Source organism: Jaculus jaculus, chromosome 12 (assembly GCF_020740685.1).
Source record: "Jaculus jaculus isolate mJacJac1 chromosome 12, mJacJac1.mat.Y.cur, whole genome shotgun sequence".
Classification (NCBI taxonomy): Eukaryota; Metazoa; Chordata; class Mammalia; order Rodentia; family Dipodidae; genus Jaculus; species Jaculus jaculus.
In genome coordinates this window covers 12,084,815-12,329,507 of record NC_059113.1, presented here as the reverse complement: position 1 = coordinate 12,329,507, position 244,693 = coordinate 12,084,815, and the positions used below count along the sequence as shown (strand labels likewise).

The following is a 244,693-nucleotide window of genomic DNA, read 5'->3' as shown; positions in this document are numbered from 1 at the left end:
GGGCTCCGCGCCGTGGGCCGAGCTGCAGCCCGGCCAGGCCAAGGCCGCCTGACCGCCGTCGCCGTCCACGAAGCCGCTCCCGCAGGAGGACGAGCTGGACTCTGCGCCTGGGGCACGTGCAGGTCAACCGCGCCCGCCCTCCGCCCGCGGGACCCCGGGGACCTCTCATTTGCCCACAGCCCTGCCCATCACGTGCCAGACCGCCCCTTGCCCGCCCGCCTGCCTGCAATGCTCAGGACCTCAGGCATGGTGGCCTGTGCCTGCAGTGCCAGCACTCAGGAGGCGAAGCAGGGGGATTGCTGTGAGGTCGAGGCCACCCTGAGACTACACAGTGAATTCCACACCAGCCTGGGCAGCAGCGAGGTCCTCCTTCTAAAAACGAAATATGAATACTAATGATTGAAAGACCCGGAAACTAGACTGGTGCCATGACACGCTTCAGTAAGGGGCTGCACCAGCTAGGCCGAAGTTTCACAAACACAACTGATTTTGCCTAGGTATACTGGCACATGCCTTTACTCCCAGCACTTGCGAGGCAGAGGTAGGAGGATCACTGTGACTTTAAGGGCACCCTAAGACTACATACAGAATGTCAGTCAGCCTGGGCTACACTCACACCCTACCTCAAAAACAACAACAAAATGCAGATGTGGTGGCATACACCTGTCATCCCAATACACGGGATTCCAATTTTGTAGCCTTGCAAGTTACAGAGCAACATCCTGTCTCAAACTTTAAAAAAAAAAAAAAAAAAAGCCAGACCTAGTGGCTCACATCTGTAATCTCAGCACTCAGGAAGCTCTGAAGTAGGAGGATCACTGCCGAGTCAAATCCAGCCGGGTCTACATAGCTAGTACAAGGTCAGGCAGGTCTACATGTGAGGTCCTATCTCAAAATAAAAATAAAAAATTATTTAAATAGCCGTGTGTGACTGCACACCCCTTTTATCCCAGCACTCAGGAGGCAGTGTTAGGAGGATTGCCATGAGTTCGAGGCCACCCTGAGACTACACAGTGAATGCCAGGTCAGCCTAGGCTACAGAAAAACCCTACTGTGAAATAATAATAATAATAATAATAATAATAATAATAACAATAATAATAATAATAATAATAATAAGCGCAAGAGAGATGGCATAGAGGTTAAATCATTTTCCTGCAATGCCAAAGGACATAGGTTCAATACCCCAGGACCCACATAAACCAGATGCACAAGGGAAATATGCGTCTGGAGTTTGTTTGCAGTGGCTAGAGGCCCTAGCATGCCCATTCTGTCTCTATTCCCTCTCTCTGCTTACAAATAAATAAATGAATAAAAATAGTAATAAGCCTTTAATCCCAGTACTTGGGAGGCAGATGTAGAAGGATCGCCATGAGTCTGTGGCCGCATTGAGTTTACATAGTGAATTCCAGGTCAGTCTGGGCTAGAGTGAAACCCTACATCAAAAACAACAAAAAGAAAAAAAAAAAAACAGTAATAAAACTTTCCTTGATTAAGGAAATGGAACATCATGTCCATTTCATAGATAATGCTACTGAGGCTAAGAGTGAACGAACTCAGACTGGAGAAATGGTTCAGTGGTTAAAGGCACTTGCTTGCAAGCCCAATGGCCCAGGATCAATATCAAAATAAAGGCAGACGCACCAAGTGACACATGATTCTGGAGTTTATTTGCCGTGGAAAGAAGCCCTAGCACACACATTCACTCTTTCGGACTGTTTCTCGCTGGATAGTTTTCTCTTCATATTTGACAATAAGAATAGATTTTCTTAAAATGCGTTCGGGAGTCAGTAGGTTTATTGTGAGTTTGAGACTGGCCTGGAACTACACTTCAAGTCAGCCTGGGTTACAATGAGACCCTACCTTGAAAAAAAAAATTGAATCTGTGTGGGTTGGCACATGTCTTTGTCTATGTTTTTAACAACTTTTTAAAATTCATCTTTTCTTCATTTGAGAGCAACAGAGAGAGAGAGAGAGAGAGAGAGAGAGAGAGAAAAGGAGAGAGAATGGGCATTCCAGGGTTTCCAGCCACTGCAAACAAACTCCAGAAGCATGCGCCCTCTTGTGCATATGGCTAACGTGGATCCTGGGGAATTGAGCCTCGAACTGGGGTCCTTAGGCTCCACAGCCAAGCGCTTAAATGCTAAGCCATTTCCAGCCCGGCACATGTCTTTAAATCGTGAGTTTGAGGCCACTGTGAGACAATGTAGTAAATACCAGGTCAGCCTGAGAAGGCTGACATCAAAACCACTAATAAAAGTAAGAAAGTGGAGCACAGGAACTCTCTGACCTCCACAGACAGCTTCTATGACCTCCACACATACATGAAACACACATAGCCCCGCCCCCCACTTGAACATACATGCACATAACCAATTATTTTCAAAAAGATCCTCCAGGAGGGGCTCAAAGGAGGGCTCAGCGGTAAAGGTGTTTGCCGACAAAAGCCCATGGACCTTGGTTTGATTCCCCACTACACACATAAGCCAGATGAACAGAATGGCACATGCATCTGAGGTTCATTTACAGAGACAGAGGCCCTGGTACACCTAGATTCTCCTTTTTTTTTCTTTATCTCTCTGCTTTGCTCTCTCTCTCTTTCTCAAATAAAACAAAAATTTTTAATTTTTTTAAAATTTTATTAGAGAGAGACAGACACAGAGAGAAAGGCAGATAAAGGGAGAGAGAGAGAGAATGGGCGCGCCAGGGCTTCCAGCCTCTGCAAACGAACTCCAGACGCGTGCGCCCCCTTGTGCATCTGGCTAACGTGGGACCTGGGGAACCGAGCCTCGAACCGGTGTCCTTAGGCTTCACAGGCAAGCGCTTAACCGCTAAGCCATCGCCCCAGCCCGTCAAATAAAATAAAATTTTTAAAATAACATCATTGACTCTCGGCGCCCCAGGTTCCTTCTTATTAGCATTTAAGTGCCATTGTGTTAGTATCTGTCTATTTTTCGCTGGTCATAATGGCATATACCTGTGAGCCCAGCGTTCAGAAGACAGAGGCAGGAAGACCAGGATTTCTATGCATATATGTATGCTAGCGTTGATGTTTCTGAAATTATGTTCACTATGATTTGAATGTGAAATTCCTCTCATATGTTTGCATGTTGAAAACTTGGTTCCCAGAGGTTGACATCATTGTGATAAATACTGGAAACTTCTGAATGTGTGTTCTTGGTGAGGAAGGAGGCACCGAAATGTATATCGTGTTTTCTCTCTCCCTTGCTGCCATGTCATTGATAAGCAACTCCTCACATCATAGGCCCATATCACACATGATGGGCCTATGATCTTAGCATGCAGGACTCAGACACGAGATCAGGAGCCTAAAGTCATTCTCAATTATCTAGCAAGTTTGAGGCCAGCCAGGCCTACATGAGAACCATCTCAACAAATTCATATGAACCCAAAGAGACAAACATCAACTCAGAGGAGGGACAGAGGATACAGCTTATGGGAGACACTGGACTAGAATGACAAGGCCCTAAGGAGGAGGGCCAGTACACGGGGTGAGGGCACAGCTGGGTGGGGGCCAACTCAGTGTGGCTGAAGATACGGCTGAGTGGTAGACCACTTGCCTACCATGCCCGAACCCAAGGTTTCAGCCCCAGCACCACACACACGCGCGCGCACACACACACACACACACACACAAAGAAAAAAAACACACACGCACACACAAAACATCCTCAGTGAATTCAAATAATGACTTCCAAAGCACAAATGTAATTAAAGTAATCATAAAAGATCACTTTGTTTAATCTTAGTAAGTGTTTCTGCAAAATGCAAAGATGTATTTTGTTCTTCTTAAACGTGGAGGAGGATTACGACTTGAGTTCTCAATTGAACACCAAAGACTTCAGAGGACCTCGAAGGACCTGAAGAAGATACTAGAAAGAGAAAGTGAGAATTATATTCTTGTTTTCAAAGATATCACTACTACTAGCACACAAGACTTAGGAAGTGTGAGCATTATGAGTATATATGAGAATGCAAACATGCATGTACCACTACAATACATCAGAATGAAGCACAATATGCCCAACTTTCACAAAGAATTCATTCTCATCAAGAATAAGTGTGAGTGATTTCCCATTTTTCATTCGGCTATTTAACAGCCACATGCTAAGTGAATAGCACACACTGGAACCAGGAATAAGGGGTCAAACTTCACAGGAGTCAGGCCGGAAAGAAGGCTAAGTGGTTAAGGCGCTTGCCTGTGAAGCCTAAGGTATCATGTTCTACTCTCCAGATCCCACATTAGCCAGATGCACAAAGGTGAGGCAAGCACAAGGTCCACTAGGTGGCATAAGCATCTGGAGTTCAATTGCAGTGGCTGAGGCCCAAAATATCAACTCTCTGTCACTCCTCTTTCTCTCTCTCCCTCTCTTTCTCTATCTCACTAAAAAAACAATAATAACAAAACAATATAAATAGCAAAGTAAACTTGCCCTCACATATTGGCTACAAAGGTAGAGGCTATTGTCATTCAAGGAGTTCTTGCCATAAGAAAAGTTTACAAAATCTTAGTATTTAATGCAGACTCTGGATATATCTCCACATCTTGCACTCAGCATGAAGCAATGTGGAGGAAAGAGAGGAAAGAGGACCCTTAACAAGCGAGGGTTCACTCATTGAGCGTGCTCATTTCACTGTACGGAAGAGAGAGGCTGTCCTAAGGCCACAATTATCCATTGCAAGACCCATCAAATAATTCAGTCCATACAAGTACTAAGAAAAAACAGTGTGGGAAAGGAAGGAGAAAAGGATGCTGGTTACAACATCACTATCACTGAGGCCGTTGATGGCTCAATCATCCCCAATCATAGCACAAGGGAGCAGAAAAGTCTAAATAGTGAAAGGAGTTCATAAAGGGCCCATGGGTGCCCTTGCAAGGGAGTACTATTCCTCCTGCCAGTGAGGAAAGAAATGCCTCTCCTGACACCCTAAGTCCTTCAGTATCATGTGCAAGCCTCTCCACAAGTTCACTACTCCCCTCACCCACTGGCCAGCCTGAGAGCTGAATTACAAACTGCTCTATGCAGCTCTGTCAGTTCTCAGGGGCATCTCACGCCACCACCTTCTTTGACCAGTCACCCCTTCAAGGGACACTTACTAAAACAGGACAGGCAAATTATTTCACCATGTACACAAATGAAATCCTAACACACACTCATTCACTCTTCGGGACACCTGGTCAGCATAGCTCTGATTCTTCCCCGTGAAATCGTCAAAGGCTCAGAAGTCACCTAAGTTCTCCAACAAGAGATCCTGCCTGCCTTGGGCTCCGTACTCCTCTCCAAACTGACGATTACTGGATGATTATCTTGGTCTCCAAAGTAATGTCACAGGTCTCACCAGCTTAGTTGGCACCTTTGAACTCTCCTCTGCTTACGACTCTCCATCTTTGAGGAACAATTGAGAAGGCACACCCTACTGAAAGGAACGCCTCACTGGGGAATCACTTGACTTCCACAAGGCTTCCTCAACTCTTGGCTTTCACTCCTGAAAGATTCCAAGCCACTCCTCAGGCACTTCTCCTCCACTTGGTTGTCCCTACCCTACACCCTCCGGTGAAACTCAATCTACCCTTCTTAGAGGTAGCTAGGAACACCATTCCGAGATCTTACCATTTAGGAATCCAGTTCTACTTAGGGACCTATCTGGACACATACAATTCCTTCACACCTTTCTAAAGGACAGTTTCAAGTTATTTTCAGCACTTCCACTACGATAAACCTTTAAAGTCCCACCTTGGTTCCATCCGTCTACACTCAAGCTCAGCTCCAACTCTGCCAAAGGAATGAGATGTCACGATACCGGCTGATCACAGACAGTATGACAGTGAGCCTAGAGGTGAACTCAAGCTGCTCTTCAAAAAAGAGAAGTCCTGAGCTGGTGAGACGGCTTAGCAGTTAATTGCTTGCCTGTTTAGCCTAAGGACCCTGGTTCCCCAGGACCCACGTTCGCCAGATACACAAGAGGGCACATGCGTCTGGAATTTGCATGCAGTGACTGAAGGCCTTGGTGCGCCCATTCAGTCTCTCTAACTGCCCCTTTCTCTCTCAAATAATCAAAACTAAAAAGAAGTTTTCCTCCATCACCACAGAACTTCTGTCTGATTATCTCTCTACATACCCCAGTAATTTATATACAGATCATGCTATTGAGATTGTCCTAAATCTGGTGTCAAAACAAAAGAATCCACAGCAGGGTTTCCGAGAGTACCCTCATTGTGGGCAACCACTGCCACTTTGCAAAACCAAATGGAAGTGTAGTTGTTGAAGGAGGTTGAAATGTTACAATAGTTATAACTCAGACTTCTTTGAAAAGCTAAACCATAATGATTTTTAGAAACCAAAAATTTCTGAATTCCCTATTTGTGACAGACTACTGTGAATTTATCTAAAATGTATGCGCCAAAGAAAGCCCACAACATAGTCTAAGTTGTGTCCACTGTAGAAAAACCTGCAACTCACAGGCGTCTGAAGTTGTTTATGCTGAATGAGTGAAATCGTCTGCTCCTTCTATCAACTCTCTCGCCCACCTGTAAAACAATGCAATGTCAAAATTTAAACATTTTTTTTTACCATATATGCAACGCGCAGAAATCTTTGTTTGATATCTAAAGTTAAAAATTTATGCACAGGTATAGGGACCTTGAGAAGAAATGACTTTTGTAACAGGGTAAAAGGAAAATTTTGTTTCTTCATGTAAATGTCTTTATTTAACCCAGTATTTCTTTTTCTCTACTTGACCATTTTTCACATATCTTTAATTTATAGTTTGATACAACATCAAAGTGCTGATTAGAAACATCTTCAATAACTCAGATTTCGCAACAGTGTGTGCTCATTTAATAGCTATATTGACAGATATCTGTAATTTGTTACTTTTTTTGAATCAAGTGCTGAGCCTATGACAAGTCAAATTCTTAAACTTCACAGCTGGACCAGACAGGAAAGACCTTACCCTTTAAAGCTGCAGAGAGAGTAAACAATCCTGAAAAAGCACACACAGTTGATAGCACAAAAGGGGATGCTTTCCCTCTGAAGCAATGAAAATCCTGTGCTGCAAAGATTCTGTGCACAGGGTCTGCAGGAGAGACCATGTCTGCCCCGGCTCCTGCTGTGACTCCCAGTCCTACCTGTTCACTGGGCGATGGAACATGATGCTGGTGGAGACGGGGAGCCTGCATTTCCTCAGTGCCAGTGAGCTAGAACTCCACCAGACATTGAGAAGTAGCTGACCGTATAACCTTTTCCCTTCTAACTTCATCGAACCCTCTTTTCTCTCCTGCCCTTGAAGTGAGTTACTTCCTGATTTCTCCTACTGGCACTCTGGCATACTAACCTGTGCTCCTTGCTATCACTCCTCCTTGTTACCCACTGTTCCCTAGCAATAAACATGTGTGCAACGCTTTCTTGCTAATGTTCTCCTGTTCCAGCTGCCAGGCCCCAGGCATGCGAGTCCACCTAGCTCTGCCCGGCCCTGTGTGGGCACGGGGGTGGGCAGCCCTGACAGCGGGCTCCCGTGCAGCTGCAGGTCTCTGCGTGACTGCGCAGGGCTGGAGGCTGCTGAGGGAAGCCGTGGCGGCGGCAGCGCCTCCCTCTTCGTGTGCTCAGTGGGTCTGCGTTCTATGATAGATCTCACAGTTCTCTGCGGTGTGCAATGTTCCTCCTGAAAACTCTTTTAAGTGATTACTTGAAATACCTTGTGGAGTTCGGTAGATGTATTCTCGGCAGCCCTTTAAATCAAACAGAAAAAAAAAAAATTCAGACAATTAGTTAACAAATCACATACAGTGATTTTGTTGTTGTTGTTTTTCGAGATAGGGCCTCATGCTAGTCCAGGCTGACCTGAAACTCGCTATATAGTCTCAGGGTGGCCTCAAACTCTCAGCAATCCTTCCTACCTCTGCCTTCCAAGTGTAGTAGATGCTTTTTTAGGTAACAACATGAGGTTGAAATCTACGTCACAAATTCCTAACTGTTATATGGTACTAAAGGTCCAATCATTCTTTACCTGGGGATTGAAATGAAACTTAGTAGGCAGATCACAGCACTATCAAAACCAAGAAACAAATTTACATCAACCTTTCTGAGGGCCAAAGCCAAAGAAAGATAACTCTTGTACCTTTTTAGCTACCACAAATATACTATATTGTTGTTCTTAATAAAAATAGAAGAAAGCTGGGAGTGGTGCCACACACCTTTCATCTCAGGACGTGGGAGGCAGAGGTAAGTACGAGAACCGCCGTGAGTTCGAGGCCACCCTGAAACTACCTAGTTAATTCCATCTCAGCCTGAGCTATGTGAAACCATACCTCAAAAAAGCAAAAACTAAAAACCCAAACTCACAGGCACTAAATCCCTATACTAAAGTATGATTTGAGTCTTGACAGGATAGCATGCAGCGTTTTCAAACAATTACAGGGGTTATCTATCTCAGACCCCCCCATGCAATATTAACTGTTTATTTACTGTAAGCCTTGTACATGTGTTGTTCTGCCTTGATACCTCACAATAATTTTGTGACATAAGTAACACGTAGATGTCTCATGGAGAAAGATATAGGGAAGAAAACATCATGTAAATTGTCTAAGGATACAAGCTGGTTAGAGGGAGACCCAGAATTTCATCCTATGAGTTTGTCTTTAGGACATGATTCTCACAATGTGTCATGAAAGTAACCTTTGTATTCCGGCAGTATTCAGTGATGTAACAGCACACTGACATTACCACTCACAGTATCACTCATTTGCCACTTATTATGACTGTCAGGAAAATACTTGTGAAAAATAAAACCACCTAAAGTTGCTTAAAAGTTATTTAAAATCCTACTTTGAGTATACCAAAGGTCTATTTATTACTATAGCATGTTGAAAACCGGTAACTTTCATCACTTCAACTTTTAGAGGAAAAAGAATACTGAATGGTGAAGTTTAGAATTCCAGATTCTGCTCTCTGATACACTGTGAACAGTTTACTTCTCTATCATAGACTAATGGCACCCTCCCTCTCTCTGAAGAATGCACACACCTATTAATGTGTTTAAAGCTCTCATTTTAAAGAACCTTTTCTATCACTGCTACTGATTAGAAAAGACACAAAGAGTGACAGAATTATGTCTGACATGTCTAATGATTTTAACTATATGACTTAAGTCAAACTCTCCTTGCCTGACTAAACATGCCCAGACATAATAAATCAAGGCTTCTTAATTTTTATTTGATTAACATTGGGTTTTTTCACAGAGGGTCTCTCTCTCACAAGGCTGATGGGAATTCACTATGCAGTCTCAGTGTGACCTCAGAGGAATGGAGATCATCCTACCTCTGCATTGGATGCACTGCATTAGAGGTGTACGCCACCATCCCACCCAGGAAGGCTTCTTCTTTTTATCACAAAACAAAGAATTAGATTTATATGTGGTGTTTGTTACACATAGTCTATTTCTGTTTCCTTCAACCTTAATCTATCCACCGCCACCTCCAGAACTGTGTCCCCTCCACCTGGCCTCCCTTCCCCTAACATCCTCATGGACTTCCGACACCTTTGCTCAACATCTCTGCTTCCATCTCATGGTCTCCTGTCCACTTTCACCCAAACTAATAAATGCAATCAACATAGATATCCAACAACGGATGAGTCGGTCATAAAAATATGGGGCACATATACATATAAAATTCTATTCAACTGTCAAGAAAATAACCTCCTGAGATAGACTGGAACTCGGACATAAGTGGAAACATACCTAAAGTGGTAACTTAGCCTCATGAAATCAAACACTGCATGTTCTCCTTCACATGTAGATCCTAACTTTTGTGTGAGCATGTAAGCAGATGAGGAAATATGTGCACAGGAATGGGCATTCAACGGCATGGACCAAGATTTCTAACACCCGGCAGACAAACACAGATATCATAGAAACACACACTTCCTTCTCTACTGGACCACTTCCAAGAGCTTGCTTGCAAACATCTTTCCAATGAATGATGTAAAAAGAGAAACCTCTTCCTTTCTCTATTTCCCTTCACTTTCCAATGTGTTCTCCAATACTTTTCTGAGAAAACCGTGTCTAAGGCGTTATGTGCCAATATCCGCTACAGCCACGCTTCGATCGTCACTGCTCCTGCTCGTCCCTGTGGCGGGCGTCCATCTTCCTCACTGTTCAGCAATGTGATGGAGCTGAGCCTCCTCCTACTTTGAATGAAGACTACACGAATCTGCACAATTTCCAGAGAAACCGAGCAGTGTAACTTCCTGTAGAGCGAAAGGAATATTCGGCGGTCTAACCTTCTCCCGGTGTGGTGTAGGTCACCAGGCACGTGACTGCCGTCAACTTGCGCTTGCTGCGCAGTGTCCGTTTCAACAGGAGACCTTTCACTGGTTGATGCAGACACGGATTCCCTTGTAGTGAACTTACTGTTTTCACTTTTCTTTTCTTCTGCCAGAGGGCAGGGGGGCTCACTCCTTTAAGAGATTCAAGAGTCAATGATTCCTACCATTTTATTCTCTCACTACATTACAAGACAATTTGGCAACATTCCCACTCTTGCACAAAGACAGATGGCTAAGCAACTGCAGTTGCTTACAAAGGTTAAGAACAGATGTTCAATTCCCCAGGACACATGTAAACCTGATGCTAAGGGGCCCATTCATCTGGAATTTGTTTGTAGCAGCTGAACGTTCCGGCACACCCACTGTCTCTCTCTCTATATATCTGATTCTTTTTCTCTCTCTTTCAAATATAAAAAGTAAATAAACAAATAAAAGGAGGATATTATACCTTTTAATGTGTTTCTTATGTGCTGTTCCTAGTTTCCAATTTAAGTGCAAGAAACCTTTATGTTTTTCCATTTCTTCATTTCCTATTACAGTTATATCATTTTCACTATTATTGACTTCCTTTAGCCTTTTGTATGGAACTACTTTATACTTGTTTTCCTTTCCAACTGTGGAATCTGTTTCGTGGAGAAAATGAATGTACATAAGACAAGACTACTTTCATGTAAGTGGAAGATACATTCTCACATTCCTTCATTCATGCTCTGAGGAAAATGTCTACTGAAGGTATGTGTACAATGGGCAACATATTTTTTAAGCATAGCTAAATGAACAGATGAGACCTTGCTCTCATGTAGCTTAGCTAATGGAACATACTTGATAAATAATAGGTATAAAATCAAGTAGATCCTGTACGAAACAGATCATAATGGGCTGGGTAGATGTTTTAGAAGCTAAAGATGCTAGTTCGCAAAGGCTGCCATCCTGGCTTGTGTCAGGAGCTCCCTCGAAGAGCCTGCTCCCAATGTGCTCCTGGAGTTCACCTGATGCGGAAAGACTGTTGATTTCCATCATTGAGTCCATTCCTGCAGTGGATGTCTCAGGTGTTGGTATGCTCACCAATTCTCTCAATTGACTTTTTGTAATTGCACTTTTATTTCCTTTTCCCAATGGATAGGCTCTTTCCTTTCTGTAAGTTAATCATAGAAAACAATGCTTTCTAATAACTCTACTCATCAAGGTCGCAAAACAATTAGGGAAAATTACACACATTTACCCTGTTTATACATTTTTCAAATTTAACACTTTCATTATTATTTATTTGTGGGGGGAGTCAGATAAAAAGACCACTAGACAGAGAACAGACAATCTAGGTCTCTCAGCCACTGAGAACTAATGCCAGATGCACCCTTGGCCTTGTGTGCATGCGCAACAGTGCATGCTTAACTCACTGCATCTGCATGTGAGACCCGGAGGGGAACAGGTTTTCTTAGGCTTCAAAGGCAAACATTTAACCGCTGAGCCATGTGTTCATTGTAAAGTTATTGCTACTCATAATAAAAAGCACAAAGAATGACTCATTTCTCTAAAGCGTTGTCGGAATGTTGTTAATTACATAATTGAAATCTAAACCTCCATTCCTGATACTTTCATGTCAGCACATCATTTGCATGTTGAATTCCATTAAGATACTGCTTTTGCATACTACTCCAGAATACTCAGTGACCTCCAATTCCAGTCCGAAATGACTGACTAAACATGATCAGATACAGGGAGATGAATTAGATTTCAATGTGTTTTGCAAACTAGGTATGTTTTCGTTATATCAACCCTCTGTTCAAACCCATACTCATTTGTACCATTGTTTCTTTGCCCCACCATGGCCTCCTTTCTATTTTCATGGATGTTTTATTTTGTTTTGTTTTGTTTGGCAAGGTTGGATCTTGCTCTCAGCTCAGGTTCATCTGTGATTCCCTACGTACACAAAGGTTGTACTCAAACTCACAGAGATCCTCCTACCTCCCAATCCCATTTGCAGGAAACAAAGGCGTCCTGTACAACACCTGGGTAGCCAAATGGATTCCTTTGAGAACTTTTATCAACACCTCCAGATTCCATCTCATGGTCAACAATCCACTCTACTAAAAACTAAAGGGTAATATCTCCTTAGACATCTATCTCCTGATGATAGGAAAAAATAGGGTATAGGCACACACACACATGATAGGGTTGGATTTTGTGGCACACTCCTTTAATCTCTATTTCCCTTTTTATTTCTCTATTTCTTTTTATTTCTCTATTTTCTCTATTTATTTCTTTTTATTTCTCTATTTCTCTATTTCCCTTCACTTTCTAATGTGTTCTCCAATACTTTTCTGAGGAAACCGTGTCTAAGGCGTTATGTGCCAATATCCGCTACAGCCACGCTTCGATCGTCACTGCTCCTGCTCGTCCCTGTGGCGGGCGTCCATCTTCCTCACTGTTCAGCAATGTGATGGAGCTGAGCCTCCTCCTACTTTGAATGAAGACTACACGAATCTGCACAATTTCCAGAGAAACCGAGCAGTGTAACTTCCTGTAGAGCGAAAGGAATATTCGGCGGTCTAACCTTCTCCCGGTGTGGTGTAGGTCACCAGGCACGTGACTGCCGTCAACTTGCGCTTGCTGCGCAGTGTCCGTTTCAACAGGAGACCTTTCACTGGTTGATGCAGACACGGATTCCCTTGTAGTGAACTTACTGTTTTCACTTTTCTTTTCTTCTGCCAGAGGGCAGGGGGGCTCACTCCTTTAAGAGATTCAAGAGTCAATGATTCCTACCATTTTATTCTCTCACTACATTACAAGACAATTTGGCAACATTCCCACTCTTGCACAAAGACAGATGGCTAAGCAACTGCAGTTGCTTACAAAGGTTAAGAACAGATGTTCAATTCCCCAGGACACATGTAAGCCTGATGCTAAGGGGCCCATTCATCTGGAATTTGTCTGTAGCAGCTGAATGTTCCGGCACACCCACTGTCTCTCTCTATATATATCTGATTCTTTTTCTCTCTCTTTCAAATATAAAAAGTAAATAAACAAATAAAAGGAGGATATTATACCTTTTAATGTGTTTCTTATGTGCTGTTCCTAGTTTCCAATTTAAGTGCAAGAAACCTTTATGTTTTTCCATTTCTTCATTTCCTATTACAGTTATATCATTTTCACTATTATTGACTTCCTTTAGCCTTTTGTATGGAACTACTTTATACTTGTTTTCCATTCCGACGGTGGAATCTGTTTCGTGGAGAAAATGAATGTAAATAAGACAAGACTACTTTCATGTAAGTGGAAGATACATTCTCACATTCCTTCATTCATACTCTGAGGAAATGTCTACTGAAGGTATGTGTACAATGGGCAACATATTTCTTAAGCATAGCTAAATGAACAGATGAGACCTTGCTCTCATGTAGCTTAGCTAATGGAACATACTTGATAAATAATAGGTATAAAATCAAGTAGATCCTGTACGAAACAGATCATAATGGGCTGGGTAGATGTTTTAGAAGCTAAAGATGCTAGTTCGCAAAGGCTGCCATCCTGGCTTGTGTCAGGAGCTCCCTCGCAGAGCCTGCTCCCAATGTGCTCCTGGAGTTCACCTGATGCGGAAAGACTGTTGATTTCCATCATTGAGTCCATTCCTGCAGTGGATGTCTCAGGTGTTGGTATGCTCACCAATTCTCTCAATTGACTTTTTGTAATTGCACTTTTATTTCCTTTTCCCAATGGATAGGCTCTTTTCTTTCTGTAAGTTAATCATAGAAAACAATGCTTTCTAATAACTCTACTCATCAAGGTCGCAAAACAATTAGGGAAAATTACACACATTTACCCTGTTTATATATTTTTCAAATTTAACACTTTCATTATTATTTATTTGTGGGGGGAGTCAGATAAAAAGACCACTAGACAGAGAACAGACAATCTAGGTCTCTCAGCCACTGAGAACTAATGCCAGATGCACCCTTGGCCTTGTGTGCATGTGGAACAGTGCATGCTTAACTCACTGCATCTGCATGTGAGACCCGGAGGGGAACAGGTTTTCTTAGGCTTCAAAGGCAAACATTTAACCGCTAAGCCATGTGTTCATTGTAAAGTTATTGCTACTCATAATAAAAAGCACAAAGAATGACACATTTCTCTAAAGTGTTGTCTGAATGTTGTTAATTACATAATTGAAATCTAAACCTCCATTCCTGATACTTTCATGTCAGCACATCATTTGCATGTTGAATTCCATTAAGATACTGCTTTTGCATACTACTCCAGAATACTCAGTGACCTCCAATAACAGTCCGAAATGACTGACTAAACATGATCAGATACAGGGAGATGAATTAGATTTCAATGTGTTTTGCAAACTAGGTATGTTTTGTTATATCAACCCTCTGTTCAAACCCATACTCATTTGTACCATTGTTTCTTTGCCCCACCATGGCCTGCTTTCTATTTTCATGGATGTTTTAATTTGTTTTGTTTTGTTTGGCAAGGTTGGATCTTGCTCTCAGCTCAGGTTGATCTGTGATTCCCTACGTACACAAAGGTTGTACTCAAACTCACAGAGACCCTCCTACCTCCCAATCCCATTTGCAGGAATCAACGGTGTCCTGTATGGATTCCTTTGAGAACTTTTATCAACACCTCCAGATTCCATCTCATGGTCTCCAATCCACTCTACTAAAAACTAAAGGGTAATATCTCCTTAGACATCTATCTCCTGATGATAGGAAAAAATAGGGTATAGGCACACACACACATGATAGGGTTGGATTTTGTGGCACACTCCTTTAATCCCAGCAGTTTGGAGGTAGAGCTAGGAGGATGACTGTGAGTTTCAGGCCACCCTGAGACACCACATGGTGCATTCCAAGTCAGCCTGGGCTATAGAGAAACCTTACTTTGAAAAGCCAAAACCAAACAGAAACAAACAAAAAACAACATGAACTCAGTACAGGGAGTGTACCCTTTCATTTCTGGAGTAAGAACAACTAGGCATTAAAAAGTAGGAGTATTTGGGGTGCACAGATGGCTTAGCAGTTAAGGCACTTGCATGCAAAGCCAAGGAATCCACAGGGTGAACTCCTCAGGACTCATGTAAGTCTGATTCACAAGGGGACACATGCATGTGGAATTCGTCGGCAGAGGCTGGAGGCCCTAGATCCCCCAATCTCAATATCTCTATGCACGTGTCTCTCTCTCTTTCTCTCCCACTCTCTCTCCATATACATATATATACATATATATATCAGACTCTTTCAATCTGTTTCAAACAAATAAACCAATCAATGAATAGAAAACGGTACGATACTGTAATTATACCTTTTCATTATTCCTAGTTTTGGATTTATTTGTAACAAAACTTTAGGTTTCGACACTTCTAGAATTACGTTCATAGCTACATAATTCCAATAATTTTAACTTACCTTAGATATTTGTAAGGAAATGCATGATCATTACGTTCCAATCTGATAGTGGACTCTGTATCATGGAGAAAAGCAGAAGGAAATAATATATGAGTCATTTTTATGTGTGTGTAATATGCATTTTTAGATTCCCTCATTCATATTCTTTTTTTTTTTTAATGGAAGCCAGAATTTTTTTAAATATTTTATTTTATTTAAATATTTATTTTATTTATTTGACAGCGACAGACACAGAGGAAAGGACAGATAGAGGGAGAGAGAGAGAGAATGGGCGCACCAAGGCTTCCAGCCTCTGCAGACGAACTCCAGACGCGTGCTCCCCCTTGTCTATCTGGTTAACGTGGGACTTAGGGAACCGAGCCTCGAACCGGGGTCCTTAGGTTTCACAGGCAAGCGCTTAACCGCTAAGCCTTCTCTCCAGCCTCCCTCATTCATATTCATGAGGAAATGTCTAAAGATGATGTTTGTATAATGTGTAACATACATATACAGACAACTTGTTTTTTAAGGAGGGTATCACTCTAGCCCGGGCTAAGCTGCAATTCACTGTTTTCTCAGGGTGGCCTTGAACTCAAAGTCATCCTCCTACCTCTGCATCCCAAGTGCTGGGAATTAAGGTGTGCACCATGGGTCCAGCGGTGTGTAATGTATTTTTAAAGCTCAGATAATTGAATAGATCACATCTTGGCTCTCATTGATCTTAGTCTAACAGAGAATGCTAGGCAGGAAATGGTTATAAATTCAGGAAGATGCATTAACAAACAGATCGTTACATATTTGGGAGGTGTTTAGGAAGCTACAGTAGCTTGTTCACAAAGCGTGCCGTCTTGACTTGACTCCCTAGCTCCATCATTAAGCCTGCTCCCTGTGTCCTGGACTTCACCTGACAAGGGATGACCGTTCACTTCCATCAATTTGTCCATTTCTGCAGTAGATGTCTTAGGTGTTGATGGCCTCACCAATTTTTTCAATGGACTTTTTGTAATTTCACGTTTGTTTACTTTCTCCAAAGGACAGGCACTTTCATTTCTGCAAGGTAGTCATACAGAATAATGTGGTCTATTAATTCTACACCTCAACGTTACAAAACATTATGACAAAATTCCAAAAATTCCCCTTTCACATTACTTAAAATTTTAAGTTTTGTAATTTATAATTTGAGAGAGATGGAGAAAGGGACAGACAGAGAGAGAATGGGCAGACCAGTTTCTTGAGCCACTGTGACCATGCATCAAACGCCTGTGCCCCCTTGTGCGCATGTGTGACATTGCATGTTTGCATCACTGCACCTGGCTCCATGGGATCTCGAGATCAGAGCAGGATTTCTTATGCTTCACAGGCAAGCACCTTAACCAAATAGCCATATATGTGGTTAATAATTAATCATCATAAAAATGAGCCCAAATTAGACGGAAGCTTTCTTGGCAAAGAATAATTATCTAGCCTAAATTATTGCCATCATCTTACTTATCATTTTTCTCCTTAGTGTGAACGACTTTAGCAACTTGTAGAGCATGTTCTTCATCATCATAGTCAGCAGCATTAGGAGATGCGGGGCCATCGGCAGGAACAGAAAGAGGGGCAGGAACATCAGCTTCCGCAGAAATAGCAGGATCCAGAAGGGCAGCAAGAGGAGCAGGAGATTCAGGACCATCCTGAGCATTGGGACCATGAGAAACTCGGGGACTCTCAGAAGTACTGCAACCATCAGAAGTTATGGGACCAATAGGAGTACTGGGCCCCTCAGAAGTATCAGGAACATCAGAGGGATCAGGATCATCAGAAGTGCCCAGACTGTAAGGAGTGTCTGGACCATCTGGAGTGTCCGGATCATGAGGATTATCTGAACCAACAGGAATATCCGCACCATCAGTAGTGTCTGGTCCATCAGGAATGTCTGGACCATCAGGATTATGTGGACCATCAGAAGTGTCTGTACCATCAGGGCTGTCAGGACCATCAAGATTATCTGAAACAGTGGTCGTATCTGGACCATCACAAGTGTCCAGACCATCATGCGTGTCCAGACCATCAAGAGGATCTGGACCACCAGAAGAGTCAGGAGTGTAAGGAGAGTCCATTTCTGAAGTGGATGTCTCACGTGTTGGTATTCTCACCAATTCTCTCAATTGACGTTTTGTAATTGCACTTTTATTTCCTTTCTCCAAAGGATAGGCTCTTTCATTTCTGCAAGTTAATCATAGAAAACAATGTTTTGTAATAAATCTACTCATCAAGGTTGCAAAACAATTAGGGAAATTTACACACATTTACCCTGTTTATACATTTTTCAAATTTAACACTTTCTTTATTATTTTTTGGTGGGGGAGGGGTCAGATAAGAAGACCACTAGACAGAGAACAGACAATCTCAGCCACTGGGAACCAATGCCAGATGCACCCTTGGCCTTGTGTGCATGCGCAACGGTGCATGCTTAACTCACTGCATCTGCATGTGAGACCTGGAGGGGAACAGGATTTCTTAGGCTTCAAATGCAAACACTTAACCGCTAAGCCATGTCTTCATTTAAAGTCATTGCTACTCATAACAAAAAGCACAAAGAATTAGACATTTCTCTCTAGTGTTGTCTGAATGTTGTTAATTACATAGTTGAAGGCTAAACCTCCATTCCTGATACTTTCATGTCAGCACATCATTTGCATGTTGAATTCCATTAAGATACTGCTTTTGCATACTACTCCAGAAAATGCAGTCACCTGCAATTCCAGTCCGAATTAACTGACTAAACATGATCAGATACAGGGAGATGAATTAGATTTCAATGTGTTTTGCAAACTAGGTATGTTTTTGTTATATCAACCCTCTGTTCAACCCCATACTCATTTGTACCATTGTTTCTTTCCTCACCATGGCCTGCTTTCTATTTTCATGGATTTTTTATTTTGTTTTCTTTTCTTTGGCAAGGTTGGATCTTGCTCTCAGCTCTGGTTGACCTGTGATTCACTACGTACACTCTGGTTGTACTCAAACTCACAGAGATCCTCCCACGTCCCACTCCCATTTGCAGAAATCAAAGGCGTCCTGCACAACACCTAGGTAGCCAAATGGATTCTTTTGAGAACTTTTATCAACACCTCCAGATTCCATCTCATGGTCTTCAATCCACTCTGCTAAAAATTAAAGGGTAATATCTCCTTAGACATCTATCTACTGATGATAGGAAAAAAATAGGGTATAGGCACACACACACATAATAGGGTTGGATTTTGTGGCACACTCCTTTAATCCCAGCAGTTTGGAGGTAGAGCTAGGAGGATGACTGTGAGTTTCAGGCCACCCTGAGACACCACATGGTGCATTCCAAGTCAGCCTTGGCTATAGAAAAACCTTACTTTGAAAAGCCAAAACCAAACAGACAAAAACAAAAAACAACATGAACTCAGTACAGGGAGTGTACCCTTTCATTTCTGCAGTAAGAACAACTAGGCATTTAAAAGTAGGAGAATTTGGGGTGCACAGATGGGTTAGCAGTTAAGGCACTTGCATGCAAAGCCAAGGAATCCACAGGATCAATTCCTCAGGACCCATGTAAGTCTGATTCACAAGGGGACGCATGCATGTGGAATTCGTCGGCAGAGGCTGGAGGCTCTAGATCCCCCAATCTCAATCTCTCTGTGCCCGTGTCTCTCTCTCTCTCTTTCTCTCCCTCTCTCTCTCCATATACATATATATACATATATATATCTGACTCTTTCAATCTGTTTCAAACAAACAAACCAATCAATGAATAGAAAATGGTAGGATACTGTAATTATACCTTTTAATTATTCCTAGTTGTGGATTTATTTGTAACAAAATTTTAGGTTTCGATACTTCTAGATTACGTTCGTAGCTACATCATTCTCATTAATTTTAACTTACCTGAGGCATTTGTATGAAAATGCTTGATCATTACGTTCCAATCTGACAGTTGACTCTGTATCATGGAGAAAAGGAGAAGTAAATAATATATGAGTCATTTTTATGTGTGTGTAATATGCCTTTTTAGCTTCCCTCATTCATATTCTGAGGAAATGTCTACTGATGATATTTGTATAATGTGTAACATACATATACAGATAATTTATTTTTAAGTAGGGTCTCACTCTAGCCCGGGCTAACCTGCAATTCACTGTTTTCTCAGGGTGGCCTTGAACTCAAAGTGATCCTCCTACCTCTGCAACCCAAGTGCGGGGCCTAAAGGTGTGCAGCATGGTGCCCAGCTGTGTGTAATGTATTTTTATAGCTCAGATTATTGAATAGATCACATCTTGGCTCTCATTGATCTTAGTCTAACAGAGAATGTTAGGCAGAAAATGGTTATAAATTCAGGTAGATGCAGTAAGAAACAGATCGTTACAGATTTGGGAGGTGTTTCAGAAGCTAAAGTAGCTTGTTCACAAAGCGTGCCGTCTTGGCTTGATTCCCTAGCTCCATCATTAAGCCTGCTCCCTGTGTGCTGGACTTCACCTGACAAGCGATGAACGTTCACTTCCATCAATGTGTCCATTTCTGCAGTAGATGTCTTAGGTGTTGATGTTCTCACCAATTCGTTCAATGGACTTTTTGTAATTTCACGTTTGTTTACTTTCTCCAAAGGACAGGCACTTTCATTTCTGCAAGGTAGTCATACAGAATAATGGTGTCTCTTAATTCTACACCTCAACGTTACAAAACATTATGACAAAATTCGAAAAATTCTCCTTTCACATTTCTTAAAATTTTAAGTTTTGTAATTTATAATTTGAGAGAGATGGAGAAAGGGACAGACAGAGAGAGAATGGGCAGACCAGTTTCTTGAGCCACTGTGACCATGCATCAAACGCCTGTGCCCCCTTGTGTGCATGTGTGACATTGCATGTTGGCATCACTGCACCTGGCTCCATGGGATCTCGAGATCAGAGCAGGATTTGTTATGCTTCACAGGCAAGCACATTAACCGAAAAGCCATCTACGTGGTTAATAATTAATCATCATAAAAATGAGCCCAGGGGAATTCCGGTTAAGATGGCGGCGTAGGTACCACGCCAAAGCAGCCTAGGGGGGAAAACGACCAAAAAAACTCAGCAAAATACACACTTTTACTAAAAAGTGAGGTGTATAGGAAATTGAGGCGGCAGTGGAGAAGTAGAAGAGTTATTGATCATCCAGAGCCTGCACAGGCGGAAAAGCGGCCCCGGCAGCTCGGCCGCGGCGCAGAAGAAAGCCGCCAGACTCTCGGCTCGAGCCGCAGGAAAAGCCAGGTGCGGGATTTTCCCCTCACACCGCGCTCTCCGCAACTCGGAAACGTGAGGGGAGAGCGGCAGCGAGCAGCGGAGGAGAAGACCGCGAGGTAGAAGAACACGTGGAGCAGTGAGAGATCCAGAGCAGCCGCGGCTCCCTCCCCTCCCTCAACGCATGAAGCCAGCTCCAGCGAACACAGCAGCGGCCCGGGACCCGGCCACGCCAACTTGGGCTGACAGCGGGACCCAAGCAGGAGCAGAGTTCGGCAGCAACTTCAGCGGCTCCAGCACCGGTACCAGCGGCCCCAGCAGCAGCGGACACAGGAGCGGCAGCGGCGGCAGATCCCACAGCAGCGGCTTCGGGGGGGAGCAGCGGCGGTGGACACGGCAGCGGCAGCTTCAGCAGCGGTGGTGGCCCCGGTGGTGGCCCCGGTGGTGGCAGCTACGGCAGCAGCAGCGACTCGGTTTGCACCGTAGGAAAAGCAAGTGCCCAGCTCCAGAAATCAGAACAGCAGCCCGATGACCCTGGCAGCAACTTGACTGAGACCAAAATCACCCAAGGTAACTGGGATTGCACCAGGGAAGGGTCTCACTTGGTCACAAGCTGACTTGGATCCCTCAACAGACCAGAAATCTAAACCTCTTTGTTGATAGAGGATCTGGACATTATACTAACTACTCTTGCATACATACTCGGGGCTGTTTTTGATTGAATGTGTACAGTGTTTAGTTAAACTTTAGAATCTACCTGTATTTTATTCCACTCAGCCTGCTTGAATACTCCTAAAGCAGGGAAACTCAACCCCTAAGAACATCTTTGTAGATACTCTGAAAGTCTTAAGAGCCACACCTAATACCTTAAGGTCCTACCCTGAAAATATATTACATCAAATCAATTGATACAGCTAAGAATACACAGCTAGCTAGAAAATCCAAGCATTAACTTAATCCAAGATGCAAAAATATATACATTATAACACAAGAAACACTAAAAAGCAAGACGATATAAATCCACCTAAAAGTATTAATGCATCAGAAATGTCCTCCAGTGAGAAAGAGTTAGAGGAAATGCCTGAGAAAGAGTTCAAAAGAATAATTATAAATATGTTCAAAGAGGTCAAAGAACACATGAAAACAATCAAAGAAGAAATCAAAGAGGAAATCAAAGAGGAAATCAAAGGAATCAAAGAAGAGGCAGGACACCAATTTAATGAAATAAAGAAGGCAATACAATACATAAATAGGGAAATAGAAATAATAAAAAAAAAACCAGTCAGAATTACTAGCAATGAAGAACACAGTTAATGAAATAAAAAACTCTGTAGAAAATCTCACCAGTAGGATGGATGAGGGAGAGGACAGAATATCTAAGCTAGAAGACCAGGTGGCAGACCTAATGCAGTCCAACAAAGAGAAAGACAAACTTATAGAAAAGTATGAGTGGGAATTTCAAGATATTCAGGACACTATGAAAAGATCCAATATAAGAATTCAGGGCATAGTAGAAGGAGAAGAACTCCACTCCAGAGGCATAGTAGGCATCTTCAACAAAATCATAGAGGAAAATTTCCCCCAAATTGGGAAAGAGGTGCCAATACAGATACAGGAAGCCTTTAGAACCCCAGCCAGACAAAACCCAGAGAGAGCCTCTCCTCGCCATATTATAATCATACTTCCAAACACACAAACCAAAGAAAAAATATTGAAAGCAGTTAGAGAGAAAAATCAAGTTACCTACAAAAGCAAGCCCATCAGGATTACAGCAGATTATTCAACACAAACTTTTAAAGCCAGAAGGGCTTGGAGTGATATATTCCAAGTTCTGAAAGATAACAACTGCCAACCACAAGGTTACTTTATCCTGCAAAGTTATCCATTCAAATAGATGGAGAAATAAAGACATTCCATGACAAAAGCAGGTTAAAGGAGTATTTGAAGACAAAACCAGCTCTACAGAAAATACTTGATAGAATCCTCCATGCTGAACAAAAGGAAAAGCACACATATAAGGAACCTAGAAAAAACAAGCTATACTCAAATACCAGTTAACAGAAGAGAGCACAGGTAGAACCAGTAACACACACACACACACACAAAAATGGCAAACATAAATACACACCTTTCAATAATATCTCTTAATATCAACGGTCTCAATGCCCCAACGAAAAGACATAGATTTGCAGACTGGGTTAAAAAGCAGGATCCTACAATTTGTCGTCTCCAAGAAACTCACCTTTCTACAAAGGATAGACATTATCTTAGGGTGAAAGGTTGGAAGACGGTGTTTCAAGCAAATGGGCCTAGAAAACAAGCAGGGGTTGCTATCCTAATATCAGACAGGGTAGACTTTAGTCCGACGTTAGTCAAGAAAGATAAGGAAGGTCACTTTATATTGATTAAGGGCACACTCCAACAGGAGGACATTACAATCCTAAACATATATGCACCTAACATGGGGGCTCCCAAATTCGTCAAACAAACACTATTAGAACTAAGGTCACAGATAACACCAAACACAGTGGTGGTGGGTGACTTTAACACCCCACTCTCATCAATTGACAGGTCATCCAGGGAAAGAATAAACAGAGAGGCATCTGGACTAAATGAGGTCATAGAAGGAATGGACCTAACAGATATATACAGGACATTTCATCCAAAGGCTGCAGAATATACATTCTTTTCAGCAGCACATGGAACATTCTCTAAAATAGACCATCTATTAGGACACAAAGCAAATCTTAACAAATTCAGGAAAATTGAAATAATTCCTTGCATTCTATCTGACCACAATGGAATTAAACTACAAATCAGTAGCAAGAAAGGCTATAGAGCATACACAAAATCATGGAAACTAAACAATACACTACTAAATGATGAGTGGGTCAATGAAGAAATCAAAAAGGAAATCAAAAAATTTATAGAGTCAAATGATAATGAGAACACAACATACCAAAATCTCTGGGACACAATGAAGGCAGTTCTAAGAGGTAAATTTATAGTCTTAAGTGCCTATATTAAGAAATTAGAAAGGTCGCAAGTAAACGACCTAATGCTTCACCTTAAAGCCTTGGAAAAAGAAGAACAAGGCAAACCAAAAATTAGTAGACGGGAAGAAATAATAAAGATTAGGGCAGAAATTAATGAGATAGAAACAAAAAGAACAATCCAAAGAATTAATGAAACAAAGAGTTGGTTCTTTGAAAGGATAAACAAGATTGATAAACCCTTAGCAAATCTGACCAAAAGAAAGAGAGAAGAGACACAAATTAGTAAAATCAGAGATGAACAAGGTAACATCACAACAGATTCCAGAGAAATTCAAAAAATCATAGGGACATACTATAAAAGCATATACTCCACAAAGTATGAAAATCTGAAAGAAATGGATGATTTCCTTGATCTATATGACCTACCTAAATTAAATCAAAATGAGATTAATCACTTAAATAGACCTATAACAAACATGGAGATCCGAACATTTATCAATAATCTCCCAACTAAAAAAAGCCCAGGCCCGGATGGATTCACTGCTGAATTTTACCAGACTTTTAAGGAAGAGCTAACACCATTGCTTCTTAAGCTTTTCCAGGAAATAGAAAAAGAAGGAATTCTACCAAACTCCTTCTATGAGGCCAGCATCACCCTGATACCAAAACCAGGCAAAGATAGAACAAAAAAAGAAAATTACAGACCAATCTCCCTCATGAACATACATGCAAAAATTCTCAACAAAATATTGGCAAACAGAATACAAGAGTATATCAAAAAGATCATTCACCCTGACCAAGTAGGCTTTATCCCAGAGATGCAGGGATGGTTCAACATACGCAAATCTATAAATGTAATACATTACATAAACGGGTTGAAGGACAAAAATCACATGATCATCTCATTAGACGCAGAGAAAGCATTTGACAAAATCCAACATCCCTTCATGATAAAAGTCCTACAGAGACTGGGAATAGAAGGAACATATCTCAATATAATAAAGGCTATTTATGACAAGCCTACAGCCAACATATTACTAAATGGGGAAAAACTGGAAGCTTTTCCACTAAAATCAGGAACAAGACAAGGGTGTCCACTGTCCCCACTTCTATTTAATATACTTTTGGAAGTCTTGGCTATAGCAATAAGGCAAGAGACACACATAAAAGGGATACAAATTGGAAAGGAAGAAATCAAGTTATCATTATTTGCAGATGACATGATTCTATACATAAAGGACCCTAAAGAGTCTACTAGCAAGCTGTTAGAGCTGATCAAAACCTACAGCAATGTAGCAGGATACAAAATAAATACACAGAAATCAGTAGCCTTCATATATGCTAACAACAAACACACAGAGGATGAAATCAGAGAATCACTCCCATTCACAATTGCATCAAAAAAAATAAAATACCTTGGAATAAACCTAACCAAGGAAGTAAAGAATCTATACAATGAGAACTTTAAAACACTCAAGCGAGAAATTGCAGAAGACACTAGAAAGTGGAGAAACAACCCTTGTTCCTGGATTGGAAGAATCAATATCGTGAAAATGGCAATCTTACCTAAAGCAATCTACACATTTAATGCAATCCCCATCAAAATTCCAAAGGCTTTCTTCATGGAAATAGAAAAAACAATCCAAAACTTCATTTGGAATCACAAAAAACCTCGAATATCTAAAATAATACTGAGCAACAAAAAAGAGGCTGGTGGTATCACCATACCTGATTTTAACCTATACTACAGAGCCATAGTAACAAAAACAGCATGGTACTGGCACAAAAACAGACATGTAGATCAGTGGAACAGAATAGAGGACCCAGATGTAAGCCCAAGTAGCTATAGCCACCTGATATTCGATAAAAATGCCAAAAATACTCATTGGAGAAGAGACAGCCTCTTCAGCAAATGGTGTTTTGAAAACTGGATAAATATCTGCAGAAGGATGAAAATCGATTCTTCTCTCTCGCCATGCACAAGAATTAAGTCCAAATGGATTAAAGACCTTAACATCAGACCGGAAACTTTGAAACTGCTAGAGGAAAAAGTAGGGGAAACCCTTCAACATATTGGTCTTGGCAAAGACTTTCTGAATACAACCCCAATTGCTCAGGCAATAAAACCACAGATTAACCACTGGGACCTAATGAAATTACAAAGATTTTGCACCGCAAAGGACACAGTGAAAAAAGCAAAGAGGCAACCTACAGAATGGGAAAAAATCTTCGCCAGCTATATATCTGATAGAGGATTAATATCTAGGATATACAAAGAACTCAAAAAGTTAAATAATAAGGAATCAAACAAGCCAATCAAAAAATGGGCTATGGAGCTAAATAGAGAGTTCTCAAAGGAAGAAATACGAATGGCATATAAGCATCTTAAAAAATGTTCTACGTCACTAGTCATCAGGGAAATGCAGATTAAAACTACATTGAGATTCCATCTCACTCCTGTCAGAATGGCCACCATCATGAAAACAAATGATCATAAATGTTGGCGGGGATGTGGAAAAAAAGGAACCCTTCTGCACTGCTGGTGGGAATGCAATCTGGTCCAGCCATTGTGGAAAACAGTGTGGAGGTTCCTAAAGCAGCTAGAGATTGATCTACCATATGACCCAGCTATAGCGCTCCTAGGCATATATCCAAAGGACTCATCTCATTTCCTTAGAAGTACATGCTCAACCATGTTTATTGCTGCTCAATTTATAATAGCTGGGAAATGGAACCAGCCTAGATGTCCCTCAACAGATGAGTGGATAATGAAGATGTGGTACATTTATACAGTGGAGTTCTACTCAGCGGTAAAGAAAAATGAAGTTATGAAATTTGCAGAAAAATGGATGGACCTGGAAAGTATTATACTAAGTCAGGTAACCCAGGCCCAGAAAGCCAAGCGCCACATGTTCTCTCTCATATGTGGATCCTAGCTACAGATGACTGGGCTTCTGCGTGAAAATGAAAATACTTAGTAGCAGAGGCCAGTAAGTTGAAAAGGAGACATAAAGGGTGGAGAAAGGAAGGGAGGAGGCTACTTAATAGGTTGATATTGTATATATGTAATTACAATGATTGTAATGGGGAGGTAATATGATGGAGAATGGAATTTCAAACGGGAAAGTGTGGGGGTGGGGAGGGAGGGAATTACCATGGGATATATTTTATAATCATGGAAAATGTTAATAAAAATTAAAAAAAAAATGAGCCCAAATTAGACGGAAACTTTCTTGGCAAAGAATAATTATCTAGCCTAAATTATTGCGATCATCTTACTTATCATTTTTCTCCTTAGCGGGAACGACTTTAGCAACTTGTAGAGCATGTTCTTCATCATCATAGTCAGCAGCATTAGGAGATGGGGGACCATCAGCAGGAACAGAAAGAGGGGCAGGAACCTCAGCTTCCTCAGAAATAGCACGATCCAGAAGGGCAGCAAGAGGAGCAGGAGATTCAGGACCATCCTGAGCATTGGGACCATGAGAAACACGGGGACTCTCAGAAGTACTGCAACCATCAGAAGTTATGGGACCAACAGGAGTACTGGGCCCCTCAGAAGTATCAGGAACATCAGAGGGATCAGGATCATCAGAAGTGCCCAGACTGTAAGGAGTGTCTGGACCATCGGGAGTGTCCGGATCATGAGGATTATCTGAACCAACAGGAATATCCGCACCATCAGGAGTGTCTGGACCATCAGGAATGTCTGGACCATCAGGATTATGTGGACCATCAGAAGTGTCTGTACCATCAGGGCTGTCCGGACTATCAGCATTATCTGAAACAGTGGTCGTATCTGGACCATCACAAGTGTCCAGACCATCATGGGTGTCCAGACCCTCAAGAGGATCTGGACCACCAGAAGAGTCAGGACCGTAAGGAGAGTCCATTTCTGAAGTGGATGTCTCACGTGTTGGTATTCTCACCAATTCTCTCAATTGACTTTTTGTAATTGCACTTTTATTTTCTTTCTCCAAAGGATAGGCTCTTTCATTTCTGCAAGTAAATCATAGAAAACAATGTTTTGTAATAAGTCTACTCATCAAGGTTGCAAAACAATTAGGGAAAATTACACACATTTACCCTGTTTATACATTTTTCAAATTTAACACTTTCATTATTATTTATTGGTGGGGGAGGGGTCAGATAAGAAGACCACTAGACAGAGAACAGACAATCTCAGCCGCTGGGAACCAATACCAGATGCACCCTTGGTCTTGTGGGCATGCGCAACAGTGCATGCTTAACTCACTGCATCTGCATGTGAGACCCGGAGGGGAACAGGTTTTCTTAGGCTTCAAAGGCAAACACTTGACCGCTAAGCCATGTCTTCATTTAAAGTTATTGCTACTCATAACAAAAAGCACAAAGAATTACACATTTGTCTCTAGTGTTGTCTGAATGTTGTTAATTAAATAATTGAAGGCTAAACCTCCATTCCTGATACTTTCATGTCAGCACATCATTTGCATGCTGAATTCCATTAAGATACTGCTTTTGCATACTACTCCAGAAAACGCAGTCACCTGCAATTCCAGTCCGAATTAACTGACTAAACATGATCAGATACAGGGAGATGAATTAGATTTCAATGTGTTTTGCAAACTAGGTATGTTTTTGTTATATCAACCCTCTGTTCAACCCCATACTCATTTGTACCATTGTTTCTTTCCTCACCATGGCCTGCTTTCTATTTTCATGGATTTTTTATTTTGTTTTCTTTTGTTTGGCAAGGTTGGATCTCGCTCTCAGCTCTGGTTGACCTGTGATTCACTACGTACACTCTGGTTGTTCTCAAACTCACAGAGATCCTCCTAGGTCCCACTCCCATTTGCAGGAATCAAAGGCGTCCTGCACAACACCTAGGTAGCCAAATGGATTCTTTTGAGAACTTTTATCAACACCTCCAGATTCCATCTCATGGTCTTCAATCCACTCTGCTAAAAATTAAAGGGTAATATCTCCTTAGACATCTATCTACTGATGATAGGAAAAAAATAGGGTATAGGCACACACACACATGATAGGGTTGGATTTTGTGGCACACTCCGTTAATCCCATCAGTTTGGTGGTAGAGCTAGGAGGATGACTGTGAGTTTCAGGCCACCCTGAGACACCACATGGTGCATTCCAAGTCAACCTGGGCTATAGAGAGACCTTACTTTGAAAAGCCACAACCAAACAGAAACAAACAAAAAATAACATGAACTCCGTACAGGGAGTGTACCCTTTCATTTCTGCAGTAAGAACAACTAGGCATTTAAAAGTAGTAGAATTTGGAGTGCACAGATGGCTTAGCAGTTAAGGCCCTTGCATGCAGAGCCAAGGAATCCACTGGTTCAATTCCTCAGGACCCATGTAAGTCTGATTCACAAGGGGATGCATGCATGTGGAATTCGTCGGCAGAGGCTGGAGGCCCTAGATCCCCCAATCTCAATCTCTCTGTGCCCGTGTCTCTCTCTCTCTCTTTCTCTCCCTCTCTCCCATATACATATATATACATATATATATATGACTCTTTCAATCTGTTTCAAATAAATAAACAAATCAATAAATAGTAAATGGTAGGATACTGTAATTATACCTTTTAATTATTCCTAGTCGTGGATTTATTTGTAACAAAATTTTAGGTTTCGCCACTTCTAGAATTACGTTCGTAGCTACATCATTCTCATTAATTTTAACTTACCTTAGGCATTTATATGAAAATGCTTGATCATTACGTTCCAATCTGACAGTGGACTCTGTATCATGGAGAAAAGGAGAAGTAAATAATATATGAGTCATTTTTATGTGTGTGTAATATGCATTTTTAGCTTCCCTCATTCATATTCTACGGAAATGTCTACTGATGATGTTTGTATAATATGTAACATACATATACAGATAACTTGTTTTTTAAGTAGGGTCTCACTCTATCCCGGGCTAACCTGCAATTCACTGTTTTCTCAGGGTGGCCTTGAACTCAAAGTGATCCTCCTACCTCTGCATCCCAAGTGTGGGGACTAAAGGTGTGCAGCATGGTGCCCAGCTGTGTGTAATGTATTTTTAAAGCTCAGATAATTGAATAGATCACATCTTGGCTCTCACTGATCTTAGTCTAACAGAGAATGTTAGGCATAAAATGGTTATAAATTCAGGTAGATGCAGTAAGAAACAGATCGTTACACATTTGGGAGGTGTTTCAGAAGCTAAAGTACCTTGTTCACAAAGCGTGCCGTCTTGGCTTTATTCCCTACCTCCATCATTAAGCCTGCTCCCTGTGTGCTGCACTTCACCTGACACGCGACGACCGTTCACTTCCACCAATGTGTCCATTTTTGCAGTAGATGTCTTAGGTGTTGATGTTCTCACCAATTCGTTAAATGGACGTTTTGTAATTTCACGTTTGTTTACTTTCTCCAAAGGACAGGCACTTTCATTTCTGCAAGGTAGTCATACAGAATAATGTTGTCTATTAATTCTACACCACAACGTTACAAAACAATATGAAAAAATTCCAAAAATGCCCCTTTCACATTACTTAAAATTTTAAGTTTTGTAATTTATAATTTGAGAGAGATGGAGAAAGGGACAGACAGAGAGAGAATGGGCAGACCAGTTTCTTGAGCCACTGTGACCATGCATCAAACGCCTGTGCCCCCTTGTGTGCATGTGTGACATTGCATGTTTGCACCATTGCTCCTGGCTACATGGGATGTCGAGATCAGCGCAGGATTTCTGATGCTTCACGGGCAAGTCCCTTAACCGCAAAGCCATCTACATGGTTATTATTTAGTCATCATAAAAATGGGCCCATATTAGAATGAATTTTCTTGGCAAAGAATAATTATCTAAATTATTGCCATCATCTTACTTATCATTTTTCTCCTTAGTGGGAACGACTTTAACAACTTGTAGAGCATGTTCTTCATCATCATAGTCAGCAGCATTAGGAGATGCGGGACCATCGGCAGGAACAGAAAGAGGGGCAGGAACATCAGCTTCCGCAGAAATAGCAGGATCCAGAAGGGCAGCAAGAGGAGCAGGAGACTCAGGACCATCCTGAGTATTGGGACCATGAGAAACTCGGGGATTCTCAGAAGTACTGCAACCATCAGAAGTTATGGGACCAACAGGAGTACTGGGCCCCTCAGAAGCATCAGGAACATCAGAGGGATCTGGATCATCAGAAGTGCCCAGACTGTAAGGAGTGTCTGGACCATCGGGAGTGTCCGGATCATGAGGATTATCTGAACCAACAGGAATATCCAGACCATCAGGAGTGTCCGCACCATCAGGAATATCTGGACCATCAGGATTATGTGGACCATCAGAAATGTCTGTACAATCAGGGGTGTCAGGACCATCAGGATGATCTGAAGGAGTGGTAGTTTCTGGACCATCACATGTGTCCAGACCATCGTGGGTGTCCGGACCATCAAGAGTATCTGGGACACCAGAAGTGTCAGGACCGTAAGGAGAGTCCATTTCTGAAGCGGATGTCTCACGTGTTGGTATTCTCACCAATTCTCTCCATTGACTTTTTGTAAGTGCACTTTTATTTCCTTTCTCCAAAGGATAGGCTCTTTCATTTCTGCGAGTTAATCGTAGAAAACAATGTTTTGTAATAAGTCTACTCATCAAGGTTGCAAAATAATTAGGGAAAATTACACACATTTACCCTGTTTATATATTTTTCAAATTTAACACTTTCATTATTATTTATTTGTGGGTGGGGGTCAGAAAAACAGACCACTAGACAGACAACAGACAATCTAGGGCTCTCAGCCACTGGGAACCAATGCCAGATGCACCCTTGGCCTTGTGGGCATGCGCAACAGTGCATGCTTAACTCACTGCATCTGCATGTGAGACCCGGAGGGGAACAGGTTTTCTTAGGCTTCAAAGGCAAACACTTGACCGCTAAGCCATGTCTTCATTTAAAGTTATTGCTACTCATTACGAAAAGCACAAAGAATGACACATTTCTCTCTAGTGTTGTCTGAATGTTGTTAATTACATAATTGAAGGCTAAACCTCCATTCCTGATACTTTCATGTCAGCACATCATTTGCATGTTGAATTCCATTAAGATACTGCTTTTCCATACTACTCCAGAATGCTCAGTCACCTGCAATTCCAGTACGAATTAACTGACTAAACATGATCAGATACAGGGAGATGAATTAGATTTCAATATGTTTACCAAACTAGGTATATTTTTGTTATATGAACCCTCTGTTCAACCCCATACTCTTTTGTACCATTGTTTCCTTGCCCCACCATGGCCTGCTTTCTATTTTCATGGATTTTTTATTTTGTTTTGTTTTGTTTGTCAAGGTTGGATCTCGCTCTCAGCTCTGGTTGACCTGTGATTCAAAAAGTACACTCTGGTTGTACTCAAACTCACAGAGATCCTCCTAGGTCCCACTCCCATTTGCAGGAATCAAAGGCGTCCTGCACAACACCTAGGTAGCCAAATGGATTCTGTTGAGAACTTTTATCAACACCTCCAGATTCCATCTCATGGTCTTCAATCCACTCTGATAAAAACTAAAGGGTAATATCTCCTGAGACTCTATCTACTGATGATAGGAAAAAAATATGGTATAGGCACACACACACACACACACAGAAAAGGTTGGATTTGTGGCATACTCCTTTAATCCCAGCAGTTTGGAGGTAGAGCTAGGAGGATGACTGTGAGTTTCAGGCCACCCTGAGACACCACATGGTGCATTCCAAGTCAGCCTCGGCTATAGAGAAACCTTACTTTGAAAAGCCACAACCAAACAGAAACAAACAAAAAATAACATGAACTCAGTACAGGGAGTGTACCCTTTCATTTCTGCAGTAAGAACAAGTAGGCATTTAAAAGTAGGAGAATTTGAGGTGCACAGATGGCTTAGCAGTTAAGCACTTGCATGCAAAGCCAAGGAATCCACAGGTTCAATTCCTCAGGACCCATGTAAGTCTGATTCACAAGGGGACGCATGCATGTGGAAATCGTTGGCAGAGGCTGGAGGCCCTAGATCCCCCAATCTCAACATCTCTATGCACGTGTCTCTCTCTCTCTTTCTTTCTCTCCCTCTCTCCCTCTATATACATATATATACATATATATATATGACTCTTTCAATCTGTTTCAAACAAATAAACCAATCAATGAATAGAAAACGGTAGGATACTGTAATTATACCTTTTAATTATTCCTAGTTGTGGATTTATTTGTAACAAAATTTTAGGTTTCGCCACTTCTAGAATTACGTTCGTAGCTACATCATTCTGATTAATTTTAACTTACCTCTGGCATTTGTATGAAAAAGCTTGATCATTACGTTCCAATCTGACAGTGGACTCTGTATCATGGAGAAAAGGAGAAGTCAATAATATATGAGTCATTTTTATGTGTGTGTAATATGCATTTTTAGCTTCCCTCATTCATATTCTGAGGAAATGTCTACTGATGATGTTTGTATAATGTGTAACATACATATACAGATAATTTGATTTTTACGTAGGGTCTCACTCTAGCCCAGGATAACCTGCAATTCACTGTTTTCTCAGGGTGGCCTTGAACTCAAAATGATCCTCCTACCTCTGCATGCCAAGTGTGGGGACTAAAGGTGTGCAGCATGGTGCCTAGCTGTGTGTAATGCATTTTTAAAGCTCAGATAATTGAATAGATCACATCTTGGCTCTCATTGATCTTAGTCTAACAGAGAATGTTAGGCAGAAAATGGTTATAAATTCAGGTAGATGCAGTAAGAAACAGATCGTTACAGATTTGGGAGGTGTTTCAGAAGCTAAAGTACCTTGTTCACAAAGCGTGCCGTCTTGGCTTGATTCCCTAGCTCCATCATTAAGCCTGCTCCCTGTGTGCTGGACTTCACCTGACAAGCGATGAACGTTCACTTCCATCAATGTGTCCATTTCTGCAGTAGATGTCTTAGGTGTTGATGTTCTCACCAATTCGTTCAATGGACTTTTTGTAATATCATGTTTGTTTACTTTCTCTAAAGGACAGGCACTTTCATTTCTGCAAGGTAGTCATACAGAATAATGTTGTCTATTAATTCTACACCTCAAGCTTACAAAACAATATGACAAAATTCCAAAAATGCCCCTTTTCACATTTCTTAAAATTTTAACAGTTTTGCAATTTATAATTTGACAGAGATGGAGAAAGGGACAGACAGAGAGAATGGGCAGACCAGTTTCTTGAGCCACTGTGACCATGTATCAAATGCCTGTGCCCCCTTGTGTGCATGTGTGATATTGCATGTTTGCACCATTGCTCCTGGCAACATGGGATGTCAAGATCTGAGCAGGATTTCTGATGCTTCACAGGCAAGTGCCTTAACCGCAAAGCCATCTACATGGTTATTAATTAGTCATCATAAAAATGAGCCCATATTAGAATGAATTTTCTTGGCAAAGTATAATTATTAAATTATTGCCATCATCTTACTTATCATTTTTCTCCTTAGTGGGAACGACTTCTACAACTTGTAGAGCATGTTCTTCATCATCATAGTCAGCAGCATTAGGAGATGCCGGACCATCGGCAGGAACAGAAAGAGGGGCAGGAACCTCAGCTTCCTCAGAAATAGCACGATCCAGAAGGGCAGCAAGAGGAGCAGGAGATTCTGGACCATCCTGAGCATTGGGACCATGAGAAACTCGGGGATTCTCAGAAGTACTGCAACCATCAGAATTTATGGGACCAACAGGAGTAATGGGACCCTCAGAGGTATCAGGAACATCAGAGGTGTCAGTATCATCAGAAGTGCCCAGACTGAAAGGAATGTCTGGACCATCGGGAGTGTCCGGATCATGAGGATTATCTGAACCAACAGGAATATCCGCACCTTCAGGAGTGTCCGGACCCTCAGGAATGTCTGGACCATCAGGATTATGTGGACCATAAGAAGTGTCTGTACCATCAGAGGTGTACGGACCATCAGGATGATCTGAAAGAGTGGTAGTATCTGGACCATCACAAGTGTCCAGACCATCGTGGGTGTCCGGACCATCAAGAGTATCTGGGACACCAGAAGTGTCAGGACTGTAAGGAGAGTCCATTTCTGAATTGGATGTCTCACGTGTTGGTATTCTCACCAATTCTCTCAATTGACTTTTTGTAATTGCACTTTTATTTCCTTTCTCCAAAGGATAGGCTCTTTCATTTCTGCAAGTTAATCGTAGAAAACAATGTTTTGTAATAAGTCTACTCATCAAGGTTGCAAAACAATTAGGGAAAATTACACACATGTACCCTGTATATATATTTTTCAAATTCAACACTTTCATTATTATTTATTTTTTGGGGGGTCAGATAAAAAGACCACTATACAGAAAACAGACAATCCAGGGCTCTCAGCCCCTGGGAACCAATGCCAGATGCACCCTTCACCTTGTGTGCATGCGCAACAGTGTATGCTTGACTCACTGCATCTGCATGTGAGGCCTGGAGGTGAACAGGTTTTCTTAGGTATCAAAGGCAAACACTTAACATCTAAGCCATGTCTTCATTTAAAGTTATTGCTACTCATTACAAAAAGCACAATAAATGACACATTTGTCTCTAGTGTCTGAATGTTAATTACATAATTTATTCCTGATACTTTCATGTCAACACATCAATTGCATGTTGAATTCCATTAAGATCCTGCTTTTGTAAACTACTCCACAATTATCAGTGACCTGCAATTTCAGTCGGAATTGACTGACTAAACATGATCAGATACAGTGAAATGTAGATTTTGATGTGTTTTTCGAACTAGATATGTTTTTGTTACCTCCACCCTCTGTTCAACCCCACACTCATTTCCACCACTGTGTCTTTGCTCCACCATGGCCTGCTTTCTACTTTCATGGATGTTATGTTTTGTTTTGCAAGGTTGCGTCTTGCTGTGAGCCCAGGTTGACCTGTGATTCACTATGTACTCTGTGGCTGTACTCAAAATCACAGCGATCCTCCTAACTCCCACTCCCCTGACGGCGTGCTCTACAACACCCAGCTAGGCAAAAGGATTCTTTGGAGAACGTTTATCAACACCTCCAGATTCCATCTTATGGTCTCCAATCTACTTGAACAAAGACTAAAGGGTAAAATCTCCTTAGACATCCATCTACTGATGATAGGACAGAAATTGAGTATACACACACATATGGAATTTTATCCAACTCTAAAGACAATGAAATTATTAATTATATAGGAAATGGGTGGATAGAAGTGGAAAATATTATACTAACGGAGTACCCCAGGGTCACAAAAAGAAAACTGCATGATTTTCCTAACATGTTGATCCTGCCTTTCATGTGTGTACAGATACAGTAAGGAATTATGTCCATAGGCATGGGCATGAAACTGGCTGGATCTAGATTTCTAACACTTGGAAATAAAATGTCAGTTCAATTAGAACACAAATTTCTTTCTCTACTGCATCATGTCCAAAGATTGCAATCATTTCTCAAAAGAATGATGTAAAAAGAAATCTCTCCGTTGTCCAGTGCCCTTCACTTCTAACTAGTTCTTGAATCCGTTGATGGGGAAACATTGTCAAAGGTGTTAGGTGTCAATATCCACTACAGCCAAACTTCCATCATCACCAATCCTGCTCGTCAGTGTGCCTGGGGTCCATCTTCCTGCACCGCTCAGCAATGGGATGGAGCTGAGCACCCTCCTACTTTGAATGAAGAGGACATGAATCTGCACAATTTCCAGAGAAACTGAGCAGTTTACAATTCCTGTTGAGGGAAAGGAATAATCGGTGGTCTTACCTTCTCCCAGTTCGGTGTAGATCACCGGACACGTGACTACCGTCAACTTGCGGTTCGGGCACAGTCCCCATTTCAAAAGGAGACCCCGCGCTGGTTGATGCAGACACGGATTCGCTTGTAGTGAATTTGCTATTTTCACTTTTCTTTTCTTCTGCCAGAGGGCAGGGGGCTCCATTCCTTTAAGAGATTCATGAAAGTCAATGTTTTCTACTGTTTCTTCTAAGAAGATTACAAAACAATAGGGGAAAATTCCACTCCTCCACTGATTGTTTTTTCAACCGTTTTCATTTGTTCTAGAGAGACAGAGCATGTGGCAGGTATGAGAGACGGGGTGAGGCGCGCACTCCAACCACTGCGAATGACCTCCAGATGCAAGTGCCACCTTCTGCCGCAGGCTCACATGGCTCCTGGGAATTGTGCCTGTGCCATTTGGATTTGAAGGCAAGCGCCTTATTGGCTTAGTCATCTCTCCTAGACCTACTTATCTTTAAATGAATTTTTAACATGAGAATTACCAGGAAATGGCAAGGAAAGATATATTCTCTGATCATAAAATGGACACAGGTACAATTGATACTATGTGGTACACGAGGCTTATGCGAGAAGTTGTAACTGAGCTCAAGGACGTCTTTACATGGACAACAATGTAAACAAGGGGATGAACAATGAGGGGCATCAACCATGGAGATAAGAGACACCAGACACATGGTGCCTATGATGTCTAGATACTTCAATGGAAAAGAAAACAGATGAATGCAAACAGAGACGATGTCATATTACTTGTGAATGCTACCCTCACAGGATCGACCTCACTGAATATAACAAATGACGCAGTGACGGGAGTGATGCATTAGCGATTTACACCATATTTTGGTTTTCTTTTCAAATGTAACAATGTTCAATATAAATGATGTGAAATGTAGCATGGAGTTGGGTTTTGTGGCACACTCCTTTAATCCCAGCAGTTGGGAGGCAGAGATAGGATAATTACTGTGAGTTTCAGGGCACCCTGAGACCTCAAATGATGCATTCCAGGTCAGCCTGGGCTATAGAGAAACCTTACTTTGAAAAGCCAAAACCAACCAGAAACAAATGAAAAAACACCATCAACTCAGTACTGGGAGTGTACCCTTTCATTTCTGCAGTAAGAACAACTTAGGGATTTAAAAGTAGTATAACGCGAAGTGCACAGATGGCTGAGCAGTTAAGGCACCTGCATGCAAAGCCAAACAATCCACAGGTTCTATTCCTCAGGACCCATGTAAGGCTGATTCACAAGGGGACATATGCATCTGGAAATCAGCTTCAGTGGCTGGAGGCCCTAGCACCCCTAATCATACTTTCTCTCTGTCCCTCTCTCTGTGTATGTACATATACATATGTACATATGTGTGTGTGTGTGTGTGTGTATATATATATCTGACTCTTTCACTCTTGTTCAAATAAATAAAACAAATCAAGAAATAAATAACAGTAGGATACTGTAATTATACCTTTTAATTATTCCTACTTTTGGATTTCTTTGTAACAATACTTTAGGTTTTGCCATTTCTAGAATTACTTTTGTAACTACATCATTGTCCTTAATTTTAACTTACATTAGGCATTTGTATGAAAATGCTTGATTATTACGTTCCATTCTGATGGTGGAATCTGCATCATGGAGAAAAGGAGAAGGAAATAATATATGAGTCATTTTTATGTGTGTGTAATATGCATTTTTAGCTTCCCTCATTCATATTCTGAGGAAATGTCTACTGATGATGTTTGTATAATGTGTAATATATGCAGGTTTTTTTTTTGAAGTAGGGTCTCACTCTAGCCCAGGCTGACCTGAATTCACTATATTCTCAGGGAGGCCTTGACCTCAAAGTGATCCTCCTACATCTGCCTCCCAAGTTCAGGGACTAAAGGTGTGCAGCATGGTTCCCGGCTGTGTGTAACATATTTTTAAAGCAATCCTAAGTGAATAGATGACACCATTTATCTTACTTTAACAGAGAATCCTAGGTAAATAATGATTATAAAATCAGGTAGATACAGTAAGAAACAGATTGCGACAGGTTTGGGAGATGTGTCAGAAGCTAAAGAAGCTTGCTCAGAAAGCCTACCCTCCTGGCTGGATTCCCTAGCTCCCTCGTTAAGCCTGCTCCCTGTGTGCTGGACTTCACCTGACACGAGATGACCGCTCACTCCCTTCGGTGTGTCCATTTCTGCAGTAGATGTCTTAGGTGTTGGTATTCTCACCAATTCTTTCAATGGACTTTTTGTAATTTCATGTTTGTTTCCTTTCTCCAAAGGACAAGCACTTTCATTTCTGCAAGGTAGTCAAACAGAATAATGTTGTCTATTAATTCTACACCTCAAGCTTACAAAACAGTTTGACAAAATTCCAAAAATTCCCCTTTTCACATTTCTTAAAATTTTAACAGTTTTGTAATTTATAATTTGAGAGAGATTGAGAAAGGGACAGACAGAGAGAACGGGCAGACCAGTTTCTTGAGCCACTGTGACCATGCATCAAATGCCTGTGCCCCCTTGTGTGCATGTGTGACACTGCATGTTTGCACCATTGCTCCTGGCTACATGGGATGTGGAGATCTGAGCAGGATTTCTGATGCTTCACAGGCAAGTGCCTTAACCGCAAAGCCATCTACATGGTTATTAATTAGTCATCATAAAAATGAGCCCATGTTACAATGAATTTTCTTGGCAAAGAATAATTATCTACATTATTGCCATCATCTTACTTATCATTTTTCTCCTTAGTTGGAACGTCTTTCACAGCTTTTAGAGCATGTTCTTCATCATCATAGTCAGCAGCCTTAGGAGATGCGGGACCATCGGCAGGAACAGAACGAGGGGCAGGAACATCAGCATCCACAGTAATAGCAGGATCAAGAAGGGCAGCAGGAGGTGCAGGTGAATCAGGACCATCCTGAGCATCGGGACCATCAGAAACACGGGGATTCTCAGATGTACTGGAACCATTAGAAATTTCAAAACCAACAGAAGTAGTGAGAGCCTCAGAAGTATCGGGAACAGCAGAAGTATCAGGATCATCACAAGTGTCCATACTGTGAGGAGTGTCTGGACCATCGCGAGTGTCTGGACCATCGGGATTATCTGGACCATCAGGCTTATCCAGACCATCAGAAGTGTCCGAAACATCAGGAGTGTCTGGACCAACAGGATTATCTAATACAACGGTATTATCTGGACCATCCAAAGTGTCCGGATCATCATGGTTATCCGGACCATCATGAGTAACTGGAACATCACAGGTGTTAGGACCATCGGGATCATCTGAACTATCAGGACTATCCGGTCCACCAGGAGTGTGTAGATCATCAGGAGTGTCTGGACCAGCAGGAGTGACCAGACCATGAGTATTGTCTGAATCATTAATAGTATCTGGACAATCACAAGCGTCCAGACCATCAGGAGTGACCGGAAGATCAGGGTTATCTGAAGCATTGGAAGTTACTGGACCATGATGAGTGACCAGACCATCAGGATATTCTGAAACATTGGTACTATCTGGAGCATCAGAAGTATATGGACCATTAGCTGTGTCTGGAACATCAGGATATTTTGAACCATCGGGAAATACTGGACCATCAGAAGTGTCCAAGCCATCAGGAATGTACGGACCATCTGGAGTGTCTGGACCATCAGCATTAGCTGGACGATCAGAATTGTCTGGACCATTGGGACTATCATTACCATCAGTGATATTCGGACCATCAGTAGTGTTTGGATCATCAGGAGTGTCTGCACCATCAGGAGTATCTGGACCATCATAAGTGTCCGGACCATCAGCAGTGTCCGGTGCAGATGAGGCAAGGGGAGCATGAGGACGGTAAGGACAAAGCATCACTAGGAGCAGCAGGAACAACAGGGGCATGAGGAATGGCAGGGGCAGGTGGAAGAAGACAAGCAAGACGAGGAGGAAGAGCAGGTGCAGATATATAGGAGAAGAAAGGGGAGCATGATCAGCAGGAGCAGAAAGGTCAGTGGGAGTATCAGGATCATGCAGAGGATTGGGAACATCCAGAGAATCAGGACCATCTGGAGAATCAGGACCATGCAGAGTATCGGTACCATCAGGAATATGAGGTGCATCCGGAGCATCAGAACCATCCAGAGTATCACAAGCAGAAGGAGCAGGAGAATCGAATGGGTCAACATCAGGGATAGTAGTGGCAGGAGTAGAAGTTGGGGCAGGAGAAGCAGGAGGGGCAGGAGTAGCAGGAACAGGAGGATCAGTGCCATCAGCAGCAGCGGCAGAGGAGGCAGGAGCTGCGCTACCAGAACCAGGGGCAGCAGGGTCGGCAGCAGCAGAAACAGTAGCTGCGGCTCTACGATGTAACTTCTCTGAGCCTGTCAGTTCCTTAAGTAAGCATTTCTTCCTCACTCGTTCAACCTTTAATGAAAGTTGCAGTCGTGTTACTTTCCACTAAAAAGAAGTTTTATGGCTTTTCTATGTTTGTTTTTCTCTTTTCATTTTGTTATTGTGTTTTTCCAGGTAGGGTCCCCCTATACACCAGGCTGACCTGGAATTCACTATGTAGTCTAAGGGTGGCCTCAAACTCACGGGGATCCTCCTATCCCAACCTCAATAATACTAGCATTAAAGGTGTGCGCCATCACGCCCGCCTCCGTTCATTGCTTTTATCGCTTGTCACTTCCTTTCCGTGACTTAATTATAGTGAAGAAAGTGTTGGTTTTAATTTTTAGCTATTTGAGATGGACAGACAGCCATAGGCAGATATTCATAGAGTATGGGTGCACTAGGGTATCCAGACATTGCAAACAAACTCCACACGCATATGCCACCTTGTGCATCTGGTTTATGTGGGTCCTGGAGGAATGAACCTGAGTCCTTTGGCTTTGCAGAGAAATGCGATAACTGCTAAGCCATCTCTCCAACCCTACAACACATTTTTGTGCCTTACATTGATTTTATCATATTCAATCATTGATTTTTGAAATAAATTCTGCTTTCTTTCTTCTCAAGTGAAAGAACCAGAGTGTTCAGGGATCTCAACAAACGACAGGCTTCCTTCCGTGTCTCCTTCTGTTGTGCTCTACGTCACCTACCATGCTCAGTCTCTGTGTAGGGGGACAGGAGTAAAGGTATTAAAAAGACCAAATGCAACTTCTTCCACAATGAACTCAGGGAATTTCTAGAGTTGCATTCATTGATGATTGGATTTATTAAGGTTTAATGGGGAGAGAGGAGGGGAATGGCTCAGTGATTAAAAGTCTTTACACGGGTTGAATTTCTCAGTTCCTCCTCTAAAGTCAGCCAGATGATTTCAGCCTCAGAATCTGTGTCTTTCATTCGAGTGGCATAAGACACAGGCACGCTCATGTGTGTGGTTGAATCATTACTAGATGTATTTAGGCATGAGTCATGTCAGTAAAAAGCCCTGTAAAGTCCATTTGTCCGTGGGACAAGTATTCCTAACTCAATTTTCCTGTACAGTATGGACTTTCAAAAACATTTTCTACCTCATCCATTACTACTTCAATGATTGTACTAGTCATATTTAATTTTATCAAAGTGATGAATAATTAAATTGGTGTTAACTTCACAACTTTGCAAATAAACAATCCTGGGCAGAGAACTGCCGCATTTTAAAACTAATCACTACCAAAACAAAATTCACAACAAAACAATGAATTTCAGAACGTGCATTTTACCTGGGCATTGAAGTCATTGTCTTGCTCGTCTCTTTCAGTTTCAGAATCACGAGCACCTCTGTTGGTCGCCCTTCAGAATGACAGGGGATGATGAGTAACTTTAGTTATTAAAATAGTGTGGTACAAGGTCACTTTTCTACATAATCAATAAGAGGTCTTCATTTATGAAGTAAAAGTGGCCTTTTCAAAGCTGGTAGATATTTATGCCTTTACCAGTTCACTATGCGGGAAGTTCAACAGAGACCAACCAGGTCCATACGGGACACCTACAGGCTGCATATTGGCAGAGTCTGCGCTGTGTGTCTATATCATGTTCTTCTCTTGAAGGTATCCCAGAACACTCCCTACATGGACATGGCACATTTGTCATCGAAACGAGAGCAAATCCCTTACTGCAGCAAGGCAGAAAGATAAACTAGGCCCTCCCAGGTGTCTGTTCCTTGCTGAAGACTAAGTGTAGATCCACGTCTGTACATGGAGGCATGGGGCCCACACTACCATGAGCCTGTCTGCTGCAGACAACGCTCCTGGGAGTGTGGTTAACATGCTGCGGAGACCTGGAAGTTTCTCACTTGCTAAAACAAAATCATGAAGTTATCAACAGAGCAGCCAGGTTCCAGCACTCCCTTCAGAGCTACCCAGTTCTTGAAAAACAGGTCAGGAAGCACAGATGCTTTGTAAGCCTGTTGTGATGGTTACAAGTTGACACACATGAAGCACATAGCATGATGTGTGTCCGCAAGAACACCCAATGATCAAGAGTGCCTCCTCTGTGTGTTGTCCATGACTCCACAATATTGAAGGTCAAGAAATCCTACCTGCGATAGAAGCTCGGAGAAGTACTGCGAGCTGCTTCTGAGGAGAAAGGAAAGTACATTTTACAACAGCAATACAAAATGCAACATAGTGAAATTACATGAAGGATGTAGTGGTAGGACATAATTAGACACAAATCTCGTGTCACCATTCATTATAATATTAATAGGCAGGTGAAAATGCCCTGAAGTCTTACTTCCATTTCATTGTGGAATGAAAAACGATAAGAAGAAGAAAGAAATGAATGAAGGACTAACACGTGGAAGTAAGCTGCTGTGGGCAACGACTGCCATTCTAGCTGAGCACCGTCACCCTGACATGAGGTGCTCCGCCAGCAGAATCCCCATCCCAAGGTGAGGGCGTCAAGCACATGACACGTTGCTCTCCTGGACTTGAAGGCTTGAGGAACACTTCATGTTCTGTGTTGGCCCCAGAAAGTTATCTCCAGCTCTTCCACTGAAATTGCTCAGTTCAGGGTGAAAGTCTCTCACAAGGAAGGAGAACTAACGTCACTGTGCAGCTCAGCATAAAAACAGGAAATAGACCAGGAACCAAGAGGTTTGAAATGAATCTCCAGTTGTCAGTGAGGCAAAACTCAAGGGAGGGCGGAGTGCTTACCCTCCCGACTCCTCCTCGGGAAAGACGCTAGTACAAGTGCATCGCTCTGGCTCTGCTCCTGTCTGATGTACGCTCATCTTCCACTTAATCTCCCTTGAAAGGAACCATTGAGGGCGATTTGGTTCAGTGCTGAAAGGTGCTCGTTTGGAAAGTCTGCCAGCCCTGCTTCCTTTCTGCAGTCACATAACGCAACATGGACATTCTCTTGCAGAAGCAAGAGTCACTGTTGGCTTCCCTTCATTGTGCACGCGTGCAAGTAAAAACATAAATCAATGAAAAGAACTCCGGGAGGGGTCGCTGCCTTTGGAGTGAAGACCGCTGAGCGGTGATCTCACAGCGAGACATGGTGAGGGAGGCACTGGGGACAGAGCGACAAGCCTACAGAGAACCGCCTGACAGCAAGCGCACGGATCCACGCACGCGCTCGTCCCAGGCCAGCAGCTGGCTCTCACTAAAAGAGAAAATAACGCATTCTCTCTTCATTTGAAGGACACAAACACCCAGTGAGACCTTCCTGGTATTTCCAATGACGAGAGTCGAGGGTTGTCCAAAAAATAGTCGAGGCTGAGGTTGCTCGTGGTGGAGCACTTCCTTAGCCAGCAGCCAGTACTGATCACCATACATAGTGAAGAAAGTGTTATTTACAAAATGGTTCCTGAGAAAATGAGCCCTCTCATCATAACAGTGAATCTCTGCATACTCATCATGAATGGCACAGGATTATTATGATTTATCTACACCATTAATTTCCTGGTCTTATTTCCAGAGGATACATAGGTAGGAAAGATGTTTTAGACAGTTTTCTATTTTTTATTTTATTTTATTTTTTTCTTTTTCAAGGTAGGGTCTCCCTCTGGTCAGGCTGACCTGGAACTATGTAGTCTCAGTGTGGCCTCGAACTCATGCTGATCCTCCTACCTGTGCCTCCCAAGTGCTGGGATTAATGGCGTGCACCACCACGCCCGCCTCTTTAGACAGTTTTTAAAAGTGCAAGTTACCGAAAGCGTTTCATTACCACTAACACTTTCGGGACAGACTTGGCAGAATGTGGTGTGTTCCTGCATGATGTGATCTTTTTCAGCTCACATGACGGGGCAGATCTCCCTGAAAAGTATACTTTCGGCATGTTAAATAAGAGGCACCATATTCCAATTTAGTCCACAAGAAGGCAAGGTCAAAAAGGAGCTGGAGGTACAGCTCAGGAGGGGCACAGTGCCTAGACTGCTCAGAAGTCTCTATGCTGAATTTGTTGAAAAGACCAAAAAAAAAAAAAGAGGAGGAGTGATCTAAAAGACATATTCAGTGAGCCTGTTAAAATGTATCACAGCCGGGCATGGTGGCGCACGCCTTTAATCCCAGCACTCAGGAGACAGAGGTAGGAGCATCGCCGTGAGTTCCAGGCCACCCTGAGCCTACATAGTGAATTCCAGGTCAGCCTGGGCTAGAGTAAAACCCTACCTCAAAAAATCAAAAAAAAATAATGTATTACAGGCAGGCATAGTCACCTCAATATGTGACCGAATGACCTCAGGAAAAGCATCTTGTATGGTTTGTGCAGACTGACAGGTATAAAGTTATACCACACAATGGTAATTGTAGGAACGAGCAAGAAATTAATAAAGTGTTTCATGGTGTATCGTATGGTATGCCACAGATCCCATTTGAAGGTATTCATGGCTTCATTACGTCATCAACTTGTATTTTACACATGCAATCATTGTAAACCACTACAAAGATAAATCATAACTGCACTGTAATAAACAATCATCAGATACATGATAAATGTATGTATTATACAAATGGATTTAAAATACATTTTTATACCCTTTTTTCTTTGTAGTAATGGCAAAAGAAATACAAAATGTTTAAAATCTTTCTCATATTTGTAAGTGATTGTATCTATGTGTCTAAGATTGTTTTCAGGAATTAAAAATCAACCAAAAACTGACTTTGCATTATCTAGGAAGAATTACTTAGCTCACTTTGAACTCCAGTCAGTTGATAAATAAATGAGCAAAATGTATAATGACAACGGTTTTTGTTTTCCCATGTAAATTCAGAGCAGCAGGCATAACTGAAAGTCAGCATTTTTCCCCAGAGTTGGGGGTTTGGGTCAGTGAGGGATCAAGGGCCTCACATGGCTGAGGCCCTGCAACTACACCCAGTATGGGGAAAAAAACAAACAATCGGAGACTAGAAAGATGGCTTAGTGGTTAAGGTGCTCGCCTGAGAAGCCTAAGAACTGAGATTCGATTCTCCAGGTCCCATACAAGCCAGATGCACATGGTACCTCATGCATCTGGAATTTGCTTGCAGTGGCTAGAGGCCCTGGCACGCACGTTCCTACTCTCTCTCTCCTCATTCTGTCTTAATTAAAACAAAACAAAACAAAAGAGCAGTCTCACCTCGACGTCGCACTGTATGCTTACACATCCTCCTGCGGTGCATTTTACGGTGTTTCCTAAAAATAAAGGATAGTTACTTGGATGCACTTATTAAAATCAATCGATCACGGGTTCTTCAGCAATTAGTAATGATTGATGATGGCTTTCCTTATTTCTCCTCTGAAGTCAAAGATAGGAATAGAATTTTCCCTTGGAAAAATCTTAAAACCACACCTCCGTATGATACCTGCATGCACAAGGACACACATAGGCAGACACACCCACACACACAGGACAGGGGTGATCTGAAGCGCGCTCACTCCCCGAGTCCACATTCTTGCTCTCAGCGTTCCTGGCTCCTTGACTCTCCATGGCCGTTCTTTGCGCTGCTGCAGGGACTGGGAGTTCCCTCCTTACAGCACACAGGTCCCTGTACCTCTCATTACTCAGAAGGAACGAAGGATCGCCCGAGGTTCCAGCAGAACCACACCATACCAGGGGCTCACCCTCGTAGGCATTTCTGGGAGTCTGAGCCTGCTTCCCCCACACTCGGTATGGGAGATGAGGAGATGCATTTCTACCTGTCAGCCTCACCTGCCACCACGCTCACATCACAGCACATTTTGGGCATTCTGAAGATGGTTCTTATCAGGAAATTGCAGAGTGGATGTTGAAACTACAACCTCACTGCGTCTCTGCTCAATCACCGTGACTCTGTCATGCTGAGTCCTTACAGCGCACACCCTTGCCACAACTCCCACGCGGGCTGCACGCCTCACGACTGCTCCCCTCTCCTGGCAAGAGCTGAGAGCTCCAGCTCTATGTGCCTAGGATCCACTTGGCGCTTCACCCCTGGGATGAACATTGAGAGGGCTGTGATCCTGCTCTGGAGAGCCACAACCAACGGGCCATCACTCATGGGGTCGCCAGCAAAGCTAAGAGCCCTGAGCACGGCTTCCTTTTGTCTCCAGCCCTCAGTCTTCTCAGAATCGACTGATCTCAACTCTGTGTGCTCAGTACTTTGTATTTCACACCCAAACAGTGAGGCCATGGGAAATACCCCCAGACGCGTTGAGGTTCGGGCACCTACAATTTGTATGCAGCTTGTACGTAGAAAAATAATGAAGGGCAAAGGGTCACAAGCAGAAGGAGCACACAGAAAGAGAGTTCCCTGGGATCTAAGGGAAGGTGACCTGCTCCCAGTCTCAGCTCCCTAACCAGCAAAGCAGAGCACAAAGACCCCGCGTCAGCAGGGTGAGAAGGGACAGGAACCTCCTATGCATGTCTTGTCGCTTCATCTGACCAGTGACTGTTCTTGCTAAGCCTTCCTTGCATTGCTTCCCCTGTATTCGTGAGAGATGAGTCAGTCTTCCTTCTGTCTACTCGCTGCTTCTGACTTCTGTGAGCGCCACCACTCAGGACAGCACAGAGCTGACAAGAGGGAACCATACCTATCCAGCAGCTCCTCCGCATGTATATCTGCGCCCATGTGTTCCAAAAATTCTGCTATAAAATCTTTGTTTTCCTGTAGAGCAAGGAGGTATGGCGTGAAGCCTTCCTACAAAAACAAGAAATCAATCAATCAATAGGCACACAAATAAAATAATTAAAATAAAATAATACAGATAATTTACAACTTACACAATTTATGCATTTCTCCACTGAACTGTAGAGATCATGAAAGAGGTCGTGAACACAAGGAGGAGTGTAGACAGTAACTCACAAGTCCCTCTCGTCCTCGTCCCGAGCTGCTCCTGCACACAGGCCGCTCCTGCGCTGGGACGTGCGCTGCCCCTGCTCACTATCAACACGTGCACTCCAGTTCGCTCAGGAACTCACCTCAACACCCACTGCCTCTAAGGAATTTCACTTTGACGGACTTGAATGATATTTTCCAACTAAAACAACAACTATGTGAACACAGTGTGCTACCTTTTATCTTTGATGCATCACTGTGCATCTGGCTACATGGGATCTTTTGTTACAAAAAACTTATTTATTTAGAAACAGAGAATGATAGAGAACAGAGTTAGAATGGGCACACCAGGGCCTCAGGCCTCTGCATACTAACTCTAGAGGCATGTGCCGATTTTTGCATCTAGCTTCATCTGCTTTCTGGAGCAGGAAGCCTCTGTTGTGATGGTTTGCAAGCAAGTTCCTTAACCACTGAAACATCGATCCAGGCCTAATTTGTAAGCTTCACACCATGTTATTTTGGGGGGCGGGGTGGATTTAAGTAGGGTATTATTCCAACCCAGGCTGACCTGGAATTCATTACTGAATCTCAAGGTGGCCTCAACCACACAGCAATCCTCCACCTCTGCCTCCCAAGAGCTGGGAGTAAAGGTGTGCACCACCATGCCTGGCTTCAATCCAAATTTTAATCTCTAACAGAACGTGTAGGCTCATGTACTGCTGTACATTGCTGTCAACCATGTATCTTTATAAATTAATATTAATCAAGTTGATAACCTTGCAATATTTCACAATCATCATGAACCACGATGTCAAATATCTGGAATGGAAAAGCAGGAGGCGTGAGGTAATATCCTGGCATGTCCCTAGAAACCTGGAACTCACGTGGGCCCTCCATATAAGTAGTGTGTGTTACTAAGACACCAGAATGCCACATGGACTCACAGGAGACTGCATTCAATTATTGCCTATTCAAGGTAGGGGTCTCCTGCTAGCTCAGGCTAACCTGGAATTTGCTATGTAGTCTCAGGGTGTCCTTGAACTCACGAAGATCCTCCTACCTCTGCCTCCCGAGGGCTGGGATTAACGGTGAGCACCACTACGCCCGACTGCGTGCTATTTTTCATGGCAAGTTTCTTTACAAGTTTCCATCAGTTCAAATGTGGACTTCATGCACGCAGGCAAATCAGTGTATTTATGAGCAACGTTGAGCCCACAGCCCTTGAGATTTCCCTCTGCCGTGCTCATTTCCACATGCTTAAGGAAAAGCAAGTGTGTGACTGTGGACTCTTCCTTTTAGCAAAAAGTCAAGTGATAACAACCTAAGTGTAATGAAAACGGTGCCCAACACCCTCTACAAGAATTTCTTCAACACATTAACTTCCACTCCATTTGCACCGGTATCTTCCCACGTTCTCAATCAATGCATTGTGAAGCCATCTTAGGGCTCTTCTTATTAACTGAATGTTTCTCCCACTGTAAAACTGCCAAGCTGCTGAGGGCAGGGTTTGAGAACCATCACAGACACACTGAGTGGATACCACACACCTTCAATTCAAAAACCTTTCCTAACTTGCTACAATCCTCAGCGAGAAAATCTGGCTCATGTTTGATATTTGTTAATGTGTTGAAATGAATGAGGACAATAGAGAAGACATCCTTGAAAGGAAAGCCTCTGATTATTCAAAGGCTATGAGTAGCAATTTCCTAAACGCTTTATTTTATTTTTCCTTTATTGATTGATTTCTTATATCGATTTTTATTTTGTTTTATACTGATATTTATTTTATTTTATTTTGGTGTTTCACTGTAGGGTTGCATTCTAGTGCAGGCTGACCTGTAATTCACTATATAATCTCAGGGTGGCCTGAAACTCATGGAGATCATCCTACATCTGCCACTCCCTACCGTGTGCTGGGATTAAAGGGTGTGCCACCACACCGAGCCTAAAGTTTGTTTTTTTGTTTGTTTGTTTGTTTTTCATCACTCCTTCTTACAGTTCAGCCTCATCTCAGAAATGATTCACTTTCAAAGATTTTTTTTTTTTTAATTTTAAAAAGACAAGAGAGAACTGTCCAAAGGCATGAGCCACCACAATCGATCCCCAGAGGCTTGCGCCACCTCGTGGGCATCTGTGGCCCTGCCCTTGTCTCACGGTTGTACATCTGGCTTACACGGAATCTGGAGAGTCAAACATGGTGCCCAAACTTCCCGGGCAAGCACCTTTGACCTCCAAACCATCTCTCCCGCCCATCATTCACTTTTATATGATGATCCATGCTAACGAGGATTCCATTTGTCATAAATATTTATTTAGAGTTGTAAAACAAGGCCCAACTCTTAGATAATTTACTGTTCCGTGTTGTTTTACAGTAATTACAAAGTCCTTGGTGAAAAACATATTTAAACAAAGTTTTACCTTTAAAACATTCAATGTCTCTTCCATCATTTGCCACAAAAGCATTGAAATAATGCTGTAGCCACGAAAACGTCTTTAAGAAGTTCCAATGCCAGGCATGGTGGCACATGCCTTTAATCCCAGCACTAAGGAGGCAGAGGTAGAGGATCACCATGATTTCGAGGCCACCCTGTGACTATATACGGAATTCCACATAGACTGGAGTGGGGGGAGACCCTACCTCCAAAATAAAAAATAAAAATAAAAAGTTCCAATATTAAAAGAAAAATCTGGGGCTGGAGAGATGGCTTAGCGGTTAAGCGCTTGCCTGTGAAGCCTAAGGACCCCGGTTCGAGGCTCGGTTCCCCAGGTCCCATGTTAGCCAGATGCACAAGGGGGCGCACGCATCTGGAATTTGTTTGCAGAGGCTGGAAGCCCTGGTGCGCCCTTTCTCTCTCTCTCCCTCTATCTGTCTCTCTCTGTGTCTGTCGCTCTCAAATAAAAAACTAAAATATTAACAAGAAAAATCTGTCAAGAGTAAAATTTCAAACCATTTCACTTTGTTAACACTGGAGATTCCACATATGAACAATGGAGCAGCATGTGCCTTTGTTAAAACAAACCTATTTCAATGATTGTGGAAATAGAGTCGGGTCATCTTACCTTTGTTTTTGCCTCGATATTTGCATCGTAGGCAAGCAGTAGATCTGCCAGTTCTAAGTCATCATTCAGAGCTGCGTAATGCAGCGCGGTGTTCCCGTACATGTCTGCGTCGTTCGGATCAGCTCCATGTGTAAGCAGGGTATCGACACACAAATGAAACTCCCGCTGGCTGGCCTGTGGACCAAGAGTTCCCCGATTGAAAGACATCCAGATCAACAATCCACTAGCTTCACAATTACTTCCCTATAAATGAGAGACATTCATTTTTCCTCTCAGCTTGTTTTGTTCCCAAGTTGACATGAGGGCTCCTCATGTAGCTCAGGCTTCTCATCCCAGCTTCTCATGGGGAGGGATCACAGGGGGGCGCCCCTCCTTGATGTTCGAGCATTGCAATGACTAAGTTCTCACACTGAAGTTGCTGCATGTTACCTACCTTGATAAGTGGAGTGCACTGCTCGTTATCGAAGACACTGATGGTGCATTCGTAGTCGAGTAACAGATGGACCACTTCCCTGTGGCCATAGGCACACGCGTAATGCAGAGCAGTTCTATGCAAATGAGAGGGCATTTTAGGAAGTTATATAACACTACATCAAAACACATCCATTATAAAACTCAGGTAGGGTGCACTTAGTTTTCATCAGAAGAGAAGGTGTTAGAATTTTCTTATTTTTATTTACTCTTTGCTTGCAGGTGCTTGTATGGAGTGTGAGTGTTGTGTATTTGTGTGAGGGGGGAGGTGGATGGTTAAAAGTACATCTGATGCAAAGCCCTGTGCCAACCTCCTGTAGAGGCAGGAGGAGTTCATCGTGGGACCCCTCCATTTCTTGACTTTTCTTGCTGTAATGTATTTTTTCTTCCCGAGGTAGGATCTCACGGTAGCCCGAGCTGGCCTGGAATTCACTATGTTGTCTTGGGCTGGCCTTGAACTCACAGCAATCCTCCTACCTCTGTCTCATGAGTGCTGGGATTAAAGGCATGAACCACCTTGGCCAGCCTTGCGTGGCTACTTTTCTTGGACACTGAGCCTCCTTGGCTCAGGACCACGCAGTGTTCAGGAACCTCAGCAATTCTTTGGTTTCTGCCCCACACGAGACCGGCGTTAGAGGCCATCTGCCCACACCCAGCCTTCTATGTGGATGCCTGGGACTCACGCTGGAGCACCGTCAGGCTTCTCAGGCCCTCGTGCTTGTGTGAGACACTGTGAGCCACTGAGAGATCCCCACAGCCTGTCCACATACTGACTCAGGGTCCTGGGCCTACAGTACACGCCTCTACCAGTGCCGCGTCCGTGCACAGAGCAGCCTTTACACTGACCGAAGCTTGGATTCGAATCCTGCTGTACATCTTCGCTTCCCTAGGAGGTCTACTCATGTTTTTCATCCATAAAATGGGGACTGGAAATAGTAGTTACCTTAAAGAATGTTAGGGTGATGGTCTAAAGAGATCAACTCAAAGCCTGTAGACTTGTTTAAAATGCTTAATTGTTCAGTGTTTGTTAGATATGATACCTAATATCATTCACTACTATGAACAAAACTGACATCACAGAGCCCTGTGCGGAGGTAGATTCCTTTAATCCCAGCACTTGGGAGGCAAAGGTAGGAGAATTGTCATGAGTTCAGGCTACCCTGAAACTACATAGTGAATTCCAGGTCAGCGTGGGCTAGAGCAAGACCCTACCTTGAAAAAACCAGCGAAGAAAAGTAACATTCCAATTATGTGAAATAGAATCATAGCTCAAATTTCAGATATAAGAATTGATGTATTCAAATAACCAAAATGGTTTTTTCTATTTTTTAAGAGAGTGAGCGAGAGGAACCGAGAGAGAATTGCTGTGCCAAGGCCTCAGCCACTGAAATTGAACCCTAGGCACTTAGGCCACCTAGTGGACATGTGTGAGCGAACTAGCACTTGCCTCACCTTTGTGTGTCTGACTAATGTGGGATCTCAAGAGTAGAACATGGGGCCTTAGGCTTTGCAGGCAAGCGCCTTAAGCACTAAGCCATCTGTCCAGCACTAAATAATCATAATTATAAATGTGAGAAAGTGTCTGCTTTGTTGTCCATCTCGGCCTTGATCTTGCAATCCATTACTTCAGCCTTTTAGTAGCTGGCATTGCAGGCCAGGGCCACCCTGCCAGGCATTCTCTGATGCTCTTCATCTCACATTTTGGCATCTCTGGCATTCAAATGCTACTTGTAACAGCCATGTTTCACGAGTGTGAATGGCAGGGCTTTTTTCCTTTAAATTTATTACCATACAAAATAAAAGATAATCACACAAGACTCAATGAGATGTGCTCATGACCGCAAGGCAGCACAGACTGTGTGAGGATCTTCGCCAGCAGCCACGTCCTCCTTCTCCACTCTTGTCCACCTCTATGGAAAGGATGGATAGGAAGGAATGACTAAGGCCCCACCCAGCCCACTGTCCCCGCTTAGGATGAGCTCCTTTCTCCTTTGCAGGGCCTTGGATTTAGGGCTGTCACCCGATTGCTCATCTGGCAGTCAAAGTGAGAAGACAGAATCTCTCAAATTTCTGGAAGTGCGTACTTGCAGCCAAAACGCTGGGGAAACCTCCATCCATCCCTCGACATTGTGCAGAGGAACCCAGCCACACAGGTGACACCACTCTCCCAGGATGACCAGTCCCCCGGGCAGTCCCTTGCCCCTCCGGGCCTTTTACCTGTTCTGTACGTCGGTGTCGTTGACGCTGAATAGTCCGCTCCTCAGCAGACACCTCACTGTCTCTACTGAGCCTTCGCTGGCGGCTTGGTGGAACTGCCCTACAGGCTCATAGGCCTGGAGATATTTTGGCCTTTTGTGCCTCTTTCTCTTTAGGAATGTCCAGCAGAAGCAAGCCCCGCACAGGCTGGTGCAGGAGCTCTGGGGCTCAGGGCTCCATCGGGACCCTGACGCCCTCCTCATGATAGAGGTCAAGGGCCTCACGGGCCCCCTCCCCCCATCAGTCACAGCTTTTCGTGGCCTCACGGCCACATTCAGGGTAATTACTATTAAAGAAATACCAAATATGGCCAACACTTTGTAAGTACTGTGTTCAAGGAAGACCCCTGACTCACTAAATGAATGGTAGGAGCAGTTGGTTGCCAGGCAACGAGGGAAACAAAGTTATGTCACAATTGAACGTGACCAGGCAGCCTCAACTGAGGACATGGAGGGTCGGCCACGCACAAGCAAGTGCGAGGCAAGCCCGTCTGACACATGTCAGCTCTGCGCACAAGGCGCCCTGCAAAGGTGAGCTGCCAGGGGTGTGTGTGAAGTGTGCAGATCCTTTGCTGCCCAGCTCTGCCCACAAAGCCAAGTGGTTTCAGTGTGAGGAGCAGGTCCCGCTGTGCACTTGGGTAGCTTTTTTTTAACCTACGATGTCAGGCATTTAAGATTATTGGTGGCTTGATTTTGTTTTGTAGACTTTCCAGTTTCCTGTACATGAGTTCACCAAACCCAAAAACACCAACCTGCACGGAAGGAGAAAGACAGAGCCACAGGAAGGCGAGCGAAGGCTGCAGGTGAGCATGGTGCAGTCCCATCGCGAAGCTCAGGGGCATCTTCAGGATCGCCACCGCGCCCGCCAGCTCATCTGCTCTCGACAGGGTCCCCTGGGCTGCCAAAGCGGCTTCCTTGGCCTCTGCAGAAGTCCCTCTGTCCCTTGAAGTGATGCAACTCTGCCTTTCCTTTCCTCTTCCAAACCCAGTGTGTCCTGTGGGCCTGCCTTGCTCTGACTTCACTGCCTGGTAGGTATATTTGCCAGCGTTGACTGGGACCCCAACAACCAGGTAGTCATCTGCACTGGCTTCACACTGACTCAGGAACTTGGTAGCTGACGTCCAGTGAAGAGATGCGTCCTTGCGAGGCAGCCCCAGGCTCTTGGAGACAGCCCTGGGGATGAACATTGCCTGTCCAGTGCTGGGAGGTGCGAAGGGGTGCACGCATGTGTAGTTCTTTCCCAGTGGCTGTAGGCCCTGCTAGGCCATTCAATCTGTCTATCTCTGCTTGTAGAGAAATAAATAAAAATATTTAAAAAGTCTAACTGGCACCCTGACACCCGTGAATGAATCTTCTATTCATTCTTTTCTAGCTCAGCTCTATTTGTTGTACAACTAGGGAATTCACTCACGACTTCAGATGGAAGCACTGAAGGCAGAACTCTGGACAGCGAACTGGCAGTGGGCAGTGCTGTGGGCCTTGGCCAGTCACCCCCCAGAGGGATCCTGATCCTCTCCCTTCACTTTCACTGTCACCAGGTCTAGTAATGGTCGTGGACCTCAGGGAAAACCCTGATAAAGCTGTTGGGCCGGCTCTGGGAGAAGCCTGTTCTGTGCTGGAGTCCACACCACCCTCCGCCCCTCCTGCTGGGCAGCAGTGAGCAGTGCTGAGGTGCTGCAGGGCCTGCAGGAGGCCACAGAGGGCGCACACCCACCAAGGCAGAGCCTGGCCTTAGCTGGCCCTGCTGCCTGAGGAGAAGGACCAGGCGCAGCGCAGCTTTGGGGGCCCTGGACTCTGAGGCGCTGAGAAGATGCGCAGCCTGGGCAGATCCATCCTGAGAGACTGCTCCTGCCAAGCCCCACTGCACAGCGACGCTGAGAAAAGGGTGTTGAGGGGGCTCCCCAGGGAATATAGGCAGTGGGTCCACTAGCCAGGTCAGTCGCAGCAGGTATATCCTCCATTCAGGTGAGGTCAATGTCCACCTCTGTCAGCACTGCCCACTTGTGCAACATTTATAAAGTGGTCTGCGATGCCCAGTAAGGTCCCAGGCCCTTCACACTCCCTGGTTCTATGGCAAACTTGATTCATGACGGGCCAACAGTATCAGTCAGAGGTTTTTAAGAAAATTTTTTTTATTTTTATGTTGGTTTTTTTTTTTTTTTCTGGTTTTTGGAGGTAGGGTCTCCCTCTCTCTAGCCCAGGCTGATCTGGAGTTCATTCTATTCTCAGGGTGGCCTGGCACTCATGCAGTCCTCCTACTTCTGCCTCCAAAGGGCTGGTATTAAAGGCGTGAGCCACCGCACCACTTTTAAAGATTTTTGTTAATTCTGCTTTATTTATTCGAATTTCACAGACACAAAGAGAAAAGAGAGACAGGGGGAAGGACAGAGAGAATATGAGCGCGTCAGGGACTACAGCCACTCCAAAGGAACTCCAGACGCGTGCGCCCCCAGTGCATCTGAATTAAGTGTGTCCTGTAGAATCCAGCCTCTAACTGGTGTCCATAGGCTTCACAGGCAAGCGCTTAACCTCTAAGTCATGTCTCCAGCCTATTTTTTTTTTCATTTTTCTTTAATTATTTTTTTTCCCAAGGCAGGCTCTCACTCTACCCAGGCTGACCTAGAACTCACTCTGTAGTCTCAGTCTTGCCTCGAATTCACTGCAGGCCTACTTCTGCTTCCCAGGTCCTGGGATGAAAGCTGTGCTCCATCATGCTGGCAACTTTTCTCTTTGAGAGGAGGGGGAGCGAATGTGGGCATCCTAATCACCATCCCCTGATGCTACCCATTTCCCCGGTCCCAGACCCACGGTTTCTACAGGCACAGTTGGGATCCGGGTCTGGACGTGCGGCAGTGGGGGACTGAGGACTTTGCTCCGCAGCCGTGCCCCAAGTGGAAGCTGGTGGCCCAGCATCCCGCGGAGACCCAGGGACCCGGGGCGGCCCCGCCGCTGCCCCACCGTGCACCGCCGGGGTCCCGCCAAGACGGGCCGTGGGAGTCTGGGCGTGGGTCGCGGGACCACCGGCCTCGCCGCAGGGAGTCCCGGGCGGGCGGGCTTACCTGGCCGGTGTCCCCAGGCTTCTCCTCCTCCTCCCGCGGGTCGTCCCAGGAACGGCCACCCCGCAGGGCAGGGAGGGGCCCTAACGGCACCTCGGCGGGGGTCCGAGCCCAGGGTCTCCCGGCCCGCGGTGCGGGGACGCCGGCCTCGCCGCACGGAGCCCCGGGCAGCCCGGCGGCCGCAGCATCCTCGCAGCGCCCCGTCCCGCGGCTCCCGGCCTCCTCCAGACCCGGGCTCCGCGCCGTGGGCCGAGCTGCAGCCCGGCCAGGCCAAGGCCGCCTGACCGCCGTCGCCGTCCACGAAGCCGCTCCCGCAGGAGGACGAGCTGGACTCTGCGCCTGGGGCACGTGCAGGTCAACCGCGCCCGCCCTCCGCCCGCGGGACCCCGGGGACCTCGCATTTGCCCACAGCCCTGCCCATCACGTGCCAGACCGCCCCTTGCCCGCTCGCCTGCCTGCAATGCTCAGGACCTCAGGCATGGTGGCCTGTGCCTGCAGTGCCAGCACTCAGGAGGCTAAGCAGGGGGATTGCTGTGAGGTCGAGGCCACCCTGAGACTACACAGTGAATTCCAGATCATCTGGGCAACAGCGAGGTACTACCTCGCAAAATGAAATATTAATATTAATCATCATCATCATCATCCTAATAGTAGTAACGGAGAATAAAACAAATACAATTCCAGTGTTGAAATGTAAACCCAACATGGCAAAACAAGCTGTATGAGACTTCCACCTTGTGTTAGAGAATCCTCATTACACTCAAACATTACTATGAAAGACCACAGGAATCCTCCAGAATTACAGAATATAGCTTTATTTATAGAATCTTACAAATAAAACATTTACAGTCCACATGACATAAGTTATTTCATTTTCTAATTCTCGCAACACCTGAGTTATTTAAAACAATACTGTGAAGGAAATTTATAAGTGTAAAGGGAAATATAAACAATAAAAACCTCTTGCCCCCCCCCCAAAATCACTTTTTACTTTAAAGCAGGTTTCCAGCATACTAGCATCTCTTTGAAAATGGACTTACTAAAAATGAACTTTAGGCTACCCAGAGAATTCGTTTTTAAACCCAGAATGAAAGATGAGTAAAAAATGGCCCCAGTTGACAGTAAATACTTCGGGGGCAAGGACAGAAAGAAGGTAAGATCGGGGTGAGGTGAGAAAGGCAGACCTCTGTCCTTGTCTAAGGGCTCTCTCTGCCTGTGACCTGCACGTTCCCTGCTAGTGCTAACAGGAGCGGCTCTATTTGGAAAGAGAGCTGTAGCCAGTACTAATGCTAGGGGGGAAATTCCTCTGAACATATGGGGCCACTTCTTAGACATCTAATAAATACAGAAGCTTACAACAGCAAGTTCAATAAGGGCCACATTTTCAACTCAAGAGGCAAATCTGTTACCAATGGCAAGGCATAATAAGTGACTGGGACGTCTCTGTCCCAGGCCCAGGAATGACAGGCACTGGCCTCCATAGGAAAACAACTTTTCCTTTGAAGCAGCAGTCTGCAGAGGGAACTTGTTAAATTCATGTAGGTGCGCACACACACCAGTTTCAAATGTCTCTCAATTTGTTAAAATTACATTTTTACATTCCTCTCCTAAGCAAACTCTTAACTCATTGTTCTTCTCCAAGACAAAGGGTGTTTTGAAGGAATAACAGATCTATAAAGAATGCTAGAATTAAAATTCTAAAGCAGCAATCTGAGCTAAATAAAGCAAATCATCTTCCAGTCTTTCTCCTCCCTCCCTCCCTCTCCTCTCTGTAGCCCTGGGAATGAAACTCAAAGCCACATACTTGGCAAATGCTCCACTACAATGGAGCCATAGCCCAATTCCAAGTCTTTCACGTATTTATTTTACTATTTGGGGAAGTTTGGAGACAAGGGTCTCACTATGTAACCCAGGCTGACCTGGGACACACTATGTAGCCCAAGTTAGCCTAAAACGTGCAGCGATCTTCCCGAGTGCTGGGATTACAGGTATGTGGCCGAGTCTTAAGTTTTATTTTTCTGCTAGCTCCTGAAAGCAGTTAGAGAAAAATAAAACAACAAAGAAATCATTTCAAACAACAATAATGATGGCAATATACAAAAGGAGATTGTGACATTCAAGGAATTGTTTCTTTGGTAAAAACTGGACCCTTATCCTATCAGGAGTCGGTCCTGACACTCACTCTAGATCTTTGATTGCTGAAGTTCCCTCCTCCAACTTGTTCTCAAGTCCACCCGTCAACAGGCAAGAGCAGGAGAGAAACAGGATCACCGGTAGCTTTCCCAGTCATGTGTTCTACAGAAATAGTCCTGGTTTGAGGAATGTGTCCCCCAGAATTAGAGGGGAAAAAAATAGATGCTGCTTTTAATTATTAGTGGGAGACAGTTTTTCTGTGGTAACAACAGAAAAACCCAGGCATTGGCGATGAACCCGTACTCCTGTCAGTCACGCAAACTCGGCCCCTGGGCTTCAACTGCGGGCACAACTAAGGCTCCTGGAGAGACTGGCTCCCCAAAGTGGCTAAGGAATCCACATTATCAATATGATAATAACACATTAATTCACCTAGTGAAACGGGAGATTAGCTCCACTGGAAGCCAGAGTTTTAAGCAGGGGCCTCCAACAGTGCCTGAGGCTGGTCTGTAGTGTCAAAAGAGCATGCTCATTGGTCTGTGGGGAGAATGAGAGCAACTGACACTCAATCCTGGTCTGGGCAAGATAACAGTGACAGCTACAGCGCCCTGAACTAAGTGACTCACCCCATGGTCCAGAGTCCCCTTGTACTCAACTTTTATTTCTGCAATTAGCAAGTCCTAAGTTCTGCCTGCGCTGATTCCATTTCTGATTCCCCGCGTCACAGTAAGCATGAACGACTGCATTCCGATTCTGGACGTCGGCTTCCTCTTGGCAGCACTAGTTGGTCGGGGTGGGAAGTTTGTGCCGTTTCCCCTCTGACACATCTTAGATGTGCTCAGAATGTGCTTCTAGAGAGGCAGCTAAAAGTATCTAGAAAAGGGAGCCAAGAGGTAGAAGCGGGAGCCATAGAGAAACCAATTCATCTGCAGACTTCCTGCCCCTACATTTTGTGTCAACCTGAAGGAAAAGGGGGCCTAGGCCAACGAACCTTCATGTTGGTTCACGTGCCCGGTCACGTGACAGCCGGGGCTGCACAGTCAGCACCCCGCATCCCAGTTAGAACAAAGGAGTCGGTACACACATCATGAATTCTACTTCCTTCTCACTTAGGACCCCTGCCTCTTTGCTTGCCCTGCTCTGCTCCAACTTCCAGTTCTGTGGGGGGGGGGGTAGAGGGGACACAGACAAGCACCTGGAGGATTCCTGTCTCCTGCCCCTTTGCTGTAAGAACATGAGAGCTCATGGCAGAATCGGCTGGCTTGTAGTCCAGAATGTTCATTTACATTCACAGGCTCCACACTTGCTCTGTTATCTCTAAACCATGACCACCAGCCTCATGTCTGTGTCCTAGGGGAAGAGTTCAGCAGCTCTTGGTGTTGGTTCCAAGAAAGACAGGCTAGAGTAACCAGAGGGATAAGGACAGCTTGTCTTGCATGTGGCATTGCGGTTCCAGAATCACTGCATGGAAGGGGAAGGGAGAGGGTGCGAGGCACTATCTAAAGAATGGCAACCAGGGCTGACATCTGAACGCAGGCAGGCAACCCGAGCCAGGTAGCAAAGAACTAACTGCCTCTTCCATGGTGCTTCATGGAAGCTGAGTCCTCGGGCCTCCCCGGGCCCAATGTGCAATCCCACTGGCTCCTGGCAGGGCCCTATCCAATCTGGATCTGCCCTGAGTACATTGTGAGGAGTAGCATGATAGTGAAGCCAGTTAGGAGGCCCAGATTCTGGATGACAAAGGGGACCAAGACGCTGCCCTTCCTTTCATCCTCCTGGGAGACCTCGTTCATCTCAGGAAACTGGGGAAGGAGAGAAAACAAGAGCTGTGGTCATTCTGGAGCAATTCAGTAAATGCAGTATGGTACAGTTTGAATCTGAAATGTTCCCACAGGCTTACATAGCACCCCAGATAGTAGGGCTATTTTGGGAGGCTCTGGAGTCTTTGGGAGTCAGGCCTCCATGGAGGAAGCGGGTGATGGCAGGTGGGGAGTGGTAGAGCAGGTTATCCCTGCCACCTTCCTGTCTGCTGCGATCCGAGCAGCTGCCCTCTACCAGGTGCTCCTCCCACCGTGTTCTGCTCAAGCCCGTGGAGCCCAGCAATCCCGGAAGAGCCCTCTGAAACTGTGAGCCAAAACAGAAACTCTTGTTCCTTCAGGTACTTTGCTCACAGCTTTGCACAAGTGACTAATACAGGACATATTGCAGGTTGGTTGTCAGAGGAAATGTGACCCTCCCTCTCTGAGGTTGTGACAACAGCCTTACAAGTGAGCAAGTAAAGTGGCACACTGAACATCGTTCATGCCACCTAAAGATAAAGGAGCACTGGTTGAAGCAGGCATGGTAGCACATGCCTTTAAGCCCAGCACATGGGGAGGCTGAGGTAGGATTGCTGTGAGCCGAAGGCCAGCCTGGCTATATAGTGAGTTGCAGGTCAGCCTCACAAAGAAGACCAAGGGGCTGGAGAGATAGCTTAGCAGATAAGGCACTTGCCTACAAAGCCAAAAGACCCAAGTTCAATTTTCTAGGACCCATGTAAGCCAGATGCATAAGGTAGTGCATGTGTCTAGAGTTCATTTGCAGGGGCTTGGAGGCCCTGATACACGCCCCTTTCTGTCTCACTGTTTTATATATATCTATATCTATCTATATCTGTATCTATCTATCTATACACATACATATATAGATAGATATAGATATATATATATCTCCTTATTTCTCTCTCTCAAGTAAATAACTATAATAGAAATAAAACTTTATACAAAGAAAACCAGGGGTTAAAGAGATTGTACAGTGGTTAAGGTATTTGCGTAACAACCCAGGCTCAATTTACCAGTACCCATGTGAAGCCAGGTGCACAAAGTAGCATTTGCAGCAGCTGGAGGCCCTGGCGCACCAAATCTCTCTGTCCCTATTCTCTCTTTCTTTGATGACAAATACATAAATAAAAAGATTTCTTAAAAGACCAAAAAATGGGCTGGAGAGATGGCTTAGCGGTTAAGCGCTTGCCTGTGAAGCCTAAGGACCCCGGTTCAAGGCTCGGTTCCCCGGGTCCCACGTTAGCCAGATGCACAAGGGGGCGCACGCGTCTGGCGTTCATTTGCAGAGGCTGGAAGCCCTGGTGCACCCACTCTCTCTCTCTCCCTCTATCTGTCTTTCTCTCTATGTCTGTCGTTCTCAAATAAATAAATAAAAAAATTTTTTTAAATGACCAAAAAATAAAAATTAAATTTTATTGTGGATTTAATTTTTTTAATATTTGTGTGTGTGTTTGTAGAGGCTCCACCATCTCGTGCCTGTCTGGCTTTATGTGGGTGGTTAGGGAACTGAACCCAGGCTGGGACTCTACAATCAAACTCCTGTAACTGTTGCGCTATCTCTCAGGCCCTTATTGTGAACTAAAAAAGCACTTTACAAGATTTTGTTTTGCTGTGTGCACACTTCCTCACCTACCTTCTACCTCCCAAGTCATCAATTTTTCAACAATTTTAAAGGGAATGGGGAGGTGGCTCAGGGGCTCAAGGTGCTTGCTTACAAAGCTTGCTGGCCTGGGTTCAATCCCCCAGCACCCGTGCAAAGCTGCCTGTGGAGCACATTCATTTGCAGCGGCAAGAGACTCTGTCTCAAAGAAGTCAGAGCACAGACAACGCCAGTGACCTGCAGATGTGTTTGCGCACACGCGTACGCACACACACACACACACACACACACACACACTAATAAGTAAATAGAAATTGGAGTTAGGGATAACCTCAGTTGGTAGAATGCTTGCCTAGGAAGCATGAAGGCCTGGGTTCCACCCACAGCACTGCTCAAGAATGGGCAAGGAAGCACATACCATAATGCAAGAATTTGGGAGGTAGAGGCAGGAGGATCAGACATTCAAGTCATCCTCAGCTATGTACTCAGTGTGAGGCCAGCCTGGGCATGGAGACCCAGGCTCAAAAAAGCCAACAAAGCTGGGCATGGTGGTGCATGCCTTTAACCCCAGCACTCTGGAGGATGAGGTAGGAGGGTTGCGTTGAGTGCCAGCCAGCCTGGACTACAGTGAGTTCTGGGGCTTCAATGAGACCCTGTTGCAAAAACCAAAGGAAAACCAAAACCAACCAAACAAACAAAACCCCTGATGTCTCTCTGCCAAAGTTCTGCATGAACTACAGCAGACTTACCATGTCGGCGAGAGCAATGTACAGGAACATCCCTCCGGCCAGTGCAAAAATCCAGTTGGCAGAGAAGTGGCTGCCAGCCAGGATGCCAAAGGCCAGGCCCACATAGCAACAGCAGGCAGAAAGGAAGTTGAAGAAGAGCGCCTGCTGGATGCTCATCCCCGCGTTGAGCAGGATGACAAAGTCTCCTGTGGTGGCGGCAAGAGGGAGAAGGAGGCTGAGTCACGAGTCAGCAGCCCCAGACCCAAGACTGACAGGACAAGGTGGAGGCACCTTCATTTTGCTGTTTGGAAGTTACCTCCACCTTCTCCTCCAGCCACAGCCTCCCAGCCTAGAGGCTACAAATACTCTGTGCCATTTAGAAAGTAAATGATCCACTAGCATTGTGTTGTCTTGGGACACAAAATTCACAGGATTCATAGGATTTTGAAAGTAAATAATCTTAGGCCAGGTGTGGTTGCACATGCCTTTAATCCCAATAGTCTGGAGTTAGAGGTAGGAGGACTGGGGTGAGTTGGAGGCCACCCTGAGACTACAGAGTAAATTCCAGGTCAGTCTGGGCTAGAGCAAGACCCTACCTTAAAAAGCAAAAGTAGAAAAAAGAAAAAGAAAGAAGATAATCAGCTAGCAATGAATGGATTATTTCCCTTTTGATTGATGGCAAAATAGAAAGACTGCCCTTCCTTATAACTATAATGGATGGTACATTTAGGAAACAAAACTGACAGAGAAGTTCAATAAATAACAGTAACAGCCAATAAATAAATGACAAACATCCTAGCTGGTTATCATCTCTGAGCCCCAAGTCCTGGCTTTTTTGCTTTGTTTTGTTGTGATTTTTTGGGGGGGAGGGGTTCAAGGTAGGGTCTCACTGTGGCCCAGGCTGACTTGGAATTAACTATGTAGTCTCAGGGTGGCCTTGAATTCATGGCGATCCTCCTACCTCTGCCTCCCGAGTGCTGGGATTAAAGGCGCACAGCACCACGCCTGACCGTTTTGTTGTGTTTGTCGAAGTAGGGTCTCCTCCAGCCCAGGCTGACTTGGAATTCACTATGTAGTCTCAGGCTGGCCTAGAACTTACAGTGATCCTCCTACCTGAGCCTCTCTAATGCTAGCATTAAAGGCATCACCACCACACCCAGCAACTCTTGGCTTTTTACAATTGCCCATGACATAGCTATGTCCTTAAACTCTGGCCCACCTACTTCATCCACCTGCCCAGCACAGGCAGATGGCCAGCCTCTGGAAAAGGAAAAGCCTGTAAGAGATGATCTTTATACGTACTTAGTTTGGGGCACCTGGTAAGCCTTTCCAACATGTGTTTGCCTGTAATACTCCTGGACTCTAAAGGGTGCACGCTTCTATTAACTGTACTTTAAAGGGGAGGAAGTTGAACCAGAGTATGATATGGGAAAAAATGCCCTTGTAAAAACTTCCATCATTCTAAGGTAGGATCAGTGGTTAGATGTCTCAGCTGGGTCAGTGCGTTAATAAACTGCAGGGAGACCTTTGAGTTGTGCGAGGTGTGTCTGGTGGCCAGCAGGACTAGCCATGTGAAGAACGCTGCCACCCCAAACTGAGGGAACCAGTACGGAGGACGACGAATGGATGCTCACCTAGCTCATGGGGGAACTCCTCACACAGGATGGCCACCGACGTGCTGATGCCTTGGAAAACAGACACAGTGAAGGAGGCGCCAATAGCCAGGCCATCAATGAAATTGTGGAGGCCGTCGCTCAGGGTGATCATCCAGGCCAAGGTGCCAATATCAGAATAGCGGACACCTTTCAGCCAGTAGCAGGCACTTTGGGATGCCTGCAAGTCCTAAGAGAAAACATATTCCTATAGGCAGGCCTGACTCATGAAGTTATGGCTCTTAAAAGCTTCCCCAGGGCCGCAGTGATGGCTCAGTGGTTAAAGGTGCTTTCTTACAAAGCCTGACAGTTCCTCCGCCAGTCCCTACATAAAGCCAGATGCACAAAAGGGCACATGCATCTGGAGTTTATTTGCAGCAGGAGGGCCTGGCATGCCCATATTTGTTTGTGCTCTCTCTCTCTCATTTGGATAAACAAATATTGGGGGGGGGGGAAGCTTCCCCAGCCACTGATGACACTGACCTGCACAGACAGTGAGCCTACAATGACCTTCTCATCCGTGCCAGGGGTTTTGCCATCCAGCTCACTGTTGCAGTGCGGAGGAATCATGTGATCCAGATCTCCATTCTGCAGCTTCTCTGTCACACCCTCCTCCTGGTCCTTCTTGGAAGGCAGCGTCTCAGAAGTGAAATGGTTATGTCCGTGATGGTGCTTAAAGGGCAACAAGAAGCACAGTCAGTGTCACTCACCAAAGCCACAAGCTAAAAGAACTCAGGGTGAGCACTCAACACCCTGGGGAGATCGTCCCCTGACACCTAACACCTAAGGAAACTGAACAGGCCACACACAGGGGCATCCACGGCCAAGCATGAAGACAAAGGTTTCATATTAGACATCAAACTAGTCTTGGCATGTCACTCAATCCCTTGAGGTGACTCTAGGTACTAAGAACTTCACAATGTCCACTCCATCCAACTCAGCTGCTGCTCAGGTAATGACCACATGCTGGTCAGAGAGGGCATCCTTCTGGATCTACACCAGTGATCTGTTACTGGTTGTCTTACTTGATACGTGATGATGTATGTTATCAAGCCCCTTTCCTACCTTTTAAGGATAGAAATATATGAGCAGGAAGCAATTAGATCAAAACACAAGGGGGAGAGTTACCATTGCTACTGGTAAAGGGCTTACTGGCTACATCAACATTTTTTGAGGCAGGGTTTCCCTAAAAGTTCCTTTACTGCCAACTGGATCTCACCTCATTTTTCTTAAGAAGCATCTTCAATATCTTCTCTGTAAAAAAGAACAGGTAGAAACCCCCAAACACCACTGCTGACTTGGAGACATAATAATCTTCCAGAGGGTTGAAGCCAAAAGCCTGTGGGCCCAGGAAAATAAAGTGAGTTCAAGAAAACAAAAAGTCATCAATGTTCCCTCTCACCTCTTTCCCATTTCCTTGACTCTAGGAAAGAAAAGAGACAGCATGGAGTGACTTCCTATCTAACCACTCTCTTACCAGCAACATCTAAACATAATGTTCCCAATATGCCAGAACTATGGCTACATTCTCTTCTGATCCAAAAGACAGACTATCTTCTTAATTCCCCGCCACACCCCCCAGCCCAAGGGATTAAGGTCAGGACCTGGCTTGGACCTCACTAAGCAGCCCAGGGTAGCCTCAAACTTGCAGCAATCCTAGCTTAGCCTCCCAAGTGTTACCATACTCAGCTTGGTTTTCTACTTTTAATTTCTCTCTGTACTTAGCTACATAAACACACTGTCAGCAAATTCCACATTTAAGAGGACACTTGTGTTTTAGTCTCGAGTGTCCCTCGCTGATCTGCTAGTAAACAAAATAGGAAGTGATATCAGTATGATTTCTAAAAAGGGAAATCTAGTCTCCCAGTTCCACAGTGAAAATTGCAGTATCTTCCTTACCACAGACCTCACAGGGACCACAAATCAAAACAGCAGGCTTTGTCCTTATAGACATCAATCTTAAGGTGGATTGAAGCCAGGCATGGTGACAAATACCTGTGTCCCCACTTGCACAGGAGGGTGAGGCAGGAGGATCATTTGAGCATAGCAATTTGAGGCTAGCTTAGACAACGAAGATTTCATCTATTTAAAACATAGTGAAAAGGATGGGGTGGGAGGTAGGCTGCTTTATGTTATTTCTGAAAACTTCACTTACTAAGGAAGAAGTCAGGCATAGCACCTCATGCCTGTAATTCCAGCACATGGGAAGCTGAGGTAGGAGGAGGTAGCCAGCCTGGACTGTAAGTGAGTTTCATTCAGCCTAGAACTAAAGGGCTGGAGTGAGATCCTGCCTTAAAAAAATAGAAGGGAAAATGATCTTCAAGACAAAAGGATGGGGTGGAGGTGGGGGAGCCTAGAGGGATGCTCACCCAGGTTCAGCTCTGAGGTGTGGTGTGAAAGTGTCCACTGACGTTCACTGTGGGATATTTAGGACCTCACACCCACAGGGAACACCAAGGCCCTTAGTGAGGACAGCCCTCAGGGAACTGGAGACCAGCATGAAGGGATGCAAGACTATAATGTATGCAAACTATAAACATAGATATAAATTGAAAAGAAGGGATTCAGTGGAGTGAGGTGTTGGGAGTGGGAACAGCGAGGGTGGTGGGAGGTGAGTAGGATCACAGTCTAGCATTAATATTTATGGAAGTTGCCAATAAAAAAAAAAATCAATTTAGGGCTGGAGAGGTGGCTTAGCGGTTAAGCGCTTGCCTGTGAAGCCTAAGGACCCCAGTTCGAGGCTCGGTTCCCCAGGCCCCACGTTAGCCAGATGCACAAGGGGGCGCACGCGTCTGGAGTTCGTTTGCAGAGGCTGGAAGCCCTGGCGCGCCCATTCTCTCTCTCTCCCTCTATCTGTCTTTCTCTCTGTGTCTGTCACTCTCAAATAAATAAATAAAAAATTTTTTAAAAAAATTTTTTTCATCAATTTAAAAAGAGTCCATTGACTCGTTCCTCTGTTTCCTGACAGAAAATGGGCCTCAAAGCACCTTTCTAGCATTCAAGAGCTTGAGGTGAGAGGACAGTTGAGTTTGAGTTCAGTCTAGGTTATACAGGGAGACCCTGTCTCAAGAAATAAATGAGAGGCTGAGGAGGTGGTTTAAAAGTGCTTGACTGCAAGATCTGGTGGCCTGGGTTCAATTCCCCAGGGCCCATGTAAAGTCAGACACACAAAGAGGTGGGTGCATGCATTTCGAGTATGTTTGCAGGGGCAAGAGTTCCTGGCATGCCCACGTTCACTCTCTCTCTCTCTCTCTCACTCTTTTTAATTTTTTTTTTTGGTTCATTTTTATTTATTTAGTTGAGAGTGACAGAGAGAGAAAGAGGCAGATAGAAGAATGGGCGCGCCAGGGCCTCCAACCACTGCAAACGAACTCCCGACGCGTGCGCTCCCTTGTGCATCTGGCTAATGTGGGTCTTGGGGAATTGAGCCCTGAACTGGGGTCTTTAGGCTTCACAGGCAAGTGCTTAACCGCTAAGCCATCTCTCCAGTCCAACTCTCTCTCACTCTTTTTTAGATTAAAATTAAATTTTAACCTCTTGTTTCCTCCCTTCATCTCTTAACTTAAAATATTAAAAAAGAAGAAAGAAATGATTAAACTAGGGTGGTATAAGCTTTTAATGCTAGCACTTGGGAGGCTGAGGTGGGAGGATAGCCATGAGTTTGAGGCCAACCTGGGGTTATACAGTGAGCTTCAGCCTGGGGCTAGAGTAAGACCCTACTTCAAAAGGAAAATAATTAAAAGGTAGCAAATGAATCTCAAGGTCATTTGCAGTGGAAAGAAGCCCTGTGACTCCCATTTGTTCATTCTCTCTCCCTCTGTGCTTTCAAACAAATAAATATATTTGTAAAGAAAATAGGGCTGGAGAGATGGCTTACAGAATAAGGTGCATGCCTGTGAAGCCTAAGGACCCAGATTCAACTCTCCAGATCCCATGTAAGCCAAATGCACAGAGGTGCATGCGTCTGGAGTATGTTTGCAGTGGCTAGAGGTCCTAGTATGCTCTCTTTGTCTGTCTCCCTCTCTCTCTCCCTCTCTCTCTCTCTCAAACTCTCTCTCTTCCTCCCTCCCCTCTCCGACTCTAATAAAGAAACATAAATCTTAAAAAAAATAGTAACAATGTAAAAAATAAATAAATAAATAAACTCCACCTCTCTCTTAACAGATCACAGAGAGGATCTAAACCTAACAAAAGGGAACTTTGAGCTATTTTAAAAGGTGATTGATAGGGGCTGGAGAGATGGCTCAGTGGTTAAAGGCACTTGCTTGTAAAAATGACTGTTATTCCTTGGGTTTTAAAAGGAACAATTTAGCCACAGCCCTGCAACCATCTAGTGTCTAAGACACATGCAGGTCAAGTTCTAAAGAAGCGGCACATGCTGCTCAATTCTCCAGAACAGGAGCACTTTGGGGAAAATGAAGTGAAAAGAGCACACCGGCCCCAGAGCACAGCAGGGTTCACAGCATGAGACCTGGGACCCAGGCTCAGGGTAGCAGCTCCCTCGCAGGTCTGATTCTGTGAGTAAAACATGACAGTCTACAGACATCAGAGTTGATCCACTAAGAACAATAAAGAACAAATGGAAAACGATGTTCTCAGAAGCTTGTGGAATCATCTCTGGTCTTTGCCCAAGCCTGCCAGACCACCTACAGTGAAATGCCTTGTGCTTATTATAATTTACGGGTGTACTGAAGAGTTTATGCCAACTCAAAAGAAACCTGCCCAAGGCTGACTACCAGCCTTTCCAAACACCAGGCTCTCTTCTCTTCAGTAGGGTATTTTCTCACACACCCATTTCAAGGGGCAAAGGTACCATCAATGGGGTAAAATTACCATTTCATTTGGACCCCCTTTGCCCCCCCCCTACTGAGGAAAACTGGCCTTTGTACTGAGATCCATGGATTCCATTAATGTGTTTATACTTCTCTGCACCAAAGTGTGACCCTGAGAATCATGCAGTTACACCACTGCTGTTCGCTCAACAGTCAAAGAACTTACTAGGCACTCACAACACTTGTAGGTCTGTCCTGAAAGAGGCAAATGGCTGAGCCAGATGACAAAACCTGATAAACCTGGCTCTTAAGTCTCCTAGCTCCTGCCAAAGTCCTAGCTTTGGGACGGGACCCCAAGACGAGTCCTTCCATGGAAGTGAAGGGTCTTCCCACTGTGCCCACTGTGCGCATGGAGACGGGCGTGCTCCAGGGCGAGCGCTGCAGCTTGCCATACCTCGGGGATGAGCTGGAAGAGGGCGTTGGAGTAGAGGGTTCCAATCGCCAGAGCTATGAAGTAGAGCAGCAGCCGCTTGTAAAAAGTCTTCTTCATGAAGGGCACCACGCTGGCCCCCATGAGGGAGCAGAGGGAGATGACGGTGACACAGAGGAGCCCGTACCCCCATACTGCCAGCCCACCCAGGACAGGGAGCAGGGCAACCACCATTATGGGAAAAGGAGGGCAAGGAAAGTTGTGGATATTAAAGAAAGAAACAAAAACGGGGTAAGAATCAGAGAGACAAGTAGGGAGGGAGAGAGAAATACAAAATTTGTTAGTGATTCAAATCTGATGCAATTTCCTTCATTCAGTGCAAGAGAAATGAGGAACATGAAGTGGTCTTGGAACCCTGCAACTACTGCCCCTGCTACCGTTGGTGGCCTGGGTCATACCTGCCAGCTAGTGTGACTGGCAGGAAGGACAGGAGGCTGTCTCATCATACATCTGATGTTTGCTCAGGCCAGGAACATGCTGGACTCAAGGCTTTTAAAGGACACAAAAGCAAATGGAAAGAGAAGGATCGGTGTGCCACTGGCTTTGGTTTTGCATAGCGAATCTGTGTAGCAGAGACACATGACACACTACCCAAGGACGGTTTGATTTGCTCAAGATAAAACTACATCACGTCCAGAGCACAAGGGGTATACGTAAGTAAGACGAGATGCCCATGAAATCCTTCTTGGGAACTTGTAATTGTGTCCATTTGTGCCCATTTGCTTTGAGTGGGACTTCAACGTAGACAGAAGAGTTCCAAGATCAACCTGTTACAATAAAAATTATTTCCAATGCATGTCCCCAGGTGATCCCCTTCAGGCTGTGAATTTGGACACAGGAAAGGGCAGACAGAACAATACAGGGATGGCACTCCCCATGTAAGTGAAAGGGTAGAGATATACAATGATGGTAGTTCTACTCAAGCAGGCAATGAGGCATTTCATCTCAAATCTTTAAAAAAATTAATAACTTCAACTGTTGGAGCTGAAAAAAATAACCCAAGATGAGGCCTCTCCAGGGTAGCGCTTTCTAGATTCACATGGAATTTTGGGCCAAAGTGGTTAACTACTTCTTCCTTCACGATGAGGGAGAAACGGGTGAGGCGACTCTTCTTGGTCAGTGTGTTGTGTTTTCTTTTTAAATATTTATTTATTTTTATGAGCAGAGACAATGGGTGTGCCGGGCCTCTAGTCTCTGCAAACAAACTCCAGACACATGCACCACTTTGTACATCTGGCTATACATGGATACTAGGGAATCAAACCCAGGTTGTTGGGCTTTGCAGGCAAGCTTAACCTCTGAGCCACGTCTCCAGACCCTGGGTCAGAGTTATGACTAGAAAGTTATTCACATGAGGTCTTCTGAAAGTCAGCTTCCAACATGAAAGAGGGTCAGGCATTACTGCCTCCAGCAGCAGCTTTTGCCTGGGCCGAAAAGTAGGGCAGACTATCATCTTGGGTCTTATTTTTATAGCTCCTCAGTGAAAACAATTAAAAAACACAATTACCAAACATTTAAAAACAGTTGAGGAAGGAAAACAGGAAGTCGGTCCTATCAGGAAAAGGTCAAGATGCAAGGTAGCCAAGACTACTTCACTGATTTTGTTTGGTTTTTCCAGGCAGGACTTACTGAGTTGCTCAGGCAAGCCTGGGGCTAATGATCCTCCTTCCTCTACAATAGTGCTGGGAAGGCAGGCATGGGCCACCATACCTGGCTTATTTGTCCACATTTGGCTCTGTATATAATCCAGAAATATGGTCTGTTTAAAAAAATCCAGATCACTTGCCTTCTATTTTTAGATCAATTCCATAAATCTACTGCTAACCTTTTCCTTCCACCTCATTCCTCATGGATGGTCAATTGGGGCACACACCTGAGCTCCCCCAGGTGTGAGCTCCCCCAGAAGTTCCCTCAGAACACAGGGCTCAGTGCATCACATTAAGGACATGCACAGTGTTCGGCCACTGCAGCTGCTCTTTGGAATCCTCAAAGGGGCTCAGGACTGGAGATGAGAGAGAGCCCCAACATGAAAGGCTACAAATGCTAAAACGCTTGCATCTGACATCACCTGAAGAAGCCAGAGATAAACCAAGTGAATGGAGAAGTGAGAGAAGGTCCTTGACATTCAGAATGAGAAGTCATTGGTAGCCCTCGGTTGGAAGGGTCAGTTTATATTTTAGGTGGTAGCTGTTGGGTGCCTTGAAGCATGGGGGGACGTCAGCCAGAGGAGGGCTCGGCCTGGCGGCCCGGGGAAGGAGGACGCGAGCGCCTGTTCTACTGCACCTCTGGGATGAGCTGGAAGAGCGCGTTAGAGAGCAGCGTTCCAATGGACAGGGCGATGAAGTAAGTGAGCACACGGCTGAAAAACGCTTTCTCCGTGCACGGCAGGACGAGGACTCCCAGGAGAGAGGCTAGGTTAATCAGTGAGACACTGAGGAAACCAAAGCCCCACACTGTGGAGGAATAAGAACAGACGAGGGCCTCCATTACTGAGGGTGGGCACTCCTGCCAGCAGGCCAGGCTAGGCCAGGCCCATTCTCAACGTGGGCATGGTGCAGGTACTTGGAGACCCAGCAGCCCCTTGGGGCATGTCTGGTGAGTCCTTCTCTTGCTAGGGGCTGTGGAGAAGCCTCAGGAAGAAAAAAAAAAAAAAAGTCAAGGTGTCTGTCCCAAAACAGCTTACCTTTTAGATGAAGAGACTGGAGGACCAATGTGAAGGACAAAATAGCGTCAGCTAGACAATATGAAAAATGCTGCAGGCAGCACATGGTGGTACTGGCTAGCTGTGAGGGACTTCAAAAGCAGCCAGGGGGCTACTGAGTAGGTGATGTGCACTCAGAGGTGGGGGAGTCCACTGTCGGTACGGAGCAGAGGCACTAGGGAGGTGAGCAGTGGGAATGACAAGTGGCCAAGAAAGATCATAAAAGGTTGGCCCTCTTCTAGAAAACAAAGCCTTGACAAAAAAAAAGGCAGGCTGCCCATAGTCCACTACCCTCGAGCAGTCACTACCCAGCCCGCTCAGCGCCGCCTGCTGGACCAGTTTCATGCGTACAGCAACCATCTGTCCACCATTGCTCTATCTGCCTCCACTTCTCATCATGCTTACCTTCAAGGGCGCTTGGCTTCCCCTCCTCTGTCTGCTCGTTTTCCTTATTCTCCTGATTCTCAGAGGTGCAGGCTCGGGAGTCCAACTGCTGGAGTACTGTGGGGCAGAACTCCTGAAACTCGCTCCTCCCGATGCGGGACTGCTCACTGAAGTTGTGCGCGGCGAAGAGCTCTCCGGAGCTGAAGCACTGAAACAAGGACGGGCGGGGTGTGCCTCTTACAGCCTCCCTCAGCCAGGCCTGCCCAGCTAAGTGGCAACCCACTCCCCATACGGAGAAAAAAGTTATGTCCAAATTGCATTAAATTCAGATCTAGCCAGGCATGGTGGCGCACATCTTTAATCCCAGTATCAGGGAGTTCGTAGAAGAATTGCTGTGAGTTTGAGGCTAGACAGGGTTAGAGTTCCAGGTCAGCATGGGCTAGTTGCCTCAAAATATAAAAACAACAACAAAAAGTCCAAAATCTGGAAATTCAACCCTAGGAATGAGAGCAAAGAAGGCTGATCAGTAATTTGTGATGCTGACCACACCCAAGCGTAAATGGTTACAGGGAGCAGTTTTAGGAACAAGCAGACCCCATCCTGGGTCTGCTGATACAGTACTGTTAACCAGCCGCTTGGGTGGCTGAGGCATGAAGACTGCAAACTGAAGGACAGCCTCAACTACAGAGTAAATTCAAGGTCAGCCTGGATGAACTCCTTAGTGAGACCCTATCTCAAAATGAAAAAAGCCAAAAAGATGGCTGAAGAAGTGGTTGACTGTCAGAGTGCTTGCCACCAGGCAAGGCTAATTCTAGTCACTGTAACTGTTGTAGAAATTCTCTGGGAAGATCACTCCAACACCAGAATGAGTGAAAGTAGAGGAGTTTATCACCTAAGGGCCAAAAGGCTTGAGGTAGCCCTCCACTAAAGCTCTGGCTGAGATTTTATTTCCATTTTGTAGTTTTCATAGCCAAGGGGAGTGGTAAGTGAGCAAACAAGATGTGTCAATTTGCATATCAATCATTTCTGTAGTCAGACCACCCTAATGAACTCCATTAGACTTTGTTTTAGCCTAAGCTGTCTTTCTTGCTTATCATCCCTTTGGGCCCTTTCTGGATAGTTCCTTCTGGGTTTTTCCATCTGCTAACAAAGATAAGTTTTAGCTCCTCAGCAATTAACTCTTACAGTAACTCAGTGAATCAGTTCAACTTTTAGCTTCTTTTCTACCGCATAACCAGGGTGCGGTTTCAGAAAACAGGATTCTGTGTGCAAACCTGAAGATACAAGTAACTTCACAGCATTGTTACTAGCTTGAAGACTATGCTGAAACAGGGTAGGGAAGGACAATCTAGAGATTCAAATCCGACAGAATAGCGAACAAGGGCTGGCCAGTAGATCTGAGCTCATAGCAACCTTGAGAGGTATCAGTGTTTTATACACAAGGACCACAGTTCCTTTTTTTAGTGTGGTTTTACTAGGGTCAGCTCTCTTGGGTGCTGAAAACCTACAGTTCGGGACTGATGAGAGGGCCTGTGCTCTGGTGATCCTAAGACACTGCTGCAGGTTCCAAGTCCCATGCAGAAATCCTCCGGCTCATGTCGCCTCACACTCCATGGCCCCCATCCCCCGCAGCATACTTGGCCTCCTCACTGACACATGTAGGTGGCTCAGCACCCATGTCACACAGTCCCTCTCTCCACTCTATCACCCTACCCTATTCATCCTTCAGGAGTGGACCTGGGATTCCTCACGCATACATCCTCTGGACTATTCCAGTACATTTATCTCCCTGTCTCATTTCTGAGTCCTATAATGAGTCCAGCCCACAAAAATGTGGAGCTCCACTCTCATTCCTGCTAGCTGAGCTCCCCATCAACAGTAAAGCTCTTTGACTATGACTCATGTTTCTCCATTTCCCACAATGTTCGGTATGGGGAACAAAGTGGATATATAAAAACCCTGCTGGCTGGCCTTTATTGGGCTGCCACAAATAACCCCAGATTCTGAGTAGCCAAAATGATATGGAAGAAAGAACACACAAGAACCAGGGGGCAGGCCTGGTCTCCTCAGGAACCCTTGTGGAACCCAGTAGACAAATCTTACACAAGAGGACTGTGTGGTGGAGGAACCTGCCGTGGTGTGCAAGCTGCAAGCTCTATTGGAAACACTGTCCTGGGAGCCATGGCTGACCAGCAGTTCACACCAAGTACAACTGCAAATAATAGCAGTCTGGGGTGATGGGGATCTCACTTTCTGACTACCCTTTGTAAGGGCTTCAAAATACCATGTAGTCAAGAGGCCCTGCTGGTGGCACTGGCTTTCCTGGTCCCAACAGAGGTAAGGACTGGCTTGTCTGCTGTCACCAACACCTGCCTGTCCCCTCTTAGCAAGCTGCTCAGCCACTATGTGCCAAATGGTGCTGACAGAGGTGGGGGGGGAGCCTTACCGTGGAGAGGTTCCTGTGTCTCTGCACAGGCCTGGTGACATTATCCTGACCCACTCCCAGGTGGTTGAGCAAGTCCTTCAGCTGTGGCAAAGTGAGGCTATCACCCTCGCCATAGTAGTGCATGAGATCCTCCAAGAAGGAGGTGGCACTGAGGGGTGGCAAGGCTGTGGCTGGGGCGTGTGCCTGGGAAGCAGCTCTCCAGATGTTGAGTAGCAGCAGCAGGAAGATGCTAGGGAGGGATGGGCACAGTAGCTTCATGGTGACTGGGTACGCCTGTGAGAACACAAAGCTAGGTGGTGAACGGGACGTCTGGCCTTCCTTCAGACTTAAATCCATCCACTAAAAAAATATGATTTCAGGCTGGAGAGATGGCTTAGCAGCTAAGGTGTTCGCCTGCGAAGCCTAATGACCCAGATTCAATTCTCTAGATCCCACGTAAGGCAGATGCACAAGGGGGCGCACGCATCTGGAGTGCAGTGGCTGGAGGCCCCGGCACAACCACTGTCACTCACTCTCTATCTCTCTCCCTCTCTCTGTCTCTAATAAACAAATAAATAAAAATAAAAATGTAATATATAAAACTTCAAGCCAGGCAAGGTGACACCAAACAGAGTGAGAAACCTACCTGGAAGAAAGAAAAAATATATATCTGACTTTACCCAACCCTGTACTTCCTCTGTGTGGCCTGGGAGAAGCCCTTCTTTTAAAGGAGTAAAGTAGCAAAACAAAAAAAAAAAAAAAGGACAAGAGCTGAAGAGATGGCTTAGCAGTTAAGGTGCTTGCCTGAAAAGCCTAAGGACCCATGTTTGACTCTCCAGATCCCATGTAAGCCAGATGCACAAAGGTGAGGCAAGTGCAAGGTCAAACATGCCCACGTCTGGCATTCAAATGAAATGGCTGAGACACTGGACCACCAATTCTCTCTTTCTCACACATGCACGTGCACTCTCTAAAAAAACAAACAAAAAAATTTAATTTTAAAAGTTAAAAAAAAAAAAAGACAAGCTGGGTTGGAGGGATGGCTTAGCAGATAAGGTGTTTGCCTGCAAGGCCAAAGCACCCTGGTTGGATTCCCCAGGACCCTCGTTAGCTAGATTCACAAGGGGGTGCACATGACTGAAGTTCATCTGCAGTGGCTAGAGGCCCTGGTGCGCCTATTGTCTCTCTTTCTCCCCCCACCCCCCACCGTTCTCTGTCAAGTAAATAAATAAAATATTTAAACATGTTATTTATTTATTTATTTATTTATTTGAGAGAGACAGGTGGGGGGAGAGAGAGAGAGACAGAATGGGTATGCCAGGGCCTCCAGCCACTGCAGACGAACTCCAGACGTGTGCGCCCCCTTGTGCATCTGGCTTAAGTGGGTCCTGGAGGATAGAACCGGGATCATTTGGCCTTGCAGACAAACACCTTAAATGCAAAGCCATCTCTCCAGCCCAAGCTGGCTGAGCGTGGTGGCACATGCCTTTAACAGTACTCTGGAGGCAGAGGTAGGAAGATCACTGTGAGTTCGAGGCCACCCTCGAACATAGCGAATTCCAGGTCAGTCTCAGTTACAGAGAGACCCTACCTCAAACAAACAAACAAAAAAAAAAAGACAAAGTAGGCATTGGCGCAGGACCAGCACTTGGAAGGCAGAGGCAGGAGGAACAAGTCAAGACCAGCCTAGGCCACAAGCTTCCCTGGGAGGCTGAGGTCTGGGCTGCACAGTGATGCATCATTTAAAACTTCAAGGGAGCTGGGGAGATGGCTCGGTGGTAAAGACCTTGCTACATAAGCATAAGGAATTGAATTCAAATTTCCAGCACCCATACAAAATGGCAGGCATAGAGGCACACACCTATAATCCCAGTTCTGGGGAGGCAGAGACAGGAGGATCCCTAGGAGTTACTGGATACCCAGTCTTGCCCAATCAGTGCACTCTAGATTCAAAAACTAAGTTGGGGCCAGGTGTGGTGGTACATACCTTTAATCCCAGCACTGGGGAGGCAGAAGTAGGAGGAGTTCAAGGCCACCCTGAGACTAGCCTGAAGGTTAGTCAGACAGACCTAGATAGAGTGAGAGTCTACTTCAAAATCCCACCCCCCCCAAAAAAAATAAACTAAGTTGGAGAAGCTGGGTATAGTGGCTCATGCCTTTAATTCCAGCACTGGGGAGGCTGAGCTAGGAGGCGCATCAAAAGTTCAAGGTCAGCCTGGACTAAGAGTGAGTGCCAGGTCAACCTGAGGTCAAATGAGATCCTGCCTCTGCCTGTAAAAACAAAATGGGAGAAAGCAACACCAACCTTGGTCTTTTATATGCACATATATGCACATGCATCAGCATATACATGTGTAACCACACACATGGACACATACCATATAAATACACTTGAAAACAAAGTTTTTAGGGCTGGAGGGATGGCTTAGTGGTTAAGCCGTTTGCCTGCAAAGCCAAAGGACCCAAGGTTCAATTCCCCAGGACCCATGTTAGCCAGATGCACAAGGGGGGGGCACGCATCTGGAGCTCGTTTGCAGTGGCTGGAGGCCCTGGCACAGCCATTCATTCTCTCTCTCCCCCTCCCTCTTTCTCTGTCAAATAAATAAATAAATAAAAATAAAATATTTAAAAAAATTTTTAACTTTTCTCATAGGACAGGTATGGCAGTTCATGCCTTTAATTGCAGCACTCAGGAGGCAGAGGTAGAAGGATCACTGTGAGTTCAAGACAAACCAAGACTGCACAGTGAATTCCAGGCTGGCCTGGGCTAGAATGAGGTCCTTAACATAAAAAACAAAAAAAAAAAAACAAGAATAAAAAATCATTCTACAATTGAGCTACTTATAAAAGTATTATAGTAAACTGTATATAAAAAGGGGTGTGGCTGGTGGTAGCAGCTTGCACACATGATTAAAGTCTGAATTCTATCCCTAGCCCAGCAAAATAAAACGAAAACACCTTTGTGTTCAGGAGAATATTCTGCCAGTGACTGTAAAAATAATGGGATTCCTTCAAATGCATTATTCTACTTCTAGAATGTATTCTACTCAATATAATTCAAAAATGAAAAGGCTGGGCTGGAGAGATAGCTTAGCAATTAAAGCCTAAGGACTCAGGTTTGATTCCCCAGTACCCATAATAAGCCAAGGTGCCACAGCTGTCTGGAGTTCATTTGCAATGGCTTGAGGCCCCGGTGTGCCCATTCTCTCTCTCTTTTCCTCTCACTCTCAAATAAATAAATAAATTAAATTAAATTAATGAAAAGGGAACCTGGTATGGTGGTGCATGCCCTTAATCCCATCACTCTGGAGGCAGAGGTATGAGGATCATTGTGAATTAGAGGCCAGCCTGAGACTACATAGTAAATTCCAGGTCAGCCTGAACTACAGTGAAACTCTACCTCAAAAAAAAAAAAGAAAGAAAGAAAGAAAGAAAGAAAGAAAGAAAGAAAATGTTGCGCACAGAAATGTTTTATAGTCAAGTAAAATATCAATTGCATGGAATATCATGTAGCTATCAACAATGAAAGTTACAGCAACAGCATTAAATAAAAAGGGACAGGATAATTACATAACACAGTTAATAGCTGAGAAGTAACAAAGCAGCAAGAGATCGATCTTAACATGGCAGAGCTGGTGAGTTTCCTGTTAGATGATAACTATGCTATCTTTTAGCATAGTTATAACCTAATTAGTGACATACACAAACACTGGAAGGGGAAACTGAGCTCACTGCTTCATCCACACCAGGAAGATGCAGTCACTGTGGTGGCTTTTTTCCCAGGGACCCTGCATCGGGTGCCCTTCCTGCCTTGCCTGAACCCTGACCCTGCCACGTATAAGCAATGTGATCTTGGGTTAGTTATTTAAGCAGTAACACCCATAGAGAATGGCCACTAGAACCAAACAAACATGGCTTGACTTTCTACTCTGCTGCCTACAGGAGAAAGGGCATCGGGCAGGTTACTCTGTTCTCAACTGTGAAGCCAGTACCCACACCTCACTGGATCACGATAAAGTTTTACTGACCAAAGCCATGGCAAGCCTTTCCTGAGTGCCTGAACTCAAAATCCAGCTCTCTGGTCTGGGAGTGGTTTTCCCCAGCTCTGAGGCTCAGCTCAAACAAGACACTATGAGGAGACCCTGCAACTGACATTATTTTCATCTAAAATTATCATAGCTCCAGACCTGAAGCACAATGTCACTGAAGTCTCTTATCATCTACCTGAGACATTGCGGTTCGTAGGTCCCACACATGAAGCATGCACAAGTCTTAGTGCACAAGTCTTAGCACACAAGAGGCGCCCTCTTCAATGGGACGTGCTTGAAGCCGCACAAAGGATCAGGCCGGTGCAGACATGGCAGTCTCTGTAAGTGCTACTTTGAGACTCGGCACTCTCAAATCACTACCAAAAACCAAGTTACATCACAGCGGTGCTGGTGGAGGGGATCTTAGGCCAAAAGGATTAAAATCCATTGCTCCATGAAAGTGGACATGGTGGCCATGGTGGCAGTTACTTGGGAAGTAGAGAGAGATGAGGTTCAGGAGTTCAAAGTCAGCCTCAGCTACATATCAAGTTCAAGGCAGGTCTGGGCTATATGAGCCTGTCTCGAGAGAAAAAGGAAGAGAGGGAAGATGAGATGGGGCGTTAGGCACTGAACCTTCTATTAACTGTGTAAGGCATGTGTAGTGCTGTCCACATGAGGGGCAGCGGTCTGCACAGATCTAGGAAAGGAGAGATAATGGACAGCAAATGGCATTTGTTCGAGTCGCTCTTGCTCACTGCTTCCTTTCACAGAAGCTGGGATTATATCTCTACCCAACAGATAAAGACGTGCAAGGTTAGGAAATGTGATCCACAGCTGGAAAGTGAATTTTTCATGAACCAAAGCCAGGTCTGAGCGACATGAAGTCACTGGCATCCAGTGTGCACTCTGCATAAAGACCTGAAGTAGAGACCTGCAGAGGCTCAAAACCCCTGCTGGGCTCTGAGCAGAGATCTGCCCATGCCTACTGGCCCCAGCGGGCACCATAAATCCAGCATAGGGATTTCCTAACGGGCTGGGAAGAGGGATACCCAGGGGTACCTCTGAGGCTAGGCTCTATTACAAGGCTCCTATTGGAGAATTATAGACCAAAACATTGTTCCTATTTCAAAAACATTTTACTCTCAGATTTATCTGCAACAGCTTCAAAACCCTGTGCAAAAGCAGACAAAACTCTTCACATGTGGGCATCCCAGGGTGGCTTTCTGTAGCAGCTTTACCTGGGTGGGCATTCACATAAAGGTCAGTATTTATGGTACACCAGCTCTCTGGAGGCCTAGGGGTCCCTTGGCCCCTCCCTTGGCTATGAGAACAGAATGGTGTGCCAGGGAAGGGGCTCCTTCTGGCTATGCCCAAAGACCACAGCTAGGGAACTAAGCTGCACCCTGCTGGTGGACAGATTCAATGAGCAGAGCCGTACTGAAGTCCACTCACAAAGAAGCAGGGAGTCTAAACAATAGTAAGGGACAATAAGGAGTCCCGGGCCAGAGATCCTGGACCTGCCAAGGGCACTCCAAACCCAAGTGACCTTGGCACCCTGGCTTCCTGGCAAGCATGAAGGGGGTGCTCTCTGCTCCAGTGGAGAACCCCCTCTCTGCCTCCCTTAATTGTAAGTTACTCTTAGTGGCATGGTGGCTCATACAGCACCTGGGAGGCGCAGGCAGGCAAGCTGCCCCAAGTTCCAGGCCAGCCAGAGCTACTGAGTAAGAACACATCTCAAGAAACCAGATTCTCGAGAAGAAAGAGAAAGAGAGCACACCAAGCAGCTGGGAAGGTGACAGTGGTGTGGTACTTTAAATGGACATCCCTCAACAGATTTAGTTTTATTACAGCTTCTTAGATTTCCAGCTACCTGGGTGGAGGAGGTATCACTGGGCTGATCTTAGGGTCCAGCCCCTAAGGTGTGGTGGTAGATTTGAAATTCCAATCTAAAGATAAGCAAAGTGCCTAGTTCAGCCTGGAGTTCCACAAGTGTACCTGTTTGTGGTATGGCTTTTGGTTCTTTTGGCTTGGGGCTCCTCTCTCTCTCCTTGGTCCTTTGAGGGGGAGCAGTTTCTTCTGCCATTATGGAACTTTCCCCGAATCTGTAAGGGCCAATAAATATCCCTTCCTCCAAAACTGTGCCTGGTTTGGAAGTTCACCTCAGCGACCTCGAAGCCGTCTGCTATAGGTGGGCAGGTGTTAAATCTCCTTGCTGTCCATGAAGCTCCTAAATCAGAATCCTGCCTTCTGTGATCCCTCACGGATTCCAGAAGCAGCAGTTCTGTTCTGCTGGCTCATTTTATTGTGATATTTACTGTGCCATCTTTTTTGAAAAAATATATTTTATTTATTTACTTAAGAGAAAGTCAGATAGATAAGAGAGAATGGGCAAGCCAGGGCCTCCAGCTACTGCAAAGGAATTCCATATGCCTGTGTGCCCTTGTGCATCTGGCTTACATGGGTACTAGGGAATCGAACGTGGGTCCTTAGGCTTCGCAGGCAAGTGCCTTAACAGCTACACCATTTCTCCAGCCCCGTGCCATATTTTCTAGATCTATCCCAGAAAGGAAAGCACTTACTTCTCTTTGAGGTAACAGGGTAGTGACTTGCCACGAAGCTCAGTCAAGATGCTGGGCACTGAGGAGAAGAGAAGAAAAACCTGAAGGGCCTTAGAGTAACCAGGCTTCCCTTCCCTGACCCCATCAGCTGGCCAGAGAGCCCTTAGATTCCTCTGGGCTCAGATGCAAAGCACAGAGAAAAGACTAGATGTTCCAGGGACAAACTTGGGCAAGAGTGATTTAAGCCAAGGAGAAGTGCGCTCAGGATTTGTCCCGGCCTCTTCCGGTTATCCCGAGTTTTTTTCTAGGTGACCTAGCTGAATTTCTACCCCATCCTGATCTTGTTTATCTTTGAGGCCAGGATGCCTGCAGGCCAGAAGTTCCTCTTCAGATGGGCTAGCCAAAACTGGTTGCCAGAGGGATCTCCTGGCAATCTCCAGCCTCATTACCATACCTCTGTATGCCAAATCACATGCCCCCCTCCAGTGCCATGACAGTTGACAACTGCCATGGGGACGACTACCAAGAACCACGAAAGGAGCAAAAGGAAGTGCCACCAAACTCCAGGCGAGGATCTGCCCATTCTCAGAACAAACCATACATGCCTTCCCTTGTAGTACCCTACCACACCCCCATCATTTCTCTTACTCAATTATGAATATTCTCTTGATCCCCCCATCCCAAATATGAAGTTTGCCTCCCACTTTTGTTCTTGGCTCAAATGATACCATACTTTTCCAGTTTTGTGTGTGTGTGTTTTCTTTTTGAGGTACAGTCTAGCTCTAGCCCAGGCTGACCTTGAACTCACAGTGATCCTCCTACCTCAGCTGGGATTAAAGGTGCACACAACCACACCAGGCTAAAGTCTTTAAAAAATATAATATTTTTTCCCCAGGTCCCACGTTAGCCAGATGCACAAGGGGGCGCACGCGTCTGGAGTTCGTTTGCAGAGGCTGGAAGCCCTGGAGCGCCATTCTCTCTCTCTCCCTCTATCTGTCTTTCTCTCTGTGTCTGTCACTCTCAAATAAATAAATAAATAAAAATTTTAAAAAAAAATATATATATATATATAATATTTTTAATTTTTTTACACATGTGTGTGTGTGTGTGTGCACGCACACGCTCTCTAAACATATGCTTGTACCAGACTCTCTAGCTGATGCGAATGAATGCCAGACCATATGCTATTTTTTGCACCTTTCTTCATGTGCCTGCTAAGAAACTGACCTAGACCTGCAGGTTTTGTAAGCGAGTGACTTCAACCTGCGGAGCCATCTCTCCCTCCCTCTCTCTCTGTTTTTTTTTTTTTTTTTTTTTTTTGGTTTTTCAAGGTAGGGTCTCACTCTAGCCCAGGCTGACCTGGAATCACTATGTAGTCTCAGGGTGGCCTCAAACTCACGGCAATCCTCCTACCTCCGCCTCCAGAGTGCTGGAATTAAAGGTATGTGCCACCACGCCCAGCTTTTTTTTTTTTTTTTTTTTAAGGTAGGGTCTCACTGTAGCCTAAGCTGACCTGGAACTTACTCTGTAGCCCAGGCTGACCTCAAACTTAACAGCACTCCTTCTATTTCAGCTGCCAGGGAAGCAGAGGTAGGAGGATTCCCAAGAGTTCAAGGTCAGTGTTTAACCCCAGCACTCAGGAGGCACAGGTAGAAGGATCGCCATGAGTTCGAGGTCATCCTAAGACTACATAGTGAATTCCAGGTCAGCCTAGGCTAGAGTGAGACCCTACCTCAAAAGAAAAAATAAAATACACAAACTGAATTCTGAACTGAAAAAGATAGTAAAAAGCAAGTTAAAAATTGCCTACATCCATAGATACAAAAGGAAACAGACATAACCACGCTATCCTCAATAAAGGAAGCAAAGAGAAACACGTGTAAAACACCAGACACTGCAGGCTCAGCCCCAAGAGCCCAAATGGTAGCAGAACTAGGGTAAGAGGCCCCAATCCAGCAAGACACCACCTCCAATTCTGTCTTCTTCACCTTAAGATTGTGGGAAAGCTGAGGGCAGGGAGGTGGAAGTGGGAACAGCTGCCTCTCTCTGAGGGAAGTCAGGGGTCCAGTACCACCCACTGAACTGGACACATGGGTCAACTCCAGGGAGCACCCCTTCCTTTCTTTTTTTTTTTAATATACTTTATTTACTTGAGAGAGAGAAAAAGAGAGGCAGAGAGAGATAGAAAGAGAAAACTGGCATACCAGGGCCTCCAGCCTGCAAATGAACTCCACATGCATGTGCCCCCTTGTGTATCTGGCTTATATAGTCCAGGGATCCTGCACAACCACCCCCTCTGTCTACCTCCATTTACCCTCCCAGACCACAGCACATCTGAAAACCCAGCCCTCCACAGGCCTGTGGGTGAGGTGGGAGGCAAATCCACTTGGTGAGAAGACAGCCACTCTCTTTCTTACAGGCACAGTAGAATGTCTGGGCAGAACATCAGGCAGGCAGACAGGCATGGTACAAAGCCAGGGACCCACAGGGCCCCAGAGAAAGCACTCCGCCCACTGCCAGAGCTGAGAGCCTACCAGGCCAAGCAAGAGCACATACACATGCTTGTCAGGGGTGCTCCACGCCTCTGAGCCCAGCGCTTGGGTGGCAGAGGCAAGAGGATTGAGAATAACACATTTCTTTAAAGCTTAATAATTCCTTTAATTTTACTGCGGTTGCTTTTCTGCTGGAGTCAGAGAACTTACCACTTTTTCACAGGAGTACTGATTCCTCTGTATCTGTTTATCAGTGAGGACGCCTGGGAGAACATCTGGGATAATGCTAACCTAACACTGATGTGCGCATTGAGAGCGTGAGTGAGGCTTGCAGTCATTCTGGCTTTGCTTCAACCCAGCTAGTGGGGGGATGCAGCAAAGAATGTGGGCCCGCACCACCAGGGAGGCAAGGCAAACTCCGTAAGCATAACAAAATACCTAGAGCCCAACAAAAGCAATCACTGGCACATCTATCTGATAACAAAAACCGTCAAGTGTTGTACAAATACTCTTTCGCATGTGTATACTGGTGGTGGTAGTGTGTGTGTGTGTGTATGCGCGCGCACGCACACGTGTGTGCGTGTTGTGCATGCATGCGTGAACAGGCACTCGCAGGCACATGGAGACTAGAACTTCAAATGTCGTCCTTCCTCTCACTCATCTGCCTGTTTCCTTGAGGCATTCTCTCTGAACATGAAGCTTCAGTTTTCACCAGGCCCAATGATGTTCCAGTCTCTGCTCCCCACAAAACTGGGGTTGCAGACACGAGTGGCCATAACCAGCCATTTACATGAGTCCTTGGGACTCAAACTCAGGCAGTCTCCAGCCCTCTCAGGCTCTCACGCTTGTAGCAAAGGTGCTCTTACCCACGGAGCCATCACCCTAGCCCTAGAATATTTTTGATATTAGCAATCAAACTAACAATAATTCAGCCTCTGTGTACATCTCAGTATCCACAATTAGAAAAACAGCAATCTTTTTTTTTTTGGATGTGGTGGCACATGCCTTTAAACTTAGCACTTGGGAGGCGGAGGCAGAGGTAGGAGGATCACTATGAGTTCGAGCCCACCCTGAGACTACATAGTGAATTCAAGGTCAGCCTGGGCTAGAGTTCAAAAAACAAACAAAAAAAAAAAAAAATCAAGCCAGACATGGTGGCGCACACCTTTAATCCCAGCACTCGGGAGGCAGAGGTAGGAGGAGTTGGAAGCTACTGGGAGACTACATAGTGAATTCTAGGACAGCCTGGCTTAGAGTGGAACCCTACCTCAAAAAAACAAAAAAAGAAAAAGAAAAAAAGAAGAAACAGGAAAACTCTGGCCAGTGGTCCCACCCACTCACCCACCAAATGAACAAGATCCCGAGAGGCCACTCTTACCTGGGACCAGCTGTCCTAGGCTGCGACCTGCACCCAGGGGAAGACCCGACGCAGCACAGCTTGAACAGGGCCTGGCTTGGCCTTGCTCACCCAGCCCAGGCATTCATTCAATGGCTGTATTCTTGGGCACCACCCCCCCCCCCAACTAACTGCTCTCCTACATACCCTAAAAGGATGCATTCTCTTCTCCAGTTCCTGCCCCAGGACCTGAGCCGCAAGCTCTGGCATGTCAAGGCCCACCCAGGGTGGGAGACTCCCAGACCCTGCAGGAGGAGGCAGGGGCAGTGGCTGACTTACTCACCCCATTAAACCTCACACTGCCTGGAGAAATGGATGGGAGAACTTTTAAAAAAAAAGGGAGGGGGTTAATCCCAGCAGAGGTAGGAGGATCACTGTGAGTTCAAGGCCACCCTGAGACTAAATAGTGACTAAATAGTGAATTCCAGGTCGGCCCTGGGCTAGACCACGAACCAACCTCGAACTACCCACCCGCCCCCCTACCCCCTCAAAAAAAAAAAAAAAAAAGGAAAGTGTGTGTGTGGGGGGGAATTAACATGGGATTTTTTTTATAATCATGGAAAATGCTAATAAAAATTTAAAAAAAGAAAAAAGAAAAGGAAAGAAAAGAAAACAGTCAATGGTGACCCAGAAGCAGGGAACAAAATTAGAACCAGCAGCCTGTGGCTCAGCAGGACTATTTACTGAGCCACCCTTGTGTGTGTCAGCGCCTGTGGGGGGAGGTCATGAGGCCAGAGGCTGGTGGTCAGGCCCCAGGGCGGCCAGCAAAGACAGAAGAGAAGGCTTATTTAGCCCCACACTGGGCCCAGAGTGAGTTTAATGACAGCCAGTCCGGGCTGGAGCCAGGAGGACAGAAGCAGCACATCGCTGGGCTCAAGTCCAGCAGGAGCATGGACCTGAAAAACGCCAGGAGAAATTCCAAAACTGAGTCAAGCTGGCGGGTAAAAGGGAAAGAGCCAGTCAGCACGCTCCCCAGTGAAGCCTAAGCAACAGTCATGCTTGTTCTCATCATTCATCCATCAACAGTTCCCAGACACTCGATTGCAAAAGTATGACCAGTTGTCCCACTGAGTTCACTCCTATGTGCCAGACCACAGGGTCCAGAATGAGGCTTAGGAAATGTAGCTCTCACACCTACCCCTTACATCACCCACTTAGGCAGAAATCCCCAGCTTATTATTCAGGATCAAATGTAAAAAAAAAAAAAAAAAAGCAGCATGATCTAGTGGCTAAATCAGACAGCATGGCAAGTCAGACCCCGATTCAAATGTGGAGTCTGGGAAGATGGCTCAGTGATTAAAGGCACTGTTTGCAAAAACTTGCTGGCCCAGGTTGAAATCCCCAATACCCACGTAAAGCCAGATGCACTAAGTGGTGCATGTTTCTGGAGTGCATCTGCAGTGGCAAGAGGTCCTGACATGCCTATTCTGTCTGTCTGTCTGTCTGTTTTTCTCTCCTTGCAAATAAATAAATGAAATAGATGTTTTGCGGATTTGGGTTTTTTTGTATGTTTGTTTGTTTGTTTGTTTTTGAGGTAGGGTCTCACTCTAGCCCAGGCTGACCTGAAACTTACTCAGTAGTTTCAGGCTGGCCTTGAACTTCCAGTGATCCTCCTACCTCTGCTGAGGTTAAAGGCATGCGCCACCAAACCCAGCATAAAATGTATTTTTCAAAACGTGGACTAATGTGCACTAACGGTAATACAGCAAAACAGTGAAAACAAAATGATGGGGCTGGGGAAATGGCTTCACAGGCAAAGACACTTGCTTCCAAAATCTGCCAGCCCAGGTTCAAATCTCTACTTCCTACGTAAAGATAAATGTACAATGTGTCCAGATGCAACTGGAGTTTTATTTGCAGTGGCAAGAGATCCTGGTGGGCCATCCCTCTGCCTCTGTCACTCTCAAATAAATAGTTTTTTAAAGCCAGGCATGGTGGTGCACGCCTTTAATCCCAGCACTCAAGTGGTAAGAGGATCACCATGAGTTGGAGGCCACCCTGAAACTACACAGTGAATTTCAGGTCAGCCTGGAATAGAGCAAGACCTTAACTTGAAAAACCATGAAAAAAACATTTTTTTTTTCTTTTGAAGAAAATGAAACAGCCAAGCTCCCAGCAACACAGCACAGCAGCTCATGTCAGCCATTCCTCTCTGCTTGTCGTCACTTTGGGAGAACCCCTTGTTTTTTATTACAAGTCATTTCAGTTGCCTCCACTTCCACACAACCATGGACCACTTTAGTTCCACAACTATTTTTGGATGCTAAGTTACTCAGTGTCCTAGAAGGTGTGTCTAGTGGAATTTTTTCCCCTTGTGCAGGGTCTCACCATGTAGCTCTGGCTGCTCTGTAACTTGCTGTACCGGACAGGCTGGCCTCAAACATGCGGCAGTCCTCCTGCCTCTGCCTCGAGCGCTGAGATTACAGGAGTGTGTAACACCACCCCTCACCCGTTAAATGTTTGTTCCTTAAAGGCAAAGAGGATCCTTTTATTTTCTCCTCCCAACATGGTCCTGGAACACAAGAGGCCAATAATAGAGAATTTCTACTCAAAGGTGAGAAGCTGGGTATGATGGCACACATCTGTAATCCTGGCACTCAGTAGTAGAGGCAGGAGGATCAACAGTTCAAGGCCATCCTCAGCTATACACAAACTCAAGGCAAGCCTAGGCTACATGAGACATTATTGCAAAAATAAAACCCCCAGCCGGGCGTGGTGGTGCACGCCTTTAACCCCAGCACCCAGCAGAGGTAGGAGGATCGCCATGAGTTTGAGGGCACTCTAAGACTACATAGGAATTCCAGGTCAGCCTGGACTAGAGTGAAACCCTACCTCAAAAAACCATAAATTAATAAAAAATAAAACCCCCAAATAACTTCTTGCTAGATACCAGAAATCATTACCAGAAATTATGCTAATCCCAGGGATGCAAAGGACAGCTACGTGAGGCACGTGCCCTCACACAGCTGGCAAAACAAGCTCTAGGCAAGTGACTTACCGACAGCACTGTGAAGCCAGGGACCATGTACACAGCTCGGGGTTCACTTGGTCAATTTAAGCAGAAAGAGATGCCGTACAGGACACGCAACAGTCCAAGGGCACATTGGAGATGAAGAAACAGGGACCACTCCCAAGATCATGTTGCAGAACTGGGCTGCAGGCAAGCTGCTGCCTCGGCCTCGGTCCAGAAGTTCTCACCCGGCCAGTGACCCACGCCAGCAAAACAGATGAGGAAAGCGGGGACCCCGCCTCTTCCCACATCCCGGTTACACACACAGGACTGGAAAAGCACATCTACCTGGCAGAGTCTGAAACACACTGGGAACTCTAGTGCAAGGATGTCTGCAGAGCTGTTTTTGTTTTAGTTCTTTTTTTAAGATTTTATTTTTATTTATTTGGGACAGACAGAGGGAGAGAAAGAGAGACAGAGTGAATGAGAATAGGCATGCCAGGGCTCCTAGCCACTGAAAACGAACTCCCTCCAGATGTAGGTGCCACCATGTGCATCTGGCTTACGTGGGACGTGGGGAATGGGGACTGGGTCCTTAGGTTTCACAGGCAAACGTCTTAACAGCTAAGCCATCTCTCCAGCCCTAGTTTTAGTTATTGTTTTATTTTAATTTGCATATTCTGCGCGCGCGCGCGCACGCGCATGTGTTCCTGTGTGAGAGCACAGGCACGTGCGTGTGGAGACCAGAAGACAACTCTTCGTCCCGTTTGAGGCGGGCTTTCTCTCAGGATCTATTTGCTATTTGCTGTGCTCGCCATGAGCGTCTAGGGAATCCTCACCTCTGCTTCTCAACTCGCTGCCACTGAGCTGGGATTACAGAAAGACGGGTTTTCACACGGTGTTTGGGTTCTGGACTCTGGTACTTGGGTTTGAGAGGTGAGTGTTTCGTTCGCTGAGCCATCTCCCCAGCCCTAGTTTTGTTTTGGGGCAGTACTGGGGGCCTGACTTGAAGCCCATGCATGGAAGAGCCTCGCTCCCAACCGTGGAATACATAATTTTTGTGACTTTTAGTAGGCTGAGCCATTATTTGTTATCAAAGAGATGCGATTAAAAAACAGACCAGGGTGGGAGGGAGGGAATTACCATGGGATTTTTTTTATAATCATGGAAAATGCTAATAAAAAATTTAAAAAAAAAAACAGACCAGGACACCAGAGTAAGTCACCAGTTATGTTAGTGGACTTCTGGGGAACAAGTTGATGAGACTACCTAGTACAATGCCAGGCTGACTCCCTGGCATTGAAGGCATGTGCCACCATGCCCAGCTATTTTTCCTCTTGTCCCCCCCCCCCTTCCCCATGCCCTTTTCCCATAACCCTTCTTTTATTCCAACTAGTTCTTTCTTTGTGGTGTGTGCCCTGCTTGCCTGCATTAACTTGAGGGTGGGGGACACCTGACTGCTTTTTTTTTAAATAATGAAGCTATTATTTAATTCATTTTATTTATTTATTTTTGGTTTTTTTGAGGTAGAGTCTCACTGTCTAAAGCCCAGGCTGACCTGGAATTCACTAGGTAGTCTCAGGGTGGCCTCGAACTCATGGAAATCCTCCTACCTCTGCCTCCCAAGTGTTGGGATTAAAGGCATGCAACACCATGCCCGGCTTAATTCATTAATTTGTAATATGCCAGTATAGAGAAAAATTTCTATGACTGTTGCTAGAATTATAATTTAAAGCTAAACGTGTAAAGATTTGTTTTATACTAGAAAATTCATTGCTTCTGAGTTCATGACAATGCACAATCCCTCCCTAGGAACCAATTTCATCATGTTATGTCTATGTGGATATATACATATGAATGACAGACTTTCTGAGCAACAATCCAACATCTGAACCTATTTTCATCAGCTCTTCTATTTTCTTGGAAGTCTCACTTGTTACTTTTGAATTCTTCGTTTATCTTTACTCTGGCTGTTTGTCCTGCCCTGTTATCATTTTGAAAACCTTGCTGTCTGGTCCTACGCAGTGCTTTAAAGAACTATAAAGCCTTGATTATCTGTCCCAGGGCTCTCCATGCCACTGTGGCCACCTCTCAACTGCTCTTCTGTCCATTCTTGAGCAGGAGTCTCTTATTATCCCAAAACTTGTCCTCCTCCCCTTCCCACCCACGCCCTACTGATTCTTCCGCCTCTGGTCTCTGCTCCCCCATGGGACGTATAGACATGGCCACACCTGTTTCTGCAGGTCTTGGGGACTGAAGTGCAGCGCTTGTGGCCCGAGACCTCAGGCCCTCATGCTTGCACAGGAGGTGCTCTTAACCACTGTGCCTTCTCTCTAGTCCCGTTGTGGGTTCTTTTTTTTTAAGTTGTTTTTTTTTTTTTAATTTTTAGAGAGAGAAAATTGGCACATCAGGCCCTCAGCCATTGCAATCAAAGTCCAGACACTTGCACCACCTAGTAGGCACGTGCCACGTTGCGCTTGCCTCACCTTTGTGCATCTGGCTCATGTGGGATCTGAAGAGTTGAACATGGGTCCCTTAGGCTTTGCAGGCAAGTGCCTTAACTGCTAAGCTATCTCTCCAGCACCGTTTTTTTTTTAAAAAACAACAAGAACTCTGGTGATGTCCACTACAGGCTAAAACTAAAAGCCTGCTGCTCTGGGAGGAGAAGCTAGAGCCTTTGTTGCATTTCTGCAAAACCAAAGGGGCAAAGGAGGTGCCACACTGCCTGGCCCACATAGCCCTGCCCACCTAGCACTCCACCTTCCTAGAGGTCACTGCTTATCAGCATAGGACCTGATAGCCCTGGGTGTTCCTAGTGACCATATTACTCATCGACAGATAGATACATGAGCCCTGGTGCCATGACAAAGAGAGTTACTTTAGAAAGAAAAGGCCTTATTTTCAAACTGAGAAAGGTGGCAGCAGAAAAAGACAGTAATCACACTCATGAATCATAATTCCTCTGCCACTTACCCCACCTCTCACAGGGTACATTCTTGGGCCAAGGTCATAGGCCACCACTAACCAACTGCTAAGATGCAAGGCTTCCCACATCCTCTTTCCTCATTGTGTGGCCACAAACCAGAACATCTTGCTTTCCTAAGATTCCAGGCTCCCAACGAGAAACCACTACAGCCCACAGCCCATCACCCTGGCCACTGAGATTCTCCCTCCTGTCCTCCCTAGCAGGATTCATCTCATCTACCCCTGCTCAGATAAGACCTACCTCTGCCCAGCATATACCTACACTCTGCTACTAGGGACCCAAGCCTTTCTCACCTCAACTATAGCCTGCTTCTCACCCTGACATGCTATTTCTCTTTCTTGAGTCCTGTACTCCATCTAGAATGTTCTGCCACCACCCATTCCCTGCTTTACTCCTGCATGTTCCTATATCCACACCTCTTTGTAGGACTAGGAAGTTCTGATGAAGGTGTCAGAAAGCTAACACGTTTCTGCTGCTTGCTCCATGAGGCAAGGAGGCAGGACTGGAGACTCAGAGGCAGGAAGGAAGACTGCCTCTACTCCACTGCAGCCTTCCTGGAACAGCCTCATGTGAGACAGGCCCATTCTCACTTTCTTCTTTGTTTTGATGCCATGCTGTCTTAGAATGATAGGCTAATACTTCAAGTTAACTGTCTGGGCTGTTCTTAGCAGTCCAGTGAGGGTGTGCGAGGTTGGGAGGACCTTTGTGAGGTATGTGCTGCCTAGGAGCTGGGAGATAGCAAAGTACTTGTCTTGCAAGCATGAGGACCTGAGTTCAGACCTCATACCCATGGTGGACATGGTGGTACAGGCCTGTAACCCCAGTGTAGGACGAAGATTGGAGGAGCTTGCTGCCAAGCCAATTAAGCCTACTTGATGAGCTCCATGGACATGCAGCAAGCCTGTCTCAGGGAGATGGATGGCATTCCTAAGAATGATACCCAAGGTTGTCCTCTGGCCTCCATGTGCATGCACGCACGTGTGGGCACACACACACACATAATTTACAAAATAAAGTTTTGAGGACTTGGTGCTTTTGTGTGTGTTAAGGGAAATGCTCACACATGTAGGAATAACCTTACTCTCCCTAGGGACTGCAGAAGAGCTTAGACTTCGCCATGGGTGCACTGGGTAGGGCCACGGGGGTCAAAGGCAGAGACACAGGAGAACATGAAAACTCTGACCCTCTGCCCTACTGATTTACCCATCTCAGTGTGAGCTGGCCTCAGTCTGAGCCAGAGCTCTGCAGAGAAGCTGTCAAGTTCAAGCACAGATGAATTCCAGAGCAAAGGCAAACAGGGTACTGGCTCTTATCACACTACACCACAGATCAGCACCACATGCTATGGATCAGAGCCGCACGGGCAAAGCTGCCTACGCAGCCGTCTCCAGGCAATATGGCACAAAAAAGTGAGTTCCCTAAGAGTGTAACTACTAATGCACATATTTGCCCTCCCACAACTGCTTGCCTATTAAAAAGGGATCAACATTCTAACTAGACTTAAAAGCTTACCCTTTCCAGTCAATACTAACACCAATCAGGATTGTCACATAGAAACGGGTCTTGATTTTAGTTCACAGTTCAGACAGGCTCCAGTTAGGCTAACATTCAAACCCAAACAGAAGAGATAGAGCTAAGAGCTGTTACAGAAACACTATTACTCACTGAAAACCTGAGTTCAAGGCTACCCTGTGACTATATGGTGAATTCCAGGTCAGGCTTACAGCACCCAACTTCAAAATAATAAAGAAAGAGAGAGAGAGAGAAAGAAACTGGATGAAATACTTGCAAGGTGCTTCTCAGGAAGAAATTAGATGTGACTGAGTGCACATTCTGAGCTTTTAATAACAACTGCCTTCAACACTGCTCTTTCTAGGAGACCTCTTCTAGGAAGTTCTGGAAGGGCTGTCCAAATCTGAAAACACTACATTGTAAACTTCCTGAGGCCAAGAAAGACCCATCCAGGTTTTCCCAGTAAAGCCAAAAGAGCATGAAGAATTTGAGTAAGTGGAAATGTTGAAATGTTAGTCAAAATAAAATCTTGCAACTGGCTTTCAGCTTCCACCCAGCACCTACCCTTACACGTCTGTCCTTTCTCTCTTTTTGCTTTTAAAAATTATTTAGTTAGGGCTGGGCATGATGGCACCCACCTTTAATCCCAACACTCGGGAGGCAGAGGTAGGAGGATCGCCATGAGTTTAAGGCCACCCTGAGACGAGAGACTTAATTCCAGGTCAGTCTGGACCAGAGCAAGACCCCTACCTCAAAAAAACAAAACAAAAAAAAATTATTTATTTGCAAGCTAAGAAAGAAAATGGATGCACCAGAGCTTCTTACCACTAAAAACAAGTTCCAAATACATGCGCCACTCTGCATTTGGCTTTACACAGGTACTGGGGAATTGAATCCAGGTCATCAGGCTTTGCAAGCAAGGGCCATCTCTCCAGCCTGCTCTCTCTCTTTGTAAACCGGTGTGCATGCACGTGTGTGCGTGCATGCAGGTGACATGTGGCACACATGTGGAAGTCAGAGGACAACCTTCGGGTCCACTCTCACTGTTCCATCTCATGAGGCAGGGTTTCTCCCTCATCTCACTGTGTTGTAGCTGCTTTTGCTACATTGGCAGAGAGCTTCCAGGACACCCGGCTCTCCCTTCCATCTCACTGCGAGAATGCTGGGATTACTGAAGCCTGCCACAGCTTCTGACTTTTTGTGGGGTTTAAGAACTGAACTCACAGTGAGCACTTTATCTGCCAAGCCATCTCTTCAGTCCCTTGTCTCTCATTTTAGTAACAAATATATGCATCACATATTTAAATCCTAATCCTAGGGTGGAGAGTTGGCTTAGCAGCTAAGGCGCTTGCCTGCGAAGCCTAAGTACCCAGGTTTGATTCCTCAGAACCCATGTAAGCCAGGTATACATGGTGGCGTATGTGTCTGGAGTTCATTTGCAATGGCTAGAGGCTCTGGAGTGCCCATTCCCTCTCCCTCTATGTGCCTCTTTCTCCCTCTCTCTCTCCAATAAATCAAATAAATCCTAATCCTATAGTTTCATGAAACTGGCATCCTTTCACAGTACCAAACTGAACCCAGCATACTCCTCTGCTTTAGCCCAGCAAGTGGCCTCCTAGCCAAACGAGAATGAAAATGTAACCAACCTCCTTTTCCAGGCCTTTAAATCACTGTGCTATATGGTCCTTGCCTACCCGATGGCTGTATGACTGACCCCTTTCACTTGCTGGGTTCCAGCCACATGTCACCAGGTCAGAGCCTGCGTGCTTGCTGGTTCCTCTGCCTTAAAGGCTCTCCTCTACGGCTTCACAACATGCTCTAGACCAAAGGTCACCTCCCCTCAATGTAGAAGGCCACCTACATATGAGAGACAGATACACAGATGGGTCATGCTTGCAATCCCAGCACTCAAGAGGCAAAGGCTGAGCAGAATTGCTTTAAGTTTGAGGCCAGTCTAGACTACATAAGGAGACCTTATGAGAAGAAAGGAGAGAGAGGGAGAGGAATGGAGGAAGGGAAAGTTTCCTTCCCCAGTCATTCAGAATCCTAACATTCTATCTTTCAGCATGTCACTTTCCAATACAGTCCTTTTCTCTTTATAGCCCCCTAGTTGAGCAGAGAGTGGGGCCTATTGGATTCCCCAAATCTGGCAGGAAACATCCAAGTATGTGCTATGTTCCCACTGCCCGCTTCTGGGCACCACATGTTAGTGTTTGTTCTTGGGTCTCCATGCCTGGGTGATCTATTAGCAGCCTGAGAAAGCAGGAACCCTCTCCTGAAGGGTTAGCTGCTTCTGTAACACTCAAGACCCCAGAAAGTCAGAGCGGTTAGTCTGGACTTATAAAACGTAAGGTGGGATCTTTTTAATGTAAGGAGAGGTAGGAGACCCAAAAGGAAGGTGGGGAGGAGGGAGCATAGACAGCCACAAGCCTAAGAACAAAGTGCTCAGAGATGACAACCGCCTGCCAATCCCACCGAAAAATATTATTTTCAACCTTTCCCTGTGGCAGGGGAAAAAAGGGGGAAGCCCACGAGCACTGACTGTTTCCCTGGGCTGCTCATGGAAACTCTGAGTTTGTTCCCATTACGCACACAACCCCCATCATGTGCCAAGTGCACAGAGTGGGTGGGGGAGGGGCTCAAGGTGGCTGCCTGGAAGAGAGGGTGGAGTGGATCCGAGGTCACGGCTGCACCCCGGTCAGCAGAGCTGCAAGAGTTGCACAGGCATGGTCAAGGTCTCGCCTATGAGTGAGCTGGATGTCAGAGAGGTGACCAAATTATGGGGGGGGGGGGGTGCAGAAGCAGACACACAGGAACTCTGTTCCCGGGGCTGAACAGGCTGTCCCATGGGGCATTTTGGTTAGCTGCCCGGGTCTGGAGGAGTGACTGTACTTTTTGCACCTTTCTGGGAAAAGAGATGGGAACAGCCATGGACTGTTGTCCTGGAAACCACCCAGGGACCTGGTATCCTGAGAACTTGCCCAGCTGGTCACGTGGAAAGTGTCCCAATACTGGGGAAATGATCAGCATTGAAATATCCATAGGCTAGGGGATGCTGCAGGGCCTGAGGTTGGCAGATCAAAGCACACAGCCTCAGGGAGCAGGGCCAGCCTCCCCTCAGGCCAGCACGGCTGCAGCTGGCCCCAAGCTCTGTACTCAGTGCTCCAAGGAAACAAGAGCTGCTAGGGGCTGGCAGGGGAGCCCTCTGACTTCCAGGAACAAAGCGCCTGACTGGACAGGAGTCTCTGGACTGTCTAAACCTTGTGGGCTTCCAGTAAAACAAGTGAAAGAAACACAGATGGTCAGGTCTGCCTCCCTTCCCAGCAAGTCCCTCCATGTCCTTCAAGAGAGCAGCCCAGCAGTCCCTGGGGGAGGGACAGCACTTCAGAGGAGTTGGCAGCTCTTGGCAACCCCCACCTTCACCACTGGCAGAGAGAAAAGCCCTAAGGGGTGAAAAGCATCTTCTTGAAATGGAAGGAAAGTGGATGGGAGCCAGAAACAAGTTAGTAGGGGCTGAAGCCAACGAATTATTGGTTTTTTGTTTGTTTGTTTTATGTTATTAATCTTTTGGTACTAGGGATTGAACCAAAGGCCTTGGGTATGCTAGGCAAATACTGTACTATTATACTATATTTCTAGCCCTCTTTACTTTTTACTTTTAAGATAAGGCCTCATTAAGTGTCCCATGCTGCCCATGAACTTAGGATCCCCCTAGCCGATTGTGGTGGCGCATGCCTTTAATCCCAGGACTCTGAAGGCAAAGGTAGGAGGATTGCCAAGAGTTTGAGGCCACCCTGAGACTCCATAGTGAATTCCAGGTCAGCCTGAGCTAGAGTGAGACCCTACCTCAGGGGAGAAAGAAAAAAAAAGATTCTCTTACATCAGGATCTCAAGTATGAGGGATTACAGGCCTCAGCTATGAGCCCCAGCTACAAATATTGGATAAGGGGTTCAGTACCTTTTATCCAAAATACTTAATGTTAAGTGTTTAGATTTTTAAGCTGTTTTATTTATTTGAGAGAGAGAGAGAGAGAAAGAAAGAAGCAGATAGAGATAGAGAGAATGGGTACGCTAGGGTCTCTACCCACTGAAAACAAACTCCAAATACATGTGCCACCTTGTGCATCTGGTTTAGGTAGGAACTGGGGAATTGAACCTGGGTCCTTAGGCTTCGCAGGCAAGTGCCTTAACTGCTAAGAAATTCCTCCAGCCCAAGTTTCTTAGATTTAAATTTTTTCATTTTGAAATATCTGTGCATATGAAATGTGTATATGATGCATGTATATATGTATAAAGATATCTTGGGGCCAGTTCCAAATCTGGAGAGTAAATTCATTTATATTCACATAATACCTTATAGACAGTCTCATGGTAGTTTGACAATGTTCTTAGGAATTCTGTACATGAAACAAAGTTTCATAGTGTGTTATTTTCCATTTGTGTTATGTTAGTATTCAAAGAGTTTCAAAAGCCAGGCGTGGTGGCACATGCCTTTAATCCCAGCACTCGGGAGGCAGAGGTAGGAGGATTATCATGAGTTCGAGGCCACCCTGAGACTCCATAGTGAATTCCAGGTCAGCCTGGGCTAGAGTGAGACCCTACCTCGAAAAACCAAAAAAAAAGTTCCAAAGGGCTAGAAGTGACTCAGTAGTTAAAGCGTTTGCCTGTAAAGCCTAAGGACCAGGGTTTGGTACTACAGTACCCATGAAAAGCCAGATGCACAAGGTGGCATATGCCACCAAGGAGGCCCTGGTGTATCCATTTTTTCTTTTCTTCTCTCTTTCTCCCTCCCTCTCATAAATAAAGAAATATTTTTTTAAGTTTCAAAGGAGGCCTAAACAGATGGCTCAGTGATTAAAGGTATTTGCTGGCAAAGCCTGATGGCCAGGGCTCAATTCCCCAGTAGCCACATAAAGCCAAATGCACAAAGTAATGCATGCATCTGAAGTTTGCTAACAGTGGCAAGAGACCCTGGCACACCCATTCCTTCTCTTTCTCATATTCTCTGTCCTTGCAAAACAAATAAATAAATAAATACATTTTTTGTTTGTTTTGTTTTTTGGAGGTAGGGTCTTACTCTAGCCCAGGCTGACCTGGAATTCATTATGGAGTCTCAGGGTGGTCTCAAACTCACAGTGATCCTCTTAACTCTGCCTCAAAGTGCTTGGATTAAAGGTGTGTACCACCACATCCTGGTCATAATTTTTTTTTTAAGGTTCAAAGGGGCTAAATAGATGGTTTAACAGGTAAGGGCAACTTGCTATGCAAACTGAAGGGCCTGAGAGGGCCTCCTTTGCCGTTCAATTCCCCTGTACCCATGCAAACAGCTGGGCATGGCCACGCACACCTGTAAGGCCAGTCCTGCGTTAAGTAGAGAGAATCACTGGGCTCACTGGCCAGCTAGTCTGACTGAAAATGGAAGCTCCTGGTTCAGGGAAAGATTGTCACAAGGAAATATTCATGAGTGATCAGAGGACGCCTGATGTTCTCCTCTGACTGGCTCAGCATATCTGTACACACATGTGCATACAACACACACACACACACGCACACACACACACGCGCGCGCTACATATATATCTTCTTTGGGAGCAAGGCATATCACATCATTTTCCATTGAGGGATGCCCAACCTGTACAGAATCTGTTAAATAACCTCTTAAACATTTGTGTTTGAGAGCCTATTTGAAAGGAGTCTCACTAACAACATTAAAGTATTATTATATCACTACCAATGTGACAGGGGAAAAATTACTTCTTCTTAGTAGTTTTGTTTGTTTGCTTACTGTTTCGAGACATGCTCTTACTCTGTAGCAGCTGGCCTCAATTCATAGCAACCCTCCTACCTCAGCCTCCCAAGGGCTGAGCTTATGGGTGTAAGCACCACACAGGCTTTCTTATAGTTCTTTTATTTTGCAACTTTTGATTACCAATTTGGCTAAACACATTCTTAGGTTTGCAAACACCTATATTTTTGTTTTTCAAATTGCTTACTACTCTTCTCAGCTCATTTCTGCTAAGATCCATTCAATCTCTTTCTTTGTTGTTTATGAGTTCACTATATGGGACTGGGATGAGCCTGGGTTCCTCCAGTATTACCAAACAGGCCTGGATGGCTTCCTTCTGGATGTTTAAGCACCACCCACCCACGCCAGCACTGTTTGGACTGTGCTTTGGGTTGTACACCATGTGTTGCATCAGGTTCGCATTGCTGGTAGAAATCACCAAGAGCAGCTTGTGGGAAAAAGAGGTTTATTTTGGCTTACAGGCTTGAGAGGGAAGCTCCATAGTAGCAGGGAAAACGATGGCATGAGCAGAGGGTGGACATCAACCCCTGGCCAACATAAGGTGGACCACAGCAACAGAATGTGCCAAACACTGGCAAGGGGAAACTGGCTATAACAACCATAAGCCAGACCGCAACAATAGACTGCCTCCAGGAAGCATTAGTTCCCAAATCTCCATCAACTGGGAACCTAGCATTCAGAAGACCTAAGTTTGTGGGGGACACCTGAATCAAACTACCACAACATGGACTTATTACATGCCATCCTTGCCTCTTTAATTTTATAATAATTACAATAAGAGCTGCTAGATGCCTGGCATGGTGATGAAGACTTTAGCTCTCAGTATAGCAGGAGGACTGAGTTCAAGGCCAGCCTGGGGCTACAGAGTGAGTTCCAGGTCAAAGACCCTGCCTTGAAAACCACAAAAGAGACCTGCCAGGATTTGTTTACATTATATCATTTAATCTTCCCAACCACATTGTGATAGATTCTACAGTATTTTCTTAGTTGTAAAAGGCATCCATGACAGCTTCTCAGAGCAGAGGAAAAATATTCCATTAATGGATACTTCCAGGAGACACCTTCCCAACTCAGAACATTAAAACTGTAACATTAGCTGGGCGTAGTGGCACACACCTTTAATCCCAGCACTCAGGAGGCAGAAGTAGGAGGAGTTCACGGCCACCATGAGACTACATAGTGAATTCCAAGTAAGCCTGAGCTACAGTGAAAGCCTACCTCAAAAACATAAAAAAGCAACAAGAAAAAAAAAAAAAAACAACTAGCATTGAGGAGATGGATATCAGTTACCCTTATCTGATCAGTGTACTTTGCATACATGCATTAATACAGTCACATTGTAGCCTTAATTGAATAGCTAGTCTGTGAATTAAGAGCAGATACCAGTACCACACTGGGGCTGTGCTAGAACTGCCATCACCATGGGTTTAAGGCCAGCCTAGGCTACAGAGTGAGTTCCAGGTCAGTCTAGGCTGTGAAATTCTTCCTCAAAACAAAACAGAATGACAACAAAAAGATAAATAAGTTACTGGGGCTGGGGAGACTGCCCAGTGGTTAAAGGCACTTGCATGGCCTGCCAGCCCAGTGATCAATTCCCTAACATGCACGTACAGCCAGACACAAAAGGTAGTACAAGCGTCTGGCATTCATTTGCAGTACCAAGAGACCCTGGTGTGTATACACACACACGCACGCCTGCCCGCATGCACGCACACATGTGCGCTCGCAAAAAGACAAGTTATTTTAGCTAGCCATAGTAGCGCACGCCTTTAATCACAGCACTTAGGAGGCAGAGGTAGGAGGATCACTGTGAGTTTAAGGCCACCCTAAGACTACATAGTGAATTCCAGTCAGCCTGGGCTACAGTGAGAACTTACCTCAAAAACAACAAAATGCAGATGTGGTGGCATACACCTGTCATCCCAGTACACAGGAGGATTCCAATTTTGTAGCCTTGTGAGTTCAAGTTACAGAGCAAGATCCTGTCTCAAACGTTGAAAAAAAAAAAAAAAAACAGCCAGACCTAGTGGCTCACATCTATAATCTCAGAATTTGGAAAGCTCTGAAGTAGGAGGATCACTGCAAAGTCAAATCCAGCCTGGTCTACATAGCTAGTTCAAGGCCAGCCAAGGCTACACTGTGAGGTCCTGTTTCAAAATAAAAATAAAAATTAAAAATAAATAAATAATTTTAAAGCTCTAAGGGACAAAATTTCTATCATATGACTTTTAAAATTTATTTAATAATAATTCAATTAAAAAAGTAGTAAGAGCTGGGCGTGCTGGCACACGCCTTTAATCCCAGCACTCAGGAGGCAGAGGTAGGAGGATTGCTGTGAGTTCAAGGTCACCCTGAGACTACATAGTGCATTCCAAGTCACCCTAAGCCCTAAGCTAGAGCAAGACCCTAGCTTGAAAAAAAAAAAAAAAGAAAAGAAAAGAAATACTAATAAGGGCTAGAGAGATGGCTTAGAGGTTAAGGCATTTGCCTGCAAAGCCAAAGGACCCACATTCAATTCCCCAGGACCCACATAAACCAGATGCACAATGGGCATACGTATCTGGAGTTCGTTTGCACTTGGCTAGAGGCCCTAGCATGCCCATTCTCTGTCTCTCTTCCCTCTCTCTCTCTCTCTCTCTCAACCTGCTTACAAATAAATAAATATATATAGTAATAAGCTGGGCATGGTGGCACACGCCTTTAATCCCAGCACCTGGGAGGCTGAGGTAGGAGGAGCACTATGAGTTCAAGGCCAGGCCAGACTAGAGTGAGCTTTAAGTTAGCATGGGCTAGGGTGAGAACCTGCTTAAACAAAAAAATAACCAAAAAAAAAAAAAAAAAAAAAACAGCTGAAGAGTTGGCTTAGCAGTTTGGGTGTCTAAGGACCAAGGTCAATTAATTCCCTAGTACTCACATAAATCAGATGCACATGGTGGCACATATGTCTGGAGTTCATTTGCAGTGGCTAGAGACCCTGGCATGCCCATTCTCTATCTGCTTCTCTCTCTCTCTCTTAAATATATATATGTGTGTGTATGTATGTATGTATGCATGCATGTATATATAATATACATATATATGTATGTATGTATATGCATGCCTGAATTGGAGTAAGAGATATAAGGACAGGCTCTTATTTTAAAATACATGAGATAGACATGGATGCAGATACGTGTATACATGGGTTAGTGTCTTAGCTCTGCTAAGAAGGCATAGAAGCAAATACATTCCCAGGAGTAACAGCACACCTAGGGAGCAGATGTGACTTTATAGCACTGGAGAGCCTTGGAGAAGTGACTGACTCTGGGGCTGGGACAGGGAAACAACAGGAATAGACTGGTGATACTAAAAAATTAAGGCAGGAAGAGGTAGGAAGAGGGGTTGGATGGGGCTTCACTACAAAGACACAGGAGACAAGGACTCAGGGTCCATTCCCCAGGACCCACGTAAGTCAGATGCACACGGTGACGCATGCATCTGGAGTTTGTTTGCAGTGGCTGGAAGTCTTGGCACGCCATTCTCTATCTGTTTCTTTCTCTTTCTCTCATGTAAATGAAAATAAAATTTTTAACTTTGACATAAACAAAGGCCAGCTAGCTCTTCCTTACAATAGGCTTCCAACTAATCAATGTAGCAGGAAGGAGGGAAACAAAGTCATTAGCCAAACCCCACAGTAATTGTTGCAAATGAGATCCACAGATGGATGCTAAAATTAGAGGAGAACGGACAAGGAGAGACAGGCTGAGACAGTCTCAACTGCACGGCTGAAACTGCAAAGGGAAAGACAGGGACCTCTGGTGTGGAAATGGAGCGCACACCAATATCATGACCTGATCAGGTATACCTCACAGGGAGGAAGACACATGAAGGGTGGAACCCAGGGGCACAGCATGGGCTTAGAATGTTCCCAACACCCCAAAAAAAAAAAAAAAAAGGCACACCAGGGCTGGAGAGATGGCTTAGCAATTAAGGCGTTTGCCTGCAAAGCCAATGGACCCATGTATGCCAGATGCACAAGGGGGCACATGTGTCTGGAGTTCATTTGCAGTGGCTGGAGGCCCTAATGCGCCTATTTTCTATCTGCCTCTTTCTCCTTCTCTCTCAAATGAGTAAATGGAAAAAAATTTTTTAATATATTACAAAAAAAGAAAGAAAAAAGGCACCCCAAATGTGCTGACTCCTCATTGTGAGGCTCTGGAAAAGGCCCAGCATTGCTCTTCCGTCGTGCTGTTCTTACTCAAAATGCATGCTGCACTTGAACAAGGAAAGGAAGATCAAGGAAGCTTTTGTTAGACAATGGTGGAGACATTAAGGCTAGCTAAATGCATTGTGGGTCAAATCAGATCCCGAAACAGACAAAACAGACAAAAGATACCAGGGAAGGTACCTGTGACATTTTAACAGAGTTCATATTATTGGATGGGACACCGATTTCCTGCTGTTGAGAATTCACACCAGGATAAGGAAAATCTGTTTGAGGCACTCTCTCTCCCTTCCTCCCAGTTCAAGACATGGCCCTGCAAGAAGCTATTCCTGACCATTCCTGCCCCAATCAGGGGCCTGGCTAAGCACTTGTCTGTTCCACTCAGACAGCTTCATGAAGGCCTGGGCTCTCCTCTACACACGTCTTACAAATGTCACAGGGCTCTTTGGGATAGAAACAGTACTCAGCCTGTCTCCACGGAGGATACTCTCTTAGCTTGGTGCCACTAGGCTGGCCAAGGCACTCCCGGGCCCTGTCTGTCACCAGTGACCTCCACTGAGATGTCACTTGCCAAAAGCCAGCTGTGCTTATCCTAAAACTTGGTTCTAGCCAGGCATGGTGGCGCATGCCTTTAATCCCAGCACTTGGGAGGCAGAGGTAAGAGCATTGTCATGGCTTTGAGGCCCCCCAGAGACTACATAGTGAATTCCAGATCAGCCTGAGCCAGAATGAGACCCTACCTAGAAGAAAAAAAAAAAACAAAAAACCTTGGATCTGCTTTGGTTTTGTCCCTTTTGGATCAGTTTTTGTCTTCAGACAGAGTTTAGCTATGTAGTCTAAGCTGGACTTGAAATCTTGATTCTACAGGGCTAAGATCACAGTATTCACCACCAAGCCTGGTCTAACTTCCTTTTTTGTTTGTTTGTTTGTTTGTTTGTTTGTTTGTTTGTTTTTCGAGGTAGAGTCTCCCTCTAGCCACAGGCTAACTTGGAATTCACTATTTCACTATGTAGTCTCAAGGTGGCCTTGAACCCATCCATGGCAGCGATCCTCCTACCTGTGCCTCCCGAGTGCTGGGGTTAAAGTTGTGTGCCACCACACCCAGCTTGAATTTTCATATAGTACATTATCAAGACATACATCCATACAACCAAAAGACAACATTATTAAGGGGTCAAAAGTATAAACACAACTAATCTACAAAATCCTGTTGCAAATTAAAAAAAAAAAAAATACAATGATGGTGCTGTGGTTAAAGGTGTTTGTTTGCAAAGCCTGATGGATGGCCTTTGTTTGATTCCCCAATATCCACGTAAAGCCAGATGCCCAAAGTAGCACACGCTTCTGGAGTTTGTTTGCAGTGGCAGGAGGTTGTATGTGCCATGCCCATTCCTTCCCGCACTCTCCTTATCTGCTTGCAAATGATTAATTTTTAAAAATAAAATAGGGCTGGAGATATGGCTTAGCAGTTAAGGAGCTTGCCTGTGAAGCTTAAGGACCCAGGTTCAATTCTCCAGGTCCCACATAAGCCAGAGGCACATGGTGGCGCATGCATGTGGAGTTTGTTTGCAGTGTCTAGAGGCCCTGGCACACCAGTTCTCACTCTCTCTATCTCTAATAAATAAAATAATAAAATCACTTTTAAAAATTAAAATAAAGCCAGGAGGCGGAGGTAGGGGGATCGCTGTGAGTTTGAGGCCACCCTGGGAATATAGAGTGAATTCCAGGTCAGCCTAGACTAGAGTGAAACCCTATCTCGAAAAACAAAACAAAACAAAACAAAACAAAACAAAATAAAATAAAATAAAAATGGCAATTAAATTGAGATTAGGGCATGGTGATGCATGCCTGTAATCCCAGCACTCAGGAGGCTGAGGTATGAGGATCACTTTGAGCTTGTGGTCAGCCTTGGGGGTACAGAGTAACTTCCAGGCCAGCCTGGATTTGTGTGAGATTCTCTAAATACAGTTTGCCAATGTCTTTTTTTAAGCAAGAGTGAGACCCTACCTCGAAAGTTTAAAAAAAAAAAAAAAAAAAAAGGAAAAAGGGAAATGGGTCTGGGAAGGTTGCTCAGTGGTAAGGTACTTTCCTAGCCCTGGTTTCCATTCCCAGCACCACAAAACAGGAAATCAGAAGTGATACATACAGATGTGATTTTTGTTGTTGAGATGTGTATGTATAGTGTGTGCACGTGTGGGTGCAAATGCACCTACCCTGTGAACACATAGAGGCCAGAGTAGAACATGGGGTGTCCTCCTCCCCTCCTCTTCTGCTTGTTTCTTTGTCTGTTTTCACTAGGCTCTCGCTGAACCTGGAGCTGTCAGACTGGCTGACCAGTGAGCTCTGGGACTGGAGTTACAGGCATGTATGGCCATGTTGAGGGTGGAGTGCAGGTCTGTAATTTTGTACAGCAAAGCACCCATGTGTGCTGAGCCATCTCCCGACCACCTTAGGTGGGATTTTTAAATATACAATTTGCAAGTCTAATTAGAGGACCAACAGACTCAAAGAAAATGCCTTGGCCCTAAACCAAAATCCTTGGTGATGGGGTTTAGGATGAAGCTCAGTGGCCAAGCACTTGTTAGGTGTGGGAAGGAGACTCACTGCTGCATACCTGTCTATACTCCTTGCACTGGGGTAGCAAGACAGAAGGATCCCAGAGTTCACTGGCAAGCCAGTCTATCCTACTTGATGAGCTCCAAGCCTATGAGAGAGCCTGACTTCCCAAAGATAGGTGCTGGGCTACAGAGACAGCTCAATGGGTTAAGGCACTTGACCATAAAGCCTAATGGCCCGGATTCAAGTGTCCAGTACCTCTGTAAAGGCAAACACAAAGTAGTGCAGGGGCCGGGGATTCATCGGCAGTGGCAGCAGACCCTGGTGAACCTATACTCTCTCTCCGCCCCCCCCCCACATATAAACACATAAAAACCTTTTTAAAATTTTTTAAAGGTGGTGCTTTTCCTGAGGAGATACCTGAGTAGTCCTTTGACCTCCACATGTATACACATCCATGTTCAGTCATATGAACGCATACCACAAACATGTACAAAAAGTAGTAAAACTTTCTGTGTGTGGTACCAGGGAGGGAATCTAATACCTTGTGTATGCCAGACAAACATTCCACCACTGAGCTACATTTCCTAGCTTTTGTTTTTTGATTTTCTTTTTTTGAGGTAGGGAATTGTTGTAGCCCAGGCTGACCTGGAGTTCCCTATGTAGTCTCAAACTGGCCTTGAGCTCATGGCGATCCTACTTCAGCCTTCCAAGCGCTGGGATTACAGGCATGCGCTACTATGTCTGGCTGGTTGCTACCATGTCTGGCTTGTTTTTTTTTTTTCTTTTTTTAAGCAGGGTCTCACTCTAGCCCAGGCTGACCTGAAACTCACTCTGTAGTCCAGGCTGTTTTTGAACTCGTGGCAATCTTCCTGAGTACTGGGATTGAAGGTTTTTGGGGTATGTTTTTTTTAAGTACTAATGAATGCTTTGAAGGAATGTCTGGGGACTCAATGGTAGTACATTTAGGTTTGTTACCTTCTCAATTCGCCAAACCCCAGCCTCTCCTCAGCCTGTAGTGTGACAGCTTAGGAAGCCTGAGAACACTCAGAGATCTGGTTACCAGGGCAGGGAATTCTACTTCCCATGGCTGGGCACGTGAGGATCCCACGGCAGGTGGATCCTGTAACTGCCAGGCCCCCTGACCTGTGGTAGGCTAGGGGGCCCAGCGTTGGACTCTACCTCACCAGCTGTGGTGGGCAAAACCAGAACCCCTCTCAGGAGACTCAAGGCAGTTGGGGCTCTTGAACCCTTGCAGTAGGGCTGCCCTGCCTAGGAAGCAGACCCAAGGCCCTGGCTGGCAGCAGTCCCTAGGTAGCAGACTCTGGACTCCTTATCTCCTGGCATTCTGACAGCCGCCAGCCTGGAAGTCAGATGGCCCACTGGAGACTCCTGTGTAGGGGGCAGGCAACATGACCCCTTCCCTGCTCAGTTTGCACCCTCTGTTATCTCTGGAGACTCAGCAGAAAGAAATAGAAGGCTCCTCCCACTCCACATAAAAACTACTATCAAGAAACAGAGAACCCCCCCCCCCCCTTTTCACCCTCAATGTGTTTGGGTACAACTGAACCCTTCCCCCCTCAGGGTTCCAAGGACACAAGGGAAGAAAAGTAAATTCACTACATTAAAGAATAAAAAGCCATAGCCAGGCATGGTGGTGCATGCCTTTAATCCCAGCACTCGAGAGGCAGAGGTAGGAGAATTGTGTGAGTTCGAGGCCACCCTGAGACTCCATAGTGAATTCCAGGTCACCCTGGGCTAGAGTGAGATCCTACCTCGAAAAACCAAAAAAAAAAAAAAAAAGAACAAAAAGCCGGTGTTGGTGGTAGTGCCTTTAATCCCAGCACTCGGGAGGCAGGGGTACGACTATGGAGAGCTCTCAAGGCCACCCTGAGACTACATAGGAAATTCCAGGTCAGGATGGGCTAGAGCGAGACCCTACCTCCAAAAAACAAAGCAAACAAACAAAAAAAATTAAAACAAGACTGTTTTGGTATTCTCCATCAAGTCCTTTCACCACTAGCAAGCAATGTGACTGGGGACACCAATTAACCTCTCTGGACCCAGGATCTTCTCTGTTAAAACCAAGTCCCTCTAGATAGCAAGCTACCTGTCTGTGGTTCTGCGTAATGAACGGCAGGGCAATGCTTCTTCAGACATTAAATTGAAACAGGCAGCGTTTCCTGTGGTGCAGCTGGGGGTGAGGTATTCCCAGCATGTGCAATCCAGTCCTGCTCTACTAAGGAGGGACGCTCACTGGACATGGATCAAAGGTTCTCTGGCAGTGTAAGGGCTGGGAACAGCTCAAGTGAAGATGAAGGAGGTGGGAAGGTTTTGAAGCCTGGACCCGTCCTGTGAGATATATATATATATATATATATATATATATATATATATATATATATATGTACATGTACATACATAAATATACATATATGTGTGTGTATGTATGTATGTATGTGTGTGTATATATATGCATATATATCCTAAGCTCATGCACACACACTGAATCCTTCCTAGCCGGCACCTGCCCAAGGAGGACTAGTCTCTGAAGGATGTTTCCAGAACTAAATGTAGAAATCTACCTGTCTTTAACTTAAGACTGCCCAGTGGATCTGTGGGATAGTCACAGAAAACTGATCTCCCCAGGACAAGCAAAACCCTACCCACCATAATGAAGAGGAGTCCTGCCTATCAGCTCTGGGATCCCTAAACCATGCAGCCCATCCCCCAAATATGGTGGCACCGTCAAGGCCTCTGCCATGTACCAGGCAGTGAGAACAGACTCACCACTGAGGTTAACAGATTTCTCACTGCTGGAGTGATGGGACCAGATCTGAACAGAGCCATCTAGCACAAAAAAAAAAAAAAAACCTGAGCACTCAGCCACCACGTGTCAGGGCAGAAATTCTCTGAATTTCACTAGACCCAGCAAAGAGACCCCTTGGGCTGCTGTCTTACTCCTCATTCACAATGTCTTCTCTCTCCAGCTAGCCTGCACTCAAAGGGCAGAATGGGCCTTCTGTCTGCACCAACCACAGTGGCAAGTCACAAGGCATAAATCAGCCATCGTGTATGGGACCTGGACCTTCCGCAATATGGCTGGGTTTGGGTTTGTGTTCCGAGTCATGGAACTCTGTACCTGCAGGAGCCCACAACTCTTTCTTCTCACCTTGCCTACATGATCAGGTCAATAAAAGAGCTACTCTCATCTCTCAGGTCAGCTGGTTTCTCTGTCAACACCTGGCTCTGTTGTCCCCCTAACCTGGGCCCCTCCACTAACCCAGAGGCCAGGTGAGTAACAAAACCCCAATAAAGAAGGAATAAGCCTGCCGGCCTCGTCCTTCCGGAAGAAAAGGTCATGCAGGGCCAGCTCAGCTTCCCCAGTCATTTCAAGACAGTCACAAGAAAGGAGCCCATATTCCCATCTCTGACCATGAATACCGGCAAAAAAAAACAAAAAAAAAAAACTCTCACCAAAGTCAGCAATGGGAGAGGGAATACACGGCTTTTAATTCCTGCTGCTGAACATTCCTTCTGTTGCTTCACTAAGGAGGCAAGTTTCCCTCAGGTTTTGGGGCTTACTATACTTTCAGAGGTAAGGTACTTATGTGGAAAAGCAATCCAGTCTGACTTCAGTAGTGACACGAGTCCTACCCAAGGTCTTAGAGCACGGTAGGAACCAGAACCGGAACAGAAGCCTGGGGCCACTCCCCACAATCCTCTAGAATCAACACCCCCAGCTGGCACCACCAATCCCAAGTGCAACGCTCCCCCCCCCCCCACCCGCGCGCAACTATCTGGAAAGTCAGTATAACCCAAAATTCCAAATCCATGTTACTCCAGGAAGTAGGGTCCAGCCAAAGTTGCTCCGGTCCTTACCCTTCCATTTAAGCCACAGGAAGGCACTCCACCCCGTCACCAAACCACAGAGTCTTCTAGACCACGCAGCTCACGTAACGATTTGGAGAAGCCAGTCATTTTGGAACACAGACCAGGCACACACGAGGTCCTTACAGCTGAACCCACAACTCAGAGCAGATGAATTTTTCCTGGCTTGATAGGACTTCGATCACCAGGTGAAACTGCTCGGATGGCTGTTTTATCCATAGCCCTAAAACGCCTAGAGGGGGCCATCCTGAACCAGACTACCTACGTTGGTCAGTCCCAACCTGAAATACCGCAAGAGACATCCCCGCCTTAAGCAGGTGTGAGTTAAGCGCGGTGCCTCCCTAGCGGTTCCCTATCATGCCAAGCCTAGAATCGGGGCATCGATCCTCAGCCAGGAGGTGGTCTGGAGTGGGGCGGGGGGGCTTCCTGAAAACAAGGTCCACACACCAGCACCCACCCGAGCGCCCGTGCAGCGCATCAGATTTGCCCATCTTCTCGGCGCTCCGCGCCCCCGGGTCCAGGCAGCCTATTTCGGCGCAGCCATCAATGTCCTGAGCGTCCTTCTCCGGCTCCCACATCCCGGGCCCGCCAGCCGCGGCGACAGTGCTGTGACCTCCCAGCCCTCCCCCGCCGCGGCACCGCGGTCAGGTGCCACCAGCACCCGGCTGGCCGCCCGCGAGAGCCGGGTCCCGGGAGCGGCTCCGGGTCCCCACCCCCACCCGCACCCCCAGGCCGGAGGCGCACCGGTGCCCACCCCGCGCGCGCCCGCCCGGGCCTCACCTGCTGCCGGCAGCCGGCGCCACGCGGCCTCCCTCACCAGGCCCTGCGGCGGCCGGCGGCGGGAGAGCGGCTCGGTCGGTAGGTCCCCGCGGACAGCCACGCGCCGCCGTCACTGCGTCCGGCCCCGCCGCCGCCACCGTGCGCATGCCCGGCTATATACCACGCGCGTCAGCGGCCGCCCCGCCCCGCCCCGCCCCGCCCCCGCCCGGCCCCGCCCCGCCCCCGCCCGGCCCCGCAGGGCTTGCCACGTGTGGCGTCGCGGGAGCAGCCGCGGTACCCAGCCTCCTGCGCCCGGCGAGCTGGCGCGGGCTCAGTGAGGCCCCGCCGCCCCCCGCCTTTGGAAGCGTCCTCCGTGGGTAGCAGCTCCCACCACCCGGCCTCCATCCTCACAGCTGCAGGGGGCGCCTGGCTTGTCAGAGGTGGAGTGTAGGTGTTCTAAGAGTGCTCGTCAATCTGAACGGCTCTAGGCTTCTCTCCGATTCCAAACGTACTTTAGGTAGGAGGGGGAGCCTCACAGACTTTCTTCCGCATACGCCGGCCAACTGAAAGAACCAAAATGTCCTGCCGCAGTTCCAAAGAAATCATATTCTATCCATTTTGCAAACTAGATTTCACTTTCTCGAAAACATCACATTCCGAAGGAGCCTGGTCCTCTAAGGCACAGCCAGGACAAGCTTTAGTTTTGGGTGAGGAATGTCTGAGGAGTGAGCCTCTTCTTGTGTGGTATGGGCCTATTGTGATGGATATCCAGCCTCGGAAATGCAAATTTCTTGAGAAAATAAATCACCCATTAAGTTCTCATTGTTCTATTTCTGCTGGACATTAGTATTATTTCCTCTATAGCTAAACCCGCTGTTCCTGAGCAGGAGGAAGTTAAGCACAAGTATGGCCAAGGAGCACAGCTCCCAGGTGTCTCTAGATTTGTCTCCAAGTGTCTCTAGATTTGTGCAGGAAAGTAGAACAGAATGCCGATCTATCCAAGTCTTGGAGAGCACCCCTATGAAGACAGTGACATGGGAAAGGAACCCACACAGGGTCTGGAGCAGATAGCTGGAAGAACTACATGCTCAGTGGCAGCTTGCTCTTCGGAGCTGGATATAAAAGGAGAGCCGGGTGTGGTGCCATACGCCTTTAATTCCAGCACATGGGAGGCAGAGGGAGGAGGATTGCTATGAGTTGCAGGTCAGCCTGGGCTGAGTGAAAACTACCTCGAACGCCCCCGCCCCCCAAAAAAGTAAAATTAAAGCTGGGTTTATAAAGCACTTGCCTAGCATGTGGAAGGCCCTGGAAACACTGAAGCCAGTCTGATTCTTTTGATCACTCTGGAAGAAACTGTGCTCCGAGTCTTTCAAAATTCAATTATCCTCATCCTGTAATTACAATGCTCCAGTGGGTCGGGGGAGAGCTGTAGTAATGGTCTCATTTATTTTCCAAGTCATTTCAAGGTAATGATAGCTCCTGCAGAATTTCTCCTACAGCCCCTTCATCTCCATAATAGCCCTTTATATTTGATTTGCTTAAATGCACAGTACTTTTTCAGACATTATGTCATCCACTTGGGTCTCTAATCCAGAGTACAGTGAGTGGGCTGTTAGAAAAGATCATCCCCTTACCAGGCCTTTCCTTGAAGTAGTGGAAAAAGAGTAAGAAACTAGCCAGGCATGATGGTGCAAGTCTTTAATCCCAGCACTAGGAAGGCAGAGGTAGGAGAATCATCATGAGTTTGAGGAAATCCTGGGACTATACTGAATTCCAGCCTGGGCTAGAGTGAGACCCTACCTTGAAAAACAAACAAAAACCAGTAACCAAAAAAAAAAAAAAAAAAAGACTAAGAAACCAACCCAGAAATAAGGCAGAAGATACTTCAAACACATAGAACTGAATAGTCTGAAGCCCGTAAACTCATATCCTAAAGAAATGCGAATCTCTTCTTCAAACAACTTCAGGGATTCCCATGGCTTTTCCAGGCAACTTGTCAATACTAAGTCTTGGATAAAGAACCTGCCAAAGGCTGTTCAAGTGCATAGTGGGAGCAAGGGATGGCTGACACACACCTGCAATCCCAGCACTTTGGAGATGGAAGCAGGAGGCCAGGGTTTGAGAACTAACTTCAACTGCTAATGAGTTGGAGCCTGGGGCTACATGAGACCCTGTCTCAAAACAGGCGCACACACACACACACACAAAGTGCATAATAAGAAGGGGTGAAATGACAAGACACCCTAACATAGGACTTATGTGGCACTGTCATTGTTTGTGACTAAAGGTGGAGCTGTCAAAGTCCACAGAGGCAACCAAAGCTGATAAACTACCAGTAATCCACAGGGGAGTAAAATTAATCATTAACATGGCTCAAAAAAATCAAGGTCCTAAGTCTCCATATCCACCCCAAACAAAATTCTTGAGGTACACCCTGCCCGAGTCCTAGCCAGTCACCACTAGTAAAGTTCTTTAATGCCAGGACTCAGGCTTCTATGTTCCACATTGCAATCCCTTATTTCTCATGATTGCATTTCCACTTACCAGAATTCTAACTCTTAAACTACAGAGATTGCTCATTGGCAAATGCATGCTTACAAAACCTGTCTGCTCCAATACCCACATAAAGGCAAATGCAAAAGTGGCACGTGTCTACATTTGCAACAGCAAGAAGCCCTGGCACACCGACCTACCTATCCATCCATCCATGCATCCATCATCCACACACACACACACCCTCACAGACATGTACAAATAGGGGGGCTGGAGAGATGACTTGGGGTTAAGGCACTTGCCTGCAAAGCCAAAGGACCCAGGTTCAAGTCACTGCCCATGTAAAGCCAGATACACTAGGTGGCACATGCATCTGGAGTTTGTTTGCAGTGGCTACAGGCCCTGGTATATTCATTCTCTTTCTCTGTCTTTTCCTCATGCTCTCTCAAATAAATAAATAAATAAATTTAAATATTAAAAAATAAATAGAATTTTTTAAAAGCCGGGCATGGTAGCATACACTTTTAATCCCAGCACTGGGAAGCTAAGGTAGAACTGTCTGGAGTTTGAATCCAGCCTGGGCTACAGAGTGAGTTCCAAGTCAGCCTGATACAGAGTGACAGCCTGTACAAAAAATAAGAACAGGGCTGGAGAGATGGCTTAGTGGTTAAGGTACTTGCCTGCAAAGCCAAACAACCCAAGTTTTATTCCCCAGTACCCCCGTAAAGCCAGATGCACAAAATGGCACGTGCATCTGGAGTTCATTTGCAGCAGCTAGAAGCCCTGGCATACCCATTCTCTCTCTCTTTTAGTTTATTTATGAGCGACAGACAGAGGGAGGAAGAGGCAGAGAGAGAGAGAGAGAATGGGTACATCAGGGCCTCCAGCCACTGAAATCGAACTCCAGCTGCATGTGCCCCCTTATGCATCTGGCTTACGTGAGTTCTGGGGAATCAAGCCTTGAACCAGGATCCTTAGTCCTCACAGGCAAGCGCTTAACCACTAAGCCATCTCTCCAGCAGGCCCCCTCTCTTTCTTTTCTCTGTGCTTGCAAATAAATAATATCCAAAAAATAAAAAAGAATAGCTGGGCATGGTGGCATACTTTTAATCTCAGTACTCAAAAGGCAACGGTAGGAGGATCACCATGAATTCAAGGTCACCCTGTGACCACATAGTAAATTTCAGGTCAGCCTGGGCTAGAGCAAGACTCTACCTGGAAACCCCTCCACACACACACACACCCTCCAAAAAAATAAAAAAAGGAATTCTAATTCTTCCTCCCTCCCCTCAGCAAGCTTCTCCATTGTTGTGAAGTATATTTTACCTAATCTTTTCAAATTTTAACCTACACTAAAACCCAATTAAAAATTTCACAAAATGGAAATGAGAGCTCAGTGGTAGAATGCTTCCCTTAGCCTTAGGTTTGATTTCTACCACCAAAAATCAAATAAAAAAAAAAGAATGACAAAAAGTCCATAAAGCATCCTTAATATGTTCAGTGCACTGATAGTTTCTAGGATACCTCCATTTATATATTTATTTACTTTTGAATAACAGAGAATGGGTGTGCCATGTCCTCTTGCAAATGAATTAGAGATGCTTTATTAGACTTTAATCACAGGAGATTTCAGTAGAAACCTGTATATCCTAAAATACCATCATACACGTAACAGATTCTTTTGGGAGGTAGGGGTTTGACACAGGATCTCACTCTGTAGCTCAGGCCGCACTGAACTGTGTAAACCAGGTTGATCTTGAACTCATGGCGATCTGCCTGCCTCAGCCTCCCAAGTGTTGGGATTACAGGCATGAACCACAAAGCTCAGCTCATAATGGATTCTTAATAAATATTTGCTGGATGAATTAACAGGCCAGCAGCTCCATAAAAGTTTGGAGTTGGGCAATATTTAAAGGAACTGGACACAAGGAACATACATTGTCATTACTCCAGCCAATGTTATTAAGCAGATTTCCCATAGGAGAGTTGGGAGAAACAGCCAAGAAAATGAGCCAAAAACAGCCAAAGAAATGTAGATCCTCCTCCCCTTACTTTGCCTGGTGGGTGGGGCTGGGACTCAAAACAACAGCCCCTAGGTGGTCTGCACTGACTGAACAGGCTTGGGGATTAGCAAGGGCAGCTCCTCTTCCATCCCAAAATCAGCTCTGGCAATGCTGAATTTGGCTAAGGGTTGCTACTTTTTCTCAGGCTGTTAGGGGATCTGTGATCTCTGATGATTTCTCTGGTACTTCCTGGGGGGGGGGGGGGAGAGATGTATGTTCTACTTTTAGAAAGACATAACAAATTTAAGAGGATCAAAAGAGGGCTGCTGGGATGGTTCAATGGTTACAGGTGCTTGCCTGGAAAGCATGCCAGCCTGGGTTCCATTTCCCAGTACCCATGTAAAACCAAATGCATAAAGTGACACAAGTGTCTGGAGTTCATTCATAGTGGCAAGAGACCCTGGCATGCCCATGCTTACTGTGACTCCCTCTGTCTCACTAATAAAGAAAAAAAAATTTTTAAAGATCAGAGGAAATGAAAAGGTCTTGTCAAATGCCAAGCAGCTCAATTTATGTGCTAAGGCCCTAGACTACTGCCCTGGGCCACAGCTTTAGAATGTCCATAGAGGCCTCCCTTAGGAACCATCCTGTTAGCATCAAATGGGTCACTAGCAAACAGATAACTGGGAAAAGTAACACTTGTTCTGGAGTAATTGATCTATGGAAATGTGTCACTTTAACTTACCTAGTTTGGCATACAATTTTTCACAGTATTCCGTAATAATCCTTTCCTCTCTTTAGTTTGAATCTTTTTAGTCTTGACCAGTCTAGCTAAAGGTCTATTTTGTTAATACCCCCTCCCTCCCCCCCCCCACAGTCTTCCTTTAGCACAGACTAACCTGGAATTCACTAGGTGGGTGGCCTTGAACTCCTGGGGATCCTCCTACCTCTACCTCCTGAATGCTGGGATTAAAGGCATGCGCCACCACACCCGGTTCTATTTTGTTAATCTTTTGAAAGAGTCAATTTATGAATTTGATTTTTCTCTATTATTTTTCCATTCTCTGGTATTTTTTGCTATATCTCCTCTTTATCGTAAAAAGATGTGACAGGGATTGAAGAGATGATTCAGTAGTTAAAAGTACTTGCTTGCAAATCTGAGGGCCTGGGTTTGATTCCCCAATACCCACATAAAGCCAGCTGCACAAAGTGGTACATGCTAGCCCCGTGTGGTAGTGCCCACCTTCTAATCCTAGCACTCAGAAGGCACAGATGAGTTTGAGGCCAGCGTGGGACTACATAGTGATTCAGGTCAGCCTAGTGAGATCTACCTCGGAAAAAATATTGAAAAAACAAAAGTGGTGCATGCCTCTGAATTTGGTTTACACTGGCAGGAGGCTCTGGTGTGCCCGTTCTTTTTCTAATTAAAAGGGAAATAAAAGATTTGTTGGGCATGGTGGTGTGTGCCTATAATCCGACCTGAAGTAGGAGGATCACAAATTTGAGGCCAGCCTGGACTAGAAAGTGAGTTCCAGGTTAGCCTAGGGTAGAGGAAGACCTTGCCTCAAAAAACAACAAAAAAAAAAAATCCAGGAGCCAGGTATGGTGGTGTACACCTTTAATTCCAGCACTAGGGAGTCAGGAGGATGATGATCACCATGACTTCGAAGTCCCCTGTAAGACTATATAGTGAATTCCCAAGTCAGCATGGGCTATAGCAAGACCCTACCTAAAAAACAAAACAAAATAAACAGCTGGTTAAGGTGCTTGCCTGCAAAGCCAAAGGACCCGGGTTGGATTCCCCAGCACCCATGTAAGCCAGATGCACAAGGTGGCACATGCACCTGGAGTTCATTTGTAGTGGCTGGAGGCCCTGGAGCACCTATTCTCTCCCTAGCTGCCTCTCTCTGTCCAATAAATAGAATATTTTAAAACAAACAAGAATTAGCTGGAGGCTGGGGATGTAACCCGGCTGGTGGGTTTGTTCCCCAGAACAATATTAACTCAAATCTCAGAAGCTAAACAGGCTCTGGTTAGTAGTTGGGAGATGTTCAAGGCCATTCCTGGATACTTAAATTACAGGCCAGCCTAGGGCTACTTGAGACCTGTCTCAAAAAAAAAAAAAAAAAGAGCTGGGTGCCAGGATGCACACCTGGATAACTATGCACAGTTCAAGTATCTGAACAGCTAAGGCAGTAGGATCAGTATGTATTTAAAGGCACCCTGTGCTCCATAGCAAGACCTGGTATCAAATCAAACAAAAACATCCCCCCCCATCCCCCCTCCCCCCCCCCCCCCCCCCCCCCCGCCAACCAACCTGGCTGGAGAGATGGATCAGTAATTAAAAGTGTTTGCTTTCAAAGCCTGATGGCCCAGATTCAATTCCCCAGTGTCCATATAGAAAGCTAGATGCACAATGTGGTGCAGGTATCTGGAGTTCCTTTGTAGTGGCAAGAGGCCCTGGAGCACCATTACTCCTCCCCTCCCCTCTCCTTCCCTCTTTCTCTGTTTGCAAATAAATTATTAAAAAATAAATAGGTATAGCGGCTCACACTTCTAATCTCAGCACTCAGGAGGCAGACATAGGACTGCCATGAGCTCAAAGCCACCTGAAGCTGCAGAATCATTTAACAAAATGCTGCCCAAGTAAAACCAAACACACTAAGGAGAGGGTGAGGGTGATCTCTCAGAGGGTGAAGTGTGTGCCTCACAAGCATGAGAACGTGGCAGTGTATGTCTGTAACCCTAGTGCTAGCCCTTTAACTCACTGACTAGCTAATTTAATTTTATGGGTGAGCTCCAGACTAAGAGAAACCCTGTCTCAAAAAGAGGTGAATGGCATTCACTTGTACACATATGCACTCACACAAACATGCAAAATATTGAAAAAAATATATTAAGTTTTTTTCTAGAGCGAGCTCAAGAAGCACTATGTCATTTAAGAATGAGAATTATGCAAACCATGGGGGTACAGGCCTGTAATCCCAGCACTTGGCATGCTGAGGCAGGAGGATCCCAAGTTCTGGGTGGTTTGCAAGATCATGACTCAAAACAAACAAAAATAAACACCCCAAAGAATGAGGTTTCTCAGTCAGACATGGTGGCACACACCTTTAATCCCACCATTTGGGAGGCAGAGGTAGGAGGATCGCTGTAAATTCAAGGCCACCCTGTGATGACATAAATGAATTCCAGGTCAGCCTCGGCTAGAGTGAGACCCTACCTCGAAATGCCCCCCCAAAAAAAGAATGAGGTTTCTCAACAAATTTAAAGAAATGTAGGGTTCTTAAGGGTGTTTTATGGTGGGGAAGTGAACAGTAAGGGACCTTGAGGTATTTTCAAGGGTTACAGACATGACAGAAAGTACGTATGAAGAGGAGGCAAACTTTTATTACTATATATTTTTTTTTGAGAGCGAGAGATAGAAAGAGGGAGATAAAAAGAGAATGGGCACACTAGGGCCTTCAGCCACTTTAACTCCAGATGCATGCAATACCTTCTGCATCTGGCTTACGTAGGTCCTGGAGAATCAAACCTGGGTCCTTTGGCTTCACAGGCTTTTGCCTTAACTGCTAAGCCATCTCTCCAGCCCATCTATTACTATTTCTATTTTTTTTTTTTGGAAGCAAGGTTTTATTAGATGACCTTAAATTTCTGTCTCTACCTCACAGGTGTGGATGTGTATTTGAATGGCAAGCATTTAAGAAAAGGTGGGGAGATTCCCCCCCCCCCAACACACACACACCAAAAAGGAGCACTCCGGTCTCTCTCGAGCTAACAGAAACTGGTCAGAAGAGAGACCTAAAGACAAGATAGACACATACCCCAAGACCCAGCCACCTCGTCTGACACAGAAGTAGAACTGTTACTTTTTCTCGTAAGTCTTTCTACGCTACTCAGGCTGAAACTACTAGGCTCCTAACACAAGGCTGTACCTTTGCATGTGGAGTAATAGATGAATAGCTCTATTTTTTGCAACTCTCTCAAGGAAAATATATTCCTATAATAAATGATACTCTTCAGACACAATTGCACACTTAAATTTGTTTTATTTCCCACCACCTAACCCAATTATTTGAATTGAAAGTAAAAATTAAAGAACACAAAGAATAAAAGACACAAGACAGGTGTGGTGGCGCATTCCTTTAATCCCAGCACTCGGGAGGCAGAGGTAGAAGAATCGCCGTGAGTTCAAGGCCACCCTGAGACTACACAGTGAATTCCAGGTCAGCCTGGGCTAGGGTGAGACCCTACCTCGAAAAAAAAAAAAAAAGTTAAGACACACTGGCATTATATTTAAGTATTTGTTCTGAGTATCTAAAGAAAAGTGTTAGGAAATCCAACTTCAGAAGATAAATTCAAAATGCTCCTTTGCTCAGCCAAAGACCAGTGCTTTAATCACTTTAATTATGTGACTTTTAACTTCCAGCTCTCAGCCTTGCCCTTGGTCACAGATTCCAAATAAAAGAAGGACTGCACTTGAAGATACCAACACTCATCCCAGCCTCTGATGTTCCAACAAAAGGCTTTCTTGGTGTCTTCTTCAAACCCAGGATCTCACACATACTAGGCAAGCAATCTACCACTGAGATACTCCTAGTCCCTTTCTTTTCTTGTTTGCTTGCTTGCTTGCTTGTGTTTTGAGGTAGGGCCTAGCTCTAGTGCAGGCTGACCTGTAAGTCACTATGTAGCCTCAGGCTAGCCTTGAGCTCACAGTGATTCTCCTACCTCTGCCTCCTGAGTGTGGGGATTAAAGGCATGCACCACCAAGTTTGGCTCCTTTTTTTTTAAGTTTTATGTTAAGGTTCTCACACATTATCATCAAAAAGGAGAATTGAGCTCTCTGTTCTCTCCCATCATAGCACAATATGAATAAATATAAATTTTAAAAAGTAAAGTTGGCTTTTAAAGCCCAGTAAAGAAACATGTGGTAAAGTCGAGCCTGAAGGAACTTAAAAGATTTTGAAACAGAAGGGAAAAAACCACATAGAAAATCAGTGCTTCCCCAAAGCACTGAATCTCACAGGCCTGGTGACAACTTTCTCAACTACAGTGTCTAGACTTTGGTAAGAGTGTCATATTTTCCCAAGGCAACTTCAGGAAACCTAAACCTGAATTCCAAATATTCCTCGCAAAGTGAGCCCATGCAGGAAAGGGTTCTTGTGCAAGAGTAATGAGCAATCTCATTCACAAAACTGAAGGCCACAAGTAAGGGTCCTTCTACGTGTTTGGATCACACGTACTGCAGATCAGTCACAAAGAGCAAAGGTGTGTGTATATGAATTCGTATGTTGGGGGCAGCAAGAAAGCAACTGTAAATATACTGTAAATAACTAAAAGGCCCAGGAAACAACTTCAGCTGGATTCTCAAGAAGCCAAGGAATTTTCAGCCCAGTTTCAAGGCTTTGTCTAAAACTTACTTCCCAGAGTCAGGCACCGAGGACCTGAGTATGCTACATGCTGCTTTTAACATGCCTTTCACACCTAATCTATAAAAGCTATGTATTTTCAAACAACTGTAATTCACAGGCCCTTCCCAGTTGCCCAAATAAAATTCTCTACTTTTAAGACACTTGCAATGACTTCGTTACCACCTCTGGCACCAGAAATGGGAACAGCTTACAGCACAGCTTCTAGGCATAACTGCTGCTTCCACAAGTGTCTGCAACTCACATTGCCTTGGGAGGCCCTTTATTTTTTGGAGGGTTGGAGAAGGCAGTGAGGACTGAACCAGGGCTTACACATTACCACCAACCTGTTCCCCAGCCTCTCGGGGACTCAATGTCACCCCACATCCACCCAGTCTCAGTACTGTTAAGTGCCACCATTTGTTTTACAAGGCAGCAAGGCATTTCCAACTTGTTCTTACAAACTCGTTTCTTGGTGACATCAAGGTTTTTTTGTGGGACGGGGGAAGGATATTTTTCTTTTCTTGAGACAAGGTCTCACTCTGTAGCCTAGGCTGGCCTGGAACTCACAGGCTGGACTCAAACTGAAAGTCCTTCTGTCTGAGCCTTCCAAGTGCTGGGTAACAGGCGTGCATCATCACATACTAATACCAGGGTAAATCTAATTCTACAGGGTTGGAGAAAGAAAATGCTAACATAAAAGCCCATTTCCATTTCTGATGATTGAGTCTGGGCCGAGTGGAAAATCAGTCTCCCCCTGCAGCCTGTGCCAGGCTACCAGTCACAGAAAGAACAGGTTCTCGCACAGCTGGATTGCTGGTTCATGATGCAAAATCTGTCCAGACAGGAAAGCTAGCTTGTGGGCATACTTGCAAGGAGCTGGAACTCGGATGGTACCAGGCCAATTCCAGTACATGTGGCACAATTTGAAAGTTAACCTGTAGGCCAAGAAGAAAATGTGGTTCGTATCACCTCTACCCCTAGTTGGGGGCAGGGTCATGCGCTCATGGGGATCCAACACACAGAACACCTGCCAGCAAACTGGGAACTCAGGAATCATTAGTTTTTGTTTGTTTGGTTTGTTGTGTTTTTTTGAGACAAGGTGTCAATCTTTAGTCTTGGCTGGCTTCAAACTTGTAGTGATTCTCCTGCTTCAGCTGGGATTTTAAGTATAAGCACCACATTTGGACAGAATTTTTTTTTCTTGGAACTGTTTCTATCTCTTTTTCTAAGTCAAAGAATGAGTAAATACTCACATTTTAGGCATCTGCTTTTTGTTTGTTTGTTTGTTTTAGCAATTTTAATTAAATAATGCAAAAGTACATTTGGTTAAACATGTTATAAAAATTCAAGCAAAATTAAAAACTTAGCCAATTTCAACTTTTCTACAAATGTAACCAGTGACTATTTTGCTAATTCCCCTGTAGCTGTACTGATAAGAACACGAACAACAGACAGTGAAGTATTCTCCTCACCACAATAGAGGCTGTTCTCACTTTCCACACTGCATGGCCACTACATGGATCTGTTTGTTTTTATATTAGAAGAAAACAAGCCCAGTGTGGTGGCTCACACTTTAATTATATAGCCCATGCTGGCCTTGAATTTGTGGTGACCCTCTTGCCTTAGCCTCGTAGTCCTTGGACCTCTGCCCCTTACCTTACCATCACAGCAGCTATGTTTATGCCCAGAAGAAATACAAATAATTTTTTTTTTGAGGTAGGGTCTCACTCTAGCCCAGCGCACTCTATAGTCCCAGACAAGCCTTGAAACTGACAGCAATCCTCCTACTCTGCCTCCCAAGTGCTGGGATTAAAGATGTACACCACCACTCCCAGCAAAATGTTTGTGATCAGGATACTCTGTGTATGGAGGTTGTCAATCAATTTATTAAAAGTAAAATAAAATGTGCCCATCAAAGGATCTGGTAAAACATTCTTACTGGCCTATAGGTGCAGTATTTTTATTGACTGTAAATCTGTGGGACCGTAAGTGTGTGCTACCATGACTGGCTAGAATAATCTTTAAAAGTACAAATACCAGGCTGGAGAGATGGCTTAGTGGTGAAGCGCTTGCCTGTGAAACCTAAGGAACCCGGTTCGAGGCTCAGTTCCCCAGGACCCACGTTAGCCAGATGCACATGGGGGGTAAACGTGTCTGGAGTTCGCTTGCAGTGGCTGGAAGCCCTGGCGCATCCATTCTCCCTCTCTCTCTGCCTCTTTCCCTCTCTGTCTCTCTCAAATAAATAAAATAAACAAAAAAAAAATACAAATACCAGTGGGTATTGTGGTGTGTCCCTATAATTCCAGCTACTCAACAGACTGAGGCAGAGAAATCACTTCAGTCCAGTCTGGGGTGACATAGCTAGACCCATCTATCTCTTAAACAAATGCCTCAGACTACTCAGAGTCAAAGCTGACTGGCATTAGTGTTTTCTTAAAGCTCTAAAAGTAAGTTTAAATTAAGCCAGTATTGCAGATCACTCCTCAAAAATATACCACTGTTGTCAAGAGACCTGGGAAAGTAAAGGTGTAAAATATCCACCTTAGCTACCAGTCAGGTTTCACAGTGACAAAACAGTACATTTATGACAGACTCACCTCTGCATATGATCAGGGCTCAGGTTTGCAGTGTTAAGGACACAGATATAATGCGTAGGAATGCCACAGCCCTGCCGCACATGGTGGGCAAGAAGGTAGAAATCCACCCTAGCAAGGAAAGAGCACCACCTCGTAAGAGCTGGAAAGCATCTTGGAGTCACTGTAGGTAGCCCCTTCATCTAGGGCTTGGAGGCCAATGACAGGATCAAGGACACAAAGAGTACTAGGTGTGGCAGCTCATACCCATAATTCCTACACTCCAGAGACTGAGGACTAGCAAGAGCATAGGCCAGACTGGGCTGTAAAAGACCTTACCACAAAGAAAGAAAGGGAAAAGCCGGGCGTGGTGGTACACGCCTTTAATCCCAGTACTTAGGAGGCAGAGGTAGGAGGATTGCTATGAGTTCAAGGCCACATCCAGACTACATAGTGAATTCTAGGTCAGCCTGAACTACAGTTGAGACCCTACCTCAAAAAAAAAAAAAATTAAAAAGAAAGAAAAAAGTATACCTAAGAGGCAAAGCTTCGCTATTCTAGATATTTTTAGGGCTTGGAGATATAGCTCAGTGGTACAGTACTTGCCTAGCATGCATGAGGCTCTAGTTTCAATCTCTAGCAATTCAAAATATATATGTGCACACACAGATGGTATGACATATGATATGGTATGTATAACTTTTAGAGCTATGTGTGTAGTTTGGGATTGAGTTCAGGAACTTAATCATTCAAGTCCAAGTGCTCAATCACTGAGTTATATCCTCTCCTAAGCTATACTGTTTCAACAGTAGAACCTGAGGATCCCAACTCCATAACCCTCCACCAAAACCTGGGAAACAGGTCATTTCTGTAGTTTATTTGTCCTCTGCTGAGGACACATGTGCTTTGCTCACTTACCACTCACAGCTTGTTATGGTATGATCGACCACAGTCCCAGGGTTGGGGGTCATAAAGTGATTGTTAGCAGCAAGGTACAGATTGGTGCTGATTTTCTTCTGAACTACAAACACCACCATCTTGGGCTGGTAATTTTCAAAAGCTTCAAAGCACTTTTGCAGCTGAGGAATCTCGTAGTTGGCAACTGTCTTTAGCTGGCCATCAGACACTCCATCTCGGTATATCACGATCTTCTCTGGTAGACGGTGGTTTACCTGAAATAACACCTGCATGAAAAGACTTCCAGGGCCCTCAGCTGAAGGAGCACAGTGGGAAGCTTGCAGACTTCATATAGGGTCCCCTCTGGTAGACAGCCCCAAAGCTAAATGCCTGTGAAATGGGTCAAAAACCTTCTTATTTCTGTATTTCCTCAGGGTAGTTTACAGGGCCTGGTATGGCAATCCTGTTATAGAATATAAAAGCAAAGCAGGCAAGTCATGAGTCACATGTACAAAGTTTATCTTGTTACAAGGGACTGGCAGGAGCCAGTGTGGCTGTACACGCCTGTAATCCCAGCATTCAGGCAGCTGAAGAGCATCGTAAGTTCCAGGCCAGCCTGGGCTATGTAGTGGGACACTATCTTAAAAGGCTGAGGTACTGAAGAGGTGGCTCAGTGTATATAAATAAAGCATCTGCCACTCACCTGAGGTCTGATCCTCAAATCCTATGTGAAAAGCAAAGCACACTGACAGAGAGATCTGTGGTACAGACTGGAGAACTTCTAGACACTTTCAATGAGCACAGCAAAAAGAACAGGAGCAGAATAGGCTCAAAAGAAATCCTGTCTCAAACAAGGTGGACTGGGAAGGATAACACTAGAAAGTTGTTCTTTGACCTCCAAATTTGTGATGTGCATGATTGCACTCACACAAATACACACACACACACACACACACACACACACACACGTGAGCATGCATGCACACATGCACACAAATAGACAAACAGAGATGGCTTAGTGGTTAAGGTGCTTGCCTGTGAAGCCTAAGGAACCAGGCTTGATTCCCTAGCACCCATGTGAGCCACATGTACAAGGTGGCACATGTGTTCGGAGTTCATTTGCAATGGCTGGAGGCCCTGGCACATCCATTCTATCTGCCTCTTTCTCTCTTAATTGAATAAGTAAATCTTAAAAAGAGAGAACTATTTAAAAAGCTGCTTTGAGGCTGGAGAGATGGCTTAGTGGTTAAGGCTTCTGACTGCAAAGCCAGAGGACCCAGGTTTGATTCCCCACGATCCACATAAGCCAGATGCACAATGTGGCACATGTATCTGGAGTTCATCTGCAGCAGCTGGAGGCCCTGGCATGCCCATTCTCCCTCTCTCTCTCCCCTCTGACTCTTTTTTTCTCTCTAATAAATAAACGAAAATAATAAAAACATTAAAAAACCTGATTTGGCTTCAGTTTTATTTTTTGGTATATGTATTTGTGTGTGGGTGCACTTCTGATGTCAGAGTTGTGCTCCACCTTTGAGGCAGGTCTCTTGCCACTGCAAATGAGTCTGGCCTGCAAGCCACTTTATGAGGGTGCAGAAAATTTAACCCAGGCCACAGGCTTTGCAAAGTGCATCAAGCCATTTTTCCAGGCCCCTCTTTTTTTGAGACAAGATCTCATGTAGCCCAGGCTAACATCTAACTCCCTATGTTCCTGAGGATGACCTTGACCTCCTCGTCCTCCTTGCCTCACCCTCCCAGGGCTGGAGAGATGGCTTAGCAGTTAAGGCACCTGCCTACAAAGCCTAAGAACCCAGGTTCGATGCTCCATGTCCCATGTAAGTCAGATGCACAAGGTGGCTTATTCGTCTAGAGTTTGTTTGCAGTGGCTAGAGCCCCTGGCACATCTATTCTCTCTCTCTCTCTCTCTCTCTCTCTCTCTGTCTCTAATAAATAATTTTTTAAAAATTTAAAAATATATTTTTATATTTTTATTTATTTATTTGAGAAGGAGAGAGATACAGAGGATGAGAGTGGATATGCCAGGGCCTCTTGCCCCTGCAAAGGAATTCCAGACACATGCATGACCTTGTGTATCTGGCTTTACACAGGTTCTGGGAAACCGAATAAGATCTTGTCTTGAACTTCACTAACACCATCTTTTTGAAGTTTAGGTTCAATGTTTCAAATATTTTACAAACGTCCCTTTTGTGAGACACCCCAAACATTCTAACAGTCACAGACATGTATTGATTTTTCACAGCCCCTGGAATTACTGTCCTTGTTTGTAGTTCTTTGGGACAGCCTCATATCTCTTCCTTCTTTTTTGGTGCCTCTAGTAATATACAGTCTTGCATAAAGAGTGGCCCTAACCCAGGGTTTCACAACCTAAGCACTGACAACATTTGGCGCTGGGTACATAGTTTTTCATTGTTAAGGTTGCCCCCATGCTCTATAGCATCAATGTTTAGCAGATTTTGTCCTTTATCTCTGCCTACTAAATGCCAACAGCAGTCTCTCCTAGTCATTTCTAAGTCTCTCAACACTGCCCACTGAGAGAACAAAATTGCCACAGTGAATAACCACCATTCTCATCTCAGGGCATGCAAAAGACTCAAGGCCCACTCAAAGAAAACACTTCTGTATTCATCTTGAGAGAAAACAAAGAGAACTTGGATATGGTCCCTCAGGGGCAGCCCCAATAAGCTGACCTGGCTCATGTCCATTTCTTAGTTTGGGTCTCTACTTTCTCCACCTTGCAATTTTCAAACTGCTGCATTTAGCGCATTTCTTACTTCCTTTTACTGATACACTGTAACAAGTGAAGGTAACTCAGGAGCTCACATGCGGAAAAATAAGCAAGCAGATAAAAGGTATTGGGGTTATAGTCAGAAGATCTGGGGCGCAGTGTGACTTCACTGCTTCTTAGCTTTAACCTCCAAGACTTAGCGTCCTGTTGGAAAATGGAGTAAAATGACCACCTTCCCTTGTTCTCTGTGTTAAACTGAATAAAAGTACATATACATATGCATATATATGTTTTTATTTTTTTGTAGGTGTGAGTGGGGTGACGGGGAATATAGGCACACCAGGACCAAAGGCCAATGCAAATGAGCTTCAAACAAATATACCATTTTTACATCTGGATTTATGTGGGTAGTGAGGAACTGAACCCAGGCCATTACTCTTTAACCTCTGAACCACCCCTCCAGCCCCTGTGATATATTTTTAATATAGAATTATACACAGAAGCTGTAAACATATTATATGAATGTGGTGATGTGCACCTATAACCCCAGCACTTGGGAAGCTGAGGCAAGAGAACTGTGGGTTTGAGTTCACCCTGAGACTACATAGTGAATTCCAGGTAAGCCTGGACTAGAGCAAGAGCCTACCTCGAAAAACAAAAGCAAACAAAATACCAATAAATAAATCTCACCTGTTCCACTGTCCTTTCCACATATATAATGGGATTTTGCAGAGGGAATGGTGTGTAATGTTGCAGTAGACTGAAATTATCCAAGTCTGCCTACACCAAATACCACAGGTAAAGTGTACAATAGCACTGTTCTCAGCACAGCTTGGGAAATTATCGTTCATTTGAAATATTATGCTAACACAGATTATGTTATGGAGTTGTTACATTGTTTTTGTGGCAGGGTTACATTCAGCATAGGCTGGACTAAGGACGACCTCAAAACCTCCTACCTCCTCTCCCAAGTGCTAGGATTGAAAGTATGTGCTATCGGACTGGAGAATGGCTTAGTGGTTAAGCGTCTGCCTGTGGAGCCTAAGGACCCCGGTTCGAGGCTCGTTTCCCCAGGACCCACGTTAGCCAAATGCACAAGGGGACGTATGCGTCCGGAGTTGGTTTGCTGTGGCTGGATGCCCTGGCACACCCATATTCTCTCTCTCTCTCTCTCTCTCTCTCTCTCTCTCTCTCTCCTTCTTTCTCATTCTCTCTCTCAAAAAAACATTCACAAACACACCCAATTTATTGTTATTTTTCTTTCTTTCTTTCTTTCTTTCTTTCTTTCTTTTTTTAAGTATTTTATTAAAGCTGGGCATGGTGGCTCACAACTTTAATCCTAGCACTCAGGAGGCAGAGGTGGAAGGATCTCTGTGAGTTCAAGGCCACCCTGAGACTACACAATGAATTCCAGGTCAGCCTGGGCTAGAGTGAGACCCTACTTTGAGAAACCAAATAAATAAATAAATAAATAAATATTTTATTTACTTTGAGAGAGAGACATAGAAAAAATGGACACACGAGGGCCTCTAGCCACTTCAAACAAACTCCAGACACATGCCACCTTGTGCATCTGGCTTACGTGGGTACTGGGGAAATGAACCTGGGTCCTTAGGTTTTGCACGTAAGTGCCTTAACTACTAAGCCATCTTTCTAGCCCTAATGTTATTTTAAAAATATTTTATTTTTGTTTATTTATTTACCTGAGAGAGAATGGGCACACCAGGGCCTCTACACACTGAAAACAACCTCCAGATGCATGTGCCACCCTGTGCATCTGGCTTACGTGGGTCCTGGGGAATCAAACCATGGTCCTTTGGCTTTGCAGGAAAAGTGCCTTTACCACTATGCAATTTCTCCAGCCCTATTGTTATTTAATGCTAGGCAAACACTCTACAATGAGCCATGTCCCTAATCCTCTTTTACCTTTTGAGATACCATCTCACTAAGTTGCCCAGGATGGTCTTTGAACTCATTCTACAGGTCAAACAGGCCTTGAACCTGTAACACTCCTGCCTCAGTCTCCCAAGCAACTGGTATTGCAAGCCTGGAATTACCAGACCTTGCAAACCATTTTTTTTGGTGTTTTGTTTTTTGAGGTAGGGTCTCATTCTAGCCCAGGCTGACCTGGAGTTTACTATGTAGTCTCAGGGTGGCCCTGAACTCATGGTGATCCTCCTACCTCTGCCTCCCAAGTGCTGGGATTAAAGGCATATGTCATCATGCCCAGCTTCTGGCAAACTTTCTAAAAAAATTTTCTTTTTTTAATTCTAGAGAGGGGGGAGGGTGGAATTGGCACACCAGGGCCTCAGCCACTGCAATCAAACTTCAGATACTTGTGCCCCCTAATGGGCATGTGCAACCTTGTGCTTGCCTCACCTTTGTGCGTCTGGCTTACATGGGATCTGGAGAGTTGAACACGGATCCTTGGGCTTTGAAAGTAAGTGCCTTAACCACTAAGCTATTTCTCCAGTTCATATATATATATATACCTAAGAGAAAAATGAGGGGGAAGGAGGAAAGAGAGAGAATGGGTGTGCCAGAGTCTCCCGCTACTGCAAATGCATTCCAGACGCATGCACTACTTTGTGCACCTGGCTTTAAGTGGGTATTGAAGAAGCAAACTTGGGCTGTCAGGTTTTGTAAACAAGCACCTTTATTTGATAAGCTAGCTCTCCAAACCCTGGCAAATCTTTTTTTGGTTTTCGAGGTAGGGCCTCACACTAGCTCAGGTTGACCTGGAATTCACTATGCAGTCTCAGGGTGGCCTTGAACTCATGGTGATCCTCTTACCTCTGCCTCCTGAGTCCTGGGATTAAAGGTGTGTGCCACCACAGCTGGCTCAAATCTTTTTAATATAAAGAACAGATAATAGTTAAAATTAATAGAGGCCTGGAAAGCTTTAACTTCTAGTATGGTAATTATTGATGAACATATAACCTAAATAAACAAAGCCTCTTCAGGAGGCTGGAGAGATGACTTAGTGGATAAGGCTTTTGCCTGCAAAGCCAAATGATCCCAGTTCGAGTCTCCAGCACCCACGTAAGCCAAATGCACAAGAGGACACATGCATCTGGAGTTTGTTCGCAGTGGCTGAAGGCCCTGGCATGCCCATTCTCTCTCTCTCCTTTCTCATTCTCTCTCTCTCAAAAAAAAACATGCACAAACACACCCACTTTATTGTTATTTTTCTTTTTTTTTATTTTATTAAAGCCGGGCATGGTGGCTCACGCCTTTAATCCTAGCACAAATCTAAACAGATATTAAATATAGTCACCATGACCTTGAGAGTTTCGATCAGGCAATCTGAGAAACCCTCCAACTCAACTGGAAAAGCTAAACCAGGCGTGGTGACACACCTCTTTAATCCCAACACTTGGAGGCAGGGGTAGGAGGATCTCTGTGAGTTTGAGGCCAACCTGAGACTGCATAGTAAGTTCCAGGTCACCTGGGTTAGAGTGAGACCCTACCTTGGAAGAAAAAAAAAAAAAAACTGGAAAATCTTGGTATATTTCTCTTTTCAAGTAGAAGTGACTACTGGGGAGACTCAAAACTTACCACTGTCCTGAGAATTAACAGTGGAGTGTTCAGTACTAAGTGAGATATCTCTATCACAACTAGAAAGGCTCAGAGGTCATTATAGAAGAGGTAGCAGAAAGAATGTAAGAGCCAAAGGGTGGGGAAGAAAGAATGCTTTGGAATATTTTTCCTGACAGTGGTGGTTGCATTGATGACCTCACAGCAGCTATCCTGTTACCTATAAAAGACCCATCAACATGCTGTCATGAATGATGGAGGAGGGGAAAAAAGACATCAAAATAAAAGTGACTGGTTGGAAAGAAGGGTTCAATGGAAAGGAAATGGAGAAGTGCATTATGATAAAAATACATTATGTGTATGCATGAAAATTGTAAATAAAAAAGTTTAAAAAGCTGAGCATGGTGGCATACACCTTTAAACCCAGCACTCAGAAGACCTCCTGGTCTACACTGAGACCCTGCTTTAAAAAAAGATATTTATGACAAGTTGTACTTTCCAAACACAACTGGGACTGGGGAGATGGTTCAGTGGTTATGCTTGCTAGCAAACCCTGCCAGCCCAGGTTCAATTCCCCAGCACCCACATGAAGCCAGATACAAAGTGGTGCATGCATATATCTATGATCCCAGCACATCTACAATAAGGGACAGAGCTGAGAGAATCCAAAGTTCACAGGCCAGACTCCTTACAAGCAGCAAAAGACCCTGTTTCAAAGATGGTGGAACTTAGACAACCCCTCTGACCACCGCATACCATGCCATATGTATGTACCCTCCACATACCTACAGAAAACATGCATGCAAATAAATAAAATTTTAAGAAAAAAATTAAGATGCCAAAAACAGCTGCAGTAACATCTCCAATCACATATATTCTTCTAGATTCTTCTAGAACCTTCAGTCCTTTAGGTAAGGTGAAATTTATTTCCTTCCCCCAGAACTGGAGAAGGACTTGTGACTACCCCAGCACTACTGGATGCAGCAAAAGGGACAGCAAGGCACTGCCATGGCGGGGACATAAAAGGCAGCACAACTCTCAGCCTGTCTTTTTTTTTTTTTTTTTTTGACAGATTATTTTTTAAAATGTTTTATTTATTTATTTTTAAACTTTTTCCATTTTATTTATTTATTTAAAAGAGAAAGAGGGGGAGACAAAAAGAGAGAGAGAAAATAGGCATGCCAGGGCCTCCAGCCACGGCAAATGAACTCCAGATGCATGTGCCCCTTGTGCACCTGGCTAATGTGGGTCCTGGGGAATTGAACCTGGGTCCTTCAACTTTCCAGGCAAATGCCTTAACCACTAAGCAATCCCTCCAGCCCTTTATCTATTTATTTGAGAGACAGAGAGAGAATGGGTGCACCAGGGCCTCTAGCCACTGCAAAGGAACTTTAGATGTATGTACCCCTTGTGCATCTATCTGGTTTACGTGGATGCTGGAGAACTAAACCAGGATCCTTTGGCTTTGCAGGCAAATGCCTTAACTGCTAAGCCATATCTCCAGCCCAACCTGTCTCTTTCTGTCTCATAAAAAGTCCATGCTTTAAATCTAGCCACCATACTATGAGCAAGCCCAAAGAATCCAAGTGTAGCTAACTACAGGTAATGCAGGTCCCTGACTCTGAATATCATATGGTGAGCCATTAAGTTTTATGGTAATTTGTTATATAACCATCAATAATCAAACAGTGCTCAAGTAATTTAAAACCTAATAGAGGCCTAGTATGGTGTGGAATAGGCACTTAACTACAGCACTTGGGAAGTAAAGGCAGAGGAAGTACAAGCTTTCAAAACAACAGCAATAATAAAAACAAACAAAAACCCAGCAAGAGGGCTAAGAGTATAGCTCAGTAATAGAGCAGTACATGTGTGCACAGCTCTAGGTTTGATCCCAAGCATCACGATTGATGATCAATCCATCCAACCATCCACACATCCATCCTAAGTCAGAGACAAATAACTAATATAAACTCACAGGCCATGATAACTATTAAATAATATACAAACTAAGGGTCTTGGAAGAGGAACAAAAATCATTCTAGCTAAGGGAGTAGTGAGTGAAAAATGGGAATGATTTCATAAATGTAAGCTTTGAGCTAAGTCTTAAAAACAGAGCTTTTTAAGAAAAACAGTAAAAAAGAAGGAATGATAGAAAATGACAGTGATGAAGTAACATATCATATATGAACCTCCTTAGAAACAAAAATTCAGTGTCTAGCCAGGTGTGGTGGCACACACCTTTAATCCCAGCACTCAAGAGGCAAAGGTCGCTGTGAGTTCGAGGCCACTCTGAGACTACATAGTGAATTCCAGGTCAGCCTAGGCTAGAATGAAACCTTACCTTGAAAAACAAAATGATACAAAAATTCAGTATCTAGTATGTGAAACAAAACCAAGCTATTTGTGAGACACTGTAGGAAATATTATTCTATACAGAGACAAAGTGGTATTTGAGAGACTTACTTCTGGCACATAAAATTGTTTTGTTTCTTGCTGCCTAATTTCTATACAAAGGTCTTTTTTTTTTCTTTTTTGAAATTTTTTAAATTTATTTATCAGAGAGAGAAAGAAACAGGCTGAGAGAGAGAAAGAGAGAGAGGGAAAGAATGGGTGCATCAGGGCTCCTAGCCCTGCAAACCAACTCCAGACGCATGCATCACCACATTTGGCTTACATGGGTACTGGAGAATCAAACCTGGGTCCTGAGGCTACACAAGCAAGCATCTTAACCTCTAAGCCATCTCTCTATACCTTTTTTGTTGTTGTTGTTTTGTTTTTTTCGAGATAGGGTCTCAATTTAGCCCAGGCTAATCTAGAACTCACTCTGTAGACCCAGGCTGGCCTTGAATTTACAGAAATTCTACTACCTCTCTAACCTCTATACAGAGGACTATTATAACACTAGCCCAGAGAATAAAAGCCACTTGTCAGTGTTCCCTTTGATGTACTGGCCATGGCAAAACTCAGTGCCTGGCTTGCTTACTATTCCAAACCTCCGTATCAGCTTAATGACAGCAATTCTCTAGGGTTAGCTTTCTTGGGACTCTAAGGAGTGATACAGAGAAGCTTTTGTCTCAGAAACCAAAAGAAAAAGAGTCAGTACCTAATAATAGTCATAAAAGTCTGAGTAAATGAATAAGCTTAAGCTTTAGTTGCTGAAACTTACCCCCAATTTTCCCGATAAGCACACCGAGATTATGTCTACAGACATCAGCTAGGCAGCCAGAGAAATATTTATAACTTAACAAACCAAGGTGACACATTAGACTCTTTCAAGCAGAAGCCTAAAAGGAGAGACTTAGCTGCTTTCAGGGTGGGCAGGGTATCTTTTAGAGTCGCCTTTGATTTGCAATTCCTCTTGCTATATTAGATTTCTGCTAAAGAGTTCAAACCCAGAAATGTTGGTTCTTCAAACCCAGAAATGTTAGGATTTTTACTTTTCTTACCTCATAATACTTTTTCAGAGAGGCCACCAGGCATAGCTTCAGGCTGTCCACAATCTCCTGATGAGGCATCTGGAATACCACTTGTGAATACCACTTAGTAAGGGTGCTGGGCAGGTGCAGAGAAACAGGGAGGAGAGAAAGGTGAGCATACACTCTCACAGGCCTGTGGACACCTGTCAGCATGAAACCTTCCCGCTGAATCAATCCCACAAGTAACTAGTGCATGAATTTCTGTTGAACCTAACAACATGGAGTAACTAAGAGGGTCTATTTAAGCCATATACCTTTCAAAACACCTCAAAAACATATAACCATGAATATTTCCTACAAAATTGCTTCCAATGGAGAATTTTTTTTAGAGAGAGCAAGAGACACAGAAAGACAGAGAAAGAACTGGCACACCAGGGCCTCAGCCACTACATTTGAACTCCAGGTGCTTGCACCACCTAGTGGGCATGTGCAACCTTGCACTTGCCTCACCTTTGTGCATCTGGCTAACGTGGGATCTGGAGAGTAGAACATGGGTCCTTAGGCTTCGCAGGCAAGTGCCTTAAATGCTAAGCCATCTCTCCAGGCCTAGAGAAAAAATTTAACAATCTGATAGCCACCAATAGAGGATTATTTAAGTAAATAGTGACATAGCAATCAATAAATTTTGAGCAGCAGCTGAAGATAACTAGCTGAGGTTTAGTTATATAGAAAATATCTAACCTCTTTCTCTCCCTCCCGGCCTCTCTCAAATTAATGCACAAAAAGTTTAAGTACATAAACTAAACTAGGCATATAGCTCAGCAAAGAAACATTTGCTTAGTATGTACATGAAAAATCCTGGATTCCATACCCAGAACCAACAACAACAACAAAAATTAATTCAAGCAGGAATAATGTATAATGTACACAGTAACATCTCAACTGTATAAATATATGTGTTTGTGCACGTCACATATATAGTTATGTTCTGCATAACATTAGAAAATTCTATCATCTAATGATATGGCTACCAACAGTCTATGTGAATACACTCTATGATTCATATAACAGAATTTCTTGAGATGCAGGTAATTGTATATGTATGACACATATGCATTAGGGTATAGAGAAAGAATGTGAAATTATACACAAAACAAACCTTCAGTGGTGATTAATGAAAGGCCATGAAGAATTTTTACTTTCTAAATTTCTGTAGGTATTTGGAATGAGCATACCTAGTTTTCATAATTATCACAAACAGTAAAAACCGCTTCATTTCTAGGGTTCCAGCCAGTGGTGCACAGGGGAATACAAACTGGCACCTTTGGCAAGTGTGGCAAACAGGCTGTCTACACAAATACCACAGGGAGGGCTGGAGAGATGGCTTAGCGGTTAAGGCACATGCCTGCAAAGCCTAAGGACACAGGTTTGATTCTCCAGGTCCCACGTAAGCCAGATGCACATGGTAACACATGCATCTGGAGTTCATTTGCAGTGGCTAGTAGCCCTGGTGCATCCATTCTCTCTTTTTCCCCTCTTGCTCTAATGAATAAATAAAAATAAATCTTTTTTAAAAAAAAAACCACAGGAAGACAAAGACGGAAGTTAGATGTCATCTCCTCACACTAAAACATAAAGTGCCCCAAAATATCTGCTGGCTACAATCAAAACAAGGTATTCAACACTATGATAAAGCCATGAGTAGTCCTTACAGATTGATGCTTGCCACGAAGCCAACCACGGAGCGCATGCCTCTGCTGGGATCATGGTACACATCCATTCCAATCACCATTAATTGTTTCTAGGTTGGAAAACAAACAAAAGCAAAAAATAAAAAGTAAACTTCAAATCAAAACAATCCATCACTTTACCTTGAGGTACCATGTGAAGCCAAAGCAATCTCACCCTACTGTTTATATATGAAAACAAGTAACAGAAAGGCAGCAAGTATTTTCTGTGCAAGAACTAGTGAGTAAGTAAACCTGTTGGACTTTCTGAATCAGAGAGTCTCTGTAAGAACTAATTCTTCCTTTATAAGAACAGTCACAGATACTATGTAAACCAGGGCTCTGTCTTCCAAGAAAAATGTATTTAATGGTAGTTAAAACTAGATTTCATCTAATGTTCATGTTCCATAAAATGTTAGCTTTATATTTTTCAGTACTTAAAAATGTAAAGATGAAGCCAGGCATGATGGCGCACACCTTTAATCCCAGCACTTGGAAACAGAGGTGTAGGAAGATGGCTGTGAGTTCAAAGCTACCCTGAGACTACATAGTGAATTCCAGGTCAGCACTTGGAAACAGAGGTAGGAAGATCGCTGTGAGTTCAAGGCTACCCTGAGACTACATAGTGAATTCCAGGTCAGCCTGGGCTAAATTGAGACCCTAACTCAAAAAACAAAAACAAAACAAAAAATTTAAAGACCAGGGCTGGGACTGGAGAGATGGCTCAGTGGTTAAAGATGCTTTCTTAAAGAGCCCTCTGTTTGGGGTTTGATTCCCTAGTATCCATACAGAGCTAGACAGACAAGTGACAAATGTGTCTGGATTTCTTATGCAGTGGCAGGAGGCCTTGGTATGCTCATTCATCTCTATCTCTCAAGTAAATAAAAATACTTTGGGACTGGAGAGATGGCTTAGCAGTTAAGGTGCTTGCCTATGAAGCCTGAAGACCCATGGTTCAACTCTCCAGATGCCACGTAAGCCAGTTACACAAAGGTGAGGCAAGTACAAGGTCACAAATGCCCACTAGGTGGTACAAGCATCTGGAGTTTGACTGCAGTGGTTGAGGCCCTGGCACGCCAATTCTCTAGCTTGCTCTCTCTCTCACGCATTCTCTAAAAACAAATAAATAAATAAATAAAGTATTTTTAAAAATGTGACAGATGTGCCCAAGGTTACACAAGCACACGTTGTGGCACATGCATCTGGAGTTCAACTGCAGTGGCTAGAGGCCCTGGTGTGCCAATTCTCATTTTCATCCTCCCTGCCTGCCTGCCTGCCTGCCTCCCTCCCTCCCTCTCTCTCTCTCTCTCATAAAAAATAAATAAAGAAAAAGGATAGTTCAAAGAAAAGCACTGAGAAAGAGTGAAGCAGGAGTTGCTGGATAGTACATGAAGAAAGACACATCCCAGCATCACTCACCAGAGGAATATCCACTCCCCAGAGCTCACCACCCAATTTACAGTTCATCTGAAGTAAAATTTTCTGAGCCACACTCCGAAGCCTGGTGGGCTGACTAATGGTTCGAACATTGATGACCTAAAATGACAGGATAGACCAAAAGACAGGGCATGCATCATCAACCTCTCTAAAATGTTAAAGTTCTAACACAATCACAGTTATTCCTTTGCTCATGTCCTGACACCAGTTCTCCACAAGGATATCAAAATCCAAGGATGCTCAACTTTGAGATTTGTATATAACCTGCCCATATCTTTCCATATAACCTATGTCATCTCTAGCTTTTTGTTTATTTTTGTTTTTTGAAGCAGGGTCTTTCTTACTTTAGCCCCAGTTGACCTGGAACTCACTCTATTGCCCAGGCTGACCTTGAGCTCATGATAATTCTCCTACCTCAGCCTCCTTAGTGCTAAGATAAAAAAGGTCTGGTGCTACCATACATGGCTTTTTTTTTCTTTTTTATGATACTGAGGGTTGATCATGGAGCCTCATGCATGCCAGGCAAACATTCTAATACTGAGCTATATATCCCTAGCCCCCATCTCCTTTATTTATAGTACCTAATGTAACTACTATGCAAATATTTACAGTTTTGTTTAGGAAATAATCACAAGAAAAAGTCTGTATGTGCTCAGTAGAATTTTCTTTTTTTTTTTTTCCCCAATATTTTCAAGCTGTTGTTGGTGAATCTACAGATGCAGAGCCCACAAACATGCTGGGCATGGCAGTGTACGCCTGTGATCCCAGTACCACTGGGCAGGGAGAGTCAGGATCAGAAATACAAGGTCAGCCAGGAGTGGTGGTGGGTGTGCACCTTTAATCCCTGCACTTGGGAAGCAGAGGTAGGAGGATCACTTTGAATTCAAGGCCAGCCTGGGCCTACAGAGTGAATTACAGGTCAGCCTGGGCTATAGAGAGAGACCCTACCTTCAAAGACCAAAAAAAAGAAAAGAAAGAAAGAAATACAAGGATACAAAGTATACACTCCAAGTTTAAGATTAGCTTACACTACATGATGCTTTCTCAAAATAATAATTAAAAAAGACAATGAGAAACAAACTCTACATTTTATTTTAAAAGCTTGAATTGAAAAAAAAAAAAGCTTGAATTGGCAGATGTTTTGGCATTAATAATTCTAAGGACTTTAGACATGTATGCAAACAGCAGCACACACATCCTCACTTTTCCTCACTCACCACAAACTGAAAAAGACAACTTCTGAAGCTATCTCATGCAAAATGACAATGTTTTATCCCTCTCCATCATTCTCCTCTCAGAGCGAAGTGTAGGCTCTCATACTTAGGGGTTCTTTGGTGACAGAAGGAAGCAGCACTCACAAAAACCCACTTGCTGTCGTAGCCTCATTCTAATGGGGGAGGGGGACTTTCAGCATAAGGCTACAAACATAATGGCTTCCCAGACGCAGTGGAACTGAGCTGGGACTCTGCCTTGGCTCTTGACATCTACTAACCTGTGAGGGGACGGGTGACTGCACACAGCACAGCTTCTTGATGGCCCCATACAGATCATCACGCATGCCCATGATGATGCAGACAACCATCTGTATCTTCCCCTTCAAGAGGTAAGATATATTGTGTCAGGTTTCTGAACTTTCTGGGACTTTGATGGGACACAGAAGGAAAATGGAAGAAATATGGTGGACATTCCAACCAGAAAAGGCTCTTGACTCTGAAGTAACATTTATTTGGCTCAGAGCTGCTCTTCATGGTTAGGTAACATGTTACCATTAACTACCTAGAACTGGCCATTATTTACTAGGAGACTCTAGGTTCTGAGAAAGGACCAGGCTTGAAAATATGCAAGGGTTATATGACCTGTTGCTTCTGTCCCTTCATGTTGCTTACCACTCTCTTTAGCTATGTAAGCAGCTTATTAGATACAGAGCTTGAACTGAGAAAGCATAAAATACAACACTACAAGGAAGGGTTCAGATGCAAATGCCCAAGGAATGAAGCCTTTGCCACCAGCTATTCCTCACTAGCTAGGTAGGGTACAAGATTTGCCAATAGCAGCCCTGTCAAGAGCTTACAGGAGCCAAACATAGGACCTTCCAGAGTCTGCACTCAGTGAAACAAGGCTGTCAATCCTGCTTTAAATGGTGAATTGGCAGAGCACTGCTCCTAAACAAGATGGCTGGGAAGATTTCTCAATGGACAACTCTAGCAAGACTTAAAAAAACTTCCAGTCATGTGAACTGAGGCTGTACTGGGAGTGAGCAGGCTAGACACAACAAGGATGTACTGTTTTGGTCTTTACAGTGATTTACAAAGTCTGTTTGTTTTAAACTTAATATTCAAATGAATATGGAAATTTAATTTTGGCTTTTGCTAAAAAGACAGGAAATCAATTTGGCAATAATATATATTTTTTAAATTTATTTGAGAGACAGAGAAAGAGGCAGGGGAGAGGGGTTGAAACTGGGTGCGCCATGGCCTTCGGCCACTGCAAATAAACCCCAGATGTATGTACTATCTTGTGCACCTGGCTTACATGGGTCCTGGGGAATTGAATCTAGGTTCTTTGGCTTTGCAGGCAAGTGTCTTAACCACTACGCCATCTCTCCAACAGTGGGTTTTATATCTGTATTCACAGAAATTATCCTGTTTAGTTCATTATAGGCTCCTCCTGGCCCACTTCATTCATTCTAGTTACTTATGAAGCTTCTGTAAATATCTGAGTTTGAGATCCCTTTCAGAGAGAAGAGTAGACAGAATGCCCAGAGAGGCAGACAGAGACTGGGGCAGAGGAGGGGAAATCAAATGAGTTACTAACCTGAGCTGTTCAGCTGACAGCTGTGTAGAACTTACCACTGATGATGTCAGAGGGAGACCATGACAGAGCTTGGTAGGCATGGGAAGTCAGGTGGGAATTATGAAAAAGCAAACATGAAAGGCAGGGGCATGTGGTTGCAACTACTGAGGAAGCTAAAACAGGGAGCCCAGGAGATCTGGGCCAATCTAGGAAACAGAAGAATAATTCGCCTTCTGAAAAAAAAGGGTAAGGGGGCTAGAGAGATGGCCTAGTAGTTAAGACACTTACCTGCAAAGCCTAAGGACCCAGGTTCAGCTCCCCAGAACCCATGTAAGCCAGATGCACAAAGTGACACATGCACACAAAAATAGCACACATATCTGGAGTTCAACTGCAGTAGCTAGAGGCCCCGATGCACCAACACACACACACACACACACACACACACACACACACACACACACCACTCTCTCTCTCATAAATAAAAGTTTTAAAAAGGGGGGGACTAGAGAGATGGCTCAAAGCCAAGGCACTTACCTGTAAAGACTAACTACCCAAGTAGCCATCAGGGAACTGCAAATTAAAACTACTTTGGGATTCCATCTCACTCCTAAAAGAATGTTTACCATCAAGAAAGCAAATGACAATAAATGTTGGTTAGGATATGGAAAAAGAGAAACCTTTCTACACTGTTGATGGGAATGTAATCTGGTACAGCCTTTGTGCAAATCAGTGTGGAGGTTCTTGAGACAGCTAAAAATAGATTTATGGGGCTGGAGAGATGGCTTAGCAGTTAAGGCGCTTGCCTGTGAAGCCTAAGGATCCAGGTTCGATTCTCCAGATCCCACGTAAGCCAGATGCACAAGGTAGTGCATGTATTTGGAGCTCGTTTGCAGTGGCTAAGAGGCCCTGAAGTGCCAGTCTTTCCTCCTTTCTCTTAACAAATAAATAAATAAAAATAAATCTTTAAACATAGATTTACCATATGATCCAACTATAGCACTCCTAGGCATATATCCTAATGACTCTTCTCACTACCTTAGAGATACTTGCACAACCATGTTTATTGCTGCTCTATTCACAATAGCTATGAAATGGAACCATCTGATGTCTCTCCACAGATGAATGGCTAATAAAGATGTAGTTCATTTACACAATGGAGTTCTATTCAGCAGTAAAGAAAAATGAAATTTGCAGGGAAATGGATGGATCTGGAAAGGATTATGCTAAGTGAGCTAACCCAGGCCCAGAAAGTCAAACATCACATGTTCTCTCTCATATGTGGACCCTACTACAAATGTATAGACTTGTGTGTAAGCTGGAACCAAAAATTGGTAGCAGAGGCCAGTTAGCTAGAAAAAGGTGAGAAGGGAGGGAGAAGAAGGAAGGACTTAAGGGGATGGCACTGTATATATGTAAGTAGAACAGATTACAGGGAGGGGAAAGGCCTAAGAGAGGCCAGGGGAAGAGATTTATGTAAAAGAAAAGTGGGAAGGGGGGAGGGTCAATCAAAATTCAAGATATTCTGAATAAGACATATGAAAACCGAGCACTTCGGAAAGATGGCGACTGCCTAGCTGCACTACAGACAACAAGGAAAACAAAGATAGATGCAGATCCTAAGAAAAGAGCTGCCCCAACATACCTCAAAAGGGGCCCAACTGAAACTAAGGACAACTGGCGAAATAAGCAAGGGTGATGTTTTCCTGTGAACCGGATACCAGCACAAAGGGGAAGGAGATCAATGCAGAGAAAAATCAACTCCTACCAAAGCAGAGAGCCAGAGCCTCAGAAGCCCCCAACACCTCAGCACTGAAGCAGACCAAAAATGAACCCAACATGGCTCAGGGAAATTTTGCGGAAGAGGGGGCGGAAAGAATGTCAGAGTCACATGTTGGGTCATGATTTGCAGAGACATTTATCATACCAATAACTGGGAGCTAACTCCACAATGCACGACCCATTTTCATTAACAAGGAGGGTCTAATGGGAAGGGGTAGAACACAGATGAGCCTAAATAATGGTACCAAACTGCCTGTATTTACTGAAAAGAAAACTAATAAATTAAATTAAAAAAAAAAGACATGAAAACCAACTTTTTTGAATAATGGCACATCCAGAAGCCATAGATTGCTACTAGAAAATTCACAGTACCAGAGATGGGATACCTTCCAGTGAGTTGTTGGCCAGGGAGGTCCCTGTTGCCTCCAAAACATTACAGGCTATTGCCAAGGCCCTTGGTTTCCCATGAATAACAGATGGTAAGACCCTATTGCTAAAGACTTTGCATGCCTGAGCAGCAAAGTCATTGAGAAATTAAGCTGGTGCAAAGCAGAGAACCTTCTCCCTATAGACCAGCCAACTGAAAGCTGGAAAAAGCTGTACTATATGCAGCCCTATGGGAGACAGAAGTTATCAGCAGTGAAAACAGTGGATGCTGGAAACCTCAAGTTTGGCCAGACAGGTCAAATGACTGACTGAGTGCAATAGTGGCATGTCTTCTCTGGGGGAAACCAACAGCTCTCTAATTGGACCGAAGGCCCACTCTATGGTGCAGGCCTGGTGCTGAAAACCTAGTCAAAAGCCTATAGCAGGGAGGTCATGAGCCTTAGGGGTATAAAGCCAGGTCTGGATAACTGTATATATTATTCTCACCAAACTGCCCTGAAAGCACTACACTTAATGCTTATATTCATATATTAATGCTACTCTCACTTCTGGTTAGAGAAGCTTCTTTTTTCAGATGGCAGTGACCTTGGGATGACCCAAAAGGCAACATAGTGCTGAGAAGGGGCAGAGGAGTGTTCAGCACCGAAACATCTCTATCACAAATGTAAGAGCCAAAGGAAGCCAAAGGAAGGGTAGCACTCCTTACGCTGCAACTGTCCACACAGAAATTGGCCTCCATATCCATGACCTTGCAGTGCCTAGCTATACATACAAAAGACATTCATAACAAGAGGAAAGATGATGACATTAAATTAGAGACTAATGGAGAGAGGGAAGGGATATGTTGGAGAACAGAGCTGTGAAGGGGAAAGTGGGGGAGGGGAGAAAAATATCATGGTTTACTGTCTGGAAGTATAAAAGTTGTCAATAAAAAATCAAAATTTAAGCCGGGCGTGGTGGCGCACACCTTTAATCCCAGCACTCGGGAGGCAGAGGTAAGAGGATCACCGTGAGTTCAAGGCCACCCTGAGACTACAGAGTTACTTCCAGGTCAGCCTGGACCAGAGTGAGACCCTACCTCGAAAAACCAAAAAAAAAAAAAAAAAAAATCAAAATTTAGGGCTGGAGAGATGGTTAAGCACTATCCTGTGAAGCCTGAAGACCATGATTTGAGGCTCAATTCCCCAGGACCCACATTAGCCAGATGCACAATGGAACACATGCATCTGGAGTTTGCAGGGGCTGGAGGCCCTGGTGCACCCATTCTTTCTCTCTCTTTTTCTGCCTTTTTCTGTCTGTCGCTCTCAAATAAATAAATAAAAATAAACAAAAAATTTTAAAAAAATAAAAGTTTTAAAAAGGGAGGGGCTAGAGAGATGACTCAATGGCTAAGGCACTTACCTGCAAAGCCTAACTACACAAGTTTGATTACCCAGTACACATGTTAAGCCAGAAGCACAATGGCACATGCATCTGGAGTCTGTTTACAGTAGCTAGAGGCTTGGGTGTGCCCATTCTCTCTCTTTCTCTGCCTCTTTCTCTGCTTACAAGTAAATTAATTTTTAAAAAAATTTTTTAAAAATAAATTTTGAAAAGGGGCGAGGAAAAGGGAACACACCAAGAGAGGGATATCTGAAAGAGAAAGCTACTATGCCAAGTTAAGCTGATTCAACTTACAGACTTTTGGATTCAAAGGCTAATTATTTCCAAAGACCTTCCCTCTACCTTTTTTATCTTCTTCCTCTATTTACAAATGGATATAAGGAAGAGTCTGAAAAATGAGCTGAGTGTGCCCAGCTCCAGTGTTCTGATCAGTTATCAGAACACAGTTAATGGAGTTCATGGCCAAGTTCATCACCAGAGCAATTTGCATCTCAACCCAGACCATTCAGTGACAGTTAAGTACTGAATCGTGCAAGACTGCAAGATAGCACTTGGCCCAAGTAGTTTCCTGAGCACAACATGTTCTATAGATAATGAACTAAAGTTAAGTCAGCTGCTCTTTCAAGCCAATTACAGGAGAAAAAGGCTACTGTGAGAGTGCCAAGGCAGAAAGAGAAAAATGAAAATAACCAAAGGGCATAAATACTTCCTCAAGCTCAGAATTTCATGTGCAAATTGGGGCACAGGCCCCTGGACATTATTAGGACAGACTGAAATCAAAATAAGTTAAGACTAAGTATCCAAGTACTTTAATCAAGCTGGTTAATTTACTCTAATTAAGTTCATTTATTACCTCAACTCCCAGCAAGGATTGAATGGTTCTGATATAGGTCTCTATTCGGTCATCCTTCAGTTCAACCCAGGCTGGTGGGCTTATGCGCATGCCAATAGGGGCAGCTATCTTCTCCAACATGTTAACCAGTTCTCGGGCCTGATCCATTGCTCTCTTTGGGTAAAAAAGTGCCCAGAAATGCAGGGGAATCTAGGAAAAACCGTATGTTGTATTAGGGAATCGTACAAATTAAACCTTTCAAACTTACACTGAGATTGTACTATGAAGAATAAATGACTTTCCACTCCCTCAGCTTGAGTTCTGTCTCATGTAATTCCTACCATTCTCATGGATTTATAAATAAATTTTGACAGTCTTACAATAGAATACTATGAAGCAGTGAGATAGGAAAATCTACAGCCACAGCCAACTATATGAATCAAGCTCATAAACACAAGACTGAAGAAGCCAGATGTTGAAGACTACACACACTATGATATCAGAGACAGATGTAGTACAAAACCACTTAGAATGAACAGTTGCTATTGTCAAGTCAGAACAGTTGCGATTCTCAGGGCAAAAGGACAGTAGTCAGTAACTGGAACACTGGGGCAGTTGGGGCACGTAAATTTCTCTCTTAATCCTTGGCATTAACTATATAGGTCTATTTAACTTGTGAAAATTCATCAAGTTATACATTTCTTTTTAAAAATTTTTTTTCATTTATTTGCAAGGAGAGAAGGCGGAGAAGAGGGAGAAGGTATGAGGGGAGACAGTGTGTGAACACACACACACACAGAATAAATAAATGAGAGTGTTAGGGCCTCTTGCCACTGCAAACAAACTCAAGATGCATGTACCGCTTTTGTACATCATGGGTGGGACATCAAGCTTGGGCCATCAGGTTTCAAGAACAAGTGTGTTTACCTGCTGAGCCATCCCCTCAGATCAAGTTATACATTTCTATGTATGCTTTTGCTTTAAATAGATTGTGTTTCAATAAAAAGCTTTCCAAGTCAATGTACTTTATACATGGCCACAAAGACCAAAACATGTAGAAATAATTATATACTATTTTGTTCTCTGATGAAAATAACTAATTGTCTTAGGGGTGTACTGTTTCATTTCTTTCATAGGGTAAAAAAAACCACACCTCTAGGAACTCTTGAGGGGAAAGAAGGGAGCAGGAGGAAAGTGGAATGGCGATGACTGGCAGCAGATGAGTTACCATGGCAACATATTTCCAGTGCTTAGCCTAGGCCTTCCCTCAAGCACTGCCATGCATCATTCAGAAGAGAAATCAGGGGATCTGTCCTCTCCAGAAGAGACCAGATCATTCCTGCCCACTAATTCTCACACTCTGGAAATACTGGCTTTCTAACACCTAAAATCACTCACCGTCAAGATGGAACTGTCTCTGGTTACTTCCTTAACCCAGTTTAGGTCCTCAGATGTGACAAAAGAAGTATTTCTCAAGTTAATTCTTTCCATTGGTAGAACACGTCCTTCAATCTACACAGGAAAAAAGGTTATCTATGACTCAAGGCATCTATCAACTTTACTTAAGAAAGCATTAGTGGGCTGGAGAGATGGCTTAGTGGTTAAGCGCTTGCTTGTGAAGCCTAAGGACCCTGGTTAAAGGCTCGACTCCCCAGTACCCATGTAAGCCAGATGCACAAGGTGGCTCCTGCCTCTGGAGTTTGTTTGTAGTGGCTGGAGGCCCTGGTGAGCCCATTCTGTCTGTCTCTCTGCCTCTTTCTCTGTCACTCTCAAATAAATAAAAATAAAAATAAATTAAAGAAAGCATCAGTATTCTATCTATTGCTTCTAGAGCCTGGATAATGCCAAACTTGACCTTGTTACATCCTTATGTTTTCCTTTTTTTGAGATAAGGTCTTCCTATGTAGCCTGGGCTGGCCTCCAATTTAGAAATCCTCCTGCCTCAGCCTCCAATGTACTGGGATTACAGGTGTGCTTCACTGTATCTAGCTGTCACAAATTTTGAGAAAGACTAAAAAAAAAACAAATATAGGCCACGAGTGGTGGCGCATGCCTTTAATCCTAGCACTAGGGAGGTAGAAGGATCACCAAGAGTTCAAGGCTACCCTGAGACTACATAGTGAATTCCAGATCAACAGCTAGCATGAGACCCTACCTTGAAAACAAACAAACAAAAAGACACAATAAACCAACCTTCTAGCAGAAAAGGCCATGCCAATGAAAACCTGGGCATATATGAATAAAATGCTTATAGGCATGGCCTTTCATGACTGAATTCTCACATGTCAACATACTCTCTTTAAAGCCAGGGTAAAAAGAAATATAATCTTTGAAAAAATATGTGTATATATACATTTGTTTTTCAAAGTTGGGTCTCACTCTATCCAGGCTGACCTGGAATTCACTATGTAGTTTCAGGGTGGCCTCAAACTCACAGTGATCCTCCTACCTCTGCCTCCTTAGTGCTGGGATTAAAGACGTGCACCACCATGCCTGGCGATGAAAAATATTTTAAGGGAAATATTGAAAAAGAAAATAAAAGACAAAATTGCTTTCCTTCCTTTCTCCCTCCATCTTTCCCTCCATCCCTTCCTTTTTTGGTTTTGAGATAACGTCTCACTATATAACCCAAGTGGGCATCAAATTTTCAACCCTCCTACCTCAGCCTCTCAAGTGGCTAAGACCATAAATGTGCACCATTACATCAGATAAGGCAAAAGAGCTTAATCAAATTAAACATAGGCAGCACCGCCAGGCCTATTAATTTTCTGGCTTTGTTCCTTTGAGCTCCTTATTCCTATTTTTTTTGTTGTTGTTGTTGCTGCTGTTGTTTTTCAAGGAAGGGTCTCCCTATAGCCTAGGATGACCTGGAATTTACTATGTAGTCTCAGCATGACCTTGAACTCATGGTGATCTTCAAAGTCTCAAGTATCCCAGTCAAGACTCCATCTTGTTATTGTAGCCAGACAAGCATTCCACTGAGCCACATTTAGCACTCTTGGTTTTTTGTAGTGCTGGGGATGAATCCAGGGCTTTGCCCATGCCAGACATACTCTAGCATTGAAATCCCTGTTTAATTCTTTTTTGTTTTACATTATTTTGTTAAGAGAGACACAGACAGACACATACACACACCCAGAGAATTGGCGTGCCAAGGCCTCAGCCACTGAAATCAAACTCCAGATGCTTGCGCCACCTAGCAGGCATGTTTGACCTTGTGCTTGCTTCACCATCAAGCGTCTAGCTAACGTGGGATCTGGAGAGTTGAATGTGGGCTTTGTAGGCAAGTGCCTTAACTGCTAAGCCATCTCTCCAGCCCCTCTATTTAATTCTTTGAAACTTGATCATTATCCTCCCTTCACAGATAAGGAAACTAAAAGATGCTAAGCAATTTGCTCAAAGTAAACAAGATGACAAGTATCAGAGCTGAGATTCCCTCTGGAAAAACTAACACCAGGGCTGGGGAGATGGCTCATCAGATAAAGCATTTGCTGTGCAAGCTTAAGGCCCCTTAGTTTAATCCCCAGAAACCCACATAAAGGTGGATGTGGTAATGCAAGCATCTGTAATCTCAGTTCTACTACGGCAAGCTGGGAGGTGGAGCTCCAAGGCCAGCTAGCCTCCTGAATGCAGCAGCGAACAACACAGAGACCATCTCAAACAAGATGGAAGGCAAGGGTCAACACTCAAGGTTATCCTCTGACCTCCACACACACAGTGTAGCACATGCACACCCCCACGCACACAAATGAACATGCACACACATGCAAACATACAAAAGAAAGGCCTGAGGACTTTTAGCACCATCCTACCACCCTGTGTTCCCTCTGAACTGTGATTCATGGCTGCACAAAACAACACACAACTCAGACAAACTTCTGGCGAAGAGAAACCTAAATCACATAAGTCGAATGACTCACTATGCTAGCAGGAACAATAACAGTAGCATATTAAAAGAAACACATGTAAGAGATTAAAAAAGAAAAAGAACCAGAAGTGGTTGTACACACTTGTAATCCCATTTAGGGAGGCTACACTGGAGGATCATCAGTTCAAGGGCAGCCTGAGCAACAGAGACCCTATTTCAATAAACAAAACAACAGAAAACAAGAGTGGGACTACGGATGCATGCATATCACATACATGCAAAAAAAAAAAAAAATTAAAGAAAGGGATAGGTAGATGACTCAGCAATTAAAAGACACATGCTTCCAAGCCTGTTGAACTGTATCTATCTTCCTTAGTGCCCACATAAAACCATACCCAAAGTGATGTAAGCATCCTTGATCCCAATGTGTCTAAGGTAATAGAAGGTACTCTGGAAGCTTGCAAGCAACAGTGACAAACAAGACCCTGTCTCAAAAGGGTGAAAGAGAGGCCTGGAGAGATGGCTTGCGGTTAGGCACTTGCCTGTGAAGCCTAAGGACCCTGGTTTGAGGCTTGATTCCCTAGGACCCACATAAGCCAGATGCACAAGGGGATGCATGCATCTGGAATTCATATGCAGTGGCTGGAGGCCCTGGCGCTCCCATTCTCTTTCTCTTTCTCTGTCACTCTTAAATAAATTAATAAAAACTTTGAAAAACAAAGGATGAAGGAGAGGAGAAACACCACCCTGAGGTTGTTCTCTGACCTCTACACACATGGTGTTGCATACATCCCCACAAACACATATACACACAAAAATTATAAAAGTAAACAATTTTTTTTTTTTTTGGGTTTTCGAGGTAGGGTCTCACTCTAGCCCAGGCTGACCTGGAATTCACTATGGAGTCTCAGGGTAGCCTCGAACTCACAGTGCTCCTCCTACCTCTGCCTCCTGAGTGTCAGGATTAAAGAAAGGCATGCGCCACCGTGCCTGGCTAAGATGAACAAGAAAACACACTGTAGGGATAATTTGAGCTGGGGGTTCAATCTCTAATATTGCATAAAATAGCCTAGAGAGGGTCTGAAGAGATGGCTTAGCAGTTAAACGCTTGCCTGTGAAGCCTAAGGACCCCGGTTCAAGGCTCGACTCCCCAGGACCCACGTTAGCCAGATGCACAAGGGGGCGCACACGTCTGGAGTTCGTTTGCAGTGGCTGGAGGCCCTGGCGCCCATTCTCCTTCTCGCCCCCCCTCCCCCTCTCTCTCTCGCGTGTGCTTGCTCTCGTTCTCTCTCTCTCTCTCTCTCTCTCTCTCTCTCTCCTTCTCTCTCTCTCGGACTCATTCTTGTCTGTCCCTCTCAAATAAATAAAACAGAAAAAAAAATTTTTTAAATATCCTAGAGAAAAACAAAAACAGGACTGGAGAGATGGCTTAGCAGCTTAAAGGCATATGCTTGCAAACCTAATGGCCCAGGTTTCAATAATCCCAGCACTCAGGAGACAGAGGCAGGAGGATTGCTGTGACTTTGAGGCTACCCTGAGACTCCATAATGAATTCCAGGTCATCCTGGGCTAGAGCAAGATCCCACCTTGAAAAAACAAAACAAAAAATTTAAAAAGAAAAACAATTTAAAAATAATGTTAAAAACAATGTAAGGACCATTCTCTCTATCTGCCTAACCCTCCCCCCTCAAATAAATAAATAAAATATAAAAAAATATATAAGGGAAACAATAACAGGCATAGTGGTTAATCAAAACCCATCAAAGCAGAAACCCAGAGGCTACAGAGAATATAGCACTAAACCAGACTGCTGACAGACTTGTCAAGGCTCAGGGAACAACTGAGGAAGCAAGACAGCCAAGAGCCACAAGAGGTAGCAAGTTCCTGAAACACAACCCCCCCAAACAGAGATTAACTGGGACCTCAATTACCCCAAACTGAGTACCAATAATCCCACTGAGGAGAACCCTTAGTTTTGGAAAGTGGGTGCAGGGGAGAGGGAATATGACTATAACCTTTGTAAGATAAATAAATTATTAAGAACAATAATCTTTTTTGTTTTGTTTTGGCTTATTTTTATTTATTTATTTGAGAGCAACAGACAGAGAAAGAGGCAGATAGAGACAGAGAGAGAATGGGCACACCAGGGCCTCCAGCCACTGCAGACGAACTCCAGACGCGTGCACCCCTTGTGCATCTGGCTAACGTGGGTCCTGGGGAATCGAGCCTTGAACTGGGGTCCTTACGCTTCACAGGCAAACGCTTAACCGCTAAGCCATCTCTTCAGCCCAAGAACAATAATCTTTTAAAATTGTGATGGCTCACACCTTTAATTCCAGTACCTGGGAGGCTGAAGTAGGAGGACTGCAGTGAAATCAAGGCTCGCCTGGGCTACAGAGTAAATTCCAGATCCATCCAGACTACGGTGAGACCCTGTCCTTGCAAAAAAATAGTAGTAATTTGGTCTGGAAAACTAAAATGAAAGAAACTTCTAAGTCAATATTTTTCTTATTATCAAACTGACCAAAAATCAGTAACTCTGAGCTATAGGAAATACAGAAGAAACTAACTGCAAATGATACTAGTAAATTAAGTCAAGTAAATACAAGTACTATGATTGGGATGGAAAAAAATGTTAAGAATAAAGGCAAAAGTCCACAATGAAGAGAGGTGGGAGTGTTACCATCTCGTCCCACATAGGTTCGCTGCATGCACTATCTCTGCTTTACCTTGTGCACATCCTTCTGCAGACAGAGCCCCCATCGCATCAGCTCACTGTTGGCTGTTTCATTCTTCGAAATTCTTTGCAGCAAGCATTCCAAAGCACTATGGTGTTGTTTGGGGCTCAGATTGATCTGCTGGGTCAAATCCTAGGTAGAATTATAGTGAAGGTAGTAAGTTATAAGTGCTACCTCCTTTAATATGAGGTTTAAATAAACCTCAATGTGTCTGAAATGTTTCCATAAGAAACACAAAATTCTACTCATCCCTGATAAAATCAGAGGAAAGCTTCAAATATCTCCAAGAAATTTCATAAATATCTTGCAGGAATGTGAATTAAATGTTTTTTGTGTATGTAGTATGTGTGGGGAGTATGTGTGTGCACATGTATGTGGGATATGTATCTGTATTGCAGGTGCGCTTGCAGGTGCACACTGCGGATTTTTGCAAGCCCCAATCTCCACTCTCTGCTCTCCACAAGACTGCAGTTTACAAGCATGTTTGAACACCCTCAGCTGTCTCAGCTGTTTACATGGGTCCTGGGAGTCAAGGAAGTCTAGGCATATACATATACATATATGAGAAAGAGAGGTAGAGAGAAAGAATGGGTACACCAGAGTCTCCAGCCATGGCAAACAAACTCCAGACACATGCACCACATTGTGCAACTGGCTTATGTGGGACCTGTGGAATTGAACCTGAGTCCTTTGGCTTTGCCAGCAAGCACCTTATATGCTAAGACATCTCTCCAGCCCTGGCTTTTGTTTTATTAAAGTAGTGTCTCACTCTAGCCCAGGCTAACCTGGAACTCATTAGGTAACCCAGACTGACCTCAAAAGGTGATTTGTGGGCCGGGCATGGTGGCACATGCCTTTAATCCCAGCACTTGGGAGGCAGAGGTAGGAGGATTACTGGGAGTTCAAGGCCACCCTGAGACTACATAGTGAATTTCAGGTCAGCCTGGGCCAGAGTGAGACCCTACTTCGAATAACCAAAAAAAAAAAAAAAAAAAAGTCATTTGTGGAACTCATGGTAACCCTCCTACTATAGCCTCCAGAGTGCTGGGATTATAGCTATGAGATACTATGCCTGGCTGTAGAAAACAAAACAAAACAAAAACCTTTTTTCTGCTTTGTTTTTTGAGGTAGAGTCTCACTAATCCAGGCTCACCTGGAATTTACTGCGTAATCAGTCTTAGGATGTCCTCGAACTCACGGTGATCCTCCTACCTCTGCCTCCTGAGTACTAGGATTAAAGGCGTGCGCCTCCACAACCAGCTAACCATTTTTATTAATTTTTTTTAAGTTACTGATTTTGTCAGGCGTGGTAGTGCACACCTTTAATCCCAGCACTCAAGAGGCAGAAGTAAAAGGATCACTGTGAGTTCAAAGCCACCCAGAGACTACACAGTGAATTCCAGGTCAGCTTGGACTGCAGTGAGACCCTACCTCAAAAAAAACAAACAAACAAAAAAATTCCTTTCTTAAATCATCTTCTGAATATAAAATTCCCAAGTAAGTCTATAAAATAGGTGCAAAGGGGACTTGAGTACACCCATATGTAATCTGGGAAAAGGTGGAGTAGAGGAAGCTACAAGCTACATGCTAGCCTCCAAATAAAACAGGAGAACAGCAAACCATATTCAGGGTTATGCTTTGGCCTCTTGTACTAGCAATTCAACTTCACCACAAGGTACTTTTTTGCCCAAAAGTTGCCACTGCACTGACTCAATATATACTCTGTAGATGCTTGAGTAGTCTCTAACACGTGTGTGAAGATTCTGAATCATATAGGTCACTGCCTTAGGTTTCTGGGACCCCAAATTGTACAATTGCTGTTTAGAATGTCTACAAGGCTATATAGATAATGAACAATCATAAAGTCATTAGGCAACTGGGAGTTGTGGGGAAGAGGCCTTGACCTACATAGTGAAATGTCAGAAGGTAAACATGAAAGGAACCTCCCTAAGGGATGTTCAGCTTCATACTGGCTCCTTATGATGCCACTAAAAGTCCTGCATGGCACTGGATCCTGAATGAACCAGGGAAGTGAAGTGGCCAAGAGCATGAACAGCAAGCAAGGGTGGCAGGTAGAGCTAGAGGCTTGACTGCACACTGCCCTGTGGCTGCTGAGACCATCCTGCCTCTCAGCTACTCCTCCCAGGACCTCAGAACCTCTGATGATGAGCAACTATCTTCATCTTCCCATTTGCTAACTCCCTGCCTCATTCTCCACTGCACTTTAAAATAAACTGACAACTTATAGAAACACTACAGTGATTTGGTGGTTAATGTGACCAGTGAAGCATTATCTGACTGGGGAGGATAAGGACAGGGCTGCTTCTCTGTACTTAAGAATCCAGTGCCCATACTGTTCTAATGATCTACAAAAGGACACTGTGATATATTTTTCTATATCGTGCATGGAAAGAGACATGGATCATGTTTCACAAAGGAAAACTAGAGCCAAGAACAAAGGAGTGACCCAGGTGACAATTCAGACAGGAGTCAGAGCTAAACTTGAACTACAGCCCTATTCTAACTTGGGCTACTGTCCCAAGGATAGCTACTTAAAGTAGGCACTCTTACTCCCCTCAAAATGCAGGACTCCAACCTTCATGGCCCTGAAGTCCTTCTTCATCTTCTCTGGGATCCCTGTCATGAAAGAGAGCTCCGGTAGCAGCAGGATTTCACTCTTCAGCAGCTTTGATAAGAAAACAGGAAGTAAGGCAATGGAGAGGATGGGGTCCACCGGAACATACAAAATGGTTTACAATGACAGAAGACTTGCCCCTAAGGAACATTAAACCCCAGGGGAAAGGTCAGGGAACCACTTAGGTATTCTACCTCAGTCACAATACAGATAGCCTGCTGTGTTAGGTAAAGGGGTGGAAACTGTCAAAAAGAAAAACTGAAAAACAAAACAGTTTTGTCCTTCTTGAATCTCAAAACAACAACACAAACCATCTTGTCAAACTCCTTCTCTCCCCTCCTCTAATCCTACTGATGGTCCAATATGACAGTTAAGACAGGAAGTAAGGAAACAATGCATTTCTGTGGGCCCCTCCCCTGTGGAAATAAATTATCTACATCTTTCCTACTGCATCCAGACATGTATGTGTGTATGTATATGGAGTAATGTGGCACCCCATAGGCTTGCCTGCAGCAGGGAGGCACTTGCCTAAGGTGGCCGGAGCAGAACGTTGGGTGTCCTGCTCCATTAACTTTTCTGCTTGTCTTGTTTTGAGCTACAGTCTTTTTACAGATTCTGGAACTAAAGGGGCTCTAATGATTCCAAGGACTCTACAGGGCTGAGGTTAGAAGCACTTGTGGTCACACCCAGCTGATTACATGAAAACTGGAGATCTGAACTCTGGCAGGCCCTCGCACTTGTACGGGAAGTGTACTTAACTGCTCAGACTCTCTCCAGGCCTGCTTTTTTTTGAAACTTTTTAAAAAATATATTTTGTTTATCTGTGAGAGGAAGAAGGAGATAGAGAGAATGGGCATGTCAGGGCCTCTAGACAATGCAAATGGAATTCAAGACACATGTGCTACCTTGTGCATGTGGCTTACATGGTTACTAGGGAATTAAGTCTGAGTTCTGAGGCTTCAGAGCCAAGTGCCTTAACTGATAAGCTATCTCTCCATCTCTACACTATTTTAAAGTGAATTTAAGGATATTTACTAATTTTATTATTTTATTTTATAGTTTATTTCTTATTATTTTATTATTTTTTTTTATTTTTTTAATTTTGTTTTGTTTTTGTTTTGTTTTTTTGTTTTTCGAGGTAGGGTCTCACTCTGGTCCAGGCTGACCTGGAATTAACTCTGTCATCTCAGAGTGGCCTTGAACTCATGGCGATCCTCCTACCTCTGCCTCCTGAGTGCTGGGATTAAAGGTGTGCGCCACCACGCCCGGCTAAATTTTTTAAATTTTTATTAGCATTTTCCATGATTTAAAAAAAAACCCATGGGGCTGGAGAGATGGCTTAGCGGTTAAGCGCTTGCCTGTGAAGCCTAAGGACCCCGGTTCGAGGCTTGGTTCCCCAGGTCCCACGTTAGCCAGATGCACAAGGGGGCGCACGCGTCTGGAGTTCGTTTGCAGTGGCTGGAAGCCCTGGCGCGCCCATTCTCTCTCTCTCCCTCTATCCGTCTTTCTCTCTATGTCTGTCGCTCTCAAATAAATAAAAAAAAAAAAACCCATGGTAATCCCCCCCCCATTTCTATTTTATTATTTTTGATGTAAGGTCTCACTCTAGTCCACCTGATATTCACTCTGTAGTCTCAGGGTGGCCTCAAACTCACAATCCTCCTACCTCTGCCTCCCAAGTGCTGGGATTAAAGGTGTGTGTCACCACACCCAGTTTATTTTGTTTTTATTTATTTGAGAGAAAGAGAGAATGGGCATGCCAGGGCCTCTACCTATTGCAAATGAACCTCAGATGCATGCACCACCTTATGCATCTGGGTTTATGTGGGTACTGAAGAAATCAAACTTGGGTCCTTAAGCTTCACAAGCAAGCACCTTAGCTGCTATGCCATCTCTCTAGCTCCTGGATTTTTGTTTGTTTGTTTGTTTTTGAGACAGGGTCTTGCTATGTATAGCCCAGGCTGGCCTTGAACTCACAGTAATCCTGCCTCAGCCTCTGGAGTGCTAGGATCATAGGCATGTGCTCAAATTAGTTTTAATCTTCATATACAGGAAATTTTCCTTATCTCATCAACCTAAACGTTCATGTGAGTATTTAGCTCTTCCTTGTGGGGATTCAAAAGCAAATCCTACCAGTGTGACATGGCACCTGCCTAGAAAAGAAAAATTTTGCCCAGTATTTCCCACCACACTATACTCACTCTGAACCCCTACCTTAAACCTTATGAAAGTTATAATAAGCAGTTGACAGGACAGAGGACTTCTGCTCAAAGCATAAACCAGAAACTCACTGTACCACGGTTATTCTGTCTCTCACTGGGCCTGTGGATGAGCAATGGTTGATCTTCTTCTTTAACTGTGATCCCATAGTTTTTGCTAAAGTGAAGGAGGAGGGCAAAAAAAAAAAAAAAGTGTTACCAATACTACAGAAACTCCCCATGTCTTTTCTCTGGGCTCGCTGCACCTTATAATTTACACAATACCTTTATCAAGAATCCATTGTAAACAGATTAACACAAAACTGGAAAAAGCAGGCTGAAGGTGTCTTACTAATAGAGAATGGATATTAAAAATCCTGGAAAGGAGCTTGGAGTGGTGACGCACACCTTTAATCCCGGCACTAGGGAGACAGGTAGAAGGATCGCTGTTGAGTTCAAGGCTACCCTAAGACTACATAGTGAATTTCAGGTCAGCCTGAGCTGAAGTAAGACCCTACCTCAAAGAAATAAACAAACAAAAAATCCAGCAAAGGGGCTGGAGAGATGCCTTAGCGGTTAAGGAGTTTTCCTGCAAAACCTAAGGACCCATGTTCAACTCTCCAGATACCATATAAGCCAGATGCACAAGGTGACACAAGCATGCAAGGTCACACGTGTACTATGTGGTACACATGTCTGGAGTTCAATTATAGTGGCTGTAGGTCCTGGAACACCAATTCATCCATCCATCCTTCATTCCTCCCTCCCTCTCTCTCCCGCATTAAAAAATACAAAGCCAGCCAGGCGTGGTGGCGCACGCCTTTAATCCCAGCACTCGGGAGGCAGAGGTAGGAGGATCACCGAGAGTTCGAGGCCACCCTGAGACTACATAGTGAATTCCAGGTCAGCCTGAGCCAGAGTGAGACCCTAACTCGAAAAACCAAAAAAAAAACAAAGCCAGTCTGTTGGGGCTTGCCTCAAAAAAATAGTAATAATAAAAATCCAGGAAGAATATGCATCAGGCTAAAGGACCCAGGTAATCAAAAGGTGAAACGATAACTGAATGATTAATGATTTGAATTTAACCTCTCTAACCAAACTCCCAACAAAATGAGCAAAATACACACACACGCGTGCACACACACACACAAATTCAAAGCCCTGAGATTAATCTATGTTGGTTCTAGTTCTATGCTGTCATGGAACTCAGTATCCTCTGCAGACTAGGAGACTCCATCTCACTCCCAACCCCACCCCCACCCTCAGGCCCAAACCTAGTCTCTTCTTTCCACCTGTAGTATTCCAGGAATGTGATTTCCTTTCCATCAGACATCATGAAGCTGTCTTTGGGGGTCTTATTCCAGTCAATATCATCAATTCGGTAGGTGCGGTTGTTGTAGCGGGTGATGATGATGTTGCCAACCAGAAGCTTGCTGCACTCATCCTGGAAGTGTTCTTTGCTCTGCTGATAAATGGCATGCCTTTGGAAAGAGGTAAGAGACTTAATCATGCTTGTACACATAGGGCAGTATGAAAGGGACAGGGGACTTGAGTAAGTAGAAAAGGGATTAAAGGTCCAAATGGTTGTATCACAGCTAAATACTATCAGAAGGCTACAGCTGTGTCTTTTAGGAAGAGATGGGCCTCTGTTTTGTTTTGTTTTTGAGAGACAGTCTTACTACGTACCCTTGGCTGGCCTGGAATTTGCTATGCAGACCAAACTGTCTTCAAATTTATCATATTCTTCCTGGTTCTGCCTTACAAGTACTGGAATTACAGGCAGGTCTGCCCCACCATGCCCAGAATCTTATTTTTTTTTAATGAGAGAGAGATAAACATAGAGATAATAGGCGTGCCAGGGCCTTCAACTTCTGTAACTCAACTTCAGATGCATTACTTTGTCCATCTGGCTGATGTGGGTCCTGGGGAATTGAACCTGGGTCCTTTGGCTTTGCAGGCCTGTCTCCTTAGGGCCGGGATTAAAGGTGTGTGCCACCACTCCAAGCTCCTTTCCAGGATTTTTAATATCCATTCTCTATTTATTAGTTAAGACATCTTCAGCCTGCTTTTTCCAGTTTTGTGTTAATCTGTTTGCAGATGCCTTAACACTAAGCCATCTCTCCTGCCCCATCTTTTGTTGTTGTTGTTGTTTTTGAGGTAGAGTTTCACTCTAGCCCAAGTGACCTGGAGCTCACTGTACAGCCCCAGGCTGGCCTCCAACTCACAGTGATCCTTCTAGCTAAGCTTTCCAAGCGCTGGGATTAAAGGCTTACACTACCATCACTAACTGATACAAGCATCTTTTTTTTGTTGTTGTTTTGATTTTTTGAGGAAGGGTTTCACTTTAGGCTGACCTGGAATTCACTCTGTAGTCTCAGGGTGGCCTCAAACTCATGGCAATCCTCCTACCTCTGCCTCCCTAGTGTTAGGATTAAAGGCATGCGCCACCACACTGGGCTCTTTTCACTACTTTTACTAACTTTCTTGGTTACGTTGGTGGCACACGGGTCATTCTAGGCTAGAGTGAAACACTACCTCAAAAAAAAAAATTTTTTTTTAAAGAGTGAAAAGATAAAAATCATACCAAGAGGGAGCTGGAGAGATGGCTTGATGGTTAAGGTGCTTACCTATACAGCCTAAAGACTCAAGTTCAATTCCCCAATGCCCACATAAGCCAGATATACAAGGTGGCACATGCATTTGGAGTTCGTTTGCAGTGGCTACAGGCCCTGGTGTGCCCATTCTTCTCTCTTTGCCCCTCTCTCTCTCAAATAAATAAACAAACAAACATGTCAACAACAAAGGTACTTTTACCATCAAAACAACTGTTACTCATTTTTGGTTTTCTGAGATAGGTTCACACTCTATAGTCCTGGCTGGATTAGTTTTACTATGTAATCCATGCTAGTTTTGAACTCTCAGCAATCCTCCTGCCTCAAATCTCCTCAGTGCTGGAGTTCTAGGTATGTACCAACATCCCTAGTCCATGCTATGTTACACCAAAATTTCTAGAATACAGCTTGCAAGAGGGACAAGAATAGCATTATTTAAGCTGTCTGTGCCCTTTCCTTGCTGAGAAAAGGAATTACATTCAAGTACCCAGCAAAAGGCAGACACTGGTTACAACTGTATATAAGGCAATATGAGAAACAAAGAGGAGTCAAAAAATCTAAGAGTCAAATGGTTACAATGCTGAAGACCCAGAGATGAAAGGCTCATGATGGACAAACATCCTTTTCAAGTAGCCTATGTATAGAAACATAATAAAGGTAGCACAAGAAACTCATGGACACCTGGACAGTAAAGGCTATGTCACAGAGGCAGTGCTGCCAAGAAGACAGATGTGCAGCAAAAGTGGATGGGACAGGGCTTGAGCAACACTACAGCCAGAGGAACATACAATCAGGGACTAGGAATGGGTGGAGGCTGGAGACAGTTCCTGAAGGCAGGTATCCCACACAAGCACATATATATGCCTAACCCTCAGGAACTACAGACCTTGACAGACATATGAAGAGATTTTTAAAAAAAGGCTCTGTAGTCAAAAAAAAAAAAAAAAAAAAGCTGAGGACCCTCTGAATCTCATAAACTCTTCATAAACACACTTAGCATATCAAGTTCAGAGGCCTGCTACTGTAAAGAAGATGGTTGATTTGCTTATATTTTTCCCATGGTGCCTTGTGCATGCTAGGCAAGTCCTCTACTACTTAACTGCATTCTGAGTGGCCCTTCTCCCCCCACCCCGTTTTTAAAAACTACTTATTTGAGAAAAAGAATGGGTGTGTCAGGGCCTCCAGCCACTGCAAACGAACTCCAGCTACCCTCTTGTACATCTGGCTTATGTGGGTTCTGGGGAAATGAACAGAGGTCCTTTGGCTTTGCAGGCCAACATCTTAACTGCTAAACCATCTCCAGCCACCACCACCCCCTTTTTTTTTGAGGTAGGGTCTTACTCTAGCTCAGGCTGACCTTGAATTTACTATATAGTCTCAGGGTGGCCTTGAACTCACAGCAATCCTTCTACCTCTGCCTCCCGAGTACTGTGATTAAAGGCATGTGCCTCTACACCCAGCTTTTTTGTTTTGTTTTTATCTTTTTCTTTTCTGTTTTTTTTTTTTTAATTTTTATTTATTTATTTGTGAGTGACAGACACAGAGAGAAGGACAGACAGAGGGAGAGAGAGAGAGAATGGGCCGGGCTTTCAGCCACTGCAAACGAACTCCAGACGCATGCGCCCCCTTGTGCATCTGGCTAACGTGGGACCTGGGGAACTGAGCCTCGAACTGGGGTCCTTAGGCTTCACAGGCAAGCGTTTAACCGCTAAGCCATCTCTCCAGCCCTCTTTTTTGTTTTTTGAGGTAGTGTTTTCACCCTGGCCCAAGATGACCTTCAATTCAATATGTAGTCTTAGGGTAGCCTTGAAGTCACTGCAATCCTCCTACCTCTACTTCCCAGGTGGTGAGATTAAAGGTGTATACCACCATGTCCAGCAATTTTTTGTTTCTGAGACAGGTTCTTGCTAAAATGCCCAAGCTGAGCTTGAACTTGCTCATCTTCCTGAGTAGGTGGGATTATGGGCCTGTTTCTTACCTCTAATTTTTTAAACATTTTATTTACCTATTTTACTTATTTGAAACAGAGAGAGGAGGAGAGAGAGAATGGTTATACCAGGGCCTCCAGCCACTGCAAACAACTCCAGACTCATGCGTCCCCTTGCACATCTGGCTAACCTGGGTCCTGGGGAATTGAACCTGGGTCCTTTGGTTTTGCAGGCAAATGCCTTAACCACTAAGCCATTCCTCCAGCCCCTTACCTCTAACTTTTTAACCATACTCCTCCCTGCCCTTTCAGTTTTTATCCCACTGAGTAGCTTTTACCAATCTGGGCAATTAGTACTGTATAGAACTAGTCTTCAGAAAGACTGCAGAAAGTGACAACCAGCAAAGATGTGACAATTCAACATTGACCCTGCAACCAAGAAGCCTGGATTTAAACCTGGGCTCTGCCATGGACGAGCCTGTGAAGGTTTGAGCAAGTTACTTAACCTCTGAATACCTTGGTTTCCTCGTGGGAAAGTGGGATTAGTATAAGCACCTAACTTGTGCTTTGAGAAAAGGAAAGGATTTTATAAAGCACTCAATGCCTATGTGTACTACAAATACTAGAAATGTGCTACAAACATTATCACTAGTGTTTACTTAATACACACCAGGTTCCATATGTATGTGTTTGACCTTTTAAAGTGAATTACTAGGTTGAATAGTAGGTAATATATGTGTGACTTTATCCCATCAGTTAGCTTGAATACAGAGGAAATATTGCTATGGGTAGTTCAAAATACACATATGTAATTATGAAAGTCAAAAACAGATACTATGCTGATACAGGAGTACATGCCTGTAATAACAGTACTATGAAAAAGATGGACATGTGGTGCACGCCTTTAATCCCATCACGTGGAAGGCAGAGGTAGGAGGATCACCATAAATTCAAGGCCACCCTGAGACTACACAGTGAATTCAGGTCAGCCTGAGCCAAAATGAAACCCTACCTCAAAAAACATACATACATATACATATACATATCTATTAGTGCTGTGATCACAGTGAGTTCAAGATCAGCTTGTGCTACATAAATAGTAAGTTCCAAGACAGTGTAGGCTATAAAGCAAGACTCTCTCCAAAAAAAAAAAAAAAAAAAAAAAATCCAGGCATGCATGCATGCAATCCTAGCACTCAAAGAGGCAGAGGCAAGAAGAAAGCTACAAGTTTTAGGACAACCTGGTCTACAGAAGTTGTTCCAGGTAGTACTACATATACAAAAAAAAAAAAAAAAAAAAAATCAATCAATCAAACAAATAAATACTTAAAATTGAGGCACAAGAAAAATTCTTTTTAAAGACCTCCTGGGCTGGGGAGATGGCTCAGCAGTTGAAGTTGAAGCGCTTACTTGCAAGGACTGCTGGCCTGGGTTCTATTCTCCAGGAGCCACATAAATCCAAATGCATCAAGCAGCACATGCATCTGAAGTTTGTCTCCAGTGACAGAAGGCCATACTCAGCCCAGACTCTCTCTCCTTGCAAAAAAAAAAAAAAAAAAAAAAAAAATCCCCAATTTGGGTGCAGGAGAGATGGCTTAGTGTTTAAGGCGTTTGCCTGCAAAGCCAAAGGACCTTGATTTGATTCCTCAGGAACCACGTAAGTCAGATGTACAAGGTGGTATATGAGTCTGGAGTTCGTTTGCAGTGGCTGGAGGCCTTGGGGTGCCAATTCTCTCTCTCTCTCTCCCTGTCTCTCTCTCTCCCTCTCTTAAATAAAATTTTTAAAAACTTGAAAAAATCCCCAATTTGGAGACAGACCTCACAAATATATATATTTTAAGTATATTCTAAGCCATGTATGGTGCTGTATGCCTTTAATCCCAGCACTTGGGAGCCAAAGGTACGGGAAATGTGGTGAGTTCAAGGCCATCCTGAGACTACATAGTGAATTCCAGGTCAGCTTGGGCTAGAGCTAGAACCTACCTTAAAAAAACAAAACAAAAAGTACATTCTTGGGCTGGAGAGATGTCTTTGCAATTAAGGCGCTTGCCTGTGAAGCTTAAGGACTCAGGTTTAATTCCCCAGTGCCCATGTAAGCCAGATGCACCAGGTGGCACATATATCCGGAGTTCACTTGCAGTGGATAGTTGCCCTGGTGCACCTGTTAGGACAAAATGGAGTCACTGAGGACAGCAGGAGGGTGACAGAGACATAAGGAAGTGAGTCATCCACATTCTTCAGGGAACTGTCCAGCCATTATCCCTTCTTTGCCTAACAATGCCCCACATCTAGGTTTTCTGCCTCCTTATCTCCTACCTGGTCACTGTTCTAGTTTCACAATGTAGCTATTTCCCTTCCTCACCTTCCCCTAACTGAAGAACTCAACATAGTCCACTATTTGTAATCTCGAAGCTGACTGTGCTCCATTCTTGAGAGTCAGTCCTGGCAGCTAGAGCTTTCCCTGAATAAAAGCTTCCATCTTTGCCTCACTGTGGTCTCCGTGGTCTTGGTCACTCCTGAACCTTATAGCACCCATTCTCTCTCTCTCCTCTCTATGTGCCTCTTTCTGAAATAAATAAATAAAATAATTTTAAAAACACACCTGATATGATGGTACACGCCTTTAATCCCAGCACTTGGGAGGCAAAGGTAGGAGAATCACTATAAGTTCAAAGCCAGCCTGAGACTACATAGTGAATTTCAGGTTAGCCTGGGCTAGAGTGAGACCCTATCTCAAAAATAAGTACATTTCAGGGGCTGAAGAGATGGCGTAGTCCTTAAGGCACTTGCCTGCGAAACCTAAGGACACAGGTTTGATTCCCTAGTACCCACATGCACATACTGGCACATTCATCTGGAGTTCATTTGCAGTGGCTAGATGCCTTGGACACCCATTCTCTAACTGCCTCTTTCTCTCTCTCAAATAAATAAAAATGAAATAATTTTTTAAAAAGTACATTCTGGGGTTGGAGAGATGGCTTAGCAGTCAAGGCACTTGCCTGCAAAGCCTCAAGACCCATGTTAAACTCTCTAGATCCCACATAAGCCACACAGACAAAGGTCACACATGCCCACCAGGTGGCACAAGCGTTTGGAGTTTGAATGCAGTGGCTGAGGCCCTGGAGTGCCAATTTTCTCTCCCTCTCTCTCTCTCTCTCTCTCTCAAAAAAAGTATACTCTGTGCTGGAGAAATGCTTCAGTGGTTAAAGATGCTTACTTGCAAAGCCTGATGGCCTTGGTCTGATGTGACCCCATAAAGGTAGATACACAAAGTAGTGCATGCATCTGGAGTTTGTTTGCAGTGGCAGGCGGCCTTGGTGCCTGAAAATTAATTAAGTCAATTGGCAGGGCTAGAAAGATGGCTCAGCAGTTAAGGCACTTGCCTGCAAAATCAAAAGAACCAAGCTTGATTCCCTGGTACTCATGTAAAGCTAGATGCACATGTGTCTAGAGTTCGTTTGCAGTGGCTGGAGGTCCTGGCACATTCATTCTGTCTTTCTCTCTCTCCCTTTCAAATAAATGTTTTTAAAAAATCAACTGGCATGCCAGGTGTGGTGGCACATGCTTTTAATCCCAACACTCCCAATACTCGGAAGGCAGAGGTAGGAGGAGCGCTGTGAGTTCAAGGCCACCCTGAGACTCCACAGTGTATTCCAGGTCAGCCTGGGCTAACTAGATCCTACTGCAAAAAAAAAAAAAAGAGTCTTCTGGTTAAGATGGTAGAATAGGAGCCATCAAAGTAACCTGGGAGAAAAGGAGACAAGATACTGGGGTTCTGCTTGAACCCCACATTCAGTGGGTTTGAGGTGTTTGCACAAGTGGAGATTTGTCTGCTGGCAAAGCTGTGGAGCCAGCAGACAAATCTCCACTCCAAGTGGAGTGGGTTCAAGACCAGGCACAAGCAAGGGTTTCTGCCAGCCAAGCACCAGAGCCATCCACACAACTGGCAAGTTTGGGGTCTATATTCCAGCTTGAATTTGTCACCAGAGTGTCAGGGCCATCTGCACACATGGTGTGATTGGGACCTGGGCACAAGTGGGGTTTTGTCTGCTGTCAAGAGTGATGATTGGAGCATACACAAACAAGGATCTGCCTGCCCATATTGTGCCCAAGCCATTCCCACAATTGCGTGACTCAAGCAAACCCCACAACCACTGTGATTAAGGTCCAGCCCCAATGTCAGGACATCCCTCCCTCACTCTACCTGTCACCAGTGGCCTCAACACCAAGGATCAGAACGCCCTTAGTACAAGGAGACAGGGCCCTGCCAGGTCACTGAGCTGGCCCGGATTCCCAGGCTCCCACCTAGAATCACTAGGAGACTACATACACAAGTAAGACCCTCCTCAGACTAGAATGCACACATCCTCAACCTGCAGATACACCACCATCCCATTCCCACTGTGATCAAACCTCAACAGGGTACTTCACAGATTCCACAAGTGCTACTCATTGCTACATTTTTAGTAAAACAAGACAACTACTTCTATATGGACAAACCCCAATGTAAAACTACGCAAGAGAACAAGCCAAGACAACCCCACTAACGATGCCTAGTCATGTAATGGAAACCTCCAGTGCAAACCTACAGGAAACTCCAGCCACAGAACCCAAAAATGAAACTATAATAAGCATAGTAAACAAACTTAATGAGGCCATAAACAAAATGCTGGAAGAAATAGAACAGAAGCCAGGCATGGTGGCACACAACTTTAATCCCAGCACTCAGGAGACAGAGGTAGGAGGATCGCTGTGAGTTTGAGGCCACCTGGAGACTACAAAGTGAATTCCAGGTCAGCCTGGGCTAGAGTGAGACCCTACCTCATGAAAAAAAAAAAAAAAGAAAGAAAAAGAAAAAGAAATAGAAGAGAATCCACATAAACTATTCACAAAAGAATTTAAAGCATGGATAAATGAAGAAGCTCAACAAAAAGAATTCAACACATGCCTTAATAAAACAAATATAATTAAAAAGAAAACAGAAAAGGAAATGGAGAAGAATAAAAAAAATAAACTCAATAGCAGTGGAATAAACTCAAGAGCATATAATCAAATGCAGGAATGAATTCTAAGAAACAACAAGCAAATAAAAAATAAATGAAACTGAATTAAAGAGATGGGAGATGCTAAAGAGAGAAACATAATGGAAAACAAAACTAAAATAACATTTTTTTTTAATGAGTGAGTGAATGAGACAAAGACTCAGCACACCAGGGACTTTAGCCACTGCAAACCAACTCCAGATGCGTGCACCGCCTTGCGCACGTGTGCCACCTATGTGCGTGCACCACCTTGCGCACATGTGCCACCTATGTGCGTGCACCGCCTTGCGCACGTGTGCCACCTATGTGCGTGCACCGCCTTGTGCACGTGTGCCACCTATGTGCGTGCACCGCCTTGCGCACGTGTGCCACCTATGTGCGTGCACCACCTTGCGCACGTGTGCCATCTATGTGCATACACTGCCTTGTGCATATAGCTTCTGCGGGTTCTGGGGAAACAAATCTGGGTTCTTAGGCTTCACAGGCAAATGCCTTAACTGCTAAGTCATCTCTCTAGCCCTTTTTTGAATTTTGCTTTATTTTTTTAAATCTTATTTATTATTTGAGAGAACAAGAAAGGGACAGATGGTGGGGGGAGAAAATGGGCATGCCAGGGCCTTCAGCCACTGCAAATCAACTCCAGATGCATGGGCCACGTTGTGCATCTGTCTTACATCGATCCTGGGGAATCGAACCAAGGTCCTTTAGCTTTGCAAGCAAATGGCTTAACCACTAAACCCTCTCTCCAGCCCTTAATATTTTGTTTTCATTTATTTATTATTTACTGGAGATAGAGGGGGGGGGGAGGGAAAGAGGGAGGAAAAACATGGGCATGCCAGGGCTTCTAGCTATTGCAAACAAATTCCAGACACATGAGCCACCCACAAGGTGCATCTGGCTTTTTTGAGTTCTGGGGAATCAAACCTGGGTCCTTAGTCTTCACAGCAAGTGCCTTACCACTAAGCCATCCCTTAACCCTGAAATATTTCTTTTAAAAGGCTACCAAGGGACTGGAGCGATTTCTCAGTGGTTAAGGTGCTTGCCTGCAGAGCCAAAGGACCCTGGTTTGATTCCCCAGGACCCACGTAAGCAAGATACGCAGGTGGCACATGCGTCTGGAGTTTGTTTGCAGTGGCAGGAGGCTCTGATGCACACACTCTTTCTCTCTATCTGCCTCTTTTCTCATTCTCTCTCTCTCTCTCTCTCTCTCTCTCTCTCTCTCTCAAATAAATAAAAGTTTAAAAGTAATAATAAAAGACTACCAAGAAAGCTTCACCAACAGAATAGACCACATGGAGGACAGATACTTAGAGCTTGAGGACAAGACAGAGGAAACAGACCAGCAGTCCAAAACAATGACAAGTTCAAGAAAACACACACGTGAACAAAATATGACGGAAAAGGGCCAAGTATTCAGATCATGGGCATACAAGAAGAAGAAATATAGGCCAAAGGCACGGAGACATCTTCAACAAATTATTGAAGAAAATTTCCCTAACCTTACTAAAGAGAGGCCCATCTCCAGGGAGGTCCCAGATGCCACCAAAATATTACAGGCCATTGCTGAGGTTTTAGGTTTCCCATCAAATATAGATTGGCAAGACCTTATTGCTGAAGATTCCACAAGCTTGGGATGCAATGTCACTAAAAAATCAAATTGGAGCTGAGGGGAAAACAACCTCCTCTGTAGACCAGCTAACAGAATGCTGGAGGAAGCTACACTACATGCAGCCCTATGGGAGAGAGAAATCATCAATGGTGATAAACAGCAGCAGACATTACAAATCTTAAGTTTAGCCAGGCAGGCCAAGTGATCCAATGGGTGTAACAGTAGCATGTCTGTTACAGAGGAAACCAACTGCCAACTGATCTCTAATTGGATATGGGAAGGAATATATGCCTGGTACTAAAAACCTAGTCAAAAGCCTATGGCAGGGAAGTCATGAGCCCTAGAGGAATAATGTCTGTTGTTGTCTGGCTAAAATTCATACATTATGCTCACCAAACTGCCCTGCAAGCATGTTTCTTAAATGTTCATACCCATATACTAATGCTACTCTCACTTCTGGTTAGAGAAGCTTTTCTTTTCAGATGGTGGTGACCTCTGCTCTGACTCAGAAGGCACATAGTGCTGAGAAGAAGTGACAGAGGAGTGTTCAGCACTGAGACATCTCTATCACACCTCCCAAGGCTCGGGGTCTATTATTGAAGAATGTAAGAGCCAAAGAAGGGTAGGACTGCTTATAATGCAATCCTCCAGACACAAAAAGGCCTGGATATCCAAGAGCTCACAGTGCCTGGTATTACCTACAAGATTCTCACAACAGAAAAAAAAGAAGATGACATAAATAAAAAAATAAAATAAAAAAGAGACTAATTGAGAGGGGGAGGAGATAGGATAGAGGGTGGATTTGTGAAGGGGAAAGTGAGGGAAAGGAGGGAATTATCATGGTTTGTTGTCTATAATTATGGAAGTTGTCAATAGAAACAAAAAAGTTATTTGTTTGTTTGTTTGTTTTTAAGAATGAAGACCTAAATTTGGATCCCCGGCACCCATGTAAAAATATCAGGTATGGTGTGTCCCTGTAATCCTAGCTGAAAAGGCAGAGACAGAAGGAACCTTGGGGTTTACTGGCTAGCTAATCTAACAAAAAGATAAGCTCTAGGTCCTTGGGAGACTGTAGCTCAAAATATGAGACTGAAGAAGACACCAGACATTGACCTCTGATCTCCACACAAGCGCATCCACACATGCCCAAATGCATGTGAATAAATACACAAATGCAAATAACATGGCTGTAAACAAAACAAAATATAAGAGTGGAATATTATTCCAAGAAAAGGCATTAAAATATTTCCTGTTTGAGTTTCTATGAGTTTATATAATACTCAAAATAGAAGAATATGGGCTGGAGAAATGGCTTAGAGGTTCAGGTGCTTGCCTGCAAAGCCAAAGGACACAGATTCAATTCCCCAGGACCCACGTAAGCCATATGCACAAGGGGATGCACTCATCTGGAGTTTGTTTGCAGTGGCTGGAAGCCCTGGGGCACCTATCTCTCTCTCTCCCCTGCCTATTTCTCTTTCTCAACTAAACAAATAAATTTTAAAAACATACAAGAATATAATTGCTTTGTTAAACACACACAGAAACTATCTTTCCTTTAAAAATAAAAAAGCTGTGCATGGCAGCATATGTCTTTAATCCCATCACCAAGGAGGCAGAGACAGGAGAACAGCCATGAGTTCAAGGCCACCCTGAGACTACATAGTAAATTCTAGGTCAGCCTGGGATAGAGCTAGACCCAACTTTGGAAAAATAAAATGATAATAATAATAAATTTTAAATTAGAAATTTAAGAAAGCAGATGTAGCTATGCTAATATCAGCCAAAGTAGATTTTAAAATAAAAGTAATAAATAAAGAAGGCCATTTCATACTCATTAAGGGAATAATACAGGAAGATACTACAATCATGAACTTATATGCACCAAACACAGGTGCACCAAATTTTATAAAGTAAAATCTATTAGATAATTAAGCAGAAATAACTTCCAAATGATAACAGGAGACTTTAATACCCAACTCTCATGAATAGACAGATCATATAAGCAGAAAATAATCAGAGAAATAAGGCAATACCATAGTTCAACTGGACTTAACAGACATCAACAGAACATTTCACCCTAAGTCCACAAAATACACATTATCAGGAGCTCACAGAAACTTCTCTAAAACAGATCATACATTGGGGCAAAAAACATGTCTCCACAAATTTAGGAAAACTGACACAACTCCCTGAATTATATCTGACCATAAAGCAAGAAAGCTAGAGATGTAAAAACAGAACAACAGGGGCTGGGGGATGTCTTAGCAGTTAAGGTTCTTGCCTGTGAAGTCTAAGGACCCAGGTTCAATTCTCCAGACCCCACATAAGCCAGATGCACATGATAGCGCATGCACGTGGAGTTCATCTGCAGTGGCTAGAGGCCCTGGTGCACCCATTCTCTCTCTTCTCCTCTCTCTACCTCTGTCTTTAATAAATTTTAAGTTTTTTTTTTTTTTTTAAGAGAACAACAGAAACTTCACCAGCACCTAGATACTGAATAACTATTTTATTTTTTGAGGTTGGGTATCACTATAGCCCAGGCTGACCTGGAATTCACTATGTGTTCTCAGGGTGGCCTCAAACACACAGTGATCCTCCTATCTCTGCCTCCTGAGGCCTGGGATTAAAGGTGTGCACCACCATGCCCAACTAAAACTATTAAACAATAAATGAATAAATACAATAAATAGGTAGCAAGAGCTGAATGATAATGAAAACACAACCTACACATACCCTAGGACACAATGAACACAGTCCTAAGAGAAAAGTTTAAAGCACTAAATGCCTACAGTATAAAAAAACTAAATCAGTAACTTAACCATCCATCTGAAGGCACTGGAAAACAAGAACAATCCAAATCCAATAGAAAGAAATAATCAAGATTAGAGTAAAAATCAATGAACTGGAAATTAAGAAAATAATTTTTAAAGTTGATAAAACAAGCAGGGCATGGTGATGCATGCCTTAAATACCAGCACTCAGGAGGCAGAGGTAGGAGGATCACCAAGTGTTTGAGGCTACCCTGAGACCACATAGAGCAAGACACCATCTCAAAAAACTAAGTTAAAAAAAGATGAAGAAGAGCTAGTTCTTCATGCAAGGTCACACATGCACACAAGGTGGCACATGCATCTGGAGTTTGACTGCAGTGGTTGGAGGCCCTAGCACACCAATTCTTTATCTCTAGCTCATTCTCATTCACTTTCTCATAAAAAAGAAAGAAAAACAAAACTAAGCCCGGATGAGATAAATTACCTGAATAGAGCTGTAACATTAAATGAGATTGAAAATATAATTAACAGCCTCCCCATAAAAAAAAAAAGTCGAGGCCCAGATGGATTCACTGCCTAATTCTACTAAACCTTCATTGAAGAATTAAAGTCATTATTTTACTCAACTGAAACACAAAATGCTTCTTGACTCCTATTAAACCAGCATAATACCAAAACAAGACAGAAGGTGGGCATGGTGGTACACACCTTTAATCCCAACACTTGGGAGGCAGACGTAGGAGGATCACCATGAGTTTGAGGCCACTCTGAGACTAGATAGTGAATTCTAGGTCTGACTACAGTGAAACTCTACCTACAACAGACCTAAAGCCTCTATCATACTCAATGGGGGAAAAGCTAAAGCATTCCAATTAAGGTCTGCAACTAGACAGAGGGGTCTACTCTCAGCACTGCTTTTCAACACAGTACTTGAAGTCTTACTCAAGTAACAAAGCAAGAGAAAAAAAAATAAAAGGAATACAAATTGGGAAGAGAGAAGTCAAACTACCCCTATTCACAAGTGACATGATTCTATACATGAAAATCAACTAATTTTACAAAAAAAAAAAAAAAACAAAAAACTCCTAGAAGTGATAAATGCTTCAACAAAGTGGCAAGATCTAAATTCAACTCACAAAAGTCAGTACCCTTCATATAGACCAATGACCAATATATGGAAAAAGAAATCATGGAAGCTGTCCTGTTTACAATAGGCAAAAATAAATAAATAAATAAATTATCTTAAAGTACCCCTAACCAAGTAAGTGAATGATCTGTACAATGAAAACATAAAAACACTGAAAAAAAATTAGAGGAAGACATAAGAAGATGAAATGACCTCTCATGCTCATGGAATGGAAGAATTAATATTGTTATAATGGCCATCCTACCAAAAGCAATCTACAGATTCAATACAATTCCAGTCAAAATCCCAGCAACATTCTTCATTGATTTAGAAAAGTCTATAAATTCATATGAAAACAGAAAAGGCCTTGGATAGCCAAAAATGTTAAATGCCCTTATGAAAAAAGACAACCTAAGCCAGATGTGGTAGCACAAACCTTTAATCCCAGCACTAGGGAGGCAGGGGTAGGAGGATCTCCATGAGTTTGAGGTCGCCCTGAGACATAGTGAAGTCTAGGTAAGACTGGGCTAGAGGGAGACCCTACCTCGAAAAACAAAACAAACAAACAAAAAGAGACAACACATTAGAGAAAAACTTCTCCAACTCTTTTATCTGAGTATATAACTGTATCTAGAATACATAAATCTCACAACTCAATAAAAAGACAAACCAGGGCTGGAGAGATGGCTTAGCAGTTAAGGCACTTGCCTACAAAAGTCTAAGAACCCAGGTTCAATTCCCTAATACCCACATAAGATAGATGCACAAGGTGGTGCATGTGTCTGGAATTCATTTGCAGTAAGTAGCTAGAAGCCCTAGTATGTTCATTCTCTTTCTATCTGCCTGTCTTTCTTAAATAAATAAAAGTATTTTTAAGCCGGGCATGGTGGCACACGCCTTTAATCTCAGCACTCGGGAGGCAGAGGTAGAAGAATCACCGTGGGTTCAAGGATAACCTGAGACTACATAGTGAATTCCAAGTCATCCTGAGCTAGAACAAGACCCTACCTCGAAAAACAACAAAAAAAAAAAGTATTTTTAAAGTATCTTTAAGAGCCACACATGGTGGCACATGCCTTTAATCCTAGCACTTGGGAGGCAAAAGTAGGAGAGGTAGGAGGATTGCCACAAATTCGAGGCTACCCTGAGACTACATAGTGAATTCCAGATCAACCTGGGGTACAGCGAGACCCCACCTTCAAAAACCACACACAAAGAAATTTATATACATACATATATATGTGTGTGTGTGTGTGTGTGTGTACATATAAATAAATATAAATATAAATATATATATATATATATATATGTGTACAGACACACACACACATGTATTTATTTTTTTTTACAAAAAAGGCAAACTAGTTACAAGTGGGCAAAGGATTTAAAGAGACATTTCACCAAGAAGATACACAAATGGTCAACAGATACATGCAGGATTAGTCAAAAAGAAAGCAAATCAAAATCACAATGATGGGGCTGGGGAGCTGGCCCAGCAGATAAAGCACTTGCTGCACAGTGTGAAGACCTGAGTGCAGATTCCAAGAACCCATGCAAAAAGCCAGATGCTGTGGCAGTGTGTCATAATTCCTGTGCAGTTACAGTGAGAAGGTAGGCAAAGATAGGAGAATCATCCAGAAGCTTGCAGGCCAACTAGCAAGGCAAATTCAACAGTGAACAACTAGAGACCTTGCCTCAAACAAGGTAGAAGGTGACAACCCGTACCCAAAGTTGTCCTCTGACCTCCACACACGCACACACACACACACACACACACACATTGATTTACATACATGAACACAAACGCACTCACCCAAAAGAAAAAATAATCATAAGGCTCAATGCACATAATGAATCATTAGGGGAAAATAACAAAAGCAACAACCAGGGCTGGGAGCATAGCTCTGTGGTACAGTGCTTGCCTAGAATGCACAAGACCCTGAGTTCAATCCCCAATACTGTATAAAAATAGATGACAGCAAGTGTTGATGAGGTTGCAGGCAAATCAGAACCTTCCAACACTTCCAGCAGGTGGGAATGTAAAATGGTATAGACTCTCTAGTTCTCAGATGGATCAACACAGTAAACATGACTGGCATCTCTGCTTCTAGGTATATACACAAGAGAAATGACAAGATTTGTATATGAAAGTCCACAGCAGTATTATTATTAATAGCCAAAAATTAATTATAATTCAAATGTCCATCAAGAAGCAGAGGTAGGAGAATCATGGTGAGTTCAAGGATACCCTGAGACTATGTAATGAATTCCAGGTTAGCCTGGACTAGAGAAAGACCCAGCTCAAAATAAAAAATTAACAAACGAAATATGATGTATCAATACAGTGGAATATAGGAAGCAGAAGTAGGAGGACTGCCATGAGTTTGAGGCTACCATGAGACTACATAGTGAATTCCAGTTCAGCCTGGGCTAGATAGAGTAAAACTCTACCTTGAAAAACAAAACAAACAAACAAACAAAGAACAGGGCTGGAGAGACTGCTTAGTGATTAAGGCACATGCCTGCAAAGCATAAGGACCCAGGTTCAATTCCCCAGGACTCATGCAAGCCAGATAAGGTAGCACATGCATCTGGAGTTTGTTGCAGTGGCTATAGGCACTGGCAAGCCCATTCTGTCTCTGTTCCCCTTCCTCCCCCCGCCTCAAATAAATAAAAATATAGAATGCTTTAAAAAATAAAAAGGCTGGGTGTGGTGGTACACGCCTTTAATCCCAGCACTTGGGAGGCAGAGGTAGAAGGACTGCCCTGAGTTCGAGGCCACCCTGAAACTACATAGTTAATTCCAGGTCAACCTGGACCAGAGAGAGACCCTAACTCAAACAAACAAACAAACAAACAAACAAAGACCTGGGCTAGAGAGATGGCTTAGTGGTTAAGGTGCTTGCCTGCAAAGCCAAAGGACCCAGTTTGATTCTCCAGGACCCATGTAAGCCAGATGCACAAGGTGGTGCACGTGTCTAGTGTTTGCAGCAGCTAGAGGCCCTGGAATACCCATTCTCTCTCTGTCTCCTTCTCTCTCTTCTCTCTCGGTCTCCTTTCTCTCTCTTGGTCTCCTTTCTCTCTCTCGGTCTCCTTTCTTTCTCTAGGCCTCTTTCTCAGTCTCAAATAAATAAAAGTGAAATTAAAAAAAAAACCCAAATCAATACAGTGGAACATGGTGCAGTCACAAATGGAATAAAATACTGAAAATGCTCATACCATGGACTGACCTTGTAAACATATCAAGGGAAAGAACATTATACACATGTGATTCCTTTCATAGGGCATGTTTGTATTAGAAAACAAACTAGTGAGGCAGGAGAATGGACAGTTTGAGACTAGTGTGGGAAAATTAGTAAAACCTTGTCCAAATAAATTAACAAAACCTCACAAACCAAGAGTAAGTGGTTGCCTAGGCTAGGTGCAAAGAAGGGAAGTGAGAGCTAAGGGTGTGAAACTGCTTTCTAAGGTGATGAAAATAATCTAAATGGACTGTGGTAACAGAAGTATAGCACTGTGACTATACTAAAAAATCATGGGGCTGGAGAGATGGCTTAGAGGTTAAGGCACTTGCCTGGGAAGCCTAAGGACCTAGGTTCAATACCCCAGTATCCACATAAGCCAGATGCATAAGGTAGTACGTGTGTCTGGAGCTTGTTTGCAGTGGCTGAAGGTCCTAGTATGTCCATTCTATCTACCTCTTCCTTTCCCTCAAAAAAAAAAAAAAAAAAAATCATGGAAACTTAGCCTTTAAATGAGTAGCTTGAGGGGGCTGGAGAGTGGCTCAGTGGGTGAGAGTATTTACCACACAAACATGAAGGCTTCAGAGGATCCAAATCCCCGAGTTTGATTACCTAGTACTCAAGTATATCAGTGTAAACTGCCTGCATGAGGCTCTGCACTCATCTCCAACATGACAAAAACCAACAGAGTAGACACAATTACATATTCTATTTCTACATATTATCTCGGTTTTGTGGGTCAGGAATTCCAGTGTGGCCTAGCAAGATGACTCTCACAAGGCTGCAGGCAAGGTTTCAGTTCAGTTGCAACAACTTCTAAACTGGTCTGAAACAGATGTCCTGCTACAGTCACCTCAGTAAACCATTCCACAGGGCTGCCTCACAAAATAACCCTGGCTTCTCCTCTAATGACTGACCCAAGAGACAGTGAGAGAACACATAAAAGACACAATGCATAATCTTTCCCAGATCTACTTTTGGAAGTGACATTTCCTCACTCCTACATATTTTATTACTTAAAGACATGTGAGTCCAGTCCATATACAAAAGGATTACATAGGGGTCTACCAGATGAAACGTCCATGCTTAACCAAATTCTAGCAAGGACTCTTCTTAAGACCCTGTGGGGCTTCTGCTTTTACCACTGCATTGTCCAGTTTTAGCAAAAATCCTACTGAGTCAGTTTAGCCAGAATCACCACCCTTGGTATCTGATCGCCTTTCCTATCTGATCCAAGTACCCATCCTCCCATCCACTACCATTCCTTCAGGTGACATGTGACACCCCCAGGCCTATCAGTAGCAAGAACTCACTTTGGTCTATTTAGCTAGAATCCCTTCCCACAATGTTTTCTGTTAACAATTTTTCATATTATCCCTCACCCCAACCCCAGAACTGTTACTCGGCTATAAATCTCTACTTTTCAAGTATGATAGTACACAACTGTAGGGCCAGCTACTTGGGAGGTTTAGACAATAGGACTGCTTGAGTCCAGGATGTGAGACCAGCTAGGCAACTCAGTCAGTCCCTAACTCTCAAAAAAAAAAACACTTGAAGCCGGGCGTGGTGACGCACGCCTTTAATCCCAGCACTCGGGAGGCAGAGGTAGGAGGATTGCCATGAGTTTGAGGCCACCCTGAGATGACAGAGTTAATTCCAGGTCAGCCTGGACCAGAGTGAGACCCAACCTCGAAAAAAAAAAAAAAAACCACTTGCTTTTCTTTATCTTTAGAGTTGAGTCCAATCTCTCAGCTATTGCAAAACCTACTGCAGTGGTGGCCATGCAACAGTCCTTCAAAATACAGTGCTATCCACATCCTCTCACAAAGTCACGAATACATTTTTCTTTAACAGAAACTCCAACTACATATATCATAGTAAAGCTCCTGAGAAAGATAAAAATTAAGAACAACTTAAAAAATATAATACTGGTCACTGACTGTTCATATAATGTAAGAGTATAACAGAGTATTTTCAAAATAGCAGAAGAAAATAGCTGCCAAATGCAGAACTGGAGTTTAAAAGCAAATAAAAGGGCTGAGAAAGAACTCAGTGGTTAAAGATGCTTGCTTACAAAGCCTGCCAGCCTACATTCAATTTCCAGTGCCCACATAAAGCCAGATGTACAAAGTGGCACATACATACATCTGAAGTTTATTTGCAGTGACTAGAGGCCCTGGTGTACCCATTCTTTCTGTTCATAAATAAATAATGTTTTTTAGCACTTGGCATGGTGGCACAAGCCTTTAATCTCAGCATTCAGGAGGCAGAGGTAGGATAATCACCATAAATTCAAGTGCACCCTAAGACTACATAATGAAGCCTAGGTCAGCCTGGACTAGAGCAAGACACTACCTCAAAAAAAATTTTTTTAAAGAAAAAGCAAACAACTTGACATTTTAAAATAAAAATTTAGCCAGAAGAGGTAGGAGGTTCACTGTGAGTTCAAGGCCAACCTAAGACTACATAGTGAATTCCTGGTCAGCCTGGGCTAGCATGAGACTCTACCTCAAAGAAAACAGCAACAACAAAAATTTAGCCAGGCATGAGGACACATGCCTTTAATCTCAGCTCTTGGGAGGCAGAAGTAGGAGGATCAATATGAGTTTGAGGACACCCTGAGAGAACATAGTGAATTCTACATCAGACTGGACTAGAGCAAGACCCTACCTCAAAATACCAAAAATACAAAAATTAATTAATTTAAAAAAATAAAATCTGAAAGATTTTGTTGTAAGTAGATGCCATATTAAATGACATAATATGGAGCTCTTTCAAGTAAAATGAAATTTACACCTGGTAAAAACTTAAAATATATAAAAAGGAGTACAGAACAGCAAAGAGCACTTCAGGAGACCAATAAAGAAAGCTTGTGAAGCTTACAAAGGGAGAGGAAGGTAAGGAAGATATAGAAGACTTGGGAATCTGAAATCAAAATGACTTTACTCTTTCAACAGCCAATTAAACACAAAGGACTGGAAAACAATTCCATCCTGATTCTAGGGGAAAATATTTCTCATCCACAACTTCACAACCAGTCCAACCAAGAAAAAAAAAAAAAAAAACAGAACAAAACATATTTCCAAACACCTATGGCTTACAAGCATTTCCTTCCAGGCACTCTTCAAGAAAATAATGGAAGACATGCTGTACACCAGAGTAAGGGAGCAACTACGGAGGCAGCACACTGTGATGGGAGTGCCGTGGAAGCGGTAGCCCGGGCAATTTGACACACCCATCAGGATTTATCAGGCATTCTAAGACAGTCCTGAATTCCATGGGATGGTTCACTATCAATTACTAAGAATTTAATTACAACACAGGATGTTTGTTTAACTTATATGTAAATTATTCCTGAGTAATGAAGGGAGATTTGCTACATTGGTATAAAGACTAAGCTCCTCTGAGCACCAGGATAACAACTTCTCTTTTGTTGTTTCTCAGCATCCATTAGAATACAAGGGCTTTGGGGAAAAGTGGCAATACCATTTGCAGTGATCCCCTAACGGCTGCAAATCTGCTCTGGAATTCAGTGGCTGGTCACTTTAGTCACACTAAAACCAGGTGTGGTGATTCGTGCCTGTGATCCTAGCCCTTGGGGGCTGAAGAAAGTGAATCACTGCAAGTCTCAGGTCAGCCTAAACTGCAGAACGAGTTCCAGGCCAGCTTGAGCTACAACAGAGTGAGACTCTGTCTCAAAAAAATCCAAACAGCCGTGCGTGGTGGCACACACCTTTAATCCCAGCACTTGGGAGGCAGAGGTAGGAGGATCTCTATGAGTTCAAGGCCACCCTGAGACTACATAGTTAATTCTAGGTTTGCCTGGGCTACAGCAAAACCCTACCTTGGAAAAAAAAAAAAAAGAAAGAACCAGAATCATATCCACCCCACCCCAACTGTGTGACCCGATGGGATGATGCTTGACACATGACTATTCAGATGCTTATCTCAGTAGGATGTAGGGACCAGAGCACATTTATTATCTATTCAGTTCTTTTGGTTTTTTTGAGACAGGCTCTCACGCTGCAGCCTTTGTAGCCTAAACCGGCCTACAAGTTTCTATGCAGACTAGTTAGCCTCAAACTTGAAGTGATCCTCCTGCCTCAGCCTCCCTGGTACTGAGATTACTGGCATGAGCTACATCCAGCTTCAGTTCTCTGAATTCTGTTTACAATTAAAAAATCCAAACCGTGGGCTGGAGAGATGGCTTAGCGGTTAAGCGCTTGCCTGTGAAGTCTAAGGACACCAGTTCGAGGTTTGAATCCCCAGAATCCACGTTAGCCAGATGCACAAGGGGGAGTTTGTTTGCAGCGGCTGGAGGCCCTGGCGCACCCATTCTCTCTCACTCTCTGCCTCTTTCTCTCTCTGTCGCTCTCAAATAAACAAACAAAATTAAGAAAAAATCCAAACTGAACATGTCTAATCTGTAGTATGATGAGCCATTATTCAATCATGCAGAAAGTGATCAGCATGTTACATCCGCACTCACATGACATCCAGCACAGAGTCATTACGAATGACCTTATGGGAGACATCAGCTAGCAGGAAAAGACCTCCATCTGTCCTTCGGATGCTAGCTGCATAGCCAGGCCAGATCTGCAATCTAAAGAGAAAGAGAGAGAGAGGCGGGGGGATGGGGATTTTACTCTAGGGTCTAAAATTAGCAGACTAAAACCTCCATGCTCCCACCTGAAAACACTTGAAGCTAATACTGCCCTTTCCACTGAACAAGCAAGCCAGCCCCAGGAAATTAACTAAATTAAATCAACCTCACTTCAAATTTACTAAAACTATACACCAGCAAAAAGATTTAGCTGATAAGTTATACTTACTACCATAAAGTACTGCTGAAATTTCTGCTCTTAGTAGTCAAAATTTTCTTTCCAGAACATTCAAGAGTGAAAGGGAAGAAATAATCCTACCAACCTGTGTTGCTGTAGTACCATAGCACTTGTAGGGTCATAGAAGTTTCGCCCCACAAGCTTCATGTCTAAAAGTTTCATTACTCTGAAATAAAGAATAACAATGATGGGCTGGAGAAATGGCTTAGCAGTGACGGCTCTTGCCAGGACCCAGGTTCAATTCTCTAGTACCCACATAAGCCAGATGCACAAGATGGCACATGCGTCTGGAGTTCCTCTGCAGTGGCTAGAGGCCCTTGCATACCAATTTCTGTCTATATTCCTCTCTCTCTCTCTCGAATAAATATTTTTAATGATTCTTTTTCTTTTCTCCATTACAGTGCTGAGGATTGAGCACAAAGCCTTCATGTATGCTAGGCAAACATTCTACAACTGTGCTACACACTTCAAGCTCTAGAATGGGTTTTCTGTTAGAAAAATACTAAAATTAAGCTCCATTACTCTTAAGCTGTGTCCCCCTTGGAAGTCTAAAGGGTCAGAAATATTTGTATACATTACATAATGTTGTTTTTATATTAAGAACAACCTTGCCTGAAGAAAAAGAGAAATTACCAAAACAAGGAGCCACCATGAAGTATGTGTATGTGCAGCATCTGCAGTCTTTTACAAGCCCAGCTAACCCAACTCTACTGTTTCCCGGCTCTATTTACATCACTCTCCACCATGAACAAAAGAGATCACAGAGGCAGTTTCCAAGGTTGTGAGCAACAGCTGGGATAGGAATTTGTTCCTAGCAATTCAATTAATTAGGCTGTTTCATTAGTGAGAGTTGTTTGGGAACAACACCTGTAAAAAGATTATGGAGTCTCAAAAGAAGATAAGCAATTGCTATCTATAATCCAAAAATCCAAGGGGCTGGAAAAATATTCCCTTTATTTACGAATACTCTCAAGCCCATCTATGGATACAGGCCCTGTATAATTCCCCCACCTGTCCAGAAGTGCATTAATGCAATACAAGAGTGACACTAAAGCCTGCTAAAACCATAGCTGTTGCTTACCGCCGGAAAACCACATTGTAGAAGGGAATGCACAAATCCGAGCAGGGCTCCAGAATCTTCGTCAACTGAATCTTGATGCTGATCTCAGCATTGTCAGTTTTCCTTTGACTTTTTAACTCAACCACCTAATAAATTATACATGTATGCATACATATGTATATACGCACATGTACATACATATATACGCGCACACATATAAGACAACATGACAAACTTGCAGAGCCTTAACCTAATCCAACTGTGTTGAGTGAGGACCACTAAGATATCCTTTAAATCATTTTCTTATTCTGCCCTCACTTCACTGCTCATCCTGGCAAAATCATGAAATGATAGGCAAGATTTGAGTAATTATTTAGAATCCCAATTAAGTTTGAAGTTGAAATGTTAACTTTTTTTTTTAAATCCTGGAGGCCAAAGATACCCACATTGCCTGTTATATGAAAAGATCTTCTTGGGCTGGAGAGATGGCTTAGCGGTTAAGCGCTTGCCCGTGAAGCCTAACAACCCGGTTCGAGGCTCGGTTCCCCAGGTCCCATGTTAGCCAGATGCACAAGGGGGCGCACGCGTCTGGAGTTTGTTTGCAGAGGCTGGAATCCCTGGCACGCCCATTCTCTCTCTCTCTCCCTCTAACTGTCTTTCTCTCTCTGTCTGTCGCTCTCAAATAAATAAATAAAAATTAAAAAAAAAAAAAGATCTTCTTGAATTTCTCAGTTCTGCAGAAATCTGCCTTCCTTCCTGTAGGAAGGTTCAAGTCAAATGTTTAGGAAGTGTGTACTTTCCCACTACTCAACCCATCAGAGCACTCTCACGAGTTTCATCCAAACTGTAATTTCCATTGGGTCTCACTTGTTGAAGCTTAATAGGCAGATAGAGAATAGATCCATCAAAAGCAGTGACGTTTCCAGTGACAGCCTGATGGTCCTTCAACATGCCAAACCTCATGCTTTTGCACTCCACGTTGGGGCTGGAAAATAATTATGAGTTTATTTCACTTAGGCTCAAACATAACCTCAAACGACAGGGTTCTCTATAGTGGCAATCATTTGTGTCATTCTGCCACCTACTGGTCATATTAAAATTGCATAGCTGACTAAAAAAGTGGCCTTAAAAATACTGGCTCATAGCAGACATTAGAAAATAATGAGTAAACAGCCAAGACTGAGTGAGGCATGCCTCTAATCCAAGATATCCAGGAGGCTGAGGTAGGAGCACCATGAGTTTAAGGCCTGTCTGGAAAACACAGAGATATGGAAGGAGAGAGGAGGGAGAGAAGGGCAAAAAAAAAAAAAAAAAAAAAAAAAAACCCACAGATAATTTCAGCACCCAAGGTCAACTAGCGTCACAAGACTATGTATATCCTTCTAGACTTTAGACAAGGGGACCAGAAATCTTTCTATGTAAGGGGCTGGATAGTAAATACATTAGGCTCTGAATGGCCATATACTCTTGCAACACTGCTGTCATAGCACAAAAATCAGACACAGACAATATAAACTTATGAGTGTGACGACATTCCAGTAAAACTTCACAACAACAGCTCATGCTGTTTGTGGCCTTTGGACTGACTGCCATTTGTCAGTCCCTGCTCTGAGTCTTCAGAGATATACATTTTTTACTTTTTTATTTTTGAGGCTGGAACTCAGGCTGTCATCAGTCAGTGATCCTCCTTCCTCAGCTTCCTGAGTACTGGGATTAAAGGCATGAACTACAACATTAAGCTCAACTTTTTAATTGATTCACTGTAACTAGTTTTTAAAAATTTTGTTTTATGTTTATTTGTTGATTTGAAAGTGACAGACAGAGGAAGAGGCAGAGAGAGAGACAGAATGGGCACACGAGGGCCTCCAGCCACTGCAAACGAACTCCAGACGCATGTGCCCCCTTGTGCATCTGGCTAATGTGGGTCCTGGGGAAACGAGCCTGGAACTGGGGTCCTTAGGCTTCACAGGCAAGCACTTAACCGCTAAGCCATCTCTTCAGCCCTAGTTATGCAGCTTTTAAAAATTCCCAGCTGCTAGTTGGACACGCCTTTAATCCCAGCACTCGGGAGGCAGAGGTAGGAGGGTTGCCGTGTGTTCAAGGCCTCCCTGAGACTCCATAGTGAATTCCAGGTCAGCCTGGACTAGAGTGAGACCCTACCTCAAAAAACAAAACAAAACAAAAGTCTCAGCAGCTACTTATACAATGATTGCCCAATATATCACAGTAAGAGACAAATTCATTCTCAACTACAAAATGTGAACAAATCCAAGGCTAAGAAAGGGGCCAAGTATGTTCAAGTACATGAAGAAAGACTAAAAATATCAAGTGGGGGCTGGAGAGATGGCTTAGCAGTTAAGGCTCTTGCCCCAGAAGCTTAAGGACCCATGTTCAACTCTCCAGATCCCACATAAGCCAGATGTACAAAGATGAAGCAAGCACAAGGTTGCACGTCCACTAGGTGGCACAAATGTCTGGAGTCTGATTATAGTGGCTGAGGCCCTGTGTGCCAATTCTTTCTCCCTCTCTCTCAAAAATAAGCCAGGTGTGGTGGTGCACACCTTTAATCCCAGCACTTGGGAGCAGAGGTAGGAGGATCGTTGAGTTCAAGGCCACCCTAAGACTACATAGTGAATGCCAGGTTAGCCTGGGCTAGAGTGAGACCCTACCTCAAAAAAAACAAATAAATTAATTAATTAAATTAAAAAAATCAAGTGGTAATTCAACATGCTATCCCTAAAATTATACACTCACATATTAACATCATAGTTCCTTTTTAAAAAGTCTCATGCTGGAAATGGTGGCACACGCCTTTAATCCCAGCACTTGAGAGGCAGAGGTAGGGGGTTGCCATGAGTTCAAGGACATCCTGAGACTCCATAGTGAATTAATTCCATGTCAGCCTGGTCTAGAGCAAGACCCTACCTCAAAAAAAAAAAAGTCTCACATACAGGTTAAGTATACTTTATGCTTAATGTTCATGACCAGAAGTGCTTCTGATTTTGGTGACTTCGCATATATACAATGATGGCCTGGGGATGGGACTCAAGTGTAAACACGAAATTCACTCATGTTTCCTATGTACCTTATACACACACCCTGAAGCTTATTTCATTCCATTCCATTCCATTCCATTTTATTATGAAAGGACAAGAAAGAGAGAAAATTGGCACACCAGGGCCTCCAGCGACTGCAATCAAACTCCCAACACGTGTGCTACCTTGTGCACATATGTAACCTTGCATGCTTGCATCACCTTGTGCATCTGGCTTATGTGGGATCTAGAGAGTTGAACTTGGTTCCTTAGACTTTGCAGACAAGTGCCCTAACTGCTAAGCCATCTTTCTAGCCCCCTAAAGCTAATTTCAAACAGTATTTTTAATAACTGGCTATGGAACAGTTTCATGGTATAGAATTTTCCACTTAGTATATATATCATGTCAGTGTTCAAGAGGTTTCAGAATGTGAAACATTTCAGTGTTACATTTTCAGAATAGGATAGCCTATATACAGAGAAGCACTATAATACCGTATATGCCTTCCTGGAGACCACTTATGTACTATGAGGAAGTCTAAGGAAGCTAGTGCACTGTAATATATCTGCTCACTATTCTCTCCAGAGCCCATCATCAACCTTGTCATTGTGGTTTGAAAGGTCCAGATAGATAATCTCAAGATCTGTAAATTCCTATCTTCTCCATAGCCAGGTCAATGCAAGAGACTGATTCTGCTCATTCTCAGAGAAGCATTCCTCCCTCTCTTAACACTTGGATCCTCTCCCCTATGTTCCACATCAGGCCCTTTTCATCCTCTCCTCTGGAGCTCCTTCCCTCTGTCAACTGTGCAGCTCACTCAGATCTGCTGTGGTTTCTTACCTCCAATAAGCAACCCTGTTGCCCTCTTAATTACCCTTCCTTTTTCATTCCTTTCGTCAGCTCTTGAGTTAAGTGACAGATTCACTAGTGACATCTCATGGTCTACCCTCTCCCCCCCACCCCCGGTTCCTTTAATCTTAATGTATTTTCAGTAACTCTAATGGAGCTTTTATATATCTTTGGCTTTTCAAGATAGGGTCTCACTCTAGCCCAGGCTGACCTGAAACTCACTCTGTAATTCCAGACTGACCTCAAACTCACAGCGACCCTCCTACCTCTGCCTCCCAAGTGCTGGGATTAAAGGTGTACACCACCACCTTCTTTTAGAAGATAACAAGGTTCACTGAAAGCAAATCCAATTAACTTTTCTCTTATGTACAAAGTTAACCACTCATTCAAATGAGTCCTTCCTTTACACTTCTGTGTATTTCCCCCTAACTGTTCCTTTCTTCTCTCTTGGCACTCCACTTTCCGTGTTGGAGGTTGTACAAAATACAACAAACATAATTACCATATGACCCAGTGATCTCACTTTTAGATACAGGCCCTAAATATCTACAATCAGTTATTTCAAAGAAATACCTACATGCCTAGATGTGTTTTAGCATCTTCTATTTTTATTTGAGATAGGGAAGAAGGGGGGAGAAGAGGGAGGGGCAAATAGAGAGAATGGACATACCAGGGCTTCTAGTCACTGCAAATGAACTCCGGATGCAGGTGGTACCATGTGCATCTAGCTTATTGGGGTACTAGGGAATCAAACCTGGGTCCTTTGGCTTTTTTTTTTTTCTTTTTTGGTTTTTCAAGGTAGGGTCTTGCCCTAGCCCAGGCTGACCTGGAACTATGTAGTCTCAGAGTGGCCTCAAATTCATGGTGATCCTCCTACCTCTGCCTCCCAAGAGCTGAGATTAAAGGTGTGCGCCACCACGCCCAGCTTCTTTTAGCAATTTCTCAATAGCCAAAATACATCCACGAGTGGGTAGAGAAAATGTGACATATATATGCTCACCAAAATAGTATACCAACAACACTGCGTGTGTGTACACGTGCATATGTGCAGTGTAGTGTGTGGAGTATGTTGTGTATGAGCCTGTGGGTAGAGACGCAGAAGCTCACATACGCCCAAAGGCCAGGGAAGAACAGCTCCATGTTGGCCAGGTAGCCTAGCTGAATCAGTGAGTTGGTCCCAGGTTCAGTGAGAGACATTGTCTCAAAAAATTATAGTGGAATCTGGGCGTGGAGGCACACGCCTTTAATCTCAGAGTTTGGGAGGCAGAGATAGGAGAATCACAGTGAGTTTGAGGCCAGCCTGAAACTACATAGTGAGTTCTAGGTCATCCTGGGCTACAGTGAGACCCTACCTCTAAAAACCAGAAAAAAAAAATACACACAAATATGCACACACACATAAAAACACATACACATGCATACCACACAGAATTTTAGTTTAAAAAAATCAAAAATAATATAAAATACTAATATAAAAAGAAAGTTATTTTCCTTGACTTTTCTCATCCTCAAGTTCAACCCTTAGTCTGTCACTGAAGAGATAGCAAATGTTGGTTATAAATATGCATGGGAGGACCCAGGTGTTTTGGGATATGAATTTTATACCCCTGGTAAGGGTATAAGAAATAAAACATTACACATTCAAGACCAGGCATGGTGGCGCAAGCCTTTAATCCCAGCACTTGGAAGGCAGAGGTAGGAGGATTACCATGAGTTCAAGGCCACCCTGAGACTACATAGTGAATTCCAAGTCAGCCTGGACTAGAGTAAGACCCTACCTGGAAAAGACAAATTACATATTCAAAGTGAGTCAAAGATCATGGTAGGGTGCTGGGGGTGTAGCTTAGTAGTAAAGCATTTGTCTAGCATGTTTGAGGTGCTGGACTTGAACCCCAGCACAGAAAAGAGAGAGAAACAAAACAGAGACAGACAAAGGTTATGGAAGGAACATATGTAAGTAAAAAGCTTCATTACTCTTACATTAAATTCGCTTCTAGCTTTACATACAAGCCAGTACCTAGTAAATTGCAATTAGATTTAGAAATATAGAAACATATACACATTAACCTTAAAATTCCTGCCAGAATTTGCATACAGGCACTACTGCCTGGGGAACAGTTGGGAATTACTCAGAGTGATACTATTTCAGGGGCTCTATACCATCTCTGCCCTCTAGGAAGTAAATAGAGGAAAACAGTGGTAAGTACCTGAAAGTCACATGATATTGATACACGGCTTCATTGTGACACTGTATTTTGATGAGGTTCAGTCCCAAAGACTGAGGTGTTCCTTTCAATCCTTGCTTGACAAAAAGATCTCTGGAAAATAAAAGTTTAAAAAAAAAAAAAAAAGCACTGGCCAGGTACAATGATGCCCACTGTGGTTCCAACTAGTTTGGTGACCAAGCAGAAGGATCCCTCAAACCCAGGAGTTCAAGACTAGCCTTGGCCACATTAAAAAATAAAAAATGCACACCAATACTAAGCAACTGACCAGCCACCAAGGAAATGACTAGAGGAGGAAGTTTTTTTTTTTCTTTTTTTTTACACTTTGCTTACAAATATACAAACTAAGAGCCAGGATGTACAAAAGCAGGCTTTGGAGATAAATTGGTAGCAATGTACATTTAGATAGGCAAGGCTTCCCAAGTATCCTGGTAACAGCACTGGAATAAACAAGGACAGCTACCCAAGAACAAGAACTGGTTGCGTAAACATGAAGTGCTGGTAGTATTTTTTTGTTTTGTTTTGTTTTTCAAGGTAGGGTTTCAACTCTAGCCCAGGCTGACCTGAAATTTACTATGTGGTCCCCGGGTGGCCTTGAATTCATGGCAATCCTCCTATCTCTGCTTCCCAAATGCTGGGATTAAAGGTGTGCACCACCACACCCATCTTATGAGTATTTTTTCTAAATGACTTCCCTATCTTCTACATGACAGAGAATTATCAGTCTGAATTGGAACAGAAATAACAGGCCATGACTCTGCTTGCTGGAATACACCACAGCAGATGTTCACTGTTAACCTCCTGGCACTTCCACAACAATTGTTCCATCTCCTCTTCATCCACTCGCCACTGGCAAAACCCAAAACACTCTCCCTTCTCTCTTACCCCAAGAAGAGTTTGGACACACAGAAAACAGGTTTACAAGAGGTGCCTCTTCCTCAGCCATCCTCCTCAGAGAACAAAGGGCTCTTAAAACTCACTTTTCCTTTTGCTCTATGGTCAGGTCTGCAGAGTGCAATGAGGATGGCAAAAGAGCTGAAGGTTGTGGCAGCCGTGGGGAATCACGGACAGTCAGGCCAAAGGTACTAGAAGCCTTGTCCACTCCTCTTCCTATAACACCAGCTGCTCTTCCCATTGGTAATAAAGAGGCATCTGAATTCCCTCTTCTCAGCATTCTGAAATGGGAAAAAGAGGCAAATCAGGGTTGTCCTGTTTCTGTACTGCATCTAGATCATTCCAGCAAGACTACCATACTTCCACTGGAGGGTATGGTCAAAGGTCCTGAAGAATTCTTTTAAAATGATGATCCATTCACCAATATCCCTTGGTATTTGCTCTCAGAGTCATCTATCTTCCTGAGCATGACGCACCCAGATTAAACAGCCTCTACAATGTAGGGAGTTTATGAAGGAGCAAGTGGAGTTGTGAGGTATGCTATGAAGCTAGTTTTCCTCCTTCCTAACCACTACCTGGATTAGCAGCTATCAATTCTTCCGGGAAAAAAATCAACCTTGGAAATAATTATTTTGGAAATAACATGCCCATTCCAGAACCTCTCTATCTGCAAGTGATGGTTATATAAGGTGACTTTACTCACCTACTCCAACCAACAGAGGCTTCTGCCAGCTTGCTGTCCCCAGCTGCCAGCACAGAAAGATCAGGAAAAGTGGACCAGGGTTCTTCTCTGTCCTTGTGGGTCATGTTAGTGGATAAGCCTCGACCTAAAATGCCTCTCCCTGAATGAAAAACCAAACCTCAGCTGTTACCGTGAGCTGAACAGGCTGTGGTTAAACCATAAGAACTTGATTTCTCTCTCTTTTTTTTTTTTTTGTTTCTGTTTTTGTTTTTGTTTTTTCAAGGTAGAGTCTCACTCTAGCCACCTGGAGTTCACTATGTACCCTCAGGGTGGCCTCGAACTCTTGGCGATCCTCCTATCTCTGCCTCCCAAGTTGTGTTGAGATTAAATATGTGCACCACCCTGCCCGCCATATGAACTTGAGGACAAAGCAATCATGCATCACTCCATAATTCTCTGTAGTTTTCTACATACCTGAAAAAGAAACTTCCCGTTTTGGAGGGGCCTGTGACATCTCAAGGCCCATGCCACGAAACATGGACACCAAACCAGCAGATTCCTAAGGAAAGACCAAGAAGTAGTTTGAAATAATGCAAACAATAGTTTTCTGAATTCTTTGTAAATAATAAATTAAAAAAAACCACTTTCTCCAGATTCTATACATGTCATTAAGAATAAAGGACAGCCAGGTGTGGTGGTGCTCGCCTTCAATCTCAGCACTTGGGAGGCAGAGGTAGAAAGACTGCCATGACTTCAACACCAGCCTGAGACCACAGTGAATTTCAGGTCACCCTGGGCTAGAATGAGACCCTGCCTCAAAAAACAAAACAGGAAAAAAAAAATTAACAGCTCTTGGCTCAGTAAGAAAACTCCATCTCAAGAAAATAAAGCAGAAGACCAACAGAGGAGGACACCCAACATTCTCCTCTGGCCTCTGCCCATGGGCTTGTATATGTGCACACACACATCCATACACCATAAATGCACACAAACAAAAACAACAAAACAAAGCTCTTTTCTATTTTTCCAAGTTTATTTCCTATATACCAAAGGTAAGAGGAAACAATATTAGCTAATAAATTTTCAAAAAGTGGTGCTGAGGAGAAGTGACAGAAGAGTGCTCAGCACTGAACTATCTCTATCACACCTTCCAAGGCTCAGGGTCCATTGAGGAAGAGGTGGCAGAAAGAATGTAAGAGCCAAAGGAAGAATAGGACTCCTTACAATGTGCTCCTCCAGACACAAAATGGCCTGGATATCCATGACCTCACAGTGCCTGGCACTACCTACACAAGACCATTATAACAGGAAGATTATGACATCAAGATAAAAGCCTGACTGACCCACGGGGATGGGGATATGATGGAGAGTGGAGTTTCAAAGGCGAAAGTGGGGGAAGGGAGGGAATTACCATGGGATATTGTTTACAATTATGGAAGTTGTCAATTTAAATAAAAAAGGCCAGGCATGGTGGTAAACTCCTTTAATCCCAGCACTTGAGAGGCAGAGGCAGGAGGATTGTGAGTTCGAGGCCACCCGAGACTTCACAGTGAATTTCAGGTCAGCCTGGGCAAGAGCAAGACCCTACCTTGAAGAAGATGCAAAAAAAAAAAAAAAAAAAAAAAGCTAGATCATTTAAGGACATCAGATTTTTTTTTTTCAAGATAGTGTCTTTCACTCTAGCCTCGGGGTGGCTTCAAACTCACAGTCATTCACCTACCTCTGCCTCCAGAGTGCTGGGAATTAAAGGTGTGTGCTGCCATGCTTGGCTTCAGAGATTTGTTTTTTAAACAACATTCTACAAAACCTGCTAGTTGTGCCGGCTGTGGTGGTGGACACCTTTAATCCCAACACTCGGGAGGCAGAGGTAGGAGGATTGCTGCAAGTTCAAGCTCACCCCAAGACTATGTAGCGAATTATTTCAGGTCAGCCTGGGCTAGAGTGAGACTCTACCTGGGGGCGGGGGGGGTCCTGCTACTTGTATTCCTGTGGTAGCCTTGAACGTTTACCTGTACACCAGTCAGAACTGCCACATGAAAAAAAGCCACATACAGACTGAAGCAATTCATCTGAGTAAATGCACAATATTGCTGTCAGACATCTTTCTTTTACAAAACATTCTATCCCTTTCAATCCTACTTAGGATAAACACAGCCTCGCTATCTAGGTGCTCTCTGTGACATATATTCATCATGGATGACCACTGTTATTAGAATGCCCACATGAGATGATGATTGCACACAGCTGCACTCACAACAGTGAGGATCCTCTTTAAGACTTGGACAAGGAGCTTCTGAAAGGAACAAATATAGTAATTATAACTTAGGAGGTAGGAGTGAGTGCCAGCTCCACAGCACCTAATCACAGCAAAACCTGAACACTTAGAAGAAACAACAGGCTGTATCTTTAAACCCCTCAATTGTGTGTTTAATGTATAGATGGATGGATGGCTGAAACTAAAAATCAACCTAAGGCACTTGCCAAGTCCACTGAGTACTGTGTGTGAATGCACATGCATGCATGTTCATGTGTGAGGGTGGGTGTGTGTCACAGCAAATGTGTGGTCAAAGGACAATTTCAGGTGTTGGTCCGCCTTCCATCTTGGTTGAAGATGCAGGGTCTTCTTGTTCACTGATGGATACCCAGGCTGACTGGTTTGTGAGCTTCTGGTGATTCTCCTGTCTCCACCTCTTATCTTGCCAAAGGAGCTCTGGCATTAGATGTCCCAACAACTGTGTCTAGCTATACATGGGCTCTGGGGATCCAAATTCAAGCATCACATTTGTGTGGCAAGAACTTTACCCACTGAGCCATCTCCCCAGACCTAGTTGTTTAAAGCACTTAAAAAATATTTTTTTATTTATTTATGGAGGGGGGGATAGAGAGAATGGGCATGACAGGGCCTTTAGCCACTGCGAATGAACTCCAGACACATGCACCACATAATATGTCTGGCTTTACCTGGGTACTGGGGAATTGAGCCTAGGTCCTTATAATCACTAAGCCATCTCTCCAGCCCTTTTATTTTTTTTTTTAAACAACTTTGGGACCTGAATTGCATGCCCAGAAGATGCAACTACGTGTTAAATAAGACAAATACAAACAAAAACAACCTCAATTTTGTGAAGGGCTTCCCACTTTCCTAAGCAATTTGGAGTCAATTCCTCTGATCACATAGGGGTGTATGCAGATGTGGTCTTACCTTTTGCTCTGGATGGAACTGTGAGCTGGTTCCTTCTGGCTTCCTAAACATATGGCCTCTGCCTGCAGGTCTTGCCCTACCCCAAGTTGAATCCAAAGGAGCTTGTGGCCAGCAGGTTGGCATCCTCACACACTGAGATGGGTGGACAGGAGCAGGGCCCCTGAACATTGGCCTGATAGGATCCATCTGGAAATGGTATGTTCCTGTTCCCGTTCCCTTCCAGTTAGTTACCTACCAGAATTTGAAAAGATTAAAGATTCTTTTTTGTTCTCTTTTTCCCTTCCTTCAAGAATGAGTCACAAAGCATGACGTACTGAGTCAGATCATAGTGGGACCAGTCTTCTTTTGAGACAGGGTCATGCTATGTAGCCCAGGTTAGCCTTGAAACTCTTGGCAATCTTTCTGCTTCAGCCTCAAGTGTTAGGATTACACACATTTGCCACCATAACTGACTTGTTTGTACCAACAGCATGTTGCCATTTACCCCAGGCAGGCCTTGCTTGAACTTGCAATCTCCCTGTGTGCTAGGCCCTGGTAAAGCCTCTACTTGAACCAGGGTAATTCTAAGCACATTCCATTAGCAATCCCTTAGCAGCCAAAGGCCTCCTTGAACTTTAATTTTCCACCCAGCCTCTCACAAAGAACTCAGTCCCATAAATTAGCATATTTTGTAGAAAAAATTTTATGTATGGATATTAGTTTATAAACAAATTTGTAATTAATATAGCCATATCATGAAATTATTCTGTCAACAAATATCTTACCGGTTTCTGGACACTTCTATATCAGAATTCTGTTTTGCTCTAGTCTGTAACTGCTTGTCTTATTTTAATTGTACTTAATAATTATACAATTACTCAAAGTGTCCTAGCATTGCTTTTAATCATTTGTGGTACAGCATAACTTTATTTCTTTGTCCATATTCCACAGGAAAAATTATGATAAGACACTTTCTTTAGAAAGTGATTTCAGTTTAAATTATATGGTTTATTGTATTACGTTAATTTCAATCAAGAAGTAAATTATGCATAATTTAGTTTGACTATAACTAAATCACATGCAAAAAATGTTTGATTACTATTCATATTAAAAAAAGACAGATTCCTGGGACTGGAGATCAGTGGTAGACTACATGCTTAACATGCATAAGGCCCTGGGTTTGATCCTCCAACACGTTGAAAAAAAAAAGATTCTTAAAGGACTGTTCAGGACGATAAGACCCCGTTCTTGAGAGTTCTTAAATCTGTGGGTTATGAAGTGATTTTGAAGGGCCTGATGGATCTCAGACTAGGGATGAAAGTGGTGGTTTCATTCATGGTTAAATGGGGAGAGAATATTACATGGAAATCATGAGACCAGCAAGTACATGTATAAATTTAAAAATATTGGGATTATTTTCTCTGTAAAGTTAGCTTGCAAATGAACAGTAACAGCCCAAACCCGTATACTGTAACAGTTGTCCTCTTCACAATTTTAAAAAATATTTTTTATTTATTTAATTTATTTATTAGAGCAAGAGAGAGAAAGAGAAAATGGGCACGTCAGGGCCTCCAGCCACTGCAAAGGAACTCTAGTCGCATGCATCCCCTTGTGCATCTGGCTTACGTGGGTCCTGAGGAGTTGAACCTGGGTCCTTTGGCTTTGCAGGCAAATGCCTTAACCGCTAAGCCATCTCTCCAGCACTCCTGTTCACAATTTTACTCTTCCTTGTAGATACTTCCTCCATTAATGGTGTATGAGTTGGATCACTTTTGCGTTCACTCTGCATCTTCTGAATTAAATATTTTAGTTTGCAGATGTCATCACTCAAATCTTCAACATTACTAACCAGTTCTTCAGAAACTGAAGTAAAATTTCCGGGAGAAGCCCATGCTAACACTATTTTATGAGAATTTACAGCCAGCTCGGTGATGATACTCTGCACAGCTGTTTTTAGATAGGCACTGTTTAATTTCAGAAGGAAGCTGAGGAACTCATCACCACTGATTTCCAATTTGCCACTTCAAATAACTCTCCAAAATTTATCTCTTCCACCTCCAGTTCTTTAAGAGCAGCCAGAACTTCCTGCTAATCTTTACTGGTAATAGGAATCTTAACTGGAAATTAAGCCTCTTCCTAGCTTCTGAAAAACCTGCCTGCACTATTAGCTACGGAGAAATCCAGCCATACACAGAAAGGGAAAAGACATGCGAGGGCTGGAGAGAATGTCCTGCAGTTAAAGGTACTTGCAAAGCCTGATGGCCAGGGTTTGATTCACCAGTACTCAAAGCCAAGCCGGATTTTACACAGAGTGGCCTGTGTGTCTGGAGTTTGTTTGCACTGGCAGGAGACCCGGGTGTGCTCTCATCTGCGTTCGCTCACTCTCTTCTTGTAAATAAAAATATTAAAAAAGCAGCAGCAGCAGCTGGGTGTGGTGATGGCATATGCTTTTAAGCCCAGAAGGAGAAGTAGGAGGCCAAGTTCGAGGACACCCTGAGACTAACGGTGAATTCCAGGTCAGCCTGGGCTACAGTGAGATCCTACTTTGAAAAACCAAACCAAAAAGAAAAGGAGAACTCAACTCTCAACGTCTTAGTCTTCTAGACGGAAGCAGTCCAGAAACTTCCACAATTCTCTGAACTACACTAACGTCTTTCATAGGAGATCCGCTGGTCATTCCTTCCTTTCTCGAAGACTGCACACAGCCCGTCGTGTGACTGGTGGGTAAGACACACGCCGCAGCACCAGAGACTTCTGGAACCTTCTTTCGACCCTTCCTTGGTCCCACCATCCCTTCCACACGTGGAGCCTGGAGACGGGCCTGGGCGTGGGCGTCCTCCTCGGACGAGTCAGCAGCCTGCGCGAGGGGTCCCAGGGCGTGCCCACCTGGCTCTGCGGGGGCACCGACCCCCTCCCCCGTACCTCGCACCCCTAAAGTAAAGTACCTTTCCCCTGAAGGAGTCGGCCTCCGCCTTCCCTCCCAACCTCAGGTCGGCGCCGGCCTCTCCGCGTACGAGGCACACACTAGGCCTCGAGTAACGATTTCCGCCTCGGGGCAGAGGCCGGCGGTGGGTGGGAGTCCCCTCGCCATCGCGGACTCCAACAGAAGCCCACCCCCGGCCGCACCCGAGTGGCCCTGGCCCTGCCGGCCTTGCACGACCCAGGGGCGTCGTCTCACCTGGTCTCAGTCCTCGAGCCAACTGCACCTGGCCTCCTCGCCCCGACCGCTACGGAGAACGCACCACGTGCTGCTCAGGCCCCGATTTCCGGTCTCTGTGGTCTCAGGAGCCACCTGATTGGCCAGACGACACGCCACTCACGAGATACCGCCGTCTCATTGGCTTTCCTGTGAAAGAGGCTGTTCTTTTTTTGCGGCCTAGCTGTGCAGGGGTTCAGTCTCGAAGTGGTGCGTTAAACTCGTGTTCCGTTGGAGATCCTGACCTCCCTTTCAGTGGGACAGGCCTGTAAACAGATTTAGCTCACAGACTCTTGTTAACTTTAACTTGCCCTATCCTCCCAGTTTAGGGGCTACAAGGGTGGTAAATTGAGATGGAATCTCAGTGGTAGAGCAGTTGCCTACTGTAAGGGTGTAGTTGGTTAAAAAAAAAGTTTTTTAAAAACTGCTCAGTGATCAAGCACTTGTGTACCATTCTACCACAGGGGGTAGGATGGGAGACGGGAGCTGATTATAGAAAATATTCTCCAACCCTGATGACCTCCCAGTTCCCTGTCCTTTTTGGAACTCTACCAAACCTTGTGTGAAATATCCATTAAATATTAAATATTTCAGGAATAGTACTCAGCAAGACAGTCTTTCGGCTGAAACAAGGTGACAGTAATTCTCTCATGATTTTCTGATCACATCTGTTTTGTGACCTGACATAAGAACACCATTACACAGGACATACAAATTGGGTTCCTCGGGTTTCTTTGGTGTTGACTTGGTATAGTATGTCTAAATAACCTATACATCATAAATACCATTTATTTCATCAAAGGAAAAGTGTTATAATTTCAGTGCTGATTGGAGATAAAGATGGTTAAAGTTTTCTGGAATGTGTGTATAAAAGCTAATTAAGCCCGGTATGGTAGCAGACCTTTAATCCCAGCACTTGGGAAGCAGAGGTGGAAGAATTACTATGAGTTTGAAGCCATCCTGAGACCAGTCTGGGCTAGAGCATGACCCTACCTCAAAAACAAAATAAAGAAGCTAATCTTTTTAAAACATATTTTTATTTATTTATTAGAGAAAGAGAAGGAGAGAGAGAATGGGTGCACCAGGGCCTCTGGCCACTGAAAATTCCAGATGCATGTACCATCATATGCATCTGGCTTATGTGGGATCTGGAAAATCAAACCTGGATCCTTAGGCTTTGCAGGCAAATGTCTTAACTGCTAAACCATTCCTCCAACCCCCGAGGCTATTCTTTAGGATAGCAATTTTAATTACAGAAACTTTATTTTTAATATTTTTAACACTTTCATACATGCTGTGGTGGTTTGATTCAGGTGTCCCCATAAACATGTGTTCTGAATGCTAGGTCCCTAGCTGGTAGCAATTTAAGAATTGCAGTCTCCTGGAGGCAGTGTATTGTTGGGGGTGGGGATTCTTATGGATATTGTAGCCAGCTTCCTCTTGCCAGTGTTGGCACACACTCATGATGCTGTTGTCTACCTCATGATGGCCAGGAGGTGATGTCCACACGCTGTTCATGCCATCATTTTCCCCTGCCATCATGGAGCTTCCTCTTGAATGTGTAAGCCAAAATGAACCCTTCCTCCCACAAGCTGCTCTGGGTTGGGTGTTTTCTGCCAGCAATATGAATCTGACGGCATCTACAGTGCATTTTGAACCCATTGCCCTCCCTTGTTCCCCTTCTCCCACTACTAAAACCCTTAGTACATTCCCTTCCTACTTTCATGCATTGTTCTTTTGTTTGTTTTTGACTCACTGAGTTAAATTAGGGTTGCTTGCATGATCCTGAAAGGGAGATTATTTGCTGGAGAATGGGCAACCCACCAGTGGCTATACCACATAGAGATATAACGCCCCCTCATCTAGTAATCATAAATTGCCACTGTTTATTCTGAGAGGTATGAGGTCTCATGAACCCCTCCCTCATCTGTGATGAAGCATTGAGAGGTTCAGTCTTGTGCAAGGAGCCACATCTGCTGTGGGTTTATGAGTGTAGCAGGCTAAGATACCATTTCTAAGAGCATACAAATCAGTGCTCATCTAACATGTGTAAGGCCTTGGATTTGAATCCCTAGCACCACAAAAAAAGGTTAAAAAATAAAAATAAGTACACACTGTCTCACCACACACACGTAGAGTTATGGCGGGGGAGAGATATATATCAGGGCTGAAGAGATTGTGGTTAAGAGCACTTCCTGTGCAAGCAAGAGGGCCTGAGGAGGTCTGAGAGACTACTCAAGAGCGCTAGTTCAATTCCCAGGACCTATTTAAACAGGTGAGCATGGTTTCATGCATGGGGTTCCATAGGGAAACAAAGACCCAAGAATTCCCAAAGCTATGAAGGAAGAAAGGAAGAAAAAAAAAAAAAACAGGTTTCAGGAACAGAAAGAGATTCCTGGTGGCTCAAATAAGAATGGACAGGCTGGGCGTGGTAGCTCACGCCTTTAATCCCAGCACTTGGGAGGCAAAGGTAGGAGAAGCGCCATGAGTTTGAGTCCACCCTGAGACTACATAGTGCACTGAATTCCAGGTCAGCCTGGGCTAGAGCGAGACCCTACCTTCAACCACACCCCCCAAAAAACAGAATAGGCAGAAGAGTAACAGATCCAGGTGAGTGTGGGGCACTCCATGGGACATATACCACAGTAAACACAAGCAAAAATAAATATAAAATATCACATTGTATCCGTGTGTGTGTGCGTGTGTGTGTACATGCAGTAATTAATTTGTCAACTAAAAGGAAATAAGCACTAGTTGGTAGAGGTTTTGCCTAGTATGCCTGAAGTCCTGGGTTTGATTTCTCCCTTGAAAATTAAAAAAGGCTGAAGAGATTGCCCAGTGGCTAGAGGTGTTTGCTTGCAAAGTCTGGCAGCCCAGGGTTCAATTCCCCAGTACCTATGTAAAGCCAGATGCTAAGTAATGCATGTGTCTGGAGTTGTTTGCAGTGATAGGAAGCCCTGGCACTCTCATATCCACTCTGGACCGAATGAAGTTGTCCTCTGACCTCCACACACGTGCCACGGTACCCCCACCACACACATAAACACACACATCATACACATGCCTATACATCTCTTCTACACACACACACACAAAAAAAAAAAAAAAAAAAAACAGAAAGAAGAGGAAAAGAAAGGGCTACAACTGGAACTTTCACTAAAGATACACAGATGGCACTAAACACATTATGATTAGAGAAATGCAAATTAAAAACCACAATGAGCTATCATTTCACAACCACTTAAATGCTTATAATGATGGTTAATTTTATGTGTGGATGCCCAGCTATTTGGCCAAACAGTATGAGGGTTTCTAAAAGTTTGGTTTGGGATCAAATTAACTTTGAATTTATATTTTTGAGTAAAGCAGGGTGAACTCCCTAATGTGACTGTTATCTCATCTGTTGAAGGTCTGAGTAGAGAAAAGGGGCTTCCCCTAACTAAAAGAGAATTCTCCTGCCTGAAAGACAGCCTTCAAACTGGAATACCAGCTTTTTCCTGCCTTCAGATGCAAACTGAAACATTGGCTCTCCTTGTTCTCAAGCCTGCCAGCCTTCGGATTAGAATTATGCCATTGACTCTCCTGGGCCACCAGCTTGCCAGCTCATCATTTCATACTGATTAGCAGTACCAAGAGTTGCCAAAAGGGATCTGTCTCTGTCAGTGACCAAACTGCCTGATTGCTGTGGTTCAGATACAGTTTGTTCCCGCATCTGTGCAAAACATCAAAACAGGGCTGGGTAGGTTCAGTGGTTAAGAGTTCTTGCCACTTAAGCATGAGAGCCTCTTGGGCTAGAGACAGCCAAGTTTGACTTCCCAGAAACCATGTAAAAAGTTGGGTGTGGCCACATTCATCTGTAACCCCAGAGACAAGAGGCTTGCTGGGGCTTCCTGGCCAAGCTAACTGAAAAACAGTGAGCTCCAGGTTCACTGGGAGACTCTGACTTAGGGAAATAAAGTTGAAGAGTGATAGAGGATAGCCAATGTCCTCCTCTGGTTTCCACATGTGAATGGAGTGTGTGCATATAACATATACATGTAACTACATATAACATACCAAAAAAAAAAAGGAGCCCACACATGAAAGATGTTGAAAACAAGAGAACCTATGTACAGGAAAGGTATCTTCTATAATGAAGCCATTCCCTTGATTATAGCATTAAGCCTCGTGAAGCTCTTGAAACCTAATCACCTCTGGCTCCCACCTCAGTCTTGTCCTAGTGGCAATTGTTTTGGCGATGCCATTCAAACCAATGCAGTAGAGTCAGAGGCCCTTGCTGGCCAATACTAGATGCCTATGCACAATTAGCATTGTGGAAGCTTTACTGACTATCTTGAGTGGCTGGAGAGGCCACTATGGACAAAAGTGAACTGCTAGACTGCTCCTGTCTAAAAGCTAAGAATATGAAATTTTATGAAATTATTTTAATTTTGGTTTTTATTTAGATATATATATTGAAAACTTCCATAATTATAAATAATATCCCATGGTAATTCCTTCCCTCTCTCCACTTTCCCCTTTGAAACTTCACTCTCCATCATATCCCCTCCCCCTCTCAATCAGTCTCTCTTTTATTTTGATGTTATCTCTTCCTTCTAGTATGATGGTCTTGTGTAGGTAGTGTTAGGCATTGCAAGGTCATAGATATCCAGATCATTTTGTGTCTGGAGGAGCACTATGCTCACCAAACTGCCCAGTAAGCACTTCTCTTAATGTCCATACCCATATATTAATGCTGCTCTCACTTTTGGTTAGAGAAGCTTCTCTTTTCACATGGCAGTGACCTTGGAATGACTCAGAAGACACCATGGGGCTGAGAAGAAGTGACAGAGGAGTGATCAGCACTGAACTATCGCTATCACACCTTCCAAGGTTCGAGGTCCATTGTGGAAGAAGTGGCAGAAAGAACGTAAGAGCCGAAGGAAGAATAGGACTCCTTACAATGTGCTCCTCCAGACACAAAATGGCCTGGATATCCATGACCTCACAGTGCCTGGCACTACCTACACATAACCATTATAACAGGAAGATTATGACATCAAGATAAAAGACTGACTGACCCACGGGGATGGGGATATGATTGAGAGTCTCAGGGTGGCCTCAAACTCATGGCAATCCTCCTACCTCTGCCTCCTGAGTGCTGGGATTAAAGGTATGTGCCACCATGCCCAGCAACAATTCACCTTTTTAAATTTTCTTTTATTTTTTAATTTTAATTTTTTAATTTTATTTGTGTGGATGGGGGGTGGGTGTGCCAGTGTCCCTTGCTGCTGAAAATGACTGTTAAACAGACACATGAGCAACTTTTTGCTTCTGATTTTACATGGCTGTCTGGGGAATTAATTGAACCTGCATGGGTTGGTAGAATGTAAGCAAGTGCCTTTAACTGCTGAGCTATATCCCCAGCCCCTCTTTCATTTGTTTTTCAATTTTTATTTATTTGCAAGCAGAGAGAGAAACACACACAGAGAGAATGGGCACACCAGGGCATCTAGCCACTACAAACAAACTCCAGATGCAGATGCCACCTTGTGCAGCTGGCTTTATGTGGGTCCTTGGTTCCAAACAAGTGCCTTAACTGCTAAGTCATCTCTCCAGGCCCACTCCTTCAGGTTTTTTTTCTTTTTAATTAAAAAAAAAAAAGTTCTTTATTTATTTATTTGAGAGCCACACACAGACAGACAGACAAAGAGTCAGAGAGAGAGAGAGGGAATCAGTGCGCCAGGGCCTCCAGCCACTGCAAACAAACTCCAGATGCATGCACCACCTTGTGCATCTGGCTTATGTAGGTCCTGGGATTTGAGCCTCGAACTGGGGTCCTTAGGCTTTATAGGCCAGTGCTTAACTTGCTAAGCCATCTCTTCAGCCCCTTGTTTTGTTTTTTTTTGAGGCAGGATTTCTCTATATATCTAAGTGTGGTATGGAAAAAAATTCCTCTTCACTGAAAGCAGTAAGCAACTATTGCTAGCTTTTTTGGTTTCTCAAGGTAGGGTCTCACTCTAGCCAGGCTGACCTGGAATTCAATATGTAATCTCAGGCTGGCTGAACTCACAGTGATCCCCCAACCTCTGCCTCCCGAGTGCTGTGATTAAAGGTGTGTGCCGCCATGCCCAGCTATTGCCAGCTTTTATCAAAAGCAACTGGGACAACTCACAGACCCATCAGAGATCTCAGGCGGCCCTGTGCTAGCTGTATGCAATCACGTAGGCCGCATGGCGTCTGCGGGAGAGAGCATGTAGAGTGTAATAGATCAAGGGAGAGCCGGGCGCAGCAGCGCACGCCTTTAATCCCAGCACTCGGGTGGCAGAGGTAGGAGGATCACTGTGAGTTCAAGGCCACATGAGACTACGTAGTGAATTCCAGATCAGCCTGGACTAGAGTGAGACCCTACCTCAAAAAAACAAAAACAAAAACAAACAAAAAAAAACCCCCAAAAAAAACAAACAAAAAAGAAAAGACAGAAAGAAAAAAGATCAAGGGATGAAGAGTTCCATGGAAGTGCCTTCCTTGGGGTCCCCATGCTGTGTAAGTAAGCCCTCACCCTGAGAGTGAGGGACGAGCATCTGCCAGAGTAATCCTGACACAGAAAGGTCCTTGAAGTGGCCATGGGGAAGTTGTCCTCCAGGGTGGGAAGAGACTTCTCGGTGGTAAGGTTGCTCTGGGGACCCATGCTCTGTAAGTAAGTAAGCCCTCACCTTGTGGCTGAGAGACTGAGCCGAACCAAAGATGAGTTTGGGAGGAGCAATGGCAGGGTCTTGGCTGTGGTCAGCAAGACAGTAACTGAGGCTGGGGAGGGAGTATCTGGTGGGGGAAATGCCTCCCCGTGTAGTGTGTGGTAAGTGTGACTTCTTCTAGTGGCGGTGCTTGCCCGGCTCTTGCTGTGAGTAGTAAGACGTGTAACTAAGGCAAAAAGAGTGTTCATGGGAGGGATCCCAGGGTGGCAGCCCTTCTCTATGCAGCATGTAGTTACATGCATGTTTGATGAATGGGGCCCACCGCAGGAATACCGGGTTGCTCTGAAAACAGCTGAAGGGATTACAGGATGTGTTGAAGTCCTTAAACGTAGCACCTAGGGCACTAGAGTGTTGGCAAGCAGCCGCAAAGGTAGCCTGGCCATTGTTCTAAGCAATAAGGCATACAGCCGAGTCAGAGATGGCTGTGCAGGGGAAACTTGTTTGTGTGGAAGAGGAGTCACAAGAAAAGGGCATGTGGCGAGTGTCCTCAATGTTAGCCTCTCATCTGACAGGGAAATTGGATCAAAGAGAAAATGAGACAGAGGTGCTGGCTCACTGTCTTTTATGGCTAGCAGGCCAAAAGGGAAATAAAGCACAAATTTGATCTGTGTTGAAGAACCCTTCATGGCATCGAAAATTTTGGAACTCACGGGAGGAGCCGGAGAATGAGGATGGAGAGGAGGAGGTAACGGTGATAGCACATGCCCCTCGCATCCAACTTTTTACAGAGGGAAGGGAAAGTCCATGATTCAGTAGCAGAAGGCCTCATGGACTCAGAGGAAGACAGAATATATAATGGCTGAAGGCTCGAGGGACAATGAGCTCAATCGAAGTGGCTTCTTTGGGGTTCCCATGCTCTGTAAGTAAGTAAGGCTCTGTAAGCCTTCACCCTGAGGCTGAGGGAGGAGCATCTAAGAAGTAACCATGACATAGAAAGTCCCATCAAAGTAGCTGCTTTGGGGCCTCCACATGCCCTGAAACCTCTTACCCTGTTCTGTAAGTAACCCCAATAAACTCATTGGTCCACCACACTGGTATTTGTGCAACTGTATTTTGGTTTGCCCTTGGAGCCCTATCTGGGGTGAAGACATGTGTTCATCTCTCCCCCAAAAGGGAATTCCTTAACCTGCCAAATGGCAGACCAGACAGGTAGGTCATTGTTAACAGCCCAAGTCAATAAAAACAGGCCAGCATTCAAGTACTGGCCACAGCTGTGAGGAAAGCTGTGAGTTCTGTGGAGTAACCACATCCATTTTCCATCCCACACAGCTGGTGTGGCGCTGAACAGCCACAGCAGCCCTGGGGAACATCACTGGCATTTAGGGAAACCCTTGTGAATTGGGAGCCTTATGAACTAGTGGCTTTGCTTTGGGCTATGGAGTAGGGACAATTGTGGGGCTTTTTTTTTTTTTTTCCACACAAAGCTGAAATGCTAGCCCGTGTACTGGAATCTATCCTCAGAGAGGATAGGTTAGTTAGTTGACCCCAAAATGAGAGTATCAGTCACAAGGACTTGATGGGTACATGTTGCGATACCTATAAGGTGTTCAGTTTTTGTTGAGAATCCAATAGCAAGCTAAGAATTGCTTTTCAAAAGGGATGTACAAGAGCCTGGCATGGTGGCGCACTCGGGAGGCAGAGGTAGGAGGATCACCATGAGTTTGAGGCCACCCTGAGACTACATAGTGAATTCCAGGTCAGCCTGGGCTAGAGTGAGACCCTACCTTGAAAGACCAAAATAAATAACTAAATAAAATAAAATAAAAGGGATGTGCCAGGCACTGGGGAGATAGCTCAGTTGGTATAGTGCTTACTGCACAGGCATGAGGACCAGCGTTTGGATCCCCAGCGCTCACATAGGCGCCGGGCAGACCTGGGACCTGGTGGCTGCCAGTAACTGCAGCCCACAAGAGGCAGAAAATCCCCAAGACAAGCTTGCTGAACCGAGGGGCTCTGGGCTCAAGTGAGAGACCCAGCTTCAGTATAATAAAGAGGTGATCAAGGAAGTCATCCATGTCACCGTGTCAAACCCTGACAGGCACCCACAAGTACAGCACATGTAGGCAAAACAAGGGGGGATACAGCACCTGGATGTGGTGGCGCACACCTTTTAATCTTGGCACTCTGAGAGTGGAGGCAGGAAGGTCAGGAGCTCAAAGGGAGCTGTGCTGCACAGCAAACTTAAGATAAGCCACTATAGGAGTCTCTGTCTCAAGTGGGAGATGGGCCTGAGAAGATGTCTCCGTGGTTAAAGGCACCTGCTTGCAAAGGCAGACGACCTGAGTTCAATTCTTCAGCACCCATGTGCAGCCAGACACAAAATGCTAAATTCATTTGACATTTGTTTGCAGTGGCAAAGCCATGATATGCTGCCCCTTCCCACACACAAATTTTTAGTTTTTCTTTTCAATTTTTTTATTAACAACTTCCATGATTATAAAAAATATCCCATGGTAATGCCCTCCCTCCTCCCACTTTCCGTTTTAAAACTCCACTCTCCATCATATCCCCTCCCCATCTCAATCAGTCTCTCTTTTATTTTGATGTCATGATCTTTTCCTCCTATTATCATGGTCTTGTGTAGGTAGTGTCAGGCACTGTAAGGTCATGGATATCCACACCATTTCCCCACACAAATTTTTAAAAGGGAGAGAGTGTACCTCTTAGCCACACTGGTGAGGCAACAAGTCCCAACCTTCCCATAGGGCCCCATGTGGAGGAAGGCAGCCCCTCCTTTGACACAGGCCACATTCAGCAGGGACAATCTTAGGAGTTATTGTGGTTATGGGGACCCAAAGACACAAGCACATGTGTGCACATAGCAGTTCCCACCTGGCGCACTCCCACTGGCAGGAGTGAGCATATATAGTGTGATCATGTACAACACACTCCCTAGTGGGAGCCACAGAAGCAGTGCACTGAACCCACCCAAGCCCCACCCACAAGGTAAATTTATTTCTGGCACATTTGCACAGAAAAAATGTAGTCATGAACCAGAGTACCAACAACTTTCACACATGTAGTCATGCCTTTATTTTCTCATTTCTACACACCAGACTTTATTTGGGGTCTAATATGTGCCAGTACTGAAAAAATACCATATATTGAATGTTTCTAGCTTATATTAGTTTAGATGGAATATCATCAACATATCTATAAGAAATGCAAAAGCTCCTAGGACTTCCAGTGAAGCAACAGATGTCGCACTTCCCTCTCTGAAACTGCAGGTGGGGGGGGGGGGGCGGGGAGAGTCCTCTGGTGATAGTTAACAAGAACTCTGTGACTCTGAGCCTGACCCCTTTGGACAATACATAACTACCTTATCTCAGGAGGCAGCTGCCTGTACTTAATCTTATTTGACAGAACCATGCACTCATGGATGTAAATCTCTCCCCTCTCCAAGTCAGGAAGAATTCAGACAAAGGATTGAGAAAGGTATATAAATCCAGCACAATCTGAGTGCAGGGCCTCTGTCTTTCTGGTTTTAGCCAGCAGAGGTCCACACGTAAATAAAGGCTCACTTCCTATCTGTGAAGTGGATCTCACTCAATGATAATGACAATGATTTCCTATAACATAAGGAACTATTTTAAGTCCTCAGATGCAGTCATGCACAAAAGTCTTTATTCTTTAGCTTGTGGACTAGTGGGAATATTAAAAAAAAAGAAGAAGAAGAAAGAAAAGGATAATATATCAGATAGTGACATGCTATGGAGAAAAAGCAAACCAGAAAAGGCAACAAGGTCCATCAGGGATGGGAGATTTCAAATTTTTCTCTTGTTTTGAATGGTCTCTGTGTAGCCCAGACTGGCCTGGAGCTCATTGTGTAGTCCATGCTGCCCCAAACTCATGATTCGTCTGCCTCAGCAACCAAGTGCTGGGAGCTTGCTAATTCACAGAGAGTGGTCAAGGAGTCAGAGAATGAAGGACTTTAGGAAATAAGCCCTACAGGTGGCTGGCGCCAGTTAGCCCTAGGGTGGGGAGGAGAGTATAAAAACCCTCTGTGACACAAGCAGTAAAACACCTATGTGGCCAGAGTGGGACGACCCAGGAGACTGGTCACAGAGGTCCCAGGAGGTTCTCTGCCATCTTCTAGACTGGAGAGAGGCCTTAATAAAAAAAAAAATAAAAAAAAAATCCTTAAATGCTTTAACTTAGACAAGTCCTCTTCTGTGAGAATGGGCCCACTGACTACATTCCATGGAGTTTGCACACGTCCACACTGCACTGCCAACATCACCAGTTTCAGGATCTCTCAAAATGCACTTAGAAGTCAGAGCCTGGAGGTCTTCTGAGGCAATCAGAGTGCACAGTTACCCCAGATGTTTGCAACTCCTCTCCTATCTTCATATCTTCATCTTGCCTAAACTTAATGATACTTTTTTTTTTTTTTTTTTTTTTTTTGGTTTTTCAAGGTAGGGTCTCACTCTAGCCCAGGCTGACCTGGAATTCACTATGTAGTCTCAGGGTGGCCTTGAACTCATGATGATCCTACCTCTGTCTCCCTGGTGCTGGGATTAAAGGCATGCACCACCACACCCAGCAGTATTTTTTCTTTTAGCAACTTGCATGTGTTGCGTGTTTTTGAAGCATTTTCTTTAGTTTCCATAGAAATAAGAGTTCTTTCCTTTGGCATTCATATTTCATCAGTTTATGTAATTACTTAAAATTATGTATTTACCCTATTTTCAACAGAAGTAACTTTCTTTTACTCCTCACGCTTTATTGGTTTGCACAAGTGTTTGGTTAAATTACGCAACTGCAAGAGTGAGCACACTGGCAAAAACAAGCTCAGGAAACCACCTGACTTGGAAAGCATCTAAGTCAGTGGTGGGAGCTGTGTTTTCGGGACACCCACCCCATGGATGCTCACAAGGATTATGCAACCACCAAGAGGGGCAGATCTCTGATCTCTGACAAAGCTTGAACACTGAACCTAAGCCAGGCGTGGGTGCACACATCTGTAATCCTAGCACTTGGGAGATTGAGGCAGGAAGATCAGGGATTCAAAGTCTGCTTTGGATACATAGGAGGTTTGAGACCAGCCTGAGATACAAGATCATATAAAATTAAGCCAGCCATGATGGTACACTCCTGTAATCCCAGCACTCAGGAGGCAGAGGTAGGTGGATTGCTGAGTTTGAGGCCAGCCTGAGACTACATAGTGAATTCTAGGTCAGCCTGAACTAGAGCTATCTATGCCTTGCCTCAAAAAACAACAAAAAACGCATTAAATCCTGGTTATACATTTCACTTTACAAGTGCACTGTTGAAGGACACATAAATAGGTATAAACATTCTAAAAGACAAAAGCTTTTTATATGCGGGATCAAATCCAAGGCTTTGGATATGCCAGGTAAGCCCTGTAGCACTGAGCCACATTCCCAGCCCTGGAGGGCAAAATCTATCAGGAGTCTTAGAAATATCATAGCTAGGCTGAGGGAGTGTGGCTCAGTGGTACCACATGTGCCTAGTATGCTCCAGGCCCTGGGTTTGATTTCTAGCACTGGTGAAAAGAAAAAGAAAGGGGCTGGAGCGATAGCTTAGTGGTTAAGGTGATTGCCAATGAAGCCTAAGGTCTCATGTTCAACTCTCCAGGTCCCACAGAAGCCAGATGCACAGAGAGACACAAGCACACAAGGTCACACATGCGCACAAGGGGGTACACAGGTCCAGAGTCTGATCTCAGTGGCTGGTGGCCCTGGTGCACCAATTCTTGCATTAAAAAAGAAAGGAAAAGAAAAGAAAAGAAAAGAAAAGAAAAGAAAAGAAAAGAAAAGAAAAGAAAAGAAAAGAAAAGAAAAGAAAAGAAAAGAACAGAACAGAAAAGAAAAGAAAAGAAAAGAAAAGATAAAGGGGGCTGGAGAGATGGCTCAGTCATTAAGGCACTTGCCTATAAAGCCAAAGGACTGGAGTTTAATTCCCCAGTACCCACATAAAGCCAGATGCACAGAGTGACCCATGAATCTGGAGTTCATATGCAGTGGGAAGAGGCCCTGGTGTGCCATTCTCTCTGTCTGTTTACAAATAAAAATATTTTGAAAGAAAAAAGGAAGGAGAGAGAGAAAGAGCACTAGAGGGCTAACACTTGCCCAAATCTTTGGTTCTAGAGTTCTGGGTGCATATTGGGTTCTACCAATTCCGATGGAAAGGTTTAAGTTGAGTCGAGGCCATTTTCCTGTAGCGGGCACAGCTACGGAGAGCCACATGTGATCTATCAGCAGGTCATGCTGTCTCTGCTTTCAAAGCAGTCACCAGGAGTCCAACCGTTTCCATCTGTTGGTGGGTTGACTGTTTTAGGCCCAATTAGTAGCCCTGGCTGCTGTTGCCTCAAGGCAGTTATCCTCAGAAAACCTAAGCACGGGAGCTTGCAGCCGCTACCCGATTAAGAATAAAGCCAAAGGCTTCTCAGGGCCAAAAAGTGCCCTCTCAATCTTTCAGCTCCAAGCCACTCTCCTTATCATTGTCCTAGAATACTTCCTCCACCCTGCCCAACCTCACTGGCTCCTCCTCAAATGATACCCTCCCAGTGAGGTCTGCCACCATCCACTACCCTGCTCCCTCCACTGTTTTTTTTTTTTTCTTTTTTAAAGAGATGGGTGCCCACACTGGTTCCAAATGCTTGTGTGCTATATTTAACAGATAAGCCTCTCTCCCATGGTTTTCTTTTTATTTGGTTTGCAGTTTTGTAGATAGAAACGCATGGCTCCATGTGGTAGGTCTGAAGGGACTGCAAAGCTCATCTTGAGCGGGGCATGATGCTGCACAGCCCAGCACTGATGAGGCCCAGTGAGGACAGCTACTTCCAGTGTGAGACCAACTGGAATGCACTGAGACCCGGGTTAAAAAAAGAAAAAAGAAGAAACAAACAAACTTGGTCTGGGGACATGGTTGTCAGTAGAGTCTGCCACGGTGAGGGCCTAACTTCTTTCTATCCTCAGCACCCACATAAATGCTGGGCGTGGCTGCATGTGCCTGCGATTCCAGTGGCGAGGCAGGGAGGAGAATCCCTAGCTTATTGGCTAGCTAGTCTACAGGAATTGGTGGGCTCCAGGTTCAGTATAAGACCCTGTCACAAATAAATGGGAGTGTGACTAAAAACCCCTCTAAGTCTTTCAGCTCACAAATATCTGAAACACAAAACGACCTGCAATGCAGAAGAAATGCGTGTATTTTGAGATGAAGCACATGATAAAATAAGACAAAATTTATTTCATTATATACAATATGCAAACTGTTGGGAATCTGAAATATGGACTAAAATGTTAAAACTGGCTTACTGTTGGTCATGGTGGCCCACACCTTTAATCCTAGCACTCGGGAGGATGAGGTAGGAGGGTAGCCTTGAGTTCAAGTTCAAGGCCAGCCTGGGCTAGACTGAGACCCTGCTTCAAAAACCAAAGCAAGTGCTGGAGGGATGGTTAAGCAGTTAAGGCATTTGCCTGCAAAGCTAAAGGACCCCAGCTTGATTCCCCAGAACCCACATAAGCCAGATGCAGATGTCTGGAGTTCATTTGCAATAGTTGGAGGCCCTGGCACAACCTTTTTCTCTCTCTGAATAAATAAATAGAATATATTTAAAAAGAAAAACAAAAAACAAGACCCCATTGCCAAAGACTCCACATGCTTGGGCACTGGTTTTTGCTGTGATTTTGGATGTGGCTTGTTCTCCAAGGACTCATGTACTAGAGATGTGGTTCCAGTGCACTGGTATAAGGAGGTGGCAGAAACTTTTAAGATGTGGGGCCTGGTGAGTCAGTTCTCCCAAGAGCAAGCAGGCTGTTATAGAAGTGCAATCCTGGCCCCTTGATCCCTCTCCGGCTTCCCTTCCTGCCATGTGGTCTCTTCCTTTTGTATGTTTATCACTGTTATGACACAATGCAATGTAACAAGACCCTCAGTACAGCAGATGTTGGCACCATGCTTTTGCCTTTCCAAAACTGTGAGCCAAGTAATTCTTCCATTAACATATGCCAAGCCTCAGTATTTTGTTACAACAGAAAAAGGACTAAGTTGTTTTAATTAATTCTTAAATTTGTGTGTGTGTGTGTACGCGCGCATGGGAAAGGCAGAGGACAGCCTTGGGTGTTGTTCCTCAGGAACACTATTGATCTACTTTTTGAGATAGGGTCTCCCATTGGCCTGCACCTTGCCACTTAGGCTAGAGTGGCTGTCAGCAGGCCTCAGACATCCCTGTCTCTGCCTCCCCAGCACACACTACCACATTTCTGTTGTTTTGAAGCAGGGTCTCATTCTAGCCCAGGCTAACCTGGAACTCACTGTAGCTCAGGTTGGCCTCAAACTCATGGTGATCCTCCTACCTCTGCCTCCTGAGTGCTGGGATTCAAGGCAGACACTGTTGTTTGAAGAAATGATGCTAGGAGTTATAGCAGCTTTTTTCCAATACTGAGTATGGCAGAGCAAATGGATCCAATCAAATATTGACACGCTGGGGCTGACATTCCATTTCAGAATCATTCATCTCCAGACTTTGCTGGCCTTAGTGCTGATGCCACAACCAGTCTAGTCTCCTGTGACTTGTGCTGACCACCTGTGACCCTTGCGGGCACTTATCTGCCTGTACTCATCATGCTCAGGTTTGCTCCAATTGAAAAGGAACCCTATTTTTAAAAGCTAATAGGAGCTTGAGGTGATGGCCCAGCTAGTCAGTGAAGAGGTGCTGGCTCCACAAGCCTGCCAGCCGGAGTTTGACTCCCCAGCACCCACATAAACCCAGATGCAAAGTAGGGCATGTGTCTGTTATCCCAACATGCCTATGCAGTAGGAGGCAGAGCCAGGGGAATCGGAAAGGGGGTGAGCCAATTAGTCTGGTACCCATGAAGTGGCAAAAACATGGGAGACCATCTCAAAAAGAAGACAGCAGGAGAGAACAAATCAAGGTTACCCTTTAACCACCACATGTGCGTTGTTGTAGGTACATCACAAACACACACAAGCTGAGGCTACCCCCAGCTTTTGACGACCCAGCAGTTACGGGTGCGTCCTTGCATGCCCGCCAACCTGTTCCATTTCCCAGCACCCATGCAAATCCAGATGCAAAGTGATGCACTGTCCATTGTGAGTCCAATACATCTACAGCAATCTGGAGCCAGGAGAATCTGGAGCAGCTCAGGGCCAGCTATTTTGTAGCAGCAAAAACAAGAGAGACTGCAGCCAACAGATTCAGGTTTGCTGAGATAAACTTCCAGACCAGGCACAGTTATGGAGGAAGGGATATTTATTGAAGCTTACAGATCCAGGGGAAGTTCCATAATGGCAGAGAAGCTGGACTGCCTTCACAGGCCCAAGCAGAGAGAAGCACAAGCCTAAAGGTCAAAAGCCACACAGCACAGCACACTTCAGGAACTCTACCTAGGTACACTTTGCATATCTTTAGATTGAAATCTGAAACCCACCACCACACCTAAAGATCCACCCAGTGACACTGCCTCCAGCCAGGTGGCTGCAGATGCAAACTACAAATAAACAAACAACTGAATATATATTAGGTGCCATCTACTCCATTAAACCAGAGACCCTGTCTCAAAAAGAAAGCAGACTATAAGCACTGTTTTTTTTTTTTTTTTTTTTTTTAATGTTTATATCCATATACTAATGCTACTCTCACTTTTGGTTAGAGAAGCTTCTCTTTTCGGATGGGGGGGTGACTACTGGAGTGTCTCAAAATCTAATGACCTGAGTTAGATTCCCCAGAACCCACATAAAGCCAGAAGCACAAAGTGGTACATGCATCTGGAGTTCATTTGCAGTAGCTGGAAGCCCAGTCTCTCTGCTTGCAAATGAGATAAATGAATATTTCTTAAGTCACTCTAGTGCTGAGAAGTGACAGTGAAGTGCTCAATACTGAGACATCTGAACCGCATCCTCCAGGACTCAGGGTCCACTGCGGAAGAGGTGGTGGAAAGAACTGGAGAGTCAAAGGAAGGATAGGAGAATCTTCCAGGCACAAAATGGCCTTTATATTCACGACCTCACAGTGCCTGATACTATCTACACAAGACCTTTGTAATAAGAGGAAAAGATGGTAACATCATAACAACAGACTAACTGGAAGAAGGGATTCAACTGAGAGTAGATTTGAGAGGGGGGAGAATGGAGGTGGGGGTGGGAATTATCAGGGCTTGGGAGGGGCCTTTAACCCCAGCACTCGGGAGGCAGATATACGCGGATCACCATGAGTTCAAGGTCAGCCTGAGACTATATAACCAAAAAAAAGCAGAAAGAGGACAAACATCTCAAGGCTGTCCTCTAACATCCATGCATCATACCATGGTGTGATTCTCCTCCCCACCACAGAAGCTGAGAGGCTGAAGAGATGGCCCAGGTGGTAAGTGCTTGCTTGAGACCTGAGTTTGGATTGCCAGCACCTATGTAAAAGCTGGGTCTAGTGGAGCATGCCTATAATCCCAGCACTGGGGAGGCAGACAGGAGAATCCCTGGAAGAAGCTGGCTAGCTAGTGTAGCTCAATCAGTGAACTTCAAGTCCAGCCTTGAAAATTAAGGTAGAAAGAAATTGAGGACAGTATGTGATGTTGGTCTCTAGCTTCTACATGCACCCACACATAGTGCACCTACACACACACACACACATATATACCATAGACATGACAAAAAAAGCCATGATAATCCCCTCCTCCTAGAAAATTAAACTGAGCAGAGGTGATTTTTTTCCTCCGAAGTTACTGATGGAATTGGATCCAAGCCCAAGCCTGCCAAAGCCTACACTCTCAACTTACATAAAGAAAGAAAAGAACAAGTCTACCTTTCTCTTTCAAACAGTATGTACATACACAGATGTAGGTAGTAATAAATTTGCATCCATTTGCACCCACATATGAGTTTTCCTTTGGGCTTTTCTTTCCTGATATTTGCACATATCTGTTGGTAGAAATGTGTACTTGGAGGTTCAGCCAAGAAAGCAGACTGGCCTGTCTCTTTCCACATTTCACTGATGAGATCGCATTTGTACATCAGGAATCTAGAAGCATGTGGTGAGGCCTCTGACAGTCACAGGCTTCTCTCTTCCAAAGCATAGGAGATGATGAAATGAACATAGAGATGGAACACACTTCCTCAAGCTTTCCTGGAAGTCAAAGAATTTTTAAAATAAGATTGCAGGACACAGAGGTGCCTGTCTCACATTCCAGCACTCAAGAGGCTTAGGCAGGCTTGAGATTTCAAAGCCACCTTGAGCTATACAGAGAAATCTTGTCTCAAAAAACCAAAAGGTGTGGTGGCGCATGCCTTTAATCCCAGCACTCGGGAGGTAGAGGTAGGAGAATTGCCATGAGTTTGAGGCCACCCTGAGATTACATAGTGAATTCTAGATCAGCCTGGGCTAGAGTGAGACCCTACCTGGAAAACAAAACAAAACAAAAAAACCCAAAGTATAGTTGACTGCCCACTGTTCTCTACCACATCTGCCATGGCCTAAGAGAACCTGCAGAGGAAGTGGTGATATAAATACTACTCTTTCTTTTAAAAATATTTTACTTTATTTGAGAGAAAGGGACAGAGAGAGAGAATGGCACACCAGGGCCTCCATCCCCTGCAAACAAACTCCACATGCATGTGCTACCTTGTGCATCTGGCTTTATGTGGGAACTGGGGAATTGAATCTGGGTCCTTAGGCTTTGCAGGCAAGCATCTTAACCACTAAGCTATCTCTCCAGCCCTGACTACTGTTCTTACTGTTAGCCTGACAACCAGTTTCAGGGTAACAGTAAGACAGCTGGAGAGATGGCTTAGGGGTTAAGGCACTTGCCTGCAAAAGCAAAGATCCCAGGTTTGACTCCCCAGGACCCACATAAACCAGATGCACAAGGTGGCACATGCGTCTGGAGTTTGTCTGGAACAACTGAAGGCCCGGCTGCACCCATTCTTTCTATCTGCTTCTCTTTCTCTCAAGTAAAGTTAAAAAAGAAAAAAAATCAGAACAGAAAGCTGGACGTGGTGGCACATGCCTCTAAACCCAGCACTTGGGAGGCAGGGGTAGGAAGATCACCATGAGCTTGAGGCCACCCTGAGACTAGAGTGAATTCCAGGTCAGCCAGGGCTAGAGTGAGACCCTACCCCCAAAACAAGCAAACAAACAAACAAAAAAATCAAAGCAGAAATCCAGAGGCCACAGAGAATTCCACACTAAATCATACTGCCAACAGGCCTGTTATGGCTCAGGGAACATTGCAGAAGAGGGGGTGGAAAGCTTTTAAGAGCCATAGAGTGGGTAGGAGTGCCCTGAGGCACAGGGCCCCTACTAACCTACAGGAATTGATTGAGGCGTTCATGGCCCAGTGAATACCATAAGTCCACTGAAGAGGAACACCAGGGAAATGTGAGCAGGGGTGAGGGAATAAAAAAAGCCAGGCGTGGTGGTGCACTCCTTTAATCACAGCACTCGGGAAGCAGAGGTAGGAGGACTATCGTGAGTTTGAGGCCACCCTGACACTACAGTAGGAAATTCCAGGTCAGCCTGGGCTAGAACAAAACCTTACCTCAAAAACAAACAAACAAACAAACAAACAAACAAACAAAAAAACAAGAAAAGTAAAGCCTATATGAAAAAAACTATAAAAAAGTATAACCTATAAAAAAAACTAAATTAAAAAATGCAAAATAACAAGACCTACACACAGAACCATTGTGTTAGTCCAAAAACAACAAGGGTATTTCTGAACCAAAGAAACAGAAGAGTGGATTACTAGAGACCCAAAGACAGTACATAAGCTGTTTAAAAGAACAGGCTAGAGCCCACAAGTAATCAAAATCCAGTCTTAGACCAGTCAGGACTTCCAAGGCACATACTGCAAGGAACGCTTTCTGCTCCTGTCTTCCATGGTGATGGAAGACCAGAGCACCACTTCCCTACAGAGCTGAGAGAAGCTTTCTGTCCCCAGTGGGGCAATATAGCCACTAAAGGTGCAATGTTTGAGAGGCTCTGTAGAGCTCATGCCAGGGTGCACAATCACTAGGACTGCAGGAGCAGAAAGAAGGAAAGTGAGACAAAAGATGAGGTGTTCAGAGCCGGGTGTGGGGACGCACACCTTTAATCCCAGCACTTGGGAGGCAGAGTTAGGAGGATCCCCATGAGTGCAAGGCCACCCTGATACTATAGAGTGAATTCCTGGTCAGCCTGGGCTAGAGTGTGACCCTAAAAAAAAAAAAAAAAAAAAAAAAATATTTTTATTTATTTGTAAGCAGAGAGAGAAAATATGAATGAATGGGCATGCCACAGCCTCCTGCCACTGCAAATGAACTCCAGACACACGTGCCACTTTGTGTGTCTGATTTTACATGGCCACTGGGGAAATTGTGCATATGTAGGCTTTGCAAGCAAGCACCTTTAGCCACTGAACCACCTCCCCGATACCCAAGGCTATTTTTTCTTTTAGTGGGACAACGAGGTAGACAGAGACAGACAAATGAATACGGGTGCACCACTTTGTGCATCAGGCTTTATGTGGGTACCGGGGAATTGAACCCAGGCCTTCAGATTTCGCAAGCACCTTTAACTGCTGAACCATCTCTCCCACACCCTCAAGGCTATTTTTTAAACATTACTTCAAATAGTATAGTGGTTAATTTTCTATGACCAAAGGTGTTTTTTCAGAAATATTTTTTTAAATTATTTGAGAGAGAGAGAAAAAGAGAAAGGCAGGGAGAGAGAAAGAGAGAATGAATGGGCACACCAGGGCCTCTAGCCGCTGAAAACGAACTCCAGATGCATGGACCACCTTGTGCATCTGGCTTATACATGGGTGCTAGGGAATCGAGCCTGGGTCCTTAGGTTTTGCAGGCAAATGCCTTAACTGCTAAGTCATCTGCCCAACATAACTTAATGGAAGCTAGTACAGTGCAATTATTGCAGGGCTGGAGGTACAGGGAATGAATCCTAGCCTATGTCTCAGAAAGGCCTGTAGGGTGTCGGGGGGGGGGGGGGGGTCTCTGGCTCCTTCCAACAGAATCTGCAGAATGAAACTTACACAGAGGTACATGGCTCACAGTATGGGGTAAGAGGTACAGAACAGCGGACCTGGTCAGAGATGGGAGGCTGGGTAAGAATAAAGGGGAAGCTTGAAGGGATGTGGCTTTAGTGGTTAAGGCACTTGCCTGGGAAGCTTAAAGAAGCAGGGTCGATTCCCCAGGACCCACGTAAGCCAGATGCAAAGTGGCACATGCCTCTGGAGTTTGTCTGCAGTGGCTAGAGGTCTGATGGGCCCATTTTCTCTCTCTCTCTCTGTGCTTGCAAATAAAATATTTTTTTTTAAAAAAGAAAGCCAGGCGTGGTGGCGCACGCCTTTAATCCCAGCACTCAGGAGGCAGAGGTAGGAGGATCACGGTGAGTTCAAAGCCAGCCTGAGACAACATGGTGAATTCCAAGCAAGCGTGGGCCAGAGTGAGACCCTACCTCAAAAAAAAAGAATAAAGGGGTGGGGGTGTGGCTCAGTGGTAAAGTGCTTACTTAGCATGTTCCAGGCACTGGGTTTAGCACTGAGGGAAAAAAGGGTAATGAAGGGACAAAGTAAGAACCTGAGCTGTTGTAGTCGCTTCTTTGGAGACTCTTTAGGCTCATTCTGTTTGAAATTAGACTCAGGAAAGGAAAGGGAAACTACTGTTTATTAAGCGCCTACAGGCATATATTGTCTGGCCTTGTGCAAGGAGTTTTCATCCCCAATATTCCATTAGATCCTCACACCAACCCTGTGAGGTAGGTACCATCCCCACTGTCAGATGAGGAATGCGAGGCTCAGAGAGGTTAGGTAGTTGTGCGAGATCCCAGGAACCGAGCAGCTGGGACTGAATCCTAAGTCTCAGACCCCACCCCTGCCCTTTCCTAACTGCTTCCTAAGAGGAAGGGGGGAACAGAAGCAAAGCCCAGCCTTCCCCTTCCCACCCCTGCAGCCCGAGGCTCCAGAGAAGAAGCCTGCACCATCCTACCTTGGGAGGATGCACCCGGTTGAGGAGATAATGACATAAATATAAAAATAAATAGCAGGGGTAAGTCCCTAGCAGCGAGGATGTGCCATCCATATCCACACTGTGGGAAAGTCATTGTGCTGTTCACTGCTGCTGGGGAGGAAGCAGCATACCCCCCAGTGAGGGAAAACTGTGAATATGGCTGCCAAAAACTGCAGTGGGTGGGCTAAACAGGCCCCTTCTGGGTCGCCCAGATTTGAGAACAAAACGTCTGGAGCAGGCAGCAGCCGTGGGCACAGTCACCATTCTCCTCCATCTGCTTATTTTACCGGTGTTTGTGATCCAACAGGGACTCGAAATTGGGGGAACATACAAGTTTGTGCTTCACATGTCCCAGGACTGTCATCTCTCCTGTCCTACTGTCTCCAAGGCTCACAGACACCAGCTCCTGCCAATTGACAGACACAGCAGTGAGAATCACAAAACCATGCCCAGCTCAACAGTCCTGGGGCCCAGCAGCTCCCCTTGCTGCCTCAGCACTGCTCAACATGCCCCACCCTGTCCAAAGCCTCCCCTGACCACGGGCTTGGGGCTGGCACCTGCAGGAAAGAGCAGGTTGTTCCCATCGTCACATCCAGCGTCACTTTGCCCAGGAGGAGCTGTACCTTCCCTGACTTGCGGATGAGCAGCTTGCCCACCTGACCCTCTGTCAGGTCAGCCAAGGTGCAAGCATTCTCTGCCAGCCTCGCTTCCTGTGGAGAGAAGCAGCAGATGGAAACTGGGAAACATCTTTCATGAATGAACCCCATCTCCAGAGAAAAGCAGTAACAGCAGCGGACTCTGCAAGAAGGGTCTTGTCCTGGGGCTCTCTCTTTGTTTTTAAAACAAAATCCACAGCAGATAAGCAAATGGCACAAAATATCCCTAACTGGTGATGTTGTGACGGTACACACAGTTTCTATGTCTGAAGTTATTACTATAAACACAAATATACACACACACACACACACACACACACACACACACACACACACACGACAGCGGTTGGAAGCACAGTGCCCCAAGGCTTTGGCAGGTGCTTAGAACAAGAAAGTCTCCATCATTCTCACAGCTGGACTTGGACAGCACACTTTTGCTTCTCCCTACTCACCAGCATTGATTCCTGATGCCCCCACCCTGGAACTTTCCCTGAACATACCCGATCTTTCTCCTGCTTTATGACCACCATTTGTCCATCCTCACTCTGCACTTCCGTCTTGACAGGCTTGATGTCCTGGGTGGGTGGCTGCCCAGGAAGGGTGTCTGGCAGCTGGAGAAACAGCAGCTCCTCGTCCTTAGTGAGGCTAAGTTCCTTGAGCAACTCAGCCACGGACATGTCCTTTGGGTGGCCTGGGGTCTTCTTGGCTGCTTTGGGAGGGGCCTTCATTTTGGTCTCCTCCTCCTCATCTCGTGGCTCCTCTTTCACTGCCAGTGGTGAAACAAAGGAAGACATCAAGCAGCCACCCTCTATGCCATCTAATTGCTCAACCCATCACACGATCTTTCCACTCAACCAGAAGGATGGAGTAAAATGCAGGTTATGGAGTAGGGCAAAAGATATATTGGAGAGGCGCATAACTTCTCTAAGTTTCTGGCAGGGGGCGCTGATCCACACAGACACAAGAACTGTGAGGGAGCTCCTGTGTGTGAGAGCAGGGTTGGAGAGGAGCTGCTTGTGGGCAGTGCCCTTGGATACTCATGTGAGAGCTTCTAGGAGAGTGACAGGATACCTTTTACAGCGGGCACATCCACCTCCATGTCCTCTTCTTTGGGACCAGCGGGCCAAGGCTTAACATCTGGCTCTTCATTCTCCTCCTTAAAAAGCCACCCTGAGTGAGCCAGGGGCAGTTGCACTGGCATGTTCCGTGTGTCATTCTTCAGCCCAGGGTCATCGATGAACTGTTCAAGAGTTAAGAGTTACTCAGCCTGCCAGGACACATGCCTGGATCACAGTCGACTGCAGCCCGTCTCTTCCGGTCACCCCTCCCCTTCTCTCTCGTCGCTCAACAGACCCTAGGGGCCTCATCCTTGTGCATGCTAGGCAAGTGTTCTACCAGAGGTACACCCCCAGCCCCATGTAGTGCTTTTGTAACCAAAGGCTCTAGAACACCAGTGAGTTCATCAATCCCTGACCTAGCTTCTCAGAGCCCTCTTCCATAGCTACAAGGAAGCCTGCTCCCCCATCCTGGTACCTACGTCATCCTTCTCCAGCATGCGCAGGATGTGCTTGGTTTCTTCATCTGTTTCCCTCTTCTCTTTTTTGATGTTGATGATATGAGAGGGTCCCATGTCTGACATATCCACTGTCTTATCCCAGTTCCCTGTGGGAAATCACCCTGTTCACTGGGGTTAATAAGCAAGAGGGCAACAGCAAGGAAAACTGAACTGGGAGCAGAATTCTGCTGCTCTGCCCTCTTCTGAGTCTGAAGGGAAACCCAGTACTGATCCCTTTGTGGTACCTTTTTTCTTCATCATTTCTGCAGGGCCCTGCTCAAAGATAGAGTGGGACTGAATCACTTCTGGACGGCCCCGACCCCGTCCATGGCCCTCACGCTGACGGTCTCTATCCCGTTCACGTTTCTCCTTCTTCATGGCTACTTCTTCCTTGGGCCTGGAAATAAGAATAGATGAAGGGAAACCACCCACTTCCTCTGCCTCAGAAAACTGGCCTCTTTATCCCCCACCCCCAACTTCATATAACTGAGCAGAGTTTAGGAGCCAATTAAGTAGACCATGAGAAGCAGAACTCAATCCTTCCCTACCACTGTCCTTATTCCTTAATAAGTTTGATGTATTTTAAATTCCTGTCTAAAATGTGGGGCTTTTCACTGACTTCCAGCAGGAAGGCTGGAATGCAAATGACCGCAAGGGAAAGTGTAAAAAGCTTACTGTCTGTCCAGCTTAGCAGTATTGGGAGGCAGTGGAAATTTCCCGAGGTAGAACCTAGTGGGAGGTCTTTCAGGCACTGAAGTTGTGCTCCTCAAGAAGCATAAAACCTTAACTCCTGTCTTTCCATGTCTTTTTTCCACCCTCAAGTTTCCGTGCTATGATATGTCACTTTGTCTCAGGCCCCAAACTAACAGGGCCACCTGATCATGGACTGCAATCTCCAAAACTGTGAGCACCAAAATACATCTTTTCTCTCCATAAGCTGGTATTTATTGGTGTAACAGCTCTGACAAACACATGGTGCCTCTAGCATTAGTCTTCTTGGAATACCCAAGAATCATTAGTGATGTTAATTAAAAACTTTTGATGCATGTATCTAGTTACTTCCCAAAATTCGGAGCAAGTAAATACAGGGCTTGTATCCAGAAGTTCTAGCTACTTACTCTTCCTTGATCTTCCGACTGATGATATTTGGGGTGAAGGTTTTCTGAAAGTAAAACACACTAGTCATTGATTTGGTAAATACCAACCTCCAAGTACAGAGGAAGATAAAATTCTTAAGGGGTGTCTTCTAAGGACCAAGGTCACCACAGCTCTCTTCTGCAAAACTGACATCACTGCCAAAAGTTTACACAGACAGGCATGTGTCAAAAGAAGGACCTTCATGCAGTGGAGGGAGTAGAATTACACACTGAAGGGGCACCCAAAACCATTCCAACCAGCAGCCTCAGCTTCTGCCTTCTCAGACTCCTGGCTTCCAAACACAAAGGAATTGACCTAATCTCACCAGTTGTCTTCAAAGTCAGTTTCACAGAAAGACAATTCTAACAGCAAGACTTAAAGTAAGGAAGACGTATGTGGCCAACGCTCACAAGTGGATGTCACAGGTAGACGGTCACCAGACCTCTCCAAGGCAAAGTAAAGCAGCTAGTTCTATGCTTCTGTCACGGTGCCTCTACCTTTCAGGGCTATTCTTTTTATTTTATTATCTATTAGAGACAGACGCGGGGGGGGGGGGGGGGGGAATAGGCGCACTAGGGCCTCCAGCCACTGCAAATGAACCCCAGATGCATGGGCCACCTTGTGCATCTGGTTTACATGGGTCCTAGGGAGTCAAGCCTGGGTTTTGCAAGCAAGCGCCTAACTTGCTAAGCCATTTCTCCAGCCCAAGGGCTACTCTTTACATCCACAGCTATGTACATGATGTGAGAAGGGAAAGAGCCTACAATACCATGCCTAGGATCTATCATACACTAGACCATTAGTGTGCACACTGGTACCCACAGAGAGTTCCTAACCTTCAGAATTGCAAGCAAACTTCATGGAATTTTCTAAGATGTGCCGAACTCAAAGTAATTAAGCACTGCTCAAGTCTTGGGATCTTTTGCCCTCTAATGGCACGAGAACCATCACAAAACACCTTATACCAGTGACAAGACTTGAAGGCAGTCGAGCCTCCTCCCCTGGATGTTGACATCGCATCAGACACAATGCAGACCCTACGAGAACAAGAGTTGAATCCCTAGGGTCTGGAATTCCAGGCAGTTTGGGGGGAGGTGTATCTTTAGGGACGCGTCTGCAGGTACCTTCTTGACTCCCCCGAGGGTGAGATCCCGGGAGCGGATGGAGGGAAGGCGACCCGGTGTGAGCGAGGGCGCGGGCCGCCGCCCCACCAGTCCCCGGCCGCCAGACAGGAGGGGTCGCGGCCCTCCCGGAGTGCTGGGATCGCCGGCGGCATTTCCTTCCGACATGTTGCCTGAGAAGGGGGAAGAGGGGGGGCGGGAAGAAAAGAGGAAAAAAAAAAAAAAAGGCAACGCGGAGTCAGCGAAGGGACGGACGCGGGGACCCAGGGCGGAACCCCACCCACGTGGCCTCCGCCCGGGCCGGGAGGTCGTAACGCAGCGCCGCAGCTCCTCCTCCTCCCACGTGGCGAAGCTCCGCGACCACCCGGCTCACGGCGTTACGCCCCGCCGCCTGCTCTCCCCGCCCCGCCCGCCCCGGCCGGGAAAGACGCCGAAAGGGCCCCCCCCGAGCCGACGCCGCGCCGCTCGCGACACGACCTCACCTCCGCAGCGACCCGCCGCCGGGCTCCGGGCTCCGCGCCGGGCGGAAGTCTGCGTGGCAGGGCCTGGGCGCCGCCATCTTGCGGCGGGGCGGAAGTGACGTCAGGGGGCGTGGCCCGGCCAGGGTATTTATGTGACGACGCCTCGCTGCCCTCCGCCTTCTCTTCCCGGTTCTTCCCGGAGTCGGGAAAAGCTGGGTTGAGAGGGCGAAAAAAAAAAAAAATAATAATAATAATAATAATAAAGGGTGAGGGGTCCGAATGCGGGGGAGGACTACGCGGCGGGGAGGCTTGGATCCAGGCGGGGTGAGGGTCGGGGTGTTGTTGCAGGTCGCCCAGCTGCAATGTGGCAGTGTGTCGGCGGGAGTCGCCGCTGCGGAGCCTCTTGCTGGTGGGGTGTGGGGCGTAGAGAGCACCCCGCTGTCAGCCCTGGAGCCCGCAGCAAAGCCGGCTGCGTCCTCTCCTGGGTGACCTTGGGTTGGTCACTGTGCCTCCGGGCAGCAGCCTGGCCCTTGCGGCGGGGTGACCACTAGATTCCTGGGGCAACCCTAAGGCTGTAGTAGCCGGCCAGCCAGTGCCCAGTTCCCTCCCTCCATGGACTCCTGACTGTGTGAGCGCCTAGTGAAAGCATGCGGAGAACGTAACTGTTGAAGGGTGGACTTTTCTTATCCCCCTTTTTTTCAGTGGTAGAGATTGAACCCGGAGGGGGGAGGCTCATGCTTGCTAGGCAAGTGCTTTCTACCACTGAGCCATAATTCCCAGCTCCTCTCTTCCTCTCTCTGTTTAGAAACAGTGTTGCTGTGTAGACCAGGCTGGTCCGGAACTTGTGACAATCCTCCTGCCTCAGCCTCCTGAGTGCTGGGATTGCAAGCGTGGCCAAAGGAATTATTATGGTAATCCTGACTGGCTGTAATTGAACATTGAAAAATGTCCTTTTAGGGCTGGAGAGATGGCTTAGCTGTCAAGGCGCTTGCCTGCAAAGTCTAAGGACCCAGGTTCGATTCCCCAGGACTCTTGTACGCCAGCTGCTTACATGAGCCAGATACTTACATGGTGGCACATGCATCTGGAGTTCGTTTGCAGTGGCAGAAGGCCCTGGGGCGCCCATTCTTTCCCCCACCTCAAATAAATCAAAAACATCCTTTTTAAAGGGAATGTCCTGCCGGGCGTGGTGGCGCACGCCTTTAATTCCAGCACTTGGGAGGCAGAGGGAGGAGGATCGTCGTGAGTTCGAGGCCACCCTGAGACTACATAGTGAATTCCAGGTCAGTCTGAGCTAGAGTGAGACCCTACCTGAAAAAAAAAAAAAAAGGAATGTCCTTCAAGGTTACCCACTCCCAAGACAAAATGTAGCAACATTATGTACTGTGAAGTGTTAGTGTTAAAGTGTGATACACCCATTCCTCCCTCACAGAGCTGTTATACTGTGCCATACTTCCGTATCTTTTCATTGTGAACTTTACCGTATGAACATAGAGCGTATTGGTCATATCCAGATCAGGTTATATATGCCCTTTTATGCTCTTCTCTGCCCCCATTCCACTGAGGGACGTTCCTGGGGGCGGGGGCGTATTGTTATTCGCTGGGATCATGAGTGCATCAGTCAGTCTCTGTTGGGGACAGTACCCAAGGTTTTATTCCTTTTAAAAAATGTGTTTGTTGGAAGCTGGGTGTAGTAGTGGCGCACACCTTTAATCCCAGCACTTGGGAAGCGGAGGTAGGAGGATCACTGGAGTTGCAGGGCAGCCTGAGACTACAGAGTGAGGTCCAGGTCAGCCTGGCCTAGAGTGAAACCCCATCTTAAAAAAAAGTGGGGGAGGGCTGGAGAGATGGCTTAGTGGTTAGGTGCTTGCCTGAAGCCTAAGGACCCCATTTGAGACTGATTCCCCAGGACCCACGTTAGCCAGATGCACAAGGGGGCGCACGCGTCTGGAGTTCATTTGCAGTGGCTGAAAGCCCTGGCGTGCCCAATCTCTCTATGTGCCTCCCTTCCTTCCCCCCCCCTCTCTCTGTCACTCTCAAATAAATAAATGAAAAAAAGTTTTTTTGGGTGTTTTTTTTGAGGCAGGGTCTCACTCTAGCCCAGTATGGCTTTGAACTCATAAGGATCTTTCTACCTCAGCTTCCCAAGTGCTAGAACTAAAGGTGTAAGCCACTATGCCCAGTATATTGATATTATATTAACATTTTATTATGTTGGTTTCTAGGCAAGCACTCTTATTTTCAGGTTTTTTGTTTTGCTTTGTTTTGTTTTTAAATGATTCTGGAAATTGAACCCAGGTCCTAGTGCAAATGCTGTCTGCCATTGGGTTACTTCTTCAGTTTATTATTATTATTTATTTTATTTTATTTTTTGGTTTTTTGAGGTAAGGTTTCACTCTAACTCAGGCTGACCTGGAATTCACTATGTAGTCTCAGGGTGGCCTTGAATTTGTGGGGATCCTCCTACCTCTGCTTCCCAAAGTGTTGTGATTAAAGGCGTGTGCCACCATGCCCAGCCTTCAGTTGGGTTTTAAGGAGACCTTATATGTTTTTTGTTTGTTTGTTTGTGTTTGGTTTTTTGAGGTAGGGTCTCGCTCTATCCCAGGCTGATCTGGAACTCACTATTCATTCAAACTCAGTGATCCTCCCACTTCTGCCTCTTAAGTACTGGGGTTAAAGGTGTATACCACCACACCCAGTTATGTTGTTTTTGAGACAACATAATTGTCCAAGGCTGGCCTGTAACTCTCTGTAGCTGATGATAACCTTGAACTTATGGAGAATTTTTGTACTTTTAAAAATATTTATTTATTTATTTATTTATTTGAGAAAGAGAGGCAAAGAGAGAGAATGGATGCACCAGGGCCTGTAGCTACTGCAAATGAATTTTTCTTGCAATGTTTTTGGAATTTCAATAGCTTTTTTTTGGGGGGGGGGGTTTCAAGGTAGGGTCTCACTCTAGCCCAAGCTGACCTGGAATTCACTATGTAGTCTCAGGTGGCCTTTGAACTCATGACGATCCTCCTACCTCTGCCTCCCAAGTGCTGAGATTAAAGGCGTGCGCCACCACAACCAGCTTCCATAGCATTTTTACTCCTCAAAAGGACAAGAAGAGAGAAGACTTAAATTAGATATCTGCAATTTATTTATTTATTTAAGACAAGGTCTCATGTATCCCTGGCCAGCTTTGAACCCACTATGTAGCCAAGGCTGACCTTGAACTTCTGAATCTTCTGCCTGTACCTCCTCAGTGCTAGGATCGTAGGACTGGGCTGCCAAAAGCAGTTTATGTGCTACGAGAGGTAGAACCCGGGGCCTCATGCAAGCTAGGCAAACTCTGCTACCTGAGCTACAGTTCCAGTTAGGTCATTAGTATTTTATTTTATTTTATTTATTTATTTGTTTTTTTTGGTTTTTCAAGGTAGGGTCTCACTCTGGTCCAGGCTGACCTGGAATTAACTCTGTCATCTCAGGGTGGCCTTGAACTCACGGCGATCCTCCTACCTCTGCCTCCCGAGTGCTGGGATTAAAGGCGTGCGCCACCACGCCCGGCGTCATTAGTATTTTAGAGGTCGCTTCCTGACAATGATTATTATTATTTCCTTTGAGGAGCTTTCTCCAGCCTTCCCTCTAATTAAGCTAATATACTTTCAGTACCTTGTTCCCACACCTCTCTTTGTTTCTCCCAGAGTGTCCCATTCTTTTCTCTAGACTTAAAGGAAAGCTTATAAGTTATTTTTAGCTAAACCGACTTTATTTTGTTATTAACAGCATATTACTGCATTTTATGTTCGCAAAATTTATAGTCAACATAATAGTCATTCTTTCTGATAAATAATGCAACTAACAATCAAACTCAGTAGATAGAATTTTGGGGGCCTAACTGTAGGTTTTAGAAGTTACAATCAGATTTTGTCAAAACCCCCTGCTGTGAATCCTTGGTGGCATTGAAATAGAACTGAATACGGAACTGTTTTGAATACAGGAATGCGTGGTATGAGAGCATCGCCCTAGTTCAAGCTATGACTTGTTCTCTATGTGCCGTTTATCCACTTCACTTTGTGAATCATTCATTTGCTGGTTCCTCCTCAACACTCCATCCTTGAATTCTCCCCCCTCCCCTTTTTCCTTTTCCTGTACTTACTCCATTGCCATGGCCAGGTTGATCTGTTTCAGGGGGCATGCTGTGTGGTAATGATTGCGTGTTCTCTGCCTGTCCACCCTGCCACCTGGACAGACGGCTAGGCACCTCCAATCTTTGTCCACATCCAAACGTTCGTCTAACTTTTTTTATTTTTTTAGTATTTTATTTTTAGTTATTTATTTATTTGACAGAGAAAGAAGGAGAGAGAGAATAGGCACACCAGGGCCTCCAGCCACTACAAACGAACTCCAGACACGTGTGCCCCCTTGTGCATCTAGCTAACGTGGGTCCTGGGGAATCAAACCTGGGTCCTTGGGCTTTGCACTCAAAAGCTTTAAGTGCTAAGCCAACCCTCCAGTGTCCACACTTTTTTTTTATAACTCTTTAAAATTTTTTTTATTTTTATTTATTAACTTGAAAGAAAGAGATACATAAATAAGCAGGGGTGGGGTGGGAGAGAATTGGCCTGCCAGGACCTCTAGCTATTGCAAACAAACTCCAGATGTGTACACACCCTTGTGCATCTAGCTTATGTGGGTCCTGGAGAGTCGAATCAGGGTCCTTTGGCTTTGCAGGCAAATGCCTTAACCACTAAGCCATCTCTCCAGCCCTTTTTATAACTTTTTATTGACAACTTCCATATATATATATAAAATATACCTCGATCATAATCCCCTCACACAATCCTCCCTTGTCTGTCTATTGAGTCCTTTCTTGTTAGCAACTAATCCCTGTTCTATTTTTTTATTAATTTTTTTTTATTTGAGAGAGAGGCAGAGAGAATAGACATGCTAGGGCCTCTAGCCTCTGCAAATGAACTGCAGACACATGTGCCACCTAGTGCGTCTGGCTTATATGGGTCCTGGGGAGTCAAACTTGGGTCCTTTGGCTTTGCAGGCAGGAGCTTTAGGCACAAAGCCGTCTCTAGCCCTTGGTTTTTTTTGTTGTTATTGTTGTTTTGTTTTGTTTTGTTATTTTGAGGTAGGGTCTTGCTCTAGCCCAGGCTGACCTGAAATTCATGTTGTAGTCTCAGGGTGGCCTTGAACTCACAGCGATCCTCCTACCTCTGCCTCCCAAGTGCTAAGGTTAAAGGCGTGCACCACCATGCCCAGCTTCCCTGTTTTATTTTGATGTCACCATTTTTTCCTTCTATTATGCAGATTTTGAGAAAGGGAGAATGAATGCATCAGGGTGTCTTGCCACTGTGAACAAACTTCAGACGCATCTGCCATTTTGTGCATTTGACTTTACGTGGGCACTGGAGAACCCAACCCAGGCTGGCAGGCTTTGCAAATAAACCCCTTTAACCACTGAGCCGTCTCCCCAGACCACCTACCTTATTTTTGAGGGTTTCTCACTGAACCTAGAGCTCACCAATTGCACTAGACTAGGTAGCCAGCTTGCCCTGGGAATCCTCCTGTCTCAGTCTCCTAAATGCTGGGGTTGTAGGTGTATGCTGCCACACCTGGTGTGTACGTGCGTGTGAGGACTTCGAACTCACACTTGCACAGCGAGCACTTTATCAGCTGAGCCGTCCATCATCCTACTCCTGACTCTCGAGTTTTGATCCTACTGCCCCTGCTTCCTGATGGCTGGGTCATAGGTACACACTACAACATTGGTTTCACATTCAAAGTTTTTATTTTTATTTTTTTGTTATTGTTACATTCAAATTTTTTTTATCTTCCTTCTCAACTTACTCTTCCACAATGGTCCCATCTTAGCAAGTAGCACAACCTCACCATTTCTTTTTTTTTTTTTTAAGTATTAAAGACTGCAAATATATAATGTCATATGCATTGCTGCATATGGCTAGTATAACAACAATATTTACAACTTAACATTAAACATTTGTCATGAAATCTTATGAGTATTGAGGGAGAAATAGGAGCAAGTTGTTTCTTTTTTCTTTCTTTTTTAAATTTTTTTTCTGTTTTTTTTTAATTTATTTTATTTATTTTATCCTCACCATTTCTTACTACATCCTTGATGTGTCTTCTTCTTGTGGGCCACCATCATTTTGGGCTGCTGTCATTATTATTTTTTTTAATATTTTATTTATTTATTTGAGACGGGGGGGGGGAAAGGGCAGACAGAGATAATGGATGAGCCAGGACCTCTAGCCACTGCAAATGAACTCTAGACAAATGTGCCACCTTGTTCATTGGGCTTTACATGGGTTCTGTGGAATCAAACCTGGGTCCTTTGGCTTTGCAGGCAAGTGCCTCAACCACTAAGCATCTCTTTAGCATCATTATTAGATGTTGATGTAGGGTCTCACTGTAGACCTGGAATTCAATATGTAGTTTCAGGCTGGCCTTGAACTCACGGAATCCTACCTCTGCTTCCCAAGTGCTGGGATTAAAGGCATGCGCCACCACACCCAGCAGAGAGAGAATGGGAGCACCAAAGTCTCTAGTTGCTCAAAATGAACTCCAGCCTTATGCACTACTTTGCCGATCTGGCTTTTTGCATGGTACTGGTTAGTCTAACTTGGGTCATTAGGCTCTACTTCAATTACTTTAATAAACATAGTTTGAGGGGTACTGATGATTGAACCTAGGGTCTTAAACGTGCTATCCACTGAATGATATAGCCAGCCCTTAGATTTTGTGTTGTTGTTGTTTTGAATTTTGAGACAGAGTCTTGCTAAGTTACCCAGACATGCCTTGAACTTGCCATCATCCTGTCTTAGCCTCCTGAGCAGCTGGGATTACGGGCCTGGGCTGCCAGACTCAGCTAACTAATGTTCTTTATTAAGTGCAGAATGGATGGCCACCAAGGATGTTAGGATGGCTAATGTAATTTCCGGAAGAGAAAGTAGTAAGTAGTGGGGAAACTTACAGTTCTCATAAGCAGTCATCCTCCCTACCTGTCCTTGGAAGTACGAGTGAGCGGACAAGGGGTTTCCTGGCTGTGTATACGTTGTTGGCTCTTAGTTCACCCATGGGAAAAGCCTTTACACATTTTGATTCTACAAAGCACATAAGTAGGGGCTTGGAAAATGGCTCAGTGGTTAATGGTGCTTGCTTAAAAAGCCTGCCAGCCCTGGTTTAATTTCCCAGCTACCCAAGTAAAGCCAGACCCAAAAAGTGATGTATGTGTGTGATGTTCATTTTCAGCTACAAGAGACACTGGTACACACACACACACACACACACACACACACAAATGTGCAAATAAAAAAGATTTTAGCCAGGCATGGTGGCGCACGTCTTTAATCCCAGCACTTGGGAGGCAGAGGTAGGAGTATCACTGTGAATTTGAGGCCACCCTGAGACTACATAGTGAATTCCAGCTCAGCCTGGACTACAGTGAAAGCCTACCTTGAAAAACTTAAAAAAAAAAAAAAAGATTTTACAGTGTATAAGCAGTATGATGGTTATAAGGTTATTATTATTTTTGAAGCCTGGTCTCACTCTAGTCCAGACTGACCTCGAACTCACTCTGTAGTCCAGGCTGCCCTCAAACTCATAGACCTCAGCTTCCCAAGTGCTGGGATTAAAGGCTTGCACTGCCATGCCTGGCAGACTAAATCTATTTTTTACTGATAGCCTTATTCTTTTTCATTAAAAATTTTTTTAAAATTTATTTGAGAGGACAGTAAGAGTGAGTGTGGGTGCACCAGGGCCTCTTGCTGCTGCAAACAAACTCCGGATGCATGTGCCACTTTGTGCATCTGATTTTACATGAGTACTAGGTAATTGAACGTGAGCTTTGCAAGCAAGCGCCATTTTTTTTTCAAGGCAGATTCTCACGGTAGCCCAGGATGACCTGTAACTTACTCTGTAGTCTTGGGCTGGCCTCAAATTTATGAGGTTTCTCCTACCTCCGCCTTCCAAGCACTGGGCAGCCTGATGTCCTCCTTCTCTATTATACCGAACTATATATTTGCTGTGTGTCCTTCTACCGTGAAGGAGATGACCTTTGCACTCATGTCTGAAACTGAATACTAGTTTTACAACTTTGGGGCTGAATCCATGGGTAAATGGCAGCATAGGAGCCACGGCAAACCAGCCTAGGGAGGGATTTAAGCAAAACCCCAGCAAAATACATTTTTCTTCTAGAAAGTGAAGGAGTATAGGTTATTCTTAGACACAGCCGAGAAGCCGGTGAGACCAAGCTCCCCAGAAAGGAGGAAAATGCCCAGAGTCCACGCACCCACCGAGCGCTGCGACTGCAGCAGCAGCAGCAGCAACAGACACCAAACAACAGATTTTTGTTGTTGTTGTTTATTTTTTATTTATTTGAGAGCGACAGAGAGAGAAAGAGGCAGATAGATAGAAAGAGAGAGAGAGAATGGGTGCGCCAGGGCCTCCAGCCACCGCAAATGAACTCCAGACACGTGTGCCCCCTTGTGCATCTGGCTAATGTGGATCCTGGGGAATGGAGCCTCAAACCGGGGTCCTTAGGCTTCACAGGCAAGTGCTTAACCACTAAGCCACCTCTCCAGTCCAAACAACAGATTTTTTTTTTTAAACTTCATCAGCTTTCTTGCAAAGTTAAGAAATATGAAGGAAAGACAGCTGAGATCAACTAAAGAGCTACTGAAAGTGCAAGCAACTCCAGAAGTCTGAACTCTCCCATCCCCCACCGTCAGAACCAGGAACCTCTTCCAGTCAGCCCCCAGTGGCAGCGCAGCCAGCAGAGCTGATCAGGACTCCAGCTCCACACCAGAACATGGAAGGACAGAGGTGGACACTCAGCATTGGTGAGATTGGAAGCCACCCCAAAAGGTAACAAGGCTGACTGACCAAAAAAATAAAAAGGTACATAGTACACAGGCCTGCATTGGAAGAGCTAATCTCTTTCCTTGCCAGAGCAGGTTATGGGTTATATATTCTTAGTTGGCTTTGCCATTTTCAAATAACCTGTATTTGAGGGTTGAATATTGTTGCCTTTGATGCTTTCATATTTATAGGGCCTTTGTCTTTTGCATCTGTCATTATAGGGGGCAGGGTCTGTTCCACATTCAGGTTGACCTAGAACCCAATTCACAACAGAAATCTCTCCCTTCCAGCTGGCAAGATTAAGGGTGTAGAACAACACACACCCTTAGGGAGTTTGGCTTTATAAGACTATCTGTTTGTTTTAATCTCCACAATTGCATACTTTGTGCTGGTTTTTATTGATTGTGTATGTTACTCAGTTGAAGTTTAGAATTTGCCAGTAAATTATTCCACCCAATACACTAGAATACTTGCTTAGCAAGCAAACTCAACACCCAGGATTACTTCTTGACTGGGGACAAGAGCTACACCTGGCACCTGAACTCATATCCTGAGGGTATATAGAGGTGGATTGCCATGTCTGGGAACACTACAGATAAGTAGAAAACCCAAGCATCAAATCAATTCAGGATGTGAAAGTCTCTACAATATAATACAAGAAACTTAAAGAATCAAGATAATATAGTCCCACCAAAAACTATAAATCCATCAGAAATGATCACCAATGAGACTGTTTTAGATGAGATGTCTGACAAAGATTTCAAGAAAAATTATGCTATGTATGCTGAAAGAAATCAGAGAAGAAATAAAGGTAATCAAAGAAGAAAACAAAGGAATTAAAGAAGAAAACAAACTTCTGAAAGAGAACATAGGAAACCTGCTTAATGAAATAAAGAGGTCATTATAAGACATGAGTAAGGAAATAGAAATACTGAAGAAAAGCCAGGCTGAAATCCTAGCTCTGAAGAATACAGTCAGTGAAATAAAAAACTGTGGAAAGTCTCACCAGTAGAATGAATGAAGGAGAGAACAGAATATCTAAATTAGAAGACCAGGTGGCAGACCTAATACAGTCTAACAAAGAGAAAGACAGGCTAATAGCAAGGCATGAATGGGAATTTCAAGATATCTGGGACAGTATTAAAAAATCAAACATAAGAATTCAGGGTATAGCAGAGGAGAAGAATTTCACTCCAGGGGCTTAGTAGGTGTTTTAACAAAATCATAGAAGAAAAATTTCCCCAAATTGGGAAAGAAATGCCAATGCAGATAAAAGAAGCTTTTAAAATACCAAACAGACAAAACCCAGAAAGAACCTCTCCTCTCCATGTTATAATTAAACTACTAAACATGCAATCCAAAGAAAATATATTGAAAGCAGTTAGAGAGAAAAGTCAAGTCACCTACAAAGGCAAGCCCATCAGAAACAATAAAAGCCAGAAGGACTTGGAATGATGTATTCCAAGTTCTCAAAGATAACAACTGTCAACCAAGACTACTTTAACCTGTAAAGCTATCTACCCAAATTGATGGAGAAATAAGGACATTTCACAACAAAAACAGGCTAAAGGAATTTATGACAACTAAACCAGCTCTGCAGAAAATACTTGAAGGAATTCTTAACGCTGAAGAGAAAGCAAAACACACACAGGAAGAAATAGGAAAAAATAAACCACACTCAATACTTAAAACAAACGAGTAAAGGGAAAATAGGAAGCACTGCAAAATAAGAAGAATGGTGAGAGTAAATGCACATCTTTCAACAATAGCTCTTAATATAAATGACCTCAATGCACCAACCAAAAGACACAGGCTTATCGACTGGATTAAAAGTCAGGATCCTGCCATTTGTTGCCTCCAGGAAACTCGTCTCTCAATAAAAGAAAGGGAGAAAGGATGGAAAACAGTATTTCAAGCAAATGGGCCTACCAAACAAGTCCCAGTATCTGAAAGGATAGACTCAAACCAACATTAGTAAGGAAAGATAAAGAAGGTCATTTTATAGTGATTAAAGGAACACTCCAACAGGAGGACATTACAATCCTAAACATATATGCACCTAACATGGGGGCTCCCAGTTTCATCAAACACTATTAGATTTAAGGTCATAGATAACATCAAACACAATTGTAGTGGGGGACTTCAGTACCCCACTGTCATCACTTGATAGGTCATCCCGGCAAAAAATAAACAGAGAGACATCTGAATTAAATGATGTCATGTAACAAATGAACCTAACAGATATCTACAGAACATTGCATCCAAATGCTGCAGAGTATACATTTTTCTCAGCAGCACATAGAACATTCTCTAAAATAGAACATATTTTAGGACACAAAGCAAATCTTCACAAATACAGGAAAATTGAAATAATCCCTTTTACTCTATCTGACCACAATGGAATTAAACTGCAAATCAGCAATAAGAAAAGCTACAGAGCTTGCAGAAGTTCATGGAGACTAAACAGTACACTATTGAATGATCAATGGATTATTGAAGAAATCAAAAAGCAAATCAATAAATTCATTGAATCAAATGTTGATGATAATACAACATACCAAAACCTTTGGGATACAATGAAGTCAGTCCTAAGAGAGCAATTTATAGCTCTAAGTGCCTATATTAAGAAATTAGATCCCAGCACTCGGGAGGCAGAGGTAGGAGGATTGCTGTGAGTTCGAGGCCACCCTGAGATGACAGAGTTAATTCCAGGTCAGCCTGGGATACAGTGAGACCCTACCTCAGAAAACCAAAAAAAAAGAAAAAGAAAAAGAAATTAGAGAGTTCACAAATAAACAATTTAACGCTTTACCTTAAGGCCTTGGAAAAAGAAGAACAAGGCAAGCCAAAGATCAGTAGATAAGAAATAATAAAGATTAGAGCAGAAATCAATGAAATAGAAATTTTAAAAAATCCAAAGAATCAATGAAAAAAAGAGTTGAGTTGGTTCTTTGAAATAATAAACAAGATTCATAAACCCTTAGCAAATTTGACCAGAAGAGAGAAGAGACAAAAATTAATAAAATTAGAGGTGGAAAAGGCATCATTACAACAGGTACCAAAGAAATTCAGACAATTATAAGGACATACTTAAGAATATATATGCCTCTAAGTTTGAAAATCTGAAAGAAATGGATGATTTCCTTGATTCACATGACCTACTAAACTTAAATCAAGATGAGATAAACCACTTAAATAGACCTATAACAAGTACAGAGATCAAAGCAGTTATAAATTCTCCCAATTAAAAAAAGCCCAGGCCCAGATGGACTCACTGGTGAATTTTACCAGACCTTCATGGAAGAACTAACATCACTGCTTCTCAAACTTTTCCATAAAATATAAAAAGAGAGAATTCTATCAAACTCCTATGAGGCCAGCATCACTCTCATATCAAAACCAGAGAAAGACAGAACAAAAAAAAAAAAAAAAAGTACAAACCAATCCCCTCATGAACATAGATGCAAAAATTCTGAACAAAATACTGGCCAACAAAAATATATCAAAAAGATTATTCACCCCAACCAAGTTGGCCTTATCTCAGGGATGGGAGGCAGGGTTGTTTTAACATTTGCAAATCAATAATTGTAATCCATCATATAAATAGACTGAAGGACAAAGATCACATGATCATCTCAATAGATGCAGAAAAGGCATTCAACAAAATCCAGCATCCTTTCCTGGTAAAAGTATTGCAGAAACTGGGAATAGAAGGAACATATCTCAACATAATAAAAGCTATTTATGACAAACCTACAGCCAACATAATACTAAATGGTGAAAAACTTGAAGCTTTTCCACTAAATTCAGGAACAAAACAAAGGTGTCTGCTGTCTCCACTCTTATTTAATATAGTACTAGAAGTCTTAGCTGTAGCAATAAGGCAAGAGACACTCATAAAAGGCATACAAATTGGGGGCTGGAGAAATGGCTTAGTGGTTAAACGCTTGCCTGTGAAGCCTAAGGACCCCAGTTTGGGGCTCAATTCCCCAGGACCCACATTAGCCAGATGCACAAAGGGGCAATGCATCTGGAGTTCGTTTGCAGTGGCTGGAGGCCCTGGTGTGCCCATTCTTTCTCTCTCTCTTCCTTTTTCTCTATCACTTTCAAATAAATAAACATTTTTTTTTAAAAGGTATACAAATTGGGAAGGAAGAGATTAAATTATCACTATTTGCAGATAATATGATTCTATACATAAAAGACCCTAAAAACTCTACCAGCAAACTGTTAGAGCTGATAAACAATTTTAGCAACGTAGCAGGGTACAAAATAAATATACAGAAATCAGTACCTTTCCTGTATATTAACAACAAACATGCAGAGGATGAAATCAGGGACTCTTTCCCATTCACAACTGCCTCAAAAAATTAAACAGATAAATAAAGCCGGGCATGGTGGTGCATGCCTTTAATCCTAGCACTAGGGAGGCAGAGGGAGGAAGATCGCCATGAGTGAGACCACCCTGAGAGTACATCGTAAATTCCAGGTCAGCCTGAGCTAGAGTGAAACTCTACCTCGAAAACCCAAAAAACAAATAATAAAGAAAGAAAGAATGAAAGAAAGAACGAACCTTGGAATAAACTTAACCAAGGAAATGAAGGATCTCTATAATGAGAACTTTAAAACACTCAAATTGCAGAAGACACAAGGAAATGGAAAGATGTCCCATGTTCTTGGATTGGAAGAATCAATATCGTGAAAATATCAATCTTACCAAAATCAAGCTACACATTTTATGCAATCCCCATTAAAATTCCAATGGCAAAAAAAAAAAAGAAACTCTCAAATAAATAAAATTAAAAAAAAAATTCCAATGGCATTCTTCACAGGAATCAAAAAAACAATCCTAAAACTCATTTGGAAGTACAAAAAACCTTGAATAGCCAAAACAATTTTGAGCAACAAAAATAAGGCTGGTGATATCACTATACCCAATTTTAAGCTTTATTACAAAGCCAGAGAAACAAACAGCATGGTATTAGCACAAAGACAGACATGTAGATCAGCAAAACAGAGTAGAGGATCCAGATGTTAATCCAGGCAACTACAGCCATCTGATTTTTGACAAAAATACCAAAAATATTCACTGGAGAAAAGACAGCCTCTTCAACAAGTGGTGCTGGGAAAACTGGATATCTATATTTAGAAAGATGAGAATAGATCCTTGTCTTTCTCCATGCATGAGAATCAAATCCAAGTGGATCAGGGACCTTATTACCAGACCAGAAACTCTGAAATTGCATGAGAAAAAGGTAAGGGAAATCCTTCAACATATTGGCATAGGTAATGACTTTCTGAATATAACCCCAATTGCTCAGGAAATAAAACCACTAATCAACCAATGGGATCTCATGAAATTACAAAGCTTTTGTACAACAAAGGACACTGTGAATAGAACAAAGAGACAACATACAGAATGGGAGAAAAATCTTTGCCAGCTACACATCTGGCAGGGGATTAATATCCAGAATAAACAAATAACTCAAAAAACAGAACAATAAGAAATCAAACAACCCAACCAAAAAGTGGGCTATGGATTGTGGAAATCAATGTGAAGGTTCCTAAAACAGCTAAAGATTGATCTACCATATCACCCAGCTATAGCACTCCTAGGCATATATCCTAAGGACTCATCTCATTTCCTTAGAAGTACATGCTCAACCATGTTTATTGCTGCTCAATTTATAATAGCTGCGAAATGGAACCAGCCTAGATGTCCCTCAACTGATGAGTGGATAATGAAGATGTGGCACATTTATACAATGGAATTCTACTCAGCGGTAAAGAAAAATGAAGTTATGAAATTTGCAGAAAAATGGATGGAGCTGGAAAGGATTATACTAAGTGAGGTAACCCAGGCCCAGAAAGCCAAGCGCCACATGTTCTCCCTCATATGTGGGTCCTAGCTACACATGATTGGGCTTCTGCGTGAAAAGGAAAATACTTAGTAGCAGAGGCCAGTAAGTTAAAAAGCAGATATAAAGGGAAGAGAAAGTAAGGGAGGAGGGGCTTGGTATTGTATATATATGTAAGTACAATGATTGAGATGGGGAGGGGATATGATGGAGAATGGCATTTCAAAGGGGAAAGTGGGGGGGGGGGAAGGAAGGTTATTACCATGGGATATTTTTTATAATCATGGAAAATGTTAATAAAAATTGTGAAAAAAAGTGGGCTATGGAACTAAATAGAGAGTTCTCCCCATAAGAAATATAGGTGGCATATAAACATCTAAAAAAGTGTTCTACATCCTTAGCCATCAGGGAATTGCAAATTAAAACTACCTTGAGATTCCATCTCTCTCCTGTGTGAATGGCTACCATCAAGAAAACAAATGGCAATAAATATTGATGAGGATGTGGTAAAAGGGGAACCCTTCTACACTGTTCGTGGGAATGTAATCTGGTACAGCCATTGTGAAAATCAGTGTGGAGGTTCTTGAGATAGCTAAAAATGGATTTGCCATTTGATGCAACTATAGCACTCTTAGACATATATCCTAATGACTCTTCTCATTACCTTAGAGATACTTGCACAACCTTGTTTATTGCTGCTCTATTCACAATAGCTAGGAAGTGGTACCATCTAGATGTCCATCCAATAATGAATAGATAATAAAGATGTGGTATATTTACACAATAATGGAGTTCTATTCAGAGGTAAAGAAAAATGAAATTATGAAATTTTCAGGGAAATGGATGGATCTGGAAAGGATTATGCTAAGTGAGCTAACCTAAGCCCAGAAAGCCAAACATCACATGTTCTCTCTCATATGTGGATCCTAGCTACAAATGTATAGACTTGTGTGTGAACTGGAACCAAAAATCAGTAGCAAAGGCCCATGAGCTAGAAAAAGGCTATAAGGGAGGGAGGAGAGGGAAGGTTTTAAGGGGATGGAATTGTATATATGTAAGTAGAAGAACAGATTACAGCGAGGGGAAAAGCCTAAGCGTGGTCAGGGGAAGAGATTGTATAAGAGAAAGGTGTGTGGGGGGGAGTGTCAATAAAAATTCAAGATATTCTGAATAAGACTTAAGAATATCTACTTTCTTGAATAACGGCACACCCAGAAGCCATAGATTGTTACTAGAAAATTTTCAGTGCCAGGGATAGGATATCTTCCAGTGAGTTGTTGGTCAGGGAGGTCCCTGTTGCCTCCAAAACATTATAGGCTATTACCAAGGCCCTTGGTTTCCCATGAGAAAGAGATGGTAAGACCCTATTGCTGAAGACTTTGCATGCTTGAGTGGCAGAGTTACTGAGAAATCAAGCTGGTGCTGAGCAGAAAACCTTCTCCCTGTAGCCCAGCCAACTGCAAGCTGGAAAAAGCTGCACTGCATGTAGCCTTATGGGTGATAGAAGTCATCAGTGGTGAAAACAGTGGACACTGGAAGCTTCAAGTTTGGCCAGACAGGCCAAATGACTGAATGAGTGCAATAGTGTCATGTCTGCTCTGGGGGAAACCAACTGTTCTCTAACTGGACTGTAGGCCCATTCTATGGGAGGGAATACATGCCAGGCCCTGAAAACCTAATCAAAAGCCTATGGCAGGGGAGGTCATGAGCCTTAGGGTTATAAAGCCTGCTTTTGTCTGGATAAATGCATACATTACTCTAACCAAATTGCCCTGAAAGCACTACACTTAATGTTCATTTTCATATATTAATGCTACTGTCACTTCTGGTTAGAGAAGCTTCTCTTTTCAGGGATGACCTAAAAAGTAACAGTGCTGAGAAGAAGGGATGGAGGAGTGTCCAGCACTGAAACATCTCACACCCTCCAAGGCTCAGGGTCCATTGTGGAAGGGGTGGCAGAAAGAATGTAAGAGCCAAAGGAAGGGTAGGACTCCTTACAACGTGCTCCTCCAGACACAAAATGACCTGGATATCCATGACCTCACAGTGCCTGACACTCCCTACACAAGACCATCATAAGAGGAGGAAAAGATCATGACATCAAATTAAAAGAGAGACTGAAGGGGAGGGGATATGATGGAGGACAGAGTTATGAGGGGAATGTGGGGGAGCAGAGGGAAATACTATGTTTGTTGTCTGCAAGTATAGAAGTTGTCAATGAAAAATACATATTAAAATAAATAATTTTAAAAATGCAGTTGATGAATCAACCTCTCAAGGCTGTCTTAGAAGGCACACGTATGGCACTGTGTCTTGGTGCTTAATAAATGCTTTTGTTATTATAGTCATAGCGTAGTTATAATCTTTACTTTTTTTGTTTTTTTTTTTAATTTTTTGTTTATTTTTATTTATTTATTTGAGAGCAACAGACAGAGAGAGAAAGAGGCAGAGAGAGAAAGAGAGAGAGAATGGGCATGCCAGGGCTTCCAGCCACTGCAAACAAACTCCAGACGTGTGCACCCCCTTGTGCATCTGGCTAATGGGGGTCCTGGGGAATCGAACCTCAAACCGGGGTCCTTAGGCTTCACAGGGAAGCGCTTAACCACTGAGCCATCTCTCCAGCCCATTTTTGGTTTTTCGAGGTAGGGTCTCACTCTAGCGCAGTCTGACCTGGGATGCACTATGTAGTCTCAGGGTGGCCTCGAACTCATGGCAATCCTCCTACCTCTACCTCCTGAGTGCTGGGATTAGAGGTGTGTGCCACCACACCCGGCTTAGTTAGTTATAGTCTTTAATGTGGAAACTTCGAACCATGCACAAACATGCAGCAGTAGCTTACTGGATGTCAAAATACCAGCTTTATTAAAAATTTTCTGCTCTTGTGTTATCTCAACCACCACCCACTCCTGCTACACAGGGTCTTGCTAATTTTAAAAGAAATCTTAGATATCCTGTCATTCATTTATAAATGCTACAATATATATTTTAAAGGACAAGGATTCTAAAAAATCACTACAATATCATTATCAAAGCCAATGATTCCTAAGTATTACCAGATATCCAATTAAGAACTCTATTTCTAGGAGTTGGGGAGATGGCTTAGCAGTTAAGGCATTTGCCTGCAAAGCCAAAGGACCCCAGTTCGACTCTCCAGGAGCCACATAAACCAGATGCACAAGGGGGTGCATGTTTCTGGAGTTCCTTTGCAGTGGCTGGAGGCTCTGGCGCGCCCATTCTCTCTCTCTTTCTCTGCCTCTTTCTCTCTCATAAATAAATAAATAAATAAATAAATAAATAAATAAATAAATAAATAAATATATTTTTAAAAGTCTATTTCTCCAATTGTCACATAAATTTTGTGTGTTTTTTGGGGGGTGTTCATGCATGTGTGTGTGGGTATGTGTGTGTGTGTTGTAGTTTTTGGTTTGGGGAGTTCTTTTTTGGTTTACTTGTTTTTAGTTTTTGTTGTTATTGTTGTTTTGAAGCAGAACACGATCTCACTCTGTAACCAATGCTAGCCTGAAAATCAAAGCAATTCTGTCTCAGCCTCCTGAGTATTGGGATAACAGGTATGAGTCACCACACCTGGCTAGTTTTTTAAAAAATGTGTGTGCTTGTGGCCGGGTGTGGTTGCTCACGCCTTTAATCCCAGCACTTGGGAGGCAGAGGTAGGAGGATTGTTGTGAGTTCGAGGCCTCCCTGAGACTATACAGGTCAGCCTCGGCTAGAATGAGATCCTACTTCGGAAAAAAAAAAAGTGCATGTTCATGTGTACATGCACAGGTGTGTGCACACATGTATGCACATGTCTGTGTGGGCTAGGGGACAATCTCAGTGTCATTCCTCAGGAGCACTGCCCACTTTTTGTGTGTGTGTGACAGAGACTTTCATGGGCTTGGAACTCACCAGTTAGATGAGACTAGCTGGCCAGTGAGCCCCAAGGACGCTCCTGTCTCTGTCTCCCCCATGCTGGGAGTGTAAGGGAGCCACCACGCCAGCATGTTCACGTGGCTTCTGGAGATAACTTAGGTCCTCATGCAAATCAAGCACTTTGCCGAGTTAACTCTCCAGCCCAAACTGTTTAAAGAAAAACAAAACAAAACCAGTCATGTTGGAAAGATGGCTTAGTGGTTGAGGAGCTTGCCTGAGAAGCCTAACCACCCAGGTTACAGTCCCTAGTACCCACATAAGCCAGATACACAAGGTGGCTCATGCATCTGGAGTTTGCAGTGGCTAGAGGCCTTGGTGTGCCCATTCTCTCTCTCTCTCAAATAGATTATAAATAAAATAAAAAATAGTTTGTTAAATCAGTAATCCAATAAAATCTATAAATTTCAATATATTTTTGAAAGTGTAATTGAAGTGTGGGAAGGAATTTTGCTGTAAGCATGTTCACTGCTTTGTGGTTTAGACTAGAGACAAAGAGAATCATAGAAAAGAAGGAAGCTGGTTCTAAAAAAGAACGCATAACCTGACCACAGAACACTGGATAGCAATTTAGAATGTCACGGTAGCCGGGCAGGCGTGGTGGCACACGCCTTTAATCCCATCCATCACTCAGGAGGCAGAGGTAGAGGATCACCATGAGTTCAAGGCCACTCTGGGACTACATAGTGAATTCCAGGTCAGCCTGAGCTAGAGTGAGACCCTACTTCAAACAACCAAAATAAATAAAAAAAATAAAATAAAATGTCACTGTATGAGGATCATTTGATGGCTAGCGAAGATATTGGTGGGCTGGAGAGATGGTTCAGTGGTAAAATATGACTTGTTTGCAAAGCCCGATGGCCCAGGCTCAATTCCCCAGGACCCATGTAAAGCCAGATACACAAACTGAAGTTCACTTCCCAAGGCAGGAGGCCCTGCCTGGTGTGTCTATACTTTTTCTGTCTATTTATTTTTCCTCTCTCTCAAATAAATAATTGGTTTTTTTGGTTTGTCGTGGTAGGGTTTCGCTCTCGCCTAGGCTGACTTGGAACTCACTGTGTAGCCTCAGGGTGGCCTCAACTCATGGCAATCCTCCTACCTCTGCCTCCCAAGTGCTGGGATTAAAGGCATGCGCCAAAAAAAAAAAAAATTTTTTTTTAAAGAAAAGATATCAGCAAGTGAATAAAGCATATTATATAATAGGACTTAATTTTTCTTATTTATTTTTGGTGTGTGTGTGTGTGTGTGTGTGTGTACATGCATGCCAGGACTTCTTGCTAATGCAAATGAACACCAGAAAGATGTGCCACTTTTTGCATCTGGCTTTATGTGAGTGCTGGGGAATTGAACCCAGACCAGCAGGCTTTGAAAGCAAGAGCCCTTAACTGCTAAGCCATTTCCTAACCCCTTTCCTATTTTTTAAAAAATATTTTTATTTACTTATTAAAAGAGAGATACAGAAATAGGCAGGGAGAGAGAGAGAGAATGGGCATGGGCATGCCAGGGCCTCCAGCCACTGCAAACTAACTCCAGATGCATGCGCCCTCTTGTGCATCTGGCTTATGTGGGTCCTGAGGACTCAAACCTGGGTCCTTTGGCTTTGCAGGGTCAAGTGCCTTAATCGCTAAGCCATCTCTCCAGCCCCGCTTTCCTATTTTTGTTAATAAATTATGGACACATATAATATGCCTACATTTTTCTTTATTTGTATGTGTGTGTGTGTATACACACCAGGGTCTCTTGCTTCTGCAAACAAATGTTAGCTGCATGCATCACTTTTTGCATCTGGCTTCACATGGGTGCTAGGGAATTAAACACAGGTCAGAAGACTTTTCCCATAAGTGCCTTTAACCATTGAGCCATCCCCCAACCCTCATATGACTTGTTTATTTATTTATTTATTTGTGAGAAAGAGAAAATAATAGGCAAATAGAGAATGGGCTCACCAGGGCCTCTAGACACTGCAAACAAGCTCCAGATGGATGTGCCACCTTGTGCATCTGGTTTTATATGGGTACTAGGGAATCAAACCTGGGTCCTTAGGCTTTGTAGGCAAGTGCCTTAACCATGGAGATATCTCTCTAGCCCTCATATGACAACTTCTGAAAGGCAGAAAACATAGCATTTTTTTTTCTTAAAAAAAAGGTTAATTTTGCCAGGCATGGTGGCACACACCTTTAATCCCAGGACTCAGGAGGCAGAGGTAAGAGGATCACTGTGAGTTCAAGGCCACCCTGAGACTACATAGTGAAACTCAGGTCAGCCTGGGCTAGAGTGAGACCCTACCTCAAAAACCAAAAAAAAAAAAAAAAAAAAAAAAAAGTTTATTTGAGAAAGAGAGCAAAAGTATGAGAGAGGAGATAGAAGAGACAAAGAAGGGGTGCTCCAGAGCCTCCTGCCACTGCAAATGAATTCTGAATGCAGGCACCACTTTGTGCATCAGGCTTTATGAGGGTACTAGAGACTCAAACCCGGGCCTTCCAGCTTTATAAGCAAGTGCCTTTAGCCACTGAGCAATCTCTCCAGCCTCCAAACTAGGAATTTTAATTCCCTCTTCATTTTTACAATGAAATGTTCTCATCTTTCTACAGTGATTATGGTAGTCTGAATGTATGTCCTCCCAATAGACTCAGCGGTTTTATTAAAGCATGTAACTTGGATTTCCAACAGCCTGGCTAGAAGAGTTCACTAGGGGGCAGACCCTGGGGTCCAGCCCAAGGTGTGTTTGGTGGTGGATCTGATTTCCAGCCTAAATGTAGACAAAGTGCTTGAACTCTGCCTGGGTTCCCTACTGTTTTTGCTCTTCCTTGTGGTACTGGCTGTGTGGTTGCGTCTTTCTGCCTATATCTGTGAAAGGGGACCAGCTTCTTCTGCTGTCAATGGAGCGTCCCCTGGATCTGTAAGCTTCAAGTAAATCCTTTCCTCCCATACCCTGTGTCTGGTTTGGAAGTTCATCCCAGCAGCAGGGAGCTGTCTGCAACAGTGATCTTGTGCAAGAAGTCATTAATCCAGCATCGCAGAAGGGGGTCTGGGCATTGGTTGGTTGGTTTCCCATGGTGCCAGTTGTACTTGGCATGCTGTGCTTTGTTCTTACCACGAGTTTCCCTTCCCTCTCTAGAGGAGGCCTCTGAGACAAGAAGAAGCACGAATCCCCACCTGCCTGTCTGCCTCGCCAGCACCCAACTACACAAAGGGGCATTGAGCCGGCTGCTATTCACCACTGGGCACATGATCTCATGCAGGTTCCAAGTGCCATCCTGAGAAGGTGGGCGGCAGAGATGGTCAGGAGTCATGAGCATCCACCTTTTCATCTTGTTGCTCCTTAGGTTGGTCTTAGGGCCAGGGTGACAGTCCAGATAGCTAGACCTGTTCATAACTAGGTGGTGACATCTAGCATCTCTTCTGTTTTGACATCTCAGCATGGGTATGTGAGGGGCAGGGCCTTGTGGTGAAGGGAGTGCTTAACCCTGCCTCCATATGACACGCTACTCACATCCTGTGGTTCAGGATCTGACCGGACCTGCTTAAGTTCTCACACCCATTTGAGGCAGGCTTAGTTTCTATTTGGCTTTGCAAGCTGTGATTCTCCTCACTATGCCTCTGTCACCTTCTCTGACCTCTGGTGTCACTATCTGAAGACTCCCAAGTCCTGATCCATGAATGCCTTTTAGCTCATTTCATGCCTTCTGCCCACTAGGACCCTTATCCTTGGGCCCAAGTGATGTCTGCTGTCCACGGGCCACCTCCTCCTTCCCATCCCCCTCCTTCCCACATCTCCTTCCTGCTGTGTTCTTCAGATGGCGTCTCTTCCTGTCCTGAGTACTTATCTATACCCGGAGTTTAATTACCCAGCATTCCCAAGTACTCACAGGGAATTGGCTCCAACGTCTCTACAGAGGCCAAACCCCAAGAATGATCAAGTCCCTTAGACAAAAATGGCATGGAGAGCTGGGGAAATGGCTCAGAGGGTAAAACACTGACAGCTCAAACCTGAGTAGCCAAGTTTGATCCTCAGACCCCACATAAGAAGCTAGAAGCCATAGCAGGCTTCTGTAATCCCAGCATGCTGACAGCAAGATGGGAGACAGACACGAGAATTTCCCGGAAGCTTTTGGTGGGCACAGCAAGAAGAACAATAGCAGAAGGCGATGGAGAGAGAGTGAGAGCGAGCAAGAGAGAGGGGGTTGGGGGCCCTGTCTCAAATACGGTGAAAATGAGCATGGATCCCAAAGTTGTCCTCTGACCTCCACCATGCACTGTAGCATACACATGTCCACTTTCTCACACACACATTAAAAAGAATATTTCTGGGCCACCTTTAATCCCAGCACTGAGGTAGGAGGATCATCATGTGTTCTAGACCAGCCTGGGCTATAGCTACAGAGTGAGTTCTAGGTCAGCCTGAGCTAGAGTGAGACCCTGCCTAAACATACACGCACACACGCATGCACGCACGCATGCACGCACACGCACGCGCACACACAAGCAGGGATTTCTCAGTGATTAAGGCGCTTGCCTAATGCACAAAGTGGCACCTACCATCAGGAGTTTGCAGCAGCTGGAGGTCCTGATGAGTCCATCCTCTTTGTCTCTCTCTCTCTCTCTCTCTGCTTGCAAATAAATAAAAATATGTTTTTAAGATGGGCTGGAGATATGGCTTAGTGGCTAAAGGTGCTTACTTGCAAACCCTTGTGGCCCAGGTTAGACTCCTTAGTACCCATGTAAGGCCAGATATACAAAGTGGCACATGTATCTGGAGTTTACCCTGGAGCGCCCACACTCTCTCCATCTCTTTCAAATAAATAAATAAAAATATTTTTTAAAAAACAAACAAAGGGTACCCAGGTGTGGAGGCACATGCCTCTAATCTCAGCACTCAGGAAGCAGAGGCAGGTAAGGGAATTGATGTGAGTTTGAGGCCAACCTGAGACTACAGACTGCTTGCAGGTCAGCCTGGGCTAGAGTGAGACCCTACCTTGAAAAAAAAAAACCCACAAACCAAAAAAATAAAATAAATAAATAAAATAAAATAAAAAGAGGATGGAGAAATTGCTTGGTGTTTAAGGCATTTGTCTACAAAGCCTAATGACCTAGGTTCGATTCCCCAGCACCCACATAAAGCCAGATGCAAAAATTGGTACAGGCATCTGGAGTTAACTTGCAGTGGCTAGAGGTCCTGGTGCACCCATTCATTCTCCCCCTGCCAATACAATAAATAAAAACATTTTAAAACCAAAAAATAACCAGGCATAGTAGTGCATGCCTTTAATCCCAGCACTCGGGAAATGGAGAGAATAGAGTCACTGTGATTATAAGGCCAGCCTGGGACTACAGAGTGAGTTTCAGGTCAGCCTGGGTTAGAGCGAGATCCTACTTTGAAATAATATGTACGTATGTATATATAATAAGCATGGCATATGTGGCATGGAATTAACTTGCAACTTATGCACACCCCCTAGAGCATTCCTGAAACCTAATGGAATATAAATTCCCTATAATTGTACCATATTATTTAGAGAAATAATGACAAGAAAAAAATGTGTATGTTCAATACAAACGCAATTTTATTTACTTATTTATTTGGGATAGACAGAAAGAGGC

General features: G+C 44.2%; 4 protein-coding genes and 1 pseudogene across 6 annotated transcripts; all 5 read right to left on the bottom strand.

The window, feature by feature from the left end:
* Positions 1-3,727: 3,727 nt before the first annotated feature.
* Positions 3,728-54,622, bottom strand: LOC123453785. Its single transcript, XM_045131912.1, has 30 exons — positions 54,499-54,622; positions 51,454-51,568; positions 51,021-51,194; positions 47,716-47,822; positions 46,286-46,341; positions 43,265-43,301; positions 42,447-42,516; positions 40,842-41,163; positions 39,488-40,529; positions 38,909-39,054; positions 38,336-38,390; positions 36,738-36,914; positions 30,826-31,545; positions 30,209-30,393; positions 29,659-29,713; positions 27,246-27,965; positions 20,228-20,373; positions 19,640-19,694; positions 17,225-17,944; positions 16,641-16,786; positions 15,758-15,812; positions 13,934-14,079; positions 13,394-13,568; positions 12,901-13,077; positions 11,336-11,481; positions 10,795-10,969; positions 10,302-10,478; positions 7,717-7,750; positions 6,483-6,550; positions 3,728-3,893 (listed from the first exon to the last, which is right to left on the bottom strand). The coding sequence occupies exons 1-30, from the start codon at positions 54,555-54,557 to the stop codon at positions 3,863-3,865; spliced, it is 6,291 nt and encodes a 2,096-aa protein (XP_044987847.1). The 5' UTR covers positions 54,558-54,622; the 3' UTR covers positions 3,728-3,862.
* A 2,979-nt stretch (positions 54,623-57,601) lies between these two features.
* On the bottom strand, positions 57,602-110,741 carry Slc39a14 (solute carrier family 39 member 14). Of its 2 annotated transcripts, none has more exons than XM_045130949.1 (10): positions 110,667-110,741; positions 82,115-82,172; positions 75,529-75,801; positions 73,104-73,290; positions 72,281-72,450; positions 65,955-66,074; positions 65,219-65,407; positions 64,718-64,925; positions 63,105-63,289; positions 57,602-60,737 (listed from the first exon to the last, which is right to left on the bottom strand). In XM_045130949.1, the coding sequence occupies exons 3-10, from the start codon at positions 75,784-75,786 to the stop codon at positions 60,591-60,593; spliced, it is 1,464 nt and encodes a 487-aa protein (XP_044986884.1). In that variant the 5' UTR covers positions 75,787-75,801; positions 82,115-82,172; positions 110,667-110,741; the 3' UTR covers positions 57,602-60,590. The 2 variants fall into 2 exon arrangements, with proteins under 2 accessions (XP_044986884.1, XP_044986883.1); XM_045130948.1 differs by lacking the exon at positions 72,281-72,450 and adding an exon at positions 69,962-70,131 and having other exon boundaries at positions 110,667-110,739.
* Positions 110,742-121,330: 10,589 nt separating this feature from the next.
* On the bottom strand, positions 121,331-190,801 carry Piwil2 (piwi like RNA-mediated gene silencing 2). Of its 2 annotated transcripts, XM_045131624.1 has the most exons (22): positions 190,616-190,801; positions 187,888-187,972; positions 187,435-187,573; positions 186,818-187,012; positions 185,820-185,930; positions 180,596-180,713; positions 179,750-179,874; positions 178,754-178,834; positions 178,317-178,430; positions 156,791-156,979; positions 155,592-155,676; positions 153,262-153,351; positions 150,657-150,797; positions 145,458-145,571; positions 144,081-144,269; positions 138,375-138,476; positions 136,865-136,981; positions 135,431-135,519; positions 133,749-133,854; positions 124,044-124,297; positions 123,150-123,257; positions 121,331-121,487 (listed from the first exon to the last, which is right to left on the bottom strand). In XM_045131624.1, exons 1-22 carry the CDS (start codon positions 190,799-190,801, stop codon positions 121,331-121,333), a joined length of 2,895 nt encoding a protein of 964 aa, XP_044987559.1. The 2 variants fall into 2 exon arrangements, with proteins under 2 accessions (XP_044987559.1, XP_044987560.1); XM_045131625.1 differs by lacking the exon at positions 123,150-123,257.
* Positions 190,802-192,006: 1,205 nt separating this feature from the next.
* On the bottom strand, positions 192,007-193,685 carry LOC105944850 (annotated as a pseudogene).
* Positions 193,686-215,143: 21,458 nt separating this feature from the next.
* Polr3d (RNA polymerase III subunit D) lies at positions 215,144-220,164 on the bottom strand. Its single transcript, XM_004669674.2, has 8 exons — positions 219,976-220,164; positions 218,833-218,876; positions 217,960-218,111; positions 217,697-217,821; positions 217,231-217,399; positions 216,660-216,925; positions 216,061-216,213; positions 215,144-215,909 (listed from the first exon to the last, which is right to left on the bottom strand). Exons 1-8 carry the CDS (start codon positions 220,138-220,140, stop codon positions 215,787-215,789), a joined length of 1,197 nt encoding a protein of 398 aa, XP_004669731.2. The 5' UTR covers positions 220,141-220,164; the 3' UTR covers positions 215,144-215,786.
* Positions 220,165-244,693: the final 24,529 nt, after the last annotated feature.

Excerpts from the sequence above, each read along its gene's own strand:
- Slc39a14 (XM_045130949.1), bottom strand. The coding sequence starts at position 75,786 with ATGAAGCTACTGTGCCCATCCCTCCCTAGCATCTTCCTGCTGCTGCTA. Across the intron at positions 73,291-75,528 it reads GACACAGGAACCTCTCCACG|TGCTTCAGCTCCGGAGAGCT; the intron begins GTAAGGCTCCCC and ends TCCTTGTTTCAG. Across the intron at positions 65,408-65,954 it reads TGCTTCTTAAGAAAAATGAG|CACCATCACGGACATAACCA; the intron begins GTGAGATCCAGT and ends TTGCCCTTTAAG.
- Piwil2 (XM_045131624.1), bottom strand. The coding sequence starts at position 190,801 with ATGGATCCTATCAGGCCAATGTTCAGGGGCCCTGCTCCTGTCCACCCA. Across the intron at positions 155,677-156,790 it reads ACATTCCTGGAATACTACAG|CAAAAACTATGGGATCACAG; the intron begins GTGGAAAGAAGA and ends CCTTCACTTTAG. Across the intron at positions 124,298-133,748 it reads CTCTGAAAAAGTATTATGAG|GTAAACCACCGTCTACCAGA; the intron begins GTAAGAAAAGTA and ends GTGTTATTTCAG.
- Polr3d (XM_004669674.2), bottom strand. The coding sequence starts at position 220,140 with ATGTCGGAAGGAAATGCCGCCGGCGATCCCAGCACTCCGGGAGGGCCG. Across the intron at positions 218,112-218,832 it reads AGTCGGAAGATCAAGGAAGA|GCCCAAGGAAGAAGTAGCCA; the intron begins GTAAGTAGCTAG and ends TCTTATTTCCAG. Across the intron at positions 217,822-217,959 it reads AGAAATGATGAAGAAAAAAG|GGAACTGGGATAAGACAGTG; the intron begins GTACCACAAAGG and ends GATTTCCCACAG.
- LOC123453785 (XM_045131912.1), bottom strand. The coding sequence starts at position 54,557 with ATGCTCACCTGCAGCCTTCGCTCGCCTTCCTGTGGCTCTGTCTTTCTC. Across the intron at positions 46,342-47,715 it reads GCGGAGGAGCTGCTGGATAG|GAAACACCGTAAAATGCACC; the intron begins GTATGGTTCCCT and ends CTTTATTTTTAG. Across the intron at positions 13,078-13,393 it reads CATAAGAAACACATTAAAAG|GAGTGAGCCCCCCTGCCCTC; the intron begins GTATAATATCCT and ends AATCTCTTAAAG.